General features: G+C 34.5%; 7 protein-coding genes and 1 long non-coding RNA gene across 20 annotated transcripts; 4 read left to right on the forward strand and 4 right to left on the reverse strand.

Annotated features, from left to right (window-relative positions):
* Positions 1 to 7,181: 7,181 nt before the first annotated feature.
* On the reverse strand, positions 7,182 to 17,473 carry LOC147064356 (glyoxalase domain-containing protein 4). Its single transcript, XM_085957870.1, has 5 exons — positions 17,196 to 17,473; positions 12,665 to 12,714; positions 11,260 to 11,525; positions 9,670 to 9,825; positions 7,182 to 7,851 (listed from the first exon to the last, which is right to left on the reverse strand). Exons 1-5 carry the CDS (start codon positions 17,283 to 17,285, stop codon positions 7,547 to 7,549), a joined length of 867 nt encoding a protein of 288 aa, XP_085813996.1. The 5' UTR covers positions 17,286 to 17,473; the 3' UTR covers positions 7,182 to 7,546.
* An 800-nt stretch (positions 17,474 to 18,273) lies between these two features.
* On the forward strand, positions 18,274 to 28,917 carry LOC147064357 (uncharacterized). The gene is made up of 2 exons (XM_085957871.1): positions 18,274 to 18,535; positions 28,186 to 28,917. The coding sequence occupies exons 1-2, from the start codon at positions 18,391 to 18,393 to the stop codon at positions 28,779 to 28,781; spliced, it is 741 nt and encodes a 246-aa protein (XP_085813997.1). The 5' UTR covers positions 18,274 to 18,390; the 3' UTR covers positions 28,782 to 28,917.
* A 16,368-nt stretch (positions 28,918 to 45,285) lies between these two features.
* On the reverse strand, positions 45,286 to 199,964 carry IA-2 (tyrosine phosphatase IA-2). 8 transcript variants are annotated; one of them, XM_085957876.1, is made up of 23 exons: positions 199,806 to 199,964; positions 179,135 to 179,239; positions 103,495 to 103,548; positions 95,084 to 95,144; positions 91,760 to 91,891; positions 83,460 to 83,544; positions 82,478 to 82,616; positions 80,279 to 81,100; positions 79,130 to 79,324; positions 76,782 to 76,961; positions 73,717 to 73,858; positions 66,578 to 66,664; positions 65,202 to 65,281; positions 64,250 to 64,317; positions 63,321 to 63,551; positions 62,363 to 62,520; positions 61,495 to 61,549; positions 59,463 to 59,684; positions 57,690 to 57,887; positions 57,016 to 57,182; positions 53,710 to 53,763; positions 50,532 to 50,709; positions 45,286 to 46,596 (listed from the first exon to the last, which is right to left on the reverse strand). In XM_085957876.1, exons 2-23 carry the CDS (start codon positions 179,232 to 179,234, stop codon positions 46,480 to 46,482), a joined length of 3,525 nt encoding a protein of 1,174 aa, XP_085814002.1. In that variant the 5' UTR covers positions 179,235 to 179,239; positions 199,806 to 199,964; the 3' UTR covers positions 45,286 to 46,479. The 8 variants fall into 8 exon arrangements, with proteins under 8 accessions (XP_085814002.1, XP_085814000.1, XP_085814004.1 ...); XM_085957874.1 differs by having other exon boundaries at positions 66,578 to 66,667; XM_085957875.1 differs by having other exon boundaries at positions 46,338 to 46,596; positions 57,690 to 57,890.
* Positions 199,965 to 216,513: 16,549 nt separating this feature from the next.
* Positions 216,514 to 221,721, forward strand: LOC147064359 (uncharacterized). Its single transcript, XM_085957881.1, has 4 exons — positions 216,514 to 216,694; positions 216,855 to 217,097; positions 219,472 to 219,762; positions 220,879 to 221,721. The coding sequence occupies exons 1-4, from the start codon at positions 216,685 to 216,687 to the stop codon at positions 221,325 to 221,327; spliced, it is 993 nt and encodes a 330-aa protein (XP_085814007.1). The 5' UTR covers positions 216,514 to 216,684; the 3' UTR covers positions 221,328 to 221,721.
* A 182-nt stretch (positions 221,722 to 221,903) lies between these two features.
* LOC147064360 (uncharacterized) lies at positions 221,904 to 233,782 on the reverse strand. Its single transcript, XR_015071909.1, has 3 exons — positions 233,540 to 233,782; positions 226,248 to 226,344; positions 221,904 to 222,127 (listed from the first exon to the last, which is right to left on the reverse strand). It is a non-coding gene; the product is annotated as an uncharacterized LOC147064360 (long non-coding RNA).
* Positions 233,783 to 235,253: 1,471 nt separating this feature from the next.
* caz (FUS RNA binding protein cabeza) lies at positions 235,254 to 244,182 on the forward strand. 6 transcript variants are annotated; one of them, XM_085957883.1, is made up of 8 exons: positions 235,254 to 235,380; positions 236,720 to 236,857; positions 237,447 to 237,891; positions 239,500 to 239,531; positions 242,316 to 242,452; positions 242,733 to 243,151; positions 243,405 to 243,680; positions 243,942 to 244,182. In XM_085957883.1, the coding sequence occupies exons 1-8, from the start codon at positions 235,371 to 235,373 to the stop codon at positions 243,967 to 243,969; spliced, it is 1,485 nt and encodes a 494-aa protein (XP_085814009.1). In that variant the 5' UTR covers positions 235,254 to 235,370; the 3' UTR covers positions 243,970 to 244,182. The 6 variants fall into 6 exon arrangements, with proteins under 6 accessions (XP_085814009.1, XP_085814011.1, XP_085814010.1 ...); XM_085957885.1 differs by having other exon boundaries at positions 243,948 to 244,182; XM_085957884.1 differs by having other exon boundaries at positions 237,450 to 237,891.
* Positions 244,183 to 258,810: 14,628 nt separating this feature from the next.
* BI-1 (Bax Inhibitor-1) lies at positions 258,811 to 268,574 on the reverse strand. Its single transcript, XM_085957889.1, has 5 exons — positions 268,381 to 268,574; positions 268,057 to 268,283; positions 262,140 to 262,366; positions 259,619 to 259,789; positions 258,811 to 259,149 (listed from the first exon to the last, which is right to left on the reverse strand). The coding sequence occupies exons 1-5, from the start codon at positions 268,425 to 268,427 to the stop codon at positions 259,117 to 259,119; spliced, it is 705 nt and encodes a 234-aa protein (XP_085814015.1). The 5' UTR covers positions 268,428 to 268,574; the 3' UTR covers positions 258,811 to 259,116.
* Positions 268,575 to 269,023: 449 nt separating this feature from the next.
* On the forward strand, positions 269,024 to 284,168 carry LOC147064363 (pre-rRNA 2'-O-ribose RNA methyltransferase FTSJ3). Its single transcript, XM_085957890.1, has 11 exons — positions 269,024 to 269,187; positions 269,317 to 270,074; positions 271,453 to 271,602; positions 272,932 to 273,057; positions 274,607 to 274,768; positions 276,368 to 276,569; positions 278,735 to 278,995; positions 279,956 to 280,249; positions 281,687 to 281,886; positions 282,433 to 282,620; positions 283,825 to 284,168. The coding sequence occupies exons 1-11, from the start codon at positions 269,121 to 269,123 to the stop codon at positions 284,081 to 284,083; spliced, it is 2,667 nt and encodes an 888-aa protein (XP_085814016.1). The 5' UTR covers positions 269,024 to 269,120; the 3' UTR covers positions 284,084 to 284,168.
* The last annotated feature ends 4,190 nt before the right edge of the window (positions 284,169 to 288,358 follow it).

Consider the following 288,358-nt stretch of genomic DNA (forward strand, 5'->3'; position numbering starts at 1 on the left):
TTTGATACAAGATCTGTAGGTGGTGATATTAAGATACTTACCGTTAACCTCGGCCCCCAGACCCCGAGCAAGGCGGTCGTGGCACCACGAACCTGATTGTGCAAATCTAATGGAAGCACTCTAGTAAAACAGGCAACCCGTCGGTAGTAGTCGTCTTATAAACCCGAATTCCCATTGTGCCCTTCAATGCGAAACGGATGTGTTTTTTGCTATTCAAACTTCCACTTACCAACGTTTTTGACCCAGATTGTCATATTTTTTCGTTCCTGTTTCAACTATATACCATTACCTGCCTCCTGATTGTGTTCATTGCGATACAAACTATTAGACTAACATTTCTATTCTATGCTGATAACAATATGAAAATTACACATGTGGAAGTGACTGTCTCAAAAGTGAATGTGCCTACAAATTTATTGTTACATCAAACGCATTCATCTAGAAATTTCCACTTGAGGTCGATAACCTTGACCGCTCATCCGTGACAAGCTAATCACGGCCCTTTCTACAGCAATCTTGGACAAACAATAGTCAAATTGTAGACCTGTAACTGCATCTAATCGAGAACACAAAGTGACTTGCCTCTCCCACTACCACACCCCTGGAATCGAGGGACACAGCCCCTTCACCGATTATTTCTGCTTCCGAGCCAGACGAGCGCTTCTCTTTCCTTTTTGAATTTTAATATTACTTCATTCCTGTATAGTGTTTTTCTCTCCAATATTTAAAATTTTATTCAAACCTAGTACAGGACCCCCCCTTTTTCTTTTCACACTGAAAGATGTGAATTCCATTTGATTTGACATGTTGTAAGGTAGGTATGTTTCTGGGGTTCCTAAAATGATGTATTTTTAATAAGAATCTTAACTTTTTTAATTATCATGTTTTGGAAATTAGGATTCCTTTAATATCATGTTGTTTTTGAAAAATCTATGTATAATCCTTTTGAGTATTTATTACACGATGACATGTAAAGCATGGCAGTCCTACTTTCATTTGTATTAAATCTGTAAATCAATTGAAATTGTGTATTATTTGAGACTTGGTTACCTTCGCTTGTATGTGGGTTCTTATCATTTTCTATTTTCCTCATCGTTTCGGATTCATTGCAGACATTTTAAACATATTGTATTGTGGCAAAGTTTATACACGGATGGCCTTTGTAATGAGCCCGAGACATCGAAGAAAGACGGAAAACAAAGAATACGCAATAACAACCTAAATACAACTGGCAAAGATAATTTACAATGTATTAACGATATATTTTTGTAATGTATTTAAAAATATTTCAAACTTCCGTTAGACCCAGACCACACCGGGCAACTTTGGTTGCGCAGCTAGTTGCGCGACCAGACCAAATGCATGCAGTTATATGGACCATGCCACATCTGGTTGCCCAGTAGTCGCGTAACTAGTTTAGTCGGGCGACCAGTAAAATCTCGCTCTTGTGTTCGCTCTGGTTGCCCGACTCTCTGGTCGGTTGCAATGCATGAAAACATATAGTTATAGTATGTATTGAGCGCCGCCACACTAGACGACCAGTCGCCGGCAGCCACGCCGCGGACAGCGTATTTTTTGCTACTTCAACGTCCATCTTGAAAGTGAGCGGATTATTGGCTGCCTCCCTGGTTGCCTGCAAATCGCCCGAGAGACCACAGTCACGCGACTGGCTGTGCAACCATAGTTGCCCGGTGTGGGCCCGCTCTCACTATTGTGAATATGATAATATTAATCATATTGTGATGTCACATGAAGACGCAACGCTAAAACTATTATATAATATACATTGAAGATGTCAGAGCTAATAATAAATGCTGATCAAATCAATGTTGTTTGTAAATAAAGTATTTTTTTGAATCTATTTCTACATATTTACTTAATCCCTTACATTTTTATGAAATCCTCCTGATTCTTAAGATACATGTTAGTCAGCCTGTATTATTGTTAACGCTTTACCCACCACTCCTGCCAATGTAGCGTGCCATAGATTAATGTAGCTTTGACGCAATGACGTTTTAAATGGACAACTCATTTCATATCGGCGAGCACGAGAAATAGTGCACGAAACTTATTCACAGATGTATAGGTAGACGTCACGTGATCATATGACGTTGCATTTCCATTATACGATATCGAGCTTGGAGAATTTTAGAGTAATATAGCCTTTATTGTAATGGCGTATTAATGTCATCGCGTTAGAAATAGATTCTTGGGTTACTTACGTCTTCTGGAGATTCAGCGAAACGCTTCGAGGCATTCAGCGAAACGCTTCCAGGCGCAAACTGGGAATTCTGCCCTTAATTAATAACTTTAAATATTTTTGTAACTCGTTATTTATATTATTATTCTTTTTGTTGTGTGTATAATAAATACATGCCTTTATCAATTAATAACACAGTTTCGAAGTACCTATGATAATAATACAAGAGAACGGAGGTAGATAAATATAACAAAAAAAAATAGTCAAACACAATTAAATTTTTATTGAACGCCATTTATTCGAGATAAAAACAAGTTATAAAAATATATTATTATTGTATGTTTGACGTATGTACCTTCGTACATTTATTTTCAAACAGGCGATACCAGTTTCATCATTACGACATTTTCAACTGAAAGTTGATCCGTGGAAAATGTTATAACAACGATACCCATATATTATCAAATCATGGTAATGATAACAATGGTATTGTTAATTTAATTATTATGACATAAACAATGAAAACAAAAAATATCAAGAAACAAGTTATAAAAAATACACGATAAGCAGACCAAACGTTGCTTAAGGGCGGGCGCCACATTATGAGGGGCGGCAAATTATGGAAGAAATACGAATATTACGTAGTTTTGAGAAAAGTTGTTTGTCTAAACAAAATATTCTTTGCTACGGCGCTAACAAACCATACAGTGTACAAATAAATATCAACGAATATGTAATTAGATTTTCACGTTTTGATCATATTGCTTTGCTTAAGATGTTTGAGATTAAACAATAACATTATGATGGTTATTGAATTGCAATATAATAATTTGGTATAATTTGATGGTGTCCAACATGGATCGCATCTTAATACTCTAAGTATATATGTCCAATGTAATCGCCTTTCTGCTTCGCGAGGAACTCTAAAATTTAATGAGAGATAATAATGACAATAAAACCGCTAAATCCATTGACATAATACTACTATTCTCCCTTCTTCATTATTTCACGTTTTAATTTGTAGCGATTCAATTATAAAAATATATACTTCCCAATACATTTATCGATTTCGCGACAAAAAGTATTTTAAATTAAACAAACGGTGTCAAAAAATATGTTCAATTACATATGAATACGTGTATTAATTAAGGCGCTAAGTACCACAAACAAAAAAACTGTCATTTTTATAGAAAAATGTTCTACATACTAACGTCAATAACTTCAACTATGGTCTAAGTGCCTCAAGTAAATCAAAAAAATACAGCAAAATATTTAAACCTGTCGACGTTGTAAGTCCGTTGGCCTGTTTTATTTATAATGGTGTAAATAGCACTACAGTGGTCAACCTCATTCAATATAAAATGGCTGACGATGGTGTGTTGACACTTGCGAGTTCTTAATACCTAAAATTATAGAAGCTGCCGTGATTGCTTCTCACTGTAAAACCACATTTTTCAAAAGGTCTGCTTCATGAAATTTTACTGCAATGACTTGGTATTTTGTAACTACAGGCAAAACTACTTTTTGGTACTTAGAGCCTTAATTAATACACGTATTCAATTATAATAAATTGAAAATAATATTACCAGTCCGTTCATGCAAATCAATTAGCTGAAGTACGGTGCAAACAGTACTACCATATTTGAAAAATTGAACGAATATATACCTTACTGTCATTACAATACGGACCAAATTTATAAATCACCATTTGTGCGTTGAGCCCTCATAGGAACGGAGAAATCATCGCTGCCTGCGTAAAAATGTTCGGCCATTTCTGTCAAATTGTTCTGTCATTGAATTGCATCGAATAAACGTTTGTCAATATCTAAAAATGGCATTTTATCAATAATAAATAATACTTACACATGAAAAGTTATCCCACGTGTTTAGTAGAATTTTTTTTACAATTTTTAACTAGGCACATTGGCATTTTGTAACACAATAATAACAGCGGTGTCGAAATGTAACGGACGCGAACGGTATGGGCAGACCCAGCGGTGTCGCCAGACCGCTTGCAAGCGGAATGTTCATTTGAGCGAAGGATACCGATATTAAAATATGAATTTCGCCATCCGGCAGACCCGACACAAAGTGAGTGTCATTTTATTTTCCAGATGATTCATCCATATAAATGTCATTGCTTTGACGTGATATAGTAGCTACATGTTACGAATGACACATTGACACCGGCCTTCTTCGCTCTTCAGCGGAGATTGCAGACCGAGGACAATGACAAGGCAAAGAAGCGGGATGGAATTGAAACGCACATTGTGGCTTGGCAGGTGTTTATTATATGTTAAAATGCTGTAGGTATTGTGGCTGGCTTGCTGGAGCGCGAAATAGAAAAAAACAATATGGCGCTGTTGCGCTGGGGTATCCACGCGGGGGGTCGACCCAGACTTTTAAGGCAAGATATATGTTAGCTGTTCAACGTCCGAGGCTAGAAGAAGTTTCCGGCAGGCGCTGTTCGTCGTCGAGCTGCGGTAGACGGACCTCTCTGTTTTTCTGCTTGGCTCTCACTCTAACGGCGGTGCTGCCTCGAGCAGCCGTTTTCGACAGACTCGCGTCTCTGTAAGTATGAATTTTGGCAGGGAACACGAACAAATTTGAAGCTCGGCAAAATTTGATGGAGGTAGACTATTCCTGGCTGAAGGTTGCATGCGCTGCGAAGGGCGGATGCAGGCTGCGGTGCATCAATTCGTTCCGGGTGGAAGCAGACTGTGGGTTCTGGGACAGTCGATTGTTCGGTCAGTCCTTTTAAGGTGGTCTCCCGTGGGAGACCTTCATCTGGTATCAACATATCACATTGGCGTGCCTACACACAATGTGTAACTTCACAGTACAATATAAAATTCAATATGTGATTTTTGCTTTCAAGGTTGAATTTTCATTTGAAATAAAAATTCACAATAAAATAAATGTATCTAAAATATTTTGTTCTCAAATGCCAGTTGTTTTATAGACTAATGCTCACGATGGCTGAAAAGTTACCGCGTTGTCTAGTAATGGCAAAATTCACATGTTCTGTTTCAATGTGTGTTTGGACGCAAAGTATGGATTGATTTCATAGGTTGAGCAAACGTTGCTAACATCCATTTCTCGTAAACAAACAAACACCGTTAAAATAACCTCCACTCTATGGAGATCCATATGATGTTAGAATCGGACATGGTTAAATAAAAACTTTGTGTAATTTTTGCTGAAGTAGGGGGAGGCGGGGCTAGTTGTTACAAAAAAAGAAAAAGCTAAATATCTGAAATCCGTTTATCTTAAGACACATCATATTAATTATTACTAATTCTACATACATTTAGCTATTACAATACTGTTTATTTGTATCCATACATACCTTACAAAAATTACAATAGCATTAAAAACAAAAAATGAAAAGTGTAACAATGTGCCCCAGCCGGGGGCAAGTTGTTACAGGGTAGGGGCACGTTGTTACCAACTAAAACAATAATTGAAAATGTATGTAAAAGTAAGTTTTTTGCTTGTGATTTTCTTTGCATTTATATTTAGTCACTAAAATCATAATTCTGACACATGAAATTAACTTTATCCCCACGAATACAGGAAATGTGAGCCCAATTTTTGCATGTTGTGCATTGGATCCACTCTTGCCCAGGTTTAAAGAAAGTATAATTCTCCAAACAGAAGCATTCTTCATTCTCTGCGTCCGAAGAAGACAACACCACTTTCTTTTACAGTTTCTTAGTTCCTTGGGCCATAAAATATTTTGCTACATTTTATTATGTATGTTGCAAGCTCGTTTTCTTGATCGACAGAAAATATCTGGAGAGGTTTTGCGTAACCCCACTAACTTGGAAGTGGTCTGACGGTTTTCTTTATGTTCAATATAACATTGTAAGGCCATAAAGTTTACTTTGTATGCTTGGGCAGCTTTTTTTCTAAGAGATATTCTGTTTTCAATTATTTCTTTAGCCGCTCTGTTGTCGGTTTCCTGGAAAATTTTACCTCTATCGGTTTTGTTTTTTTTTTGTCCTCACCATTGTAAGATTGTAATCTCGAAGGATAAAAATAGATGGTATAAGTACCTACCTATTGCAAATAAAGCAGATAACAAAGAATTTGTAGTAAAGTGGTAGTGAGTGGAGTTAATTCATACAGTAACAACCTGCCCCCACCTCACTGTAACAACTAGCCCCTTTGACCCAAATAAAATTGAAATTGTTTTAATATTAACACGGGAATTATATTTACTTCGTTAAATATACAAAATACGAGCATAAATATATAGATTTTTAATAGCATACTTTAAAAAAACTTACCTTTTATAGTTTGGTAACAATCAAACTTCAAATTCGGCCAACAAAGGTTGCTTTAGACACGAAATTCACTCAAAATGGTTTTATTTCAACTGCATACAATTAATGCAGGCGACCTTTCGTCAGCGACTGCGGACAGGATGTTTACGTCTCCTATGTGACACCTACGTCACAGGACCTTATAACGGGAGAGTTATCTAGGATGTAACAACATGCCCCCGTAACAACTAGCCCCGCCTCCCCCTACTGTAAGATTCTGATATAAAATACGAGGTCCATCTGATTTTATATAAATAAACTGAAAATCAAATAATGTGATGAGGTAGTTATGAATGTTTGACACCTTTCATTTAAACTTCGTATCGTAGACCACGTTGTCAACACTCCCTCAGTTATGCTTGTAGATAGCATGTTAGAAAGTTGTGTCGCCAGTTGCTGAATTGTAACGCCATCTGTTTTACCATATAAGTGGGCACATTATGGTAAGGAACATACAGAGGATTTTTGGTAAATTTTTGTCGGCTGAGTCATTTGTCCATGATTTTGTACTTTCTAATACCTTCTAAAATCACTGGTTGAGCGATCGGTTTACAACCGATCACTTCTCATATTCCGTGGGATCTATATATTAAAAGAAAAAAGGTTTTAAGGACGCTTTGTTCTATCATAAAATAATATTGTTTATGGATAAATATTTTAGCACTAAAAATAGGTATGTTATACAACCACTTTTAATCAGTGATAAGGATACAGTATGTAATTATAATACAGAGTGTCTTTTTAAATGTCTCTTGACCTTGTCTGATAATAAATAATGCCATAGCCATAAAAATCAGTTTTGATAAAAAAAGAAATACAAAAATAACAAATATAACATTACTTACTAATTATTTTATTATATAAAAATACCAACTTCATATTATTAATAATATCAAAACAGCATTACCACAAAATACTTTTAAATTCCTCTTATTACCACGATCACCTTATTACTTTTGCAATGTAAACTTAACAATAATATGTAGTTAAAACTATAGATTCATTTATGTATCACATTTCATTGGGGGACGGGATCTCTTGATTTATCGGTTCCAATATAACGAGTGAGGAGTTTCTCCCCTTCCGGGTCAACTTGGGACAATTGCTTGAACGCTTCTTCGTCTACGAAGCAGATTTCGTGGTCGTCGGGGTCTGCGAGGATGATCACTCGGACGGTGGCCTTGCCGGGCGTGTCGAGGGAGATCAGTGGCGTAAGTATTTTCTGATTTGCTTCCTGAATCCTTTTGTCAATCAAGGGCTGTTGGTCGAATGGGCATGCAAATGCAATTCTTCCGTACGCTTCCGCGTGGTCAACCTTCTCTCCTGAATATAAATAAAAAGATTTTTTTGTAAATTGATCGTAAAAATTAATTTTATCGACGCCATCCAAGTTTTACTGCATACATTTGCTATGTTTCTACAAATATTTACAGAATGAGTGAAAAATGAGTAGTATGTAGTTACATTATTATAATTGAAATAGTACATGTTTCGATTGAGCAATATTTTTCCACTATAAGTAGAATTATTAAAAAAACCCATTTTAGATATTTGACTTATTAAAATAGGTTACATGTAAGTTGTACGCATGCAGTTCATTCGTGAGCCGCTGTACGTGAAACATATTATGCTCTTATAACATTTAATCAAATGAGTTCTTCCTTGAACATTTCACCGTGGAGCATGTTTGCAAACAGTAATGTTCCAATTAGATTCAATACGAATTTAAAAACCATCATAATACAAGGGACACAGAAGAAAATAGGTAGGTAAGTAGATAAATACAATCATATCGTATAGGTATATTATTTGCGTAGTTTCAATATTAAATTATTTGAAACCAATAAAGACATCTCATAAAATTTGTATTGAATATAATTGGAACATAACTGTTTGCAAACTAGCGCCGCATTTTGTAACATACATACAAATATACTCCACGGTGAAATGAAGAACTCATCATTTGATTAAATGTTATACGAAAATGTCATGTTTCACGTACACCGGCTCACGAAAGTGTCCTGCGGTGAACTGTATACGTACAAATTTCCGGACACGATTAAAATATTGGTAACATAATATTATATTGATATTTTCTATATCCTGTACAGTACAGTGTAAGACAAAGTGTTAAAGGCAGACTAAATATATAAAATTAGCTTTAATAGTCATTTCATTTCAGATTGCAGATGCATTTGTCAAATTTTTGCACTTGAGATTTATTTTACAGGGCTGCACTGAGATGCATGTCTTGCATTATCACTGTACAAAGCATTGAATGATAATATGTTGAGTGTAAGCATATGGCGCCCTCACGCAGCGGCCAACTTATACTGGTGGATCCATACAAGTATAAGGCCTCAGTGGCAGCGTTTTGCAGGGTGAAGCGTGCAGTGTGCATACAGTGTGCACTTGTTTCACATGCACGTTGCACGCTCCGCAAGATACTACCACAAAGGCTTTAAACTAAGAGCCAGGACACAGCACTGCACATTCACATGAACTCCAACATCATAATGCTGATTTCTGATCCAATTGGAATCAAGCAAGATTGGTTTTGTGGTCCCTCAGTTTGCCCTAAAACTAGTTTGTAGACAATAAAACATCATTAACAATATTTACATAAAAAAAAAAAATTAATGGTCATATTTTGTTACATTATAACCACCAAAAATGTCTTGTTTATAGGTGTCATTTTTCAATGTGTCAATATACTTAAGGAATATTACATCTTACAATGGCTACTAATTCAACTATGCTAAAAACATCATAATCAAATGTACAAAAAAGTTTATACGAATTATAGCAACATCTACCAGTAAAAAGAGAAAATAAATATCTCAGTCGATATCCAAATTTTCAATCAAACAGTCGACAAATTAATAATCTCTCAATATAATGGTTGTTCAAAGCATTTTGGTGTTTATCACTAATCTAGATGTGAGACAATAAACAAGTTAAAAAATACATGTTCCAGCGTCATAACATTACAAGTTCCCCTTCAAATAAAAGTTAGTAATTGTTTGCAGTAACTTCAAATAAACTTTAATAACTACAATAAATTAGCACAAGTAGAGTTATAACCCATACTATTTGGTGTGGGAACATATTCAAAAAAATATTCTTATCAAGGTTTCTTACCAATATCTTGTAGTTCCAATTTTGCTTGTGTGCTGCCATAACCAAAGATGGCCGACTTTGATTTCTTCTCATAAACATCCAATCCCAACAGTCCATTCCAATACGCCATAGATTCCTGAATATTCGAGCTCGCCAAAGAAACTTTTGTAACAGGGTCTGTAATAAAAGAAAAATACATGAACGTTGAGTAGAAAACATCAGAAAGTTAGGCTTTGCGGACGGGACTGAAAGGAGTGAAATCAAATGGAAGAGGGTTTCATCCAGCAGTGGATTGATCCAAGCTGATGATGACACGAGTATCTTTACAAAACATAATTTTTTACCGATGAAAATAATGTCTAATTTATGTTAATATGCCCAGTATAAATCAAAAATTAAAAAAAAAAACCTATGGAGATGCACTTCATATAGAAATGTAATTGATAAGCATACTACAAGTCATATTATTTAGCATTCCACAATCATTTGTAACAAAATTTATAGTTGTGTTTGATTTATTTGCTGGTAAGATATGGTTCTTTCCTACTGAGAGAGAAATACCTTGCATTAGTGATAAAAGCCCAAAAAAGGTTTTGTACACCAAATTGGTCTTATTTAAATGAACATTCATGTAAAATCACAGTAACTACTTAGTAAAGTATTGCAAAAATATACACATTTTCAATTGGTGTTTGGAGTCAGAGACTGATACATATTGTTTTTCAATTTGTGTATGAGTCAGAGTATGTACCTGATAGGTTGAGCAAGTGGCTAATATCCATTTCACATAAAAAACAGAAATCTGTTAAACCCACCATATGAACTTATTGGGATCAGACAAGCTAAAAAAAATGTAAACAAAGCGAGAGCATCAGTAGCATGTTGCTTTTTGCATTTTATTCAACCAACACATAGAAAATCAGCTTTTCTACCATAATTTCCAATTCAACCATTTTTTTCGTAATGCAATGAGTTCTATAAACTTTTTTTACCCTAAGAATACATTTTGTATTAGAACACTTGATGGCGATTCAATAAAGTTTTTAGTGTGGTTGAATCGATAACCATGGAAAAATCAATACTCTAGGTCTAGGCCTCGGCACCATTGAAACTTCTCATATTATGAAGTACCTACTGTTTGTTATTTGCGATTTTTTGTGATCGTTCACCTAAATATTCTAAATAATGTTTTACAATATTGTCACATTACTGCAGGGCATTTTTTCACAAAAGAGTGATGTTTGCTACAAATAAATCTGCAATGCATAACATTTATAATAATTATAATCATTCATCTTAGTAACCTTTTTATTCAGCTTCACATTCATATATTTAGGTAAAAACCAAAAATATTATCAGGATTAAGCCCCGACATAAGTGATTTGGACAAAATAACCACTACCACTAATATCAAATCGTGGACTTATCAGTATTTGTAATGAGAAGCCTCATTTATAATTATGCAGTATCTAATGTCAATTGTATGTATCTAAATAAAACCATCACTCTGGGAAGGGTAAGAACCAAAAGTTGTGTTAATCTTTCTGCAGATTTGGCACTGATGGATTCAATGTACCTACTTAAAAATATATGTACAAAAATTAAAATTACCGGAGTCAGTCGGCTGAGTTTCATTGAGTAAATAGAATTTGTATCCACCAGGAGCTTCCAGCACTTTCTTGCCGTCTTCGTCTGCGACAGGCCAACCGACCTTGGCTGCTCGTTCAAGTGCTTCCTTAGACTTTATAGTTATACCCAGAAAGTCATTCCCCTTCTTATAAGCTGTCACACCATAGTTGTAGGTGAGTTCCACGACAAAATGGGTGTCTTCCGGTCCATAGCCAACCATTGTCTTGCTCCATCGATTTGCGTAAGGACTGAGAAGAAAGAAGGAGAAAACTTTACTTACTTGAAATAGATAAAACAATTACCTCTCTAAAAATCAAACTACAAAATTTCTGTGCTATTGCTAATAAATACCTAGGGGATGCTACTTACCGTATTAGGTTGAATATAACATAATGTTTTAAACTTAAAATATGTTTCTGTAAACAGCATTCACATTATATTTGACTTATATCATTGCAGGAGTTAGACCATTTAGTAGAAAATTAATACCACACAAATTAAGAAAATAAAACTTGGAGTAATAATGATGCAAATGACACAGATGATAATTCAAGAATGTCTGAATGACGATTTTGCTCTCAATTTTTGTGTAATAAATTTTCATTTACTTTTATTTATTTGTATTAAAAATTTTCCTTTCAACTTTGTTGTGTTGTCACATCAGGAGGCTGTCGTAGCCCAGTGTGTAAGTGACTGTCCTTTCATCTGGGGGCTCCGGGTTTGATTCCCGGCGAGGTCACAATATTTATGTGATTTTCTCAAAGCTTGGGTGTTTACGATTCTTTCACTTCTATTGCTAGTTACACTGCTGTTTCACTATATTACAGTCATTAGGCCAGGCCTTATGGCCTGTTGTAGTGTTAAAAAGAATATATATATATTGAAGGGTGCATTATATTTTGGCTAATATAGATAAAATTCAACTCGACATGAATATGGCCATAAATCATAACCTCATAATTTTTGAACTATACACAAGCGACTACGCATACTGTGTACATTGAAATATATTGCATGCGACTAGACGGCAGCGACTTACCTGCGCGATATAGACTTGTACAGCGCTTTTTGTTTTCCGTTTTCCCGTCCATACGCACGGGCTTCCTGATACAAACCGGTTTGCGCAGGTAAGATTGTCGTAAAGCATGAGCGTCCGGTCAGCGCTTAAGATCATATTATGGGCCTTCACAGAGTGGAGGTTGTATTAACAGATTTTTTTGTTTTTACGAGAAATGTATGTTAGCTACTTGCTCAAACTATTAGGTCCATACTCTGGGTGCAAACACACATTGAAAAGCAACATGTGAAACATGGGACCCATGACATTATAAGCCTGACGCGTAACCGCTCGGCCATCATAACCATATTTTAATAGAGTAGAACTCACCCATTACAGGCTGCTTCACAACCTTCAGAAAATTCTTCATGACGGAGTACCTGACAACCGAAAAGAATCAAAATAAGTGCATGTTAATTGGTTATAACATAAATAAAGACAACAATTACATGGTCCGTTAATAATTTGGGTAAAGTGCTGTAACTAGGCAGGTGCACTAATATGTGCCTTATGCGTCGATGATATTGAGCTACTTTACAAGCTACAAGCCAGTGAATTTACAATCTGCTTGTAAACTCGCCCAGTGTTATCATCGGACTAGCTAAAAAGCAGATTGTAAACAATGTAACGAGAAAAGTTGAAAGTCGGGCCGCTTTACTCACTACTCGCTGGCGTATGGGCCGATCTGCGTCTGTGCAGTAGAGCGATAGTGGCGACCTCCCGGTAAAAAAAAGTTGAAACTTGAACCACAAAACATTGCACATAGGAAACATTATTTTTCATAACAAACGTAATATTATGTATGAATAAAATAAAATGGTAAATGTGCCGCAGAGGTGGACATGAGATTTACAACTTTATTTTTAGACCAAACCAAACATAACCTAATCTAACCTACCCCAACCTAATATTACCTCATATAATCTTAGTTTGTGATAATGGTGTATCAAAATGTATGAAAATTTAAAATTTTCAATTATCGATTATTGGATCGAAAAGCCGATGCGCCGACAGAAAAAGGTATTTATTATAATTGTCTACATGGAATAAACTGTTTTCGTAAAAAAAAAATATAAAAGCTCGTGTCCACCTCTGCGACACAATTACCAAAAAAATATTGGTCTTTTAAAGATGGATATAGTTTATCTTCATAAGATTTTTTATATGCCATGGCAAACAAAATATCAAAAATATACATTGAAATATGAAAGAAAAAAAGAGAATCATCCATAGAGTAAAAGATAAAATTAGAGAGAGAGTATTGTCTGGTTATATATTGTGGTTGTTTTCTATATTAATACAATTAAATAATGAATGTGACGTGAATGGATTGGAATCTAGACGGCTGATCGGTGATCAGCCAAACATGGATTTATCGGCTTCACACCCGTCTACCTTATACAATCAAATGAATTCCATCTTATTCTAACGCATATGGTGGAGATTATGCGCAATCCGAATGCTTTCTCACTAGCACTTTATGTTTAGATTTTGTTCAGGCTTTGAAATCATGTTTTTTTATAGCTAATATTATATTGTATTGATACAGCTATTTTGATTTTTTGATTGACCTCCAGATTACATTGTCTCATTGCAATATTCTGGGACTATTTATTGTTGCAGAATAATTTTCAACCCCTCCCATTTTCGTCAGTGCCGCTGGGCAAAGGCAAAGCACAGATGCTGGATGTCAATCTATGCATTATTTTCATGCGTTTGATTGTACTTGTACTAATAAAATTACAAAAAGATGAGTTACAGAGTCTATCCTTGCACTTAAGAAAGAAAGCATTTCTATAAATATTTGTTCCAGCCTCAGTGTAATAATATAAAGAGAGTGGGTATTGTTCGGCAAAACGAAGCTGTGTTTTTTGCGTATAACGCACAATGGAACCTCAATTTTATAACTATTAACTTAACTATGAAACGTTATACTATCATGTTCCTTCTCAGTACGGCTACCAAATTTAAACACAACAAGTAAACCATATTTTCTGCTAAATTAACTAAAAATAATTACCACTAACTTTATATTTAACACAAAAACAATAAATTTCAGCAACACATGAACGTAGTCGTTCAAATCAATATTTACCGGTGATAAAATATTTAATCAGCTGTAGAAATTCTATCTTACTATAAAGCATATTGCGGAGATATAAGCGGGTTTCTCACTCGCACCTATGGTTCGTTTTTGTTCAGACCTTGGTTTCAGCACAAAAATAATGACATAAAAGTCATAAAACAATGATAACTTTACATTTGGTTGTTAAAGTTACCATATTATAATAAAATGCATTTTGAAAGTACTTAATATGTTTTGGCCATATTACTTTATTTACTTTTACTTTTACTATTATTTTCTCATAAAAAACTAAATCTGTCAATACAAACTTCCACTCTGTGGAGGCCCATATGATCCTATCAGGATCGGACATGGTCGGAAAATTTAGCGTACTTTCGAGATTATGATAACCGGTTAATCCAGTTAAAAGTAAGAACAACTTCATGTGGGTATAGGGCAGTAGCAAAGGGTAGAGGTAGGCTGGATCCTCCATAAAAAGTGCACATTACACTTTGTTAGTCATACGTATTTGTTTTTATTGAACTAAGACTACAATTTACAGATGATATTAGTTAGTTTTTAAAAATCAATTAAACCCTGCCTAGCCAAACCATAATAGTTTTGGTATATTTTGGGCTAAACGACAAAATTGTCTACACTTTTTCAATCATACTTATTTACTTATTTGTTTTCATTGGATTAATCCTTTCCACACGGACGGTACACCTGTTGTACACTAATCAATTGGCCATTCGATATAATTAGCATGTTATTTAAATGCGGTAATTAAATGATGGCAGTCAACAAGTTAAGAATACATATTATTACACATATTGTTGGTTCATTTTTTTTAAATTCATTAAGCTCTGCCTAAACAAAACTTTAATAAATAAAAAATATTAATCTATGCATGGGCGGCTGGCTCCTGGGGTCAAATAGTCAATGACCTCCCAAAAATAAATATCTTACAATCTATATACATTATACAATGTCAATTATCTCCTATATATTATTATCCTACGCCTTTTTCCGTTTTGGCGAGCGATTGTAACATGACGCACGCTAATTTGTATGTACGTGTATTTAACCACCATACACACACACGTATCTCGACTCTCACAAGCGTTTCTCGGTCAATTTCATGAACGCCAAGATTCATATTTCTTAATAATATTTCTTTCTCTCTCATTTCCCATATGTGAGACGGAAAGAAAGCACAAAACACGCCTTTTTTTCATATTGTTTTATCGCTTGCATACACTAAATTTTGGTCATTGCCGAAAACGAGACAGCTATACTATTTTCAATATGTAAAATGAAACAGAATGATGTAAATTTTTCCTTAAATGTTTCAAGAGTTTTGTTCTGTGATTTCAAGGTCTCATTTGTGCGGCAAACCTTTTTATTCTTATTTGTTGTCGCTTATTATTTCAAACTGACCATTGTTGTCTGAAAGTTTCATATGTTATTAATTGTAGTTCAGTTTAAATCCAACCTTTGAGTAAAACCCATCGACTGCATTTTCTGTATTAAACCATTGTATACAAGTTACCGATTAAAATGTAATCTGCTATATTAATCATAAAGTTACCTTCTAATAAGATCAGTGGAAATATAAAAAGTGTTTATATATAAATGATCCCGCCATTCCATAACGCTAGGTATTATAACGGAGTTTTTATTAAATGTGTTTGATTGTTTTAATCTTATGTTCTTAAATAGTATTAAGTACAACAGTTATTAGGTGTATAAATAGACACACAAAGTTTATTTTTTGACCTAATTTACAAAAAATTATAACGTGTTGGGTGCAATTTCGGTTAACGATGAGTTGACAACGTGAAAAATGGAAATTTTTTTAAGGGTAAGTAACCTACATATAAAAATTTTTAGTACTTCTTCTATAATGTAAAAAAAGCTAATTTGCAATACGTCTTTTAAGTATACAACGAAAAGGCAAATTAAAATAATATATTCAAAATTGACCTACCCCGTTGTCAGGCTTAAGGCCGCTATTGAATCTATGTATAAAATATTCAAAGTTATGTATGATTTAATTGCGCAATTTTAGATATTTTATGGATAGACAAGTATTTTTTGACTATTATGTATTATGACTTTCGTTTCTTTTATTATTATCTATTATGGTTTTCGCAAGGTTAATTGAATTTTAAGAACTAACTAACACCATCTGTAAATAGTAGTCTTATTTCAATGAAAACAAATACATATGACTGAAAAAGTCTAGTGTCCACCATTTATGGCGGTCTTAACAGCCTCCACCCTTCGCCACTGGTATAGGGTAATAGGAAAGTGGGGTGACTCCGTAGAGCAGGCCATGTCTCAAGGAGTTAGAAGAGACACAGTATCGCTGAGGCTAAGGCGGTGGATGGAGCTAGCGGCAGACAGAGTAAAGTGGAGACATTTCCTGGAGTCAAAATTTATGAAAAAGGCTGGGTAGAGTTATAGTAGGTACCAAAAAACCCAACACAACCTACTGAAAAATAACTCAAAACCTAACACAAGCTACTTATTTTTGGGTTACAGCAAGTTGTTGGGTTTCGGTTTTAAAACACCTTAACCTGAATTACCAAAGGCTTTTATAGTTACGGTATAACATATTGATAATATGACTATCCTATATTCATATAAGATCGTTTATTGTCATCCATGAGCAAGCGCTGCAATGTGAAAATTGAACACACCAACACTATTTTTAACAAAATAAAACTGGCACAAAAACAATAACATTCACAAGATTTGACTTTAATTAAATAATTTGTAATACAATCACACCTTCATCCCGAGAACATCTCTATAAAACGTCGCCGTCTTTGTTCGGTCGGCCACTTTGAAAACGAAATGTAAAGCACGGCCGCGAATCATTATGGACGAAATGAAATGACTGACTGATAGCAAGGAGTTGTGTTGTACTTATATACTGAATTGAAAAACAATTGAAAATGATAAGATAACAAGCTACCGTATCAGATATATTGTTAACACTAAACCATCACTAAACAATGGCGCCGCGCCTAACCAATGACTTGTCTACGTTATCAATAATAAGTACTGGTTAAATAGAATGCAGTATGCACAAAACAATTGAAAAAAAAAATGACAAGACGTCAAATAACCAATATCCACTTCCGTCATTGCATAGAGAATATTGTCACCACGAGCATAGACTAGACATTAGACAGAGAGGCTCAGTGTGACGTGTTGAAATTTTAATCACTAACCAATAGCTTACGCGTTAGCACTGGAATTGGAATATGACGTATTTCAATGAATGAGGATTCGCTTCTGCAACTAGCGGGTTTGACGTAGAACTACGTTTTCCCCCGAACCCCTGTGAGGGGGTGTAGCATGGGTATACTACGAAGTTTTGAATATGAAACGTTTACTGCATATTACTTTACCGATATTAAAATTTAGTGTAAAAAGTGTATGTTTTACAGTTTTACACGAAGCAAAAAAGGATTAAATGTTAAACTTTTCGCGCCCTCCCGTTTGGAAACCACTGGTCTAATCATAATCGTTTTATGTGCGACGTCTGCAACAACACAACCAAATATTTTTATATATGTAATATAGGTAGGTACCAATTACCTACTTGACTAAAATCTCTGGTGGTCATAATATGGATATGTACATTGTCATTTTATTGCAATATGTATCATTCATAACTTCCCGGATCGGAAAAACTCAAAGAGATTGGACGGTACCCAAAAAACTAGTTTCTAGACGTCACGATAAATTTTAAGAACATCAACCATTAATTTGCCAGCTAGCATTTTCTAATATAGGGTTTTTTTCCAACGACAGTTGGTAACACCGGTAGCGCTATTAGTTCCTAGTTCTTTATCGGTTTGCAATGCGTCTGTCATTTTAGTGATTTTAGTCACTATCCAATCCAAAGCGTAATAACGTAATATTGTGTTTACTGATCGCCATTATTAGCCACCCAAAACAAAACATTCAAAATAATATGAGTGATCAACGGCTAAATATAAAATTTGTGACAGAAGTGAAACAATATCCCTGTCTGTATAATAACAAGCTGCCGGAATATTCCCGCAAAGATATCACGGAAAAGGCATGGAACGAAGTAGGAAAAACAATAAACTTAACAAGTATGTTGAAATTCAATTTCAAATTCAGTGTCACCATCTTTTTGTCATAATTTTATTAGTAGATTTTACGAAAAGTAAGTAAAATATACTTAGTATTTTTGTAAAAACTTGTAGTAGGTACTAAATTATTGTATTTTGGCATAATTGGCATGAAATGATGGTTTAAATGGTACTAGTCGGTTATCCTGGATACAGCGGCAAACACAGTTTGAAAATAGCTGATATACTGGATTATTTGTTAGTTTTATGTTAGGTTAGAAATCGGGGGTCTAGGATCATAAGGGCGAACTACAAAAACACTGTACTGAGATAAATGGGAAAATAGGGTAAAATAGTTTTTATTGTTAAAAAAAACAATTTCACACTGTAAAAATAGAAAAAAAAAAATAAAGCTATTGTAACATATTCATAAGAGTAATGTAGAGCATCAATATCGTCATTTTAGACATTAGTTAGATGGGAAAAAAATAAAATATAATTAATGGGAGACATTCGCCCTTTTGTCTCTCAAAATATTTTCAAATAAGGTTACTGGTAAATATTTGTTCATAATACAATATAGATAATACAAAACATAGGCGAAATTATTTTATCAAATTCTATTCCTAAATCTAACTATATACATAATTTTGTTATGCATCTTCATCCATGTTTTCCTAATTATTTTCAAGATTTGACAACTTTAAAGAATTGTAAAAATAATGATATTGTTCCTGAATAATGCCCATTGATATCTTTTTCGCAGTGAGGGAAAGTGATGCGTTATATTTAGGCTGGAGTCGAAAAGACGAATGGTTAATTATTCTAGTTTCTCTTCGTATGACTTGGAGCATTTTGAATGGCTCGTCAAATCCATATTTTCTCCATCCGTATCAATCCGTATGAATCGTATAACACTTTCTCCATCCGCATCAATCTTCTTATTTTTTTCTTTTTTATTTTTATTTTATTCTATATTTCTTATATGCATTTTTGTAATTCAGAAAAATCAATAAAATCTTGTTGATCCATCTCAGTTACATAGTATTTTTTGTGTGCCATCTGAACAGCAGAGTACCATGCGGATGGATGGTATTTATATCCAAATGCTTTGGTTTTCGATTCTCGCATGAACGGAATCTCATTTCATTTGCGAGTGCCCGGATTCAAAGAACATTTGATTAACTATCGGAATTTTTGGGAATGACTATGTTTTATAATGAACATCTTGTGGCACCATCCGGTCTTTGTTTTTCAATATCGCATAAAGACCAATATGAATTCAACATTGTCTGTCGTACTGTTTCGGTAAAATTCTCATTGCACTTTCTGGGACATTTAGAACAGACTTTGGGCTTTAAATAACTTCCTTCAATTTGCTTACCTGTAACTGAAACATATGACATTCCGTTTTGTCTATTAGTTATATGTTTATTTCTTTTGCATTCGTACGACTTAGCAATACGTGTTCGTTTACTATTTAACTCATCAAAAACACAATCTTATTTCTGAATTGAATATTATCGGACATCACCGACATCATTTCTTATTGAAAATAATATTATGAAGTATATACCATGGTTAAATTCAGCATATAATGGTGGTTCATGCGTAGGTTCTAATATATTTTCTACTGACAATAATAATTGTTCCGAATGTCCTGGTAATGGCTCAAATACAATCTCTTCAAAAAATCCTGTTTCACTATTCAACCACGAAGTAAATTCTGGGATGATGTGCACGTCTAAGAAAAGAAATAGTATTTTTAATACAAAAGACAGATATTTTGAGTCCGGTTTTCTAAAAAAAATATAAAATATAAATTATATAATACATAATAGAGTTCAATTCTGTCTTTTATGATGAGTGAAAATTCTGCATTATTTTCCATTAGTCATTTTGCTGGCCATCCTGGTAACGTATCAGGGAGAAACTCTCGAAAATATTATCTTGAGCTCTGCAACCACGAAGTAACTCCTAAGATGATAATATGCATGTCTGAGAAAAAAATCGTATTTTTAATACAATCAGCTAGTAGATAAAGCCATATCTGAACAAATGAACAATTCATTATAATATTTCATCAAGGTTAACTGTTTATCAGAGTTATTCTCCTTGAAATTATAATCATTAGTCGGTGTATTATCTGGTACATGATTGAGTCCAAAACATTCAGTTCTTCGTCTTCCAATTCTGTATTTCGATCTGCAAAAACATGATTTATAATGATGCTGTAAGTATATAAATATTTAATCAGATTACATTTAAAAACAATTTGACCGGTTAGGAGTCGAAATAACATAACTTAAATATACATAAGTAATTACTTACTTCGCATGCTTCTACGTTGGTTCTGTTTAAAGATATCCACAATCATTACCTCTCCAAAACATTGTTGATATGCAAATATGAACCGATAACAAGTGTTTACTTAAGTCAAATTGACAACTTACGCCAAACTAAAAATTACGAAACTTCCATAAACTAAACTTTATGTCAGTGACATAAAGGCGAAACGCCGCTTACGTCGAAGTGTCTTTGATTAATCGGCATTAATGTCAGAGTCACACAGGTGTAAGAGGACATTCACCCATATGACATTAAAATTCTATGTGGATTTGTAGATACGCCAAGTAATATCTGGCAAACCGCTATACGTACGAGTTTCATCTTTGTACATATGATAGAAATGCGTTCTAGCAAGACAATGCAATATTTAACTCAAAACAGCCATTTTTGTAGTTTCGCCCTTATGATCCTAGACCCCCGAAATATAGGTACCTATAGAAATAATCCAGTATATTGACTATTTTCAAAAATTGTTTGCCGCTGTATCCAGGATAACCGACTAGTACCGTTTAAACTAACTATTTTACATTTTAAAGTATAGGGATGTTAAAAAAACATTGAAAAGTGTAAGTAGGTACCTACTATTACCAAATACGCAGTCTCGAATACCGCATCAGGCATTTAGCATCGATATTAAAAATGCCCCTGTAAAAGTTAAACAGCCCTGCACTGCAAACACAAAAATTTAAACATTTTTGTTTTTTTTTGCAAAACAAAGGCGACCCCTCGGCGTTCCTTCCGAACCGAGACCGGGTACCTGCGCGTCTCAAGATAACAAATAACGTCCAAAACGGACAGCCCCAAGCTGTGACAAACAACCCCCCCGTACCCCTCGGAAATCGCGCCCTCAAGGCGAGAAAGTACCCCTTCGCCATTAAGATTTTTAGATATTTTTCGAAAGTCAGGCTCAGTTCCGATCTGGCAGCGAAGCCGGCAAAAACATTACCCCGCCGTTTTCGGCGCGGCGGATGCCTTTAACACGTGTTTCAGTTATGATCCTCACGTTAAAAATAATCAATCAAAAGCTATCATATCTTAGGAAGAGTGACACCCCTCATCGTTGCCGCGTGAATAATGATCTACATAGTTGCCATCAAAGTGAATCAGTGCTTAGCGCGCGGGACAATAATGATAAACCGACCCCCAATATAAAGACAGTGCGGTAACTAATTTAAGACCTCTTTACATGTAAAAGTGATGTAATATTACCAATGTTTGCCTATGCCCTAGCTTAAATAAATGTAGTTCCACGTGGGACTGTCAAATTAAAGACGTGTTTTATCTCGAATTATATGTCCTGATGTCCACACAACCCTCAATCAAGGTGATACTCGTGAAGAACGCTGCCAGCATACATGTGAGTTCTCCAATCCAATTCTTCTCGGTATCATTCTGTCGCCCATGCGTGAGGCGAACGAAGTCAATGCGACTTCGGGAACCACGACCCTGAGAAACCCAAATGTGTGACATCAAACCTATAGTTTTGTGAATTTTGAAAATAAAAATAAATTCTCTGGCGCCCTATTATTAAAAAAAACCCTAAGCAAAAATATATTTCGCCCACGCTACCGTTAAAACAAAGTGAAAATTACGAGACAAACCTAGTAACAACAAATTCGCGCGTAAACCAAACAAGATAAAAATCAAAACCAGGGGCGTTCAACCTAATACACAGTGTTTAAAAAAAAAAATATTGCGAGCCGCCAAAAATTAAAACGACGTTAATGTCCATGATGAGAAATCAGTGCAACGAAACCCGAAAATGCCACGAACGTGGGTTCTCACAGAACGGACGTTCCTACGATGCTGCAGCCACCCCCCCGTCCACTGGCAGCTGCCGGGGACCACCGACGCTGGAGGTCCTGGAAAAGTCCAGGGTACAACTTCCCAGTTGAGGTCGCTCCCCCCTCTGCTCGACGACCCCTAGCACGAGAACTCAGCCCTGTCTTCGCATCCCCGCGTCAATCTTGCGACGGAGTCGCCGCATCCCAGCACACGTCCAAATTGCACCTCCCGCCGAACGACACCTGATCTCCGCAACCCTCCGCCTACCCCTGAATAGGCAACCCAATCCTGACTGCTGCAGCAGCCGAAAGAAGCCGATGATGTGACGACACCCTACCATACCCGGCTACCCTCCAGAATCGTTGGCACTTGCCGAGAAAAATCTCGCAAGACGAAATGGCGTCTCCGAACGGCACGAGACTCATAATCCGTTGAGCATCCCGCTCGCGGACCGAACAAACGACCTAATGAAAACCTATCAATGTGGTACCGACGCGAACCATTCAAAACCCCCGCGATTTATTAGTAAGATTTTCTTTGTTTCATCAATACGCACCCCATGCATTTTACTGGACCCTGTCCGATACCTGATACGAAATTAGAGACAAAAGAAGGGGGAGCGTTTATTACCAAATACGCAGTCTCGAATACCGCATCAGGCATTTAGCATCGATATTAAAAATGCCCCTGTAAAAGTTAAACAGCCCTGCACTGCAAACACAAAAATTTAAACATTTTTGTTTTTTTTTTGCAAAACAAAGGCGACCCCTCGGCGTTCCTTCCGAACCGAGACCGGGTACCTGCGCGTCTCAAGATAACAAATAACGTCCAAAACGGACAGCCCCAAGCTGTGACAAACAACCCCCCCGCACCCCTCGGAAATCGCGCCCTCAAGGCGAGAAAGTACCCCTTCGCCATTAAGATTTTTAGATATTTTTCGAAAGTCAGGCTCAGTTCCGATCTGGCAGCGAAGCCGGCAAAAACATTACCCCGCCGTTTTCGGCGCGGCGGATGCCTTTAACACGTGTTTCAGTTATGATCCTCACGTTAAAAATAATCAATCAAAAGCTATCATATCTTAGGAAGAGTGACACCCCTCATCGTTGCCGCGTGAATAATGATCTACATAGTTGCCATCAAAGTGAATCAGTGCTTAGCGCGCGGGACAATAATGATAAACCGACCCCCAATATAAAGACAGTGCGGTAACTAATTTAAGACCTCTTTACATGTAAAAGTGATGTAATATTACCAATGTTTGCCTATGCCCTAGCTTAAATAAATGTAGTTCCACGTGGGACTGTCAAATTAAAGACGTGTTTTATCTCGAATTATATGTCCTGATGTCCACACAACCCTCAATCAAGGTGATACTCGTGAAGAACGCTGCCAGCATACATGTGAGTTCTCCAATCCAATTCTTCTCGGTATCACTACCTACTTTAAATTATTTATTTATCAATGTGTATAATAAAGTTAACGAGGCGTATTAGCAATCGGGTGTTTTCTTTATAAACTTGTCAATGAATAGGTACCACCCTTGTACGTAGGTACTTATTTGAAAAGGTGGCGGGGAGCGGAGGAGAGAGTGGCGACTGCATGGAAGCGCACATTTTTTGTATTATCAACACAAATCAATATATAAATTATAATAATAATATATATATACATTTTAAGAAAATGTACCTACGTAATAGCGAATTGTGCGAAAGTAGATCGTTCGAAATTCGAGGCCTCTCGGCCGCGGGAAAACATTTCTCTCTCCTCTCTCTACTTTGAAGTATTATTATTTCACCGCGTCTGTTGATACTATCTATGTCTATCCAGTGCTGGCATCTTTTTCTATGCTGATTATAGTACAAAGGCGTACAAATTATAATATTTATAAAAAAATATATAGTACAGGAACATTTTTCGTTTTGAATCCTTTAAAATTATAGTGTTTTGGTATATTTGGCGGAAAATTATAATATTTTACATTTTTCGCGTAATTAAAATTATAGTATTGTACTGTTGCCATCGCTGTATCTATCCCTAATTATTAATAACGCTCGATATACCTACATATATATCTACAGGAGGTCACTGGCGGCAGTTAGTAAACTTAATCATAATCAATTACCTACCTACCTAATACTTACATAATAGTTTTAAAAACATATTTTAATTTCCTACACTTCTGATTTTACGGACCTACATAATATTGTAAACACTTTCATAGAAATCAAATGACCAGTAGGTACATGTAAGTACAGACAATTATTACTGACCTCATTTCACAATTCTTTATAAATACATCCATTTTTGCTACACAATCTTCACTGCTAAGTAAAACTCTCACTGTGGAGGTACTTATATGACACGATATATTATCTAACCAAGCTAAATGTTCAAAATAGGTATTGATTTGTTCAATTAGGTATAAAAAAAACTTTATCCGAATTCTTGCGGAAACCCTGGCACTGTTCCCGGAGCCTCTGAGTTTTGCGGTATTCCGGCTGGGAATCAATGATAATCCAAATTATAAGCCGTACCTATTGATAATTGTGTGCCGCTAAAGGTTTTATATTGCACCCTCTATAGTCTATGGCAAAGAGGATGCTGTCCTCTGGTACAGAACATACATTATTTTAAGTATGTCGTGAAACTATAAAGTTTTAAAACCACTGGATTATACTTTGAATTTGATATTGGTTATTACGATCACGGAAATAGCTAGATCTCGGATGTAATGAGGAAACATTCGTTGACATTTTAGTTTATGATTTTCTCCATACATTTATTCACTTTTATAATAAGCTAGTATCACTCCCCTCCATTTTGGTATGTGTGGATTTTTCAACTGTCACTTTGTGTTTTGGTTTCTTTTTTATCGTCTGTATTTGGGATGAAGGTGGATAATTAAGGACACCGGAATTATGACGGAAGACGACGAGTTTATTTACTTTATATTAGCTACATGGTTACATTTTTTATCATTTAATCCTACGGAGCGCAAAATGTACGCGTTCGCGATTTTGCTGCTTGTCGCGATCTGCCCGCCAAAAAAAAAACCGTTGAACTCGCGAGCTGTGCACAATGCGACGTTGCCATACGTGTTTTTTTTCCCTTGGACAATGTTGCCGGTCAGATATTATTTATTAGTGGTATTATACATTATTTAATTATTTTCGCAATCAGCCGTTATTATTTGTTGGCTTTGATACCGATTCGGGCGTCTCCAGGTACACAAAGACACACCCAAATGGGGACCATACGGGGGCGTCACAAGCGCACCTCTCTGGAAAGGCCCGAATGGGGTCGGGCCAACTAAGGGCTGATTACGATAGCGTGTGTAACTGGACAGTGCGGTGGCTTGATAAGGGGTGGTTGCGTCTCTAGACGTTGAAGGATCGAAGCCCCACCGGTACGTCGGCGGCCGGAGAGACTCGGATGCAGCACTGTAGCATAGTGGTTCGCGGTTCCCGGGCCCACCGTAAAGCTGCTGAGAGAGGAGGGCGTCGCGCCCAGCCCTCTCAACACCCTCGGACCGTCGGCAAACGGAGAGTTTCGGATGCAGCACTACGCCGCTTTGTGGGCGTAGTGGTTCGCGGCTCCCAGGCCTACCGTACGGGCGGATGCTGAGAGAGGACGTCGCACCCAGCCTTCCCAACAGCGACCGTCCGAAAATCAGTCGATCCCTCACGAAAGTGCATACCGGCACATTACTCGACCCCCTTTTTTTTTGCTCGCTTGCCCTGCCGCGGCTATCGAATTACACGCACTGCACTGATATTATACTAATATAATATGCGAAAACTTAATTTTATACTTAAAATGGCTTTAGAGTTTATAAAAATAATTTAAAAAATATATCAGGGCCCGAAATGGACCGGAACGCCATTCTGCCTCATACAACCGCTCCGGGTTGTAAATTTTTTCACTTCGAGCACTGAAATAACTTATTATACATCGCTTCCAAACACAAAACACTTAAACCTAACTAATCTATGATGCTAATGGCTGAGGATGCTGCTTGGCTGCTTTCCCCTGATGGAGGCTGCTTTGCTCAGCTGAAGAAGGCCGCTTTGTAGCTCTCTTCATCATGGTGCATCTGGGCCAGGGCTGATTGCAAGGCTCACAGACACGCTGCTGTTGACGAAGAGGGCTCAAGCGGCTGATGATGCAGGGCATTTGATGCCGTTTTCCCTCGTTGGAGCCAGGGTCTTGCCCGATACACTCGTCCGTGGGCCAAGTTCGCTGGCGGATGCAGTTGGTCGGGAGTACATCGGGAGCCATGACTTCGCAATCCGGGTGTTTCTGCTCTTTTCTTCACTGGCTTGGCTTTGGCAGCATCCTCTTTCTACTGTTTATTATTATAGTTTGTTGAGCGCCACCAGAGGCAAGCCTCTGGATGTTTCTTCCTCGCCGTTTCCTATTCCGGTGTTTGAATCTCAGGGTGTGTCCGGGTGAAAGAAATTTCACCTGCTTCTTGATTCCAGACGATCAAAATCAAGAAGCGTAGTCCCACGTTGACTGGGGCCACTTATCACTCCCCTCCATTTTGGCGTGTGTGGATTTCTCAACTGTCACTTTGGGTTTTGTTTTCTGGTTTATCGTCTGCGTTTTAGGATTTGGAGGTAGATAATTGATACACTGGAATGGTTTCGGAAACGACGAGGTTTATTTGGTGTTAATATATACTATATGGTTACATTTTTTATCATTTAATCCTACGGAGCGCAAAATGTACGCGTTCGCGATTTTGCTGCTTGTCGCGATCTGCCCGCCAAAAAAAAAACCGTTGGACTCGCGAGCTGTGCACAATGCGACGTTGCCATACGTGTTTTTTTTTCCTTGGACAATGTTGCCGGTCAGATATTATTTATTAGTGGTATTATACATTATTTAATTATTTTCGCAATCAGCCGTTATTATTTGTTGGCTTTGATACCGATTCGGGCGTCTCCAGGTACACAAAGACACACCCAAATGGGGACCATACGGGGGCGTCACACTAGGTACTTCTCGGGTATACCGAGCAAAACTGTTAATGTGTTGATCGTTTAAAAACAATATTTTCGACCCTAAGCAATAAAATCCGACCGGGCAGTTAACTAGACCGATGCCGCCGGGATCGGATAACGTAACATTGAAAAAATATCCACGCATATTATGGTTGAAATTGCATGTAAAAAATCCAAGTTTTGTGAAGTCAGTCACCTAGCAGCGGCGGCGGTTCAGCACTTCATTACATTACACAACTTATTTCGTAGTTTATGAATACCATGCTTGTTTCGGGGATTTTTACGATGTTTTTCAGATTTTTTATGTTCTATGCTTAAAGTTAAATAGAACCTGGCGCGAAAAATGTTATATAACAATATAACGAGTAGTAATGCTAATGCTTATAACGAGCAAATTCAATCGGTCTCATCTTCCTCGTAATAATGAAGTTCGACTGTATTAATTGTTTGATAACAATGCATCTCACACTGGGTGTATAGTGTAAGCGTTATTTTTAATTACCTACAATCTACATTCATATTTTATTTTAGGAATGGAGTGCAAGGAAAAATGGAAAAACCTTCGTGCAGTCTTTGTTCGTCATTTGAAACCTGCTTTAAGTGGATCGGGGACAAAGACAAAAAAACCTTATTATTTATATAACGCAATGCTATTTATAGTACCGTTCATAAAAACCATAATCGATACAACAACTGAAAATTTGCCAGAAATATCACCTGAAGAACAAACTGTGTATGTCCTACAGAATGACGAGAAAGATTCTCAACACCAAACACCTTCACTATCGTCACGATCTTCCCATCAGTCAGAGGACGTATCTCAGCATGAGAAACCATTTCTGCAGTTCCATACTGTAACCGCCCCGACAAAAAGCTTCGCTCGCAAACAGAAACGAACACTTAGTGAAGTCGATAACAGCTTTATGGATAATTATTTGAATGCAAAGGCCACCATTGCCACTTCTTCCAACGATTCCCAAAGTAATGCAAAAAAAATGTTTCTTCTAAGCCTGTTGCCTGAACTGGAGGAAATGACCGGTAAACAGATGAAGATATTCAAGCGTAAGGTTTTAATTTTAATTGATGACATAATGGACACGTCGCCGGACACCACTCCTCGACGTTAGTTTTCTTCGGCATCTCTGGTTTCCTTGAATTCGCTAACCACGTCTCATAGGCCATGGCATATCTTGTTATGAATAGGGATTGCAATACCGAATGAAAATACCAATACCAGTATTTCGCTATTTCCAATTATTGAATACCGGTATTTGTGAAAAATATAAAAAACAGAAAACAATGCATATTGATATAAAAATCTCTTTAAAATATTAATATTTTACAGCAAAAATATCTAAATAACTGCATATTATATCTAACTTTTAAAATAGGTGAAGGTAAGATATGGCAGAAATGCTGATGTTTACAAATTTAATATCTATATAGTAGGTATGTAGTTGAATTGTTGGCACTTTCTTCTTCGAATGATTTTTCAATAAATTTATTTTATGAAATGTTCTTGGATGTCTATGTGCCCCACTAGTATTATCACCTATTTTTTTTCTTGCACTCATACTTAACAACTTGTTTACGTTTATCCCGTAAGAAGTAAAACCAATCACGATATTGCTCATTTTTTGTTAAAAATAATTATATTTCTCTAATATTGTATAAGCTACTATTGCGTAGATAAACATAAAACAATAATTGCACAGGCAAGTCCGTTATAGTAGAATTATTATTTCTATTACCTTCCTATATTATAATATAGATATTCGCCACTGCTAAGGTTCCTAATGATTAGACAAACGAACAGTAGGTACGAGGGTGGGTCAACAATTCCTTAGAAAAAAGCATTAAAACAGTTTTTATTTTTGTATTTTTTTTTTATTTCTCAACATAATCTCCTTGGAGCTCAATACACTTGGTTAGACGTTTCTCAATTTTTTTTAAACCGTCAGAAAAATAAGTTTTCGGAAGGTCCTCAAAATAAGCATTTGTCCGATCGATGACTTCTTCATTTGAAAAAAAACGTTGTCCACTTAGCCATTTTTTTAAGTTTGGGAAAAGGAAAAAGTCACTGGGGGCTAAATCTGGCGAATACGGTGGGTGGTCGACCAATTCGAACTTCAATTCTTCAATTTTAGCCATTGATCGTAAACATGTGTGAACACGGGCATTGTCCTGATGAAAGAGGATTTTTTTCCTGTTTAAATGAGGCCATTTTTCTTCAATTTCGTTTTTTAGCTGGTCCAATAAAGATGCATAATAATCCCCTGTTATTGTTTTTCCTATTTCCAAATAGTCAACGAAAATAATTTCACGTGCATCCCAAAATACAGTAGCCATAACCTTACCAGCTGATTTTACGGTTTTTGCCTTCTTTGGACATGGTTTGTCTTCGCAATCCACTGCTTTGACTGTTCTTTCGTCTCGGGAGTATAGTGGTGTATCCATGTTTCATCTACAGTCACAAAGCGACGAAAAAAATCATCCGGATTGCGTTGCATGAGCGACAACAGGGCTTTAGAGGCCACCACCCTATTGCGTTTATTGTCGACTGTGAGCAAACGCGGCACCCATTTTGCAGAAATATTTTTCATGCCCAATTTGTCATGTAAAATAGAAATGACGCTACCTTTTGAGATCCCTGTAACCTCAATTATCTCACTCAACTTTAATCTTCGGTCACTTAACACCATATCGTGGATTTTATTGATCATTTCTGGTGTAGTCACCTCTACAGGACGTCCTGAGCGTGGTTCATCCTTTGTTGATGTACGACCACGTTTAAATTCATTTAACCAGTTATAAATAGTTGCAAGTGAAGGAGCAGATATGCCGTGAACTAAATCCAACTCATTTTTTATTTCCTTTGCTGTTAACCCTTTTATATTAAAATGTTTAATAACAGCTCTAAACTCAATTTTCTCCATTTTCCATTTTTCCATTTTCCACAAGCAAATTTTTTTTTTAAATGTACGAAAAACACACAACAACCCGACCAATCTGATTGAAACTTCGCAGCATACTGAATCGGTAGTGCCGCTGCATGAAAACAAACCGCTTACAGTACTAGTCGCGCCACTTGTCGGCTTTTCTAAGGACTTATTGACCCACCCTCGTATTTAAGCGCAATTTCAGATACATTTGAAAATAGACCTGGCAAGTTCAACGCCGCGGGCGACTGGCGAAAATATTTGGATAAATTTAAAACTAGGGAAGTAGGTACCCGTCTATAATATAAATGTGTTTCGCAAATTTGCATGTGCCTTATGGTCACCAAAGTCGAAGGTCAACGGAAATAAACCAGACAAGCATAACCCAACATACAATTACAGTAATGTTAAACCTCATTATATATATTAATACATTTTATATCCACTTTCAATACCGAATGTTGTCAATTTTTAAAACTGGTATTTCGGTATCGAAAAATACTGGTATTACAATCCCTAGTTATGTATGAACAAGGTGTGAAGAATCATACTACAATGGCATGCGTCCATTATGAAATCCACATGAATATGTAGTTAGTTACTGGGCGAAATTATAATATACACTATACAGTACCTACCTAAACTCTCGATTATAATATTGCCACGTGAGCGATTTGTTTTCAATCTGTCTCAGTTATTTCGAATAACTTCACTCTCGGAAAAATGTTTAAGTAGGTAATTTATTATTCAATATTCAATTATTTCCTGACCATCCTAGATAATCAAGGGTTTACTGTAGGTACTATTATAATAAGTATAAGTTTAGTCACGTAAACTGAATTAATATTGCTAATTAATACTGCAAATTGCTGCTACGATTTTGTTGGAAGACTGTATGTGTGAGTATATATAATATAATGCATTTTAAAGCGCAATTTGGTATACATAATATGTCTATATTATATTTATTTATTGTTAACCTACTATTGTTCACGTCTAGAGATTCCAATCCCGGGATCCCGAGCTATTTTCGATACCTATGAATCCCGGGATTGATAAACATAATCCCGGGATTTCGGGATTGATTTTTTTATCAATTTTTATGGAACATAAAATAAAAGCGAAAATATAACAGAAAAAATACTTTTAATAAAAAATAACTACATTAGAAATAAACTGAGTTTGAGTGAAGTTTGATTTATACCCATGTGTAAGTTGTCGATTCATTTTATTTTTTCACATAAATTATTAAAAATGAGAAAGATTGGAAAAAAGCAATGCTTCGCACTTTTAACAAAGTAATTCCACCGTGACCTCATACGTTTTACGGCAATTTCATATTTGGCTGACTAATTAGATTTATGAAGCGGAAAGGCCATAAGTACGCCATGCTTATTTGCTTTCTATTTTAAATCTCGCTAATCCATTCGTTAAGTCTTTACTATCAGAAACAGCAATCTCGTATTAAATTCACATTATTATTTATATATATATATATTTAATATTATTTACTCCATTAAACTTATGTATTTCCAAGATTGAACGTAGAAATACAATATTAACAATAAATGTCTTAAATATTATAAATTATACTAGATTTATTTTTGACCGATTTTATCAATGTTATGTGTAAATATAAAAATTGTACATTAACAATGGAAAAAAATGCCAATCCCGGGACCAGTCCCGGGATCCCGGGATTGTCAAATTGTAATCCCGAAATCCCGGGATCAGAATTTCGGCTCGGGATTGGATTCCCTATTCACGTCTGATTCATAACAACAATATCCCTAAAACCAATATGAAGTGTTATGCCCTAATCCGAAAACATCCAAAATTATAGTAATCAAGTATCGTGGATAGTGTTGTACGAGTACTATAATTTTAGTACGGTTGGCAGCACTGTAACCGACTTTAAATTTCAAACAGTAATTTTACTTTATGCCACCCGTGTGCGAACATCAGTAAATTTAATTGTTACTGATCAGTTCGTGACTGCAATCACCGACTAGTTCGGTTACACATGAGTAACTCTGTGGGCGAAAGGCATAAAATGTTTCGGAATATAACGAAAAATGTTAGTTTTGGATTTCATACTTCCAATGTTGTTCTGCTTCATTCATTCACTGAAATAAATTTCAAAATCTGTAATAAAATTATGGAAACAAATAAAATACCGCAAACATTCAAGACTGACAATTTTGCTGATGACCTCGGAGTATTTTTCATAAAATCTTCCTGGTGCAAAAATGAAAGCAAGTTAGTATGTATTTATTATTATATTATTCACAAGAGTCACGACTCGAAATCAAAATGATTACTTATTAATTATTTTGATAAATCGATACCACAATACTTTTAAGTGTATAATTTTACGCCCCGTAGTACCTACATCATGGCCTCCACATCTGAACCGGGCCCCCATGCTAGGATCTTTGGCGGCCCCCCTACCTATCTCTAAGGATAAAGGCAGTGTGATGCTCTACAGAAGCGTTTTCGCGGTAAAATTAATGTGTATATTTAGATATAATATTAAATTATATTATAGTTTATTAAATAAATATGTACACCCATTTGAATTAAAGAGTTGTCGAGTGTCGATACACAATTAAAATTTTATCGTACAATCATATAATTTTAAGTAATAACATTACTGAAGGAAAATAGCGCCGCAGGCGACTTTTATTACTATTAAAGCAAATTTGTGTTGGATGTTTATCTCACTTATCTGGTCGATTGGCCTCGCCGGGCACCCAGGCTAGAGCCCTGTCAGCCCCCTCTTGTGGGGCCATGACCTACATCAATTTCCCCGGTAAAGTGAATCCGATTGATGCATTATCAGTGCTCGAAATTGAAAATTTTCCGAATAATTATTTTAATTTTATGTACCTATATTTTATAAAAATAAGTGCGTTAAAATTTTTCGTTATATTATGTCCTATCTAGCTCAAATGATTAAATTAATTTGTTCACGAAACGGAGCGATGATTTCAGGGATTTCATGAACTGGAACGGCGCTCCGGTCCATTTCGAGCCCTACGTAATGAAAAACCGCTGTAGTCGATTGTAAATCGAAAAAAAAACACCCACGGTGTGTTACGATCAGCTTCAAGCCTTTCAGGCTATACTCGAAGCCGCGCGTGGCAAATAAGAACCCCTAGTACCTATTATGCACAACTGCTTGATGAGTTGACAATGTCGATTTGGTTGGTTCGTTTGGTTGTTTCGTCATTGATGTATATGTTACACCGAATGTGTGAAATTGCGTATTACATGAAATCGGCAAAATGTTGCCTAATTCTTGAAAAATGCAAGCCCGTTGCCTTATTTATGAATTAGGCAAATTATCTGCCGAGTGCGTGAATTCGGCATGGTATGGAATTCTTAAACTGTCTACATGAGAGTAGAAAAAGTAAATTTAATACGGATGGTTTTATTAGTTATAATTGGACATAATATATTATTATGATTAGGTTAGGTTTTTTAATTCGGAATTCAACTGAATGTCCATTTTAAGGTTAGCTAACAACTGTCAACAAACTATCAAATCATACTATCTAAAATTATATTAGTCTATGATACAATCACAAACAAACAATCGACCATTGCGTGATACCCAAGCACGAATCAAATCGCGAAAATACCTTTTAATAAAATTCTTCCGTTATCATATTATAGTTCTAGATTTTTTTTGCGCATAGTAAATGGATATGAACGTAATTTTAGTTATTAATTGGTATATTTTTATATGATCAATGACATTTGACGCATTTGGTTAGTTTGATTAGTTTCAAAAAACACCACCGGAGCGCGACCATCTATTTTGACTAATGCATGAGCATTTGACACATTTGGTTTAGTTGCAAAAACACCACCGGAGCGCCACTATCTAATTTCCCCAATGCATGAACTAGGCAGAAAAATACTGCCGAATTCACGGACTCATGAATAAGGCAACAGGCTTGCATTTTTCATGAAATAGGCAAATTTTTACCGATTTAATTTAATACGCAATTTCACACATTCGGCGTAACATAATTATACACATAGGTATATCACGGAAACTAATGAGTAATTTTGTGAATATGTAGATAACCTCAGTCACTTAGTGGAAGTGATGGGATCAGGTACGCGCTAAGGGTGCTCCAGCCCGGGTGCTAGCCCCAAATTGCCACACCCCTAAATTAAAAATTATTTGTTTAGTGTAAATATGGAAAAAGTAAAAAACAAAATTGAAAAATTATTTAATTGTCATCAAATTATCCATGGCATATTTTACCTATAAAATATAAGTAAGTAATATTCTGAATTCTGTAAACCGACTTGGAATGATCAATATTTATCGATGTAGCCGGAAATCCAAATTTATATAATAATCGTCAATAACATTGAAGAGAATTGCACGCAGGCGACTTTTTACTATCCGCAAAAACAGCTTATGAGACTGATTGTTTTTTCTTGGAATATTGTACCTTTATCATGTTCTGTTGACTGGTTCTTGGGGATTTTTGTCACCCAGGTGTTTCACACCCTTAACACCCACGCTTGGTGCGCCCCTGGATGGAATAGTTTATATGATGACAAACAATAATAATTTTGTATGTACTAATCTGTTTGAATACAAAATTAGTAAATTAATGCCGTTCGATAATACGGATTAGACTAGATTGTAGAGTTAACAGAGTTTACTAATGTAATGCAGCAACAGTGAAGTAAACGAAGAATTAGTAAAAATCCTGGAATAAAATCTGTACCTCAGAGGCAGACGGATGCAAATCCAAATACCCAATTGTTCAGGAGAGCCAAAAAACAATTTTTATTTTAAACGAATACTCATAACTTCTAAGAAAATATACATAGAATGATCATTATTTTTTTTTATTCTAATTCAATTAAAGTACTTCTGTGGGTCTATTCTATGCTTATCGACCGCTAAAGTGATAAATATTATCAAACTTAGGGTAGGTTTGTATCAAAATATTAGCACTTATTGTAACAATTACACGAAGCTGGTTTTTATTGTTGCAATAAGTGCGATATTTTAACAGCAGCAAGATAGGTGCTGTTAAAATATCGCATTTATTGCAACAATAAAAACCAGCTTCGTGTAATTGTTACAATAAGTGCTAATATTTTGATACAAACCTACCCTAAGTTTGATACTATTTATCAATTTAGTGTTCGATAAGTATAGAATAGACCCACTGGAATATGTAAGAAAGGAATAAATATAATACAATTTTCCTTCCATCCTTCTTCCTCTAAAGATATTGTTTAATGTGGATTTGTATCTTATTTACCTAGCCAAAATAAAACAATTTGTAAGTTAAAAAAATTTATATGTATAAATATAACAAAGCAAAACACATTTAAAAAAAAAAAAATTATTATGTCATCATCATCATCACCAGCCTGAATCTATTCACTGCTGGATGAAGGCCTCGCTAATCTCCAAGCTGATTCCACTTCTCTCGTTCCTGTGCGTTGCGTTGCCAAGTTTTTCCGCAGAACTTTATCATTTCATCGATCCAGCGGCCTCTAGGTCTACCTTGCGGATGTTTTTTACCTCTTGATTACCACTGGATGACTAAATTTGTCCAAAGATTGTCCTTTCTTCGAGCCATGCTCCAACCCATTTCCATTTGAGGTTTTTAGCAAACTCTATCACGTCATTAATCCTTGTCTGTTCCTTTATCCACTCATTCCTTTTTTTGTCCTTTTGCGTTATGCCCAGCATGCACCTTTCCAGTGGCGCACCCAGGGGGGGGGGCAAGGGGCCTTGCCCCCCCCCAAAAACATTGAAATTGAAAGCCAATAGATTAGACAAATAAAAACACGGCAAAAAATGATTTGAAATTCTCCAGCAACCTCTAGAAAAATTTCTTAGATTTTAATTTCTAATACAAAAATTTCGAAACACTAATGTCGGGTTTTTTTAGAAACCTAATCTCTAATGGAAATGTCAAAAAACTCTCGGTGTCCACCCGAATTCCGGAGTGGTGTACACCGAGTGCAATAGACAAAAGTCCGATAAACGAGAAATTAGTCTGTGTTCTGTTGGGTAGGTTTGTGTACTTATAAGTTAAATGCAATAATATTTTTTTTTCTATTTTCAATTAATATTTTGGAATTTCACTATTAAAAAACCCAAAATCGACGATAAAAATTCAGCGAAAAGTACGATTACACCCGCCACCATGGGCTGACAGGGCTACAGCCTGGGGGCCCGGGCTTAAGAGGGCCCGGCGTGGCGGCTCGTCTAATTGTGAGATAAACACACACCAGAAATTTGTTATATTATAAATACAATTGCATGTGGCGCTATACTACTTCATCAAAATTAACATAAAAAATATGAAGTATAATGAAAATATGATATACGTCGCACCCCCAGTAAGATAATGTCGTAAGTCTGAAATGGGCGTTTTCGAGTTATGGATGTGGTTGGATTCGTATTTTTTTTTGCTATTTTAATAAAATACTGTCGTTTGTCAAACTCAAATAGTGTCAGAGAGAAAGCACTTAATACAGTACATTACTTTCCGAAAACTATTAAATCGATAATAAAATAGTGTTGTAACTAAGTTACGACAGTATTTTACAAGAAGCTTTCTAAAAAACTAAAACATTACTTTTCAAAAAAATACTGTTGTAACTCTGTTACTACAGGAAGATCTTGAGATACAGCGTAATTTTCTCACTAGTTGCATGGATATTATTGTTCCAAAGTATTCAAACAAAAAAACTGGAAGCAGTAGAGGCAACAGTTTTTATTATCAACTTCAATTAAATAAATAGAAGTAGAATAAAAAAAGTATGCAAAAAATACTTTATCAACACATATGGGGTGAGTGAAAGGTACTGCTCCACTGCATGGAAAACAAGAGATCTCCTTTCCGGAATCCCAATTCCAGAACAAAGAGGTCACCATGGCAATCACAAAAAAAATTGATGACGATTTAAAAAATGATATAAGAGCTCACATTAAGTCTTTCCCAGTGATCGAGTAACATTATTCGCGTGCACAGACGTCTAGTTTGTTTTTAGATGGTAAATTAACAATTGCTGAAATATAAATGACAGCAATATGCCTTTTGGAAAAGAACACTATTATACGCATCCATATTTAATGGCGAATTTAATATTAGCTTCTTTAAGCCTAAAAAAGATTTGTGCGTTGAATGCGACCTATACAATAATTCTTCACCAAAAGAAAAAAACAACTTCAAGAAAAGTATGAGACACATCAACCTGGAAAAATAGAGGCAAAGGATGCAAAGGCCAAAGACGTAGCAGAATCCCGAACTAATGGCCAAAATAGCGTCATTAATGCTGTATATGATTTGCAGGCTGTTTTACCGCTTCCTTGCGGAAATGTGTCAACTTTCTATTATAAACGAAAGTTGGCCATGTATAATCAAAGAGTCTATAATATCACTGAAAATATTGCAAACTGACACACGTGGGACAAGAGTCAAGTTGCATGAGGATCCAATGAAATTGGTAGCTGTGTACTCGATTACGTGAAAAATATCACCACATTGAGCATTTTATTTTTTACAGAGACAATTGTGCAGGGCAGAATAAAAATAAATACATTGCTGCAATGTATTTATATGCTATCAGGAATTAACAAAAAAATAAAACGATCTCTCATAAGTTTTTGGTCACCGGGCATACCCTAAATGAAGGCGATATTGTCCATTCTACAATTGAGCAGCAGAAGACTAGGGCTCTAAAAAGTGGACCAATATTAGTGCCCTGCCAAATGATTACCATTGTACAAACAAGTAAGAAAACAGGACAACCATACATTGTTAAACCCATGGCGACAAATAATTTTCACAACATGAAAAAACTAGCAGATAAAATTGGTAAAAATTACAACACGAATAAAAATGGAGAAAAAGTTTTGTGGCAGAAGATTAAAGTTATAAAAGTAGACATAGACTAGCCATACATTATTTTTTTAAAACTAGTTATCATGAAGAATGTAGGAAATTGAATGTTCGTCAACGGCAAATAGGTAAACCGTTACCAATGGATGGTCTCAATTTATCCAAAGCATATCAAGAGCGGCCAAAAATAATGACAATTAAAAAGAAGGATTTGCTTTCTCTCTGCACTGCTACACATCGTGAATTTTATTATGATTTTTTGGCTTCTCTTCCAAGTGATGTTTAAATATTAAAAATCGTACCTAAAATTTTTATTTGCATATTAGATAAAATAATTAAGTATTTTTTTGTTGTTTTGAACTAATAATTGTATTTTTCTTGTTTTTTCAATAAATCTTTAAAGATTATACCATAACTTAATATTTTGAAAACCTTCCTTTACAGTGCCCAACAAATTAGTCGAAATTATTAGAGTGATGGTAGGGAAATTTACATAGAAAGTATTGAGTTGATTCAAATTTTACCATGAAATTTTCAAATATCCTAATAAAATACTGTCGTAACTCAAAAATTTTCAAATATCTCAATTTGAATATGTTTTAGAGAAAAATGGTGAATACAGTTGAAAATAGATCATGTTTTTCCATAAAAATGAGTAATAATTTTTACATTCAGACTTTTCCTGTATTTACAAAGAATATTTGAAACTTCAAATGGCTCTCCTGCAAAATGCCAATTTTTGGATTACTACAGTATTTTACTGGGGGTGCGACGTAACTACATGATAATAATTCACGTGTATCATTTTATATTACAATTATTTTTAGTGTTTCTAGAAAAATAAAAATGGTTATTTATCCAATATCGAAGGGTCGAATGCTACTTGGCTACCACAAGAGGGGGTCGCGACCAGTGGTTCATAGTATGATAACGATCGATAATATGATATGAGGTCCGACAAATCAAGAATTCAAGGGAATTATTTAACAATATAGATAAATCCACGGAATACCATTTGGGAACACTACTGTAGAACATCACATTCCCCTTAACCCTGGTGATAGGTAAGGGGGCCCGCCAAACATTCATGATGTGGGGGCCATGCCCACCACAGTCGGTGGTGGTGTAAATTAAAAAAAAAAACATTTTTATCGGTGGAATTCAGCATAAATATTGTGGCACTAGACCAGTGGTTCTTAACCGGTGCACCGCTGGCTTGTTGCAAGTGCACCGCGAAAATAATGATAAAAGCAGAAAAATCCGCGAAATAGCGAAAACCGAAAAAGTCCTTCGTGAAATTATGAAAGCCGATGAAAGATCTAATGTGATTTCGATGTTGCCGAATCGATCGCACGCGTCTACCGTTGGGCTCACAGGATTTCACTTCATAAATGAAAACAAAATAGTGGATCAATATCTATGCTGCAAACATTGATATATTGGATACATCAATGGCTGCAAAGAACTCACCGAGCGTAAGACATTACAAGATGTTTTTGATTATATTTCTTCATATTTAGAACAATCTAAAATATCATGGAGGAATTTGTATGGATGGTGCTCCGTCAATGTTAGGCTCATTTAAAGGATTTGTTACCCTCGCAAAGACAAGAAACCCTAACATTATATCTACGCACTGTTTTATTTACACATGGAATCTATAGTTTCGAAAACATTACCGCAGTGCTAAAACCTGTACTAGACCAATATGGTAAATTTCATCAATTCCAGACCTTTAAAAACAGGCATTTTTAAAAAAAACTTTGCATTTCTATGGAAGCTAAGTACGAATGTTTGCTTTTTCACACTGAAGTGAGGTGGTTACAGTGGCGCACCCAGGGGGGGGGGGCAAGGGGCACATGAAAATTATCAGAATGATTTTAACCATTGAAATTGAAAGCCAATATACCTTTGGGCTTAGACAAATAAAAACACTGGAAAAAAATGATTTGTAATTCCCAGCACCCTTTTTAGAACAATTTCTTAGATTTTAATTTTTAACACAAAAATTTCGAAACAATTAAGTTTTTTTAGAAACCCAATCCCTAATGGAACTATCAAAAAATTTTCGGTGTCCACCCGAATTCCGGAGTGGTGTAGGTCATGGCTGGGAGGGCTGACAGGGCTCTAGTCTGGGGGCCCGGCATGTCGGGTTGACGAGATAAGTGAGATAAACACACATCATAAATTAGCTTTAATAGTAAAAAAAAGTCGCCTGCGGCGCTATTATACTTCATAGCCGTGAACATTTTCAATTACTTATATAATTGTGCAATATATTTTTTGATTATTATGTGTCGATACTCGACAGCTCCATTATTAAAGTGGATGTATTGAAAATCGTCAATAATTCACTGTATAAGTACCTTTAATTTGAACTAAAACACAATTTGAAAAACGTTAATGTAGTGTTTCACACTGCCTTTAATCTTAGGGGTAGGTAGGGGGCCCGCCAAATATCCTAGCCTGAGGGCCCGTTTCAGGATGTGGGGACCATGGTGTAGATACACCGAGTGCAATAGAAAACGAAATTAGGCTGTGAAGAAGAAAAAGAGCCTATGGGACTAATTTACATTCTCCTCCTTCGGCCCCCCCCCAATATTAAATCCTGGGTGCGCCACTGCACCTTTCCATATCACGTTGTGCTACTCTAAGTTTATGGATCTCTCTTTTACTTAGGCTCAATGTTTCACACGCATGTGGTTACGGGAAGTATACACTGGTTGAACACTTTGCACTTTAGGCATTTTCGAAGAAATTTTTCAGGCGGCCAAAAGCACTCCAGCCTAGCTTTACTCTGCGAACAATTTCATCAAATATACATCCATCTATAGACACTTATTGTGTCAGATAGATGTAGTTTTTCACCTGTTCAAGCTGAATCCCATTGATGAGGATCTCTTTTTGGCCCGCAAAGCAGTTGAACATGACTTTATTCTTTGATACATTTATTTTCAAGCCTACTTTGTTGCTTACTCCAGCGAGTTACTGCATTCTGCTTTGGAGGCCTTCTGAGTCTTGCAAACTACTATTTATTGTTATCGGCAATGCATATATGACTCACGTATTCTCCATTTATGGGGACCCGTGTCATTCCAATCAAGTTGTCTAAATAAGTCTTAAAATGAAGCTGTAAATAGTTTAGGTGAGATTGTATCACCTTGTCGGACTCCTTTGCTGATAGGAAATGCGCCATGGTTTATGGAGATGTTGTTGCGCTACTGTATATATTATTGAAAATATTTATATAGCGCCCGGGGATTCCTTGATTTCTGAGTGCATCGAGTATTGAAAATTTCTTTATGTAATCGAACGCTTTTTCATAGTCTATAAAACCCATGGATAGCGGCAGCTTGTATTCCTGTTACCGCTCTGATTTCTCTGATGACTTGGATAATATGGTCCATAGTGCTGTATCCTCCTCTAAAGCTCGTTCTCCTGGCTGGTTCTCGTCTAGTACATATTGCAGACGGTTTGAGAGAATTTTATCTTAGTGGATTATTGGATTTGCATCCTTCTGCTTCTAAGGTAGGTATGGCATTTGCATCTTTATGCTATGCATATCTTGGACTAGGACTTTCATCTCTCTGCCACTAATAGATAAAGACTTTAGCATGACGATTCTTAAAAAAACTCATTTTCCCCAAAAATGGAGTTGCATCCGTCTGCCTCTGAGGTACGGAAATGGTTTGCGCTATCCGCGGTGGTAAATTTTCTGTAATCCTGTAAGTAGTATCACCAAATGAAGACATCGTGGATGTAGACGCAAGAGGAGGTTGGTTTAAACGGAAGTCGATTCAGGCACTAACCTTGATATCATTCGGCTTTATAACTGGAGCAGGTCCCGGGTCTTGGACTCGGGCAATAGTAGGCAAAATGGTTCTGGTTATACACTTATAAATATAAATGACGATGACAAGTTTGTATGAGACACCCTGTGCCGGTAACACGGCTTGATAGGTGGTCTGATTGACTGAGTTCGTACGGAGGCTCGAATTTAATTATTGCTTGGACGACGGCCACACTATAGCAGGTTGACGCGGTCGTTATCTACGAATAACTCACTTTATCAATCACGGTCAACTGATGACCCGTGATTGCGTCGAGCGCCTGGACTTACGACAATAATTTGGATTATAGGTAGGAGAGAAATATTGGGACGAGGGCGACCATAATTGCGTGTCCGGAAACTTGTACGTACGCAGTTCGCCGTATCACACCGTGAAATGTTGTATCGGAAATATATGACAGTATATTAAAGACCGAATAACCTGTTTGGGTCGTATGGTTCTGACGTAAAATGCGTGTCTAAATAAAACACGGTTCTTGTCGGTTTACACTTTCCAGATGCAAACATTTTTTTAAAATAGCCGATATACTGGATTATTTGTTAGGTTAGGTTAGGTTTTCATTCTTGAATTCATGAATTGTGCCAAAATCAGCTATGAAAATTGAATTAATGTTCATATTGAATCTTGTAAAATTGGAGACCGTATAGCAGTGGCGCACCCAGGGGGGGGGGGAGGTCATGGTGTAGGTACACCAAGTGCAATAGACAAAAGACCGATTAACGAGAAATTAGGCTGTGTTGTGTTGAGTAGGTTTGTGTATAAGTTAAATGCAATAATACTTTTTTTTGTCCATTTTCAATTAATATGTTGGAACCTCAATATTAAAAAACCAAGAATCAACGATTAACATTCGTCGAAAAGAACGACTACACCCACTACAGTCGGTGGTGGTGTAAATCAAAAGAACATTTATTTCAGTGGAATTCGGCATAAATATTGGAGCTCTAGAGTTTAGACCAAGCGGGTAGCACAGCCGATATTATTTGAGTAATGTTTTAGCATACTAGGCGCACATTTCCAGCATGGTCGCTGTTAATCACTTCCAATCCGCCAGTCGCTGATGACACGCTCAACGGTTACCGCCACTATGCCTCCAATTTAATAAAAACTAGGAGAAACTGTACAAATAGGTATACCGCCGTGTATTGTGTAAATATGTAAAAATAATTATATGAAGAAGAAAAAGAGCCATGGGAGTAATTTACATTCTCCTCCTTGGGCTCCCCCCAATATTAAATCCTGAGTGCGCCACTGCCGTATAGTGTACGGTCTTCTCTTTCCGATAAGAGAGCTTACGGCGAAACTGTGCCACGGTGAAATGTTTTACGTACAATTTACATGTAACCCCATAATTGTTCCAACCAGAAAGGAAAGGATGGTTATATTGGTAAACAAATGCAAAGTTCAACTTGGTATTCAGATTTCATCTATCATTTTATTCAGATAAATTACTTGATATTACAACATAAATTTTGACAGTCAACTATGATCTAAAGATACAATAATTAATATTTTAGGTTGAAATGTCCGATATAATATGATTTGAGGTTGTTTTCATAATATTATTACAGTTCACATCTCGCATATAATAATATTTTAGCAGCTGTATCTCGGACATTGGGTTTATCATAGTACCTATTGTTATGTTATTAGACATTTACAAATAAAATAGGCAATGATAATGTTCTTGATATACAATATATGTAAGTACTTATATGTTTTTTTCTTTTGATAAGTCTTTAAAATATGTAGGTATACAATAATGATACTTTTACAGACCTGTGTCTCATAAATAGTCATTATACACATTTTATATTTTTATGGAAATACGGATAGTTTTTTTTTTCATTCATCATTACAGTTATAATAATCACTAGTTATAATAATCTTTGGTTAATTATACACATTATAAATTTGAATAAAGGTAACGAGATTTGTTTTTTTTTATAAATATCTCAAATAAATTGGATAAAATATAATTAGTTTTATGAATACGATAACTTAATAAAATTTGTAGTTTAACAGGATAATAAATTTTAATAAATGAAAATGTTTATAATATGTAGAGGTATATTATCATAATATGTGTTACTACACAATAAAAATATAAATATTTGTAGTAATGGATGATAGTCTTGCGAGGATGACCATCGGTGCGAGGCTGGGGGCAACGATGGTCATTCGCGCCAAAATTACGTTAAAAATATATAGTTTAGTATTTTTTTCATATATCTTATAATATGTCAGGTATAAATATTTTCATGCATTTTTTATCTTTTGTAAATATTTTGATTACATGTTCAATAATATTCTTAATATTACTATATAAACTCATTAAATTTTAGCCACCAGCAAAATTGACCTGTCACCTTTTAATAAGTACGTAAAAATTAAAAAAAAAACCATTGTTCATTTTTTTTAAACTCTGGTTTTATAATGTTAGATGACATTTTTTTCTTGTTAAAATCACTGAATAGAATACCAATAATGATAAGTTTCATATTGTACTTGAAGGCTTTCTTTTTAAGATATATTATATATTATTGTTTTTTCCAGAAAAAAATAATAATACGTATTTTGTGCTACTCAAAAAATATTTTTTTTTTGTTGAAACAAATTTAAAAATATATTTTCCAACGAGCTGTATGCAATATTCCTCAGCATAGTATTATAATAATTATATAGTATAATAAATATATTTATCTTGAAATTTTATTTTTTATAATTTACTAAGAATCTTAACTTAAATAAATTATTTCAAGAATAGATAAAATATGTAGGCATAACATGTATTTTTTTTAAAAATATAATATAAGAATAATATGTAGTCAGATTTGAGCCAACTGCTGGAAAAGAAAACTCTTTGCATGCGACACCAAAAAATATCATTCTATTTTGATTTAGTACCGACATAATTATAATATATAAATTTTAATCTTTTTCGTAGTTTCTTAAAACACGTTAGACATTATAGCTGCCACATCATAATATGTGTATAATAATTATATAAGTTATATTATCAAAAAAATGATTTCTCAAATAACTCTCCCGCCTTATTTACAATCGATTATAATAAAAACCGTTACAAAATTATTTTTGGGAAATAAATGTGTATATCAAAACTTTGGGAACTATCTGATATCGTGATAATAAAATAAAACACACCCGATTCTCTTTTTTACACTGTTTAAAAAAAGAATGCAACAAAAATGATTATTAAAAAAGATTTGTGTCTTGCATTGGTCGCCATAATATTATATTGTAATCAGATGTAACCCAGGCATAGAGCGCGTAGCTGATAGCGAGTTAGTCGTCATTTCTTCAAGATCGAGTCAATTATGAAACACGTAATGCGGTTTTCTTTTTATATTTCGTTATATAAAAAATACAATGAAATGTTGGTTAATTCAACTTAGAATAATAAAAAAACAGCCGTGTAAATGTACTATATTATTATTATTTATAATATGCCACTTATGGAAATATATATATGTAAGTATTTAGAGTTGATTGGTATCTCGTAGTTTTATATATTTTTACGCGGTAACGTATATGTAGTGTAAAAAGAGAATCAGGTGTATTGCGATTGCGGTCTTTTGAATGTCACATGCAAACAAAACGGTTCTTAAGCTTTTAGTTATTATTTTATTAAATGCATTTGAAAATAATATTCAAATAATACGAGAACCACGTTAATTACATACATGCCTTGGACACGGGTTACACAATTAATAAAATGTGGTTACACATTATATAATTCTGCTAAATAGTAACGATTATGCTATTGATGTGTTTTAACAGTGTCAATTAAATTATCGTCGAAATTACCGTGTTCATTTTGAGATCTACCACAAGCAGTATTCCAAATTTGAATGGTGTCATTGTTCAGCTAATTCAATTTTAAAACATGTCGACACCTTTGTTGTAAGAGAATCGCATTCAGAATAAAGCGATATTGGGACATCGTATGCCTATGGTCAAGACTCGATTGACTTTGTTTAAAGTTACAGATGGCCTAACTTTTAATAATTGTTTGTGATTCGTAAGGAATGGCGGTGTTCAGGATGATGGGGTCGTGTGATAATTTAACTACGGATTTCCTGGGATAGCCGGTTTGCCGTCGCGTTCGGAGAGGACTTATTTCTCCTGCTTCTCTTGTTTCTCTAGTTTTTCTTTTTCCGCTGCGAGTTCTTTCTCCCTCTTTTCATGCTGCTGTTGGAGCTGGGCAGGAAGCGCCTTCAATATAGCGTGAACCTATAAAATAGGTAATTGAAGTCATTTATACTTACATATTAGTGGACCATACTTTCACGGGGAACACAAAATCGCAAAATACATAACTCTTATCACTAATCAAAAATATATCCGAAAGCACTATTATCCTCTCGCTTGAGGGGATAAAAGTAAATACGAAAACAGTTTTACTCTAGTGGGATACCGTTCCTATGAATGCGATATGTTGGCTATTATTCTGTCATTTTTTACAATGATTATTGTAACCATCCTTATCAAGTTGTTATTTTCTGTACCGAACTACCGAAAATACTCGACAACGAAAAGATAAAAAAAAACATTATTTACATAAAACCTTTTATCGTCAAGCACCAAGGCCGATTATATTCAGGCCATGGTACTGAATTATTGCAAATTACGATAGTTATTAAATTATCTTCAAATGTAATGCGGTAACCTGTTCGCAATAAATGAAGATTTTTGAATGCATAGTTCGTTAAAATTATTGCCATCTATTTCCATAATAATTGATAATTTTTTATAGTTAACAGTTTACCATATTGCATTTTAAGTATGAGCAATACTAGCATTTCCATAGAGTTTAAGGCCATCCTCCCACGGCGCAACTTATGTCCGTCGAAACTGAAACTAAAATTCCAGCCAGTATCTAGCTAATGTATTTCAATGGCGGCTCGCTGACGGCGAGACTGGAATCTCTCAGCTTCAAAACGGTCGCGAAGAGATGCGACATGCTAGTCGCGCGGTCTCTGAAGTTTCCAGTCGCCGTAAAACAGTAGTACCAACATCATTAGATTTCGGTGAAGAATCATATTTTCTTACCAAAATTGGTAGCACTTCGTAAAGCCGCTAGCGTCATATCGTAAAAACCAAAACAACCAGAGACGTCAAAAGTAAATATTAATCGGAAAATTAAAGTAACATAATTGTAAACGCTGCAGCGCGCGTATTGTCAATTTTTGTACAACACAGCTGACAGTCCAGTTTGATAGTTTGAGGTTATGTGATTATTATTTCAACTGGGTTTCAGTAGCGCCGTGTGCGAAGCATCACATTGGTCAGTTTATGAGTTCCTTCACAAACCAGTTCCATCAGATTTCAGTTGCGCCGTGGGAGGATGGCCTTACAGTTTCGTATCCCGGCCTGACTATAGTGGGCCTTGTCAAACACCGTTATGTATAATATAGTGACCACACTTAATCGATAAGATGTCGAAGACACAATTTTATTCAAAATTAAATCTCTATGAAGTCTGTTTTGACTGCAATGCGTTGTTTTTGTAGACAACTGTCACCACCTACCTGTAGGTAGGTGTCTTTGCCTAATAAATTGATTAGTAATAAGCCGACATGTAAACCTGATCTCTAACTATACGGCTTAGTAAAACGCCTAAAACGCTTCCTTGTCTAATCATATATAATTGTTTGTCTGTTCGCAGGTTTTGTATTACCCGTTCGGTATATAAACATATCGAACGGGGCGTCGATAGCTACGAACAAGGTAATATAGTATGCAAGAATGATGTATGTTAATTGCCTTGTTCCATAAGATAAAACCTGTGATTATGTAATATAAAATGTTAGATATAAGTTTATTATGTAATTGTATATTAGTATAAATGGGCCAGAATGATTGTCAAAATAAAGAGACGAATGCAGTAGCGAGAGGTTATAATAAGATGTATAAAATGTTATGTGGAACACACTAATCGAATGATATTTCCATCTATAAACTCGTTAATAATTAAACTAATAATTATAGAATCAATGTATAACATGGCAACACCAGCCAACGCGCGGGTATGTGTGCGCGTCGGTGTAAGTATGTAAGAATGCTGCAAATGGCCATACTTAATGTATAACATGGCAACACCAGCCAACGCGTTGGTGTGTGTGCGTCGGTGTGTACGCAAAAATGCCTCGCGCACGAAAAAGAAAAACTTATTACTTCACTAGAGTCCTTTAAATTTAATTTTTATGAAATATTATTCGATTTTTGTGTTCATAATTAGTATAGTTATCGTCTGTAATATAAAGCATGAGGAAATTCGCATATTTAACGCTTTCGCTGCTGAATAGATAATGAGATTTTAATTGCCCCCTTTAAAATGCACGTTAATTACATCGATCGGCCGCCTGGTCATTACGCACCGTGTGCGTCTTCCGCGTCCAAAGTATTAAGAACGCATAAATTCTTGATTGCAACCAGCGCGGGCTTCGCCAATTTCTGATCAAATAAATTAAAATCATGACCTTATATAGCTGCGCGGGAAAGAGACAGCGATATAAATCGGGCAAGGTGCGGGCATATCGCCGATCGATATACCCTTGGACATTGAAACCGAATTTCCTTTGCGAGAAGTAGTATTTTGCTATTTGTTGGAAATAGTAAAATATTATTTCATATTACTATATAAGACGTAGTTTTAAAAATAAATTGTTATCATTATAAATGTAAAATTGTAAAAGGTAAAGGCAACAGACAGGTTTACGTCGTAAAATCACAAATATTTATGTGAGGGTTGATGGAGGATAATTACAGGGCCTATTATTATGTCAATAGGTACCTATTAAGTAGTTGTAAGTGCATGTAATTTAAACGGTAATCAAATCGTGTGTTTACTCCTGGCATAAGACTAAAACCGCGAGTTTATGCCGGAGATAGCTATTTAAATGCTCTAAATAAATTCATATAAAATCCATAGAATTAGATAGACGATATTTTATAACGTCAATATATCCATCCACGTGCACAGAATATATTATCTCTTGATACTTGGTCCTTCTGACAAACCAGTAAATTCCTATTAAATAAACAAGAGATATTACGCAGTACGAATTAACGGACACATTAGAATCTTTGGTCACCCCCTCTTATCTCTTTGGACCAATTAGAATAAGGGAGGCTGCTATAAAAGAGGGCGCATCCGAGAGACTTTTATCAGTCTACCGGATCATCTCTCAGGAACAACATCTTCTCTACTAGCAGCCTCTCTTCAAACACTCTGGACCAGTCTCACCAGTTTCGCCGCTCATCTCTTCGCTTCTTGAACGCCGAAGTACTCCCCGGTGAGAGTTTCGCATCCCGTTTACTTACGGGTGGGAAATATCTCTCGCGTTCGCTGTAATCGGTCGTCACGTTTACTTGTCTGCCGCCTTCACCTACATTGGCTTGTAAAAATATTATCTACTGGACGATACATACTGAAAATAAACCGAGTCATTACCGACTTTTTCAAAAGGAAACATCGTTATTATTAATAACCCCTCACCGACTGAGCTAGGAAAATTCATCAACGAAGTGCGCAGTGGCGTATCGTTGAGGGGGTGTTGTTACAACGCTACTTAATTCATCATAAATATTACTATATTGTAGGTACTTATTTAAATCATAATTATTATTTAAACTAATTAAGATGATTACAATAGGTAGGTATACTAACAAAAAATATTTTGTTTTTCTTGATACACCAGAGTCCAAGAGTCCGAGTGAATATATAATAATTAAAAAAAAATCATGGGTTCTTATTACATTCTTTTCATTAACAAACTTTTCTTTCCTGAATAGCTATAGGTATATCTGAAAAGACTAAGTAGTTTCACACACGCGCTCTCAGTAACCGTTCAAGTAGGTGCCAGCATCGTGTTTGTCTATTTACAAGATGCCGTTAAAGTGCAGATCGCACTGCTAATACGACTGGTAATGTGTATAACATAAGTTCAAATGCATATCCTGGGACCCTACTTGTCAATGAATTGAAATGACTTTACGTCAAGGTCAGTGTCTTAAACCCATCAATCCACACTCCCGTGTGGTTTCAGGTAAACCCAGCTGATACGGCACACTTGCACCTTTCATAATAATTCAAACCTCACCACTGAATATTTAAATATAAGTACTCTTAGTTAAATTTAACGAATTATAGGGGCATTTCTAACCTCTTCAGCAACGGCCATTAGCACAAACTCAAACTGCTGCTTGGTGGTGACCATGTGGGGCCTCTGATCGCGGATGTGCTCCAGGGTGGCTGCGATGTCAATTTCTTTCGCCCCCTTTGCCATGCGATTCAGGACCATATCAATCAGGCAATACGTTCCAGTTCGCCCTGCACCGTCACTGGAAATACAATCAAAATGATCAATTTTTAGTATATTCCGTTAGTATACTTATGATGGTTTTCAAGTGAAGTAATTATTTTATGCATTGCCAATATTCACATTTTGTCAAAGATTATTAGAAGTCGATACAGTCACGTCATACATAACAATAACTAAATTGTAAACATATGACGATTGCAAGACAAAATGGATATAAAAAATCACAGAATTAGCCACAAAATAGTCACAGTGAAACCAGCAACGCATCAATCCACGCAACAGCCTCCGGATTGGCTACGTGTATGGCTCAAACTCATTTGATGAAGGTGTAGTGGTCAATGACGTCGGGCCTTCTCAGCATGATTTCAACAATCTAAGAATTTGAAAATCATTTAAACTATCGCACAATAGTCGCATCTACAGTCAGCATATTCTACACGCGTGACATCGAAGTGCAATGATGCGGAGGCCACAGCGCTCGAAATGGAAAAGTTTACGAACCGGAGCGCTCGAAAATTTTCTGAGAATATTAACATGGTTATCAAATTTTATGGGTATTTATTAAACATAAGTGTGCTAGATTTTTTGTTATATGGCATATCTAGCTCAGACGGTCAACATTTATTATAACCACGAGACGGAGCGATAACTTTACAGATTCCACGAACCGGAACGGCGCTCCGGTGCGCTCCGGTCCATTTCGAGCCCTGGGAGGCCAGCAGCCTCAATAGCAAACATCATCAGCAATGACTCGCAATTTACCGAATATTCATGCATATAATTAGCAGGTCATAGTTGATTTGTTGCTCAGTCTAAGTACCTATTAGTATCAATTATAATCTCCGTCTGATCAGTAAGCTTCGTGTAAGTCGCACTGTCCCACGAGTTCTGACCTCGGGACAATATCATAACATAAGTATTGTAACATAACGCTGTTGTAACATACTCTTGTACCGACTGTTTACGCTGCAAATAAAACTCGCTCCTGCATCCATCGGAGCAACCACCACCAAATATTGACTTGTCATCTCTCTTCCTGATGACTCTCCATCTACACCTCCTGGTCATCCCCAAACACATGGGTCTCGTCCCTTAACCACGAGACCCGCAAAAAGGCATATAAGTTGCAAGACTCTACAGTGTGCTCTTTGTTCTAAATCTCAGCACATTTTCATAGTGTGGCCTTTTTCAAGTCCCACTTATAATTCATTTAGTTACATCTAGATTATCCACACACATAATAGCCATATAGTGAAAAATAAAGTATCGGCGGGATACTGTTTACTTTTATACCAAACAACTCTCCGTTATTCATTAAATACATTTCTACTTCAAGAAATAATAAGTTAACACAGCACCCAAATAATTTGTTGTAATCATAAAATACGAAACTCTGTGCAACAAATTAGAACAGTTTTGGAATAGATGAACAAGAAAGAGACATTTACTCGTATTACGTAGAACCACAGAATTGCTATCATTCACAATAATTCATTGCATGATCATAAAATCATAATTCATGACCTACCTATGATATAGGTAATGATTAAATTGTGGGAAAAATAAAGGCTTATCATCTTACGATTCATATCACAACAATGAACGTAATATTACTATAAATAATAGATATTAAGAAAACCACACAGATTCAATTATCTTACAAACGTGACTATACATGCCAATTAGTCACAGATATTATCAAACATCACGTTTGAATTTTAAATTTAATCATACAATTTTTATCAGATTGTGACGCGTTCGCCTGGGATACCACGACCAAATCACAGGGGCGCCGTAGACTGCTCGAAAGAAGCAGAAGAGTTTTCTGTTTTTAGAGAGAGCTAGTAGCTTTATTCTTCAGTCGATCAAAACATTTTTACTGCCCTTCCCTCATTGCAAAGATTACTCGGTCAATAATGGATAAGCATTCATTTCCGAATCGTTGAATTCAATTCTGATTAGCCAATCTCTGATCAACAAAGAAATAAAATATGAAAGCAAAGCTAACGTGATTTTTAACTGAACATATCAAACTGACAGCTCAGGAAAGATGAAGCTATCACAGGAGATTTTGATTGGTAAGAAAAACAAACATACCTACTATATGTTTTAAATAATATTTATGACGCCTTTAATTGAAAATGTTTGAAATGCTTTTTACATAAAAAGCAATTGGCAGGGATCGACGCCAATTTTATTCCGAATCAAAAAACAGCAATTTTATATGCATATATAAAAAAACACATTTGTAGGAAAAATTACGTATGGATTTTCGATTCATAATCCCCAGGGTTGCGGATTTGATTTGAAAATACAAATTCCGTTGTGATATGTGTGCCATGCGCTCCGTAGGAGATAATAATATTTACATTTATATTATGAAGTAATTCTTTCGTATTCTTCACTCTTGCTTTCGTCATGTGATCGGGCCTAGGCATGGAGAATAAAAAGTTTTGTGACACAATTATTTTGAGAAACGGTACCAATTTAATTTTTAAAATATCGACGTTCAGCTGACGTTTTTTTTTCATAAATAGAGCCGCACTTTGATTTGCATATGCCCTGCGTTAATTCATATTATATTATGTGGAGTTAAACATCAATACATCGTGCGTAATTAAATAATATTCAAACATCCTAAATATTCGATAAATCACCTAGTCAAGTAAATCAATTCGAAAGTGACCAATGCTGTTGACGTTTTTAATTTTTGGCAATCTGGAAAAAGATTTTTCCCCACGACAATAATAAAAATAATTTATTTTCATATAATGAGCTATAAGTTTTTATCATAATACGGTAAATTCTGGCTTGTTCATAAATATTTCCAGTAATATGATTATTAAAACTATACCTACATGTCATATTTCGGCGAATAGGTACTGGTTGTTTAAATCTAAGAGATAAATGTATTAGCATAAAACATTGTTAAAAACATTAGTAGCATTCGCTAGGACCAATTAAATCTCTCTCATCCATGGGCCATAACACAATTAAGTAATGCAAAATGTATATTTACCTGCAATGAACTACGATGGGACAGGAACGTCCTCGATATGACTTGTTCACCTTTCTGAAATAAAATTAAAACACCACATTTGTTAGGAATATTATTTTAATAAAGACTATAAAAATATTAATAACACTAACAATTTAATTATTATTGTCCACCCAGCAATGACAACATTTTTTTTCTCCTGAAATAATTGTATTGATGCGCATCTATTTTATACACAAGACTGCTATCGGCAGCTATCAAGGGTAGTTTTTCATTTGTTTGTATCGAAGTATTATAATTATTACAATAAGTTAGTCGTCTAAACATTCAAAACTGCACAAGACACAACTGCTACGAAAGAGGTACTGTTAAAACAATTAAGTACAATAATATGTTAGTCGTAATTGTTACAATATGTGCTAATACTTTGATACAAAACTACCCTCGATAGCTGTCGATAGCAGTCTTGTGTATAGAATAGATGCGATGGATTGTTAAATGTCCTCGCTAGCTTAGTTAACTTGGATCTTACGACTGGTGTATTTGACAAATGTACAAATAATTGTGCTTTTGTACAAGTTCACTATTCCCACGGCTGGTATGTTTGGCTCATGTTTGTTCTAAGTCATGAAATTATTCGCCGTCCACTGAATCTTGTCAACATTAACTGACAGCCAGCGAGAAAAGGCAAATGCCTACGCGAGAGTAGTAGAAAAGAGTACGCCCGTTACTATGATATGTAAAATATTCGCAAGTGACGGACTATTTATCATACACCAGTCGTGATATTCCGCCTTTAGTAACATATCAAAAAATTCTCACAAACAAAAACTAGAGACCGACAAGTTTAACGTGAGGCTCCGCGGAGTAGCTGCCGCGTTGCTGTGGAGCCTCACGTTAAACTTGTCGGTCTCTAACCATAGTTTTTCGCATCAATAAATGTGTCGCGAGACGCAGAAAATCTTCCAGTTTTACAATTTCGTTATGTGAGTATGTCGATAGCATTTGAACAGTTTCCTTTAGATACTATTCTGAATACTGAAATTTAACTGCGATATTTATGTACCTAGTACAATTGAAAATAAAATGAAACCACCAATAATAGTAATAATAACTGAATTACGTAATTTTACAGATCCTTACAAATAAGAATAGCAGTTACAGAATGTCGACCCGTATGTACTGTTTTTAGTCTCAAGCTCCAGTTAATTATCTGCTATATTTTAATAATTCCTACTGATACCAAATACAACCCCTCGCGAAGAGACGTCGCCAATCCCATATCAGGAACCTTACATAAAACAACGCCTACCGTCCCGTAAAATGACCAGCCCTGCAAATGTTCGCAACCTCTGTAAATACTAAACAATATTATAACAAAAATAACATCTCGCAAACCATCTTGCGAGGGGCGAATTTCGAAGACCGACGGTCACGAATGAAATTACCCGAACCCGAGGGTATTTATTGCCCTTCGGCCCAAGCAAAATAAGCAAAATATTACCGTTAGATTTCTAAAAAGTTGAAATGTCTACCCCTCTCCCCAAATTTTACGAGGGGGTAGACATGTTGAAAATAATTTAGTAGTACGATTTCGCCCGCGAAGCCAGGAGATACGTCTTCCGCGCCCCCTTTGTCTTCGCGGAGGGGGCCGCCTAGAAACAAGTAAACTCCACCCGTCTCGAATTTTCAAATCAGTATATATCTTGTAGTATTCCCTTGTTAATAAATAATCGTATAACCTCTACTACGCAAGAGTGAAATAAATAAAAGTGAATACTGTGAAATGTGACAAAAATGAATTGGCAGTGCCGTGCAAAAGTGAAAGTTCCCGGCGAACCGTTTAAAATCAATGTTTGTTCTAATGTAATAAAATGCATGCTTTAATGTAATAAAACATAATTCTGCGCGGAATTATAAATTAAACATCTGTGTTATCAATTTGTGCCCGTTATATTATTGTCTCTCACTCCCCAAACATCAAAATGCCCGAATGAAGGACTGCACAACACACACGTGAGTTCTAAAAGGTATTACTACCTAAACGGACACATGCATATTTATCCCTTAGTATATACCACCCATTAGCAACTCTTGAACTGCCTAGCCCTACGGAACATCACTGAATAATATTATAATCTGAAGCTTTTCAAATGATGATACAAGGTCTATCGACCCCTTGTCTAGACATTGATATACTCAAGGAATTGCAGCGAAAAACAATATTATTATAGTGAATGATATCTAATCACTTAAATCAGTGCAGCTAGATTGTGCAATCCAAATACTCGAGATATTTTATCATAATATACTTCAAGTGGTCCGTAGTACTGATTTAAAATTGATTAAACATGCTATATTACGAGTATATTGCATTGTTTAGCCAACACAAGGATAAATGACTGTAGCTCGCGCTTGTTCTTAACATTCACATAGAATTCTGACCAAGTCTTTCTTAAACACGTTACAGTCAAGTTCACAAATGATTGACCAATGTTGACAAAGACAATATTGCGAAATCGGTAGTCAGCTGTACTTACAGAATTTGAAATCGAATAGTTTATGGTTGATCGGATATAATTATATTAAATCTTTCAAAATCGATAACACCACCAACACTGTTCCTATTCCCTAATCTGCTGTTTATAAACTGATCAAATATTTTATTCATCTCCATCATCAGCCTGTTTCAAACCACTGATGGACGAATACCTCCTCAAGTTCTCTCTGCTCTTCTCAGTTCCTTATTTTGTTTCTACCATGTGATGTTAATATCTCGTCAATCCGGCGTGCATTGGGGCGGCATTTCTGTCGCCGTGTATCCCTGGGTACCACTGGTTTATCGCATTCGTTCAGCAGTTCCATCACAGAACAGATTAATAAATATAATTCAGATAGGCTATACCCCAATACAACTACATTTTGAATCAGGGTTTTGAATGTGTGAGTGTCCTACGAAAATGAAACACATTATAGACGTGCAATAGTGTGTTGCAACCTTCAAATACACCAATATTTAATGAGCGTTAGTGCATAAACCGAGAGCAGTTGTCAGAATGAAAAACAAGCTTAGAATGACGTATTCTTGACATATGTTTAAATTTATCCCATATTCTTTCGACTCGAGATCGGTTGCCTGTTACTCCACACCCGTTAGGTATTTCAGTTCCTCTTAATTATGTGTTCCCAGAGTTCCACCTTGTCTACAGAGTATGTATCCAGCGCATCTCAATTTAAGGGTTTTGGCATATCAATAAATATTTACCTATTATGTCGTGAATTGTATTTTATAATCGATTCGAAAAGGCAAATAATATAAGAAATTACCGTCTGAATTCGAGAAGTGCCTTTGTGGATGATGGTACTCCACGGTCTGGCCACGACAGGAAGTGGAATTGGGTGACTGTTCTCGTCTCCCCACTCTTCAGGTTCTTCAGATAGAAGCTGCGCACCAGATAGTCGTCGCACCAGATATGCTCACTCACCAAATGAACCTGGTTATATTACAATAAAAATGACATGCAATATCGGTTAAATTTTTTCGCTCACCGTAAAGTAATACCCCTTTTACACGTGCATGGATTTACTGTTCACAGTAAGAAAATGTATGGGTAAACATGTATTATCCTGCAATTGGTAGAATTGCGTGCATGAATCAGACAAGTTTGGAAGCTTCTGAATTAGATCTGCGCCTGCGCAGTAGAACGATAATGGCGAACCTGCCGGTAAAAAACGAACTACTTATTTTGAGGTTAACCGATTTTCAATACGTCCTGTCAAATAGTACTATAAAATGACAACATCGCGTCTCGCTTACTCTTGAAGAATGCGACTGGAGAGACAGTCAGCACTTTTACGTGTAAACAGTTATTGTCACGATAGTTTAAAATAAGCAATATTGCCGACAGTCAATCCATTCACGTGTACAGGCGCTATCAAGATTATAATGATTTACTTGTTTTACTTTTCTGAGAAAATTAAAGAACAATTTCATGTCTCACCTCATAGATGTGATATAACTCTGACCCTTCCTCAGGCCAATACCGGTGACACATGGCGACTCCGCCCTCCGTCAGCCTGGTGAGCATCACCATCACGACGGATCCCTGCTCCCACACCATCTGCCAGAAGTCTGGTGCGGTGTGAGGAAGAGGTCCTTGCGCTGCGATGTAGGCCGGGTTGCGGGGGTCGTGATCAGTCTTCCGAAAAAAATAACACGGCAAGAGAGTCACATATCAAAGATTTCGTTGACACCGAATCTAGGCACGTACTTGTGTCCTTTTTGTTTTGTGTGTTATAATATTTGGTCTTCTAAATCCGTGGGTTGTAGGTTTGATACTCAGTGAATTCACATATTGAGTATCAGTGGCGAAGGGTGCACGTTAGTAGAGTTGGGTATTTCCCGAGAAAATCTCAATCTCGAGATTCGGGATTTCCAGAAAAGAATTCTCGAGATATCGAAAAAAAATTAAAAAAGCCTGTAAAAATCCTAAAATCAGTGTAAAAACAGATAAATTCAAAAAAAATATGATTTTTTTATTTAAGTAAGAAGACAAACAAATAGAAGTAGGAAAACAAAAATAATTCAAAACATTAATACATAAAAAAATACATTAATACAAACATAAATATAATTTCAAAAATCACAGACTGTCAATGGCTGCGTCTGACAATCGCGTACGCTATTGAGACACAGTGATAATATTCTTATATTATAAATAGCTGACTTAGTCTCAAAAATTCTTTAAATTACCATACCATCTGTCCATCCATTTCAAGTGCCAACGAAGAGTTTTTCTACATATCGTCGTTTCTGTTGCAAAATTGTATATCTGCAAAATATGAGTTTTTTACATTTTTGTATAATTAAAACCGCAAAAATCGCCTTTACACACATGCAAAATAACACAATTTACAAAAATTGCATTTTCGTTGAAATTATGAAAACCTTTTTTGAATTGATTCAAATGCCATACATTTTTTAACTGTTTTTATGTTCCCCTCAAAACTTGAGATTTTGCAGATATACAATTTTGCAATGGAAACGACGATAATATGAAATATTATCATAATCCGTTGGTATATAGCAGACGTAGGAAAATGCGGCTCTTTGTTGAGTGTGGCTCCCAACATCTTTTGATAAAAATATAGATATTTTCTTTCCCCATTATTTATACTTGTATTTTCACGAGTTCTCCTTTATAAATGTTGTAAGTGACAAGATGTGCGTATATGAATGCAGCATAAGTCAAATACTGTAATTGAATTTTGGAAACTTGTGCCGGAATTCAAATATCCTAATTTAAAAAAAGCAGGTTGCCGATTATTTTCTATTTTCGGTACAATATAATATTATAGGTGTGAATCGTTATACTCCTCTATGAAGTTTGTAAAATCAAAACCTCGTTCACAGCTAACAAACGAGAATTTGAAATTTGTATATTTTAATAATTAATTTTGTGTGTTTTTTATACTTTATATAGCGATAAAGATTTGTGTAGAAATGTAATCAAATTCGAATTTGTGTATTTAATACTACCTGAGAATGTGACTAAGGTGTGGCTCTTTATATATTATATGAAAATCCAGAATGTGGCTCTCGTTGACCTCATATATGCCCTTACCTGATATATAGTGAAGGATTTAATGTATTGTCAAAAATGCTGCCCCTATTTAAATCTTCACGCATACATAACAGATAAGGTACATACTCGTATTAGAATATTTTTTATTGTTAGTTTTTAGATAAATATACGAAAATGGCTATTACTCACTATGGTAGAAGCGTTGATATAGTCGGAAGATCCCATATTGGTGACGTCATTGAGCACAAGCCTGGCGTGATCGTAGGGCATGACATTGGTTGCGCGGTTCTTAGCAGTGTTATCGGGGAGTTCAGCCGCAGTGGTCGCGCTGGGTTCCGCTTCATACGCGCACAACGCTCGCCACTCCTCGTCCAGACGGTCTTTGTTCTTGAGGTGGTCTTCCATGTAAGTCTAGAAATTTTATAAAACAACGCTCTTATTTGGGGTCTAGGACGATTTGGCACCGCGAACTGGCCTCCGCCGATTGGCCTCCGGTAATTGGCCGCCGGTACAATCGGACGCCAGCCCAATTGGACGCCGACCCAATTTGACGCCGACCTAATTGGCCTCCGGGAGGATTGGACGCCGCACAGTTGAATTAAATGCGCAAAGGAATAGACGTGCGTTACGATTTGTTGGAGTAAATAAGCAAGTCAGTTTAATATGCTTCTATCTTCTCAGTAGTCGTACCTTATACATTTCGCGCTTGACACATTTTTAATATAGATTGAGAATAATTATTATGCCTTATGATGTTTATTAAAAGAAAATAATTCTTCCCTCGTTAAAACTTAAAGATGTGCATATCAATTAACTTATTGTCTATACATGGGTACTTATTTATATTTACAACAAATATTAAAAATAATGTTAGATGTTAGAATGAAAATTACATTATATTTCAGCGTTTTATCGACTTAATATTACAATAAAGCTTTAACATGTACCTATATTATTATGGATACATGCGTATTTTAAGATAGTATGAAATTACAAACAAAATATTAAGTAAGTTATCTGCTAAGTATAAATGTTTCAGTAGTTTGATTGATAAATTACTTAGGTACTGGGTGCCGAACGAAATCCCGAAGGCCGAAATCCCGAAAAAAAAAAATACAAACATCAATAATTGCGCAATTTTTACAAGAGACACAAAAACCCATTTTTTGTGGAAATATAAAAAAAATGTAAAATACAAACATCAATAATTGCACAATCGTGAATTGCGCAATTTTGCAAGAGACACAAAATCCATTCGTTCTACAAAATGGTCTCTCCTGAAAAAAATTGCGCAATCGGAAAAACCCATTTTCCGCAAAAATGGGATTTGTCTCTCTTACAAAAATTGCGCTCACGATTGCGCAATTATTGATGTTTGTATTTTACATTTTTTTATATTTCCACAAAAAATGGGTTTTTGTCTCTCTTGCAAAAATTGCGCAATTATTGATGTTTGTATTTTTTTATTTTTCGGGATTTCGGCCATTCGGGATTTCAGCATTCGTGATTTCGGCCTTCGGGATTTCGTTAGGCACCCTGTACTTAAGTAGTTTATCAATCAAACTACTGAAACATTTATACTTAGCAGATAACTTACTTAATATTTTGTTTGTAATTTCATACTATCTTAAAATACGCATTTATGCATAATAATATAGGTACATGTTAAAGCTTTATTGTAATATTAAGTCGATAAAACGCTGAAATATAATGTAATTTTCATTCTAACATCTAACATTATTTTTAATATTTGTTGTAAATATAAATAAGTACTCATGTATAGACAATAAATTAATTGATTATGCACATCTTTAAGTTTTAACGAGGGAAGAATTATTTTCTTTTAATAAACATCATAAGGCGTAATAATTATTCTCAATCTATATTAAAAATGTGTCAAGCGCGAAATGTATAAGGTACGACTACTGAGAAGATAGAAGCATATTAAACTGACTTGCTTATTTACTCCAACAAATCGTAACGTACGTCTATTCCTTTGCGCATTTAATTCAACTGTGCGGCGTCCAATCCTCCCGGAGGCCAATTGGGTCGGCGTCAAATTGGGTCGGCGTCCAATTGGGCCGGCGTCCGATTGTACCGGTGGCCAATTACCGGAGGCCAATCGGCGGAGGCCAGTTCGCGGTGCCAAATCGTCCCATTCCCCTTATTTGGCACAGGACTTGTCATAGTTTTCGGCGTTTTTTAAGGGTTGGGTACTTACCAAAACCATGTGCCCAGTAGAGATATCCATATTCGTTAGTGCAGGTTCTTCACTCCTAAAGAAAAAAATATTTATTATTTATTTTGACCTCGCACTTATATATTACACATATTATATATATATACACTTCATAAAAGTTTTAGAATTATTTGGTTAATTACTTGTTGACATACTTAGGCCATCCGCTCACGCGAATACTCAAAAAAGACGAGACTGAAACTCTAGTATCTAGCTAATGTATTTCAATGGCGGCTCGCTGACGGCAGGACTGAAATCTATAAGTTTCAAAACGTTCGCGACTGAAACCGAATAGACGCGACATGCTAATCTCCCAGTCTCTCAGTTTCCAGTCACTCATAAAACAGTGGTACCAATATCAGTAGATTCGATGAAAAATCATATTTTCTTACCAAAATTGATAGCACTGAACTGAACTGAACAAGGAATAATAAGCCTTGACGACAAAAGTTAAAGATGGGCGAACCGATTTTCAATTTAAAATATGTGGCAGATGTTGAGAAATACTCCTGCCTGTATAATTACAGACTGCCAGAATATTCCCGTATTTTTTTACAGAAAAAAGCTTAGAATGAAGTGGGAAAGACAATGGGTTTGACAGTTTGAGGTTATGAGATTATTAAGTTTCAGTATCGCGTGTGCGCAGCATCAGTCACTGGCCAGTTTATGAGTTCCATCACCAACCAATTCGTCCGGTTTTAGTTTTGTGCGTGAGCGGATGGCCTTAAAACGAAAATATATCCAATTCAAACCACTAAGCATTTTGTTCGAACCATGTGGAATTTTATGTCACGAAATTGTTTAGTCTTGAAAAGTTGGCTGGTGCATTTCTGAAAAAGCTGGCTCTTACCACGACGACGTGCTGGATCTGGTCGAGGGAGAGTTTCCGTCAGATTCGCGGGACAGAGAAGTAATTCGTTGGCCGGTTGTTTCGTGTTTTTCTGTGCTGCCCTTTTCTTGCGTTGTTCCTGTTTGCCATTTCCCCGACATTCGAGCGCGACAGAGGTCCTAGAAAGATGGTATGTATCGATTTAATTTGTATTTTAGCCCTCTGTAATAAAAATCTAAATTTGATATAATATTATAAAAATGAGACCAACGTCAAGAATAATATAATATTCTGTGAAATTCTGAATGTAGGTACCTACTTATTTATAAAATACAAAGAAAGATGGTTGCAAATATTATTATTTTAAATATAAATTGTCAATAGAAAAGTAATTATGTCAGTGATTAACCCAGTGCAAATAAGGTACTCCTTCTTTCTCGGTGATATGTCAATGTGTGATTTGGCTTCCCCCACAAGTGTCATTCACTGGTGACTCCTACACTTAGCTAATCTTCTCCAGTTACCAGGCCTTTTCATCCAGTTCAATCATTCTACACACAATCAATTCACTTCCTTCGTAGTCTACCTTTATATCGTTTCCGTCATCTAGCATTTCTTTAATATAGCCTGACTATCGTAGTCTTTGTCACTTTCACAATCTAAATAAGAAAGATTGGTTGGTCAACTAATTATTTATAGTATGTTTTATTAGGGTTGTAAATATTAGTCTATGTCATTTTTTTTTATAAAATGTGAAATTTATGTTTCAAGTTAAATTTTTGTGAATAATATAAATAGTCATTACTTACTTTTGCCTGAGTATCATTCTTATGAAATATATTATTTTCTTATTTATGTCAAAAAAGACAAGAAAATATTAATCAATTTAGGTTAACTTAATTCAGGTGTATTGTATCGTTCTACCTAAAGATGGGATTGTTTCAATAAAAATCTTCGCAGAAATCAAAAAAAAAAATACCTGATAATCACGGCTAGCTTCTGAGTCTCCACCGGACAGATCTCGCAGCTTCGCGAGGCGACGTCTACGGTGTCTAGCGGCCAGCACTCCCAGGGCGGCGATCAGCGAGACTGCTAGGGCGGCTGCGAGGGCGGCGACGAGTGCGGTGCCACCGTTCTGGGCACCTCGAGCCATCCACGCCTCCCACGGGTTGCGACTGCCCTCCAGTCTTAGCACGGCGGGGTATTTTGCCTAAATAAGTAACGCACGACAATAAGTCATCACCCCACCCCGGTTTGTAAAAGTGAAAGCGAATTTTACTATTATAGATCATTTATCTTTTAAGGCGATGTCTTTACCTACCAGAGGCACCTAGCAGAAAAATACGAAGCTTGCAATTTGAGACATTTTTTTTTGATAATTTACAATTTAAACTGTATTAATTAATAAATATGTATCTGAAAACATTAACAAGAAAAATATTTTTTATTTTAAGTCAAAGATAAACTTACAATAATTGTAAAAAAAATGTGAATTTGTCAAAGGACACAATCTTCTTATTACATAATTATATTTTATGGTCATATTTATTATTAAAATTAAGTTTATTTAGTTTTCTATGTTTTGACGTAGAGATTTTTGACTAATCGTAGTTTTAATATTTTTTATACTTATTATAAAAAACATCGATTTTTATAAAAATTTAATTGTGTAGGTATAACTTGAAACTCTTTATTTATACGAGTATCAAATCGAGCTTCAATATTGGGACCTTACCTAAATAAAATTTTGTTTTTTATGTTTTCAGCTAAAATAAAAGTAAAAAAACTAAAATAAAATTCAGCTTAAATTGTAAATTATCAAAAAATGTCTCAAATTGCAAGCTTCGTATTTTTCCGCTAGGTGTCTCTGGTAGTTAAGTCATCGCCTTAAGATTTAAAATATTTCACCTTATCTCCCACTCCAGCAGATGTTACCTCTACTCCTAGCTCCTTCTTCAGCTCATCTTTTATGCTATCTGAAAATAAAATACAAAAATGCAGGTAAAATCACTTTCATCAGATAGTTATGGTATGTCGGATACCATACAAATCGATTGCATTGCCTGTGCAGAAAGTCAAAATCGGTATTTTAAATTATAATTGTAACTTAATTATTGACATTTATGTACTTGCGAATAATTAATAAACTATCTCTTTTTCCTTCAATTCCAAATTTACACAAGATTTAATAATATTAGATTCATTGTTGTTTAAAATACATTATACAATTTGGTAAACACGTCTTGACGGCAGATAAAATTTAGTTAGTAGGTACCTAATTTTACTTACCTACAAAATAATTAATCACAAAGCTAGCCGCCTCTTATTTGATAGAATTTAAGGTATCACTGAATAGTTGCTTGAATCATAAGCTGATCGATAGGATAAACGCACTCATCCGAATAGTTAAAGATGAAGTTTGAATTTCACACAACTAACTTTTTTTATAATTATTAGACACTGCTACGTTTTAAGATAATTCATTTAATTCTTTAGCTGTTTTGAAGAATGCATTATTTGTCTGATACGTATAATTAATTTTCTTATTTAAATATATTATAGATGATATTCTATTTATAACTCATAAATTTTCCAATACATTCCTACATGGTTAATAGTCATAACTGCTTTCGGATATGATTGTAGACAAGTTAATAGGTATAAATTCACTTTAATCATGCTTATAAGAAGGACGATTTCGCCAGAATAATGAACAAATAAGAGCAATGTATGTATCGTTAATAAAATGATCTGAAATCTGCATCGAAAATACAATATTAATGATCTTAATGAAATGAAAATGCAACCGCAATGATCTTTTTGAAATGAAAATGTCACGATCTTATGATAAATATCTTACCTATCCTAGCCGCGACTTCCGAGGCGTTTAGCGACTTGCTGTTCTTCTCCACCTTGAAGGTAACTTCGTTATGATCCACTCTACACACACAACCAAAACACATTTTAGCCAAATAATATTGAAACAAATCAAAATTATTTTACAATATATAATTTTGAATATACTAAAATACATGTTAGCCAAATAGTGATACAAAAATTATTACACAATATTTAATTTTAAATCCGTTGATGAAAAGGACTAATTATTACTAAGGGCAAGTAAGGGAGAATCTGTTAAGAGGTTTCTTTCGGGAGGCACCAAGTTCCGTTTCAGATTATAAAGCGAAAAAGTGTGGGAAAAGAAAGCACATAATATACCTACGTTAACATTTTGTTTGTAATTAAACCTTAGTTTTTTTTCTTACACAGCATACAAAAATATAGGTAGGTACTCAATTATAGTATAAAATTTTTGCACTATTCAGAATTTCACTCAAAATTATAAGAGATATTTTATTATGGTTTTGTTTAGTGCATGATATATTAACATCCTTTTTAACTACGTATTGATGTTAGCAATTCGATTAACCTATTGGGCCCTTGCTTTGTCTCCATCTCTGTCTAAATCTCATCCTGAAACCTCCCGGTTTCTCAGCCGGACGACATATCGACAACGCCCCCATTGGTGTTGACGGACACTATTTTTAAGTTTTTACACGAGTTTTTAAAAATAATTCACAAAATAGAGTATTTTCCAATAAATACTCTTTATTGGTGTTCACAATTTGTAGCACTAATTTCATTTGGTTTAATAATTATTAAGACCATTTCGTCCGTTTCAATGGGACATTATCAACTTTGACAAAATTGTTTGTATTAAACTTATTTAACTAAGTGAAATAAGTACTACATAATATATTATTATGTTTTATTTTATTAATTAATAAACACTCGTACAATTAATTAATACAAATTTATTGTTGATGGTTATATACAATTTATTAATGAGCATGCATTTTAATTTCACGTAGAACAATCATAGTAATTACTATTACGCAGGGGTTTACATGGGGATCGTTTAATTTTCTAAATTTAGTTGTTATGTGTATACAACCACAATAATTCATAATGATTTATATTTTATAATAATATGACAGTTTATTAGTGTTATCTCTAACTTTAAAATTCACATTATCAATATTACGTACCGGGAATTAGAAACAGACGAAAAAAACAATTTTGATACTATGTACGGAGTTTGAACTTCTTCCATTGAGCTATTAATATAATTACACCATAGACAGTCACTCATTTGATTAATAGTGTTGTATCGTCGACCATAAATGAATACATACAGAATGGTATTATTTGAAATAAGAAGGAACTCATTCTCACCTAATGGAGTTGAAAGCGGTTGGCTCCAAATGCAACAATTCGCCGATAGTCTTTACGACAGCAGCGCCCTCTTTCCACTTCCGAATGCTGCTTGAGAAAAAAATGCGCTAATTAGGTTTTCTGTTTTTAAAACTCACTAAATATCGTATAATTTTTCACAAACTATTCAACAAAAAAAAAATATACATATATAAAATCCACAGAACAGATTATTAATAACTAGAATTCCGATAGGCTATACACTACATTTTGACGCAGGGTTTTGAATGTGTGAGTATCCTATGAACATGAATCACAAATTATAGATGTGCAATCGTATGTGTAGCAACTTTCAAATGCACCAATATTGAATGAGCGCAAGTGCATAAGCCGAGAGCAGTTATCAGAACGAAGGACAAGCGTATTCTTGACACGTGTTTAAGTTTTCCACACTCGAGATCGGTTGCCTGTTACTACACACCCGTTAGGTATTTCAGTTTCCATTAATTCTGTGTTCCCTGATAAAATCAGTAGAAACTAATGGTTACAAGGTGTAAATATGAATCAGAATGTAGAGTTGTAAGAAACAAAGATGTTTGAAAGAAAGTTTCTGAGGCCGTTATTTGGAAAAAAATATGAAGCTGAAACGTGGCATGCGTCAAAACTACGGTCAACTAGGAGTTTGGAGAACCCAACATTATGTAATATAAGGCATCTTAATTTTTCGACTAAAATGGACTCTTGTTAGATCGAGGGAAAATTTATCAGCTTTCAATTTTTTTGCATCATTTTATGGAAAACAAGAAGGTATTTTCTTCTTGAGGATTGACCGTAATATGCTAGTATAATTCTCAGAATAGGAATCACGCCCGCTCAGCATTGAAGGATGCATAACTTTCGTTACGCCACAGTATACGCCTAAGAGACGTTGCGGGTGGTGGAAGGAAAATAAAGATTTGGATCGACCAGCCCGGTAAGTTTTTTATGCGGACCGTTTCGTGTCTGAATCACGTGAGTTAGGATATGCGAGCGATCGGTGTCATAGATTGGAGGAGCATATCAAAGGATATACCAGAATAGCGGCGACGGCTGGAGGATCCTGGGGTTATCTCAAGCCACGAATGATAATGAATGAGGATGGTGATAATGATAAAACAGGCTGGCAAAATCTCTATGAAAATGTTCTATGACAGGGCTAACCGAAATTTGTCTCGTGAAAGTAATAATGTAAGTACCAGTAAATAAGTTAAGAAGTATTATTACGCATAATATTGTATTACAATATTATTATTCTCAAAAATTAATTACATGTCTTCCAAAATTTAGTTTAGAACTTCAAGTTCAAGTAGAAGTTCAAGAACGTAGCAGTTAAAAAAATGAAATAAGTAGGTATAACAAGATTTTGACTTGATATAAAATGCTTATAATAATATTGGGTCAACGTGTTTCTAACTACAAAGTTAGTTTTTTTAATCGATATCTAACCATTTTGGTTGTTAACTATCGATTAAATAACGTTTTCGTATGTAGTGTGAGGTGTTTGTATACCAAAAGTGAACCATAAGGATGAAGTCTTTAATAATTGTAGTTTATATTTCGATCAAATAAAATTATAGGTATATTATAATATACATATTTTTTAATGATTTAAAAACACCTTTTTTAACAGTTTTTTTTTTACTAATGAATAGTTTTTAAACAAAATAGCTCATATGAATTTAATAAGCCGTTATCTCAAACCACATCCGGTTTATTTAACGGTATTAATCGCGGTTCAGGTACAATATATTATTATATTTTTTAAACTGTCATTATAATATTATGTAGTATGCCTGTAACCGCAATGAATTTATTGATTGGCAAGTTATTTAATAAATGTATTTGCGTAACTAACGATGTATATTTTATAATGAAAAATTCGGTATTTAATTTTAACTATGAACCCCACAGTACCGAAACTAAAATAACCAATAGGTATATTAATTTTAGAAATATTGCATTAGAAACATTATATTTTTCCCCACAGTACCGAAACTAAAATAACCAATAGGTATATTAATTTTAGAAATATTGCATTAGAAACATTATATTTTTCATAATCACATACGTGTTGTCAGTGTTATCACGTTTAATCTAATTTCGCCCTTCATTGTTTACATTACGTATACTTCAGAATTCCAACCGCTCGCGCATGTTGAGCCGTACCATCTGATCTAACCACCGCAATGTGGGCCTCCAAACACTCCTCCGCCCAGACGGCTTCATATCAAAAACTTTCCAAGCTGATTGGCCTCAATTCTTCAAGCCCAATTCAACGTATGCGCCATACTCCATCTTCATTCTTGGCTTTCAGTATCGCTATCAGGATCTTTCGTTTGAAAATGAGAAAACCTTTTGGTTTGTGGTTGATGAACCAATATTTTGATCAATATCTGAAGACTGGCTTCAGAAGTGTCTTATATTATATTATCTGGATTTTTAAAACAGCTCTTTAGATTTAAAATGTGTGTGGATTCCAAGGTAACACTTTTTGGCTCTTCTGATTTCTGTTTCCATTTGGATAGCGATGACAATGGTAACCAAATAATGAAGTGCCCGGATTTCTCGAATGAGTCATACCCAATGGTCATAATATATCCACGTGGATGTATCGGGCTATGAAAAATAATCAATCATGTATTTAGTTTTAAAAGAGTTAGTTTTCAGGCCAACTCTGTCTGCTTTGTATGTCGGCTCCTCAAATGAATCCTTGGCGTCCACTTTCGATCGGCATATTATGTCATCCGCGTATGCCATGATTTGTAACATGTCATGGATACATTTATTACATTAGATTTTAGACTCCCTTATACATTTTCTAGGGTTATATTGAGACAAAAGATAAGGCAATGCATCTACTTGGAAAGTCTTGATAAAAAATAACTATATACCTATCCATCAAAATTATTTTACACGAGATTGGTCTTAAAATTGGACTGCAGGTACTTAAAAATGTTGATTAACGATTTAATATTAAGAAAACTGAAGTATATAATAGTTTTGTTAAATTTAGTTTAATATAGAAGAACAGAATTGAGTTAAAATTATAAATAAAAACGAAGTGCAGGGTTAATCAGTATTTAAACACGTTTCTTTTAGTATAAAACTATTTTATCGCAAAGTAGAATAACTGGATATTTTATCAGGAGGTATTTAATTAAAATACTGATCAGTAGGCTTTGTAAGGTTGTACTGTCAATGTCACTTAACAAAATAATACTAATATAAGCCATGGCTTTATCAAAACACGGTCGTGTAAAACACTCGACCTTTAGATCACGTTGTATCAATTTTAATCCAGACGTAACCTGAATATTACTTGTTAGCGTACTACGCAGGACTACCCTTGTTCCTTATTATGTGCTAAAACAATGACTCATTCATATTACTAAGTCGATAAACTTGAAATATAATACATAGTAAACATCATAGGTGTGAGGTGAGAATCATGAACGGAATTTGATACTGTATACATGGTCGTTTTCAGACCTTCAATGGCAATAGGTCAGCGATGGCGAACTTAGGGCATGTGTGCCATGAACAAAAATTATATTGGCACGCTAAATTGTACATGGAATCGATTTTAGAAAGATAATGTTAGTTGGTCTAATACTTATTGGATCCGTGTTTATGGAGTCGAGTTGACGTCAGTAATTATATCACATATAGGTAGGTGCCACAGAAGTTCGTTAGTTTTGACGTTTAATATTACGTAGTTAGAGCGACGCCGAGCGAGAGAAAACGATGCAGTAGGCTTCACGTAAGAGAAGTCGGAAATAATAATGGTAACAATAATTAAATTTACAAGGTTAAATTGGTCAACTATAGCAACTGATTTTCTTGGTTTTTCACAAATATTTGCTATAAATGGTAAAACATTTACGGCACGTCTTACGTGAGCGACGTCAGCGAAGCGATGAGCGGCGCGCGCAACTCAAACGCATAATCGTATAAACGTACAACAAAAAAAAGATTGTTTACGAACATTTTCACACACGGTTATACGTTTGAGTTACGCGTGCCGCTCAACGCTTCGCACGACTGCGCCCGCGTAAAACGCCCCGTAACATACTGTAATAATTTTACGTATTTATACATCTAAATAATGAAGGTTTATTGTATATGAAATTTTCTTTCGGCTCATAACTTATCACAGTATGGCGTTGGAAACCAAATCTTAGATCATAAGTGCGAAGTTTGCTATAAAATTTATATTTGCTATTAATTTATAGTATAAATTTATTCCTAAATTAAGTTAATAAGTAATTTAATTATTACCCATTTTCAGCGTTATTTTCTTATTATTTGGCTCCATCTTAATAGAGGAAGGCTGTTTTAAACTGTTTTAAGGACGAGAAGTTTTGATGAAAAAATGAAAATGTATATACCTACCTAGTTCCTACGTACCAAAGCTATGTATTGTTAAATAATAAAACAATGGCCTATATGCAAGAATGTGCACCTAACTTCATCCCAAAATTCATTCTAATATTATAATATTGCATAAGCCAGAGAAATGTTTTCGGTTGTATAAAACAATGACACATATTATTATTGTTGTTGTAGAGTACTTTGTAGCATTGAATTTATTTACATAAAATTAGTTTAAACACCGATCTGTAGTTAAGAGGTTGTTTAAATCGTCGCAGTATTTATAAAACTATAATAATTATTAAAATATATATATATATATACGTATTCGTCTAAATCAAATAGCACCATGATAATTGTGTTTTATGTGATCTGTGGATAGATCTGCTATTCCGTCGAGTTATTTATGTGATGACATAGTTTTTTTTTTAATGGTTGAGTGTTGGGACTATTAATTAATAATGTATTTATGATTAAAAGTAGGTGTATATTAAATAAATAATAGAGAAAAATATTTTGTTTACATGTTGTACAATAATATCGTATAATAATGGTGTGAAAATAATAAACCTGTGTAATGCTAAATGGTACAAACCAATGTATCAGAATTAATATCAACCAAATAGAATCTCAGACTCTGGTGATTTGGGTAAGTGTCCGTAATGATACAAAATACTGTAAGTATAAAAAATCGGGGCGGCATTTTGGCGCCAATTCATGGTCAATTCTGTAAAAACTGTCAATTCGTGGTGGAAATGCATTGTATTATTAATTTAATCGAATAAAACGCATTTTTAGTACGTATTTGTTAATTTTATAAATAAAAAGTAGTTAGTTGAAAATGTTTATCCGAGGCGGATGAAACCGGTCCAGATTTATTTATTAAACTACTAAAAAAATGCGTTTTATTAAATTAAATTAATAATAAATTCTTTAAGGCGATTTTTTCAAAAATACAATATTAAATACCTAGCATATATTATCAGGTGACAGTACCACTTGTCAGCATTCTCATAAGTCATATCCCCGCCCCCCCTCTATATCATACGTTTACATGTAAGTTCTGTCTTATCGTCATTGGTCTCGTGTTTCAGGCTTAATTATTTGTCTGTGAATTCGTTTATTCGTGATTTTATCTATTCATATAAACATATAATATTAAGTTTAAGATCATACAATTTTATCTGAAATAGTGATTATAAGATAATGTAATGTAGTTATCACAGTATAGATTTACATGTTTTCAATACTCTACTATAATGTTTAGTAGTAGTTGTACATTATCAATCGATAATTCTTATTCATATTTGCGGTTGGGCTCGTGGCAAAAATTATTATTATCAGATAATAAAATATAATACCGGCTCTGATATCAATAATTACATGTCAGTAAAATTCATTCCATAAAATAATCGAATGAAACAATTTTATTTTAATCCAATCAATGAATAGATCTGAATTAAATTTTCGAACACATTCACATTTAAAAAATCATTACGTTTTCAAGTTAAATAAAGATAATTACAAGATAAAAAGAACTTTTTATATACAACGTTTTTAAATTTTCTGTTGAATTATTATGCTCAATATGCTCAAACTTGTACATGATATGAAGTAAATAAAAAACAAACAAATATAGAATACTGAAATGTCATTTTGACATTTCATTTTGATTTCCATAGTAACGCACGTATATATTAATAATTTAGTTACTAGGACCATCTCCTTAGCAACCAATAATAGTCTTTTACTTTTTACAGATTTTTCTGAAATAAGTTTCCATACAAAACAGAATTAACTGAAAATGAATTCAATTCTACTTTAAGATGGCTAAAAGTATGAAAAAATGCATTGGCATCGTGTTCTGATATATTCTAAAAGTTTCAAATGTCTAGCTAGTCGGGAAGTTAGTTAAAAATCGATTGCAAGATTTGTACCGGACAAAGAACCACCGGACAAATAACAATATGAGCTAAGAAAAACGTTGTAAAATAATCGAATGAAACAACAATTTTATTTTAATACAATCAATGAAGAGATCTGAATTAAATTTTCGAACACATTCACATTTAAAAAATCAATAAGTTTTCATGTTAAAAAAATTCTTAACTATAGGATATTTTGCTCATTGAATCTATAATATGTAGGTATGATTAAAATCTCAGAATATGTTAAATCAAGGTAAATTAATATATACTATTTTAGATGGTAACAACGATAAATAGATAACTATGATAAATAGACACTATGACGTTTTTGTTAAAGTTATGATTTTATAGAATGTATCGTCCGATGCATTCATATTTGTTTTCGAAATTTCACGTTTCTGTGTAAACTGATGTACAAAACGTCCGCAAGGTAGACCTACAGGCCGCTGGATTGATGACATGATTAGGTTATGCGGAAGTACGTGGCAACGCAACGCATCGAACAGGACCGAGAGAAGTGGAATCAGCTTCGAAAGGCCTTCATCTGGCAGTGGATAGATTCTGGCTGATGATGATAATAAATGCACATCCGCATTCTTATCATTGCAGCTTTGTATTGCTATTCTGCTAGCATGCCCTCAAGTATCCACGTGATGAAGTTAAAAAATGAATTGCTCACGTTCATTTTTTAATATATTTAATATAATATTGGGTGTTCTGTATGAGTGAATATCCTAGTATAAATCAATAATAATATTATGGTAGGTGAACAAGATTTGTTTGCTGGATGTTGGAACAATACTGATTGAAATATCGCCTTACCCATCCCTAAGACCGACGTATGCATAAGAGCTGTCGACGTCATACGTGTCTTGGTTACCCTGGTCCACCTCGAGGTCGGGATCTTCGTTCTCGTGCAGTTCCTTCTTCACCATCAGCGGAGCAATCAAAGCGTCAGTAATAACTGTTGAACATTTGAAAAAGAATAAATAAACAAAAAAAGAATAAATATATGACAAATAGTAACGAATCGTATAGTTTTAAATTCTAAAAACGTACTATGAACTTTTGTTATTATTTTAGTAGGAAAAAATCTAATTCCATCAGTATAAACAATAATAATCATAAAGAATTATGTCGGTACTTTCTTTAAAAAAAAAAAATATATATATATATTTTACAGAATGTTGAAAACAGGTTTGATTTACGCATATCATTTTAATTAGGGATTGCAATACCGGTGTTGCAAAACCGGTATCCTAGCATTTTTCGATTTCCGTTTTACACAATATATTATTAGTTTATTTTTTTAATTCATTTATCCTGCCTAAACCAAACTATTATAGATAGCACATAGTATACTATCTATAAAATAGCCAAAGCATAATTTTAGATATATTATAGATTTCAGAGTATTTTTTTACTGTTATCTATTATGGCTTGGTTTTCGCAGATGTTAATTGAATTTTAAAAACTAACCAACACCATCTGTAAATTATTGGAGTCTTATTTTAATGAAAACAAATAGGTACATATGACTGATAAAGTTTAGTGTGCACTATTTATGGCGGATCTTAACAGACTACCTCCATCCTTCGCCACTGCGGGCTAATATTATGTCAAAATTTGATACATCGTACATAAAATGAGAGTATGTATGTTATAAAACTTTTTAAACTGATATTAAGTAAGCGGCATAATATGTGCTACGTCAACGTAGCGCTTTGGGTCTACGCCGTAGCTGTTCGCTTTCTCGTTGGTCATTGATAATATTAAGGACATTGTTATTTGCCATATTTTGGCTAGCGTAACTATTGAAAATTAATAATTTGTTATGAATAATACATTTAATATTATAATACTATATAAGAGTACAATATACATAAATAATTATTGTATGTAAAGATTTTAGAGTGAAAAATCTAAATATCACAAATATACCGTCAATTATCTATGCTTGTTTTTTGGGTAAACAATGATGTTTTCACAATAAGGCATGGCTCCCACAAGGGGGGGGGGGCTCTAACCTGGGAGCCCGATGTGGCGGTTAAATGAGATAAACACACACCAGAATTTTTCTTTAATAGTAAAAAACGTCGCCTGCGGCGCTATTGCACGAGTAAAATTTTATTTTATAATTTTTTTAATGTGTTTATTAATAACCATTAAAAATGTATATTTTATCCAATATGGGAAGGGGTTGCATGTTACTTTGCTATCACAAAAGGGCGTCGCAACCTACTTCATAAATTATGATGCCGAGTGCCGACAATTCAAGAGGATTTCTTTAAAAATACTAACAATCGCTAAACATACACGGAATACACTTTATTTATACACGTAACCCTAGAGTTTCGCGGAATACCGTGTGGGAAACACTACCGTAGATGGCTGTAGGACATTATACTGTCTTTAACCTTAACGATATGTTGGTGACCCCATCAAACATCGTGACCTAGGTGCCCGTTTCAGGATGTGGAGGCCATGCAATAAGGTATAAAATTGAGTTGTCTACAGTGGAGTTTTTATACGAAAAATGAATGTCAGTCATTCTCTCATCCGATTGAGACTAGGGATTCCAATCCCGGGATCCCGAGCTATTTTCAATACCTATGAATCCCGGGATTGATAAACATAATCCCGGGATTTCGGGATTGATTTTTTTATCAATTTTTATGGAAAATAAAATAAAAGCGAAAATATAACAGAAAAAATACTTTTAATAAAAAATAACTACATTAGAAATAAACTGAGTTTGAATGAAGTTGGATTTATACCCATGTGTAGGTTGCCGATTCATTTTATTTTTTCACATAAATTATTAAAAATGAGAAAGATTGGAAAAAACAATGCTTCGCACTTTTAACAAAGTAATTCCACCATGACATCATACGTTTTACGGCAGTTTCATATTTGGCTGACTAATTAGATATATGAAGCGGAAAGGCCATAAATACGCCAAGATTATTTGCTTTACTATTTTAAATCTCGCTAATCCATTCATTATGTCTTTACTATCAAAAACAGCAATCTCATATTAAATTCACATTATTATTTATATTACAATATTATTTACTCCATTAAATGTATTTCCAAGATTGAAGGTAGGTATACAATATTAACAATAAATGTCTTAAATAGTATAAATTATACTAGATTTATTTTTGACCGATTTTATCAATGTTATTTGTAAATATAAAAATTTCATATTAACAATGGAAAAAAATGCCAATCCCGGGACCAGTCTCGGGATCCCGGGATTGTCAAATTGTAATCCCGAAATCCCGGGATCAGAATTTTGGCTCGGGATTGGATTCCCTAATTGAGACGATACTCTAGAACCGAAAATAAATTGAAAAAAATACGCTAATCTTAGAGGAATAAAAAAAAAGTAAAGATCAGACGTTCGCCTCAAGTTGGTCTGTTTTTTCTTCAACCCAGCCGAAATCCAGCGTTTTGGAAGGCTGCTAAAACCATGCACATGGTTTGTACCAATGGCCACTATAGTTAGTCTATGACACAAAACTGTAAAATTTGATTGTAGCGCTAGTTATTGCTCATGCTTTGCTTATAATAGTATTTTTCATAGAAAATAATGATTATTTCATATTGAAATACATGGCAATATTATGTTAATTTGATTCAAATGAAATGTACAATCAAAAATAATTAATAACTAGCAATACCATCGTAACTAGAAATTCAGTGCCCTGGCCTATAAATAATTGGCCTTTAATATGTTTTGTGGAGCTACGGGATGGTGGCATAACCTGAAAAACACAAGGAGACAGGAGGCGCGGCACGGTGTTTATAGGCATCCGATTACTTGAAATAAAATTGAACATAAAAAATACCAAATATATTATTATACGTATTTGAATCATTACGTGGTGTTTTCGTGTGGTTGTCATCGCTGTCATGATTGAAGTGCCTGTTATTGACGTCGAAAGGTGGGCCCGGCTTCTTGACGTCAAGCCTCTCGCGTCGCCTGAAGCCCCACTCGTAATCGGCCAACAGGGCCCCCAATTCTGGGCCCAACAACTGCGACGCGGCTACCTTCGGATGGCCTGAGGAAAAATACATGGCATATAATATACCTACTATTAAAAATGTAAACACACGTAATTTGTCTAGAAAATATTGATGTATAGGTACTCTTTTAATCCATCGACCTACTTGGAATCTTAGAAATAATAATTATTATGTTGATAAATGAGTACTTACATAGATACCTAGGTATATAATTATTTTACAAAGGATAATTATTGCTACCTATGGATATTTTTATCGCAGCAACCTTAACCGTATTTTTATTTTCTTAGCTACCTATATTTAAAAAAAAGAAGGTAAAACTCATATGTATATTAAAGTAAGTATATTATTATAATCGTTCCTGATCGGGGTATAAGCGATGGTGCCCACAGAACGCGTCGAGCGGGCGAAGTCGGCGTATTAAGTGTTTATTCATAACCATAATCACACGTCTCTCGCCGCGCATTACCCTTCACCTATGTAATAAGCGGCCCAAGCAGCACAAAACAATTATTTTTACAGCGTCTCTCATAACAAAGCAATAAAAATATTATATTATTTCGGGGCTTGTAATAAATATTTACGACGACATTATTCAACCAGCGAAATAAAGGACATGCAATAAAATTAAACAATGCGTTCTCTGTTATTAAATAATGACTTTTCGCCCGTCGATCGACGACGCCGTCCAGAGCGTGATTTTGCTCGCTGTGTTCAATGAATGGACTCCATTGTATTTTTTTTCATTCGTATCGCCGAGAAGCGGTGATTCGCGAAAAAACGATGATTCATGCGGCGGGCGCGTATAATGCGTCGCCAAATCCAGTGGGCGCTGGCGTATTTGATTACGTTGTATTTTCGATGATTTACGCGCCACTTGTAGAAATTTTGCGCGAGCGCCGCACTCGCTGCGTCAATGGGCTTTATGCCTAAGAGCCACCAACCAAACGCAGGATTTGAATCCGCACCCATTCTTTTAGGGCTTGCGCAGACAGAGAGCGGTCGGACTTCTGCGTTCAACCGACCGTCGACCGCTAACGTTCAGGGACAGCAGACAAGTGGCGGTCATAAATAAGCGTTCCATTTGTTTACAAACGTTGTACTGACACAAGCGCTGCATAATGCGAGACCGCTATATTCCGACTGCGAGTGGAAGTGAGAAAGCACCGCTGTTGCGTACTCACTCCCCCGTGTGGTTTCGCTCTATGTTGTGTGACTGCTCAAATTCCTATGACGGGACTGGACGGGAGGTACGGCGTTCTTTGTAATTCCGGGCATAGAACTCCAGAACTCTAGCGTTCCAATTGACCGGCGCGGTCTGACCGCCAGCTGTGTACCCACACAGTATGAAGTCCATACAGTACAAAGAACGCCGAACTCCGAACGCGGAACGCAGACCGCCTGACCGCGCTCTGTCTGCGCAAGCCCTTAAAGACGCTCTCTCTACTACTCCACTGCGAGTCGAAAAAAAGTATTTATAAATTGTTGAATATTGAATTTTTAATATGAATCATAATACTTGTTTAAATGTAAGAAGAAACACATATACATTATAAAACATATCAGAAAAAATACGACGTTCGGCGGAACCCGAACCCACATCCATTGGAGTCCTGCCAATGTGCTTTACCAATTGAGCCACCTGCGTCTTCCATAATTATGACGAAATGAGATAGTATTCATAATATATCTGAAACGCTTTACAAGTTGTGTCAATATTGGCAATCGGCTTTTGTGGTTTGAATTAAGACGGCTACTACAAAATTTCGGACTGGCTGGCAATCGGAGAGCGAAAGTCGAGCTGTGAACACATCAATTTGTTTTGTGATGGCGACGGGGGAATTAATTCTTAAATCGTGTAAAGATGACTAAAGAACTTTACTCATTTACTTGAAAAATAAAACATGTCAATGAATATATTATTATTATTAGTAATAGAACAATAAACATAACATTAAATGGTCGCATGTTAACTTTTTATGACAAATTATGTTTTGTTCTGTACGCATCATTTGCACAATCTTCGCGTCGCGTAGTCACAATCGTTTTAGACCATTGCGCCGGGTATCTCAAAGATTTTTTCAGTAGATATTTTCAAATTATATATGTTCAATAAAGATTATTCTCAAAGCATTTGAATTATTTGTTGAATAAAAAAATAGTTTATTGATAATAAACAGTTAGTGTAGAAAACTGTACTTACTGGTAGGTGATGCATCAGGGACGTACACTAGACCCCCTTCGGTGTAAACTCCTGACTTCTGATCTCCCATCTGGCCAGCTTCATTTGTGGATTTCCAGGTGTTCAACAGCCTCGATACCATCGCCGCTTGTCTCTCTTGATCTTCTTCCATTTCATTGCCAGACCGTAAGTTCATGTTCATAAACGGAGGATACTCTGTAAATTTCAATTTAAAAAAAAAATGTTTACCGCCTGAATTTATTTTGACACAATATGTATATTATTTTTATCTATTTAATTTTTAAAAATGTGTTAATATTTATTATTTCAGCATACCCATTTTATTATTATCATCCACTTAAGTCTTAAAGTATTGATAATACCATAATTATTATTCACTTATTATAATATTGTATTAATTATTTACATTGTATTTTTATAAAAATAAATCGTATTTTTTTTAAATTGTTATATTAAGTCGTCATCACAATATAACATTATGTATTTTTAATTATTATATAACACGTGCTTTGTTTTCAGTGTAAAATTGATCACTCGTTCTATTATAATTATACACAGATTATCGGCGGCTATAAATGGTAGTTTATCATATTTATGTATTGAGCGGTTAATTGTTACAATAAGTTAACCGTCTAAACTGTCAGAAAGTGATATGTTTTAACAGCTCTTCTCTTGGCTGTGTTAACTTTTAAAGCGAGATAGACAGGTTTGACGTTTTAGATGGCTAACTTATTGTAACAATTATGATCCTCAATACATAAATATGATAAACTACAGTCGATAGCCGCCTTGTGCATGAATATACACACATGTATGACCACCAAAAATCTATGTTCGAATTTTCATATATTATTGTGAATGCTATAGGGGGGAAAGATAACGAGCTACATAATGTAAGAAAGAGACAACTGGAAAACAATATAAAATATGCAACGTTTAAGTAAACAAAACACGTACCGTGCAAAATTAACATTATTTTACATATTATTATTATGAGTACAAAATCATTAAACAACAACATTAAAGGAAATTCTGAATCAATTGAAAATAATAAATCATTGCAAATAAAAATAAACACTAATTTTGCAATAGATAATTTCGTTTAGTAAATACGTACATGTTTTATAGTTATTTTAAGGATTGACTTACCGTTGTCATTGTAATCAGCAGCCGAAAGAAGTTCGAGTTCCCTCAAAGTCTCAGCACGTCCATCATGCTCTCCGCTACCACTTTCTTCCCTAAAATGATCCTGGTCATCTTCGTCGATATAAATCCTTGGCTCTAAAATCTCTCCATCATCTTCTTTGGTACCAACAACCCCGTCTCTACTCTCATACCCTTGGCGGAACCTATCCGGAGTGTTGTAATGTTGGTTGAATCGGTCGGGTTTTAGCCTGTTCTTTGTTAAAAATTCACTGGTGGACACGTAGTAAGGATCGGTATTGTCATTGTATGGCTCTTTCAATTCTGCAAGAGCATCTCTCAGTTGATCGAGATCTTGATTTTGAAGCCAAGTATTTATTGGGTCTTTGTGAGTGTTTGGAATTAAATTTCCGTCTGATAAACCGGCCATGGATGCTTCGATGTATTGAGGAAGGATTGCTCTGAGCTGTTCTTCATTTTCTGGCTGAAGTAAATACAAAATGTCTTCTGAAGTCAGGGGAGAATTTGGAATGTACGGAATGGTTTGTTCTCTCTCTGAAAGCGATGGGGCATTTTGAAATGGTATCGCTTGGAACTCTTCTTTGTTACCGTACATCGCTTCTAAATTCTTAGCGTTTAGGTCTCTGGTTTCGTGTCCTTCTCTAAAGTTTCCAGGTGTATTGTAAACTCTTGAAAATACTTGAATATCTTCTTCCGGCGGAGGTTGATGATGGCCACTGATTGATCTCCTGTTCATGTTTCTGAATGATCTTTTCACTTGCTGTGGCCAGGAATCGAATTCATCTTCTTCGTTTTCATCTGGAGACACTAAAATATTATGTCATACAAATAAATGAATTAAGATACTCTCAAACATATTAGTTTATTCTTTACAGTCGGTAGTTATACTAAATTAACAGTATCATTCAGTATAGTTTTAATAAATGTGTTCGTTGAGATAAAAGTTTCAAGAATTCTTAAAAGTAAATCGTTTTTAATTGAATAATTAACATTTTGAAAACCTCAGTTGTGGCTTTGTATTATTTATTTACGTTTTAAAATAAATTACAATACAATGTGATAGCAATGTGGTTTTATTTAAATATGAATTACCGCAAATGAATAATTGCGATCATGATAAATGGACCAAATATGTAGACACATAAGTTTCATTTAAATATAACGTCACTACTTATTTTGTAATAATTATAATACAAATTCAAACTAAGTATGTTCAGAATATTTTCTACATTCAATCGTTCAGTTTTTTGTTAAATGGTATGTATAATAATATGTAATAATAGGTACTAAGGACATCTAACGACGGAGTTACAAGACGTAAATACAATTTACTTGAAAGTGTTTTAATAAATTAATACGTGTATAAAACCAATAAACTTTTTTTAAATTCAGAGACCAACTTTCAATTAAAAAAATATGTTATAAAATGAGCGTTAGTTGAGTTTAAGTAATAGTTATATTTTATGATTCTTTTTGTTAGCAATTTAATGGGTTTTTCATGATGTCAACATGTTTTCTAAAATAACTTATTGTAATACTTATGTTATATTATTCTAGGAAATAGAAACGTTTCACACTTGAATTATTTGTGTAGTAACATTTAATTGTAACGAGAATGTTTTATAAACATTGCTGTCGACTCTAATATTATACATACATCGATATAATAATACTGTCTGGAATAAAAAAAAAAAAAGAAATAGTGTGTGCAAGGCAAGCACTGTAGAGTATAGATAGACTGAAGACATTTTAATTCTCGGGCAAGTGTCACTATAGATAGAATATACTTCCGCGATGTTGTAGTGGACTATTACCGAGATATATCTTTCATAGTGGTAGCAGGTAGAGCATTCATTTTCAGATCGAAAAGTTAGCAATTCGTGCCCACCCAGAGGTGTTTATTTTATTTATTAATTATTTCGAGTCGGTTTTGACGCTTTTTTGTTACACATTATGTGGATTCACTTTACCGGTGAGTTTGCCGTACCACGTGTAAAGAGTTTCGATTCAACAATACTATATCTGTTAGTAATAATCTGAGCAAACGTAGATTATATTCTCTCCTCTAGTTATGTTGTGTCAATTTTATTTAATTGATGTTTTTTAATACACATTAATATGCTCTCCTTTAAATTGTATTAATGTTTACATTTTAAATTAAATAGGAATAAAAAAAATACTTACTCTCGACTTCAGGTATCAAGGGTAAATTAGCCAAAAATTCTTTTTCACTGGGTGGAAAATAGACTTCATCTGCGAAGTCCGAGTCCTCCAGTTCGGAATTCGGGGTATATCTCACGAACGCCACTGATTGGGGATCGACCTTATTGAAAGCATAAACACAAAATATTATCAAAAAAGTAAGTGTGATCACTTAAGCCGCGTTGACACGGTCCAAGTACGATCCAAGTAGACTTGGATAGGAATAATTAGTATGAAGATGTCTCATCCAAGTGACAGCTCCATACTATTTATTCCTATCCAAGTTAACTTGGATGCGTAGGACGCGGTCCAAGTAGCTTGGATAGGAATGATTAGTATGAAGATGTCTCATACGAGTGCACTTGGATAGGAATAAATAGTATAAAGCTGTCAATTGGATGGCACTCGATCCAAGTGTACTTGGATGGTACTTGGACCGTGTCAACGCGGCTTTATGGGTGAATAGTATCATTGGAAGTAGCAACGCGATTGGATTAGAGCGCGAAAATCTGTACTATGTCCAAATTACATTTAATTGGATACTATTTTTTGCAGATGTGGACGTACATTCAAACAAAATATTTTAGTAGTAGCTGTGAACTTATCATAAAAACACCCAAGCTTTGAGAATATCACACAAATGTATTGTTATCCCACCGGGAATGAATCTGGAACCCACTCATTAGAAACCTTTGAATGAGACTACGAAGGACGTATTTACGGAAGTGATTCTGACAACAAGTATTAAAACTAATGATGCAAATCCATTTGTAGCAGGATTTGCACATTTGGCTTGAGATCTATTTGCTATATATATTTACAGATAGGCACCAGTACGTCAGTAAGTAGCAAAATCACGACTTTAACAACAGGTCACTATTTTACTTTTATTTACAATGTATTTTAGTAGTTCAAAGTGAAAAATTACCTATATAAATGGAATTTTTATCATTTCAGTATTTACCTCTTCATCAGCCTCAAATGCTCCCAAAGCAGCTGTCAAGTCTTGGTCAGCTAGGTGTTCACACACATTTCCTTCATAATGCAATCTGTGTACATAAAAAAAATCAAAATTAATATTGTTGTATGGATTCACTGCTCACACACTATAATCTATATCCAAATCAGGAGAGCTTCCTTCTTTAAAGAATTTATGAACCAGATTAATAAAGATAATGCAATAAATATGAGATCTCCAATGACGATAGATAAGAAACCAGAACCTACCACAGAGTCTCCGTAGACCCTTAAAAAGGGAAGGACAATAATTAATAGTAGGTAATACTGCAAATGTGAAGATCTCTTCAGAGATATTGTTCAGCAGTTTCGTATTGATAAATTTTAAAAATAAATTAATGTTGCTCTACGTGCTCCTATCTCCCACGGGCACTTCTAACTTATAGGGTTTCCATGGAAATAAGCCGAACCGAATGGTTTATGACGGTCTCACCTTACGCCGAAACCGTTTATTGCCGTAATAAAACTTGTCGAGTGTTCACCCACTTAGCTTCGGATTTGTATATACGGGCGCCGCCGTGTTCCATTATGCTCTATGCAAATAACGGTGTTTGTACATGCGCGCCTATTTGAAACAAGTATTCCTTATATTAAAACAGAAAAATATTTTTTCTCTATGGTCAGTTTTTGATGTCTATGGGCACTTAACTGTCAAATAAATGACAATTTCTCACATTTTGCCGCTAGATATCCCTAGTGGTCCATATATTTTGAACTCGCTATTACATTTACTTTCATATTATTTCTTTTATTTTTCGATTAATACTACATTATGGCCGGATAATCCGAATGCCGAATAAACGTTATTGAATAAATAATCATTACAATATAAACAAATGAAAGTAAATGGTTATCGTGATAGTATACCTACCTACCATATAATTATTATGTATAAATCGATTCCAGCATAATCATGTGAATTGAGTTGTTCAAAATATTATATTACTTGTATTTATTTGATTTCATGAATCTGCGTCTGATGTGTATTTACTAACGAGACTCTTAAATTTGAAAGCGTCGCCTCTTTTACGAAATTTGCGGCATTGTAGATTAGCTTTATCTACGAAAGCAAAGTTTACTACCTATAAATAAAGCATTCATGATTGAATAAAATAAGCACCAATTATAGAATCAATTGTAAAATAGATAGTACCATTAGACAATAATCAAAATAATACACTGAATCATAATGAAATACGGAAGAAAACAAGAACCTATGACAATTATCAACAAACGCGGGCTGTCAGTTGCGATCTGTCAAAAATGGACTCTGCCGAATTTAGCAATCGGTTTCGCTAAACTTATGGTAGAGGGGCATTAGGTGTTCGGGTTCGGCGAGATGCTTATGTACTAAATTTGGATGAACGCAATTATACGGGCGTATTATATATCTGGCGTAAAATCGCATTCGAAAATTTTGGATGAACACCCTATTAGTCATGTATACGCAGTAAAAGCCCACGTATGTGCATTGTGGCCTCAGTTTTGAGTAACTGCTACTGAGATATCCCCAACCATAAAAAATACTAATGCTTTACATCAAACATGGAATCATATGATGCGTCCGGTCAGGTACGTTTGTTAGACCATTAACTTCAATCATGACTCCAACAAGGGGAGGGGGGCTGACAGGGCTCTAGCCAGCGGGGCCGGGCTCAGGAGGGGCCCGGCGAGGTGAGTCGACTAGATAAGTGAGATAAACACACATCACAAATTTGCGTTACTAGTAAAAAAAAAGTCGCCTGTGTATCAATACTCGACAACTTCATAATTGAAATGTATGTATTAAAATACACATTAATTACAGTAAATTATTACATATTAATTACAATACACAGTACATAATATACACATTAATTTTACCACGTACACCATTTGGAAAACGCTATTGTAGAGCGTCACACTGCCTTTATCCTTAGCAATAGGTAGGGGGCCCCGTCAAAGATCCTACCCTGGGAGCCTGCTTCAGGATGTGGGGGCCATAACTTCAATAGCACTTGATGTTCGTAAATAATCCTCTGCATACTTTCGTTCTACTTAATTTATAAATGAGTTGGTGACTCACTCGGTCAAAGACATTCGAATTAGTCTGTTACGAATCACATGTCAAATACTTGATTTATCCCATAGACTAAAACTTACCACATATAATTATGTTTTTACGTAATGTGTTGTGTAATGTTTTACACTGTTGATATACATATACTCATATACACAATCTACAACCATGAAAATTCGTCCTTTAGTATAATCTACTAAGGTCAATCTATTTACAATCTAAATAATATTGACAACCAATTAGTATACCCAATATATTAAATTACTATCACATCACGTATTTATGGCCTTTCGTTTATAAACCAAACAGAGACCCTCCGTTGCTTACATTAGAAATTGAGTTCGTATTTACGTAAGGGGTTTCCCCCTAGGGAACTAACTCCATCCCGATTTTCCTAAGTGTGTTTATTATTATTTAGAGCTAACGAGTGAAATCCCTAATAACAGACTAATAAAACGTACTTTGCGCAATGTCTTTAAATTTACAAACTTTTGACATAGTAAGAATAATTGTCTAGCGCAGTTGTTCCTAACGTTTTTTACTTGACGGAACTCTCAGAGAACCCCTCCTGGAAAGACACAAATATTAATATCATTAGGGATAACTTCGAAAATATACATTTAAAGCAGCATACTGTCACCTAAATCAAGTGCAGCCATGAATCAAACATATCGTGTCTCATTTTTATGTAAATTCATTAACTTAAGTACTTTTGATTACTTTTGCGTATACATATATATTCATTCATAAAAAGGATACACATAAAAATTATTTTTTGATATACAAGTACTTCCACGATTTTTTTTATTTTTTCAGCTAGGTATAATAAATGTCAATAACGACTAAAAATATTTAATAATAAAATTTAAAAACATTACAATATATACAGTTTTAATTAGAATACATTGTATCGTATCTGCCTTCTTTTTCCTTCTTTCGACCATGTCCGATCCTAATAAGATCACATGGGCCTCCACAGAGTGGAGTCAGATTTTGTTTTTACGAGAAATGGATATCAGCCACTTACTCAACCTATTAGGTCCATACTCTGCGTCACACGCAAATTGAAAAACAATATGTGTATTTACCAGTCCCAAGATTCGAACTTGGGACCCACGACGCTATAGGCTGACGCTTAAGCCGCGCGACCACCATAGGTAGGCTAGGAAAAGTATAAAAAAACATATGTTGAATATTGAGATTAGAGTTTATCGAAATGATGATTGTGTAAAGACACCTTTTAATTTACTGTGCTTCTCATACAAATTTTTAGTTTAGTATTTGTCACATTTTCGTTTAAATGCGGCCTCCTAATACGCATACCAGGCCAGGGTTTTCTAATATTTTACATTTTTTTACATTCGACTAAGATGGTTCGGAATCACTGGGCTAGACAATTCTTGCCATTTCCAAAATTTATAAAATTAAAGGCCTTCTACAAAGTAACTTTTCTTGGTCTGTTATTACTCAAACTTACAGTGTTTCCCGAAACACGTACCAGCTACTACGCAAAAGGAATTCAAATGCTGGTTACGTGGTTGAATCTTTTTAAGAATGGCTATTATAGTTTCCTCTCTAAGAAATATTATTATTATTTTTCTATATCTTTCAACCAATTGCTAACAACTATTCCTTAAAAATAACTCCACACATAAACTATTCAAAATGTACTGTTTTTTTTTTGTTATAAAAATATTACATTCATTGACTGTACAATCCGATCTAGAATTTGACCATCTCACCAAAAGGTTTCTCAACAGATTTTTAACGAGAAATGGATGTAACTTGCTCAACCTATTACCTATATTAGGCCCATCTCCGAGTCCAAAAACAACACTTAAAATTGGCCAGACCCGGGATTCGAACCCCAAAGCCACAACTTCATAATATAATACGTTACCACTGTTCCATCGTGTAAATTGTGTATATTTTAATTGGCTTATAAGAACACGACACATAGTTCTAAGGAGAGACAATCACTGTAAAAAATCTAGTCACCCAATGGAATGGAACCTAAGAAATAGAAAACGTCCGAAAGATTGAACTAATATGTAGAGCAGGGGTTGCCAACCTTTTGCATACCATGCGCCAATTTTTTCACAGACGAGTTCAGATGCGTCATACAACTCAAGCACATTTTCTACCTTCTTACGTTCACGGTTGGGGTTGGAAAATAGTGACAGGGGTAGGATCTGCTTCGCTTGGGGGGAGGACAAGGAATAACTCAATCACGCAATTGAGAACTGAGAGCACTCAGGTGTTGAAAATATGAAGATGGATTCAGTTATGGCGCCTACTTCAAAAGAATAAGTAGGCGCAAAGATGCAATGCGTCACTTGTAATCATCCAATGCGCCACGGCTTGGCCACCACTGATGTAGATGCTAGTCGGTTAACTGGTTAAATTTTGCGGGACCGTGTGGCAACACAATGCACCAGACTAAAAGGGATGGAATCAACTTGAAGAGGCCTACTGACAGGAGGAGATTGATCCAGACTAATGATGATAGCATACAATATCCTTAATAGTCTAGGAAAGAATCGAAATAGTCGTTGGATTGGTCATTCAGCGTAAAATTTCTGACACTAAAAAGTGAAAATATATCGTTTTGCAGTGCTATTTATTTTTGCTTTGTTACGTTGTGCGCTGTTCTTTTTGTGTTCATTCACTCACTAATGTGCTGTGTTCGAACATTTTTCAGTTACTAAATCATTTAGTGGTAACTAAATCACTCGCCACTTGACTAAACTACTCAACTAATCTACACCGGCCTTAAGTGTTTGATATAACAAATCAGTGTTTTTGTCATCTATTGCAGTGCTCCGCAACCTTTTCTCACCCACGGCACACTAAAGGTCTTCCCAGAATTCCACGGCACACCACACGTAAAACAATTTATACACGCAAACATGGACCCCACATCCTGAAGGAGGATCCCAGGCCAGAATCGTCGGCGCTCCCCCTACCTATCGCTAAGGTTAAAGACAATGTGATACTTTAAAATAGCGTTTTTCTAATAGTGTTCGAAGTAAAATTAATGGTATTGATTGTATGTTTAGCGATTTTTTGTATTTATTAATACATCCACTTGAATTATTATGCTTAGTTGTCTGGTTAAGAATAATTATTTGTCGAGTATTGACACAATAATAATAAATAATTGGGTACTGTTCGGTTAAAGCGGATACAGCGGAAAACGCATTTTGAAAATAGCCGATAAACTGGATTATTTGTTAGTTTGGGTTAGTTTAGGTTAGGTTGGGTTAGGTTAGGTTAGGTTAGGTTTGGTTTGGTTAGGTTAACCTAACAAATAATCCAGTTTATCGGCTATTTTCAAAATGCGTTTTCCGCTGTATCCGCTTTAACCGAACAGTACCAAAAATGCTGTTTAAATATAATCACAAGCACTGAGTATATATTTTTACTAAAGCAATATATTATGAATTACGTTGATTTTTTTTTAAACAAAATGCGTTTGCTTTATTTAAGGCATATTTCCTTTCGTCATCGAAAAATGTTGAGTATATGAATGACCATAAAAATCACCGCTAATGCACTGATGAAATATGTACTGAACATTTATAGCAGGTAGCCAAACCTTGTCGAGAATGGGCTTATAAAAAAACTATTCTATCCTAATTCAAGATTTCTGTCGTTGAATACAAACAAATCGAAATGAATAATGTGGGAGATTTTCTTTCTTGGACGTATTGTATTTTTAATATTGAAGTTTTACAAATATAGAAATATATTGCGTAATTTCGTGATGTCATGATAACATAAACAAATAATATGTAGATATTTTTTCATTGGATAATATGGCAATTTTATAAATAAACTCATAGCTGTATAAATTGTCATACTATTATTATCTAATAACTTGTAATATTATGTAAAAGTTTGTTCAATACCATTAAAATCTTTGCTACTCTATTTAATGATCATTACTACTCTGTTATGGAAATCATGATAATATAATATGCACTTATAAAAAATATATGTAACTATTGACTGAGAGTATTTGATGGAAATTGAATTTAAATTCTCATTGAGTTATCATCTCAAGAGTTTTCTATTTTATGGATCGGTTTTAGTGACCCAAGTTTCATTTTCGGTGTGTTCAGCCTGTATTGTTTCGTAATTTGTTCGTAGCATCTAAGATCAGTATGATAAACTTGAATGCGTAGTACGTTAGTACGTGTAATGACTTGGATTGATTTTAAACAAATAAAAAAATATTATCATTTGACTTAGCAATGATTGTCCAGTATAAAAAATATTCCAACGCTTGACAACCTACGTTTATTAAAAAAAAAATCGACTCGATTTCATTGTATTATAGAGACGTCAAATTATCACTCTAATATGTTGTCTTTATCTATCTATATAGCTGATAAAGATGAAAGTATTTAACTGTATATTTACTAAATTAACCAAATAAATTTTTGTAGACATGACTACATTTATAATTACATATTTTGAGTCGTCCAGGTAATAAACGTATACTCTCAAAAAATGAAACAATTCTGTTTACTTACGTAACAAGAAATACGAAAGCTATTGTAAATTGTAAATAATGTAAAGCTATGTTCGTAAAATGGTGGAATGGAGACTTTTAAGTAGGTATTGGATGTTTTATATAAATTGTTATGACATGATGTAACTAAAGTATGCCAAAATTCTTGTTTTAACAACTGTGATTATTTATTTTGCCATTTTGATTCTTGAAATCACCTCGACATCATTCGTAACATTGTCTTTATAGCTGATAGGTACGGACCATGCTTTTGAGCGCTTACCTTTCAGCTTCAAGTTTACTTAAGATTGTAGTAATCACATTTTATTAAAATATAGTATTAAAATAATTAGACACTAATAGGTTTTTAGTATTACAAATGTTGTAATGGGGTTGTTACATTATGGCAAAGGTGTGTTCAGCGTAGCATTATTACAAGCGTAGCGATTTCATAATCGTAGACACTGTGTCTACGGTACGACGCAGAGCATTACACTTCCATTACGAGATGTTACGATATCTACATATAGGTTTCAGTCGGGTCATAGAAGATTAATAATTGTTGTGGGTATTGTACATGGAAAAGAGGCAGGAGGCGAATATCGATGAGATAGGGGGACCAAATAAAGGAATTTAATTGAAATCCGATATCACACATCACAAGACTTGCAGAGGACAGGGAAAACTGGATAAGTCCGATCCAGAATGTTAGAGCACCAATTCCGGAGTGATAACGACGATTATGACGAGGGATAAATATGTATAATATAGTATTATCATAGATAATGTTGTTTATTTACCACTATTATCAATTTAAACAGATTACTTAATACAATAATGATAATATTGTAGAATTTGTATTCAAATTTTATATTATCAATTTATTGGAGTTTATAAAAAAGACTACAATGGATTACATTACAATAAAAATATACTGTTATTGATTCTGCATACCTTATAAATGTGTACAACACGCAGGTGTCCATAATAAAATTAATCTATAAAATTTAATACTTAACATCAATTTATTGACTTGAATTGAAAAAATGAAGGTACCTAAAGAATTAATTATAGTTTATATCTATTTGGGCATATAGAAAATAGCAACTATTACTGTCCGACAACAAGAAATCGGCGATAGCAGGAAGACGCTATAGGAGACTTGTCAGCGGCGTACCTGTCATGGCGGCAACGCGTACTAGAGGCGTGTTTAAATAATGTATCGGCTCTCCTTTTAGATGTGACTCTTTTCCTTTTTCGCAATAAACCGAAAGTTAAGATTCTAACATCCTGATCGTTTTAGACATACTTTTGTTTTAAAATCTTAAAATGACCTAAATTTATAGATCCATACACCATGGGAGCGTAAAATGAAATGATAAATTTGGAGGCGTCCCTCATTTGAAAACGGAAGTGCGATTATATGTACTGAAGGGGATTGTTAGTTCACAGTTTAACACGTGGACAAGAAGTTCTTGTTTGACAATAGTGAGATTTTTTTATAGTTGACATAGACTTTAAATGATCATTTTTTTTATTAATATTTTGGTGATTACAATCACATATCCGGTAGTATAACTTGACAAATGAAATTATTATTTTATATACCGGTAAAATATTCACATATCCGGTAGGTATTTAAAAATGAACGACGATAGTTTTCATAACTTACCTATTTTTAATCGCGTATAACATCGCCTGTAGAACGCACTGCGTGTACGCGTGACTCCATCGGTAGCCAAGTAGCAAAAGCCGTTGAAGTTCATGCTCGAAGGCTCGCAGTTCCTCGGTTGTCAAGTCATGCCTATTCAAATACAAAATAATGTCATCAAATAATTCAATCATCAACCGCACATCAAACAACGAATACTCACAGCTGTCCAGTTTATTATTTGGTGATTGTAATATAACATGATTATCATTGTTTACCTAGTCGGCTAGACGTTTACTTATTTCAATGACAATGAAGACAATATTAAGCAATAATAATTACAAGATAAAAAGAACTTTTTATATACCACGATTTTAAATTTTCTGATGAATCATATAAACCTGACAATTCTATGTATTAATAAATACTTTTTTTGTACTTGATAGAAATACTGAATAAATATAGAATACTGAAATGTTATTTTGACATTTCATATTGATTTCCATAGTAACGCACGTATATATTAATAATTTTGTTGCTAGGACCCCCTTTTTTCCAAAATAACTTTCCATACAAAACAGAATTAACTGAAAATGAATTCAATTCTGCTTAAAGATGGCTAAAAGTATTAAAAGAATGCATTGTCATCGTGTTCTGATATATTCTAAAAGTTTCGAATATCTAGTTAGTCGGGAAGTTAGTTAAAATCGATTGCAAGATTTGTATTGGACAAACAAGAAAAATTTGTACTGGACAAAAAAGAATACTAGCTAATAAAAACGTGGTAAAAGTAACACAGTTATACGCGTATTAAACATGTTACTTATAAAATATTTTGCAGTTGGTTTTTGGTTTTTCTCACCGTGATGAAAAACTTAGCTTGTGGGTTTTCGTAGAAACTATGGATTTGGATCAAATAGTTAGTACCCAATAATTTTAGCATACGTTTAACAACGCAATACATATAAAGAATCAAAAATACACCACAAACTAGATTTATAGAAGTATCTACCTCTACCATATCGGTGTGGAAACGATGAGATACTTTATTTTTATTTTCACTTACGCAAATAAAATTGTTATTTTAATTACACAGCTGTTATAAATTATACAATAGTTCCATCTAGTGAAAAATACAGGTGTCTACACAAATCATGATAAAAAAGCAGGGTTTCGAACCGTTTTTTGTTTCGTTCCGGTTAAAGTAAAAATATATATATCGGTTCGGTTCCGGTTTCGTTCCGAAAAAAATAACAGTAATTCCGGTTTTCGATCCAGTTCTGGTTTGAAGCCCTGTATATAAATATTTTCCATCACAATGCCTAGTTGCAAACTGACTAATACCTACATTTTTTTATTCATAGATATGGTAATGGCAAAATATTTATTCAAACGACTACATACTTTAATGTTATTATTATAAAATATTTCTTTTCTAACGCGTTGAATGTTACTGACTTTTTAAGTAACTTTCGATTTTATCTTAATTTAACTACAAAATCACAAAAGAGCTGACATTACGTATGGTAAATAATTACTCAAAGAACCAAATTTTTATTAACAACTATAAGTATAAATAAAAGTGAAGGATTTTGCAAACCTCAAGATAATATTATTAAGCTATATTATATTTGTATCACAGTCTCAGCTCCAAAATCTGAGATCGTTTGAGAATGAAAAGCTTTATACTTTGGTCAATTGAATGAAAATGGTTCTATGTAGATTCAACAGGTTAGCACTTGGTTAGTTCATACAAGGCATGGTCGCGTGCCAAATTTGATTCGTTTTCTAGGTCAATACTAATATTTACAAAAAAAACAAATATTACACATGTCTTTGTTTCTATCAATTGACTGGGTGATCTATAATAGTGCCCAGTAGCGAATGGTGGAGGTAGGCTATGGATATCCGACATAAATAGTACACACAAAATTTTGTCAGTCTTACTCATTTGTTTTCATTGGACTAAAAATACAAATTGCAGATGGTGCTGGCTAGTTTTTAAAATTCAGTTAAGCCCTGCCCAAACTAAACTATCATAGTGGAGGTAGGCTGTGGAGATCGGAAAAAAATATTGTACACTTTCGTTTTTTCGTTGAATTAAAAATACATATTAGATAATATGCGCATCTGTGCTATACACGGCTGCTATCGGCGGCGATCGAGGGTAGTTTATCATATTTATGTTTTGAGGTGGTTAAATCCACTAAGCTCTACCTAAACCAAACAATAAGAGATAAAAAATATTCTTCTATCTGTAAATATATAAAATTATGTATGATTTAATGGCGTAATTTTAAATATTTTATAGATAGACGGATATTTTTTAACTATTCTCTATTATGGCTTGGTTTACACGAGGTTTGATTAAATTTAAAAAAAATACCTAACACTATCTGCAATTTTTAGTTTTAATGTGCACCATTTATGTTAGATCTTAACAGCCTATATCCACCATTCACCACTGATAGTGCCTATATAAATAAATAGTCAAAATAATGTACCCATTATTTTTTAGTTTTTACTTTTCTTATATTACCAGAGAAATCTAATGGATCGTAGTTTAGTATATTATTTAGTATATTATTTATTAAAGGGCTAAAATTTCCTCTTTATAGAAACTTTAATAATCATAAAAGACATGAGATGTACATACGATACAATGCGCTGGATAAGTAAACATGACTAAAATTAATTAAACAAAATTGTCCTGCAATTAATTAATAAATAATACAATATATAATTAATTCAAATTAGATGAATAAAAAATATTATATTATGATAAATAAATTACGATATTTATAAACACATTTTTATGTTTTCTAATGGTATTAATGACATGTTAGGTAGAAAAACTCCTCCAACCACTTTGCGACTACCATAGGACGCCATTTCGAAAATTTCATTCGAATGCCAGATTGTGTCCAGTTACGAGTCTTGATTGAGTAGTTTTCGATAGTGGCTCCTCCATCCCATTCTTCAGATAAGTTTGCAGGTCTGTATAAGCCTCGTCATACAATTTTAGCCGTATGAATTCAAAACAAAAATATTGACAAAAAATGTGGTTTACACGTCGTTTTGTAAGTAACATTATTATAATTTTAGAATATATTATTGGTACGTTATATTACGATTTAAAAAAAATGGAAATTTAATTCCATTAAAAAAGTATCGCTGTATTTAGGTACTTATATATATTTTTCTATTCATAAATCTCCATGGACCGTGGAAAATGGCGCAACCTTCCGCTGTTCATTGGAGCGTTACAGGGTGAAATAAAAAGGAAACGATGATGTATATATAATATAATATATATAAGTGGTTCATGTAGTTTTGTGCACTCACCTAACTAAGTCTTCTTCTTCAACGTTTCCGTATATCTGTAAGCACTTTCCAAAAGCATAATCTGCGAACAAACATAAAAATATATTATAATCGATTTTTTGTTCGAACATAATATTAGGTAAGTATTTGAAAATTTAAATTTTTTTTATTAATAGGGATCACATCAATAGTTGCAATTTAATACAGCTATCTATCTATTAACCGAATTACGAAGCATATACCTCACGTAATATTAAAATCTAATTCAAATGTAGAATCCAATACAAATTAACATTCGAGGCATCTTCACTAGATTTCACTTTAATTACACGTTAATAAAAACATTCTAAAAACCGATGTTATAATTACAGTAAAACGTCAATTACATTGAGCTTCTTTACGAGCTGTTTGTTGGCGAATTTATAATCTGCCTGTAAAGTCGCCCAGTGTAATCATCGAACAAGCTAACAAGCAGGTTGTAAACACTCTACCGAGAAAAGTTGAAAGCCGGTCAACTTTACACGCTACACGCCGGCGTGTGGGCCTACTGCGTCTGCGCAGTAGAGCGCAGTAGCAACCTCCCGGTAAAAAAACGAACTACGTTCTGTCAAAATAGTCACTGGCTTGTGGCTTCTCAGCGAATGGAAAGTTTTGTGTCTAATCATCAAATCGCAGTAGCTGAATCACCCGCTTTTAAATTCGCTAATAAATAGCTCGTAAAGAAGCTCAATGTAATTGACGCGTCAATTACAAGCGTCAATTACATTGAGCGTGTAGCATTGAGGGCGTGTAGCGTGTAAAGTTGACCGGCTTTCAACTTTTCTCGGTAGAGTGTTTACAACCTGCTTATTAGCTTATTCGATGATTACACTGGGCGACTTTACAGGCAGATTGTAAATTCGCCAATAAACAGCTCGTAAAGAAGCTCAATGCAATTGAGGCTTTAGGTATTATTTAAACAATGGTACCATATCATATTTTTGGGATACAATCATTTTGGAATATTGGAATAAGATTAGTAGGCACATACATGTATTTTAAATAGGTATCTCCTATATATTATTATCGTAAGAGATTTTGGAAAATTCACTGACAGCTCATTTAAGCGACATTTTATTGTTATTTTTACATCTTCACTTCAAAATGTGCGCTACCGATTCATCTACCGTTTGAATTGACCACATTTCACAAATTTTCAATGATTTTACAGGTACTTGACGTTTATATCCGATATTTTCTTACACACCGTATACGATCGCCATATTTACCGTCCACGCCTGTCAGAATGACGTCTTCGTCGCTTAAGACCTTCTAATCCTTTATTTGACAAACGAATTCGATTATTTTTATTCAAATATCGTAATGTAGGCATTGGCGCACTTTTTTCCGGTGAAAAAACCATAATTTTGGTACAATTTACTACGTATAATATCTTTTGACAGCGGGGTACGCCACTGACGGCCATTTCATAGATAACGTGATATTCCAAATTTGATTTTTTTAAAATACTTTGTGGCTGTTCACCCACTATTTTTGTTATTGAATAATTACCTAGGCTACTAATTTCCATACTAAAAAAGTTGCCATTGCAAACAATGAAAGAAATTAATACGAATTGTTATAGTTATCAAAATGTGTGATATTGTATAATATCTACCTATTTTTTTCGTCCCTATCATCATCAATCTTGACCTATACACTGCTGGATGAAGGCCTCCTCAGCCTTATTCTACTCCTTACTTACACATGAATTGTTATATTTATCAAAATCAGTGATATAATATTATTATCTACCTATCTATATATAATGCCATTATTATCACGAGCCTCAATAAATCCACTGCTGGATGAAGGCCTCTCTACGTTGATTGTATTCTTGACAGTATTGAATTTCTAATGTTATTTATCTACATATTCATATCGTCATCATAATCATCATCATCATCATCAACTAGGATCAATCAACTACTGGATGAAGGGTTCCGCAACCTGATTCTACTACTATCGGTTTAACGAATTTGCGATATTATACCTATTTCTATCATTCTTATATCATCGACCTGAACCAATCCACTGCTGGATAATGGCCTCCCTAGCCCGGTTCTACTCCTTTCTGTCATATGAATTGCTGTATTTATCAAAATCGGTGATATTATATTTAAAAACATATTCATATCGTCATCATCATCATCAACCAGGATCCATCCATTGCTTAATAAAGACCTCCCTAGCCTGATTCTACTCCTTTTGTCATATGAATGTATGTATTTATCAAAATCTGTGATATTATATGTATCTACACATTCATATCGTCATCATCATTATCATATACCTTAACCAATCCACTGCTTAATAAAGACCCCCTTAGCCTAATTCTCCTCCTTTCTGTCATATGAATTTCTGTATTTATCAAAATCAGTGATATTATATTTATCTACATATTCATATCGTCATCATCATCATCATCATCGACCTGAACCAATCCACTGCTTAATAAAGACCTCCCTAGCCAGATTCTACTCCTTTCTGTCATATGAATTTCTGTATTTATCAAAATCGGTGATATTATATTTATTTAAATATTCATATCGTCATCATCATCATCAACCAGGATCCATCCACTGCTTAATAAAGACCTCCCTAGCTTGATTCTACTCCTTTTGTCATATGAATGTATGTATTTATCAAAATCTGTGATATTATATGTATCTACACATTCATATCGTCATCATCATCATCATCATTATCATATACCTGAACCAATCCACTGCTTAATAAAGACCCCCTTAGCCTAATTCTCCTCCTTTCTGTCATATGAATTTCTGTATTTATCAAAATCGGTGATATTATATTTATCTACATATTCATATCGTCATCATCATCATCATCGACCTGAACCAATCCACTGCTTATTAAAGACCTTCCTAGCCAGATTCTACTCTTTTCTGTCATATGAATTTCTGTATTTATCAAAATCGGTGATATTATATTTATTTACATATTCATATCGTTATCATCATCATCATTGACCTGAACCAATCCACTACTTAAAGACCTCCTTAGCCTGATTCTACTCCTTTCTGTCATATGCATTTATGTATTTATCAAAATCGGTGATATTATATTTATCTACATATTCATATGGTCATTATCATTATCATCATCATTGACCTGAACCAATCCACTGCTTAATAAAGACCTCCCTAGCTAGATTCTACTCTTTTCTGTCATATGAATTGCTGTATTTATCAAAATCGGTGATATCATATTTATCTACATATTCATATCGTCATCATCATCATCATCGACCTAAACCAATACACTGCTTAATAAAGACCTCCCTAGCTTGATTCTACTCTTTTCTGTTATATGAATTGCTGTATTTATCAAAATTGCTGATATTATATTTTCACATTCATAATATCGTCATTATCATCATCAACCAAGATTAATCCACTGCTGGATGAAGGTTATCCCAACCTTATTCTACTCTTCTTGGTCATATAAACTGCAATATTTTTTTAAATTTGTGATTTTATATACCTACCCATTTATATCGTCATTATCGTCATCAACCTGTATCAATCCACTGCTGGATGAAGGCCTTTTTAAGCTGATTCCACATCTTTAGGTCTAATAAATTCCTATTCTTATCAGATATAATATGTATTACTTCATTATTTATCAACATTTGTCTCGATATGAATGTCCCGCACCGGGAAACTATATTGTTTAAGGTTAATTTTTAAAACAAAATATGATTTTTAAAATATTATTCTGTGGCTCCAAGCATTTATTTTTTATAGACAATGAAACAAAATAATGTTTAAATTTATTTTTTATGCTGCTAACCTTTTTCTATTATGTAAATGGGACCCGAAAGAGATTAATATTCGCGTTATATTGGATCGCTATTTATGATAATCACGATTGAGATGTATAACTATTTATCATATTTAAATGCACATACCTACACATATATTGTATTAAAATTAAAATGACAGTGGTAGCAATCGGCGATTGCCAGCTGTTTTGCTAGGCTTAGCAGCCTGAAATGGTGTCAGATGATATTGAGAAGGCCAGACTCCAGAATAGACTACGCACATGACTCCAAATTTGTATTTGCAGTGACGACATGCATATCGTAAAACTGACAAATCAGATAAATCTTCAATTGTCTGACGTGAATGAAAATCCATCCCGAAGGGAAAACTATGGCGCCGTCTATACACACTTTACAATTATTATATTAAAATCCAACACCAAGTCACTATGATGAAAAGCTGTCTGCAAGACCTAGCGAGACAGACTGGCGAGAGCCAGCTGGCTCAGCTAGTCTTTCATTATTTTTATCCTAAGAGATTTTGGAAAATTCACTAACGGCTCATTTAAGCGACATTTTATTGTTATTTTTACATCTTCACTTCGAAATGTGCGCTACCGATTCATCTACCGTTTGAATTGACCACATTTCACAAATTTTCAATGATTTTACAGGTACGTGACGTTTATAACTGATATTTTCTCATATAGCGTATACAATTCGCCATACTTCTTTTAACATACAGCAGAATGACGTCTTCGTCGCTTAAGACCTTCTAATCCTTTATTTGACAAACGGATTCGATTATTTTTATTCAAATATCGTAATGTAGGCATTGGCGCACTTTTTTCCGGTGAAAAAACCATAATCCTGGTACAATTTACTACGTATAATATCTTTTGACAGCGGGGTACGCCACTGACGGCCATTTCATAGATAACGTGATATTCCAAATTTGATTTTTTTAAAATACTTTGTGGCTGTTCACCCAATCTTTTTTTTATGGAATAATTACCTAGGCTACTAATTTCCATACTAAAAAAGTTGCCATTGCAAACAATGAAAGAAATTAATACGAATTGTTATAGTTATCAAAATGTGTGATATTGTATAATATCTACCTATTTTTTTCGTCCCTATCATCATCAATCTTGACCTATACACTGCTGGATGAAGGCCTCCTCAGCCTTATTCTACTCCTTACTTACACATGAATTGTTATATTTATCAAAATCAGTGATATAATATTATTATCTTCCTATCTATATATAATGCCATTATTATCACGAGCCTCAATAAATCCACTGCTGGATGAAGGCCTCTCTACGTTGATTGTATTCTTGACAGTATTGAATTTCTAATGTTATTTATCTACATATTCATATCGTCATCATAATCATCATCATCATCATCAACTAGGATCAATCCACTACTGGATGAAGGGTTCCGCAACCTGATTCTACTACTATCGGTTTAACGAATTTGTGATATTATACCTATTTCTATCATTCTTATATCATCGACCTGAACCAATCCACTGCTGGATAATGGCCTCCCTAGCCCGGTTCTACTCCTTTCTGTCATATGAATTGCTGTATTTATCAAAATCGGTGATATTATATTTAAAAACATATTCATATCGTCATCATCATCATCAACCAGGATCCATCCACTGCTTAATAAAGACCTCCCTAGCCTGATTCTACTCCTTTTGTCATATGAATGTATGTATTTATCAAAATCTGTGATATTATATGTATCTACATATTCATATCGTCTTCATCATCAACCAGGATCAATTCACTGCTGGATGAAGAGTTCCGCAACCTGATTCTACTACTATATTATACCTATTTCTATCGTCCTTATCATCATTGACCTGAACTCATCTACTGCTGGATAAAGACCTCCCATGCCTGATTCTACTCCTTTCTGTCATTTGAATTGCTGTATTTATCAAAATCGGTGATATTATATTATATCTATTTATATTTCCATTATCATTATGAGCCTCAATCAATCCACCGGTGGATGAAGGCCTCTCTAAGTTGTTTGAATTTCTGTCGGTCATATGAATTGCTATATTTATCAAAATTGCTCATATTATATTTACCCATTCATAATATCGTCATTATCATCATCAACCAAGATTAATCCACTGCTGGATGAAGGTTATCCCAACCTAATTCTACTCTTCTTGGTCATATAAACTGCAATATTTTTTTAAATTTCTGATTTTATATACCTACCCATTTATATCGTCATTATCGTTATCAACCTGTATCAATCCACTGCTGGATGAAGGCCTTTTTAAGCTGATTCCACATCTATAGGTCTTATAAATTCATATTCTTATCAGATATAATATGTATTGCTTCATTATTTATCAACATTTGTCTCGATATGAATATCCCGCACCAGGAAACTATATTGTTAAAGGTTAATTTTTAAATCAAAATATGATTTTTTAAATATGGCTCCAAGCATTTATTTTTTATAGACAATGAAACAAAATAATGTTTAAATTTATTTTTATGCTGCTAACCTTTTTCTATTATGTAAATGGGACCCGAAAGAGATTAATATTCGCGTTATATTGGATCGCTATTAATGATAATCACGATTGAGATGTATAATTATTTATCATATTTAAATGCACATACCTACACATTTGTAGTAAAATTAATATGACAGTGGTATCAATCGGCGATTGCCAGCTGTTCTGCTAGGCTTAGCAGTCTGAAATGGTGTCAGATGATATTGAGAAGGCCAGACTCCAGAATAGACTACGCACATGACAATTTGTATTGGCAGTGACGACATGCAGATCGTAAAACTGACAAATCAGATAAATTTTCAGTTGTCTGAATGAAAATCCATCCCGAAGGGAAAACTATGGCGCCGTCTATACACACTTTACAATTATTATATTAAAATCCAACACCAAGTCACTATGACGAAAAGCTGTCTGCAAGACCTAGCGAGACAGACTGGCGAGAGCCAGCTGGCTCAGCTAGTCAAGTTAAAATACGCGTAGAATAATATATAATGTACCTACATATTGAAAAAATAATCATCTCGCTTTAATCTTGCTTTGAAGATAAGCTATTTCAATTACAGTGAAATAAAGGAGAGAAATATCATTCCAAATAATGGCAGCCATTTTAAGTCTCAACCTCACGGGCTATTTTGGGTGGGTTTTTATCATCAATAATTATCACAAATGCGTATAATTTTCGTCTCTCTTCAGAATGTATTATCAATTATCACTTTTTATCAACCAAAGACTGAATAGGTTTACGAATGTCGTATATCATCAACATTTATATCACATATCATTCTTCTGACCTGACAATGAGTTCTTTAATATTGTTCTGTGCAGTTACTTATATTACATACGCAAATTAAAATGTTGTTGCTATGAAATTCTTGTAAATATAGTGCACGTAATTATTGTTATTAACGGAACATTTTATTAGAATACTTAAAACATACATTTTCAATACAACAGCTCTTGTGTTGTGTTGCCTTAATACTATTGTTTTTGTTAACTGTCATAAAGGAATAACAGGTAATATGCCTTCGTGTCTCTAACTTTATATTTTCATTTGTAGATATTATGTCCAACCATATCTTGTAAACGACATAAAGCCTTGTGTCACCAATAAATTTAATTAACGCATTACCGGAACTGGTCTTTACTTAAAACAGACATTTTTGTAGTTAGGTCACTGTAATCCTAAACCCCCGAAAGGTAAATGTGGATAAACCAACGATCATCCAGCAGTAGAAGACTCGCGTAAAAGATGAGACTATAATCTACAATTCTAAGAAAAAAATATGGAAAACACTTTTGACGAAACTCGTAACGTTGAGTCTGATAATTATTGAGGATATAAATTTCTCTAAAAATACTAAACGAAAAAGGTAGGTATTACCTGTTTAAGTCGTGGTTTCCAAAAGTTGACATTGGGCTCGCTCCAAGGGCAGTGTAGTGACATTAATTGTTTCAAAACAAATGACGATAATAAAAGTGAAATGAAAATGCAGTAAACTGCATTACCGCTCGAGCTTTCATTTATTATTTTCGCCCATTGATGTCACTTCATGCGTTGAGCATCAAGTGGACAATACAAAATATATAGCCACAACATCAAACTCATCCTTAACATAAGTTTTATTTTATTTTATCGATTTACTTACTAATAAGTAATAGAGAGCAATTTCGATGCAATAAATAATTTAATAATTTAAGATCAAAATTGTTTTTTGTCAAAACTATGTTTTTGTAATTTAAAAAAATAGTTGAAGTATATGTTATATATGTGTGTAATATACGAAATAATAATATAAATTGAATTCTACCAGAGGAAACTGAAAAAAATGATCTTCAAAAAATGGGCGGTGAGCCAAAAATGTTTGGAAACTATGACATATAACATGCGCCACACTGTATCATAAATTATTTTCAATTACGTGGAAGCATATTCATGAAGTACAGTTTAATAGTTGAGTTCTAAGAAAACTAATTTTAATTATTTATTATACGAAAAGCAACGTATTCATATTTCAGTCCGAGAAGTTCAATTAGAAAAGTTTATTCACTCACCATCGTAACACCACTCCACCTTCTCGGTGCAGAGAGATTCGCTGAAAAGGCAACCTGAAACAGACGAAAACAACTCAATTAAGTAATTAAAATACAAAGAACGTGCCACAGAAACGAAATAAAGTCTATTTTTAAGGGGGGACATGCTCGTCGAAGGTCAAAATTGAGTTTTTATTGTATTTTCAAACCATGATCCTGGACACTCCTTAAACGTTGTAGATAATCTATTTATATAATTTTGAAGCCTTATTATCCTTTATAGTTATTTTAAACATTTGATGACTGCATAAAGTATTTTTGTTACATAAAATAGTATTCTTTTAAACCTCTCGCTCTAATGTTTTAGAATATAGTCACATTTCAGTACATAACTGTGCAGTGGTGTTAAGATTTTTTACGTTTATTAATTTTTAAACGCATTTATGAAACCATTAGTATAATTTATTACGAGATAATTTTTGTAAAATATTCACGATAAAAAATTATATTGATAATCTCTGTGATCCCAAATTTGACAAGAATTATGCATTTTATTATTCAAAAAATCGGCAAGATTAACACATTTGAAGATGATTCTAAAGATATTTATTATAAGCTATGTCTTTGACCATTCAAGTGTGATGAACATCTTATGAATAATGATTGCTTTATAATAATTATTGACCTAAGAATAAGGTAGTGTTTTTTTGAAATACGCCATTTCTTTTGTCATTCCCCAGTGGTTAAGCTACAACATACGGCCGTAGCCATAAATTGACAAACTATAATTGAAGTAGGGAGTAAAATGATATTGACGCGCGTGTTTGAACATGTACCATTTAAAAAAAATAAAAAAAAATTCGGTTAGGTACATGTTCAAACACGCGTGTTAACATAATTTTATCCGTTAACATAATCCATATCTTTGGATTAATTTAAAATGTACCTACAATAAATGATACGACTGACTCAGACGTGAGGATGTTTCTTTGTTAAGGCGATACTTCAGTGAAACGGCAAATAATTTTCAACTATAGGCGCGACGAAATTTTGGACTCGCTGGCACTCGGAGACCGAACGTCGAGGTGTGAATACGTCAATTTGTTTCGCGATGGCGACGGGGGTATTAATTCTTAAATCGTGTAAAGATGACTAAAAACGTTACCCATTTACTTTAAAAAGAAAACATGTCAATGAATATATTATTATTATTGTTACTAATAGAACAATAAACAGAACATTAAATGGACGAATATTGGATTTATAATATGACGAATTATATTTCGTTTGGCACGCGTCATTTGCACAATCCGCGCATCGCCTAACCACGATCTTTTTAGACCATGCCTCAACTGAGGTATATCCTTAATTGCATCAGTGACGATTAAGTACTGAACCAAGTTGTATGATTATTTATGAAAATAAGATTAATAAATGATTAGGCATTGATTATGTTGGAAAGTACATCGGCGGCACCCATGTATTTATATATCATTTCTTTTTAGGAGAACGACTATTAATCTCGATTAAATATTATGATTGTCGTATTTTAAATTCTAAATAATAAATATATTATTTATACATACAAGTACCATAATTTGTAAATGCCTCAGATTTATACCTACTACAAGAATTATTAAAAATTACGACGCCCTGTGGGACTCGCACCCGCGTCCTCTAGACTTGTGACAATGTTCTTTACTAATTGAGCCATCTATATCATATGTAATTACGACAAAATAACTAGTAATATTTACATCTTGAAGCGCTTAACATATTGCGTTAATTTTGCCAGTAGGTTTTTGTGGTTTAAATCAAAATTTTAGTTATAATATGCTTGCTAATGCGAATCTAGTCGATGCAAGTTCGAGTCCCACGTTGTAATTTTTCCACTAGATATACATTTGAGGTGTTTTCAAAATATGTATGTTCAATAAAGAATGTTACATTTTTAAATCTTGCTAATTACTCGCAGAATAAAAAAAATCTTATATAAAGGGTTATCAAATAAGAAATAGGTATATAATATACTGAATATATATGAAGAATATTCCACGTATTGCCATAAGAAAATCCAAGCTCTTGAAAACGACGTGTAATTGATTGTTCTAGATTTCATCCACCTTTGATTCACAACATCGATATTTTCAGCAGCACGTAAGACGGTACTTCAGTGAAACGGCAAATAATTTTCAACTATAGGTGCGACGAAATTTTTGACTCGCTGGCAATCGGAGAGCGAACGTCGAACTGTGAACGCGTCAATTTGTTTCGTGATGGCGACGGGGGTATTAATTCTTAAATCGTGTAAAGATGACTAAAAAATGTTACCCATTTACTTGAAAAAGAAAACATGTCAATGAATATATTATTATTGTTACTAATAGAACAATAAACAGAACATTAAATGGACGTATGTTGGATTTATATGACAAATTATGTTTCATTCGGCACGCGTCATTTCCACAATCCGCGCATCGCCTAGCCACGATCTTTTTAGACCATGTCTCAACTGAGGTATAGCCTTAAACGTTTTTAACGGGACGGACTTTTAATATCACAGATATTACCATTTACCTGAGTCAAATTTTCCAATTAAATGACGAATAGTTTCACATAAAGTCCGAAACGTAGCTCTAATAGTTTCATTATTGTTTTTAACAATTTATTTGTATAATTATGCTGTACAACTGTGTATCGTTCCATGATTATTTACCAAACAATACTAAAAATATAGTATGTCAATTTTGGTGGAAATTAGAAAAAATGGGTGCTTAGACGTTTTAAAAATCTATAGTACTAATTAATTTCAAAAACCCTTTACATATGTCTATTTAAAATATTATGATATTACCTATTTCTTCTGAACATATTATTAAATATATTGTTAAATTGCGGTGTGGATTATGTAAGTCAGTTAAGACTAGATTCACATATTCCTTGAATATAAATATATTTATCTTTCTCGAAAAAATGTATTTATAGGTCTCTCTTTACCTGTAACCTTTTGAATATGTTAAAAATATAAAAACGAATTACTCTGTCTGTCTGATCTGATGGCAAGCTCTGTTAATTTTTTGGCTGTTTTAAATTGGATTTAGAATCGTTTATTCCTTCACATTAATAATACATCCAATTTGTTCACTAAATAAATAGTTATTATTACTAAATGGCACTCATTTAACCATACAACGAACACAATTATTTAAATATTCGTTTATTTGTACAAAAGAATTATTATTTATTATTTTTTCACCTTAAGCTACTAAATCTCAGAAGAGACTTATTTAGCTGTATATTACACTGTTATTACATTTATATAAGTAAGATTAATGATTATAACGTAAACAAATATTATTCATAATGGATAGGTTCATAATATTACATGTTAGTTTCAATCATGCAGTAGTATAATTTATACTTGTAGTGCATCTATTCTATATATATATACAAGACTGCTATCGGCCGCTATCGAGGGTAGATTATCATATCGTTTGTATTGAGGTATTATAATTGCTACAATATATTAGCCGTCTAAACAGTCAGAACTATCTATCTCCCTCTAAAATTTAGCACAGCCAACAGAGGTGCTGTTAAAACATATCACTTTTTGTAACAATTACAACTAACTTATTGTAAAAATTATAGCTCAATACAAAAATGTGAAAAACTACTCTCGATAGCCATTGATAGCGGCCAATAGCAGTCTTGTGTATAGAATAGATGCGCATGTTACATTTTCTCAGAAACATTTGGATACTTTGATGTTTGGCTGTGCTATAAACATCTCAAGATTAAGTGGTAATTGTGAGTAGTGGTTATTTTGACAAATCCTCATTATTCAGACTGACAGGGCAACAAATACCGATGTCCTCAAACGACGAGACATGAGACGACCACGGACGGTCAATTTGTTACTCATGAGTGGAAAAAAGTACAATATTTGTTATTCAAAGAAAGATCAAAGGTAAAGGAAGTAGAAAGACGCCGTATTGTAGCTTTAAAAAGATCCATGATTAGTATGAGTGCAGCTGCACCGAAATCTTCCGGGTAGTAGACGATAGAAAGAATATCGTTATGGTGGTAATTGACCATCGATAGGTGTTGGCACGAGAAGAAGACTAATCAAACTAGAAGAAGCCATATGAAATCATATTAAATAGGGAGATGTGGAGAGAGTTGTTGGAGGAAGCCACTCCGGGTTGTCTTGCTCCTAATGATAATGTTGATAAAATTTTTTTTAAGAATTATTACCTAATAGCCATGTCCTTGTTTTTTCGTACAAGGTGGTTGTTAGTAATTTTGAACAATCACAAACACCCAGGCTTTGAGAAAAACACATAAATATCGTGTTTTCACCGGAAATCGAACCTTGAAATCTCGGGTGGAAGGTCAGCGATTTACGCATTGCACCACGAGAGCCGCCTTGTATTGCATACATTGCATGTGATATGTGTGCTCACAAACCCACGATTCAAATATTGCTTTAAAATATATGTGTGACAGATTTATTCACCGATGTAAATCAACATCTTTACAATAGTTCACCCACGTGAAATATATGAGAAAGAGCTTTAAAAATCTGAAAGCTTTTCTTTTTTTTAGTGGTTCTCGAGATTGGGCCATTAAAGCGAAAGATGCGTGGGAACAGAACATAAATAGTTTAACACTGGATAGCGTGGTAAGTTTAGGTCGATTTCTCAAAGCCAGAAGTGGTCCAATCCCCACCGTTAAGTCGCCCACCGATTCCACGACCCCTGAAAAGCTTTCATCACTCGATTTTATGACTGAACTAACGTTGATGGATAGTATTGTTGCGTATTCTTCGAGCACTTAAACCAATTTTTGGATAGCGCTGTCGAAAGCTCAATATATAATGAATATTAAATTTAACGTCAAACTTACTTGTAAAGGAATATCTCGGTTATAAATAACTTCTTTTAGGCTTATAAAAAGTATGTATAGTAACGGCTAGGTAAGTTTTCTCTTATTTTTGAAGTTATACTTCGTTAGGCGCGTTTGGAAAATCAGATCAGTGTATTTTTGGCGTGTGACATGTAACACATAATTTATTTTTTCACACATAAAAACACACTCAATTGGATTCGAACCAACGATTGTTCGGTTATCAGCCTAACGCGCAACCATTACGCCACAGAATGATACTGCAATCGTGGCGATTATACAGTATAATATTATAGTTTAGAATTTTTCCGTTGCTAGGCAGCGAATTTATTATTGTCGGCCATTTGCAATACGTAAACAAACTATTAAACGCCTAGTGGCAGTTGTTACTTTAAAAATAAAAACAACGATAAATAATTATATAATCTCTATATATATAAAAATCTCGTGTCACGATGTTTGTGGTCGAACTCCTCCGAAATGGCTGGACCGATTTTTATGAATTTTTTGATGTATATTTTTTAGGTATGAGAATAGGTCAACAAGTATATTTCATACCGCTAGGTGATTAGGGTATCTCTATCCAGAAAAATTTTCTTTTATTTTTTTGACAATTTTTTTTTTGTATTTTTTTTATTATTTGGAATAAAAAAATACTTATAACCCCAAATTTTAACCCTCCTACCCCCACTCTCCCATTTTTTAATAGCGATTTTATTATTTTTGTATGAACAAATATAACCGTCGTTCGTATTTCAAACAGAACGAAATTATTTATGTTGTTGAATGACAGATAGCGCTACGTCCGAGAAGAATTCAAGAGAAGCGTCGCGTCATTTTGACATTTCATTCGGCATATCACAACGCAGTGCGTGCAAAATTTTGTACGATTTATTTTAATTTATCTATTTTAATGTGCGTGTATTACAGTGTACAATGCCAGCAAGACGCAAGGGGGGCCATTTAGGCCGTCGAACGAATAAAGCAACAAACATGCAACATAGTAGAGCAGAAAGAACAGACAAACAAATCCAACAAGAGAACAAAAACGTGCGTGTAAGCATGTCGCAATTGCGTGCATCTCAATCATAAGAGGCACGAGCTGAACGAAATCAACAACGTCAATTGGAACGGAGCCAAGCGCGCCGGTTCGTAGTTAACACACGCAGAGCAAATGACCGACAACGCCAACAAGTACATCGAACATTTACATCCGCTTCGTTCCTTCGTCTCGCATTCGAGTACGAGCCAGATATTGAATATTCCGCTCATCCGAAAGTGCTGATTGGTGCTATGGACAAAGAATGGCCCCATTGTCATGCGCTCAAATTCAAACATGAGTCAGCCGGGATGTATTGCGCATCAGGAAAAGTGCAACTACCAGAAATTGAGATACCACCAGAACCATTGAACGGCTTGCTCACCGGCACGGTTCCAGATTCAAACCTGTTCCTCAAGTCCATTCGCACATTCAATTCATGCTTCCAAATGAGTTCGTTCGGAGCAACAGAAATAGTTCACAATACTGCGGCAAATGGTCAACAATTCCATTCTACGTTCAAAATCAAAGGCCAAGTATACCACAAAGTAGGCTCATTGCTGCCAATGCCAAACGAACCACATAATTTTTTTTAAATCTACTTCATGGGCGGTGAGGACATCAATCATGTGGATGCACGTTGCGGCTACAATGGCCTCAATTTGCCCTGTTGCAATGACGCCCTGTTGAATGAGCACAATGAATTATTGAAATTCTTCAAAGCACACATGCACGAATTGCAAAGTGACAATCACGCTATTGTCATCAATCCTGATAAAACACCAGCTGGAGAGCACGTGCGTCAATTCAATGCACCTGTTGTTGACGACATTGCTGGAATCATGGTTGGCGACCGCACATCGACGCGAGAAATCGTGATTCGAAGAAGAAACAATAATCTGGAGTTTATCGCTAACATACACCGTTCATACGACGCTCTCCAATATCCGCTAATTTTCTGGAAGGGATAAGACGGATATTGCATAAACATTAAACAACGAGATCCTGTCACAGGTAATTCATGCATTATGAACATCATTAGTCATTTTGAATTGAGAAAATGAATGGTGGATGTTTTTTTGTTTTTATCGGCGGTCATTGTCTACAGCGCTCTATTCCTCTTTCTGTCATAGATCCCATCCCCACACACTTACGATACATTTGTTATTTTTTATTTAACAACCAAAATATTCACTAGAAATAATTTATATGGCAGAACAACGTTTGCGGGGTCAGCTAGTTTAATAGTATAAGTTAAAGTGTATAGAAATAAACAAATAAACGGCGTTCCAATAAGCATAAGCGGTCCTTTTTCTTGAGTGTGTAATTTAACAAGATACTCGTAATTAAGGGCTAGTCGAAGAATCTAGTTTATCACAAGTTTTGTTTTTGTTTTGTTACGCCAAAGAAGTATAACTTCTAACGCGCGTACATAAGTACACACACCGATTTTTTTGTATGACTCTTACTACATATACATCTGCGATATTAGATGAGTTGCATGTCATTTAATCATTATTCAAATCTACACATTATAAGAAGAATTATTAATTAAACGAAATTAAAACATGTATCACCATGAAAAAGGGCCTGACAATAGAACATGGTTTCACATATTGTCTGTGGTTGGGCCAATTATAATCGCCCTCATACCAATATTTCCCACCTACTTATAATCCAAATTATTGTCGCAAATTCAGGCTCTTAACGCAATCACGGGTCATCAGTCGACCGTGATTGATAAAGTTAGATATTCGTATACCGCGATCATATCAACTTGCTACCGTAGCAATAATTCAATTCGACTCTCATTTCGAACTCAGTCAATAATTAGACCACCTATCAAGCCGTGCTACCGGATCAGGATATATTATACAAACTTGTCATCATCATTCATATTTATATTCATATATATATATCATATTCCTACTAGTGCGTAAGTGCATAACCCGGGACCTTCTCCAGTTATAAAGCCGAACAACATCAAGGTTAGTGCCTGGATCGACTGCCGCAAGCCGCCCTCCCTCAGCATCCACATCCACAATCATTCCAAATTACAATCCACAAAAGCAGTCAGCTGTCTCGAAATTAGTGTTTCCAATAACTATCGCCGACAGTTCACCGACGGAAAATCTTGTACTTTCATAAAATCATAATACGAGGGTGGGTCAATAAGTCCTTAGAAAAGCCGACAGGTGGCGCGACTAGTACTGTAAGCGGTTTGTTTTCATGCACCGGCACTACCGATTCAGTATGCTGCGAAGTTTCAATCAGATTGGTCGGGTTGTTGTTTTTTATTTTCGTACATTTAAAAAAAAAATTTGCTTGTTTACAAAAATGAAGAAAATTGAGTTTAGAGCTGTTATTAAACATTTTAATATAAAAGGGTTAACAGCAAAGGAAATAAAAAATGAGTTGGATTTAGTTCACGGCATATCTGCTCCTTCACTTGCAACTATTTATAACTGGTTAAATGAATTTAAACGTGGTCGTACATCAACAAAGGATGAACCACGCTCAGGACGTCCTGTAGAGGTGACTACACCAGAAATGATCAATAAAATCCACGATATGGTGTTAAGTGACCGAAGATTAAAGTTGAGTGAGATAATTGAGGTTACAGGGATCTCAAAAGGTAGCGTCATTTCTATTTTACATGACAAATTGGGCATGGAAAAAGTTTCTGCAAGATGGGTGCCGCGTTTGCTCACAGTCGACAATAAACGCAATAGGGTGGTGGCCTATAAAGCCCTGTTGTCGCTCATGCAACGCAATCCGGATGAATTTTTTCGTCGCTTTGTGACTGTAGATGAAACATGGATACACCACTATACTCCCGAGACGAAAGAACAGTCAAAGCAGTGGATTGCGAAAGGCGAACCATGTCCAAAGAAGGCGAAAACCGTAAAATCAGCTGGTAAGGTTATGGCTACTGTATTTTGGGATGCACGTGGAATTATTTTCGTTGACTATTTGGAAAAAGGAAAAACAATAACAGGGGATTATTATGCATCTTTATTGGACCAGCTAAAAAACGAAATTGAAGAAAAACGGCCTCATTTAAACAGGAAAAAAATCCTCTTTCATCAGGACAATGCCCGTGTTCACACATGTTTACGATCAATGGCTAAAATTGAAGAATTGAAGTTCGAATTGGTCGACCACCCACCGTATTCGCCAGATTTAGCCCCCCCCAGTGACTTTTTCCTTTTCCCAAACTTAAAAAAATGGCTAAGTGGACAACGTTTTTTTTCAAATGAAGAAGTCATCGATCGGACAAATGCTTATTTTGAGGACCTTCCGAAAACTTATTTTTCTGACGGTTTAAAAAAAATTGAGAAACGTCTAACCAAGTGTATTGAGCTCCAAGGAGATTATGTTGAGAAATAAAAAAAAAATACAAAAATAAAAACTGTTTTAATGCTTTTTTCTAAGGAATTATTGACCCACCCTCGTATTTTATAATGAAACGTAGTTTTTTATGTAATTATTTAGTATTTAATAAATGGGAAAAAATGACTGTTGGGATAATATGTAATAATTAAAGCAACATAAAATAAATATTATTATAACATGGTAACTACAGAACCCCAAATGTCTCCAAAATGATTTTGCACAATGAAAAGTTTATCAAAAATACTTCATTTTTTTTCCGACCATGTCCGATCCTAATACCACAGAGTAGACGTTTGTATTAGCAGATTTTTTTTTACGAGAAATGGATGTCAGCCACTTGCTCAACCTATTAGGTCCCATACCCTGACTCACACAAATTGAAAAACAATTTGTGTACTTGCCAGACCCAGGATTCGAACCTGAGACCCACGGCGTGATAGTTCAACGCTTAAGCCGCGTGGCCACCGTGAGTGAACACTTCATTATATATCCAAAATTGTTAATTAATAAAATCAAATGTATAATGCATGTATTGACCAATAGATAATTTTAAAAGGTATAATCACGGACTGGGAGTACTAAAATATGGCTTTATTTTCAACTCAAAACAACCACGGTCAGAATAATAATTTTTTGTGTTATTAATAATTTATTCATATGGTCATGAAAATGTTGATTTCTATAATTAAAAAAGATTAGGCATAATATCTCTGCAACTCTGCAACGAGCCTGAAACGTCGACGAAAGAATGAGGAAGAACACGCAGTGACAATTCAAAAATCTATTACGTTAACAAACAACCGTGAAAGTCTCAAGCATTATAATATTATATAGGTCATAATTCATAATACAACCACAATAGTCGAGCGGCTTACGCGTCGCTTTACAATTTCGTGGGTCTCAGGTTCGAATCATGGGTCTGGCAAATACACATATTGTTTTTCATGGACCTGTGGAGGCCCATATGATCCTATCAGGATCGGACATGGTCGAAAGAAAGAAAAGAAGTATGGACCTAATACGTTGAACAAGTAGCTAACATTTGTCTCGTAAAAACAAAAATATGATAAACCTCCACTCTGTGAATGCCCATATTACGATACTATTAGAATCAGATACGGCCAAAAGTTGACTGACTGTTCACACTTAGCTCTCGAAAGTTTCCCAAAAATCTTAATTCGATCTTTACACGACACATTGGCCCTGAACTGATAATTTGGGCGAATTTAATTCATCCAATTCTCGGGGTCTATAGTCTCTACACCCTAGATCTAAACACATAATAATATAATACGTTCTAAAAATAAATTATAACATAATGCCTAATTTATTATATTATATACATATTATATATATGTTACGCCGAATGTGTGAAATTGCGTATTACATAAAATCGGCAAAATTTTGCCTATTTCATGAAAAATGCAAGCCCGTTGCCTTATTCATGAATTAGGCAAAATATCTGCCGAGTGCGTGAATTCGGCAGTAATTGTTCCGCCTAGTTCATGCATTGGGCAAATCAGATAGTAGCGCTACGGTGGTGTTTTTTGCAACTAAACCAAATATGTAAAATGATCATGCATTGGTCAAAATAGATGGTCGCGATCCGGTGGTGTTTTTTGCAACTAATCAAACTAACCAAATGTGTCAAACGTCATTGATTATATAAAAACATACCAATCAATAACTACAATGGAGTTCATATCATATCATATCTATGCCCAAAAAAAAATCTAGAACTATAATATGATAACGGAAGAATTTTATTAAAAGGTATTTTCGCGATTTGATTCGTGTTTGGGTGTCAGGCAATGGTCGATTGTTTGTTTGGGATAGTATGATTTGATAGTTTGTTGACACTTGTTAGCTAACCTAAAAATGGACATTCAGTTGAATTCAGAATTTAAAAACCTAACCTAATAATAATAATATTATATTATGTCCAATTATAACTAATAAAACCATCCGTATTAAATTTTTTTTTTACTGTCATGTTGACAGTTTAAGAATTCCATATCCTGCCAAATACACGCACTCGACAGATAAATTGCTTAATCCATGAATAATGCAAGCCCGTTGCCTTATTCATGAATTAGGCAAAATATTGCCGATTTCGTGTAATACGCAATTTCACACATTCGGTGTAACATATACATATTTCAAATTATATATTATGTTATTACTCTTATCACGGATATTGGATAGTATTATTAAATTCATTCAGTGATACTTTTACCTAAGCTATTTATAGTAAGGATAACATTTCATTCACTCATGTTAAATTAAAAAGTAACCCTTTCTGGGAAATTAATTCACCCGCGGCCCACGTCACCATGAATTATTGATTGCTCATCGCCGTCAATAATAAATTTCTAGAGGCAGCAACATTCTGGTATTTCTGGACACCTACGCTAAGAAAGTTTTGCATAATCGTTTTACGTAATGTTACAAGGTTCATAGTCGCCACAATTATGTATTAATCTAGTGCAGGGGTTCACAAACTTTTTCGTCAAAGGGATAATTTTGAAATCAAAAATATTTGGCCTGACGCCCTTTCTTTTGTAAATATTTTCTGTTTTTAAAAAACCTAAGGCAAAAAAATAAAAACCTATTTCATTGTGTAAACTTATATTTTTAGCTAAATATACATTATTATTACTCGTATTAATATACTAAAAAATAATATTTAATTTTTTTCACCATGTGATTTATGCAATTGTTTGTTTGAAACTAAATCCTGAAATCTAAGCTTAAATTTTCTGGACCATTCATTCTTGCCATATGATATTTTCAAATGTAATTTTTAATATTCGATATGAAGAATAATAATTACAAAATAAATAAAAACTTTTTATATACCACGTTTTTAAATTTTCTGTTGAATCATATAAACTTGACAATTATTAATTAATATTAATAAAAACTTTTTATTGTACTTGATAGAAATACTGAATAAATATTATAGAATAAAGAAATGTCATTTTGACATTTCATATTGATTTCCATAGTAACGCACGTATATATTAATAATTTTGTTGCTAGGACCCCCTTAGTAACCAATAATAATATTTTACTTTTTACGAATTTTTTCCAAAATAACTTTCCATACAAAACAGAATTAACTGAAAATGAATTCAATTCTGCTTAAAGATGGCCAAACGTATTAAAAGAATGCATTGTCGTCGTGTTCTGATATATTCTAAAAGTTTCAAATATCTAGCTTGTCGGGAAGTTAGTTAAAAATCTTCAATCGTCCAATACAAATTTTGGACAAACAAGAAAAAATTTGTACTGGACAAACAAGAATACGAGCTAATAAAAACGTGGTAAAAAATAATACAGATTTAACATAATTCTCGCGGGACACATCACAATGTCACGCGGGACATAATTGAACCCCTGATTTAGTGTATAAATATAATTAAACAATATTCAAATCGTAGATAGTAACAATATTATGCAATAATCCAGTCTGGTGTTGAAAGACAAAGATGTAATCAGCAAATATATTGTTTATCTTGGGTCCAGCACCTTTGATAAAGGTATAAGAGAGACTGACGTGGAAACGAGAATAGAAATGGCAGACAAGTTAAAATGTAGAAACCAAAACCAATATTTCGGAAAAATAAAATTGGTCTGTATTCCTCTATAGTCTATATAAAACATATTATTTAATAATAAATATAAGATATTGAACATACGAGTACCTACATAACTTGAAAACACCTCAGATATATTATATAGGTATCTACCAACTAGAAAAAAATCATATTTAAAAAAATACGATGCTCGACGGGATTTGAACTTGTATAACCACTGGTATCGCGCCAACTGTGCATTTATTTTGATAAGCATTTTCATGTATGACCTACTAGTTTGAATTGTCGTAATTAGATAATTGGTTAATGCACAGTTGGCGCGATACCAGTATACGGGTTAAAATCCCGTCGAACATCGTATTTTTTTCAAATATGATTTTTTATAGTGGGTATATAATATCTGAGGTGTTTTCGATTTATGTATGTTCATAAAATATGTGATAATATAAAGCACCTACTATTTAACTTATTAGACGTATTTTTTTTTATTCATGAAAGCATACTAAATGATAAGCAAGCACTGGCGTTAATTGCGTATTTTTTTCTAGATGTTATATTGTGATTTAATTACAATATATTTAAATAAGTTAAGGACACGTATTTTCATCAAATATTTTCAAATATTACTTTGAAAGTGACACAACAAGCTTTCCGTTTAATAATATAACATTTAACAAAATCTGGTAATAGCGGATGAATATTTTTCCACCCATAACTTAATGTAATTATTAAATTCCCACCTTTTATCACAGGTAGTTAGCTAATACCCATAATTTAATGAATCTGCGCAAAAAAGGTATTTCCACATTAAAACTTTCACGTAGAGAGATTTTAAATTCGGAATTATTTCTAAATTGTCAACCTAACGTCTCCCACACGAATTCTATTTCGAAGTGTTTTCAAGTTATGTATGTTCAATATATGGAATGTTACATTCTCAAAATCATGTGAATTATTCGTTGAGTAAAAGAAATTGTTTATTAAAATATAAGATATTATGTTTGATTTTCTTATATATTTTGTTGTTTTAAAAAAAATCTTACCTTTTTTAATTTTAAATATTAGATATTATGCTAAGAATTGGTTCAATATTTTTTGTTAGCTGATAAATATCTGCGCCACTTACCTACGTAAAAATGAATAGCGTGTAGAAAGTATTTTGCTCACCAAATTTTTCGCATTTCGCAAGTAGTGTATACACAGGTACCTACCTAATTCTGAAAAACTGCGTAAATTCGTGAAAAGTGTTTGCGGAAAACGTTTTTCCAATAATAAGAAACCATATTGCGCACATAAATAATACAAATGGTGGGAGAATTCGAATCAAAATTCTATGCCGACCGGAAAGGGAGATATATTAATACACTATGAATCGTTTCAGTAAAAAATTTAAATATTATAAGAAACTGTGGTTGAATAACATTCAAATTATAACTGCGATTATTTCGAAAATTCATCCCTTACGAAAACTGTAAAACTTAAATATACATGAGCGCCTTGCTCAAAATAAGACCTCAACATAGACCAGAGACTGCGTGTGGTTTGCTGTTATATTATCATATCTTTCTATGATATGAAAGTATGGATATTAATCAATAAAATACATAGGTGTCACCTTTGAAATGTTGCTATATAGATCGTCAAAATTCTTTAGACTATAGATCTACCGGTATAAGTTAATATAATAGTCGTCGCAGTAGATGTCTTGGAACCAGTCCACAAAATCATAAAGCTGATAAATCGGCACGCAAAGATTTTGTGTGACAAAAAAAGTATCATTTTAAGATTGAACTTTTTTGTTTTTAATTAAAGATAGAACGGTGAACATTTGAACATAGAATATACTTTGTGAAGTTATCTTTTTATTATTTTAAATGAATAACTAAAAAAATAGTACCTATTTTAGAAGTTATGTGTGTTATATCTCATGATCACTGAATATTGAAATGTACACTTGGCACACCTTTGTGATAGTCAAAAGAGTTCTGTGGCTTAAATCCATTGATCACGGTATCTTTGATGGTTTTAAAATGCTTTTGTGTACTTAACTCATTTTCGCCAAATTTGTGGCTTGACTCTCTTGACATCTACGGCGACATATATCTAACAGTAGCGTGCGGACTATAGATACTGGATCTGCGCATCTATTCTATACACACGACTGCTTTCGGTCCACTACGGCAGCTAAATAGGGTAGAAAAGTATCGAATTATTATACAATTACAATAAGTTAGTTGTACTCGTTACAATAAGTGATATGTTTTAACAGCACCTCTCTCGGCTGTAATAAATTTTAGACCTAGATAGACAGTTTTGTCAGTTCAGACGGCTAACTTATTATAATTGTTACAATAAGTGTTAATATCTCGATACTTTCCTACCCTATTTAGCTGTCGTAAATGCCGAAAGCAGTTCTGTGTATAGTATAGATGCGCTGGGGCGCATCCCAACAAAAAATCTAAAAAGTAAAAAAAGTACTATGTAATTAATAATATTATGTAGGTAGATATTTATTGTGCACTTGTTTAGTAGACTTTACTTAACTTTTTTTTTTCTTATAAATGTTCTATATTCGTAAAAAAAATAGAATCTATTAAAGTTATCAACGCTACACCACCACACACTACTTAATCGGTACGTTAAGATTTAATAAGTTACAAAACACTAATATGTAGAAAATATTACAAATAAATGTATTTTTCAACAGCATCCCCACGAAAAAAAAATCACCGCACGCCCCTCGTATGTACGTTAGTATTTGATTGTCGGTAGTTAGTATTATTGATGCACCATTTTTTCTTTGAATATGTACAGTATGGGAAACACTGCAAAAAATGCCAGACGGCCAGTAACAACGTAAATTATCGTATGTGCTATCATAAAAGTATATAAAAGGCAGCTTACAACTGAATAATGTCTTAAGTGAATACATACATAAAACTTACGTTACGCACTTTAACGGGGCTACGGCATAATGGCCACATGTTTGTTTATAAAGCAGACCAGTCCTATCGTAAAACATTATTTGTTTTTATTAATCTCCATTTTCTCTGTTTTTCTAGACTCTTTCAAATAAATAATCATCACTGAAGACGTACTCTCTAAACCAGTGGTCTCCAAACTCAATAAGGATGTGAGCTACTTTCAGAAATTGAAATTGTCTAGTGAGGTACTTATACAAACTCCTTCTTTATATCGTCCTTTATAGTTTATCGTACCTTACTTCAGTGCTCGAAATGGAAAATTTCACGAACAGGAGCGCTCTATAATTTTCCGAAAAAACGGTATGCTTAATTTTTTTCTTTACATACGTACGTACGTTGGATGTATAAATGCAACAATAAACTTTGAACTTCTTACGCGGATGTATATTGAGCAAGTGGGCAAGGATTGTCAGCGCCGCAGGCGAAAGAACCTCGTCTCAACAAAGTATACCGTCAAGAATTGTATTATTCTTTACTCTTACTTTATCTACCACCCATAATCAGCAAGCATGTTACTTCTACCACCACTCGTCACTGCTTATAACTTATATTACTGTCTCATTTGGGATAGTTCAGTTTGTTAATTAATTAAACTTAAAAAACAACATATCCACATACCTACCATAAAGATTCAAATTAAAAATTAATTTACATATAAAAAATTTTACAGATTATAGATTCAAGACGAGCACAGAATATTTTTAAAAAAATTAAAGAAATAGTATTAAAATAGTGTTTAAAAATAAAGAAATAGATGCAGCAACTATAAGAAAAAATAGTAAGTACCTATACAGAGACGAGTAAATACAAAATTTATACAGTACATATCTGTATACCGATAGAGCTAACTACGCCATTTAATTATTTAAGAAGTTATCAAACTAAGAATTTATAAATCGTTCACATAAACTCGTACTCACGCAGGAGGAATTTACCAATATCCGAAGCGATTTGGTTGAACACAGTGTGTAAGCGTTCTTAAGATAAATCAATTGGATAAAGCCATGGATGGCATCCACACAGCTTCAAACAAAGGATCCTCAAAGATTTCTTTTGGACCTTCTCCACCATAAGGGCCATTAGGCCATACCTACTTCTAAGAAAAGCTTCAAGCCATCATCACCAAACTACGTAATTATAGCATTTTAAATTACCAATGGTGTATCATTAAATATCGGCTTTTGAACTTTGAGAATCGATGTCTCCGCCGAATCTTAGGGGTACATTGGTACGACCGCGTTACAAATACCCGAGTTCGTGAGCACAGCAGCCTTCGGTGATTGAAGTTATCACGAAGAGACGATTTACGTGGCTGGGACACGTATTCCGGATGCCGCCAAAGAGTGCGGCACTTCGTACCCTTGTGGCACAGCCTCAAGGGTTCCATCGCCTTGGCCGCCTCTCCCTCACCCTGCAGCGTTGCTACAAAAGCGACCTATTTGCTGCAGGTCTGACATGGCGGGAGGCTCATGGCGATGGACCGAGGGAAGTGGCGCCAATGCTTGCCCTATGCCCCAATATTAGGACATGACAGGGTAGAAGAAGAAGTATCATTAATTATATAAGGTAAAACATGACGGAAGGTGCAACTCGAGTTGCTAAATACGATTCCTATAGAATAATATAAAATTGTCATTAATCAGTAGGTACCTACCTATATTCAACATTATAAGGACTAATATTGTAGTGTATGTATATACCCATACCATAGGCCCCACATCGTGAAGCTGGCCCCCAGGCTAGGATCTTTGGTGGGGCCCCCTTCTTATCGCTAAGAATAAAGGCAGTATGTACGGGGTAACAATAATCTGTATATTTAGTGTTTTATTGTATATTTTAAAACATCCATACGAATTATGGAGATGTCGAGTATTGATAAACAATTAAGAATTGTTTCGTATAACCACATAACTATAAATAATAGTATTGTAAGAAAATTCTTTTTTTACTATTAAAGCAAATTTGTGATGTGTCTTTATCTCACTTATCTGGTCGATTCGCCTCGCCGGGCTCCTCCTGAGCACGGGCTCCCAGGCTAGAGCCCTCTTAGCCCCTCGTTGTGGAGACCATGACCTATATGTTACAATGATGATGCTTTGTTTACCATTATTGTAATATACGTACACTTACCACCTCAGATTAAAGAACTTACCACCGTATTTATTTAATCTATGACTACCATCTAAAATTATTTGTTGTCCGCACTGAACACGTACCTACCTAATTTGTGAGTGTATTTTAAACTAAACGATTCAATTTGTGATGTTTGTCCTTACCTAGTCTCATTATAGTCATTATTATTGCCACGGTGATGAATAATGATAATACAGAACAATAATTTATTATTATGATAGTAATAAAATTTTATTGGAGGATCTTTTTTTTTTAAACAAATTTACAAACAAAAATTAACTAAAAGTTCTCTACATAGTAGGTATCTATTATTTCTATTTTTTTAAAGTAGCAAGTTACAACGTATGTAATAACACAATAGAAACGTCCCTTAAAAATAAACTAATTACGGTAGGCTATTCAATAGTTTCATACCAAAAACATTTTTGTAGGAAAATGGCATAATGGTGCATTTATTTATTACTCATTGTAAAAATAAGGGTTTACGACACGTCATAAATATTTTTAACACGTCGAGTCAATTGTCGAAATGACATTGAATCAGAAAACCCTGTTTCAACTGTATTGTCGATCTTAAATGCTTATCGGAGTGAATTCTTAATTTTTTAGCAGATTTACACGACGTACCTACTACTTAATTAAACCTTCATAAAATTTATAAATATCCACTCATATTTATCATTTTCAAAACGAAAAAATTCTGCTTGTGGCCACTGGTCAACAGCATTATATGTTAAATCAGTTTGGATACCAACGACAAAAAATATACTTATATGTAATATATAGAAAGGTATCGCCTGCTGAGATGTTTAACCAAATTTCAAGAGAACAAATTTAAATAATACAAAATGTTTTAAAAAACAAGCGATTATCACTAATAAGTAGATTTTAGCGGAATTGTACGATTTAAATTACCAAACTTTATCATATTAATTTTACCACCGAAAATTTTGCCCGCAAAAATAGACGTGGGTATAAAATTAACACGGCGATTAGATGGCGAAGAAAATAAATAAGTTTTATCACTCACAATAAAATATAAGTAATAAATTAGTAGGTAAGTAAATTCGCAATGCATACCAGTCAAAGGTAAAAGCGAGACTGTACTGAGATATTTCATACTTTAGAAATTATTATACAAATATGTAGGTGCCATCTTTATTTTTTATTGAATTTAAGTTATTTAAGTACAAAAGGTTTTCAAACAATGTCAGCAAAGGCACAATTCTTTTGTAGCTTGCAGCTGTAGTTACTTTTTTATGTAAGTATGCAATTATTTGGAGTGTTTAGACAATGCATTTAGACACGGATGTATCGACACAAAAAAGAAAATTTAAAGAAATTTAGGGATGTCATAAATTTTATTTTTAACCCTTGCACGCCCGGCATGACATAACTTCGTTAATTTTTAATTTTGAGTAAAACTTTAAAAGATACATTCACACATAAATACCTCAATCTAACGAACCGCAACGCAATTTTAAATGAATCCACGAGCCGGAACGGTATATTTTGGAATTCCACGAACCACAACGGCGCTCCGGTGCGTTCCTGTCCATTTCGAGCGCTGCCTTACTTACATAATATTATTATATTACTTAAAATAAATTTGGACATCGGACTTCCAATAAAACATAAAATGCCTACTTTAATTATTTATGTACAAACAAAATAATAATTAAAAAATATCTAGAAATAAGTGTGAGTAAAAGTAAAAATAATTAGTGAAAAGAATGGCATTCACTTTCCTCCATATTTATTTCAATTCTCCGTAAGTACCTTGTATCACTTCCCTCCATTTTGGTAAGAGATTTTTCTCAACTGTCACTTTGTGTTTTGTTTTCTTTTTTATCGTCTGTATTCGGGATGGAAGGTGGATAATTATGACACCGGAATTGTTATCAGAAACGGCGAGGTTTATTTAACGTTAATATTATACTATATGGTTACATTTTTAATAATTTATTTTATCCGTACGAAATCGGCGTGCTCGCGATTTTTCTGTTTGTCGCGATCTCCGCGCCATCTTGTGATTTTTTCCAACGAAACCGTCGTCGAAAAGAAAGCGACGTTGCAAATCTCCAACGGTTAACAAAATTTACGGCATTGCCGGCTGGGCTCTTTTATTATTATTTATTTTCGTAATCAGCGCTTTATTATTTGTTGGCTTTGATACCGATTCGGGCGTCTCCAGATACGCAAAGACATCCCCAAATGGGGACCATACGGGGGTGTCACACTTGTTACTCCCATCCGAATGCAATTATCAAGATGTACATAAATGTGAGTCTGTTTCTATATTTACTTCTAACCACCATTATAGTGGAAAACGTTGATTCACATAAGTAGGTAGACCAAAACAATGCAATAATTCGAAATTAATAAAAGGAGCTGAAACAAATTGTCCAATCAGCTCAACTTTTTTAAAGTCACTTAACCGTAAATTTATAAAAATGATATAATATCCTATGCGAGCTACCGAAAATGCCGCCGTGAGCTACCGGTAGCTAGCGTGCGACCGTTTGGCGATCACTGCTCTAAACGTGCGAAACGGAACGATAATTTTGCCGATTTCATGAACCGGAACGACGCTCCGGTGCGCTCCGGTCCATTTAGAGCCCTGGTTTGTAGTAACCTGATATGATTGCATTACGATTAGACATATTAATTAAATTATGTTTTGTGAAGTCTGAATCTACACAAGATTTCATAATATACGATTATTTTTATTCGAAATACATAATTTTGTAGATTTCATCGCCATGTTCGATTCTGTGTGGATAATACAGGTCTACGGCCTACGCAGAGTAAAGGTTGTTTAAACAGATTTTTGTTTTACGAGAAATGGATGTTAGCCAATTGCTCAACCTATTTGGTACATACTCGGACTCCAAACATACGTTGAACAATATGTGGATATTGTCAGACACAGGATTCAATTTCAATTTATTTTTCAATTTATTTTCAATTTCAATTTATTTATTTATTTTACATATTGTGGACATTACAAATTATAAGTTTAAGACGTTCACAACATGACATTTAGAAACAAAGAAATATTATTAAAACAGTTTTATGTACAGTATAAATGTGTAAATACAAAAATATTAAGTATACAGGTACAAGGAAGTACACCGGATGAGTTAAGCAGACCCTATTTTAAGAATTTAAAAAACAACGTCCACCTAAATTCACCCTCACGTAAGTGGAATATATCAATATCCGAAGCGATTTCATTAAACATGGTTATTGCCCTCCCAATTGGCATTACTAATGGCAGGTTAGTTCTGCACCGTGGGAGAACAAACAACGGATGCCCTCGATTCCTAAGGTAATTATCGGAGACACACAAGCCAACACCACCAAGAATGGCAGAGTTCACATTTACGCCGCGTATAAGTCTGAAAAAATATGTAGCTAAATAAAGATCCCTTCTAAATTTTAAGCTACAGTATGTAAGCATCCCTAAGAGAAAATCAGTCGGATAGAGCCACGGATAATATCCATACAGCCGAAAATAACGGAGTCTTAAAAATTTCTTTTGGACTCTCTCCACCATAAGGCCGTACTTCAACTGATGCGGGGCCCAGACGACAGACCCACTCTCAAGTCTGCTTCTAACTAAGGAGTTATAGAGAATTTTTAGTACCGTAACATCCGAAAAGACCCGGGAAGTACGCAAGACAAAGCCCAACATCTTTAGCGCCTTTTTACAAATGGTATCTATATGGCCACTAAACGTCAGTTTACCGTTAAACGTAATTCCAAGATCTCTTACAGATGATATTCGCGAGAGAACTCTGCCATGCATCGAGTACTGGAAAAAACAATACTCTAATCTAATCTACAATCTAATATATTATCTATATCAAGTTGGAGTTGACGACAATCGTCCAAGGTGACAACTTTCATGAAGAGTTTCAAGTCGTCAGCAAACAACAAAAACATAGCATTTCTAATTACCAATGCTATGTCATTTATGAAAATCGTGAAAAGCAATGGCTCTAAGTTTGAGCCCTGGGGGACACCAGAAAATGTGTAAAAGGTCTGTGACTGATAAAGGCCGTACGAAACGTATTGTTGACGGTTCTTAAAATAACTCCCGAATAGCTTCAAAAATCGATCCGACAATCCAATAAGTTGGAGTTTTTCCATTAGAATATCGTGATCGACTCTGTCAAATGCCTTCGAGAAATCATTGTAAGAACAGTCAACCTGGCTGCCTCTATCTAGTACTGACGACACTTAATCAGTGAATACCATCAGGTTGGTTTCCGTTGATCGGCCTGCTCTAAATCCATGCTGTTCATTCATTATAAATGACTCAATTTTTGGAGAAATCATGCTGTGCATGATCATCTCCAGAACTTTTGCTGGTGCAGAGAGAACAGCTACCGGCCTGTAGTTTTCTACTGACGACTCTATACCACTCTTATAAATTGGAGTCACCTTCGACATCTTCCATATTTCCGGAAAGATACCTGTCTCCATTGTAAGATTATATATATATGCAAGTGGGCCTTTGACAAAATCAACACACTCCTTTAAAAAAAATGTAGGGACGTTATCCGGTCCCAAAGAGCGAGTATTCTTAAGTTTTTTAATAAATCTAAACACGTCACCTTCATCAATTGGGAAGATGTCAACGGATTGGGCACCGCACGATCGTTTTCTTGACGTTGAGGCGACATCCAGATTCGGAGTACTACTTGCGTATACGGACCTGAAATGACCAGCAAATGCTTCTGCCATTCTATGTCCAGTCACCTCTTCGCCCTTCCAAGTCATCGAATTGGCAAATCCACCATCCTTTCTTAATGATTTTATATAATCCCAAAACGATTTAGGAATTTCGCGAATGCAATCCTTTACCGATTCCATATATGTTCGATAGCCCAGCCGAACAGCTTGTCTCACTCTCATACGATAAAGGCCAAACATTTCATAGTCATGCTGACCATGTTTAGCCTTCCAGGCTGTATGATAGTAGTGTTTGACTCTAATGTCTCTAATAATCTCCCGAGAAAACCACTTCGGATATCGTCTTCCACCTCGACATAGTGACTTCCTTGAAAAACATTTATTAAACACATTATTATACAACATTATAAAAGTATTGTACCGCCTCATTCACATCAAAAATCTCACGCAACTCACTCCAATCTACTTCACTCATTAAAGAGTAAAGCAGCTTGAAATTTCCACCATCAAACTTCCATCCCCCACACCAATTAGCTTCGTGTGAGGGAATTTCTGTTCGCAGCGGGCGAATCGCATGAAATACGTGTAAAAAAACCAATGTAGGGTGGTACACATCCTCTCGTATCAAAGGTAATGTACATCGCGAAATTGATAAAATAGCGTTACTGAAAATCCTATCCAGAAGTCCACCTTTAGAGTTAAGAATATCATTGTACTGGGCAAATCCAAAAACAACACACAGAAATTCCAGTTCACTCTTGATTCTTACCACTGCGCGCTGAGTTTAGGTTAAAATCTCCCATCACAATAACCCTCTTATCACCAAATACGACGATACTAGATAACATTTTTTCAACAAAAAGTTTATACGCTTCCACTTCACTTGCTGGCGGAAAATATACGACACAAACGTAGACAGTTTCTCCGTTACAGGTTAGTTTAACCCAAAGGTCCTCGTTAGAAGTCTCCAAAATACGAAAACGTTCGGCCTGCAACCCTTCCATATTTCTAACTCCCAGGAGGCAGCCTCCTCCCTGCCTGAGGCCTGTTCCGGAGTCTCGATCCCTTCTAAAGACAGCATAATCACCACCAAAATATTCGCGACTTTTCAGTCATAAACACATAACACATTTTCATAAACACTGTCATTAAACCACGTTTCAGTTAACGCTATGACGTCATAGTCGTCAGCTAATACGCCGTTCAAAAATTCCACAGATTTTGTCTTCAAGCCGCGAACATTCTCATAAAATAACAGTTTATCTGAACGGTGACTGTTCCGAAGTCAGCTAACCGGCAACCGTGGAGTTTCCACTCTCGACACCCATTCTTTTATGAATGAGTGGCGTGGCCAGTTACCCGCCCTCAAAACAGTGTCCGTGACATCAGAAGGGATACCTACCTTGAAGGATGCGTAGTCCCCCCTTGATTTAATTTTCACGACTGTTAAATCAGCGGTACACAACTTATTTAAATAGGTTAAAACATCAGCCGTTGTTGTATCTCTGGGCAGATGTGATACTGCTTCACAACAGTTTTCGCTCGTCCAGCGAGGTTTCCCCGAACCGCAACACGCCGCTTCCGTGCAACGGTGGCCCATCCATCAACAATCCCAGGCGTAGGTAAACCTTCAGCTGGTGGTTTCGGTTGTGAGGCCTCGGCTGACGATGAGGAATCCTCTTCTGGGGCGACTGCTGGGATAACCCCGAGTGCAGGATAATTTTCTTTTCCAGGACGCGATCGTTCTAACGCGGCATTTTTTGAATTTGCATCGATTTGTTGTTCGGTCGATGCTCGGCGCTTCGTTTGCGCGCGCGTTTCAATCGTCGATTTTGAACTTGCCGTGGTAATTGGTTTCACCGTATTGTCACTAATTACGACGGACTTAATTACTGGCGAAGTACACACTGTATTCGAGTCACTGGGAGTTGCATTATTTAATTTAAATGAATTTATTTTGAGGAATTCCTTAATACTCTCCACTTTTTTCATAAGTTTTTCAATAAGGGCACTTTGTTTGACTATAATATTGGTTAATTCAGTTATTTCAGCCATTTTGTTTCAAAGAAATAATAAAACAAAACAAAAACTTAGTGAGACAACACTATGTATGTGTTAACTGGGCGACTTTTCGACGTAGAAACATTCAAACCCAGTACCCACGACATTATAATCATGTTACCGCACGGCCATCGCAAGAATATAAATAAAAATGACTGAACTGCCACAACGCCCACTAGGTTAATGAATTCGTCTATAATATTAATACTATCGACCAAGGGTACTTGGTGGAATGGATGCGACACACTACATTGTCAGTGTGTATATACCATTGGTAAGTGTGCATAAGGCCTGAAGATGTCAAAAGGCGAAACCTGGGTCGCATAAAACGACACAAATGCAATAGTACAACACTTAAATCCATTAGAATTTGCATTCGTTTGGATTGGCGAGAAAACGTAGCATAAATAAAATCTCAGAACTGGGAAGAAGAGCAGAAACTATGGAATGTTTTCATTTAAGGCCATTTCGCCCTTTCTTTTGCTGGAATGAAATGCCAATAGAAATGGCATATTTCAAAAAAAAACTACCTTATTCTTAGGTCAATAATTTTTATAAAACAATCATTATTCGTAGGATGTTTTATCACATTTGAATGGACAAAAACATAGCTTATAATCAGTATCTTTAGATTTATCTTCAAATGTGTTAATCGTGCCCATTTTTTGAATAATAAAATGCCCAATTATTGTCAAATTTGGGATCATAGAGATTATAAATATAATTTTTTATCGTAAATATTTCACTATATAATGTTAACAACAGTTTTACTAATGGTTTTATAAATGCGTTTAAAAATTAATAAATCTAAAAAACTCCACTGCACATGGATGTACTGAAATAGTACTATATTCTAAAACATTAGATCGAGAGGTTTAAAAGAATACTATTGTATGTAATAAAAATACTTTATGCAGTCATCAAAATGTTTTAAAAAAATATAAAGGATAATAAGGCTTCAAAATTATATAAATAGATTATCTATAACGTTTAAGGAATGTCCAGGCTTATGCTCTGATAATACTAAAAAAATCTCCGTAGTGGATTGATCGTGATTGACTATGATTAAATTTAATCTTTTCTTGTATCATTTTTAAAATATAAAATCGTATATTTCTTAAGATCTTTAAAAGGTTATTCTAAGGAAATTAGTCTGTTTTGTATGAAGATACGTCTTCGAACGAAGTTTTCCAAGACAAAGTTCTTTGTTCAAACCATCCAATTAGGTAGAAAGTCAGAAGAACAGCTAAAAGCATAACACGATTTAAAACCTTCCCGTCAAGTCGTAAGACTGAGCTCACTTCATTTGAAAGTAATACCTTAGTCGGTATATTTATTTATAGAATAAAATACACGGATGAAAATGTTTCAGTACTTTATCGAATTTATGTGAAACGTATTCATTGAAACGTTAGTTGATTTCAATTATTAATATACGCATATCAAAGGTATTGGAAAAATTCTGAATACACAAAATCAATCCACCCAATTTTTACTATAAGCAGTAGGCTACTTGAAAAATATAAAATTAAATTCTTATCAGGCCCGTACCAACTTATTAAATTCAATTATTAATTAATGGCTTGGTTATGTGCAAGGCCTACTATAGTCACAAAACTATAAACTTCTGTAGTTATTTCTCATACTTAGAATGCAATTTGGTAAACCATTTGCCGAAACTGTTGATTGTTTCATATTTAAATATTACACATACCTACAAAAGATTTTTTTCGACCATGTCCGATCCTAATAAGATCATTGGAGGTGTGTATAAACAGATTTTATTTTTACGAGAAATGATGTAAACCCACTTGCTCAACCTATTAGGTCCATACTATGACTCATACACAAATTACAAATTGAAAACAATATGACGTGTACTTTCCAGACCCAGGATTCGAACCTAGGACCCATGACCCTTAAGCCGCGCGCATATCATGGGTGCATATTATTATTAAAATCTATATTTATTGCGAACAGGTTACCGTATTGAATTCGAAGATAATCAATAACTAGCGCTATCATCGTATTTCGCAATTCAGTGCCACAGCCTGAATATAATCGGCTTTGGGTTATGTGTAAACATTACGCGTGTATATAATATGTGTATTATGTGTACAGCAGTTTCCTCGAAAGAAAGCATCGGAAAAATATTGTATTTACAATTTTCTAAATGTAAGATTTATTCGAATTGGGTTTTGGTCAAATCTATGATAGTAACACCTGTCTTCTTTTGTGTTGTGTTAAATAGAGACATGCCATCTACTAGGTCATTATCGTATATTGGATGGGCCAATTATGGTAGCTCTCATCCCAATATTTTCATTCTACCTCTGATGCATATTATTGTCGCCGCCCAGGCGCTCAACTCAATTACGGATTCATCAGTGTCAGTTACATCAAGACAACGAGTGTCAACATCCATATAAAGAAAGTTTCGGTTGATTCATGTGAAAGTGAGAGTGCTATAAATAATAATCAGCAACAATTATGTGGGACCCGGGAGTCGGAAGAGCGCCCCAAGATATATCAGTCCGGACCAGCTTAACATCAAAGGTTAGTGCCTGGACACACCCTTGTTTCCGCTGTCCCTCACCAACATCCAAGACGAGTATCGTTTTTATTTCTTTTGATGTTTAGACGCAAACTTTTGGAATTCTGTTTCCGATGGTTTATAAAATAATCTATGAAGATTTAATAAATTAACAAATTTATTTTACGAAAATGTTTATTATTTAGATCAGGGGTAGTCAACCTGGCCCTACTGGCCACTAGTGGGCGTTCCAGTTCCTTTTATAGTGGGCAGTAGGGGTTTTATGAACAGTTTCATTATGTTTTCATAAAATTCGCCGTGACAATTTAAATACCAGAAAATATGCTATTTGTATCGCTCTATAAAATAATATCTGTCTTATATCCAAATATGTGTAAAATTATATTCAGTCTATTGATACCTTTTCCTACCTCATATCTTGTGGAATCAGGCTTTAGTGCTGTTAATCTTATTATGACCAAAGAAATAAACCGCCTGAATATTTCCGAAAGAGAAGACCTTCGTTTGTTCTTCACAAAAATTGAGCCAGATATCCGGTATTTAGTTTCGCAGCATCAGCCTCAGGGATCTCATTAATAATTTAATTAATTAAATGTAATTTCACCAGACTTCATGCTTCTATGTATGCAAAGTATAAATACAAAGTTAGATTTAACTACAGTAAGTTGTTTTATAAAGATTTATTCTGCCAACCTTAGCGACAGTCTGACATAAAATATTTGGTAAGTAATTATTATAATATGCTTTAACTTGCTGTCACTCTGCTTTATAAATTACCATTACTGTGAAAACGCTGGGCGGTTAGAAAGTTTTACTACTAACAGAGATACGAATGTGGGCGGTAGGTACAAAAATGTTGAGTACCCCTGATTTAGATAAACTTTATTATCATTCGAATGTATCATATTATTTTCTTTTATTTATTAGAAGATTTTTATGAAAACACGTGTCTCGAAATATTGCTATTTTTTATGTTACTCGTGTATCTTATTAATGGTACGAGGGTGGGTCAATAATTCCTTAGAAAAAAGCATTAAAACAGTTTTTATTTTTGTATTTTTTTTTATTTCTCAACATAATCTCCTTGGAGCTCAATACACTTGGTTAGACGTTTCTCAATTTTTTTTAAACCGTCAGAAAAATAAATTTTCGGAAGGTCCTCAAAATAAGCATTTGTCCGATCGATGACTTCTTCATTTGAAAAAAAACGTTGTCCACTTAGCCATTTTTTTAAGTTTGGGAATAGGAAAAAGTCACTGGGGGCTAAATCTGGCGAATACGGTGGGTGGTCGAACAATTCGAACTTGAATTCTTCAATTTTAGCCATTGATCGTAAACATGTGTGAACACGGGCATTGTCCTGATGAAAGAGGATTTTTTCCCGTTTAAATGAGGCCGTTTTTCTTCAATTTTGTTTTTTAGCTGGTCCAGTAAAGATGCATAATAATCCCCTGTTATTTTTTTTCCTTTTTTCAAATAGTCAACGAAAATAATTTCACGTGCATCCCAAAATACAGTAGCCATAACCTTACCAGCTGATTTTACGGTTTTCGCCTTCTTTGGACATGGTTTGCCTTCGCAATCCACTGCTTTGACTGTTCTTTCGTCTCGGGAGTATAGTGGTGTATCCATGTTTCATCTACAGTCACAAAGCGACGAAAAAATTCATCCGGATTGCGTTGCATGAGCGACAACAGGGCTTTAGAGGCCACCACCCTATTGCGTTTATTGTCGACTGTCAGCAAACGCGGCACCCATCTTGCAGAAACTTTTTTCATGCCCAATTTGTCATGTAAAATAGAAATGACGCTACCTTTTGAGATCCCTGTAACCTCAATTATCTCACTCAACTTTAATCTTCGGTCACTTAACACCATTTCGTGGATTTTATTGATCATTTCTGGTGTAGTCACCTCTACAGGACGTCCTGAGCGTGGTTCATCCTTTGTTGATGTACGACCACGTTTAAATTCATTTAACCAGTTATAAATAGTTGCAAGTGAAGGAGCAGATATGCCGTGAACTAAATCCAACTCATTTTTTATTTCCTTTGCTGTTAACCCTTTTATATTAAAATGTTTAATAACAGCTCTAAACTCAATTTTCTCCATTTTCCATTTTTCCATTTTCGACAAGCAAATTTTTTTTTAAATGTACGAGAAACACACAACAACCCGACCAATCTGATTGAAACTTCGCAGCATACTGAATCGGTAGTGCCGCTGCATGAAAACAAACCGCTTACAGTACTAGTCGCGCCACCTGTCGGCTTTTCTAAGGACTTATTGACCCACCCTCGTATCACGTCACTGCTTTGATAATGCCTATGACGTAGGTAGTTTTTCTTCTTAAATCTACTTCATACAATTTTATTATACGTACATTTTCCATAGAAAACTGTTATTCTAATACCTACCTGAATTTATATTTTTAAATAAAACCAAGTCGTATGTATTTTGATCGATAGATGTTAACAAAGCAAATATAGAAATAGCATCTGTATCTAAGATATGGTTTATTTTCTTTCACGATTCGTATATTAACGTATATGTATATAACCTATTCATATCTTATATCGATCGATGACAGTACAACTGGCAGATGCAAAGCCATTGTTGAGATAAAAAGGTCAAAGGTGAAAATATATCTTTATATATCCAAACAGATTATTACGATCCCATTTTTATTAATATGAGAGGAGAATATAATTTCTCTTTGCTTTATTTATACAATACACTCCAAAATACTTACGCCCACCACAGAGCAGATGTTAGCACTCCTGTCACCGAATCGGTATGGCGTAGATTAAAATCTCGCAGTTAGATTAAAACGAGATGTACTACAGTCGGATGTATTGTAATATTAAAAAGTTAGTATTTTCATATGTTGGTAGAGGAATAAAAATAAAGTAGATGTGTAAAAAAGAAGAAATAATGCTCAAACGGTTAAAGCAAAGAATAATTAGACGACTATTAATATCAAGGCGTGTAATCGCGATGTCACGTTGGGCTGACTATCAGTGAAACTTGAATCTATAGGATATATAAAAATTAAAATATGTAAGTATAATACAAAATATGTTAAATAAGCAAGCCTTGTAGGTGTATAATATACTTATTACCTTATTAGTAATTGGGACGCCAAGTGTGATCTAAATATTATGTGTACGATTAAATACTGTAGATATAAAGAAAGCACTGTTATTTAGAGAGAGTTAACAATTGTTTCTTAAAAGCTCGAACGCATAGTAATCTAATTAAAATAAATGAAAAATAGTGACATGGTAGGTATATACTAACAATGGAGACTCGTGATCAGTGTTTACAAAGCCAGAGTAATTAAAGTCCAAATAAAGATACCGATATACTGAATTTAAAATTGGATGCCGGCGAAGCGGCATCCGTCAGAATGAACTGTTTATCAAAGATATTCGTCAGTTGATATAAAAGAGAAACCCAATTTTGTGTCTTTTTCTAATTGTTTATCCTTATACCTATTTTTTTATTAGGTATATTTGCAACGTGACACTATCTCGAGAAAGCTTTGGGAATGTCTCAAGAGCAACTACCTATTTTACTTGATGCATAAAGTGGAAGGAGAAAAATAAATGATTCAAAGATCGAGCGTTGAATTAAGGGTTCCATGTAAATTGTACATATTACATTTCACCGTAGCACAGTTCTACGTGAACTTTCTTAGTGGACATACAGCACCGAGATGAAACAATTACGCGTTGTTCATGGAGCATTGCAGACAATAATGTTCCAATTTTAACCTAACCTAACAAATAATCCAGTGTATCGAATATTTTCAAAATTTATTTGCCGCTCGCTGGCTTCATGTAAACCGACAAGAACCGCGTTTTATTCAGACATAAATTTTATCTCAGTACTATACGATCCAAAGAGGTTGGGTGGTCTTTAATATACAACCATATTATATTTCCGATACAAAATTTCACAGTGAAGTGTGATACGGCGAACTGCATACGTACAAATTTCCGGACACGGAATTAAGATTCCCTGGAATCATTAGAATATCATGCGGCAAATATGTAAATTTCACAATAAAACCCTGTGACGTAAGCCTAATAAATTTTAGCAGTTAATTTGGATGAACAATATACAAATGATAACAGTTTGTTTGATTTATTTTGAATTTTCTCCATAAAAGTTTGTATTTGTAGAAAGAAACGGCATTAGCATAAAAAAGTATTATCTCCAATGAACCCAAAGAAGTTAGAATTTAGTTCACACAAAAAACTCCAAGCATTTTTAAGCCTTAGGCTTATAAAACTTTCAAAATAAAAAAATGTTATATTTTTAAACAAACCCGGTGGATTAAAATTAATATTTTAGTAAAACCGTTGCAAGTAAGTTGAAGCACGCTATATTAATGTCTGAGTTGCTTTCATAATAAAATCGTTTCAGAGCTCAGCCATGTTTTATAACTCCTTCCTTCTACGTATATATATTATAGGAACAGTGTAATATAATAATAACATACTGAATTTATGGATAAAGTTGTAATCCAAATATTGTTGAAATATAAGTACATAAATAAGCTAAAGTTGACTGAACTTTAGGCCAGATGCTTAATATTACTCAGTCGATTATAAGCGTCCTTGAATGTATCTTAACCTTGGGTGGGAAAAGTCTGCCGTTTAGTGACTAGCGCCGGTATACCTTTGGTGAGTCTCGTTGTTGATGGACGAGACCACTGTCGTTGGAGATGAACAGGAGGTGTAGATGGAGAGTCGTCAGGATTTCGAGATTTGACGGTTGCTTCGATGGATGGAGGAGCGAGTTTTATTTGCAGCTTAATCAGTCGGTACATGGGTATGTTACAAGAGCGTTATGTTACAATCCTTATGATATTGTTCCGAGGTCCGAGCTCGGTGTAATAGAATGCTGTGCGGCGCAACTGAAACGAAGCTTACTGTTCGGACTGAAATTAAGATTGATACTAACAAGTATTTGAGGCGTGTGAAACATGGACCCTAAGTAAAAGAGAGATTCAGAAACTTAGAGTAGCACAACGCGGTATGGAGAGGTGCATGCTGGGCATAACGCGTAAGTACAAAAAGAAGAATGAGTGGATAAGGAAGCAGACGAGGGTTTGCGATGTGATGGAAATCATTAAAAGCCTCAAATGGAGATGGGCTGGACACATTGCTAGAAGAAGAGACAATCTTTGGACGAATTTAGTCATCCAGTGGTATCCAAAACGTCCGCAAGGTAGACCTAGAGGCCGCTGGATCGATGAAATGATAAAGTTCTGCGGAAGTACGTGGCAATGCAACGCACTGTGGAAACAGCTTGAAGAGGCCTTCAACCAGCAGTGGATATATTCAGGCTGATGATGATGATGAGGTGTTTAAACTGACCAACTCTGAGTCTCTCATATAATATAATTAAATGTACAATATATTATCATAAGAAAATACAGCGTATATATACGAAATTCTATTACAATAAGCCACTTAGCAGAATCTATATCGCGTTCGTGTATTTTAATGCGATCAAAATATTGTTAACCGAAGCTTCGATTGTGTTTGTAGAGCCAGAAATTATTACTTCCAAATAGGTAACAATAATAATTACCCCATCCTTATGTTGACGTAAGACTCTATTTATAATACACAACAAAGGGAATAATCTTTAATGCTGTTGCGACTAATGACTATTAAATTTGTTTTGTGAAAACATATAAACCGATTCATTATAAACTCGTTAGAATTCGTCGAATAGTTTTCGCTGATCAACGTCACTTCCATCTAATCGTTTAAGTTCATTGATATTGACCGTGATTTTTGTACGTAAATAAAATTATCGACCGACACCTTTAGTCTTACACAGTATTTTGACTCATTTTTTTAGGATATACATAATGAATGCGAGCGTAGCGCTCTACGGCGTAGACCTCGCAGGGCGTTTATAAGAACTTTTTAACAAACAGCGTACCTATTGATGGCCTCGACATTTGTGTATCCCTTCTATAATTTTCGTAACACTGAGTACCTACCCTCGTCAAAAAAAAAAATATACTTTAATAACAATCAAAATATATTTATTTTTCCTACATAAACAAAATAATAATAAACGAAAAATAAAATTCATTCATAATAAAACATAAATGAAACAAATAAAAGTTAAGTATATTATAAATACACCCACGGTGGCCGCTCAGCTTAGGCGTTGAACTATAACGCCGTGGGTCTCAGGTTCGAATCCTGGGTCTGGCAAATACACATTTTGTTTTTCAATTTGTGTGTGAGTCAGGGTATGGACCTAATAGGTTGAGCAAGTGGCTGACATCCATTTCTCGTAAAAATAAAATCTGTTAATACAAACCTCAACTCTGTTGAGGCCCATATGATCCTATTAGGATCGGACATGGTCAAAAAAAATATTATAAATAACATTCATTAAAATCAATGGAAATGATGAAAATGTTTATGTTGAGACAGATCGCCATAATTTGGTTCCCTGGTTGTTAATTTTAATCTGAGATGCGGTTCCACATCCAAAAGCCTTTTCCTTTTTTTGACTTATTATCTACAAAATGCTGAAAAAGCAACTTCACAAAGATATGAAGTTGGAAAAGGCAAGATGTATTTCAGGACTTTCTCTGTTAAAACTGGATAGACATGTTGCATTTGCAACCCGAATGATGTTAAACTACGCTCCTTATATTTATTTTTCAAGAATCCGTCTGATGCTAATGCCAACAATGATTTGAGTTTCCCCATCTCCACCCGCCATGTATATGCAGCCGCAGTTGCACGGCCGCCTTCCAAATGCCAACAATAATTGCTCTTCTTCCGCATGAAATAAACCTTCTAGCATGGATGTTGTATTGCTGTCGTATTAATGCATGTTGCACCAGGTGCGGCCAAAGCCCTCCACCAAACTCTTCCCGTACCCCAGGGGGTATGCGTACCACACTTTGGAAAACACTGGCTAATGTATATATATCTATATCCCGTAAGTGACTTTTTACAAATTGTGCAGTAAGCTAAAAAAAAAAATTTTATATCCCGTATCTGACTGCTAATAGTTCACACATGTTGTAACTACATAGCATGTCAATAACCCGTAACGTAAAAAGTGGTAAAGCAAAGCACATAACGCCTAATATAATGATAACATCCAATAAAATGTGACATATATATATAAAGATAAGCATCCAAATTTGTTATATTACTTACCGCTTTACCTTAATAATTCGAAAGTGACATTTTGAAGCTGAATTCAACACACGTCATGCAACACGCTTGACAGCTTAGAGACAAGATATGGGGTATTACAGGTTTATTCCTGCAATATTCAGATACGGGAAATTACTAAAATGGCTGTACAATTTTTGTTAAAATAACTTAAGGTATGGGAATTACGCAGTCGATAGGTAGTATTTTTGTTGTTTTTAGTACATCAAAAAGTAATTTTCGTCATATAGGTCAGATAAGGGGTATTGACGTTAGACTATCGGTATGCATCTTAGAATCAATAATTAAACTATTCAGAATGCTTATCTTATTATAAGCACGGATGTTTCATCGTTCATTATTGATAATATTACTATTCACAGAAAGTATTACGTGGAAACCATGGCTCCCACAAGGAGGAGACTGACAGGGTTCTAGCCTGGGGGCCCGGGCTTAGGAGGGCCCGGCGTGGTAGGTCAACCCTTTATAATAAAATTGACTATTTATCCAACATGGCGAAGGGTCAGATGTTACTTGGCTATCACAAAAGGGGATCGCGATCAGTGCTGCATAATATGAGTGCCGACAATTCAATGGGGATTTATTTAAAAATACCAAAAATCGCTAAAAATACACGGAATATCCTTTATTTTACATGGAACCCTGGAGTTCCGTGGAATTTTATTCGGGAAAAACTACGTAGAACATTACACTGCCCTTAACCTTTGCGATATGTGGGGGGGGGGGGCGCCAAACATCGTGGCCTGGGGGCCCGTTTCAGGATGTGGGGCCATGGTGGAAACCATTCACGACTACGTCTTGCAGATTTCAAAAACTTCCAGCAGACTTTCGTGAAGAAATGAAAATCCTTTTATAAAAGCAGATTTTTAGTTTTGGTAGCAGGAGACGGGTTGAATTCTCAACACAAGATGGTAATTTTCGGTATTGATTGAGTTTCAGTTCATGTATATGGACGAACTATAAATGAATTCTTAAAAAATAAAGTAAAATGACCACAATTTTTGTATGTCGAGTGAGGACGCGCAACTGGATCATATATAATATAAGATTGAAAGTAAAAAAAATAATTAAAAATAAAGTTTTAAACGTAATCAAAAGGAAGTGGAAAAATAGTATATACACAACACCGTCAGATAGAATACACATATTGAAAGCAATATAATTTAGAATTTTAAATTTATAAATTTCAGTGGATTAGATTGTGATTAAGGGACCAAATCATATAAATGCATTTCAGAAGTCGGCACACAAAAAAATTAAAAAAGAGCCACAAGAGTCTAACGATGGCTTCGAGGTTTAAGTACACAATATAATCAATAATAATGAATAATTTATTTATGTAAATAATTTAAGTAAGTACGTCATGCAAAACGTTACACAATTTGTTATGTTTTTCTTAAATAATTGTATTTTGTTGTTTTAGTACTGATTATGAAAATTGGAAAATACGTCATAATCCATCGGGATTATTCATCATTGATCATTGACGTCATTGGCATCGGCCAATGACGTCAATGTATAAAAAAGCGATGCATTAATAATCATAATAATGTACAAAATATTCGGAGTTACAACAGTGTCATTTTTATAAATGTTACGCCGAATGTGTGAAATTGCGTATTACATAAAATCGGCAAAATTTTGCCTATTTCATGAAAAATGCAAACCCGTTGCCTTATTCATGAATTTGGCAAAATATCTGCCGAGTGTGTGAATTCGGCAGTAATTTTTTCTGCCTAGTTCATGCATTGGGCAAATTAGATAGTAGCGCCACGGTGGTGTTTTTTACAACTAAATCAAATGTGTCAAATGCCCATGCATGCTGTGCATAAATGGAAACTTTGCTGGTTGCAATAACTTTTCATTATTATAATTTAAATTTTTGTAATCAATATATTGTTTATATCAACTGTTCGTTTCCTTAATAAATAAAATTGGTCAAAGTAGATGGTCGCGCTCCGGTGGTATTTTTTGCAACTAATCAAACTAACCAAATGTGTCAAATGTCATTGATTATATAAAAATATCATCATCATCATCAGCCGGGGTCAATCCACTGCTGGATGAAGGCCTCCCCAAGCTTCTTCCAACTCTCTCGGTCCTGTGTCGTTCGCTGCCACGTATTTCCGTCGAACTTTACCAGTTCGTCAATCCAGCGGCTTTTAGGGCGACCCTGTGGCCGTTTCGTGCCCCTTGGGTACCACTGGATGACGGCATTTGTCCAGCGGCCGTCCTTTCGGCGAGCAATGTACCCCGCCCATCTCCATTTCAGCCATTTGGCAATGTCTATTACATCGCGTACTCCTGTCTGCTTCCTAACCCATTCGTTTCTCTTACGGTCCTTTCGCGTGATGCCCAACATACACCTCTCCATGCCTCGCTGTGCGACTCTTAGCCTTTGGACATCTCTCGTGATATAAATATATACATATAAAAATATACCAATCAATAATTACAATGACGTTCATATCCATTTACTATGCCCAAAAAAAATCTAGAACTATAATATGATAACGGAAGAATTTTATTATAAGGTATTTTCGCGATTTGATTCGTGCTTGGGTATCAATCGTGCAATGCTCGATTGTTTGTTTGTGATAATATCATTTGATAGTTTGTTGACAGTTGTTAGCTAACCTCAAAATGGACATTCAGTTGAATTCAGAATTACAAAACCTAACCTAACCTAGCCTAATAATAATAATATTATGTTATAATTATATTATGTCCAATTATAACTTTACTAATAAAACCATCCGTATTAAATTTAATTTTTCTACTGTCATGTTGACAGTTTAAGAATTCCATATCCTGCCAAATTCACGCACTCGGCAGATAAATTGCCTAATTTATGAATAATGCAAGCTCGTTGCCTTATTCATGAATTAGGCAAAATATTGCCGATTTCGTGTAATACGCAATTTCACACATTCGGTGTAACATAAACATTGATATATTATGTAATTGTTTAGATAGCTTTTGGTGTTGTATCATAGGTTCAAATATATTCACGTCGCGTACTGTCACGTGATGTCACAGTAAGCTGCCGCTACGGGAAAAAGTGAGTAATGTCGTTTTTCTTGGTGCTTAAAATGTTATCAGACTGATGCTCCCATTCCGTAGCACATTTTGAACCTTTAAACTAACATTGTCAGTTGGCAAAATCTGCCGAAATCACCAGAACAATAATGAGGTCACGTCACGTTTAACTATACTGCATCGATACCTGCATGACTCAATAAACGTTTTTATCGTCTTCTACGTGCCTACACTTTTCGACTGTCTTGTCAAAATCACGTTTTTTGTTTTTAACGGTTGGCACTATGTATTTTCTATAAGAATGTTGTCTATTATCTATGGTCTGCAGGTTGGGTTATGTTCAAAATATTATCTATGGATATAATGTCGCAAGTAATTTTAACGTACACACACGTAAAATTAATTGAAATTAGCATGAATAATTAATAATAATTCAAAAGACTAATACATTATAGTTGGCACTCTCTATAATTGAATTTAGAGAGGCGGTGATTGTTCAAAATATTCTGCAAAATTTCGAAACTATAGACTAAATTTGTCGCCGTGACAGCGTGACAGTGACGTGACATGCATCTCAATTTGATCACAACTTTAGTCACAACGGCTACGAGATTGGAGAATATTCAAAAATTAATAATTTAGATACTGTATAAAGTGCTTTTTCGCTGACATTATTTGAGTTTGAGATACAAAAGTATTTTAATAAACTAACAAAAAAATGAATTCAACCATATCCAAAACGAACATTTAAGACTTTTGACAGTATTTTTCTGGGGTGGGGGTGCGTTGTGGAACAATACAGTATACAGTATTGAATAATCTAGATTTTTGAGTTGTCATCGCGTATTGTTCCACCGTTTATCTACGTATTGGACTAGCTACAAAGACCACCCTCTCTCTTGAACACGTGATCACAACTGAAAATCTCGGACATTACTTATATTTTCTTTTAACATTTTTTCTAATAATATCCTCAATTTTCTTCAAAATTCATAGAACTAAACATTTACGACCTATCGTAATGAGAGTTTTATTATTATTATACTATTTATATAATTCGCGGGCTCTGCTTTCAACCAACTTGAAGTCGCATGTAGGTTAAGGCTGTATTCTGTGAGGACCAAATGTCGTTTGTTTAACGCGTGCGTGCTACCTGTGCTCCTGTATGGCTGTGAGACATGGCATCTTACTAACCTTCAAGAGTCTCGGCTTTTGAGATTTGAGAATCGATGTCTCCACCGAATCTTAGGGGTACATTGGTACGACCGCGTTACAAACACCCGAGTTCGTGAGCAGACACAACAGCCTCCGGTGATTGAAGTTATCACGAAGAGACGTTTTACGTGGCTGGGACACGTATTCCGGATGCCGCCAAAGAGTGCGGCACTTCGTACCCTTGTGGGACAGCCTCAAGGGTTCCGTCGCCGTGGCCGGCCCTCCCTCACCCTGCAGCGGTGCTACAAGAGCGACCTACGTGCTGCAGGTCTGACATGGCGGGACGCGCAAGAGTTGGCGATGGACCGAGGGAAGTGGCGCCAACTTGTACTTGCCCTATGTCCCAATGTTGGGACGTGACAAGGTGGAAGAAGAAGAAGAAGAACATTTATATAATATGTTGTTTTTCTTTTAAGTATACATAAATTATTGTTATTTAGATAAAAACAAAGGCACGTAATTTGCATTAGACGGTATGTTGCATTGTCTATAGTTCTAGTGATATATGAAGCTGATATTTGGATGGTCCACAAGGATAGTGTAATGTATATAATATAGGTTCATAGTGAGGGTTCAAATCCAAGAGCTTTTTCGCTAGTAAATAATAGCGTACCGATCATCCTGTAAAACTTTTGCCACATAATTAAGCATTTCTGCCATTTCTTTGGTTTGTTAAATCGATACATATTCAAATAATTATTATCAAATTTAAATATTATCAACAAAACGCAGAATCAGGTTTTTTTCTGCTGGATCATGATTTATTGCCTCAGTCTTTGGTTACGCCAATTAGGGCGGCCCTAATAGAATATAAAAGTCCTACCCACGTGACATCATAATCCTTGCCAGGCCGACTATTAACGGTCAGTCATTCATCAGCCGTGCGCTTATAAAACACCTATAACCTAAACCATTTTGCCGTGCACCAGGTGACTCAATAAGCAATACCGAGCGAGAATGATAGTGCGACCAAGAATGACAACCAGATCATGGAGTCAGCCTAATCAGCATAAAAGGTCAGTGCCTTGCATCCTTGACATAACCCCCCCCCCCAGCATCCGAACCATTCCGTTACAATTTACAGTCCACTGAAAAGCGCAGCCAGTCTTATATCATTTAACATAATAATTTTTGGTCGGAATGACTTCGATAACTTCGATAATACTAAACGATTAATTTAACATTTTCATTATGACTAATAATATGTGTAGGAATTGCAGTTTATGAATCTATACCAGTGGTTCTCATGTGCGGCCACCAGAGGACTTGGCTGCGGCCACCAACATCATTTTCAGTATTTAATTTAATTGACTGTACTATATGCGTAATTGGAAATAAGTCATGACCAAGTACTTAAAAACCATTTTAATAATACAACGGTTAAAAAAATTTGGTCGAAGTTATAGGTTGACCAAGAATCAAGTTAATTCAAAGAATTGGCAACAATTTCTTGATTAATATTGTCGATTTTTTCTACTACTGTATACTGTGAAAGATCATTCGGTGTAATGCACTTCTTAAAAAACAAATATCGAAGCCCTGATGTAAACTAAGAAGCAGACATGCGGCTCGCATTGGAAAAAAGAAGTATTGAGGTATTTCCATTTGCATTATTTTTAAATAAATAAATATTATGCACTAAAATGTTCAAATGTCTTTTATTAAATGGACTTGTCTATAAATAAATTGTTGCATTTTTTTAGTAAATAAAATTTTAGCATTATTTTTTTTAATCACAACAAAGTGATGATGAAGTGAGTTTGGTGCGGCCACCAGACGTTTCCATAGAACTGTCAATTATTGTGCGGCCACAGTTAAATTTCACGTGAGAAACACTGATCTATACATTCCAATTATTGGTGTAGGTATATATGAGCCTCCATATCAAGCGGTAACAAATCCTATGTGTATTGATGAATATCTCTGTATCTTATACCCGGAACCACTTTCCTTATGTGTATGAATGTTCAACACCCTGAATGACGATTTTCAAACCGACTGCGAAAACACAACATTTTTATCATATTATTAAACCTTTGTTTATTATTTTGTTATTTTACCGTATACTTTTTTTCTAGCACATCAGACAATAAAAAAATAACGTGATGCCAAATTCGGATTGAAAACAAAATAAATGCTCACTATCTTCATGTGGAAATATATTTTTACAGAATATGTTATTTTATGCTTCATTCAAAACAAAGAAAAATACTAATTTAAATATAAAATTTGTATGGGACTTTTTTTGATTTTTTTCAGGAATAAAACACATGGAAATTACCTTTATTTTACCACGTTTTATTATCTCGTATTCTTGTTTGTCCAATACAATTTTTTTCTTGTGTGTCCAGTACAAATTTTTTCTTGTTTGTCCAAGATTTGTATTGGACGATTGAAGATTTTTAACTAACTTCCCGACTAGCTAGATATTTGAAACTTTTAGAATATATCAGAGCACGACGACAATGCATTCTTTTAGCCATCTTTAAGCAGGATTGAATTCATTTTCAGTTAATTCTGTTTTGTATGGAAAGTTATTTCGAAAAAAAATTGTAAAAACTAAAACATTATTATTGGTTGCTAAGAGGGCAACTAAATTATTAATATATACGTGCGTTACTATGGAAATCAATATTAAATGTCAAAATTACATTTCAGTATTCTATATTTATTCAGTATTTCTATCAAGTAAAAAAAAGTATTTATTAATACGTAGAATTGTCAAGTTTATATGATTCAATAAAAAATTTAAAAACGCGGGATATAAAAAGTTCTTTTTATCTTGTAATTATTTTTGTATTTACTTTTATTTTTTACTCTTTTTTGCACTTTCGCGGTTTCATTCAAGTCACCATATATCTAAATCAGTCCGATGGTTTAAGAAATTACATCAGTTCTATATATATATATATATATAGATAGATTGATAGAAGTTTTCCTTTTAAATATTTAAAAGGAAAACTATTTGAATAGGTAACTGTGTGGGTTATGTTTTAGCCGTTACCTCCTCGTTAGCGCAGGTACGTGAACTACGTACAACGAGAATATTTCAGACTTTTACGAAGGCACGTATCCGTGATAAGCACCTTTACGTGGTATTTCCATGATTTTTAAAACATGACCGAGTCGGTATTTTCAATTCCAGTGCGCTCTTCGAAGCAGAGTTATTTTCATATCCCTACATATTTACTCTTATATTAAATTCACTTGGACTGTTTAAATAGCATTATAGATATTATTATATATTATTTACCATTATAATAATATCTGTCTTTAATCTGTAAATGTGTTTTTCGCATATTTATATATACTATCCTGCCTAAAATAGATGTCAGAAACCCTTTTCCCTTGTAGGTGTGCAATACATTCGTAGTGATCATGCTACTCTGCATTAAATTGGTGACACACTTTAACATGTAGGTTTTGTTATGAAAACAAAACATTAGCAATAATAATTGTCTGTGTTTACTCAATCATAACTAGACCAGTAGTGTTTGTTTTGATTGAGAATTACGACGATATATATTATGTACTGAGTTTAATATAAATAATAAGAACAATATATGAACTAACACTCCACTCATCGAGTCCTTCACGAGACGTAGGTGCTGCTATTGTCACGAGTCTTTCACTCGACATAGTACATCTCTTATTACACTCGAATCGATTTTCCCAGTGCATTCTTATACTTAATATCTTGATCATATCGATCTCATCAGTCATCATCACTCGTCGTTATAATCTCACGTCACCATCCTTATTATTCCATTCAGTGTATTCTTGTATCAATCAATTAACCCTCATCTCAACAACCAAGCAACAACGACTCTTCATCTACCACCACTACCTCATCATACCTCAAAATATTTAAAAATCCTAAAGTAAGTTATGAATCTAACACTGCTTTGGACCCATCAATGACTGCGCGTAGCAGGCGTAGCACAATACTATCGGCCATATACATGAGGATGTCACAGACTAAGATAATGGACAAAGATAACTTTATAATATCATACTACTAAGATTTCCAAAATTAATCAATCAAAATTAATTCGCGGCAGTTTGTTATATTTGTCATAGTGACGATTGAACTTTGTGAATTTATATTTACATTTTCCGTGAAAGATAATATTGTTGGATTTAAAGATTTTCCTTTTTAAAGTAATGTAGAGAAATAACAGATTCTTCTGGGATGGTGTTAAAGTCATTTGAACGTAACGATACCAACATTTAAATGAGTCGCCTGCACCGCCACAAGAATCTAACACCATTCTACTACATTCAAAACTATTAAACGACCGTGATTACAATATGTTGCTGTTTATTTTTATTATTGTAGGTTTTACTTACTTACACTATTTTCAGGACGTTGTTCAGAACTCAGTACTGTGGCTATCATCGGATCCATGTGACCCAGTTCTCAATTATAATATTCATTTTCACGTAGAATCAGCCAGTATCAAATTATTGCAAACTCAACGAAATAACTGACCTCAATTATTATAATATTATTTCTTAATATTCATTTCAGCGACAACCAGCGAAATGTCCAATTATCGCATACTCAATAAAATAGCTGATCGGAAATTTATTGAATAGTCATTTCAACATATTATTATTCAATAGTGCGTCCGTCAATAAATAGCGGATTATAATTGCTTGGAAAACACACTATCATAATTTCCTGGACTGAGCATATCTCACCGCGTGGTACTCTGCACTGTTTACTGTCATACCTGTATATTGTATCATTGTATTTTGTTATTTCATTGTCCATAAAATAAACTCTCTCCTCGATTCATCCGAGCAACTTCGAACCATTATGTACATTAATGTTCCGAACAGACTTTCTCTCTATACTGATCATCCCCTCAACACTACACAACTTACATATTGTACAGGTATTTTTAACCAATTCTTTTATGGAGCTCTTACTAGCTAATAGTATTATATTATTAGTATTTAATTGATATTATGATTGATATAAAAACTCTTATTATGATAGGTAATGATAATATGAAAGATCAAGCTAACCAAAAAATCTAATCATGTACTTAATTAAAAAAAAACTTTGGCTATTGAGTTATTATTGCAAGAGTTTTTGTCGTTTACCGAAAAGCGGTAAAGTTCGACTTTTTTACTTTTACTTAATACATTTTACTTAAAATCTGAATTAATATTCTTTACATCCTAGACAATATTATTTATCTGAACCTATTCTGAAATAAGTTAGATGGGAAATTCCCATCAATTCTTAACAATATTTGAAGACCACTAGATGTTGTAGTTTTCCCGCGTTTTTATTTTCATTTTGGAGTACGTCCCAGGGCTGTTGTGCGGCAGCGCGCGTGGGAGCCGAGCGAAAGCCCCCGCCCACGCTCATCCAGACTTCTCTCCCTCGTCCGCCCTACCCGCGTCTCATCCACCGAACGCCCACTACAAACAGTGATTGTCAAATTAGCTTGCAATAGTTACAGTAGATAAAGTTTGACAATCGACGTGAAAGCACTATAATGTTACATTAATGTGCAAAACGTTATTCAAAACAATTTTAAACGAAGCTCACAATTGTGAAAAAATAAATATTTTTAAGCTTTTATCAAATAGAAATAATTCCTGCCAAAAGTTGTTAAGTCTCGAATTCATATTATGGAGTAATTACAATAATTTGAAGTTTGACACGCCCTTTAAAATCAGAGATAATACTAATTTCTTTATGTTTTTTGTACATATGTATATATAGACAAATATTCCGTTGTTAACTCTAAATACCTAAATTATCGACTTAATAACTTTTAGCAGCAACCCCACAATATGATTGCACAAAAATTATTTTCAAATTCAAAACCACCCTATACGATTAATAGGTAGATATTATGTTAATAGCCAAATAGCGCAGTTTACACGTGATTGACGTTGAGAATAATTTCATCCAAAATTATCAGTTACGCATGTGGATGGGTTAATTTGTTTGATGTACCCAACCTTGATGATAATAAATGCTCATGCTATAATATGATTTATATTATTATGGTGTATGAAGCTCACCTCACCCGTGGTTCATGTTGAAAAATTGATTTCGATAAGTATCTATATTTAGTAATTTATTTTTAATTTAATTTAATTTATTTTTAAATATTTTTAAAATTCTAAACGGCCGTGCCATCTCCATGCCGTATTAGTAAACGTTATACGTGCTGAAGAATGTGTTATAAAATAATTGTTTTGCAATTTGCTTCAATATCGTAATTAGGTTATTGGATTCTTTAATCGACTATATGCATGATGAATGCTGTTGGGGATTTTGTCAGTGCTTCCACGCGAACACTCCACAAAAAATCATATACTCCCTCCCTGATGCGCTCGTCAGTTTTATTGCGCATGACGTATATTGGTTAGGTTTATCGTCATTTTTTTTTTAGATTACTACCGTGTTTGGCAACGGAAATCCATACCAACGGAATCCAATGTTTCGCGGGGTCTAAAAGAAAATGATTGTCATTTGTCAATAATAGATCTCAGTGGATGTTAATATTCATTTGTTTTATTTTTTAAATCTCAGAGGAAAAAGGTTATAAATGGGAAAGAACTCACGACAGTTCGATCCGCAGTAAAACAACTCAGAGAGAAGTTTAATCATGTAAAACGAGTTGATTTTACTATAGTTCACAATGTTCTAAATCAATATGAAATATTTAGCTAGTAATGATAGTGACGTTAAGTTTGGTACAATGATTTTATATGTGTGTCAGTAGCGAAGGGTGGAGGTAGGCTGTTAAGAACCGCCATAAATAGTGCACATTAATCTTTGTATTTGTTTTTATTGAACTTAGACAAAAATTTACAGCTGATGGTGATGGTTAGTTTTTAAAAATCAATTAAACCCCGCCTAACCAAACCATAATAATGTTGGTACATTTTAGGCGATACGACAAAATTGTACACACTTTTTCATTCATACGTATTGTTGATTCATTTTTTTTTTAATTCATTAAGCCCTGCCTAAACCAAACTATGATAAAAATTCAAATTTCGTCAAGTATGTACTCGTACCATCGGTCGATAGTATTAATATTACAAACTATAATAGACAAAAAATATTATTCTATATGTATATAAAACATCCAAATTCCAAAGTATGATTATCTATTATGGCTTGGTTTTCACAGGGTTTAATTGAATTTTAAAAACTAATCAACACCATCTGTAAATTGTAGTCTTATTTTAATGAAAACAAATACGTATGACTGACAAAGCTTAGTGTCCACTATTTATGGCGGATCTTAACAGCCTACCTCCTCCCTTCGTCTGATAGATACGGCGGATACGTTAGGGTTGATCGATTATACAAATGAGTATCTACAGGTAACTTGCGATAGTCGAAATCATACCTAACGAATATTTATAAAAATACATAATGAATTACCTTCTTGCGGTAGCGATGAAGCGCATATTTGTAAATGAAAAGAATTAAACAAAAGATATTGTATTGTCAGTGGAATGGATTGGAATTTCAGGAGAGCGATCGAAGCTAACACATCGAACAGTCAAACAACATTTCTATCCATTATTTTTATATAATGTTGGCTATAACTGAGCAATATAAACGATGCTTATTTGTCGTGTCGAGCGGATTATAATAAAATAGCAAACCGTAGCGTCCTCACAGAGTCACAGCTGTTGATGTTGGGAACACTTGCATTAGTCGTCAGTGACGTAGTAGTAGCGAATAGGCGTGGGCGGTTTGTAGAAGCCTCTTGTTATTGCGCGTCGGTAGGGCGGCGGGCAAAATCGTTAATACTGCTGCCTGCCGCCCATCACGATTCACTATCATCTTATACATGCCAAACACAATGATTTATAAATTTACTTACACAAGTCCACATCTGCGTTGAGACTGCGTTGTTTAACAATTCGGATATAACCAACATACGTATAATATCGACTTATTATAAGAATATTAGATTATTATTATTGAAAATACATATTTTTTGAAACTTAGGACGCACTAGAAAAATCTTAGAAAAGGGCCAAACAATACTTTTCATTGCTGGGTGACGGCTTACTCAAGTGAGCTATCCCATTTAAATCTAAAGTCTGCGTTATCGAAGGCATTCTATGCCGTGTCCACATTGGCAACAAGTTGCTGGTAACCTCATAAATTTCACGATAATAAATTATCATAATCGTTGCCAGTAACTTGTTTCCAATGTGGACACCGCTTAAAGTTTAAAGCCTCAAGGGCGGACGTGCTCAGCGTGGGTCAAAATGGAGCTTTCTTTCTATTTTCAAAGCATGATCCTGGACATATCTTAAACGTTGTAGATAATCTATTTGTATAATTTTGAAGCCTTATTATCCTTTATATTTATTTTAAACATTTGATGACTGCATAAAGTATTTTTATGACATAAAATAGTATTCTTTTAAACCTCTCGCTCTAATGTTTTAGAATATAGTCATATTTCGGTACATAACTGTGCAGTGGTGTTAAGATTTTTTACATTTATTAATTTTTAAACGAATTTATAAAACCATTAGTATAATTTATGACGAGATAATTTTAGTAAAATATTTACGAAAAAAAATATATTGATAATCTCTGTGATCCCAAATTTGACAAGAATTAGGCATTTTATTATTCAAAAAATAGGCAAGATTAACACATTTGAAGATAATTCTAAAGATACTCATTATAAGCTATGTCTTTGACCATTCAAGTGTGATAAACATCCTACGAATAATGATTGCTTTATAATAATTATTGACCTAAGAATAAGGTAGTGTTTTTTTGAAATACGCCATTTCTTTTGGAATTCCCCAGTGGTTAAGCTACAACATACGGCCGTAGCCATAAATTGACAAACTATAATTGAAGTATGAGGTATGAAGATATGAGGTTCAAGTCACACTTGGTCGCCCTTTTTTCTATGACCTTTTAGTATGTATGTGTTTTCTGTGATGATTTTAAATGTGTTTAATACAGAGCGTTGGAGCGGAGCTTGGAGCAAAAGCACGGAACAGTGGAGCAATGGCGTTTTACCCGGAGCAGGAGCGGAGCCGGGGCACCAGAAATTTGTAGTGCTCCACTGCTCCGGATGTTTTTTTATTATTATTAAATTGTCGTCCTGAAATTAATTCTAAGTGAGAAGATACAGATAATGAAAGACGATTTGCTGTCAGTTTTGTTTAAAATAATTAATTATGATAATGACAAATAATAATCTTTATTTTAAAACCACTGATTTTTTAAGTTTATTACATGTTAAAACTTTTTACCCGGAGCGGAACTGGGGCAAATATTTGGTCCCGGAGCGGAGCAACTTAAAAAAGGGTCTGCCCGAACCTCTGGTTTAATAGACGGTGTTCATACCTGCAGTGTTATGTAAAACTATATACGTCGACTCCATCTTAAATTAAGTGTCAACCGGTAGTTGTTGTTGAAACTCCACAGCCGCATGACCATTGAGCAATATACGCGATTCGCCGGCTGACACAGAATTAAATCAACTACCTCATCACCTTATTCACCTTGTCAAGTAATTGTGTGAACTAAGTGTTCTCATAAAAATCACATTTCCCACAGCCTTAAAGGTGCTAAAGGTGTTTTTAAGACCGATAGAACTTGAAATTATAAAAAATCATAAAAAATTAACTTTTCATTTTTTTTTATTCGAATGATATGAATGGCATATGACTACGGCTGTTCTTGACTAAGCGCATTCTGGACGTCCAATTTTAGGCCACTTTTTCGACCAGTGCTTTTAGTAAGCTAAGTATAAGTAGCGTTGAAAGGTTGACTGTTTGAGGCAGACTGTAGACATTTTGGTTTTTCTAATTTCGAATCGACTTTGGTGGGTTTTTGTTACACATCAGCCGGATTCACTCTTCAGGCGAAACTGTCACTTCGATAATACAAGATTTTTTTTATGATTGTACCGAGGCTTTGATTGCTACTCGCTGTCACAGCGCCTCTTCTCATCTAGAAGAGGACCCGCCGATCAGACCCTCACTACAATTATGTTAAAGAGCTTTACAATTATACCGAGCTCTTCTACCCACCGCCAAGGCATCTTTCAATTCATCGACATTCTCAAAGATATCCGCAATTTGCAGCTGTACGCTGTGTCGTTCATATTTAAGGCATTGTACTGCTAGATGTACAATGTTCTACAAAACATCACATTCATCGCAGAACTGCAAATTGCTTCTTCCCACGAGAACATCACATCTTTTACCCATTGTGTTTCCTGTTCTTAGCCTCAGTATCAACTAAAGCTCATTTTTCTTCAAAGGAGTCTCCACAAATCAGGGCACCGAACGTGGGGATGGTAGAATGGACTTACCTACTCCATTTCCCATTTTCTAGACATGTCCTGTGGTGAAAATCTATCCACATGTTTTGACACATTTTCTTTATGGCCTCATTCCAGTCCAGGTATTCTGGTACCCACTGGCATCACAGATTGGCCAGCTTTCTTTGCCATCGAGCAGATATGTATCACTTAAATATGGCGGTAACTTAATAGTTTTTTTTAAGAAAATTGATTGTTAGCCATCACTATTTTTTTTAATTTGACTCACAATTTGCGGACTGACAGATAAAGTGACTGTCGTAAGTAAACGCTTAACTTAGTTGTAAAATATATCGATCCTCAACACTCATTAAAACTGTACAAGCATAGTTACGTAACTGTTGTGTGCTCACTTACAATATACATAATAATTATTATGTAGATTCTCGCTTCTACAACGTATGCCATAAAATTAACTAATCATTATTTCGATCGTCTAGTTTACTGTTTATCAACACACTTCAAGTATATAATACATTGTGTAATATTCACTAAAATGTAACTTTATCGATATTAAATTTTCGTATATTATTACTATTATTAACCAGTGCTCGAAATGGAAAATTTCACGAACAGGAACGCTCTATAATTTTCCGAAAAAACGGTATGCTTAATTTTTTTCTTTACATACGTACGTACGTTGGATGTATAAATGCAACAATAAACTTTGAACTTCTTACGTGGATGTATATTGAGCAAGTGGGCAAGGATTGTCAGCGCCGCAGGCGAAAGAACCTCGTCTCAACAAAGTATACCGTCAAGAATTGTATTATTCTTTACTCTTACTTTATCTACCACCCATAATCAGCAGGCTCACTGCTTATAACTTATATTACTGTCTCATTTGGGATAGTTCAGTTTGTTAATTAATTAAACTTAAAAAACAACATATCCGCATACCTACCATAAAGATTCAAATTAAAAATTAATTTACATATAACAAATTTCACAGATTATAGATTCAAGACGAGCACAGAATATTTAAAAAAAAATCAAAGAAATACTATTAAAATAGTGTTTAAAAATAAAGAAATAGATGCAGGAACTATTAGAAAAAATAGTAAGTACCTATACAGAGACGAGTAAATACAAAATTTATACAGTACATATCTGTACACCGATAGAGCTAACTACGCCATTTAATTATTTAAGAAGTTATAAAACAAAGAATTTATAAATCGTTCACATAAACTCGTTCTCACGCAGGAGGAATATACCAATATCCGAAGCGATTTGGTTGAACACAGTGTGTAAGCGTTCTTAAGATAAATCAATCGGATAAAGCCATGGATGGCATCCACACAGCTTCAAACAAAGGATCCTCAAAGATTTCTTTTGAACCATCTCCACCATAAGGGCCATTAGGCCATACCTACTTCTAAGAAAAGCTTCAAGCCATCATCACCAAACTACGTAATTATAGCATTTTAAATTACCAATGGTGTATCATTAATTATCAGCTTTTGAGCTTTGAGAATCGATGTCTCCGCCGAATCTTAGGGGTACATTGGTACGACCGCGTTACAAATACCCGAGTTCGTGAGCACAACAGCCTTCGGTGATTGAAGTTATCACGAAGAGACGATTTACGTGGCTGGGACACGTATTCCGGATGCCGCCAAAGAGTGCGGCACTTCGTACCCTTGTGGCACAGCCTCAAGGGTTCCATCGCCGTGGCCGCCTCTCCCTCACCCTGCAGCGGTGCTACAAAAGCGACCTATTTGCTGCAGGTCTGACATGGCGGGAGGCGCATGGCGATGGACCGAGGGAAGTGGCGCCAATGCTTGCCCTATGCCCCAATATTAGGACATGACAGGGTAGAAGAAGAAGTATCATTAATTATATAAGATAAAACATGACGGAAGGTGCAACTCGAGTTGCTAAACACGATTCCTATAGAATAATATAAAATTGTCATTAATCAGTAGGTACCTACCTATATTCAACATTATAAGGACTAATATTTTAGTGTATGTATATACCTATACCATAGGCCCCACATCGTGAAGCTGGCCCCCAGGCTAGGATCTTTGGTGGGGCCCCCTTCTTATCGCTAAGAATAAAGGCAGTATGTACGGGGTAACAATAATCTGTATATTTAGTGTTTTATTGTATATTTTAAAACATCCATACGAATTATGGAGATGTCGAGTATTGATAAACAATTAAGAATAGTTTCGTATAACCACATAACTATAAATAATAGTATTGTAAGAAAATTCTTTTTTTTACTATTAAAGCAAATTTGTGATGTGTGTTTATCTCACTTATCTGGTCGATTCGCCTCGCCGGGCTCCTCCTGAGCACGGGCTCCCAGGCTAGAGCCCTCTCAGCCCCTCGTTGTGGAGACCATGACCTATAATGTTACAATGATGATGCTTTGGTTACCATTATTGTAATATACGTACACTTACCACCTCAGATTAAAGAACTTACCACCGTATTTATTTAATCTATGACTACCATCTAAAATTATTTGTTGTCCGCACTGAACACGTACCTACCTAATTTGTGAGTGTATTTTTAACTAAACGATTCAATTTGTGATGTTTGTCCTTACCTAGTCTCATTATAGTCATTATTATTGCCACGGTGATGAATAATGATAATACAGAACAATAATTTATTATTATGATAGTAATAAAATTTTATTGGAGGATATTCCTTTTTTTTTAAAACAAATTTACAAACAAAAATTAACTAAAAGTTCTCTACATAGTAGGTATCTATTATTTCTATTATTTTTAAAGTAGCAAGTTACAACGTATGTAATTATAACACAATAGAAACGTCCCTTAAAAATAAACTAATTACGGTAGGCTATTCAATAGTTTCATACCAAAAACATTTTTGTAGGAAAATGGCATAATGGTGCATTCATTTATTATTTATTGTAAAAATAAGGGTTTACGACACGTCATAAATATTTTTTAACACGTCGAGTCAATTGTCGAAATGACATTGAATCAGAAAACCCTGTTTCAACTGTATTGTCGATCTTAAATGCTTATCGGAGTGAATTCTTAATGTTTTAGCAGATTTACACGAAGTACCTACTACTTAATTAAACCTTCATAAAATTTATAAATATCCACTCATATTTATCATTTTCAAAACGAAAAAATTCTGCTTGTGGCCACTGGTCAACAGCATTATATGTTAAATCAGTTTGGATACCAACGACAAAAAATATACTTATATGTAATATATAGAAAGGTATCGCCTGCTGAGATGTTTAACCAAATTTTAAGAGAACAAATTTAAATAATACAAAATGTTTTAAAAAACAAGCGATTATCACTAATAAGTAGATTTTAGCGGAATTGTACGATTTAAATTACCAAACTTTATCATATTAATTTTACCACCGAAAATTTTGCCCGCAAAAATAGACGTGGGTATAAAATTAACACGGCGATTAGATGGCGATAAAAATAAATAAGTTTTATCACTCACAATAAAATATAAGTAATAAATTAGTAGGTAAGTAAATTCGCAATGCATACCAGTTAAAGGTAAAAGCGAGACTGTACTGAGATGTTTCATACTTTAGAAATTATTATACAAATATGTAGGTGCCAACTTTATTTTTTATTGAATGTAAGTTATTTAAGTACAAAAGGTTTTCAAACAATGTCAGCAAAGGCACAATTCTTTTGTAGCTTGCAGCTGTAGTTACTTTTTTTATGTAAGTATGCAATTATTTGGAGTGTTTAGACAATGCATTTAGATACGGATGTATCGACACAAAAAAGAAAATTGAAAGAAATTTAGGGATGTCATAAATTTTATTTTTAACCCTTGCATGCCCGGCATGACATAACTTCGTTAATTTTTAATTTTGAGAAAAACTTTAAAAGATACATTCACACATAAATATCTCAATCTAACGAACCGCAACGCAATTTTAAATGAATCCACGAGCCGGAACGGTATATTTTGGAATTCCACGAACCACAACGGCGCTCCGGTGCGTTCCTGTCCATTTCGAGCGCTGTTATTAACCCTTCGTAATATTTTTCTGTGTACAGGGATTTATTTGACGGGAGAAATCTCAGTAGGCCGAAGAGTCCTAAATGTAGTATGTTTAGTGAAACTTCTTTACGCGCAATCGCAATTGGAAGTAGGTAAATTCAATAACATCAGTTGTACCTAGAGTTGGGTTTCGGGAATTTCCCGACGGGAATTCTCGAGAAATTTTATTTCCCATACCGAATCTCGAGAATTGAAATTTTTAACATTTCGGGAAATCCCGGATCCCGAGAATTATTTCTTGGGATTTTATCTATTATTTATTAATATTATTTTTTATTATTGGATTATTATTAATTATTTATTATTAATATTATTATTGATTATTATTATTATTAATATTAATTTATTATTGGATTATTTTCTTGGGATTTATTATCAAATATTAATTGAAAAACGATTTTCTCTCATCTCAAACTCGCGCCTCCATCCATCGGAGCAACCACGAAATCTCGACTTCCCATCTCTCCTCCTGACGACTCTCCATCTACAGCTCCTGGCCATCTCCAATCACAGCGGTCTCGTCCCTCAACAACGAGACCCGCGAAATATATGTTAGTATATAAGGCAGAGTAGAATTCCGACCAATAAAGGCTTAATCCCATAGATCAAAATATACAAACATCGATTAGATACAGTTGGCAGACTTAGAAGTATTGTTTCTCGTATTTTATTTTAAAAGCTTAAGATTAAGAGCTGTTCAAGTCGGTTCAACCAACTAATGGGCCCATCAGACCGTCCGAACCGATCGTCATAAAGCCCAATTTTCATACTACCAAAGTGCAAGTTTTGACGTTACGTACTCATCTCTCATATGTGCACTCTTAACATAACATCATGTAAATACAGTCAAAGCACACTTGGTGACCTCGATCTTCGTTAAGTGTTCTTGAGATATTCCCAATCATTAAAAATACAGATGCCTCAAATCAAACATAGGATTCCGTTATTGGTTGATTAGGACTGGATGTGGTGTGGGGTAGTCGGGTTTGATGGGACCATTAATTTTAATGCCTTGTCGTATTTCATTTAAATTGTTTCAACCCTTTAAATATCGAACTATACAATACTTTCATGAAAAACTACCCAAAAACTTTGTTCAAGAGATTTAATATCTTTATTAAAAGTTTAAAATATCATAAGCTTATGGCCCATAAGATATATCTTATAAATATGAAAGGATGAGACGTACCCTTGGGGTTACGACAAAGTTTAAGCCAGTATAATAATAATTGATAAAGTTTTGGTAAATAAGGACACGAAACTTAACAGCCTCCCAGTTTGACCACAACGTATTAATACGTTATGATTTCAATATCAGGGGAAAAGACTATAAGTACCTACATATACTATTTGTTTCAAGGGATTCATGTCAGTTGTTCGCATTTGTTAATCATATTTATTTATATTTATATATTATCTAAAAATATCTGCTTGGCTTAGAAACACTTTTTCTTATTTTCTGTATGGATATTTGACAACGGCTGGAGGTAATAAAAATAAATTATAAGTACTAATTGTATGAAAATTGTATGTACTCTTATGAAACCATAAACCACAGTTTGAAAAACGTTAAACCATTAATAAATAAATCGATTTATTTAATTATTGATACATTTTTGACGATTTGTGAAAATTGTATGTCAATATGTCGACGCGTTAAAGAGATATACCTACCTACTAGCGATTTTAATAAAAGTGTCGATATTTTTCGTGATCACAAAAATAAAAACAGCCGTTACCAAGTTATTGTTTCACGTAAGGTTACACACGGTAAACAACGTCCAATCACCCAACCCACTAGGTCATTGCATTGAAAAGACAACATGTATTTTTTCCGAGTCACTAGGCCTAACTCACGACTTATGAACTAGACCACCGTAGGTAGTAAGCCGTAAATGGGCGAGATTATTTTTAATCCAATTGAATCGAAACGTAGATTGACAACTTTTAGGTAAATGTTATTTCTCCCTAATACCTACAAGTCCTACAACACAATATAATATTTTTATTATAATATAGTTTTTGGTTAGATATTAAAAATACTTTTGTTTCTTTCTGTATAATATTCTCCTTTTTTACTAGCGCGATAGTACTTGGTAGGCCTTGATTACCTTGATCTTCCAATCTCATTCTCCAGGGGTCTTTTTGTGGTCCATCAAGTCGCAATACGACGACGTCGCTAGAATATGTCACCCAGAGGTCAAATATTTTTCGTAAGATTCTACAGCCGAAAACTTATAACTTCTGGGAATCACTGGTAATTAATGTCCACGTCTTTGAACCATAGTACAATACTTTCTTTATATGTCAGGTTAATCCATTTTGGCGAACTTTAGCAAAAACTTTCTGACATCTGAACTTTGAATCATTTTTTTTGTTTCAGTCTTGTCACGTATTTAAAACCAATAACCTTGTGACTATCGTCACGCAATAAAATTTAGGTCCAAATTAATACAATAATTCAATTCAATTTATTTATTTTTTAACATATTGTGGACATTACAAATTATAAGTTTGAATTATGACATGAAACATTATTATAAAGAAGAAAGAAGAAAAATAAAAGTAGTAGAAGGGATAAAAATGAAAATATTAAAAGAGAAGATAATATAAACATACAAAAGCAAAAGCAAAATCAGTGAACATAAAATTATACATAATATTATATAGAAGTTCAAAGAAGTACACCGAGTTTGCTATGGAGACCCTATGTTAAAAATTTATAAAATAGGGTCCACCTGAACTCACCCTCACGCAAGATTGTATTTATCAATATTGAATTCCAGTTTATTACGCCAGCCCCAATCTAATATATTATCTATACCAAGTTGGATGCTGATGACAATCGTCCAAGGTGACAACTTCCAAAAAGAGTTTCAAGTCATCAGCGAACAACACAAACATAGCATTTTATATTACCAATGCTAGGTATGTCATTTATAAAAATCATGAACAGCAACGGCCCCAATTTTGAGCCCTGAGGAACACCAGAAAATGTTTTAAATATCCGTGACTGATATAGGCTGTACGATACGTATTGTTGACGGTTTCTAAAATAACTCCCGAATAAAAATCGATCCGACAATCCAATAAGTTGGAGTTTTTCCATCAGGATGTCATGATCGACTCTGTCAAATGCTTTCGAGAAGTCATTGTAAGGACAGTCAACCTGCCGTAGCTGTTTCACAAAGGACTATTGATAATTGAAGAAGTATTATTGATGATTTTGGATGACTGCTTTCATATCTAAATTTACACGTGTTGTAGTGTACTTTTTTGTCAACGCCAAATGCCGACAATATCAATCACCTGCTACGAATACATTGTCACTTTTTACAACATCTTCTGATTGAAAAAAGATTCAGTATTATACCCTGTTTACACGTGCATAGATTTACTGTGCACAGTAAGAAAATGTATGGGGAAACATGTATTATCCTGCAGTTGGCAAGATTGCGTGCATCGATCAAACAAGTTTGAAAGGTTCCGAACTCAACGCGCAAGTGAGATTATTTTTGATCTGCGCCTGCGCAGTAGAGCGATAGGAGCAAACATGCCGGTAACAAACGAACTACTCATTTTGATCTTAAGCGATTTTCAATACGACCTGTCAGATAGTACTATAAAATGACAACATCGCGCCTCGCTTACTCTTGAAGAATGAGATTGGAGAGACAGTCAGCACTTTTACGTGTAAACAGTTATTGTCATGATAGTTTAAAATAAGCACTATTGCCGACAGTAACTCCATGCACGTGTACAGTCGCTATAACATCATCTTCGTGGTGACTAGAGATGGTCGAATGAAGAAGTCGGCCAAAATTACCCAAAACTCTAATATTGTTGTTTTTATTTAATAATACGCAATTTTTTTGTAGTACTTATTCCACTTTTTATTAATATATTAGGACCGGTTTCGTCCGCTTCAGTGGGACAGTTGAAAATGTCCCACTGAGGCGGATGAAACCGGTCCTAATATATTAATTAAAAGTGGAATAAGTACTATAAAAAAAATGCGTTTTATTAAATAAAAACAACAATACAATGCAGTTCCACCATGAATTGACAGTTAACAAAATAAAAGAAAATAAAACTCTAATAGTTGTTCTATGCACATATAATTTTATTTGATTAAAAATGTTTTATGTTCATATAGTAATGACATATGTAAATAATATTTGTACCTACTCCCGGTATATTATTACGTGACAAATATAAATCAATGACAATTTATGACAAGCAACACGTGGGTATATTCTATTTTTGTTAATTATAAGTGGTATCGTTTAAATAAAAACAAAAAATTGCGCCTGTGATAATATAGTATTATTTATGATTTAGGTTTAGGCCATTGACAATAATAGAATAATCAATAACAATCTACTTTTTGGTGAAACTATTTTATCAAACCAAGTGTGGGCTGATATTAATCTATTTTTATCATATTAAGCAATTTATGTTCGTCATTAATCATTCATAAACCATTTCCTATTCAATTTAGGACGGAAACTTTTTTATATACCTAACTATTGATACCTCTCCTCCCAGGGAGGGTGGAAGAGGTCGGAATTACTGTATTTCACTGCCAGAACGTGGCACACGATAGGAACATTTGGAAATACGGGTTATTATAAATCTCTGTCTTAGTTTACAAAATATAAAACAAAAATTAACAAGGTAAACACTTTACGGCAACGTATTCCGTTATCTTGGCAGCCGGATATAAAGGTCTTTACTTTAGTACGAGATACATTCGTGCGAATACGGCAGCAATAGAACCGACAAAGACTGGTCATTATATTAAATTGAGAAAGCACATCACCAGATAGATATCCTTTGGCCTACGACCGCCGTACCAAACATCATTTTGTAGTCACTTGAAACGAGTAAAACCTGAAAAATTAACGGTGCTATAGCGGTCAACAACCTCAGGCTTTGTCAGCATAAATTACTACAACGAAAGTCACTCAGCAGTTTCTACATGCTTTATCATCAAAACACCGCGAAGTTGCAAGACACAGCTGTCAGCGGATTTCCCAATGGCAACCTAGATCAACAATTAATATTATACATACATAATTTTAAAAACACTTCTGAAAAAATGTATTATAACCAAAAGAAAAAATCTTTTTGAAAAAGTAAGACAACCCGCAGGAATTGAATCTGCATCTCTCCAGGTATCGCGCCCGCCGCGCATAGACCACTATGCTAAAGCTGTCATACTAATTACGACAAATTTTAACTATACTCTCTGAAGCGCTTCCCAAATTGAGCTACGATTGGCAATCGATTTTTGTATTTTTAAATCAAAGTAGGTACCTACCTATTACTTTCATTACTAGCCGACGTCACGGATTACTCCTAGATATTTTTGTGTTGTAACTTACTTGAACTTGCTAATAATATAATAAACTTTTTTTTTATTCAACGATTAATTCACAAGATTTAAGAATGTAATATTCTAAGTATTGAACATACATAATTTTGAAAAATCTTTTTGAAAAAGTAAGACAACCCGCAGGAATCAGAATAAAGTCACAGATTTTGTTTAAAATATTATTTTTAAAATACAAGCTGATTGTAACAATAGACGCAGGAGTTGTGTTAACATTGAATGTCTTTAATTATAAATACAACCCTTTTCATCGAATAAATAATTATTTGCTCATTATTTATTGTCCCGACTTTTGAGTTACGAATTCAAAAGGGTCCTATTAAATGCCGCGCAATACATAAATCGAGCAAAGAAGCTTCGTTTTGTATCAAATTTTCGGAAACAAAGACAAATTTTCAGCATACAAATTTCGTTACTGTTTTTAACTCTTAAAATCTAATATTTATACAGTGTTTATAAAGGAAGGGCTATTAATTGTAAGTATTTCTTTGTAACATGTGACCTTGACATTTAAAAAATAATAATGTTGTTGCCATAATATATTTTAATATACAATATAATTAATATGTAGGCGTTATTATACTGCTATCCCTTTTGCTATTTATTTTTTTAATATTAAACGTAATTTTTTTTAGTAAAATACACACATTTAATAAACCCAGCGCGCGTTTCATCTTGGGGTGTTTTATGACAGCATAAATATTATTATTATATGTTTACAGAAAACAGGTAGGTATATAGTGAATATTATTTTTTTGCCTTTATACACCGAAGCATTAAATTTATGACAGCTTAATATCATATTATATTTTATTGAATGTATCGATTCGTGCACAGCACATTGACAATATTTAATACGAATACTATATTAAACGGTTTTTCTTATTAATGTTCTATATTACAAAGATATTATATTATGCTCCACAGAACATGAGGAAAAGGAATAAAAAAGAGTGAGCAGACGCCATTCGCCATCTACAATCAATGATTCATACACCAGCTTACACAGGTCATGACAGGCATTGACAGCATCTCGTAATTCCGTTGTATATACCAGTGCTTCTCAAACTTTTTTATACCACGGTCCCCGAAATCAGAAAAATAAATCCAAAAATGTTAGTCTTTAATGACCAACAGTACTTTAGTTAAAATTAATTATGACTATAGGTACATTTTTATTAAAAATTTAATGACAAATTAATGAGCGGGATGTAATTACATATTTTTACATAATACATCAATTTAGGGTACAATGTTTAAAATGCAGGGTTTGCTCCAAAGTCTCCGTTGAAAGACACGACCTGTGTTTATTTTTTATTAGCAGTAATGATAAAATGCTGTTTCGCATAGGTATGTTGTCGCAAAAGGAATAATTATGATTAACAATGCTGTTTTTGCGATTGACAGATATTCTTGCTGTTGCCTTATCCAAAATTCTGCAAGACTTCTTTCTTTAAACTCGACTTCAAAGGAACTATCTGATCTAATATCAATCAATTCTTCTTGAGCTGTCCACGTTATATAATCATATTTTAAGGATTTAGCAAATGATGTTCTTATCCAATTGTACTTTGGTATTCATTATTCATTATTCGACTTATACGCGGCGTAAATGTGAACTCTGCCATTCTTGGTGGTGTTGGCTTGTGTGTCTCTGATAATTACCTTAGGAATCGAGGGCATCCGTTGTTTGTTCTCCCGCGGTGCAGAACTAACCTGCCATTAGTAATGCCAATTGGGAGGGCAATAACCATGTTTAATGAAATCGCTTCGGATATTGATATATTCCACTTACGTGAGAGTGAATTTAGGTGGACGTTGTTTTTTAAATTCTTAAAATAGGGTCTGCTTAACTCATCCGGTGTACTTCCTTGTACCTATATACTTAATATTTTTTGTATTTACACATTTATACTGTACATAAAACTGTTTTAATAATATTTTTTGTTTCTAAATGTCATGTTGTGAACGTCTTAAACTTATAATTTGTAATGTCCACAATATGTAAAAATAAATAAATAAATAAATTGAAATTGAAATTGAAATTGAAAATTGAAATTTAAAGTTATTATAGTATTAAGTAATCTATATTATAAATATTATCGTCCAGTGATCACGTTTTTTATGTTTTTTTTTTCAAATACTGAAATATTTCGCGGCTCCATGCCCCCTAGGTCCTAGGGCGTCGTGCCCCCGGTTTGTGAAGTACTGGTATATACTCTCCATGGATGGACTAGGTAGATCAGGTTAAGATTATTTTGAAGCATATATATAATCCAATCGAGCTAGGCTTAACGTTGCATCATCGTCGATATATTATGTAAGTATATCACCCTACACCCATTATCCGTTAATATTAAATATGCGCATTAATTATAACGCATACCCACACCATTTGGAAAACGCTAATGTACAGCGTCGCACTGCCTTTATCCTTAGTGGTAGGTAGAGGGGCCACCAAATATCTTAGCCTGGGGGCCCGCTTCAGGATGTGGGGGCCATGCTTGGGACCCAATATTTCTACTACGCCTCGGCCTGTACCAGCATACGTTTGATAACAGTAGGGGAAAAGTGCTGTCACATCACTAACAATAGGTACTTCATATTATGACAGAAACAAATCTTGTTTATATTCTGCATGTGGGCCATGTGGCTTCTGAATCAATAAAGATCCTCGTAAGTCATAAGCAGATACTAATACCATTCATCTCCAAGTTTGTTGTGTCATTCTATTTAAGCGACTTGGGATAATCCGACTTTAACTCTTATGCCAACTGAGTGCCTAATGCGATTTTGCCATTTACTGATCTACTCGTAAGTAGGCTTTATACATAGATTGGAATTACGTCAGAATTATTGCACCGAAGCCTTACTATAGAACTCAGAATATGTTGTAATGCTGCAATATTTATTTATTTACACCGATTAACATTAAACAGTTTGAAAACACTTTTGAGAAAATACATTATAACATTTAAGCCCTATTTTTTGGCACCTATTTTAAAATATTTTTTGATAATTACATATTTTCACATAAACACAAAATTAATTAACACAATAACACTAGTAAACACAATTGAAATTTTAGAATCATCTACAAAGCCACTAGTGGAGCAAACTAATATTTTAAACAATACTGCTGCTAACATAAGAAAATGTTCCTGGACCAATTAGAATAAAAATAAGTACAAAATTAAATAGTTTTTTAAATAAAAAATACTTCAATTCAAACGCTGCAGAATATTAAAGCTGTTTTGGAAAATCTATCAGATGCCTCAGATGTTTCAATTTTTTCTACTTCAGAAATAGTTTCATTTACATACGCAATAATAACATCTGTAGAATCAAGTGGAAAGAAGTTTTTCCATGTATAAAAATTTGCTAAGATTAAATCTTTCAAGATTCACTTTCGAAAATTTGAAGCTATTTATTGTAATAAAGCGTTTTCTGTTTGTGAATAAATAGTAAATTAAACTTGAAATATTTATGATTTATTGTAATACTTTCTTAAATTTTTAGCACCTATTTTTGTTTTTTTAGCACATAATTATGAAATTTTAATAACATATTTTCCAATTATATCTACATATTTTAGGTAAGTACCTATTATTCATTTATAGCACCTAAAAATCCTAAGCCTAGTTATAATATATTTTCTCAGAAGTGTTTTCAAAATTATGTAGGTATGTTGAATAATTAGAATGTTACATTCTTGAATCTTGTGATTTATTCGTCGAATAAAAAAAATAGTTATTTAAACAGTTTATATAAAAATAGTGAAAACGTCAGGAATATTGATATTTTTGGTGAGCAGTATAAATATATAAATCAATCTGCCTGCCGTAAATTTTGAGAGACGTTTTCGTCGTTGTATTTTTAAAAACGAAAATATAGGAGACCAATCTCTATGCTCAAAATAATTTTATAAGAGGCCTAGATGGTACAGCACCGGTCTCATTGACTGGTAAAAATGCATGTTGCATTTTCAATATGATGCATGGCGATCTAGTGCAAGTACCCAATGGGTACATGATCTCCAACAGGACGACATTTATGAGTAAAAATAGAACGGCGGGCACATTTTTTTAAAATAAATCTTACGTAACTTAGAAAATACAACATTGGTTAACAATTAATATGTTAATAATATATTATTTTAAAACATTGTTAAATATAATGAAACAGATATAATAATATGTGTTATATTTTTTTATTAATAAAAATATGGATACTTATATGAACGTCTTAATTTTAAAATTTAATTGAATAGTTCCACTTCAATCAATTTTTCACATTTGAGAATTTAATTTCGATTAGCGTCGACGATAAATAATTGAATATAATATATTTATTTGATATTATCAAATAAATAAAAATTCAATGGTATTTATTTTATTAATCAGTTCAAAATAGTGTAACAATTATATCTTTGTTTTTTTTTTAAATTTAAGTATATAAAAATGCATTAATGAGTTGTGGGCGCACGCAAAAGTGCATACGGGCGCAGGGTTTGGAGCATTGGGGCATGCTCGAAGCAGGAGCGCGAAGCAATGGAGCAATGGTGTTTTATCCGGAGCAGGAGCAGAACTAGAGCTCCACTGCTCCGGATGTATGTTTATTATTAAATTTTCGTCCTAAAATCCAATGAAAATATTATATTTGACACTAAACTTTGCAACACTGAAATTATTTGAAATACGGCAACACTGCCGGCCCAACCTCGCCTTTTTTGACAGAAGAGGCAGATAATGAAAGACGATTTGTTGTCGTCAATTTAGTTTAATAGAATTAATAATGAAAAGGACGAATAATAAACCTTTTATCAAAAATACTTGTTTTTTTTTTAAATATTTTAACATTTATATACATATATTTAATACATATTAAAACTTTTTACCCGGAGCGGAGCTGGAGCGAAGCAACTCAAAAAAGGGTCCGCTCCATCACTCCTAAGTTAAACGGATGGATGACAACTATCCATCGTAAAAAGTCAATTAATTCATATAACTTACATAAGTGGAGGCCCATAATATCCTTCAATTTAACAATGATTTTTTTTTACGTAATCTCAAATATTTTTCACAATCGTGCCTATATATTTCTAAAAATAATATAAGTAAAACCTTCGTAATGAAATGGAAAAGCTTTCGTTAACGCTCAGTTCTCTTATCTGGCTAATCGATGAATATTGGGTTTTCTTTTATTTTCCGAACCTCAATTAAATGAACCGAACCGGCTGCTTTGTTCCGAGTTCTGTTAAGTGGGAGATAGGGGTAGATTTCACCATCCCTTCGTATGGGGGAAGACTCCCACGTGCGTGATATGCGAATTATTTTCATTATTGCTTCAGGCTTACCCTTACATATTATATATAAATATTTTAGGCATCGAAGTATTTTTATTCGGCTTTCGAAAATGTGTTTCTATACCAAATCATTTAAATATTATATGACAGTAATACGGTATTTTTTCATGAAAGAGGTTCACCCCATTTTCCAATTGGCTCTATGATCGGACATGGGTCTTGATTTGATGGCCTCATGAAGAGGTTTTTTAAAAGATTTTTTACAAGAGATGGATGTTAGCCACTTTCTCAGACACAGGTTGAAAAAGAACACGTAAATTTCCCAGACTGAGATTTGAACACGAGTTCTACGACTTCACCAGCAAAAACCACTTATCCATATTTCAAAAATATATATTATTTAATTATTTAAGGTGACGCATCAGTGAAACGCCAAATAATGTTCAACTGTACGCGCGACGAAAATTTGTACTTGCTTCGCATTCATTGAGAGAACGTGGAGTCGGACGCACGTCACTTTGCTGCGTGATGGCGACGGGCCAATTAATTCTAAAATCGTGTAAAGATGACTAAAAACTTTACCCATTTACTTTAAAAAGCAAACATGTCAATGAATATATTATTATTGATACTAATAGAATAATAAACAGAACATAAAATGGACGTATGTTGGATTTATATGAGAAATAATATTTCGTTTGACAGGCGTCATTTTCACCCGCGACCCGCAATCCGCACATCGCCTAGCAACGATCTTTTTAGACCGTGCCTCAACTAATGCATGGCCTTAAGAATACAAAACATTGTGGACATAACAAATCTAAATTCAAGACGTACCCAACATGGGATTTACATTATAACAAATATTACCCTCACAAGAGAGAAGAAGAGAATATAGAATATAATAATAATAAAAACAGAAAAAAAAAAATCAAAACATACTTATTAAGTACTATCATTTATTACAGAAAAATAAAATTTTGAAAACAAAAAACATACAATTTTATACAGTTAAATAAAGTTTCAAAAACAAAATGCAAAGTACATCATTGAAAATTTCTATGTCTTTAGGGAGCGCGCATTTACTAATCTAGCACCCCTCGCTAATGGTGCCTGATAGGCTTGACACGAGGAAACGGTTCCAATCCAGAATAAATCATGGCTGCGACCACGTAGGTAATTATGACAGTTATTACAAAAAAAAGTTAATAGGATGGCTGTGCAGTCAGGCATGGACCTGGATGGTTTGTAGCGACAGCTGAAGTAACTATGCACTATCATCATAAGTCATGCATCCGACTTTTGAGTGCGTGGCAACCTCAGTCTTGGGTACCTGCTCCTGAGACTTTTCCAGCCGTAAAATAAACTACTGATGCTTCACAAACAAGCGTTGGGACTCGTGATACGCTCTACTCTATCTTGACTATAATGCACTTCCGCCAAAGAACCACAACGTCAAGATAAATGAATTTTTGTGGCGGTAAAGATTAATAAAATGCGCGAAAAAGTACATGAACATCAGTCAGACAAATTACTGTTTTATCAAATACAATTAATTTTGTTTACTGTAAAATATTTTTAAAACATAAAAAAATGTATATATAACATGTAGGTAATGCGCAAGATATGATATTTGTGGATTAAATTGTTGGTTTACATTTTTAAATATTATGTCAATCTAAATTCAACTTATTCTGAATAATAATCATATGTATTGATTTAATGAGCAATGGTTACTTTTAGTTAAACATCTTTCTTTGTGGGACGTGTTTTTTTTATAAGGTCGATATTTTGAAGTACTTCTTCGATATGTTTATATATAATTAACCATATAATCTGACAGCTGTGTGATATACGTAAGCTTAATTGAAATTGGTGTGTTTCTTACTGTACCTACTACATATTTAAAGAAATTGAAGTATTCTAATGTTTTTTTTTAGTTAACGTACGTATGTTAATTATATGTACCTGCGTAATTATTCAATTTATGGTCGCTCATAATATAAAAGGTCGGTTGTTTATAATCGCTCGCGAGCTACCGGTAGCTCACAGCGGCATTTTCGGTAGCTTGCGTTGGATATTTTATCATATTTATAAATTTGCCAAAAACAAAAATAAACCGTGAAAGCTACAAAGGAGAAAATTATGTCCAGATTCTTTCAAGCTTGCGAAAACAGTTTTACCTGTGGTTTAGTGACTTTAAAAAGTTGAGCTGCTTGGACAATTTGTTTCAGCTCCTTTTATAAATTTTGACATTGAAAAACTATCCAGCTATGTATCGTCGAAAATTTTCAAGAAGACGGCCCTTCGCCAGAAATGGAAATGATAGAATTTCAATGTGATTTGTCGCTTAAGAGTGTTGCCTCAACTGTAGAATCTGTATGGCCTTTCGTTCCAACAGAAAAGTATCCAATTTTAGTTCGAATTGCACTCAAAATGAAGGCATTGTTTTGTTCTACCTACTTATGTGAATCAATGTTTTCCACTATGAAGGTGGTTAAAAGTAAATATAGAAACAAACTCACAGATGTAAATCTTGATATATATTTGCATTAAAATGGGAGTGACAAGGTACTCACCGATAATTGAAAAAAATATGAAGGAAAGTGAATGCCATTCTTTACACTAATTATTTTTACTTTTACTCACACTTATTTCAAGATATTTTTCAATTATTATTTTGTTTATAAATAAATAATTAAAGGACAAATTTTATGTTTTATAGGAAGTTTGATGTCCTCATTTATTTTAAGTAATATAATAATATCATGATAAAAATTTATAAAGAAGGAATATGTATAAGTAGCTCACCAGACAATTTTAATTTCTGAAAGTAGCTCACACCCTTATTGAGTTTGGAGACCACTGGTTTAGATCATGATTTTCGATAATGAAACACGTCACATTAGCTTTGTTTAATATTGCGCCGAGTTTAGAGCTGTTTTCCATTCACGACTATTCAAGATATTATTATTATATTATAAACTTAAGCATTTAAGGATTAAATAGAAGTTTCCATATCGTAGTTTTTAGGTAACGGAAATAGATATTCTATCTTTAGAAGTAAAGTTATGTTAGGTAATATTATAAATATCAGATAAATACCCCACCAAACACGTACAAAAGGGTCAATTTATGTCTGAGCTAAAATTAGGCATACCCTTCGTAATCTAAAAATACTACCCTAATGATTTACACATTTATAAATAATAGAAAATCTCCCACTAAACGCCAATTTATAACAACTTGTAAGCGCTTAAACAAAGCGTCATATTTTGAGGAAATATTGTTTAAAAATAATTACTCAGTTCCACGAATAAAATTGACGAAAATGCCAATTATTCAAACAATGAAAACACAAAATATAATCCAGAAATAGAATTCGTGTGGGAGACGTTAGGTTGACAATTTATAAATAATTCCGAATGTAAAATCTCTCTACGTGAAAGTTTTAATGTGGAAATACCTTTTTTGCGGAGATTCGTTAAATTATGGGTATTAGCTAACTACCTGTGATAAAAGGTGGGAATTTAATAATTACATTAATTTATGGGTGGAAAAATATTCCTCCTCATTAACCAGATATTATTAAATGTTAGATTATTAAACGGAAAGCTTGTTGTGTCACTTTCGAGCAATGCTTTCGAGATATTATTTGTAAATTTTTGATGAAAATACGTGTCCTAAACTTATTAAAATATTTTTTAATTAAATCACAATATAACATCTATAAAAAATACGCAATTAAGTCTAGTGCTTACTTATCATAGTATGCTCCCACGGTTCGGAAGAAAATAGTACTTACCTACGTTTAATAAGTTCAATATGTGCGTTATATTATCATATTATATTTTATAAACATACAAACTTGAAAATACCACAGATATAAATATACCCACTAGAAAAAATGACATTTGAAAAAAATAGGATGCTCGACGCGATTTGAACCCGTATATCCACTAGTATCGCGCCAATATGCTTTAACCGATTAAGCTACAAGCCTCATACCCAATTGCGATAACTAGTAGGTCCTACATGAAATGCTTATGAAATTGCGTTATTATTGACTATTGGTTTTTGTGTTTTAAATCAAGGAATATTAATTACCTTAATTACTAACCGGCGTCCGGCTCTCGCCAAATATTTAGTTATAACGTCTAGGTACTTGAACTTGCTAACATTTTTTAATAAACTATTTCTTTTATTCAACAAATAATTCACAAGATTTGAGAATGTAACATTCCATATATTGAACATGCATACTCGAAGGTTGAAAACGCCTCAGATATACACCCACTAGAAAAAATAACATTTGGAATAAATACTTCCTTGTAAAATTATTATTCGTCGAATAAAAGAAATGGTTTATTTATATTTTATGAATTAAAATAATTACAAGACAAAAAAAACTTTTATATACAACGTTTTTAAATTTTCTGTTGAATCAAATAAACTTGACTTGACTAGATTAAACGATCAAAAAAAATGTATTTGATAGAAATAATACTGAAATGTCATTTTGACACTTATATTGATTTCCATAGTAACGCACGTATATATTAATAATTAGTTGTTAGGATCCTAGCAACCAATAATAGTGGATTGGATTACGGATTTCTTCCGAAATAACTTTTCATACAAAACAGAATTAACTGAAAATGAATTTAATTCTACTTAAAGATGGCTAAAAGTATTAAAAAAATGCATTGGCATCATGTTATGATATATTCTAAAAGTTTCAAATGTCTAGCTAGTCGGGTAGTTAGTTTAAAATCGATTGCAAGATTTGTACCGGACAAATAAGAATACGACCTAATAAAAACGTTGTAAAAATAACGGAGAGTTGAAGCTATCTCAAAGATATCTCAGAATCTCTTGGGCTAACAGTGTGGCCGCGATGTTGATTTCGTCAAACAAATAATAAAGATTAAAATTATAGATAAATTAAATATGGAAAACTACACTACCTTTGCCACGTTTTGAGATTACCATCGTACAATTTTCTCAGGTCATTATCTAAGAAAAATGGAAGATAATGCCGCATTTCGTGGCTTTAGAATCTCCATGATTAGTTTGAATGCATACTGAACTATACCCAGATGACTCAGATGCAGTTATTAAGTGAAGATCATTCTTGTGGTCACCAATCAATGACCAATCGTCATAATATCGTTGATAGGTGACAGAAGGACACCGGAGTACAAATCAAATTAACAGCGCTTTTTTTATTTAAGACTGTATTGTAGATGTATAGGTGGAATACCGAATCCTGGATACAGGTTGCTAGGTTAATCCGCTTCCAGGATTGGGACTTGAAAACGCAAGATCTCTTACTTGGGAAAGCCGATACCCGTATGTCAAAGATGACAACAACCTTATTATATTTAATGACAAACGAGTATAAAGCTGGTACTCGATTATAGCAATATGTCATTAGCAGGACCGCGTCAAGATTGGTTGCCGCCCGAATGTATTTTATATGTCAGATATTTTCATGTATTTTAACTATCCACATAACAAATGTGTGGTAATATTACGAGTGCTTAAAGTCAGACAACGTTATCTACAAAAAAGTGTTTTTTTTTTTTTTGAGATAACGTTATTTTACATTTACGGCTACATGATAGTCAAACAACGTTATGTCAATCTTTTATAATTTATTATTAAATCGTCAGTAAAGTTTAACGCTAACTACATAAGTTACCCTTGTTTTCACATTTTTTTTAAACTATCCCTATAAATTTTAACATCATCATAAGCAAGATAAATGTACAATACACAATAAATTATAAAATATTAATATTAGGTTTTAAATAAACATTTCCCTTGTTGAGTTACAAGAATCTAAAATAACGATTTTTGGCTCTCCTGTAAAGTTGCACTTTTGTAGATAGTGTTGTTTGACACTAAGCCCTCGATTAGGCCTTTCAAATTATATGACTTCCACTACGGCATACACTACTACTGCTACGGTATCTATCTAGAGTAGGTTTGTATCAACTATTAGCACTTATTGTATTAATTGTAATAATTAGAATAAGTTAGTTGTGATTGTTACAATAAGCGCTATGTTTTAACGGCACCTCTCTTGGCTGTGGTAAATTTTAGAGCGAGATAGACAGTTTTGTCTGTTTAGACGGCTAACTTATTGCAATAATTATAATACTTTAATACAGAAATAATATGATAAACTACCCTCGTTAACCGCCGATAGCACTCTTTTGTATAAAATAGATGCCCAGGTGCGCTTCGTCATACAAAGAATTATAATATTTTTTCATTAATTATTCGAGATTTTAAACTTCCTATTAGAAATAATTATCGTCTTCTTAGAATACGAGTATATTACTAAAATATTATTTTATGAATATAATATAACGTGTTTAAAAAAATATTTTGCGTTCATTTTTCGATTTGGCGATCCTTATTAATAATTGCCGCCCTAGGATAGACCGGGATAGACGATAGCCCATCGCATCTATGCTATACACAGGTGACAAGACTACTATCCGCAGCTATTGAGAATAGTTTTTCATATGTTTGTATCGAAGTTACTTATTAGTAATTTAGTTAGTAATTGTTACAATAAGTTATCAGTCTAAACACTCAGTATAAACAGTCAAAACTGTATATCTCGCTGTAAAATTTAGCACGCCCAAGAGAGGTGCTGTTAAAACATAGCACGTATTGTAACAATTACATCTAACTTATTGTAATTGTTACAATAAGTGCTAATACTTCGATACAAAACTATCATCGATAGCTGCCGATAGCAGTATTGTGTATAGAATAGATGCGCTGAATGGTTGCGCTACGTTTGATGATGATGATGATGGAATACGGAACTTTTCGCGATTATCGGACAGGCATATTAAAATGCGATTTCATGCGATGATGTAAAATGTCTGCTTTCTGATTTATATTCCGTAACGCAAAACATATTTGCACTTTAATGAAAATATTTTCAATAACGGGGTTTGCATTCTTATCCTGTACGCTGTGAACGTCTTCTCGTGCCATCTCGCATAATACAAAGTGATCGTGTTATATAATATAGCCCAGCACAGACGGCTAACCTTTATATTTCTGTGTGGGAGGCTCTGTGCTTTATGACAGGGCAAACATAATATTACTAGCCTTGTGAAGATTCTAGACATATTAATTTGATCAGCTTCCATCAATATACAATGTCATATTTTAAATATACTTTAGATATGTATTAAATTCTTCTTCTAGATGTGCCGCCTCCTAACTGAAGGTTGGTTATCATTTTATCAACCTCCTTCGTATTTATTGTGACTCTGAAGATGATTTATATAAGCCGTTGAGCTATTCAGATTATTCAGTTAAGCTGGAATATAATTAATTAAATATAATCAAGTCTTAATCCAATCAAATAAATCCTCCGTAATTTGCTCAAATGGAATGTATCTAAATTAACGTTATATATTACGTACTTAATATTTCCGACCATGTCCCATCCTAATAAGATCATATGAGCCTCCACAGGGTGAAGGTTTTGTATTAACAGATTTTGTTTTTACGAGAAATGGACGTCAGCCACTTGGTCAACCTATTAGGTCCATACTCTGACTCATTGAAGAACAACTTGCCAGAACCAGGATTCGGACCTGGGACCCAACGACTCTATAGGCCGGCACGTAAGCCGCGCGTCCATTGTGGAGTGCCACTTAATATTTAACAATGGTCTAAAATCAAAGATCTTAAAAAAATATAAATGGAGATTAAATTCATGAAACTTAAGCTAAAACAGGATCGTTGATCTACTTCTACTACTTCAATTACCTACACGTGGTTTTGCATTACATGTTCTTTAAAAGTGAACTTCACACTTATAATATAAAATTCCACTATAATTTCAAATTTACACAGTTAGTTGATACATACATGACTATATGTGCAGATATTGCCAGCATACTTAAATTAATATGATTGTATAGTTAGTATAGTGCAGGGGTCGGCATAAGCGGCTCTATTCGGCTCTACAGATATAAACTCCAATTTCACCTCATCTCAAGCAGCCTTATAAATTATGAGTTTTGATTTATCAGCACAAGTGGACAGCTATAAAACAACTGCCTAAAATAGAAACAATAATATTTGTTACAAGGAATAGTTTGCCTGAAACATATGAAGCGTTAAAAAACTAGCTTTTGGTATTCTCACAATCTTTGGCTCTACAAAACAAACATTCTCATCTATGAACAAAATAAAAAAATAGTCTTAGAAACAGAATAATGGATGATAATTTACATTCAATTAAAAATAAGTAGCTATTTGCCAGATATAGTAAAGCTATCAAAAGCGATGCATAGACGCCGTTCTTTTTTCCCCTAAAAATCCATATCCATAATTATATATATATATATTACATATATGCGGCTCTCTGGTACCTTTGTAATCCTGTTTCCTTGACAATTTGGCTCTTCTCACATGACAAACTGCCGACCCGCTGGTATAGTGTGTAATTTTTCGCATCTCACACATTGCCGTATCTAATCAGACATTTTAATATATAATTTAGCTATAAATACATGTAGAAAGATACTATCTCAATAATTTTATGTGGGAAGCCAAAATCAATACATTGATCAATATTTTCAAGATGAATAATCCCGTATAACATCGAGAAATGCATACTTAGGCTATGTATACAAAGCAACAGGTTTTAAACCAGAACGCCCTGGAGCCCTAATTTTGTTTTCGGTTGCCAATACCAATGCAATTATTACACATAGATTCGTTCGATTCGGAAACCGAACTGCAGCCTTATGTTGTAACTTGTGACAGGAAGTCACCCGACGACATGACGTAGTTGTGACGTATGCTCAATACACGCATCGAGGCGAGCCGCCCAATGCACTGGCTCACCATAAATATTATTATGCTGAAACACCAATTTGTGTATGGGGACAATGAATAACGCCTCTCAACAACGGGCTCTCAACAGCTTTGTGGTCGCGGGCGCATTCGACATTGGTCAGAAAGTATTATTTTTCAATGAAGAATGCCCTTTTTAAACTAAAACCAACATACTATGTATCAAAATAGGATAAATATAGATTAAACGTTAAAATGTTAGTATATACTTATTATTCTGTGTCATTATTATATATTTATGTAGAGATTACAATGTACAACGTTTTTCTTAGCTCGTATTCTTATTTGTCCGGTGGTTCTTTGTCCGGTACAAATCTTGCAATCGATTTTAAACTAACTTCCCGACTAGCTAGAGATTTGGAACTTTTAGAATATATCAGAACACGATGCCGATGCATTCTTTTAATACTTTTAGCCATCTTTAAGTAGAATTGAATTCATTTTCAGTTAATTCTGTTTTGTATGAAAAGTTATTTCACAACATTATTGGTTGCTAGGGCTCTGGCTAGCAACTAAATTATTAATATATACGTGCGTTACTATGGAAATCAATATGACATGTCAAGTGCAATTTTTTTTGATCGTTTAAGCTAGTCAAGTCAAGTTTATATGGTTCAACAGAAAATTTAAAAACGTTGTAAATAAAAGTTCTTTTTATCTTGTAATTATTTATTATTAAGTAGGTAATTTACAATGTGCTCAATCAGATATGGGCGCCGTGTTGAGATCCCCTGCCTTAGAGTTTAATAACAAATTGAGACCTGCCAAAGTTTTACGTCTACGTGATTTCTTGTTATAGCTGTGTGCGGAAGACAGACTTTATATACTTTATTATTTTCCACATGGTACCTAAAGGAAAACACGATCTACAAAAAATATTTCTTAAGATTATGTCTTCATAAAATTCGTACTATTTTTATTCCTATCACTTGGTTAACTTTTGATTTTCAATATGGCGACTAATATGGCATGCTATAGGTACTTTCTATTAATTGTTGTAAAAGTATTGTTTCATTAATTTTCATTGGTAATAATGCACATGCATCTGCATGTGCCAAAATTTCACAAATATTATTTTTTGACTGTCTGACGTGCCGAGCAGTTTTTGTCTAAAAATGAAAAAAAAATTAGAATTCTATAAAAAAGTTGAAACATTATAAGCAATTGAGTTCTTGAGTATTACTATAATACCTACTTAGTTTGTTTACGCACAAATTGACGCCAAAATATCTCGGATCAGATGAGGCATCCTCTTGTTACAGTGGTCTCAAGCATTGTAAAATGATTGTAAATCGATCAAAATCAGAGGTTCGCGAAATGGCTTACCACGCTGCCTGATGAGGTTAATGCTATAATATTGTTATGTGTGACGTATAAAACCTAAGGACCCATATATGCATTTTAAATTAATTATAATGGTTATTCTTCAAGAGTATCAGCTGCCTGTTATTGTTTATACAATGCGATCTGTCATTTATGCATGAATTTCGTCGTTTCCGTTTGCGCATCGATTGATAGATATTATTGGTAAAAATATTGTTAAAAACCAAAGAAAATACGCATTTTAATATTATATAATTTTTAGGTATTTGTAAAAAAATATCTTTTAAATTGTAATATATCCATTTTATTCTCTTCAGCACAAAACATACGCGTGCCATGCAAAATCATCTCGCGTACCACCAGTGGCACGCGTGCCATAGGTTCGCCATCCCTAATATAGGGGGATGATTAATCTGCATGAACAATAATTATTATTGTTTGCTTTTCTTTTCAGAGCTTTATTTTACACAATATATATATATTAGAGATCATTTTTGGTGACTAGTGGTCACAAAATATTCGTATATCGTAAAATCACTATCTATTACGGTTTGATTTATGGAGGGCTTAATGAATTAAAAAAATAATAAATAATTAAATTTAAATGTCTCGCTGTAGTCTTAAATATTTGCATTTTGTTTTGATGATTTTCACGATTCTTACATACGAAATAAAGTTTTTTTTTATATTTTTGACTTTTATGTTATAACTGAAAAAATACTACTGGACCAATATTGATGAAACTTACACGGTTATTCTCTATATTGCCTGCAGCAATTCATCACGAGTAGATAAAGTGGTCAGATAGCAGAGGTCGGGGTATAAAATTGCGCGATTTTTGACAGTTTACTATTGTAGAATGTGAACAGTGTGTGTGTACAAGCATTTTCATACATGAAATTGATTAAAAGCAAAACAAGGTCGCGAATAACTGATTCAAATTTGAAGAATTCTTTGCAGCTCTCCAAACTCCAAACATTGAAAGACTAGCGAAATCCAAACTCTCGAAAGCTATCAGTGCTCCATCTCGCTCAGAGCTCTCTCTCTCTCTCTCTTTCATCACATCCAACATCTGTAGTCCAGAGTTATCTTCACCAAACGAGACTCTCCGGCAGCTGTAGCACAATCAGCGGGGTCCACGACAGCGATCACCCTCTCGTCCAAAAGATCATTTCTGACTTTTGTAGATTAGTGCTCCAATAAATAGGTGGTTTTTAAACTGGCATAAATTAATTAACTTAATTACGTGATTGAGTTATTCCTTGTCCTCCCCTAAGCTAAGAAGATCCTACCCCTATCCCTATTTTCCAACCCCAACCGTGAACGTAATAAGGTAGAAAAGGTGCTTGAGTTGTATGGCGCATCTGAACTCGTCTGTGAAAAAAATTGGCGCATGGTATGCAAAAGGTTGGCCACCCTTGAACCAGCCTTTCTAAAATAAAATGAAGGATTGTTGAGGATCAATATTAGTGATAATTTGTGAAATAACTTACCAACGTTTCCATCGGCTTTGGTGGGAATTGCGCCCCAGCCGCAACATGCGACCAGGAGCAGCACTAGCGGCCGCGAGGACAGTGCGGGGCGGCGCCGCATGCCACCTGAAATCCACAAAAAACAATAGGTACAATAAAATAGTGATTAATATAATATGTATCAAACAATAACGTATGGGGGTCAACAACCCCAGACCGTGTCAACAAATGCTCCGTGATTACACCAACGCCATAATCAGCGAGTTACACAAGTATCGCACATCACCTCATCTACGGTCAGCACATTCTGCAAGTGTGATATACTTCGATGAGGGTCGACAACCTCAGGCCTTGTCAGCGAAACGCCGCGAAGTTGTAAGGATGTAGAGACACTATTAAGATAATTAAATATAATTAAATTAAGATTAAGAATGTGGCCTTATTTATTTCAAAAGCAATTAACGAATGATCGATGGATTACATTTTACATTTTTTCCATGTTTTCGATGTAATGGTGAACAAATCGATATATTGTTGCCAGGCAATGGTATGTGGTCTATTTCTAAAACTAAACAATAATTTTTTATATATATTATAAGGCAGCGGGAGAGGGCAGGATTAACAAAATATAGTAGGTGCTACTGAATTCCGCATTTACTCCGCCTACTAAAACGTAAAGCTACTCCTGGCTTCAGTCACGGATACCCGCTCCCCCACTTTTCCTGGTACATTCACCATAACCAGACACTCCGCACATCGAGTCTACCGATGAACACCTGGTCTACAACTATAACTACGCGTGCTCACCGACGATTTATTGCAACCTGTCGCATCCTCAAGGGGTTATTAAATGCGCGTAGTTTAACGGTCATAATTATTACGATCGATAATGTCCGTTTGTATCGTCCGAACTGTCTTGCCTTTTACCCATGCTGGTCGGAATATTAAAGCAAACAGTAGATGCCCCAGATTGTTATTCACGGGTATTTCACTGAGCGTATTGTACAATGCTGAGAAGAGTGGGGTCGACCCGTTGAGAAGGCCGTTCGAATCCCAAATCATCCGGATAATGATTCTCAGTCATTATTTTTTTATGAAGAAAAAGAAGTAAAATCCCATTCTACTAAATAATTTATTTTTATTTGTGTTTCAGGGGTGGTCTAAAACCAAACCCCCACCCCCTTTGTATACGCGCTTGATTGTTGCTTTTCGGCGAAACCTGTTGTAGCCACCTAGAAAATGACGTCAGGATGTGACCTATACCAGCAAAATATCGACAAAGCCTTTGCACAGCGACCATTATAGCCAAGTTTCCTCTCTAATTTTAATATTTATTGGTTTTTCCTTGTATGGTGATTTTCGTGAATATTAATCCGACAATTTCGTAAATTTATGAAATTGTAATCAAAACTGAAAATCTGACGTGCTGCCAAGTATATTATTGTATCATACTCGTGGTTTGTATGTTTTTATCAGAATACATTATAATGTAAACCCTATAGACCAGGGGTTCCCAACCCCGTGCCCGCGGGCACCATGGCGCCCGCGGAACGATTCGTATGTGCCCGCCACTATTCGACAGAGACAGAATTTTCACGCTTTCCTGACACACGCAGAAAATCCGAAGTGAACGAACGCCACGAACTAAGCCGATGAACGCCGAAGGACGTGACAGTAGTCACGTGCTCGTACCGTCCCGATTGCTTCGGCGATCATCAGCTCAGTTCGGGTTTTCGGCGTGTACAAGAAGTGATGTGTAAATAGCATTCCCCGCCTGGAACCGCGTTGTTGTCATTGTGATTGCGATTGCTGCCCCGTTCGGGTCGCGACAGTTAGCTAGGAGACATCTTCGTTTGACGAAACACGAATTAGGAGTTTTGATATTCCTTCTATATAGTTTTAAAATGAGTGGACCGAGTAATAGACAACGAACCTATAATTTATTAATAAATTATGAATATAAGAAAATAAATTATGGGAAAATGAGAAGTTATGGAAGGAGTTTGTCGATTAAAAATACGTGGTGCCCGCCACCCTACCGATATTTTAGAATGTGCTCTTGAGTACAAAAAGATTGGGAACCCCTGCTATAGACCATGGATGGCGAACCTATGGTACGCGAGATGGTTTTGCATGGCACGCAAATGTTTCATTTTGAAGAGAAAAAAAATTACTGTTTTATATATTTAAAAAGTGTTTTTGTTTGTAAAAAAAAATACAAATAAATATATAAGTACTTACTTATACATAAAATAATATTTAACCCTTTATAGGACAACTTTTTTTTTTAAAGATATGTGCTTAATTTTTTTTTATGTATTCTATATTTATTTTGATGAACAAAAAAAATATTTTTTTTTTTGAAATGTATATAGTTTTTTCGTTATTATCGATTTCCCAGCGGTCAGTTTTCTGACCGGTGTCCATTTAGGTAAAAAAAATATTTGTTCACAAAATTTTTTTTTAATAATTTTTTTTAGGAAAAAATTATAATTTCATTTATTTCTGTAACAATAATAATTACTTTATCAATTTTATAGAAATTTCTCAAAATAATAAACATTTCTAAGGCCTTGTTGGCTTTTTCTTTTGTTCAGATAATTGATACGGCATAAAACACGGTATGCAAAGGGATACTTTGCAATTTGTTACTGAGCTTCGTATCACTTTCAGCATAGTGCTGCAATAACCACATCTACGAAGTGTACATTTTTCTGGATAATGATTTGAATTGATATCGTCAGGAAATGGAGGTCGACCAACCCTTTTTCGTGAAGTAAAAGATCCTATCAGCTGATCAGCCAACTTGTTTCTAAAGTGAAGATGTGTAATAGGTTTTTTTTTCATTTTCCAACACACATTGGTATTCTGTTATTCCTTCAAATAATCTCAGGAATGCGTCTTCACCCATGTCTTCAAGGTCTTTCGCACTAAAACCTCCACTTCTCCAATTTTCCATCCTCAGACAATAAAAACAAAATTTTGTTCGGCAATATAGGCTTCTACTTATACATATAACATTCCATAACTATTTTATTTCATTCTGAGATATGTATTTCAAAAAATTATTACAGTTTGAATGAAAACAAAAACAATTATTTTTACCCGCGATTTTTATGGAAAACATTTTTTCAAAGAATGACACATATCATCAAATAACTCGATAGCGACTAATTATCCACAAAAACTAACTAGTAATTGTAAAAGTTCACTATATTGTTATATGAAATTAGACGTATTGTGGTTTAGAAATTATTTTTAGTGTTTATATTATGTAAATCAAAAAGGATCCAAATTATACAATTTGAGGTTAGATTTTCGACATGCCACTCAATAATTTGATATTATTTTACTATAACACATACAATTTATAGGTGAAATACAAAAAACTATATATTTGTATGTATAGTATAAATGTGCATACTTTGTTTTCAGTAAACAAGTCACAATTTTCAAAAAACAAGAACTTAAAAACACTGTTGTTGAAAAACTGGCAGCTATCATGTCGCTAAATGGACACCGGTCAGATAACTGACCGGGACACATTTTTCGTAATATACTCAATATGTGCGAACTTCAGGGCGATTGGTCAGATTCAAGACCTCTGCGCATTATCTGAGAATGATTAAAACCCATAAGGGTGTTTATAACTTGTAAAATTATAGAAATATAGACCTTAATGTTGCCGGTCTCAAAACTATCCGTTTTTCGCTTATGACCTATAAAGGGTTAAAAAAAATAATGGCGACATAACCATGCGTATTTTCTTCGGTTTTTCATATTATGTTTACCAATCGATGTGCAAACGACAAAATTCATGCATAAATGACAAATCGCATTGTATAAAAAAATAGCAGGCAAATCCTTTTCAAGAATAATCATTACGTTTAATGTAAATATACAATTGCATAGATCGGTCGTTAGGATCGGGGGATTAAAAATAAAAATATTCAATCAACAGACCGTATAAAATTATTTATCGGCAGTCATTCAAATATAAACTGCTTGTTATTTTGCCTCAAACATAATATCTAAAAATGGAAAACCGTTCAGTGATGGAGAATATAATATGCGGTAGTGGTTTAATTTAAATGCTTCTACAATCTCTTTGAGAAATTTGAAACAAGTAAAAAATATTCAAAAAGTAAAAGATAATAATAAAGTTCTTAAAAGACTATTTTTTTAGAAAACTTTAATTTTTCGCAATTAAAAACTGCTTGGCACGTCAGACAGTCTAAAAATATTATTTGGGAAATTTTGGCATGCGTACGTAAAAAGGTTCGCCAACCCTGATAATTTATATAAGTTTATAGGTCGATAGGTCTATCTATTAACGTACATAAATTATCTTGTTGGCTCATGTTTTCCTGATAATAAAAATCGATTATTTTATATTGCAAACGTTCGCCATAGATTAACTACGTAGTTATAATATTATAATGTAGATTATTTCGAAAAATATGCTTCCATCAATCTAATGGCTAGATTGTAGAGATATCGGTATGAGAGCAGACTAATTATTGAGTTATCGTTGAGGTATCGCAATAGCACCTGTTCCGTTCCAAATTTTTTCCTGATTAGCGACGAGCAAAACACCCGAGTGTCGATAGATTTAATACCTGGAGGTACACATCATGAAGATGACACTTCGCAATGAAAGTTTTCTATCCCAGGTATGCCCAACCCGCGGCCCAATTGAAGTTTTCAGCTTTCTATATTTTGTATTTCGGTATTCACACAATAAAAAAAAAATGTCGTAAATTTACGCAATAATATTAATGTAATTTCTCTTGAAAGCGGCTTGGGTCTTTGAGAAGAACCTTTGGCATTTATTAATAAAAAGCTTTTTAACATTTTTGAAATCAAAATCATTCAATACTCCTTCATAAGAAAAATAATATATTGATTGAATCACGATTGCTGTAGAAGCTATTTCATTATTGAATTCATTTTTCGGAGCCTGTGATTAATCAAACATGGTGACATCAAGGACAATACAAGCTTTTACGTTGCCACGGGTAAAAATATAATATACGTATGAGTATTGTGTATTTTATTGAAAGTAAAAGGGAGAAAATTACTTCAATCACCGAGCGCTGCCGGGTCCGCTCACGAGCTCTAGTTTTTGTAATGCGGCCGTACCAATGTACCCATAAGATTCGGCGGAGACATCGATTCTCAAAACTCAAAAGCCGAGACCTTTGAAACTCAGTACAATGCCACGTCTTACAGTAATACAGGCAGCACTCACACGTTGAACAAATGACATTTGGTCCTCTACAGCCTTGACCTCCGAAGAGACGCTTCACGTGACTGGTTCAGATGTTGCTGGAGAGTGCGACACTCCATACTCCATGCTCCTTACCTTGTGGCACAACCTCATGGGTTCCGTCGCTGTGACCGGCCCTCCCTCACCCTGCGGTAGTGCTACACTACAAAAGCAATCCATGGGAGGCGCGAGGTTTAGCGATGGACCGAGAGAAACGGCGCGATATTGTACTTGCCCTATGCCCCAATTTGGGGAGTGGTAAGTAAGAAGTAAAAGGGAGAAAAACGTCAGAAGAGAAATCTCCGCGCATAAGTTGAATAGCATAAATAAAAACGTTGACGGTTTTAGATACTTGGATTCCCGAGATGTCAATAGACAAACCGCCATTAAGTGTTAAAAATATACCGATAGTTAAATTTCCATGACCTGATTTTTTACACAGAGATTTTGTACGATATTGGTACCAGTCCTCCTTTATAAAGAAGCGATCGCCTCGTCTGCTTCTTCATGCAACTTAAAAAAGAAGAATTCTCGAAAAATTCACTTTTTATCTCCACCCACCTAGGTTTTAGTAGAATTATTTTTGTATTTATAATTTTAATTGGACTATCGATTAAACTAATGATGTTTGTAGTTGAGTTAACGTTAAAAAGCACCAGGAAATATTTACTATAATACCTTTAAAATTTAACAACACAGCGAGCTTTCAAAGTTTACTTAACTATAATAAATACTTGATGGATGAATTTTAGATGATGAATCGTTTGTAAATATCCAAAAGATTTCTTTTTATATTTCAAAAGTTCGCTTCATTAGATCGACACGATTTTAAAATCACACGATATCGAAAAGTGTATTTTAATAAGATTGAAACTTTCAGCAAACAGAATATAAAAGAGTTTTTCGTTTAAGTCATTTCATTTTTACGCTCCGAAAGATTGTTGGTAAATCTCCCACTCGTTTTTTCTTGTTTCAATTTGATTAATGACTTCACGGTGCCATAAAGTGGGATGGTAAAAGCGCGATTCATTATTTATCTATGGTAGGTATATGATTGTCGGTGGTGTGTTCTTATGACATTTTCAGCTATTTTCAACCGGAAATAAATTACACTAATGACTGTATGAGTTAAAAAAAAACAAGTAAATTTAAATTTATTATTTGCCAGATACGTAAACATAAAGCCAAAGTAAGTACTGAATAATGTCAGAAATTTTATTATTAGAAAATGTGTTTACAAAAGCTTTTTTTTTACTTTTTTACATAGACAGATTTTTTGTAAAACTACTAAACCACCTAAATAATTGATACAATATTCAAAAATTGTTTACTGTGAACAGACCAGGCATAATGTTTAGGCGTAGCTCCGAAAAATAAAATAATTGACATGGAGAAAAATATTTTTTCAAGTTCAGCCACGCATTGAAAATAATTTAAGCAACACCATTGATCATCTTCGAGTCTGAAATGTTTCATTTGATTTTGATTAAATTATATGAATGGAATAATGTATTTTTAAATAAATTCGTGTATAAAAATATTTTTGAAGGACCCGATGTGTATTGACCTGACCTACGGCCCCTAATATGATGATTGTTTCAGTTGTTTACAATACACAAGATTGAGCCACAGGCGACTTTTTTCGAATTGTACATTACGCGTACGCGAGAAAGTGTAGAAGTATTTACTCACACGACCTTGACATCTTATACCTTTTAAGCTGTTAATGAAGAAATCGTCAAAAGCCCACGTCTATAATCAAAAAATACAGTTGGAAAGCATGTATATTTAAATTGTTATAACAATGTTCCACTCACACATTATTACTAATATACGAAGCAGCATTTTATACAATTCTTATATGTTCTCATATGTCTCTTCATTCATTTTGAATTACCACGAATCATTTATTAGACACTTCCTCTATTTTCTAACCCTTATCCAGAGAGTAAGAATAATGTAAATTGAAAAATCAACACGTGCCATGTTTGACCCAGCTGGCTATTTAACCTACCCTTACTGTAGTGTAAGGGTAGGGTACTTAATTGATTGTTTTCTGCGAGACATCTATGTCGTGAGTTATTTTGCTCGATGCGACATTGTAATTTTCCAGTTTTATTAGAATAAAAATGCTGTGGATATTATTTTGTAACATAACATAATGTTTTCTTATAAGTAATACGTGGACACAAACTTATCTTTTTCACCAGATGTAGCATTTTTTTATATACACCATCTTGATAATATTTATCAAATCTAGTGTTTTACGACACCACAAAAAGCTTTAAAATATTCATAAAAAGCTGGGTTATTTACATCGGATTTTAAAGTTAATAATATACTGACCGTACCGTAATATCTTAACAATACAATAAATATATCAATAATATCTTGAAACATACAATCTAAAATGGCATATGGAGGTCGAGGTATAATGAGAAACATTATGGGGACGACAAAAGAATATAGGTAGTAACCAAGGCTTGAACAAAAACGAACCATAAGTGCAAGTGAGAAAGCATTCGGCACGCTTATATCTCCGCAATATGCGTTAGAATAAGATAGAATTTCTACGGCTGAATTAAATATTTATTTGTAAACATCGATAAATATTGATTTGAATGACTACATTAATTTACAAACTGCGATCACGTGTTGCTGACATTTATTGTTTTTGTGTTAAATAAAAAGTTAGAGGTACTTAATTATTTTTAATTCATTTAGTAGAAAATATGCTAAAATTGAGGTTCTGCTGTGCCTTATACGCAATAAACACGGCTTTATTTTGCCGAACAATAGCCACTGTCTTTATATTATTACTCTGAGGTAGTGACATAAAATTTTAAATTATACACTGAACCAGCCATATACGAGGGTGGGTCAATAATTCCTTAGAAAAAAGCATTAAAACAGTTTTTATTTTTGTATTTTTTTTTATTTCTCAACATAATCTCCTTGGAGCTCAATACACTTGGTTAGACGTTTCTCAATTTTTTTTAAACCGTCAGAAAAATAAGTTTTCGGAAGGTCCTCAAAATAAGCATTTGTCCGATCGATGACTTCTTCATTTGAAAAAAAACGTTGTCCACTTAGCCATTTTTTTAAGTTTGGGAAAAGGAAAAAGTCACTGGGGGGGGCTAAATCTGGTGAATACGGTGGGTGGTCGACCAATTCGAACTTCAATTCTTCAATTTTAGCCATTGATCGTAAACATGTGTGAACACGGGCATTGTCCTGATGAAAGAGGATTTTTTTCCTGTTTAAATGAGGCCGTTTTTCTTCAATTTTGTTTTTTAGCTGGTCCAATAAAGATGCATAATAATCCCCTGTTATTGTTTTTCCTTTTTCCAAATAGTCAACGAAAATAATTCCACGTGCATCCCAAAATACAGTAGCCATAACCTTACCAGCTGATTTTACGGTTTTCGCCTTCTTTGGACATGGTTCGCCTTTCGCAATCCACTGCTTTGACTGTTCTTTCGTCTCGGGAGTATAGTGGTGTATCCATGTTTCATCTACAGTCACAAAGCGACGAAAAAATTCATCCGGATTGCGTTGCATGAGCGACAACAGGGCTTTAGAGGCCACCACCCTATTGCGTTTATTGTCGACTGTGAGCAAACGCGGCACCCATCTTGCAGAAATTTTTTTCATGCCCAATTTGTCATGTAAAATAGAAATGACGCTACCTTTTGAGATCCCTGTAACCTCAATTATCTCACTCAACTTTAATCTTCGGTCACTTAACACCATATCGTGGATTTTATTGATCATTTCTGGTGTAGTCACCTCTACAGGACGTCCTGAGCGTGGTTCATCCTTTGTTGATGTACGACCACGTTTAAATTCATTTAACCAGTTATAAATAGTTGCAAGTGAAGGAGCAGATATGCCGTGAACTAAATCCAACTCATTTTTTATTTCCTTTGCTGTTAACCCTTTTATATTAAAATGTTTAATAACAGCTCTAAACTCAATTTTCTCCATTTTTGTAAACAAGCAATTTTTTTTTTTAAATGTACGAAAATAAAAAACAACAACCCGACCAATCTGATTGAAACTTCGCAGCATACTGAATCGGTAGTGCCGCTGCATGAAAACAAACCGCTTACAGTACTAGTCGCGCCACCTGTCGGCTTTTCTAAGGACTTATTGACCCACCCTCGTACATAGCATGCTAGATGAGCTACCAGTAAGACGGGCTACGTACGCATCCCCAAAGATCTGGGGCCTTATGTTCTAACTTGTGACATTAAGTCACCCGACGACATGACGTAATTGTGACGTAAGCCAATACACGGTCGAGGCAAGCCGCCCAACGCACACGGCTCAAACATGCTGAAACACCTATTTGTGTATGGGGACAATGGATAACGCCAGTGTTTGAGCAGCGTTAATTTCTCGAATGCTATTATCACTCCGGTAGTACGTCACAATAATGTCATATGACGTCATTTCGACCAGGCGACTGGGACTCGCAAGTTCTAACTGCTGAAAAAGCTGCAGTAGGTACTGGATCGTTCGAGATGAAGATATTGTCTGTATGAGGCCAATACACGCGTAGGCCCAAAAATTATGACGTGATCATATCAATATTGACTGTAATAATATATTTTATATTTCTGAAATAGTGGTTTTGGAAGCTATAATATTATTTGTATGTTTTTACCAACAATTATAAAATAATTACTATTTGAAAATTCATATATAGCACGAAAGTTCTCGGTAATCGTTAACCAACCAAAACTACCAAACTATAACAGTAATTATGATTCCACCAAATCACTAATACGTAATAATTAATCCGCTAATTATAATCTATGTACACGAAAGATTAACTAAGAGCCTGTTCTGTTATTATTTATATTATTATTACTATTTTTGGTACAAACATACAACATAATATTATTTCAGCTCATCCTTATTATAAATAGGATAGCTTGTTTCCCAAGTAACAAATAAATAATGATGGTTATTTCTGTTCATTAGAATTCTGTGGAAGGAAACCTTTTCTATAAGAATGGAGCCTAAATATAATATAAAAATTGAAAGTGCAACAGAAACAAATAAAAATAATGATTAAATTAGATTAATTTTTAGCACGATTCACTAACGGAAAATTTATTTTCCAGGGCCTTACTGATATAATAACGCCTTATATTAGTATTACAAGCCAATTGACAGCATTGAACATAATTACAACAATTGACAACATAGAATATAATCTTTTTGGAATTTGGTGAGAATAACAAGGAAAATGGCAACTTTTTAAACGTTTTGCGTTGGTTGTTGTTGGGCGTTGGGCGTTGGTTGTTGGTTCATTGTTTATATGAAAAGTCATGTAAAATAGCAAGTAATAATACTGCGTTCGTAAGTAATATTATATATAAACCAAAATTTCCAACTATCAACGTTCCCAGTAAACATATCAATGTATCTCTTTCTTTAAATGATATCCTGTACTCGTAACTACAAATAATTATCTTTATTTGAAGATGACAATCATGACAGATAATAATGTAAGTTTATTTTTTGTGTACTTGAAGCTGAAACATCGAGAGCGTCGACAGCTTCAGGTACCCGGGGTACACATCACGTGAGATGGCATTTTGCAGAAAGAGCTCGCTATCCCAATGGGAATGGCTGGAGCAACATTCAACTCGATGCGGAATGTCTGGGACTCACGATTGTACTTGGTCAAAACCAAATGCCGCTTATTCGACGCTTGCATTCTGACGGTGCTGATTTACGGTAGCGAATCATGGCACCTTACGAAGGCTCAAAGCAACCGTATATTGAGCTTCGAAAGCAGATGTTTGCGATGGATACTGGGTGTGCGGTGATATTACTTTAGGAGCAACGAGGAGATAAGAAAACGCACCAACCTCTCATCCCGCTGAGAGTGAGGAAGCGACGTTGGACCTGGCTCGGCCACGTGCTGCGGATGCCATAAGAGAACCTCAACCTGGCTTGCCTGTTCTTCAAGCCGACCGGGTTCCGCCGTCCTGGAAAGCCGCTGAATACTATCTATAGACTTATAGAGTGTATACGGTGGAGCTACGGGATGCTGGTTTGACCTGGAACGGAGCAAGAAGACTGACGAGCGACAGGGATTCTTGGAGGCGCCTCGTGGTGTCCATATGCTCTAACTCCATATACTTTCCGCAAGACAGCCGGATAACACTGAATTTGTTCAGCGATTTGACTATATTATACTCAGCATATCATAATATTAAACATACATAATTTTGAAAACACTTCTAAGAAAATATATTATAACAAATAGAAAAAATCTTTTTGAAAAAAGTAAGACACCCCGCAGGGATCGAACCTACATCTCTCGGGTATCGCGTCCACGCACATAGGCCACTATGCTAAAGGAGTCATACTTAATTGCGACCGGTTTTATCTAATGGCTTTGAATACCCATAATAATTAAGTATGACTCCCTTTCGCATAGTGGTATATGTGCGTGGGCGCGATACCCGAGAGATGCTGGTTCGATTCCTGCGGGGTGTGTTACTTTTTCAAAAAGATTTTTTCTATTGGTTATAATATATTTTTTCAGAAGTGTTTTCAAAATTATGTATGTTCAATAATTAGAATTTCACATTCTTAAATCTTGTGAATTATTCGTTAAATTAAAAAAAGTAGTTAATTAAATATTATAATATTATTGTGTCTTAGTATTATAGTGTTATATAAACAACTTTCACGTAGGCATACAAAATTATATCAATGGATTGAGTGTAAAATATACGGCATAATTATGCAATTTAAATTTTCATCGTGAGCGACCTGAATATTAAGCGGAGCCGCCAGCGGGAAATTAAAATGGTTTCATATTTAATACCAAATTGAATTCTTGGAATATTAATTGCATTCAGACACTAAATTATGTAAATTATGCATTCCTATTTGCTAAAACAACGTTAATAGTTAATGTATAAAAGTAATATATAAACCAGTCTTTCTCAAAGTGGGCGTTAACGCCCCCTTGTGGGCGCTGGAGGCTTTCAAGGGGGCAGTAGAAGGCTCACAGAAAATTAGGGGGCATTAAGGAAATCTAGAGGGGCGACGGCAGACAAATTCTATCAATAAAAATCCGACGGAATCTATGTTAACCATGGGTTATGGTCGGTTGTTCAACGATTTCTGATAGAAATGAATTCGAGCCTAGTCGAAATGCATCAGATTCATCCTTCACGTTAGATATATTTTAAATTCAAAGCCTTTATTTTAATGTTAATAAAAATATTTCTAAATATGATTAAGTTTGCGTTTTATTTCCTCTCATTGAAACATTCTTTAATCTCAGAAATAGAATATGGGTCACGTCACACCCTACCCTATCTATCCTATCCATATAATAATGCATGTTTAAAAATTATATTTGCAATAACTGTTTTTAAGATACGCAAAAGATGGTACTGTAAAAAATATGGTGGGCACTAGATTTTGTTTGAATCTCAAAGTGGGCGGTCGTCGAAATAAGTTTGAGAACATGTTATATAAACTATTATTCATATTCCATACGAGAATAATTAATAAATAACACATCGTATTATAAATAAATTCGTACCCTTCGGACTAAGTGCCACATTTCTAGCTTTGTGTCACGTTCAATGCGAGACGGGGGAGAGGCAGCAGTGACCCCAGGAGACTGGAGAGATGGTGCCATAGTAAGTTGGTTCACGGAAAGTTATTTTGTATTATTAATTCAAGGATTTTTGTCACCCCTTTGTTCACTACATGGTTGAATAATTCATTATTCAGAAATGGATAACAAGAAAAATCCACTCATTTAATTGACTGACAAAATTTCAAAAAAGAATATAATATCATTGTAATCCATATTGCGTTGAAATTACATATTATTTATGGCGGGAAAAGTCAATAATTAATTTGAATTCTGTAATGTCATAGTGATTATTAACTACCGTAAACTAGGGTTACTTTACTCCAATGTTTCATAATATTTCATTGTCATAAAAATAAACTAAAAGCTTGTTTAATGTTTCATTTATTTTATTCGATTAAATCATAATAATATATACAAACATATTGATTTACTGACGTCACACTTTATTCTTAAAAAAAAAACTTATACATTTCTGCTGGTTCGTGGACTTTCAAGTTCGTGGACTTACAAGTTCGTGGACTTTCAAGTTCGTGGACTTTCAAGTTCGTGGAGAGCTTTTGACGGTTCTCACAATGACGTGCTTTGACATTAATTTTCTCATTCTCAGTTGTGATATATTCCTGAAATTTGTCATACGGTAACAATGCTGTGTGAACGACCTACGTGCTGCAAGACTGGAATGTTAAAAGACGTGGGACGCGACTTTGTGCTTGCTATATTATGTTCAGATGCTTGAGAGTAATATGGTGCAAATAACCTACCCGGATTATAATTTATATTAGATTTTAGACGCAAAATAATCACCGATTCGCTGACGTTGTCTGATAATATGACTGTTTTAATATAACGTTTTATACCTACTTTCTTAGTGCAGTGTTTGTGCCTACATATAAGTTCGTTTGTACTCTGTATCCTGTATTGATTTTTTTCATTCCATATGTCGGCTTCCCAAGTCGATGGCGTCACACTTTTTAACCTGACTCGATATCAAACAGGTGGGTAAACGAATTAACCAAACGTGACCAAACTAATCACTAATCAACTGACTTTAATTTGAGGGATATTTTAGAATGGGTGGGTGGCTAATTTTTCAAAATGTTTTACAAGCACGCCATTATAGAAATTCGTAGAATTTGACCAAAACATGAAAACATTTGTTCATTTTTCACTAATAAAAATGGGTCAATGATTTCAGTTTCTCTACATTGTTTTACTCGATTATTTCAATATTATTCAATAAATCCTGAGCTTGAAATAGAAAAAGTTATGCCAAAAATACTAGATACTACTTAAGGGGGGACATGCTCGTCGAAGGTCAAAATTGAGTTTTTATTGTATTTTCAAACCATGATCCTGGACACTCCTTAAACGTTGTAGATAATCTATTTATATAATTTTTAAGCCTTATTATCTTTTATAGTTATTTTAAACATTTGATGACTGCATAAAGTATTTTTATTACATAAAATAGTATTCTTTTAAACCTCTCGCTCTAATGTTTTAGAATATAGTCATATTTCGGTACATAACTGTGCAGTGTTGTTAAGATTTTTTACATTTATTAATTTTTAAACGCATTTATAAAACCATTAGTATAATTTATTACGAGATAATTTTTGTAAAATATTCACGATAAAAAATTATATTGATAATCTCTGTGATCCCAAATTTGACAAGAATTAGGCATTTTATTATTCAAAAAATCGGCAAGATTAACACATTTGAAGATAATTCTAAAGATACTTATTATAAGCTATGTCTTTGACCATTCAAGTGTGATAAACATCTTATGAATAATGATTGCTTTATAATAATTATTGACCTAAGAATAAGGTAGTGTTTTTTTGAAATACGCCATTTCTTTTGTCATTCCCCAGTGGTTAAGCTACAACATACGACCGTAGCCATAAATTGACAAACTATAATTAAAGTAGGAAGTAAAATGATATTGACGCGCGTGTTTGAACATGTACCGTTTAAAAAAAATAAAAAAAAATTAGGTTAGGTACATGTTCAAACACGCGCGTTAACATAATTTTACTCCCTACTTTAATTATAGTTTGTCAATTTATGGCTACGGTCGTATGTTGTAGCTTAACCACTGGGGAATGACAAAAGAAATGGCGTATTTCAAAAAAACACTACCTTATTCTTAGGTCAATAATTATTATAAAGCAATCATTATTCATAAGATGTTTATCACACTTGAATGGTCAAAGACATAGCTTATAATAAATATCTTTAGAATCATCTTCAAATGTGTTAATCTTGCCGATTTTTTGAATAATAAAATGCCTAATTCTTGTCAAATTTGGGATCACAGAGATTATCAATATAATTTTTTATCGTGAATATTTTACAAAAATTATCTCGTAATAAATTATACTAATGGTTGTATAAATGCGTTTAAAAATTAATAAATGTAAAAAATCTTTACACCACTGCATAGTTATGTACCGAATTATAACTATATTCTGAAACATTATAGCGAGAGGTTTAAAAGAATACTATTTTATGTAATAAAAATACTTTATGCATTCATCAAATGTTTAAAATATCTATAAAAGATAATAAGGCTTCAAAATTATATAAATAGATTATCTACAACGTTTAAGGAGTGTCCAGGATCATGGTTTGAAAATACAATAAAAACTCAATTTCGACCTACGACGAGCACGTGGGCCGTTAAATGATTGACTTTTGAGGTTTATATGTAATTGAGATAGCGTGGTAGAATTCTATTTTACAACAGTGTCATACATTTTTTTAAACAGCTATTTTTCGGTTATACTTAATACTTAATACAATCAGTTATATCATATTTATGGATAAGCGATCTGTACTTAATTATAAATATTATATGTTTAACTGACTTACATACAGAAATGTTATATCCTTTCTTGCATGAGTGAGAATGGTCTACTAATTTATTTTTTCAAACATAATACCGCCTGTACACGTGCATGGATTTATTTGCAGTAATATTGAGTATTTTAAACTATCGTGACAATAACTGTTTACACGCAAAAGTGCTGACTGTCTCTCCAGTGTCATTCTTCAAGAGTAAGCGGGGCGTGATGTTTTCATTTTATTGTACTATTTGACAGACAATTCGGTTAATCTCAAAATGAGTCTTTACGTGGTGTAGTTCGTTTTTTTTCCGGCAACTTGCATGACAGTACGTGTTTACACGGGCATTTTCTTGTTATGGCCGCGATAATACGTACTGTCAGTAGTAAATCCATGCACGTGTAAACGGGGTATAATACGCACCTATCAGTGTTTCGGAAATGTGTGGTTTAGCCACCTACTTTAGCAGATGCTCGAGAGTTCACTGATCAATATCACTTCATTATTAAGCCAAACCCGTATTTTTAACCACCTGGTGAATTTTCATTGTATGTCAACGAAGTATATCCATCATAACAAAACATTAAACTTATAATTAAAATTGTACAGTGATTTTATTTGTATTTCAGTTAATGAGTCAAAACATCGATTAGGTAATCATTTTTAAATTCATATTATTATTAAAATATTAATCTGACGTTACTGAGAGTGTGCATTGGAATGTATGGTAACAATAAAGATTAAATCCTTGCGACACTGTTCTGTAAGCTTTTGAGTGGGGTTTATGTTATGATTTGTATATAATTATTGTGTATGAATATGAATGACTATCTTTTCATAATTTTGCATAATATTTATAATTTGAGAGGTTCTAGTCAGGGGTGAGTCTAGTTTTTCTACGACAGCGAGACAATACTTCTTTGTACTTATAAAAATAATGTATTATTAATTACGATAGTAGTTTAATTAGTTACCTATATCAGTAGTATTATAAAACAGGTAGGTATATCCAGAGACATCGAAGATCCTTCTGCCGGGCACACTTAGAGTACCAACAGGAAAATCTGACTTCTCATGAATAACCAAAATCTTAAAAAAAAAGTATTTCTCACAATTATAGAGTAAAAAATAACACAAAAAATGTAAAAATCCTGGCTACATAACTACTGCTGCATTTTTATTACACAATTCGTTTATTCTCATGCACGAAATTTGAGAAAATGGGCGTACAAATCTGTGAAAAATTCGGGCTTCTACGTACCTACTGCCTTAACTGTCTGAGAAGATTGAGGAGTCGGCAAACCTCGGCTCGCGAGTCATATTGGAACACGCGTGCGGGTCTTCACATATATGTACCAGTGGCGAAGGGTGGATGTAGGCTGTTAAGATCCGACATAAATAGAGCACACTAAACTTTATAAGTCAAACGTATTTATTCTCATTGAATTAAGACTACAATGAGTAGATAGTGTTTGTTAGTTTTTATAATTCAATTAAACCCTGCCTATTCCAAGCCATAGTAGATTATAGTAAAAAAATATTCGTTTATTCATAAAATATCTAAAATCATGCCATTAAACCATACACCATTTTAGATATTTTATAGTGAGAATAATATTTTTATCGATTATAGTTTGGTATAGGCAGAGGTTAATGAATTAAAAAAAACTAACAAACACTATCTGTAATATGTATTCTTAGTTCAACGAAAACTAATCCGTATGACTGAAAAAGTGTGCACTTCTTTTGTCGGATCCTCCATAGCATACATAAAGTATTGCGGTTTGGTTTTGGCAGGGTTTAATAGAATTTTAAAAGTTTACCAGCACCATCTACTAATTGTGGTCTTATTTCAATGAAAACAAATACGTTTGACTGACAATGTTTAGTGTGTACTATTTATGTCGGATCTTAACCGCTACCTTCACCCTTCGCTACCGATGGGTACTGAATGTAAAAATAAAATTACCGTATTTTCAAAACTATCGGCCAAATAATAATGCTTAACGTTTATTATTTCGTGGTATGGTGTGTTAAGCCTGAGGTAATCTTCTCTGTGAAGATTTCTCAAATGCGTGAATAGTAATGCGATCCTAGCTTGATTAATATGATAAAAATCCTTTAAATGCCAATGTCGACCAATTAGATTTGCATCATTACCAAAGTAATACTTAAAAGTAATTACTGGTTTTAATGTGGAAATCATATTGGAACTCCAAATTTGTATGCATTGGTAGTGGATTTGAATATCTGAAGAAAACAAAATTCTTTCTTATTTCACAACGCAAATGGGCTTCTATAAATAAATTAGAAAATGCATACACGGCTATTTCAAGATTTTGGATGTTCTTCCATTTTCCTGTTAACCATTTCCAGTCTCTTCAATCTGGTATCACTCTCAATAAGTTTGCCTACTACTATCTATACTACCTATGTCTCCATGTTGACTATAAGACGAGCGTACGAATCTCCATAGTATGGATGCTTTACTACAGCGCTCGAAATGGAAAAGTTTACGAACCGGAGCGCTCGAAATTTTTCTGAGGATATTAACATGGTTATCAAATTTTATGGGTACCTATTTTATAAACATAAATGTGCTAAATTTTTTGTTATATGGCATATCCAGCTCAGACGGTCAAAATATTTTAACCACGAGACGGAGCGATAACTTTACAGATTCCACGAACCGGAACGGCGCTCCGGTGCGCTCCGGTCCATTTCGAGCCCTGGCTTTGCCAAGTATAATTATATATGGCCAGCCAGTCCCACAGCCCCTTGGGTTCATGCCTGGATAGAAATACATATTTAGTGACAATAAATTCTACAATATAAGAATGAGATCGAGCCTTGGTACTCTAATGGAGCCAGGCATGCAACCCCTAATCTACACCGTTTTAAATAAAATTCAATGAATAGTTATCATAGATACATACCTACTTATTTACAATACAAATTCAATTACAGTGATACTTAACACACTATAATTATCAGATATTAGTACAAAACTGTGATTGGGTTTCCGACAAAATTTTTAAATAGCAAGTTATACTATAATTTTATTTCAAATATGCAAAAAATACTATAATTTTGAAAGATTGAGCACGACAGAATGTTCAGTGAAATATACTTGTTTAAGAAATATTACAATTGTTACATCTTTGTATTATAATCGGTATATAAAAAGCTGGAAACGGTGATATTAAATAAATTATGTTAAAAATAAACAGTTTTGACAAAATAATTTCAATTAAATAAAATTCAATATCATTTTTGTAAAATATTAAATAAAACATATTTATTTATAGTAACAATTAAATGGGTGTTATTGAATAAAATATTTTATGATTTTATTACTAAAAGCTCAGCAAATACAAGAATTTTCGATCGTAGAATCGTGCAAGGATGGCATCTGATGACGTCGCTACAATCATCAGCTCTATAAGCTCTCGACGTCGTCAGATGTATCAGAATCCAACGCCTACGACATGCCAACACCATGACATGTATGGTTTAGTGGAGGAGAAGAGAAATGGTGTACGGGAAGATCACAACTTCGGTGGCTTGATACCATACGGAAATACTTGCGATCGTTGGGAGTCGTCAACTGAAGAATGGAAGAATTTGCTTGTGGCGGCCAAATTTCACCCGGAATATGGTGTCGCAAACGAAAAAGAATAAAATTAATAATAAAAAAGGGTCTAGGACGATTTGGCGCCGGGACAACTGGACGCCACGCAATTCGAAAATAAATAGACGTTAGGTACTTATAGGTACGTACTTTAAAAAAAATATTTAATATTATTATTTATAATAAAATTATTATATTATGATTTAATAGTTGGTGAGAATTTAAATATGCACATGTAAATAATGATTTAATCGTGCATATGTTTAAGTTCCAACGAAAAAAGAGTTTTTTTTATTTTTATATAAAGCCTTAGGCATGGTAATTCTTAATCCGCAATAAAAAAAACATTACGTTAAGACTAAAATAAATTAAATAGTAGATAGAAACTGATTAAAAATCCTCGTCTACGTTCTGTTTACGTGTCTACGACAGTGCGGCGTCCAATTGTCCTGGCGTCCAGTTGTCCCATTCCCTAAAAAAATTGATTGTGTCTTTGGTTAGTTTGTATTTCGTTCCAATGTGTAATATTTTACTATTATGAAACGTAATATTGCATAGTATGCCGGTATATAATTATTGTAATTGCTATCATTATTGAAAAGTCAGTTTAGAATGAGCACGGGATATGCAGATTTATAAATAATTATTATTTTAGGGTGGAACTAACGAAACACGAAAGGGGAAAACGTTGCGACTTCTGGCCGTAATTAGTAATTAATTACGTATACCTAGCTCATGTTATGTGACGTAATCATACAACTAATGAAACTCTGGGATATAAAGGTTGTGGAAGCTAATAATTGCTTGACAAAGGTTGAAAACAACCTGTAGACGACCTTCGGCGTCACACGAAAAATTTGTAGTGAAAAAATCGCCGCCGACCAATGCGCGCATATCGTTTGGAGACGTTAATTGTTTGTTATTATAAACATCCTTTTGTTTTATCGCAACAACAATCAATCTTACTATACGATTAACTAATTCGTGACAATCTTCAAAGAAAATTATCAAAATTATCGTGGAGATATATATATATATATATTCACGCATGTTTTTGGGCGATACCACACGGTGAAATGTCGTGGTTATTTTAATTTTTATCTCTACAATATTGAATGTCTGTTTATGGATGATTATAAATAGATTTGTATTGTTCGAATAGTGTTAATTGGGCTAACATATGTCACGGCACTGCATCGATGTGACCTTTTGCGTAACAGGTACCCATAGGGTATGAAAACACGAAAGCTTGTGACGCTGTGAATGTTTTTGAAAAAGTTATAGTATGGTTGTTATTTACCTTTCACGGGTTCACCATGGGCCTATTTAGAGCATTATTTCACTGTCAACTCGATGCACTTGTTAAAACACACCGGCGTGGACTAGTAATTCGTTTATTTGGGAGAAGCTGAAGACCTCACTCCCAGCGGTTTGACTTCCAGCTGTTCAGAGAATGACTGACTCGGCAAGGAACGTTCCCATGACATGCGCAGACGGAGGGCATCGATTTTCTCGGCGCCTAACGCTCGGGGGACCCTCTACGGAGAGCTACGGCAATAGATACGAGACCGGTCTGTGTGACGTTACCGATGACAGTTATGGTGGTTTGATTTCATTGTGTTCGTTGACACCTCCATTATATTATCTAGACACCTAAGATTCCTCCATTAATTCGATCACGACAGTCTTCTTACTCCCAATTTACCCACCTACAAATATTTCAAAGGTGCCCAAACTATTCAAATTATAATATTGAAAAAATGGTATAATTTTCTCATAAAATCTTATGAAACAAAATAGTTATAGTGCCGCAGATGACCGCATGACTATTTATCATTTTTTTTGGCGGATACAGTTTATCCCATGTATACAATTTATTTTACGCGGCCAATTTTACGTGGCTGGGACACGTATTCCGGATGCCGCCAAAGAATGCGGCACTTCGTACCCTTGTGGCACAGTCTCAAGGGTTCCGTCGCCGTGGCCGGCCCTCCCTCACCCTGCAGCGGTGCTACAAAAGCGACCTACGTGCTGCAGGTCTGACATGGCGGGAGGCGCAGGAGTTGGCGATGGACCGAGGGAAGTGGCGCCAACTTGTGCTTGCCCTATTCCCCAATGTTCGGACGTGATAGGGTGGAAGAAGAAGAAGAAGAAGAAGAAGATACAATTATTATTTTATACCTTTTTCTGTCGGCGCAGATGCTTTTCGATCCAATAATCGTTAATTGAAAGTTTGATATTTTCATACATTTCAATAGAACATTATCACATACTAAGGTTAAGTTAGGTTAGGTTAGGTTTGGTTTGATCTAAAAAGAAAGTTATAAAAAGTCATGCGGTCACCTGTGGCACCATTACCAAAAATAGAGTTTATCATTATAATCCATTAGGCTTCGGCCACATAGGTAAGTGCTTCGCTAGTGTACAAATTAATTTGGGAGCGCTCAAGTCAACAACGATATGTCACTCTCAAAACTAACCAGAAAGCTACTTCTCACGGAGAATTTAAGTTTAAAATTTCGAAAGTCTCAAATTCGAACTTGTTGGGTGCATAATGTCAATTCATCCCTTGCGTCATTATTCATAACCTCAAAATATACGGTGTTTGACGTTTGTCATACTGAAGAAACATCTGCCATCTTGCAAAATCACTAGGTGACACAATAAAAATAACCAACACGTTTGTTCGTCGGGAGACTCACTAGGTGACTAACAATCACGTAGCGAGGCAGTGTTGCCATATTTTCAAAATGGAATTGTAGTACAGAGCCTCCAAAATTATAGTATTTGTGGAAACAATATAGTACGCGTTGTTTTACTCCGCGACTCTTTTTTATTTAGGTACCTCTTGCGACCAAAAATACTAACAAAAGAATTGCCAAACCATTGCAATAGTATAGTGTGCGTCCGTACGCTAGGATATGTCACCTAGCACGTAGCCACCAAGCAAGGCACCTGCCTATGTGGCCTTAGCCTTACAGTCTAGCTGGTCACTTCGGTAACACGAATATCGTTATCGCTTTCCCTCCACAAATTGTTTAATATAATATTTTCAAGACAACATTTAGGTTCTACATTATTTAAAAGCACCTACATATAATATTTTATTATTTATAGATGCTCTCATCGTGCAAATGTAAATGACTTAGTCTATAATACTGCGCGAGTAACGCGCGTATACACTGGTTTATAAAATAAATACTCCAACTAAAAAAGATGCTATTTTCAACAATTTGATACAATTGATCTGTATAATAATATCTGTACCTGAGAGCCAATGGCGAAGAGTGGAGGTAGGTTGCTCCGACATATATAGTGCATACCAAACTTTGTCAGTCAAACGTATTTGTTTTTATTGATATGATACTGCAATGTGTAGATAGCGTTTGTTTGTTTTTTTTTTAATTTAATCAAACCATGCCTAATCCGAGCCATTGTAGATAATAGTCGGAAAATATTCATGTATCTATAAAATATCTAAAATTATGCCATGAATTCATACATAATTTTAGATATTTTATAGCTAGAAGAATATTTTTTTATCGATTATGGTTTGGTTTAGGCAGGGCGTGATGAATTAAAAAAAACTAACTCACACCATCTGTAATAATATTATGTATTCTTAATTCAACTAAAACCAATATGTAGTAACATACCTAAACTATATTGTGGTTTGGTTTATGCTGGGTTTAATTAAGTTTTAAAAACGAACCGACACCATCTGCAAATAATTCTTTAAATTTTTTTAATTATTTATAATTTATATTTTTCTGTATTAAATTATACTTAAGTATGTTTTGATTATTTTTTTTTTGTTATTATTATTGTTATTATATATATATATAAGTATATATTTCTTTTTCTATATTCTCTTCTCTCTTGTGAGGGTAATGTTTGACTTATAATGTAAATCTCATGTTGTGTACGTCTTGAATTTAGATTTGTTATGTCCACAATGTTTTGTATTCTTAAATAAATAAATAAATTCTATTCTTTGTTCAATGAAAACAAATAAGTATGCATGACAAACTTTAGTGTGCACTATTCATGTCGAATTTTAACAGCGTACCTCTACCCCTCGCCACTGCTGAGAGCACAACCTCGTGTTCAAAATGTTTAATGAATTTACACACGGTTCTATTGTCTTATGAAAATGTTTCTGTTATCAATAGACTTAAAGTGTGAATTGGAGCCTTACAAAAATGTGATAACTTATGTAATCAGTACTGAGCTCATTTGTGACAAAATTAATACATATATTAGGATACAGAACACACATACATATACAGAATATTAGGTCGGGTGTTCTCAAATATGTCTCTATATCACTTCATTTCCCACTTTTTTTAAACTCTTCAGACTTGGTACACCACTGGCATTAAACGGACTCTGGTCTGCTACTGTAAAGACAGCTAGGATAGGTATATTATATATAGGAAGACTTTTTATACCTATTTTAAAAAATAACTATCTAGGACTAGCGTGCAGAAAAAATCTGATTTTCTGATCCCAGGTAGTTTGAGAATCCAAAACCTTTTAAAGATAACGTATCTAATTATTAGGAATAAGTCTTAAACGGATTGATAGCTTAACGGACAAGAGCACTCACCTGAGTGATGTGCTTGACCTCACTCAGACTATTTTTAATTTAATTTTGAGGTTATAAAAAATAAATTATTTTCTATAATAAAATTCTAGCATCATTACACCTTGTGTATATCAAATATTTAAAAATAATAGATTTGAATTCAATCGTAAGACTCAAAACTAATAAATCGTACTTACAACAGAATATAACAGTAATAGCGAAATGTTCATGAAAAGTACTTATTATATCAATAAAATTATGCAAACATTCTAAAGAAAACACAACATAATATTCAATTCAGTGCGCGCCATCTTGGAAATTAAAGTTAATTGAAATTCCCATTTCAATAATTCATCTCATTGGATACCAAATCAAAAATTCGTTCCGTTGATCTACTCATATAATGAAATATCACTAATAGTTTTTTTGTAATTATTAATAACCATGTCTTTGCTTTTTCGTACAAGGTGGTTGTTAGTAATTTTCAACAATGACAAAAACCCAGGCTTTGAGAAAATCATATAAATATACTGTGTCCTCACCGGATCGAACACAGAGTTCCCCGGATGGAAGGCCAGCTCCTTACGCACTGCACCACGAGAGCCACATATCGCTAACAGATGATTTTTAATAATTATATTCATTAAAAATATTTATATATGATTTAAAATAATTTTGACAAAATTTAAGTACTTAAACATATTTTTAAAAAAGTACACACACAAGAGCGCCTTCCTGCAGGTACACATTGGACAAGGTAAATTAATTGCTACGTTCAATAGACAATTAAGTAGTTATAACTAGGTTTAGGATTTTTAGGTGCTAAAAAATGAATAACAGGTACCTAAAATATGTAGATATACCTGGAAAATATGTTATTAAAATTTCATAATCATGTAACTATCTATTACAATAAATCATATATTATATTTCAACAGGTTAATTTATTATTTATTCACAAACAGAAAACGCTTTATTACAATTAATAAATAATAAAATAATGTTTCAAATTTTCGAAAGTGAATCTTTGGCGATTTGAACCCAGCAAATTTTTATGCATGGAAAAACTTCTTTCCACTTGGTTCTACAGATGTTATTATTGCGTATGTAAATTAAACTATTTATGAAGTAGAAAAAATTGAAACATCCGAGGCATCTGATGAATATTCCAAAACAGCTTTAATATTCTGCAGCGTTTAAAGTCCAGTAACACTATTTAATTTTGTACTTGTTTTTATTTCAATTGGTCAATTTTCTTATTTTAGCAGCAGTATTATTTAAAATATCAATTTGCTGGCACTACTTAGTGATTTTGTAGATGATTCTAACATTTCAATTGTGTTTACTAGTGTTATTATGTTAATTAATTTTGTGTTTATGTGAAAATATGTGCTTAAACCTAAAATATGTAATTATCCAAAAATATTTAAAAATAGGTGCTAACAAATAGGGCTTAAATGTTTCAAAATTGTCTGAAACAGATAGATATTGTTGACATTTCGTTGTGGGGCCACTCAAAAAAAATATTTAAAATATTCCAAAACCTAAGCATCGTAAGCCTAGTTACCTATAACTCTTTCTGTAATTTACCAGAAAGGTGTTGCATTTATTATTTCACCAAGTTCCCATAATACAAGGCAATGTTCCCGCTTTTCTAAAAATACACAGCCGCCCGGCTGGATGTCAAAGTCTTGACGTCACGGGCGTGGAAATAGTCTACGTCACTACCTCTGCCGTCCTTCATCCCCTCGTCTAAATCCTGAGTAAGACATTCTGGCAGAAAAATTTTGTAACAAGAAGGGTCAATTTTTAAATGGACGCCGACAGTGCAATGAATACCATATTATTTTAATCATAATAAACAGTCGAACTTGGTTATTACGAGGAAGATGGGACCGACTGAATTTGCTTGTTATAAGCGTTACTCGTTATATCAGAGAATTTGTATTTTTAAATAAGCGGTCACATAACACAAAAAGTCGCAATTCAAACAAAAATACACAATTATTAGAATTTTTCCTCGAAACAAGTATGGCATTCATAAACTACAAAAGGAGTTGTTTATTGTAATGAACGCTGGTAGGTACCTACTGACTTCACAAACCTTGGATTTTTTACATGCAATTTTAACCATATGCGTGTATACTTTTTCAATATTGTCGGCGAAAACACCAATTAGGTAGGTACTTACTTAACTAGTGTCATAAACGTAATCCGATTCCGGCGGCATCCTGTCTGGCCGGATTTTATTGCTTAGAGTCGAAATGTTTTTAAACGATAGATACATTACCAGTTTTGAGAAAATTTTTGACCATATTTTAGAAGTGAATAAATGTATGGAGAAAATCATAAACTAAAATGTCAACGAATGTTTCCTCGTTAATCCGAGATCTTGCTATATCTGTGATCGTAATAACCGAGTGCGACTGTATTTGGTAAGTGTCTTTATATTGAATGACAGCTAACGTATTCTCGAAATACATTATTATTAGGGGTAGTCAACCTGGTCCCTGCCGCCCACTAGTGGGCGTTCCAGCTTTCATGGTGGGCGATAGAGGTTTTAAAAACATTTTCATTATGTTTTTATAAAATTATATAATTATTACATAAATATATCCAAATATGGTACTATCTCATATCGTGTGGAATCAGGCTATAGTGCTGTTAATCATAATATTATGACCAAAGAAAAAAGCCGCCTGAATATTTCCAAAAGAGGAGGCCTTCGTTTGTTGAGAAAATTGGAGAAAATTGATCCAGTATTTAGTTTCGCAGCATCAGCCTGAGGGATCTCATTAATATTTTAATTAATTAAATGTTATTTCACCAGACTTCGTTTTAAGTATATGTATGCACAGTATAAATAAAAAGACAGATTTAACAACAGTCAGTTGTTTTATAACTGTTTATAATTGATTTATAGCCAAACTTAGCGAGAGTTTGACATAAAGTATTTGGTAAGTAATTTGTATTATATGCTTTAACTTGCTGTAATTCTGCTTTATAAATTCTATTAAGTAAAGTTACTTCCCTACTTTATGAATCACCATTACTGTGGAACCGGTGGGCGGTTAGAAAATTTTACTACTAAGAGAGATACAAAAGCGGGCGGTAGATATAAAAAGGTTGACTACCCCTGGTATACACTATCCGAAGAAAATAGACTGTACGACTAGTGACATCCAAAGGCAAATACCGCCCCCTACAAATTTAGACTTTAGAGCAGCGTTTGCAATATGGATGGGTTCCGCGGAACCCGGTAACTCCGCGAGGTAAAACTAATTATGTATGGTGACGTGAAAGTTGCTGAATTAATTGTGTAATATTTTTTTTTTTTTTTTTTATTAAAAGCCATGAAGCCTCAATGGAGGCTTATTCAGCTGTTACATTATATACATGTTTATAACAGATTTTTTCAATATATTACAGTAAGATAAATAATAACAATAATAATATTTAAACATCAATAGAACATTTGGTAAGGAACAATTTTATAATAAAAAAGACCTCAATATTGGGCTCGGTCAAAAACAACTCGATATCCAGAGGCAACTGATACCCCTTCTTTATCAACCTTGGAACTAGCTCTTTTCTTTGTATGTCATAGAGTGGACATTGCCAAATAACGTGATTGAGGTCTTCATTGGCATTTCCACATAGACATTTTGGACTGTTAACTATCCCTATGCGATAAAGGGATGATGCAAGACTGTAGTGATCCGCTCTGCAGCGATTCACGGTAACAATGATTTCTCTATCAAGCCCTTTATTGGCATACCAAGGTTTTGCTTTACCACTGTAATATTCGGTAAAATACTTTTTACCTTTTGTTTGGCCTTGTTCTTTTACAAATATTTCTGTTTTGGTTTTAGCTATATTTTTGAAAGAATAAACAAAGTCTGTATATGGTATACGGAGCTTATCTATAGTCAACTCTTTCGTTGCCATTTTGGCTAAACTGTCTGCATTCTCATTTCCCTGAATTCCAATATGTGAAGGAATCCAGTAGAATGTGATTGTACTGTTATTTAAGGTTAACTGTATAAATTTATTGTATTTTCTTTTTATTTCAAAGATATAAAAGTTAGTTTTTACGTCAAATTTTGGAAATTGTAAGCATTGCAAGGCGCTAAGGCAGTCTGTAAAAATAAGGAATGTTTTGTTAGTGTAATCCAGAGCTAGGTCCAATGCATCGTTTAAAGCAATGCATTCCGCAGTGAATACAGATGCATTTTGATCAATGCTTCTCTTTATTTGAAAGTTCAATTTCGGGCAAATACATGCGGTTCCAACTGACGGGGAACCTTTAACTTTACTGCCATCTGTATAAACTGCGTAACAATTCTCCGGGGAAACAGTATCATCCACCTCCAAATTCGGGTTACTAGAGCCTTGAAGAGTATGGCCCAACTCAGTATTAGCATTAATTGAAGTAAATGTTGTTTTATAATCATAACAGAATGGAGTGTAGTTGTTTTGTGAAATAAACTGATCTTTAGTAGCCATTATGTCTTCAATACAGCAACGTAAGATCCTCTTTCTTTTTCGCTTGTGCTTACTCATATTAAATATTTTGTACATTTTTTTTATTTTGACATAAGTTTGTGAGCCTTTATTAGACAACATTTTACTTAAGTAACAATTGCATAAAAATTTCGTGCGCTCCAGAAGCGTAGTGAGTTTGGCCTCAGCTAGCAAAATATTTTTAGGTGTACTTATACGGTATCCTAGGGCAGCTCTCACTGCTGTATATTGAATTCCTTCAATTTTGTTCATTAGATCCTTACGAGAAGGAAAATATATAAAACTAGCATAGTCGATTACGGAGCGGACGAAACTTTTGTACAATATGATCAATGTTTCAGGATCAGAGCCCCACCATGTGCCACATAAAAATTTAATCATGTTGAGTGCACGGCCACATTTTTTTTGTACTTTGTTAATCTGGGGTATAAAAGTCATTTTATAGTCAAATATAACGCCTAGAAAGCGAACAGTTTCAGAGGATTTGATTACACAGTTGTCGATTGTTATGCTTATATTACCAGGTTCAATGTTTTTTTTATTAAAGTGAATCAAAACTGTTTTTTGTGGAGCAAGATCCAGACCTAAATCGTACAAGTTTTTTTTTATTATTTTAACTGAATTTTCTATAGTTGCACGGCACGTTTCTATAGGTGTAATACTTGTGTGAATTCCGATATCATCTGCAAATTGTGAGGTCTCGATACATTTCGGTATGTCATCTGTGATTCCAGATACATATATTGCGTACAGCAAGGGACTAAGAACCCCTCCTTGTGGAACTCCTTTATATACCGATCTAAACTCATCACCAAGTACATCCGCAAAAATATGTCTTTCATGTATGCTAAATTTTATAAATTTCACTATATTTTTTGAGCATCCAGCTGATGCTAGCTTAGAAAGCAGTAAATCACTATTCACATTATCAAATGCGCCACACACATCTAGGAATGCAGCCAGAACCCCTCCTTGATTCAACACTGCCTCCTCCAGATGCAACGTTAAATCGCTCAGGTTATCAAGGCACGACTTTCCCTTTCTGAATCCCGTTTGACTGTTGGGTAATAAATTATAATATTCCACCCACCACTGAAGTCTATTTTTTAAAAGAGTTTCGAAGAGTTTTCCAAGACAGGAACATAAAGAGATTGGGCGGACGCTATTGCCATCTGATTTGTTAATAAAGTGAACAAATGATTCCTTCCAGCTGGAAGGATACACATTAGATGTAAACATTTCGTTATATATGTCTAAGAGAATTAGCTTGTAATTAACGGGCATTTTTCGTAATATTTCATAGTCTATCCCATCCATGCCTGGAGACGATTTTTCATTGGTTGAATTTAAAGCTGTATTAAACTCGATGAATTCAAAAGAACGATCAAAATAATCATTTTCCGGACATGTAGGTATCCATTTTGGGTCTGTGGAGGCCCAGGATGGACTTATTTTATTTAACGCAATCATAATTTTACCTTCTGCTTGTAGATTGTCTGTAACGTGCGAAGGGTTGACCTTAATCCACTTATTTTTAAAAACTTTACATTTGTTCCAGACAAATGTAGCGTCAGTCCGATGATCAATGCTGCGGGCGAACTCTTTAAAACTCTTTCTTGGTATTAAAAGTTTTTGTCGCTATTGCACAAGTTTTTTTGTAATTGATTAGATCCTCTATTTCTAGAGTATGTTCCCATTTTTTGAAAGCAGCTCTTCTAAGTCTTTTAATTTTGGAACATTCAGCATCCCACCAGGAAACCGGATTTGTATGTTTTTCCGAGTCAAACTTTTTTTTAGCGGGAGTGCTATATTTGACTGAATCACATAAAGTATTGGAAAACATATCGTATTTTTCGTTAACCGATAGCTGGTCAAAATTATGTGAGAGAAATTTTGAGTACGAATTTTCCAAAATATGTGTAACTTTGAGCCAATCAGTTTTAATGGATTTGATTTTAAAGGTTTTTTTAAAATAACAATGTTTCTCTAAATGTAGATGGATTGAAATTGGAAAGTGATCTGAGCCCAGAGTCTCCTCACTCGCTTTCACGTCTATTTTATCAGCGAAATTTAATGTAGAAAGGACTAAATCGATATTAGATTTCTTATTTCTATTAAGGTCTACGCGAGTATGTGTATTGTGATTATGTATCATTAAGTCGTGACGTTCAATACTATTTTGCAGTCTTGCCCCGTTTGTGTTTGTTTCAGAGCAATTCCATACAACGTTATGAGCATTGAAGTCTCCCATTAGTAGACAATGATGGTTTTTGTTAACATTTTGAATAATTGTGTCCCATTGTTGTTGGGTGAGTGTATGTCGTGGAGTTCTGTAACATGCTAAAATGTCGAATGTTGGAGTAAAATTTGTGATTTTAATGCCGCATATTTCTACTGATTCGTCCGGTGACTTAATATTTTTTATTTCGACGAAGGCTATTTTTTTTCGGACCAGGATTAGGATGCCTCCTCCTCTAGAATGAGTTCTATCCCTTCTGAAGGGTACAAATCCTGCAACGTTAAATGCTCTAGTAGGGTCAAGCCATGTCTCCACGCAAACAAAAATATCAATACTTTTCAAGATATCTTGTAACTCACTTTTGGTATTCAACAAACTTCTCGCGTTCCAAAATAAAATTCTCACTGAGGATGATTGGAGTAAGTTCATTTAAAAAATTAAAAAATAAAAAAAAATAACTACGCTTATACTTCTAAGTCATCCGTAGAACTGATGTCCTCACTGGAGACTTTCAGGTGTTGCTGAATAAGTTTTTTTTTTATCCTACTGATCCGGCTTTTCAAGCTTCTATCATTGAGCACTGCATATATTTCTGTTAACATCAAGTCAAGCGCAAGGATATCAGTAGTAAAATCTTTTATAGTTTCTGTTATGTTTGGATTGCCATATGTTTTCATTAAGAAATCCAACAAAGTTTCATAGTTAAGTGGAAAGCGGTGATTATTGGTTTCAACGAGTTCCTTAGCTGGTAGCAATAACTCGTTTACATCATTTTCAGTAGGCGTATTCTTGATTGTTTTTCGTTTTTGCCTAACAATACGGACTTTGTCTTTGAATGTCGTATTTCTTTTCATATCTGATAGAGTGGAACTGTTGGATATAGTAGTGTCAGCCAAAGGCCTTTTAAAGCCAATGATTGGTGATACCGGGCTATCAGATTCGTTGTCTGGTTGTTCTACCTGAGAACATGCCTGTTCTTTTTGAGCTGGTATAATATTGTCATCGGGAAACTTTTCGTTTTGAATATCAATTTGTGAAGGCTGAGGCTCAATTGGATCTGAGTTTTTACAATGTTTGGCTAAATGGCCTTCTTCTTTACATGCAAAGCACGTCAGTTTCTCCTTAGAGAAATAAACCCAATACGTCGTATTGTCGTATTTAACTTGTAGTGATTCCGGAAGTTTTTCAGCATCTTCTGGATTAATGAAGACTTGCCTTCTAAAGCTGAGGATATGGGCATAGCCAGGTTCATTAATGCCTGCTCGTACGTGCGTGATATGGGACGTTGGTTTTACATGCAGATCTTCCAGACATTGCTGAATAGTGCTGTGTGGAATAACTGGGCAGACATTGGATATAATTATCCGCTTGGATTTTGACACAAGCGGTCTTACTTCCAGCACATGAACACCTATTTTGATTGTTACATTACTCTCAGTCAGTTTATCTGCGAGCTCTTTGGTGCTTAAATATAAGCATACTCGCCCATGTGAAATTCTAGACACGTACCTTATATTACTGGGTCCAACTTTTGTCCCTACGGTTACAGTGTATTGATGTATAGAGATGCCTTCAATTGCATCCAAAACGATGGCTTGCTCCTTTTTTGGGAAAGTGGCTTGTTGCGCCACTTTCGCGTACGAAACGGTCTTTTCTCCCATGGCTGGTAACATTTTGCTATTTTTTGAGAATGTCCCTGTAGTCAGAGACACAATCCCCCGTCACTTCACAACAGTCACAAAAAAAAAAAAAACAAAATATATATCGATCGATAAAATTACAACAATAATAACTCGCTGCTTCGTACATACACGTCCGCTCTTGACCGTGTCACAATCGGCACTCCAATTGTGTAATATAATATATGATTTTGACAAAGGAATTGAAGTAGCTAACTGAAAATATCTCAATCACACTATGCTAGACGAGACGGCTTAGGTTTAGAGTATTAATCGTTTATATATTTTATATTAGTATCCTATAGCAGTGACGTCCCGTGGGCAGTGGCGAAGGGTGTAAGTAGGCTGTTAAGATCCGACATAAATAGTGCACACTAAACTTAGTCAAACGTATTTGTTTTCATTGAACTAAGACTACAATGTGTAGATTAAATTTTCAAAATTCAATTAAACTCTGTCTAATCCAAGCCATAGTTAGTAGATAATAGTCAAACATATTTATAAAATATCTAAAATTATGCCACTAAATCATACCTACATAATTTTAGATCTTTTATAAATAAAAGAATGTTTTTATCGATTATATGGTGAGGTGAGGTGAGGTGAGGTGAGGTGACACTCGCCAACACCATCTGTAATATTATGTATTCCCAATTCAACGGGAACATTTCAGCGCTCGAAATGAAAAATTTAACGAACCGGAGCGCTCGATATTTTTTCGAAATTATTAACATTATTTAATTGAATTATATGTGTATTGTATAAAAATAAGTGAGCTATTTTTTTGTAATATGGCCTATCTAGTTCAAAATAAATGGTCAATGGTTTTCCACGAGACGCAGCGATAATTTTCGGGAATTCATGAACCGGAACGGCGCTCCGATGCGCTCCGGTTCATTTCGAAACCTGGGGAACAAATAAGTATGACTGAAAAGGTGTGCACTATTTTGTCGGATCGCCCACAGCATACCTAAACTGTTATGCTTTGGTGAGGCAGGTTTTAATTGAATTTTATAAAAAATAACCATCCCCATCTGCAAATTGTATTATTAGTTTAATTAAAACAAATAAGTATGACTGACAAAGTTTAGTGTTCACTATTTATGTCGAATCTTAACATCCTACTTCCACTGCTCACCACTGCCCGTGGGGTAGGCACGTTATGTGTTGCATAGAGACAGCATATTATAAAGGGCGGCGGATGAAAGAACGAATATAAACATTACAGCATTTGAGAGCAATGGCGGTTTTTCACGGATCAGATGATGCGGTCACATCATGTATCGACGTCTTAATTTAATAATCGATCGAAGCATAAAAAATACTGATAACTTAATTATTGTTGTATTGTAATACCCATGCCCCTTACAACGGGGGGGGGGGCTGACAGGCTTTGTTTAACACGTATTTATAATATTCTTATATTATTACTTATAATATTTAGTTATGTTATTATATTAGACGGCTATACCTACATCAACAGTAATGGTGGTGTCTCGCACATGAAACATCTTCTTAAGAGTGTCTCCAAACCTGTCAACGCCATAAACCTCCACAGACCTCCACAGACCTCCACATACCTAAAACCATCACTGTTTATAAATATGTTTCGTGTACCTAAATGCTCTAATTTTCAGTATTTTATGGTGTGTATGTCAATTTAAAGATGTGTGTGTTTGTTTAACTCTTAAACAGATAATCGAAAGAAAATAATAAAATAGGTAAACAGGTAGGTACGTAATAAATTCACAGAAAATGTGAAACTAACAATTAACGGATGCGGCACTTTGCATATGAAGATTACTGCCCTAGAGCAGTGACGTCCCGTGGAGGTAGGCAGATTGAGCGTCGTCTGGGGGCGGCAGTTACCCGAAGGGCGGCAAATCGAGGAGAATCATTAGGTATATAATATAGAAATAGATACCTAAACAGCTTAGTAATAACAGAAATATCTTTCCATTAAAAATATCTGCTCACTGGTTGGAACCAAAATGTATTAATTACTTTAAAAGGTCTAACAGGACTGTATTTTTTGTTGGGTTCGCGATGTCTAGTTTACTTCCATTGTCATTGGATGTCGCGTCCTTGGTGATCAGCAATGACATGTGGAGATTTGCGAATTACAATTGAATTATAGGTAGGTACATACTTACTTAATTTAAAATTTATCAAAATATTTTTGAGATTCACTCGCGAGTTTTGGAAGTTGTCAGGTGTATTTTTAAATATCTCTGACTCGAAATATTGTCTATTGAAGCAGAGGTGGCATTTAAATTATATTTAGTGGTATATATCTCTTTTTGTAATGTATCCATACAACACATTTATTAGATATTGGTGCCATGAAAGGATGATAAAAAATACGGTATAAAAAAAATGAGGCAGCATTTTGGCGCTGCCATGGGGCGGCATTTTAACTAGGGACGTCACTGTCAATGACGTCCCGTAGGGGTGGGTAGGCAGATTGAGCGTCGTTTGGGGGCGGCAATTACTCGAAAGGCGGCAAATTGAATAGAATCATTTCGTACATATTTAATAATAGAGATCTAAAATTATTTTGTTTACATGTTGTACAATAGTAGCATAGTAAAAATGGTGTGAAAATAATACATATGTGTATTGCTAAATGGTACAAAGGAAATGTGTCAGTAATATCAACCAAATATAACCTAAGACTTTGATGATTTTGGTAAGTCTCTAACATAATTATTACCTATTCGCTTTTTATATCTAAATTTAATTTTGTAGGTTTTAGTGGTACCTATAGATTTTGTTAGTAATGTATCCATACAACATATTTATTAAATACCTATTGGAGTCATGAAAGGATGAAAAATGGGGCGGAATTTTAGCGCTATCTAGGAGCGGCATTTTGTCTAAAAACGTCACAGGTAGCACTGAACTGAACTGAACAAGAAATAACAAGACGTCAAAAGTTAAAGATGGGCGAACCGATTTTTAATTTACAATATGTATGTAGCAGATGTTGAGAAATACTCCTGCTGTATAATTACAGGCTGCCAGAATATTCCCGTAAAGGTACCTATTACGGAAAAACCTTAGAATGAAGTAGGAAAGACAGTGGGTTTGACAGTTTGAGGTTGTGAGATTATTAGGTTTCAGTATCGCTGTGTGCGAAGCATCAGTCACTGGCCAGTTTATGAGTTCCATCACCAACCAGTTCGTCCGATTTTAGTTTCTGTGTGAGCGGATGGCCTAATGGTCAGCTGAAGAGAGCTACTTTCTACTCGCTACTCGCAAAAATCATATTTTCCTGACAAAAATATCAGTAGGTAGTATGAAAAGCTTTAGGCAAAAGTAATTTTTAAAAACTTTTGTCATACATATAAATCTTATAAATGAACTAAATGGCTACCAATTCATGAGGCATTATTTATATTTTGTACATTTAAAATAAATGAATACGACAGAATATTAGAATTTCATAACAAGTTGACGTTTTAATAAGTGTGTTGCTGTTTTAGAGACTAATATGTTATTGAATTAATTTTAAGTACTGGCAACATTAATTAGTCGTCAGAAAAGCGTTACCGTGGACATTCTCCCAAACGGTCCCAAATCCAACCGTTCCATTTGATTCGTTCGATTCAGTTTGAATGATACGAACCCATTGTCATGTTTGATTTTTACTCGCCGAGTTGCCAGAATTGATCCGTTTACCACCACGTAAGTTAAATTCAACATTACCGATAAAAATGTAATTATTGTCCTAGGTACCTAAACTTTTTTATTGACTTAGAAAATGAGAGATTTAGCAATTATTTTTTTTATTTGTATTTGTGGAATTCTTAAAAGAAAACGTAAAACTTGTCTTTCACTGCCATATTATGTTATGCAAATCTAACAAAAACTTTCAGGATTATTGGAAAACATTAAATTTTCACAGCTCAGTTTTTTTATTCGTTCGTTGGTCAGTAGTCAGCTTAGACAAATCGGCAGATTGTCCTCGGATCTCGGACCTTTGGCTCGCCAGTGGAGTGCCTGCATTATGTATTCTACTAGCGGTGTCTAGTAATTAAATAGGTACGGAAATTGAAAATTTTGGCTGGATCACACAATCGTCCATATTACTTATATTATAATATCTATAATCGCCCAAGTTAGACAAATGTTTGTGGTCACGTAGTGCTCACTGCTCACTGCTCACCATTGTGACGGGCGACATACGCGTTGGCTAGCAAATATGTTTGATCTTTGAATAATTTGTTGACTAACTCCTGTTGTATTTTATTATTTTATTTAAAACCATAAATTTAAAAAATGCATACATACCTATCGACATTCAGTATTCTTACAATATTTTCATTGTAATATTATCATTATACCTCATATTTTCACTATCGGCGGAGCTACAGTCTGCGGATTCAACGTGCTCCTGCTCCACCATTGCCGAAGATGGCGGTGGCTCCACGCAAGCAAATTCCGACGACTATCGTGTAATATGTTGCATGGCAATAAGAATATTGAATATTTAAAAGGTCAGGTCATCAAGGTAGAATGACAAAAACAGGTTGAAAAGCTAAAACGTCTTTAGAAAAGTGCCTGACTTGTGAACCAAAACCTTCCACGTTGAAGCTGTCATTTTAAATAGAAAACAATTTTTAAACTTGAAAAATTCTATTAATCCAGATATTTAAATACATTTTTTATGTCAATTAAATTTCTGGTTGATTTCTTTGTGCTCTTATGAACGGTTTCATGATATGGATATTATAATCTCTTTGATATAACCCGCATTTGCTGGTTCAATGTAGGTACCTACCTAGTAAATAAGTACCTACCTATATGCAAAATATTATTCAATTTAAAAATATATACCTATATTGATATACTAACATAAAGGTAATACTATTTTTGTAATTAAATTAATTAACATCTTTCATTCATAATTATTCATTGTCAATTGGGTGATATCAAAGTGGGTAGGTAATTAATTATTACTTTTGTTGTATGTGGCAATGTTGTCAAGCTTAGTTTGACGTTTAACGTTGTTTGGTTTTTCCGTTAATATTTTTAAAAATTATTATTTGCCTAATCTTGCTGGTGGTACAAAGCTAAGCTTATTTTGCATTCTATATTCATAGACTAATATACTTTCTATATTGAACTTTCATTCAACATTATTGTGATGGAGAAAGGTTTGTTTCTTTTTGATGTACAAACAAGTTGTAATCCATCTTTTTAAAACAGTACCTAGTTATAACATGGATTCATTATCTTAAGACATATATTTTTGTAAGCTGTTTTAGTTAGCTCACGTTATCATATAATCTTTATTACTTCCCTTTATTTCATCAGATATAGACGACCTTCTGGCTGAGCTTGAGAAGACTCTACGACAGTTCAAAATAGATGATTTGAAATCACATGTTATGAGAGACTTAACTGAAACTTGTTGGGAATCTATGAAACGGTTACTGAGAGACGACAGTGAAAACTTAAGTATCAAAAAGGCAGCTGCAGCCCTAACAAGGCTGGTTTCTGAAGCTAAGCCTCAACGGAAAGATTTAGAGAATCGTTTAGAATTGCTGAGAATCAAAGGTAGGTAGGTATGTTATAAATAAAAATATATTATATTGTTAATTAAATATTATCAGTACTATCGCCGGAGTCCGATAGTCATTGAAACATCTGTAATAATCTCCTTTAGGCCAGCGAGTTCCAAATGCATTTTTTGCCTACCTAACATTTTTATTGCAAATTCATGAATTCCAACTATGAAACGTGTCAGATGAAATTATATATATACAAAAATTTCTGGCGACATGTTGTGACAATTACTTTTTTATTGCCATCATACTAGACATTCACTATTTGACACTAGGATTCATTTTCATGTCGAATGTTTTTTTTTGTTCATTGAAATGTGGCCATATCTTTTAAAATAGTTTAGTTCAAAAAAGAGTAAAGAACGATTTTTTTGTTTAGGTACAAGTCGGTTATGTGGAAGCCAGCGGCAAACACATTTTGAAAATAGCTGATATACAGGATTATTTGTTAGGTTGGGATAGTTTATGTTAAGGGCCCACTGGAAAATGCCAATAGAAATGGCATATTTCAAAAAAATACTATCTTATTCTTAGGTCAATAATTATTATAAAGCAAACATTATTCGTAGGATGTTTATCACATTTGAATGGTCAAAGACATAGCTTATAATCAATGTCTTTAGAATTATTATCTTCAAATGTGTTAATCATGCCCATTTTTTGAATAATAAAATGCCTAATTCTTGTCAAATTTGGGATCACAAAGATTATAAAATATAATTTTTTGTCGTAAATATATCACTATATAATGTTAACATTAATTTTACTAATGGTTTTATAAATGCGTTTAAAAATTAATAAATCTAAAAAATCTTAACACCACTGCACGTACTGAAATATGACCATATTCTAAAACATTAGATCGAGAGGTTTAAAAGAACACTATTTTATCTAATAAAAATACTTTATATAGTCATCAAATGTTTAAAATAAACATAAAGGATAATAATGCTTCAAAATTATATAAATAGATTATCTACGTTTAAGGAATGTCCAGGGTTATGCTCTGAAAATACCATAAAAGCTCCATTTCGACCTACGCTGAGCATGTGGGCCGTTAAGTTATGTTAGGTTTTCATTCTTGAATTCATGAATTTTGCCAAAATCGGCCATGACAATTAGCACGGTTTCTGGCTACCCCATAACCGACTTGTACCTTTGTTTATTATATAGGAGACAATAATTTTAGCTAGTTTCGCATAGTCAACTTGGATAAAATTTAGACCGTACGATAAGCCGCCACTAAGTGTTAAAATATTATAATAGAGTTTTACTGGCAAGGATTTTGACACTGAAAAACGTCAGATTATTAAAAATACACGGATATTGAAGAAGATGGAGCTAAAGGAGCTTGCGGAGCTAAAGAAGCAAGCGTCTCTTGCAATTCAAGGAAAACATGAACTGACACTGAATTGATCGATAGGGTGGAGACCAATGACATATTAAATGGACGACTCACTTCATACCCGGCGCGCACGAGAAACTGTGCATGAAAGTCATTCACAGATGTATAGGTAGATGTCACGTGACCATTGACGTATCCGTTTCCATTATGCGATACAAGCTTCGAGAATTTATAGTAATATAACCTTTATTGTAATGGCGTATTAGTGTCATGACTCATTGCGTTAGAAACAGATTCTCGGTTACTTACGACTTCTCGGAGATTAGACGCAAGTGAGCTCAGCGAATCACAGGCGACTGACTGTCCAATGGTTCCTGTCATTCAATTGCATTGAATAAACATTCATCAATATCTTAAAATGGCATTTTATAAATAATAAATAATACTAACACATGCAAAGTGATATTCCATCTTTCTTGGAGTGTTTAGTAGATTTTTTTACAATTCTTAACTAGGCACATTGGCATTTTGTAACACAATAATAACGGTGGAGTCGAAACCTGACAGTCAGAAATTTTGTATGGGCAGACCCAGCGGTGTCGCCAGACCGCTTGCAAGCAGAATGTTCATTTGAGCGTAGGATACCGATATTAAAATATGAATTTCGCCATCCGGCAGACCCGACACAAAGTGAGTGTCATTTTATTTTCTAGATGCTTCGTCCATATTAATGTCATTGGTGGAGACACACTTTATTATATGAATTAAAAAATCTATTATTATTTTATTATTAGACCATGTCTGATCCTAATAAGATCATATTATGGGCCTCCACGGAGTGGAGGTTTTGTATGAACAGATTTTTGTTTGTACGAGAATTGCTTAACTTATTAGGTCCATACTCTGACTCTGAAACACAAATTGAAAAACAATGTCTGTATTAGCCAGAGCCAGGATTTGGCCATCGTCCTCTAGATCTGTACCTCATTTTTTAGTGATGTTAAAATTGTTTTAATTGTAGCTATCGGTTTATCGTCTACCCGTACATGGTATTCCTATGAGCTGCTTAAAAATTCCCACATGGAATATGATGAAGAAGACAGGCAGCCCGCAGATTTGGCCGCGACGGCCAGGTCGGTCGGCCGAGCGCTGGGTATCAGGGTGAGAGCCGTGCGTGCACCCAAAGGGGGCACTTGGTTGAGTTTGGGACATGGTAAACGTCTCACTGTTGTCTCAGTTCATTTTGATAAGCGATGTCTTCTGCTTTCAACCAAGGTGGATAATTTGGAGAAATTACATGATATCGCAAGAGGTTTGTATTTTTTTTAATATTAGGTACCTAGAAAATGAATTGATGTGTTGTAATTGAAATTGGATTGTAAAGTATATCGAAAAGGCAGTTTTGATTTAATATGAAAAGAAAAAATACAAGAAAATTTAATGATTATAATATTTGCATAAGTCGAAGTATTAATACCTTATTTGTGCCATGCCCCACTTCAACGCTTCAAAAATCTCCATGCCCCCTATCAAAATTTTATAGTTATATAACATATGAATTGCTTCAAATAAAAAATGCACATAGGCAATTATTTTTTAATTTAACTTTCGTAGGTAAATATTATGTATATTATGGTACGTGTACAACTCAGAAGAAAATTAGTGCGATTCTTGTGCTATGCTTCGTCTTCAAATGAGTTTCAAGACACTGTCCTAGGGCCTAGGCACAATCAGTTAGGGTAAATACTCTCCTAGTTGGACAATTATTTATTGATGAAATATCTGCAGCACTATCTTCATCAAAAAAATTGGGTATGTTGCTTATTTTTAAACACCACAGACAAATAAATTTTGTCTGTGATGTTATATAGGCTGTAGATAAAAAGGCGAATGGAGAGTACTATATTTTAGTCCTAATGAATGCAAGTTCGCTTCAGCGAGCAAGCGAAATTACTCAAAGGTAGATAGAAAGAAACGAGACAAAAATCTAATTTGAGAAATTGCCCCATACATCACACGCCCGCTGGAACAACATTGCATGCATTAGGACTAAAAATACTACTCTACTACTGAAATTTGCAATAAAAGGAAAAAAGTTGCATTGCAATTACGTTGGAAGCATACATGGCATCACCAGGACAATTAATTTTCTTGTAGTTAGGAGGTTGTAGGTGTAAAAGTATAGAAATATGTTATGATTCAGTTATAATAATGTGCAATTCATGCATGCATTACTGTGTAGATTTTTTGTAATGGAAATTTATTATAATTTTTCATACTACATAATATAATATTTGAATTGTATACTTGTCCGCAAAAATATTTTACTATTGTACAGTCTGAAAGACAATAAATACGTTTGACGTCATATTCAATAATATTTTGAACAAAAGTCTCATCAAATGTTAATTTTTGTATCCTATTTCAGGTCTCGGTTATCGTGGCTCAAAAGACCTTCACTTATCAGGACGCCATGTACCTTCACTGCTTCGAATGATTGATGCGAGGCGAGGCGCTACAAATTACAATGCTGTACTCCAGCCCTCGATGAACTCCCAAAGAGATAATTTTACACCTCAACTAACAACATTGGGTTTAGGCTTAGACTTTACAAATCGCGTAGATCATCAGAATCTGTTTCTGACATTGGATGATGAATTTGACAACTGCAATATTAAATTACAAACACTTACCGTTAAAGGGAAAGGCTCCGAAAGGGGTTCCGCTAAGTCTACATGTGTGATAACTAGTTGTGATGTAGCAGAAAGCTTGAGTAATATGTTAGATCATGGATATATCACCGAAAATTCAGTCTTTTTGGCAATGGTGAATGACAAGAAGAAAAATGATATATGTATTGAGGTTGATGGTGACTAACATGGTGTCGTTTTGGTAAATTATTAAATATTTCATAGATCACTTCATTTAATTATCATACACCTAATATGTCCATTTAATATACCATGTATCTTCGTTTTAAAATTAAAGAATCAAGGAATATTGCCATTAAATGTTGTTATTGTGGAGTATCTATGTTTTGAAGCTTCAACGTACATATTTCTTACTCTTTCTATTATTATCTAGGTGGTCAATGTCCTCCTTTTGGCTGTAACCACAGAAGGATTCAAATTTTTTATATTCTAAAGATTATTTCTGCAGATTTATTTCATTGAATGAGAACAGTGGTTTTAAAACATTCTTTACACAGCGTCTTTCGTGTATAAAGATTTTTCCATGTCACCATATAAAATAAATGTTTGTGGAATGGGTGAACCTGTTGTGCATGTGGTTTTTCAAATCATTCATGTTGAGTGTTCAGCGTTACCTGGTCGTTGCAGCTGCCGCTGAAAACCCAGCTTCGCAGACGTAAGTCGTCTCAAATGAAATCAGGATTTGAGCTTTAGCACTCAACAAAGGATATTAAATATGGTTTCCCGAAACTCCAGTTCCATTTGAACAAGTTTTGTTATTAATATGCCATTGAAATTCAGCTAAATTAGACTCTTTCTCTGCTGACTTATTTTTACGAGTATTTTTTAATCCTGTTACGTTCGATGTTAACAAAAATAATTTTCATTACGTAAGAGAAAATAACTTCAGTGGAGGTCATAAACGTATGCAACAATGGGGTAGATTCATTGCTGTTGCTGTCATCCATATGTTTAGAAGAGAGTCTCCTACAAACAAATAAATTACAAATTCAATCTCAAGATAAAAGTCATACTAAATGCTAATTTGTTACTTCAAAATTTCAAATGCATTTTTCTCAGTTTGTAAAATTGTGGCTTGGATGTTTTCTGCTTAACTGCATCCAATTTTGGTTATGATGTTAAGTTGCTTTAAAATTGCTTCAATGACATGTCGTTACCTTACTTTGAAAAGGTTCTAACCGACATTTTGGCCTAAAATGACTTTTTGGTGTGAAAAGGTGCCATCAGTCATATTCTATCATATACGTTCATTTCAGAGTCATCTATTGTCAAATATGGGAATTAGCAGTATGCCGGAGTTCTATCTACCTAGGTACATGTCTTTTTATATTCAAAATAGGGTGAACCACCCAATTATTGGCACTTAAAGGGATCTGAGCAGTTCAAGTTCGCACAGTATTCTATCAATTGTCTTTATAAGTTCTTAAGTTCCTGATTTAAATAATATGTTTACTTGACTTTTATTTGAATACTTTCAATAACACTTTTATTTCTTATCTAAAGCCATTTTTACTTTTTGTTACCACATTTTAAATGTAATGGTTCAAATACTTATGTGCCACAGTTGCCGATGATGGTGATCTTATGATTGAGCTTGTTCAACTGCCTCCCACGGGGATAACTTTATCGAGACAACGCTTTGAGAAACACTGAGAGCAAATTCTGTTACATAATCATATTGAACTAAATAAAGAGTCAGCGTGCCGGAGTTCTATCTACCTAGGTACATGTCTTTTTATATTCAAAATAGGGTGAACCACCCAATTATTGGCACTTAAAGGGATCTGAGCAGTTCAAGTTCGCACAGTATTCTATCAATTGTCTTTATAAGTTCTTAAGTTCCTGATTTAAATAATATGTTTACTTGACTATTATTTGAATACTTTCAATAACACTTTTGTATTGTGCTTATGCACACAATTGTGATATTTCCTGTATTTGGCCCTAATTCCAATTATTAGCATACTTTTTCCTAATATTGACACAACCTTTTCTAAATATTGGCACATTTAATAGAGATCCAAAAATGGTATTAATCATGCAAATGCAAATCAAACACGTTTTCTGAGTATCCATACATTATTATTCTTAGGTAACATTATTTAAAAAAAATCCTAATAGAAACAATGAAATGAAAATCTAGTAAATTTAGGAAACTAATTGAGATCAAAGAACATTCTCAAAAAATATGAAGGTGTCTAAAATTTAATTACGTAAGTTCTTATGATATTAACCGTTTAAATAACAGACATATTTATTCATCATCGTTTCAAATGGGTTCAAGTTATTCCAGCGTGTATGATTTCTTATGACTTTAAAATTTTATCAAAAGGATCTCTAATCCTATCATTTTTCTTGTCTTCATCAACTATGGGATTCGAGACTTGTTGGTTAACTATTGGCACCAAAAGCTTGTTCAATCTTATATCGGCCAGTACTTTGATTCTTTTCGTTTCTCTTTTTTTACAATATGTTCTCTTTCCACTTGACATTGTCTTTTAGTTGTATTTTGCACAGGTACGAACTGCACTTTCTTACTCTGTTTATTTGTTAACGTTGCTGCTGTTTTTTTGTATGGTTCTTCTTTTCTCCTTGTTTAGTTTTAACTTCTTTTTGTTTTTGGATTCTCTCCTTTTTCCTTTTCTTCACTTGTTCTTCTTTAAAACTTTTTTCTCTCCGTTTCTAAGTTTCCTTGCTTTGCCATTCATCTGAAGTTAAGACAAAGAAAACTCTCTCACTTTGTTTAACGCCTTTTCTTTGAGCCCAGTCTCCTGGCACATTCAATGTTATGTCCTTAGGCAACCTTTTATTCGGAAATATGACCATCGGAGGTGAGGTATCTCCATTGGCAGAAAACGAAAATAGAACTGTTAGAGCAGATTTAGCAGATGCATGGTCTACTTCATAAACATCTCCTCACCTCTCATTGCAATAACCTTTCCGCTTTTTGGGCATAGCTGAAAGTTTGACTCATCACCGTTGAACATGTGACTTGGATCCAATAGAATGGTAAAGTAACTGTTGTCTTTTCAGTAGGTTTCAATTCCAATAAACCAGTTTCTTATATCTTGCTCTGATACTGCTGCACTTGCTGCTGTGGCTGCCTCTAGTACCCGTATACTTAATCCGGGATGACGGTGCAAAAAGAGTTGATACCATTTATTACCAGGTATTCCATCTTTGAATGGATTCTTTCTATTTGCTTTCTTTACGAAATTTGCAACACTCAATTGAACATCTAGTTTTCTTCTAGGGAATCCTTTGCGGCAACAGTCTTCAATCCATTTCACCAAAGTCTCTTCCTCGTTTTTGGTTAATACTGGACTTGGTCCTAGAAGATCTTGATGATCTAGTTTTCGCAACCTGAACTGAATAGTTCCTCTGGGTACTTGAAAGGTTTTTGCGGCCAGTTTTTTACTCATACCGCGCTTTACAGCCTCAAGTGCTTTCACTAAGTTATCCTAGTTATATTTTTTCTTTTTATTATTGTGTTGTCGAGAGTCTTCTTCTTCTCTTTGCTCTTTTTCACACTAACTGGAGCCAAAACAAGCTATAATTTAACCCTATTATTGGCACAAGCCAAAACTAATTATCAGCATAATTACAGGGGTGGCTAACATTTGGAAAAACGATTGAAACAATTTTATCAATGGAATTACTTAGAGCCTTAATGACACAAGCTATAGAAATTAAAATCTGTTAAGAATAATACTTTATCAAAATAACCAATTACTAGCCCATGTACCAGTAATAGAAAAAGTACTCAATCACGATACCAAATGTTGGCACCCTTTAAACATTGACAACGAACACTTAACCTTAAAATTAAATTTGAAATTCAAATGCCTGGCTTTATCCCGAAATCATTTAAATCATCAGTTCCTTGATAAACACTTAGATGTAGACAAAATCGCAAGGCTATTGAAACATTTTCTTACCGTGGCACAAAGAAAATGGCGGAAAAAATCACAAAACAACGGATCACTTTCGAGTTTCGACACTATTTTCCCGCTCTTTTGTTGATGGTGTGATGAATGTTTCTAGTCGTAAACAATATTAATTGCTGAACACATTTTTTATACTTGGCAAACTTAACTAGGGTTACGTCATATTATTAAGGGTGGGAATTAATCGCACAATGCAATAATCAAAATTCACAAAAAAAAATAACTTTAACATTTGGAAAATAGTTTTCACATATATTAAATGATTTCACAAATAAATAGATGAAATCACATAAAATAGTTTGTTTCACAAAACAAAAATCATAAATCACTCATTGTAAATATAAATTCACTCAATTTTGACAACTGCACACATTTTGTAAAATTGTTTTCACCGATAAATAATATATCGCACAAAGAAAAGGTAGAAATTCACAAATGTCAAACTAATAATTGTAGCAATACAATTTTATTAGAAGGCAATCGCAAAAATGATGCTTAGTTGTCAATATAATTAATGTTTAACGCAGTAATATAAATATGTATATATATCATTTGATGTAAATCTACAACCAAATAACACCACCTAGGTATACTTATCTTTTTCGGTTCATCGATATAAATTTTGGTAAATGTGGCGCAGATGCCGTCATGAGATTGTATAAGTATCTTTTTTGAACTAAACCTAATCTAACCTAACCTATTCTAACGTAACCTAACCTGACCTTACCTAACCTAACCTAACCTAACCTACCCCAACCTAATATTACCTAATATAATCTTAGTTTGTGATAATGAAGTAAGTATCAAAATCTATGAGCATTTTAAATTAACAATTATTGGATCGAAAAGCCTATGCGCCGACAGAAAAAGTTATTATAATTGTCTACATAGAATAAACTGTTTTCGTAAAAAAAAAAACATAAAAGCTCATGACGGCATCTGCGGCACAATTACCTAAGTTTTAATTAACGTCACTTTTTAAATAGGTATTTATAGTATTATTTGAATCTGAAAGTAGGTACCTACCTAAGACATACTTATGTTTTGCCAAAATATTGTTTAAAATCATTAAACCTAATTTTCATAGTGTTTATATTCTTTTACGATTAATTGGGTTACAATAGTATATTGATACGTACTTTTTCCTTAGTGCAAATCGATCATTTGATTGTTGTAGTTGATTTGTGAATATCATCCATTTCCGATGTGACGAAGTCAGCGCTTTGTGAAAATTACCTAAATTACGAAAATTAAAATCGTTTACATGTAAAAAATCTATGACAGAGGCGTGGGCATACTCATAGATTCTATGACACTCGTATGTGCCAATCCATTTACACTCGATGCCGTAAAATCTATTGTGTCACATGTTTGCCACTGATAAATACTACCATGACGTTTGACAGACATTATGGTTGGTACGTCTTCGAAAAATATATTAGGCTATGAGTATTCGCGAACGTCAATCTGTCAAATGAAAATCTAAATATATCAGTTGGCTTGCTAGGTTGTAGGTAGTGAGATTTGAAACTACCTAAGTATACTTATTAACAATCTTGTTCTTGTTCACATCGTATTATAATGCCGGCGAATGTAGGAAACCCATGGATGGCGGATGCTACCATCATTTAATAAGAAAACAAGAAGTTATCATGTACCTACATATGCTTGTGGTGTGAAGATTTCGATGGGTGATTATTAAAGGTTGAGCCCATGAGCCTCTTATAAAAAAACCTGTATGCGAAAAATAACGGCCGGTGAGTGTTTGGCAATAACATTGCGTTCCAAATCCTGAACTATTTCGACCCAAGCAGCATTTATTTTAACTCTGTTTTCATAGTCGGATTGTGCGCAATCCCACAATAGTGGACTAGTTTCCAAGATTCTAATTAAATTAATAACAGCTTCATCCGTCTATTCTATCACGATTTTGCGAACTCTTATCAGTTTTATCCATTTCATCACTATTTATATAACAATAATTACCGTCTACCTGTGTCTACTGTCAAGATGACATTCGAAACAAAAGACAAAAAACACTTTCCGCGCGATCTATGCCTCATAAACAATAAGGTCTACCGCGCATGAACGATTTACTATCGTACGGTCAACAATCGAGGAGTTGTAACCATCGTATTGCAATGCAACCCCGCGCATGGACGATCGAGTGAACGGCCGAGTTGAAAATCTGTGTTCAGACACAAAATTTTACACTGATGCGAACCGGCCGGGGCCTCATTACCAATGCTTTTAAATGAGAGCCCGCGCATGACGCGTCATAGCCGGCCGAGAGTGCACTCACACAAGCACGCACAAGTGACGCGGTCGTATGGAGTGCACGCATACATCGAACCATTACGAGATCCACGTTTGACAGTTCATCGATGCGTACCTATTGGCTTTGCATGCGCGTACCAGTCCCATTTTTTCAGTTTCTTTATTTATAAATTAATAATATATACACCCACGTTTTAAAACAGTTTGATAATCTATATATAAGCTCTACAAAATCAATTTTGACGTTTCTTATCATATCGCGTGCGCCATTTTTCGGTGCGGACCAATGATATTATTAATGGACGACGCACTCAATACAGTAGCTAGCAAGTAAATTCGCATGTATAGGTAGACGTCACGCAATTTCCATTACCTATGCGATATCACGCATCGGGAATTTATAGCAATATGACCTTTATTGTAATGGCGTTAGAGCAGTGTTTCTAATGTTAATGTTCATTTGAGCGAACCCGTTCGAACCGAACCATTCGGCAGACCCAACAAAAAGCATCAGGAATTTATAGCAATATCACCTTTATTGTAATGGCGTTAGAACAGATTATGCCATTCGGCAGACCCGACAATAAAGTGAGTGTCATTTTCTTTTCCAGATGAATCGTCCATATTAATGTCATTGGTGCGGACGCATATCTTCAGTGCACGCGCATACGCATTTCCTCAGTGCGCGCGCATTGCCTCTGATGTATATCACGCCATGCGCGCTCAAACATACTGGCCGGTAATAAATTGGATCATGCACGAGCAAACCAACGATTGTCCGAATGCTACCGGCCGGTTATGTAATCGTCCATGCACGGTAGGCCTAATAAATGACAACACGTTTGGCATAGACGTCACAGACAAGGAACGAGTGTCACACAAAATTATGGAGGTGTTTACACTGAGCCCAAAAACTATGACATTGAAAGCTGTCATAGATTCTTTGACATATATGTGACAGTCTTTGACATCATATTATTAAATTTACACTCTGTGACATAGGACGCCAACATAAGAAACGGGGTTTTCGGCATATATATGATCGATTGCCATAGTCTATTTGAGCCATTACGTTAACTTCAAGCGTGCTGATAATATTATTGGTAGTGCTAACAAATTGGGTGTTTCACCCTAATATGACAACGACATTGCACGGTGCCTACAGATGGAGCACGTAAGTGGCAGACTGAAGCACGTTTTACAGATGAAGTGGGCCGTACTCGGACATAAAAACACCCCATTGAGTATTTTTTTATCAATACTTTAGCTTGCAACCAATTTATGATGAGCGTATTTTCATTATGAAAAGTTCCCGCAATAAAAACTTTATAAGGATTGAGAGTAAGAAAGAATAATGCAAATGAAAGTGTTTTATTTTTAATAGCAATACAAAAAACACATATTTTGATAAATTAAACAAATCGCTTAATAACAATACGTCCATGTTTACAAATGGGTAAATCTTGGAATAAAAAAATATGATCTTGTGTTTATATATTGTTCATAATAAGTATATAAAATTACATATTATTGTTGTTTAAATAAATTACAATACAAATTATAGATTAATTTAGATACCTAAAGTCTTAGCCTAAAATAAATTTTGAAGGCTATACCTAAATACATAATTAAATTTTCACACTTACAAAAATAAAACACATTTGATGACAAAAATTATAAATAACCCATGTTGCAGAATCTGAAACACAATAAAAAAAATTGTTTTAGTAATGGGACAGTACAGTGTTATAGTAATTGGATACCCGGTAAATAACTGAACGCAAAGAGCTAATCAACTGCAATTTTGTAATTAAACTAATAATAAATAAGCACGAACCATTAAAGTCCACAGAAACTCATTAATATTAAATAAATTTAAGCAAACACAGTAATTGGACAGGCTGTCCAATTACTAAAAAGTATTAAAATCTGTTCTAGTAATTGGACATACTTACCATTAGGTTATTTTTCGAGCTGATAAATAAATCTCAATGTATATAGATATTTCGTAGTCCCTCGCTCTTCCCTGAGAAGTTTTTTCCCAAAATTCACAAAACTTGTAAAAAAATGCCATCGAAAGATCACTGTTCCTTAAAGGAAGTGATAGTACAAACACGTGTTTTTGCGATTTTGAGATGACTTCAACTAAGAATTATATTTTGTAAGTAGAGCCAACTAGCGAGGGAAAATAACAAATGCAGTCATATAAAGAGGAAATGACAGAATAGATCTGTGTCCTTCACGCTTACAAAAATGCTTAGCTAATCTTATTTTGGGAGTTTAAAGTTGAGGTGTCCCATAGCTAATGCTGTCCCATTACTATAGCAGTCACCCTACCTATGTGTATTTTGAAAATATTTTATGGAAGAAAAATATAACATGGGTTTGTTTTCGACATATTGTTTATACATAAAATTACTTACGGTTTATATAAAACTAATACACACAAAATACAGGTATATGTTGACAATTTGATTATATAGGTAGTTAATTACAATAGGTATTTATCTCTTTCGCATAATATTATCAGAGAAACCCTGCATAATATTTTATATGAATATATTCATACAAAAAAAAAAAAACGATTAAGTATATAACATTACAACATTGTCACATAATAATTATACTCCATTACATGCTTCATATAAATATTATATTTTGGGTACGAGTATGGTCTGGCACATGACATTGGAGCAGTGTTGCCATATTTTGAAAGTGGAATTATAGTACAGAGCCTCCAAAATTATAGTATTTGGGGATAAAATATAGTACGCGTTGTCATCTGTTGAAAATGTATAGGTTTTTGTTTCTCAGAAAAAAAATAAAGGACAATTTTGTAGAATGTGTAGCACCGCGGGCCGCCGTCTTGTTTTTTTTAGAAGAAATGTTTCACCGCGGGCCGCATGTTCCCTATTTTTCATGTTCGGATCGTAAAATTTCAGATTCCCAAATTTTCAATGACGGCTCATTTTTAGAAAATGAAGTTTTACGGAATTTTGTAGAATGAAGAAATATCAGTAGATTCCAGAAAATATCAGTAGATTCAGTATATTGCCAAAATTATCAAAAAATATCAGTAGACATTGCAATTGCGAAATTATAGTACTTTTTACATATTTTTTCCGAAATTCTAAATTATAGTATTTTGGGCGTACTATAGGTACCTATTTTATATCGTACATAGTACTCGGAACAAAATTATAGTACAAATACTATAATTATAGTACGGTTGGCAGCACTGCATTGGAGAGTAAACATTTTGACATTTGACATAATTGTTATTGTAACAGATCTTTTAGGAAAAACTATCAATGTATAATTAATAATATGCATATATTGTTCCGAAATGCTATTACTCCTTTGTATTCTTCCATTAATAAACACTTTTTTAGCCGAATAACATCTGAAATCTTTGTAAAATAAAATTACTCATACAACAACATACCCGCCATGTTTTTTACAACACAAAAGCAAACGATGGTGAAGAAGCAGCTTACAGCAGTGTTGCCATATTTTGAAAGTGGAATTATAGTACAGAGCCTCCAAAATTATAGTATTTGGGAATAAAATATAGTACGCGTTGTCATATTCTGTTGAAAATGAAAATTTTCCCTATTTTTCATAGTCGGCTTGTTTATTTTTAGGAGAAATTTTTCGCCACGGGCCGCATGTTCCAAATTTTTCATAGTCGGCTTGTTTTTTTTAGGAGATATATTTCGCCGCGGGCCGCAGGTTCCCAATTTTGTTTTTTTTAGGAAAAATAAGTAGTATTTTAAAAATTTCTTGAATTATAGCCCTGAATATATAGCAACTGAATGAAGCAGGCCAACAATACCGGCAACTTACGAGAAATAGCGCCGCGATAAAAAAAATGCAGGGCATCATGGAGGATTTACTTTGGTCATTATAACGTACCCATATAATTAATAATGCTAACGTTAATTTTGCCGCAAATTACCATACCTTTTTTTATATAACCTGCCTGCTTCACCATACTTTCATATAACCTGCCGCCCCTAGGGGAGCAGGGTCTTAGCCAAAAAAGGAAACAAGGCAGTGTACCGGCAGGTAAATGCCGATGATAAAGAATGCATAACCGTCATAGTAACAGGGAGTGTCGGTGGGGCTGTCACTCCAACGACAGTCCTCTACAAGTACAAAAGAATTCTTCAAGAAATTTCTGAAAACGTGGACTTTGTCCATGGAGCCCTCACGCTGTGACAGTACCAGGAGAATATGAAAGTGTGCCTTCATTGGTTACATCAGAGGAACGTAAGCGGTATTTAGAGAGATGACTGCAGTTCCTGAGTAAAAACATTGATGAGGAATATCTTGAATCATTCCGCAGAAACAACGAACCTGATCAAGACGACAAGTCACTGTTCGCGCTGTGGCGAAAAGTAAAAAAATAGTTGGAAAATATCACTCCACCTGAGCCGGTCAGACTCATCGATGAGGCATTGCAAGAAGAAGAATCCGATGATATGATGTCTTTGGCCGCCTGGAATACTACCTACGAAATATTATGATGTTTCATCTCCAATCGCTAGGGCATCTGTGGCTGGTCTAACGACTTGTGATTTGTCTCCAATCGCCAGTGCACCTGAGGCTGGTATAAGGATTTGTAATGATAATTCGTCTCCGATTGCCAGTGAACCCGTGGCTGGTCCATCAAATGTTCATTGTCCATTCAAGAGACATTTTTTTCTTCCCCGGTGACGGGAAAGAAAACTTCAAGAAGAAGGCGAAAGGGGAAAAAACCTCCACCATTGTTTCCGGTAAACTGTGCCAGGAGTATTTCCTAAACAAAAAGTGGAAGAAAGAAGAAATGAAACGGTTGAAAAAAGAACGAGCTGCAGAAAGGCAAAGAATGAAAGAACTGAATGAGCAAGCAAAGGAAGAAAAAAAATGGGGAAATTGAAAGCAGTCAAGAAGAAAATGCGTTTTTCTTCTGAGTCTTCTAACACAAGTGTTGACATTTCAGACTCAGCGGAGAGTGAATGGCGTGAGTCTAGTGATGAAAGCTTTAAGCCGAAAACTCGATGGCTGCCCGTTATGAAAGTCATTAATGAACATTATAATATAATACTTCCCGGGAAAAATTGTCCATAGTTCTAAAGTAAAAGCTACTATTTCATCGATACAAAAGTGCGGGAGACTATGGAAATGGCCAGAGCGACCCGATATACTTAGCTATGAATGGAAGGCGGTAGTATCCCACATAAATGACCCGACACAAGTAAGCAAAACTCGTAATGTTTATTCAGTTCCGGAATTGGACTTTATTTGGAATATCTAAAGATTTTTATATTAAGTTTTATTTTGGTAAGTACTGAGCCTATGCGTTACTATGTAGTATGTATGTACTTAGTTGCTAAAATAAATATATTTTTGTATTTTTACTTTGATGAAGTAACTAATTTTGCGCCTTTTAGTACCTGAACAAAGCTGATGATTGGCTGTCAAACAAAATCCTCTCCTATGTAACTTGTTCCTGAACCGCCCATTGCTACCAAGTTGATTCAAGTAGCTATGGGCTAGAGTGGTCTGATAGGAAGCCCTGAGGCAACTCTGATGACAGATTCGCCATGAAGCCTCTTTATTAGACATGGTCAACTACTGAAAAATATAGTGGTCAACTACTGGAACCCCCGATTAGACATGGTCAACTACTGAAACAGCAACATGGTTTTGATAAATTGAACGCCATTTTTTTGTAACAGACCCTTTCTTAAGTTTTGTCTTATTATATTAATTAAGACATTTGATCCATTATGAGTAGACTTGCTTTGCCAACATTCGGTCTAATGCTAAACGTTAGTCGTTATTTTTGTTGAATTAACTACTGGTACGTTTACCTTACTTCATATAAATACAATTTTTTTGTTTTACCTATTCTTAAAAATATAATTAATTCTGAAATGAAATATAAATCTATGTAAATAATGAATGTCATTAACTACCACTAACAGTTTTTACTTTGAAAAACACATCGAATATTTTGGGTTCAAAATAATATTATGAGTACGGCCCTGGGCATTTTTCACACGATACCTACAACCATTTTTGACGTTTATTGTAAAAGTTGTGAATTGTTATTATAAAAGATCTTTTTAGGAAAAACTATCAATGTATAAATTAATAGTATGCATACATTGTTCCGAAATGCTGTTACTCCTTTGTATTCTTCCATTAATACACACTTTTTTAGGCGAATAATGTAGAATAATGCAACATTCATTTATCCGGCACCCGCCATGTTGTTTTACGACACGAACTTGAAGCTAGCAGCTTCCAGTAATACCAACTGTATTTCTCCGATTCGCATTTTTTCGTACGTAAATGATCGCATATTCCTCTCTAGTCTTCAATCTCTTTGGAAGATTCGGACTTTTGGCTTGCCAATGGAGCGCTGGGGTGAGAGTATATTAGTCTATGCGCTGGCATTAGCGGCCTGCACACACACAATCTTGTCTGCGTGAAAGCCTCGTGTGCGCGATGTCGCACGGGAATGATCGTGTGTCTAGTCGCGTAGCGAACAGCGTAAAGAGTGGGGTTGGTCGCGTCCAATCTTTCACGCGTGCCGTACGTCAAATCTTTTTTTAACACATTTTAACGTCAAATCGTTTTACTACGTTCGTCACAATGGACGTTCGCAATTTCTCTCGCCAATTTATTACAGACCATATGGACATGTATAAAATATTCCCATGTTTGTGGAGATATTGTGGCATATGAAAATAAAAACTTACGCGATGTTGCGTATGCAAAAAAAAATCTTTAAAGAGAGAGGATTTCCCGAGCTAATAGAGACTTTGTAGTAAACAAAATTTCAAAGCCTTAAGGATTCTTTTCGGAAAGAGTTAAAAAAAAGTAGAGGAAAGTCGGCGTAGCGGTTGCGGAAGAGATGAATAGTATATATATGAGCCATCATTGTGGTATTACGATCGGCTACTCTTCACGAAGGATCAGAGCTTCCAACGGCAAACATGTCAAATATGGATTAGGAGATCGGGGATATTGAGGATGAATATGTAATCAAATGATGAACTGCTGTCCATTATTAAATATTTTTTTAAATCATCGGGATAGTTTTGACGTAATTCACGAATTAAGAGTAGGTAACCAAATCACCGTCTATAGTCTTTTTGTTTTGACTTAAACTTATACTTGCGCCTCCACAAGCTAGGCTAGTATAATATATCTTCTTTGTATATCCATTTATAATGTATACATTAAGTGTATACAGATGCTTTCTTGTATAAAAATAAAGCTAAACTTTTTCACGCGTTATATGTTGGTTATGTTGTGTGCGGAAGGATTTGATTGAATTGTTTTATTTCAAGAATGGTTTGTTTACGACATTGTGTTTGAGCTAAATGTCAAAATGCAGTGTGTCAAAATAACACACTCACACACACTCCTACTAAAACTGTTGAATTGTTGTACGCTCCAATGACTTCCACGATCACGCCGTAATGAATGCGTGATATGCATTTAGACGCTCAATCCCGGCGCGTGCTCCTCAAAACATGCGCAAAACGTTGCGCCATCGCGTAGGATATAGGTAGTTAACATGTAAATTGTAGCAGCAGACATCTGACACGTGTGATATTACGCGCTCAATACCAGGTTCCGGCGCGTAGGCACGCTCCTGAGCATGCGGTAATGAATGTGTCTGATTTTTTGTTGATTAAAAACAAAAATTCTATAAGTACTATTACATTTTCAACACTCATGACAAGGCGTAGGTACCTACTATATTTTTTGCGTAAATACTATAATTTCAAAACTACTAATTCGGTGACAAAAAGATGGCAGCACTGACTCTATTATTTTGTCTGTGAAAGGAAGCGGATATTAATCGCGCTGTCGTCCGTGGCGTCCTTGTCGTTTTCTCGCCGTTGGGTTTCTCGTTTCTTGCTTCGGCTATTCGGCCTCATTTCCTGCATTGATTTCAACCGAGGACGTCCATCTTTATCAATATGGGCGAACGTGAGTATTCAATTTCTTCATCCGAATTTATCTTTGCTAATCTTTGGAATCATTATTTTTATCGTTTTGAATGACCTTTCTTCTTGTCTTAGCGTAGTTTTTGATTGATTATGTTAATGCCTTGCAAACACTTTTCGGTTTATTTGTTCGATAATACATTGAATGACTACATGATGCTTATTTACTATTCCGCTTGATTTGTGTTGTTTTTGTTTGGACATTATTCGTTATTTTAGTACCTCTATAATATACATTCATGCCGGTTTAGCCCACCTCCTAAGTGGGCCGTCTTTCCGATGGTTTCAATTTCAAACCTCACCCAGTTTTCAAATCGGATTGCCTCAGGATTCTAGGGCCTAATAAATCTGTTGGAATTGTTCTTTGCCGTGTTTTCGTGTCGAAATAAATCTTGTAAATCGTCAACTTATTCGATTGGGGATCCTCACGGAAATGTGCCCGCCAAAATGACCGGCTCGAAATTCCGACCTATTGCCATTGTGTATTTTGCTCTGCGTCTAATTAAATTTAGTCAAGCAGAGCCCCCATGTCTATGCGTCAGCATTATTTTACCACGCATTCAATTTTTATATCGGAAATTCTAATTTTTATCGCATCTAACGGCACACCACCCGACATTTTTTGACAATGTGCGCGCATGGCTTTAACCCATGTTCTCTATTTTTAATATTTCTACTTCCCTTACGATATTTATCAGGACAGCATCCTTTTCTTCATATCTGACATTACCTTGCCGCCGGACGGGTTATTTTTAAAAATGATATTTCGGTGATTTTTATTATGAAATTTATTTTGGTTCTATTTATATATTGCCTTGGCTACGGAGTTCGCATAATGTCTAATTTCACAAGGGCGGTGCAAATGCGAAATAGGCCGAAAACATAATGAATAAGTTTCGCTTGAATTGCGAAGAATGGATTCGACATATTGCTGACTTAACTTAAATCACCATGTTCGATCCTAAGAGGATCATACGGCCCTCCATAGAGTGGAGGTTGTATTATCAGATTTTTGTTTTTACGAAAAAATGATGTTAGCCACTTGCTCAACCTATTCAGTCAGTACTCTCGGTTCTAACACACATTGAAAAATAAAATGTGAAGTTACCAGTCCCGGGACCCACGACATTATAAGAAGCTGGCACGTTACCGGTTGGCCATCGTGAACGTTGACTCAGTGTTAGCTATTTTCAAAATTATCCAGTGCCCAAACTGGTTGACCTTTTGTACAGTGGTAAATATTCTTTCGGTACCCCGAGACTTGCTCTGCCAGGTTTCAATCACTGGAGCCAGCTAAATTGAGTCTCTGTTTGTTTTCACAGAGTACGGGGGCTACGGAGGGGGAGGATATGCGACGCAGTATTCTGTTCCGCCACCCGCGGGTGCTGCCCCGCCTGCTTCCACTTATGGAGGCCAAGCGCCTGCTGCATCTTACGACTCATGGGGGGGTCAGGCACAAGGTGACTTCACTATTCACTCGCCTTAATATATCACTATTTTCGTAATATTTCAAATCACTTTCCTTGTATTGATGATTCACGATATTTACTGTCATTTTAATTTGAACCGTTTTTTTAATGTTATCCATAAATTTATAATGTACGATTATTGTTTTTAATATTTCCCTTTTGTTTTATTTTCTTCTAATTTAATCTATAATACGTAGTTTTGTTTTATTAGTACATTTACCGATAGTTGCATACGCATACGGGATTGTTTATTATTTATCTTTTGGAAATCTATAAATATGTTGAAATATTTAGTATTACCAGGTCAACAACTATTTTCAAATTGACTGAAACGCGATTAACGTTAGTTGCCAGATCTGGCTCTCGTCGATGGCTGCGTGGACTCAGGCTTGGTGACTGCAATTCAAAGTATTCAGTTTTCCTCCTACTGCGTCCTAAATTGATCGGTCATTGATAGACCTGTTGATTCTTCAATAATCGACAGGGTTGAAAATCGACCCGTACAACTATTCAATTTACCTAATTTTGGTATAATTTTGTGTATCGGACTAGACAAATAATGTGAAGAATATTTTGTCAGCAGCGGGAACGGGAGGCGGTTACAATAATGGCGCTTCAGGCGGCAACTACAACACGGCCGCAGGAGGGGGGGCCTCTTACGGGGGAGCCGGAAACGCCGCCGGAGGGTATGGCGGTGCCACCGGTGACCGCAACACCTCGTGGAGTGGAAACAGTGACAGGGGTGGAGGCGGCGGCGGTGGGGGCTATGGAGGCGGTGGCGATCGTAACTCCAGTGGCGGCGGAGGATATGGCGGGGCCGATAGAAGTGGGGGTGGAAGCTATGGAGGCGGCGGAGGAGGAGAGAGGGGCTCTTGGGGGGGAGGTGACAGAGGAGGCGGCGGCGGGGGAGGTTACGGCGGAAGCGACCGCGGTGGGGGCGGGGGTGGTGACCGCCGAGACAGGTCTTCCGGTGGCGGATACGGTGGAGGCGATAGAGGATATGGATCTCGCGACGGTGGATTTGGGTAAGCAGTTTTCCTTTCAGTATTAAACTTTTTACACAATTTTTAATGTCATCTAAAAATCGTTTAGTTGCAATATTTAAGCAGTCTAAAAAGAGCTATTGCATTTCTCAAGTTTGTGTCATTTGGTAGCTTGAGTGTCTATGATGGTATATTATGCATATGTTTGGCTGGAGTAAGAAACATTTAAAAACCAACAGCAAAACAAAACTTCAGGTTACAAACTTCTGTCGTGCTGTCTAGGAATCGAATGGACTCATCTGAATTTGGTTAATTCGTGATGATTTGGTATTGTGAAGGTTGGTGTCGAAGAAATGGTTCATATGAAATCAAATTAAATATCTGTCCCGCAATCGCAAGGTGTCATCGTGAAGTATTTCAATTGAAACTAGAGTGAAGATGTGAGGTGTCACGAGTCCAGACCAGTAGAGGTAGAACTTGTGACACCGTTAGTGTTTTATAGGCAGAGCCTACAGGATGTGGTTGTGTATTTCGAGATACATTCAGTTGGATTGAAGTCAATATACATCTAAGTTTAAAAATATCCCGCACATGAGTGTGAATAAAGTATGCATAGGTATCTTGTCTTGGTTTTATGAAAGAGCTGGTGACCATTGCTATTTTAAAACCAAAGAAACTGATGTCCTTTCTCAAGAGAATGACTTTATTATGATTAAGTAGTTGTGAAACATTGAAATTGTTTTAATTTATATAAATGAAATTGCTGTGATCTCTTCTGTTGACAGGATATGTTTATTTTGATTGACGTGACATTCGAAACGTAGTTTGAAGTTATATGTCGAGTTTTTATCAATTATGGGGTTTTTAGTTCCAAATTTAAATTTTCCAAAAAGAGGATTCTAAATTTATGGATAGTTTTTAATATAATGAATTGCTATAAATTAGCTATCGTATTGCTGGATTGGATATCTGGTGAGCCATTTCATTGAGTTCCCCTTCATTTCCCTGAATTACAAAATTATGGGTGTATAATTAATTCTAATCAATAATATAAATTTTTCTATAATATTACATGGGTCTTTGGATGTATTGTTGAGAGGTTATTTGGTGTCGTAAAGAGTGGATTGATTATCAGTGGAAGTCACGAAACTTTGAATTGCAATAACTGCTTCCAATATCAGAGGGTTGTATTAAACTTGTTGGTCACTCATTGCAATGGTTTAACTGAGCTCGTTTCCTGCGATTTTAATATGTATGGCAAACTTCAAATCTCATCTAAACGAACGCACATAATATATTATATGTATTAAGCGAGAGGTTAACTATTAATAAGTAATGGGAGAAGCGACCGAAGTCGATTTGAGTTCTGGATTATTATCAACGGTTGAAGGTCACATGTGACGAAAAATCATTGCTGCAAATAATGTGGTCATCTAAACGAGGGTGTACTGCGGAAGTAGGGTATTTGTTTGAGCGGATGTCGCATCGTCTGACCGGACCGACTGACTTGACAGACTGACGAGAACGAGCAGGAGACTTGACAGTACACGAGGGCAGGCAAAGGAATGGACAAGGAACAAGAGTTGCAGTGTTTCCGTTTGTCTTCCCACTTGACTAAGAGTTGTCAGTAATGAACGTCTTTTGTTATAGCGGCGGCGGCAGGGGGGGAGGTTTTAATAAAGGTAAAGCCCAGCGCCTCGTCGCTCGGAGCTATTCTCATAATATATAATGAAAACGTACTTGATACTATGGATTGTCCTTGAAAGAGCCACACCCGCACTCGCATCTTTGCAATTGCAATAATTAGTCATGTTAAAAGTATATAACCTATGTTGGTGGTAGTTACAATACTTGTTTCTAGATTCTACAATAGCACAAAGTATGCCTAAAATATTTCATTAAAAATCAATTTGAAATAGACAATCTTTTGTATTGCTGTACAATATTCTGTTGTATTGTATAGTATTTTAACATAACTAGAGAACCTGTAAATGTTTGCATTTTTCTTTTTAATTGTCACGTCCATCAACATAGTGATTTGATATCACAAATATGTGATTCCACAACATAAAAGTTACGCCATATGTTTGGTGTGTTGTGATAGCATTTGTTTCGGTAATTTCCATGTTAAATATATTTTTACATGTGACCTATATTGCATTTAATGACAGTATACCTTTTATTATTCTTTTTAGAATTCTTTCTAGTATATCAAACCAATTGCTTTCGGTAGTGTTTGACAAGTAAATTATCACAGATGTCAAAATTGGTACAAAATGAAATAAATGTTGGTATACATAATATCCTTCCTACACACAATTATGATCATAAAAATTGGAAACCTCCCAGAATAGAATAGCTCTTTCAAATATAAGGTTATTATAGAACAAGTGAGTTAAATGGTATCACAACTTTAGGTACTCAATATCAAATCAAATACTGAAATTTTTTTATCATTAGCTACTAGCGAATCGTTTCAGAGTCTGAAATTCTGAATTGTTTTTTGTAATAGTAAAAACCCCTTAATTCGAAATCGATATTACTGAAAATGAAAACGTATTTTGAAATACAAAATTTAAATTTTACAACATGTTTTACACAGTTTCCAAAATTTGTTTCTGATTAATATCGGCGGTGAGTCCGCTTACGCATAGTCGACCAGTCTCCAGCAGGCATCCATGAGGCATAAAAAAGGAAATCAGCATTAACACATGTGGTTTTGGCGTCCAGTCATACTTTCTGGTCCAGTCGACAGTGTGTAAGGGGTTATCGTTTGTTAACTGAATTAGTGGAAAGCGCTGTAAATAGATGTTTTAAATTTAGCCGAATATTTTCATTTACGGTTAATTCGGTATTGACAGGGTTTTACTATAATACTAATCATGTGCTATATAAGTTATTTTACCATTTCATACTCCTGTATGGTTTTAGCATGTGGCTCTTTCACTCTCCAAATATCACAGTTGACTATTTCTCTCACTCGAGTAAGAATTATAATGTTTGGAGTTTCATATACATTCATCGAGTACAAGACAATATTTTGTATAATAGCAGGTTATTTGGTAACTAAGTAGACTTTCCACGACCATCACGGCGAAAGCAATACTTCCCTATATAATTGGCATTGTATGCAATATTTTCTCTCATTTTTGTATATGACAATCCAATTAGGTTAATTATTAAATTAAATTTGTCTTATTTTGGACCATCGCAATGAAGGTTGTGAGGCTTTTTGGCTTATATTATATATGTGTAATTTCATCAATCTAATGGGTGAGGTAAAATAAAATAATTGATTCATTGTAATGTCAAATCCCGAAAAATAAATTGTTACGTTATAATAATAACTACGATAATAGAAAATTTGGAGTATTATACATAGCAGGAAGAGAAACCCCGAATGCAGTATTACTACTATGAATTACATAAATATGAAATGCAACATTCAAAATCTCAATGTGCATAATATGAGAAACTGCAGAAAGCAGGCAAAATTTACTAAAGTAGTGGAGTTGCATTGACCAATGAAGAACTTCATTAAGTGTAGCACTGGGATCCAAAATCCGTTGTATATAAAATGCAACAGGATACTGCGGAATGTAAAAACACTACAGAAGGTTCATGACTATTTGTATTTCAAGTTTTGAAATGATAGTAAATAGTCACTACATTTTTGTTTAAACAAAACAGTGTCGCATGTAAATGGTAATTTGATGATCTAACTATACGTTGAGGTTGATAAACTAAACTGTTTGTAATTTTGAAGAACTATGGTATATGAACACGTGCAATGCTTGGAGGAAACCGAATTGTGTTAACGGTGGGATATATAGATGCATTATAAAGGATTGTGACTTTGGAATTGTGAGGATTATATTTTGGACGGCCTCAGAAAAATCCTTGTTAGTATAAAACTTCGAACCCACATTTATCGCATACCAGGCGATTGTTTTACTGATTGAGCTATCGAATTAAGTACATTCATGCATAAATACATATTCCTTAACACTTCCTCATCTGATATTCTGTCTGAAATTAAAAATAAAAAATGACATACACCGAGTATAAAAATATTGGTCGCCTTAGATAAGGGTTTAGTTATCGCATCAAGATTTCAAAGTGGTTCCTAGTGTATAAAATAAATAACTTATTTTAAGAGGTTGGTACTTAAGAGGTTTTGACGTGGTATGACAATAATAATAAGAAACATAAATACATTGTGTCGAAGAACAGTGTTTTCACCACCGACGTAATAAATGATCAATAATAGAAAATGTAATTGACACATAACTTTTTAAGTTATTGGCGCTCGCCTGATAGTTAAATTAACATAGGCAGTGAAATCAATGGATCCATAATTTTTGAAACTGCACTGCATAGATATAGATTCAATCAATTATTAATTTTTATTATCACTATCGATGGAGTTTCACTAGCCGTACTAATCGTGTTATTCTTTTATAAAGGAGGTTACGGGGGTGATAGAGGAGGCTCAAACAGTGACATGATCACCCAAGAGGATACAATCTTTATTGCTGGCATGGAACCCGACACGTCCGAAGAAGATATTGCGCAACACTTTGGAGCCATCGGTGTCATTAAGGTGAGGACATACATATTCCTTTCATTCAGTTCAGTAAGCGGCCGATGATTACGGCGAGTGCACTCTGTGTTCTTTATTATCTGTAAAGGATCCAATTTGAAACCTCGCTAGAGCAAAACCATTTTCCTAAATAACAATCACTTTCAAGAGTAGATTGTTTGATGTGGAATGTATATTTGGCTTCTAGCCTAGTCATTTCCTGTTATTTTTTATCATTAGGCTAACTTCAATATTTTACATGTGCCATTTGATTTGAAAATATAAATTATGTTAATTTCAGAGTGACAAGCGTACCCAGAAACCTAAGATTTGGATATACAAAGATAAAGCCAGTGGCCGACCTAAAGGAGAAGCCACCGTCACATATGAAGATGCCAATGCTGCCACATCCGCCATTCAGTGGTTTGACGGAAAAGAATTCAACGGCAACACTATAAAAGTGTCCCTGGCGCAGCGACAGAACAATTGGCAAGGAGGCGCCAGTGCCGGGGGAGGACGCGGTGGTGGCGGTGACAGAGGAGGCAGCGGAGGAGGTGGAGGATTCAGAGGGAGAGGTCGCGGTGGGGGTGGTGGAGGAGGCGGACGCGACAGTGACGGCGGTGGCCGTGGGGGCGGAGGAGAGGGCAGGGAAGGTGACTGGAGATGTCCCAACCCTGACTGTGGAAACACAAACTTCGCCTGGAGAAACGCCTGCAACAGGTGTGTATTTTTCTAAAAACTTATTCCTTTCATCGACCCCGTCAACGCTGCAGATCTTTTGAATACGAGAAGCTTCTGTATTATTATTTTAACGAGGGGAGAAAATCTGTCCCATTTATAAAACTCATCTGTGGTAATTATTGCCTCATGTGAACCTGTATGGGAAACATTTATTTTTTATATTATTTTATTATAGGTATAAATAATTTTTCATGTATGGATTGTATTTTTGATTTATTTTTTCATTTTCCAGGTGTAATGAAGAAAAACCGGGTGGTGGAGGAGGAGGCGGCGGAGGAGGAGGAGGTGGTCGTGGTGGTGGTGGCGGCGGTGGCCGTGGAGGTGGCGGCGGTCGCGGTGGCGGAAGAGGCGGCGGTGACCGAGGAGGAGGCGGCGGCGGCGGTGGTTGGGGAGGTAGAGGCGGCGACCGTGATGGCGGCGATCGCGGGGGCGATAGAAGAGGCGGAGGTGGATTCCGAGGAGGAGACAGAGGAGGCCGCGGCGGGCCCATGCATAGAGGTGGAGGAGGGTGCGTTAAAATTTCAGTATTATTTCTCTACTGCCCCATTCAACGCTGCAGACAATTTTCTCATCTGAAATTATCTGTTTTTTATTATATCAATGGGCATAGCAATGTTCCAATAAAAACTCATGTGGAATTCTATATTGCATGTGAACCTGTCTCTGGAAAACAATTATAATGAAATATTTTTAATTTTATCCATATTTAAATTCTCGAAGTTATGAATTTATTTGAAAAAAGATCTACATGAAAATACGTTTCTTTCAGAGGCAGTGATCGACAGCGGCCATATTGAATATAGAATCTCAATCCTGCAACTGCCGGATGACATCGGTTACAAATAATTTTAAGACTTCCTCTATGACCATAATATAAGAATTACAGCATTTAATTAGTGATTTAATTTCAACTCATCAGTATTTCTGTCTGATTGTTGTGTGCGTGTCTGTGTGTATGCGAGAGTGGACTATATCGTTCTGGATATTAAATACCTTTTTTTTTTAATTGACTTTTACTGTTCATATTTATACCTTTTCCTAATTCCTTGTACACAGACTCAGATATTGTAGAAAATTATTGAACTCAGGAGAGCGCAGCTAAGATTCATACACATTGAAATATTGTGGCAGTTCCTATACTTTGCTGATTGGGTTCTATTACTCCAGCGGATCAAGAGAACAACACGAGTGGAAGGCTTTGTATGGCGACACGTGAGAGGCTGCGAATTTTTTAGTAAAAATAAACTTTTTTTTTTTAATATATTGAAAGTTTATCATAAACACTTAACCAGTCATATGCAGATAACCAGTCCAGTTACGATTTGTGTATCTGAGGATTGTTTCTCATGTGACTGGCAAATTAAGTCATTGGAAAAAATTGATTTTTTCCAGTGACTTAATTCTGTCTTACTCTAACCGTTAGCAGTATTTTTAATATTTATTTAGTACATGTTATAATGAAATGTTTTCATATTTTAATATATGATGGGTAATTCTCCTCAATGTTTAATGAAAAATTTGCTATACAACTCGCGGGCTGCAAAAAATTTTGGCGGGATGCAGCCCGCCAGTTGAGTTGGACGCACAGAGTGGAGATATAAGCTTGCCGATTGCTTACTCGCATTAATAGTTCATTTTTGTTCAGGTCTTGTACAGATGTTTTTTAAGTCAATAGCTATTTCAGTTGTAACACCGTTATCAAGATTTATTATATCATTTTGTAGCACTGGCGGCTCCCTCTTTAGGTCATTCGGTCATTGACCTGCCAAAATAAATACCTTACAATCGACATAATTAGTGCAGTTTCTCTTCTACATTTTTTACTCAGCAATAATTTCAACGAAACATTTTCCGAGTCGATCAAAGTTCTCCAATTTATTTGCGTCATACCAATGACAACAGTTGAAAGTGAAAGATGTTTTTCCACTCTCAAAAGAATAAAAACCTTTCTACGCAATAGGGCCAGGATAGACTGACCGCTCTTGCAATGCTCAGTATTGAAAAAAAATATGTGGGAAAAATAGACAATTTTTATGTCGTGTGATTGATGATTTTTCAAAAAGCAAAGAAAGAAAAGTGGACCTGATTTACAAAAAATTATAACGCGTTGTGTGCAATTTCGGTTAACGATGGGTTGGCGTTATGAAAAACGGACATTTTTTGAAGGGTTAGTAGGTACCGACCTACAACAATTTCTAGCACTTATTCTATAATGTATAAAAAGTCAATTTGCAATACGTCTTTTCAGTATACAACGAAAAGGCAAATTAAAATAATATATTCAAAATTGACCTGCTAGGTTTTTCCGGATTAAGCCGCCAATGTTTTGTAGAATGACAATTTACGTCTGGGTATGGTTTTTTTGTTTATGTTTTTCTCCATACATCTTCACTGTTATAACGAGCAACTTATCGGATATACCGAGCAAAAATATTGTCAAAAATTTTTACTGCTGTTTTTAAACGGCAAATAATTTTCAACTATAGACGCGATGCAATTTTGGACTCGCTGTCATTCGGAGAGAGAACGTCGAGCTGAGAACACATCAATTTGTTTCGTGATGGTGACGGGGGTATTAATTCTTAAATCGTGCAAAGATGACTAAAAATGCTACCCATTTACTTGAAAAAGAAAACATGTCAATGAATATATTATTATTGTTACTAATAGAACATTTAATGGACGCATGTTGGATTTATATGACAAATTATATTTCGGTCGGCATGCGTTATTTGCACCCGCAATCTGCGCATTGCCTAGCCACGATCTTTTTAGACCGTGCCTCAACTGAGGTATAGCCTTAATGTGTAGATCGTTAAAAACATTTCGACCCTAAGCAATAAAATCTGATCGGACAGGATGCCGCCGGGATCGCATTACGTTTATGACACTAGTTGTGCAGTAACCAGTTATCCACCAAAATGTAGTTTTGAGTTATAAGCATTTGAAGTTGAAATGTACACCATTTAGTCAAGATAATGAATAGTTATAATTTTTTTTGTAAATTATTACTTGAAAACATGCCTTGTGATTGTATAAAGACTTTTTTAATAATATGATCCGTTTATAATATATTAGGTTAATATTGTAATATAAAAAATTGTAATCGTTACAAAAAAAAAATATATTTTGCAGTATTCCACTATGCACCAAAAGTGTGACTTAAGGGGAGACATGCTCGGCGTAGGTCAAAATTGAGTTTTTATTGTATTTTCAAACCATGATCCTGGACACTCCTTAAACGTTGTAGATAATCTCTATATATATAAAAATCTCGTGTCACGATGTTTGTGGTCGAACTCCTCCGAAATGGCTCGACCGATTTTTATGATTTTTTTTATGTATATTTGTTACGTATGAGAATAGGTCAACAAGTATATTTCATACCGCTAAGTGATTAGGGTATCTCTATCCAGAAAAATTTTCTTTTATTTTTTTGACAATTTTTTTTTTGTATTTTTTTTAATTATTTGGCATAAAAAATACCTATAACCCCAAATTTTCACCCTCCTACCCCTACCCTCCCATTTTTTAATCGCGATTTTATTATTTTTGTATGAACAAATTTAACCGTCGTTCGTATTTCAAACAGAACGAAATTATTTATGTTGTTGAATGACAGATGGCGCTACGTCCGAGAAGAATTCAAGAGAAGCGTCACGTCATTTTGACATTTCATTCGGCATATCACAACGCAGTGCATGCAAAATTTTGTACGATTTATTTTAATATATCTATTTTTATCTGCGTGTATTACAGTGCACAATGCCAGCAAGACGCAAGGGGGGCCATTTGGGCCCTCGAACGAATAAAGCAACAAACATGCGAAATAGTAGAGCAAAAAGAACAGACGAACAAATCCAACAAGATAACAAAAACGTGCGTGTAAGCATGTTGCAATTGCGTGCATCCCAATCAACAACGACAATTGGAACGGAGCCAAGCGCGCCGGTTCGTAGTTAACACACGCAGAGCAAATGACCGACAACGCCAACAAGTACATCGAACATTTACATCCGCTTCGTTCTTTCGTCTCGCATTCGAGTACGAGCCAGATATTGAATATTCCGCTCATCCGAAAGTGCTGATTGGTGCTATGGACAAAGAATGTCCCCATTGTCATGCGCTCAAATTCAAACATGAGTCAGCCGGGATGTGTTGCGCATCAGGAAAAGTGCAACTACCAGAACCATTGAACGGCTTGCTCATCGGCACGGTTCCAGATTCAAACCTGTTCCTGAAGTCCATTCGCACATTCAATTCATGCTTCCAAATGACTTCGTTCGGAGCAACAGAAATAGTTCACAATACTGCGGCAAATGGTCAACAATTCCATTCTACGTTCAAAATCAAAGGCGAAGTATACCACAAAGTAGGCTCATTGCTGCCAATGCCAAACGAACCACATAATTTTTTACAAATCTACTTCATGGGCGGTGAGGACATCAATCATGTGGATGCACGTTGCGGCTACAATAGCCTCAATTCGCCTAATGCCAGGCGCATCGTCGGCGAACTGGACGCCCTGTTGAATGAGCACAATGAATTATTGAAATTCTTCAAAGCACACATGCACGAATTGCAAAGTGACAAATCACGCTATTATCATCAATACTGATAAAACACCAGATGGAGAGCACGTGCGTCGATTCAATGCGCCTGTTGTTGACGACATTGCTGGAATCATGGTACGCGACCGCACATCGACGCGAGAAATCGTGATTCGAAGAAGAAACAATAATCTGGAGTTCATCGCTGACACACACCGTTCATACGACGCTCTCCAATATCCGCTAATTTTATGGAAGGGACAAGACGGATATTGCATAAACATTAAACAACGAGATCCTGTGACAGGTAATTCATTCATTATGAACACCATTACTCATTTTTAATTGAGAAAATGAATGGTTGATGTTTTTTTGTTTTTATCGGCGGTCATCGCCTACAGCGCTCTATTTCTCTTTCTGTCATAGATCCCATCCCCACACACTTACGATACATTCGTTATTTTTTATTTAACAACCAAAATATTCACTAGAAATAATTTATATGGCAGAGCAACGTTTGCCGGGTCAGCTAGTCTATTTATATAAATTTTGAAGCCTTATTATCCTTTATATTTATTTTAAACATTTGATGACTGCATAAAGTATTTTTGTTACATAAAATAGTATTCTTTTAAACCTCTCGCTCTAATGTTTTAGAATATAGTCATATTTCGGTACACGAATGTGCAGTGGTGTTAAGATTATTTACATTTATTAATTTAAACGCATTTATAAAACCATTAGTATAATTTATGACGAGATAATTTTAGTAAAATATTTACGATAAAAAATTATATTTATAATCTGTGAGCCCAAATTTGACAAGAATTAGGCATTTTATTATTCAAAAAATCGGCAAGATTAACACATTTGAAGATAATTCTAAAGATATTTATTATAAGCTATGTCTTTGACCATTCAAGTGTGATAAACATCTTACGAATAATGATTGCTACAATAAAATGAAATGAAAATACAATAAAAACTCAATTTTGACCTACGCCGAGCTCGTGGGCCGTTAACTGATTTTCCATTAACATATCAATTATTTACGAATTTGGTTTTGCTTATTAAAAAAACAATATGAATATAGAATATTTATTAGAAAATTATGTGTTTATTACAATATAGTATGAATAACTGAATAAAGTAAATACTATTCTAAATAAAATATTACCACAGTAAGGTAGTAATAAAAAAGGAAGCAGTAAAAATAAATGTAAACGTTATGTTTTAACTGATGAGTAAAACTTAAAATTAGTCTCAAAATATGAATTCTATTCGATTTCAACATCTGATAATCCAAACCCTTCTACATCGTCAGTATAATCAGCACCGCCTATATTGAGAAATTGGTAGAAGGGTTTGGCATCTGGGTACAAAGCTTAATAATTTTTTTAGATCAGTTATTTTTTCTGCTGATGGTTTTTGTATTTAATGTATTATTATAATAATTAATTTGATGTGCCTCCAAAACTATGAACGGTATCTTCAATAACATTGACAATATTATCATCTACTGATAATACAACAATATCTTTTTCAATCATTTCATTTCATTTCATTTCTTGCCATAGCAACCATGAGTTTGCCTCTATTCATCTTCGAAATAAGGAAAAAAATATATTATGTAGCACCAATAATCCCCATTTACATATAAATAAAATTATTTTTATAGAAAAATTCCTTTAATACACTAATAAATTGACAATATTGGCAATATTTATGTATCAACCAAATATTTCAATAAATCATTTTGCAACTACCAGTTAAGCACCAAATAAAATGAAAAACGTTAATCACATTTCGCAATAATCAGTTAAGCAACTGATTATGCAGCATAAAAGTGTGAACATAATTTTTGCAATAATCAAGGCTTATCAGGCAAGGCTTAATTAAAGTAAGTTTGCAATAAAGAAGGCTTAAAGTGACACATCCTAAAAAACCCTTTTTCATTATTCAATTCAGCTTACCTTAGCCTTGTATTTCCACTGTAACTTATAAAACAATAATTATAATGAATTTAAGTAATTGGGTGACGATAACTAGGCAAATATTAAAAATGCAAAAAACGACGTTTGACATCTCAGTTTCACAACAGTGGCCATGTTGTTTGGTGGATGACTGTTTACTGCAAAATGGATTTGTTTATTATTGTATACACACATTTTCTTAAAAGTCTCATACAGACCGAATTTGACCACGATCTTTTTTGCAAAACATAGAAAACATTCATATTGTCGTTAATAAAACGAAAAACACAAAAGTTTCGCAACACCGTCCAGTTAAGGGTCTAAGTATCTAACAAATTGGTATTTTCCGCTGACAATATTGAAAAAGTATCCATGCATAAGGTTGAAATAAGTAAAAAATCCAAGGTTTGTGAAGTCAGTAGGTACCTACCAGTGTTCATTACAATAAACGACTTCCTTTGTAGTTTATGAATGCCATGCTTGTTTTGGGGAAAAATTCCAATAATTGTGTATTTTTGTTTGAATTGCGACTTTTTGTGTTATGTGACCGCTCATTTAAAAATACCTATTCTCTGATATAACAAGTAACACTTATAACGAGCAAATTCAGTCAGTCCCATCTTCCTCGTAATTACCAAGTTCGACTGTATATTAAAAGTATATCGGTTAAGAATATCACCATGATTATAAGAGACGACAGTACACAATATATTAATTTGTTTAAAACAACCAGCCCTAGTGTAGTGAGTGTAAAGTAATGCTAGATGCATGCTAATTCTCTATGGTCGGCCTTGCATGCACAATTTGTAGAGCGCGTAAACGTGCTTGTGGCGTACATCCGGGTAATAAAGTACAGCTAAGTGGAAATATGAGACGTTACCCGTAATATGACAATCTAACTAGGTACATATTGAGATATACCGGGTCCTGTGGCTAGCTCGGGATGTTGGTAGGACCCAGGATTCACAAAAATTAAATAATAAATAGAAATAGGTAGCAGTAAAATGAAAAAGTCTTGATTGTTTCGTTCAGAGAATGTGGTTTTTATATTTTGGGTATATCGACACACCATCAATTCACAATTTATTATTCTTACACATTTCCGTCACTTAATATTACTGCTTAATCTGTAATTCGCTTTAAACTTAATTCTCTATATCCGTTTCTCTAACTAATTTTTCACGTCCATGCGTGTTATGTTGTTTCTTTTTACTCTCCGAGTCGTGGGGCCGACGTTGCCTCTTTCAATGGCGACCCTCTACTGACTTTTTCAGTGCGTGCTAAGTACATGTTGAATATTTTGACAGTTAATCAAGGAATTTTGGACGTACGTATGCCCATTGTTGTCTAGGTCAGGTGACATGGTTATACCTAATAATTAATTTAATCTATCGGGAGAGGCCCAATAATCATGGGTGTGACAATAATATGTACCCCTAACACCCCCAATCTAAGTTACCGATAACGGCTACACTTAAGCAATTCATAATCCTTGTTTTAATTAAGTAAACCCATATTTTCTGATGCTTTAACCTTAACCATAAATAAAACATCTTGGCATATATGAGGCTCTAATTCCAAAAAGCGATAAGTCCACATTTGATCAAAATCGAGAAAAAAATACGCACGTATTCTTTGTATAATTTTACACAATATGTATTGATCTATAAATTCCAAAACGCGACATAACCCTACGAAAAAAAATATTTTAAGTCTCGATTTATTACAAAAAGCGCCAAGTCCGTGTTTCATAATATTTAAAGCTTGGTTGATTTCGCGCATGTTTAAGTCAACCAATAAGGGAACGTTCAATATTGAAGAGGGCGTCTCCCATGCTGTAGCATCCGGTAAACTCATGACAGTGCCACGGAAATATGTGCCTTATGCGGAATAAATTTAAAAGTGAGGTTCAACTAGCGCTACGTCCAATTTTATTTTGCCTATATTTATAACATTTAAGAGTTTATTTGCTGAAACAAATTGCCATTTGGTTCTAATTTCGACATAGAATACAACGGAAAAAATAATCTCACGTTAATACAAATAATTGAAGCTTGAAATCTAAAAACGTTTCCCGAAAATATTGAATTGTGGACTTGAGTCGCTTTTTGTAATTAGACGCCTCATATAATCAGTAACCAGAATCTTTTGTCTGTGTTCAATAACTATGTTTGATTCACCTGTGTGAGGTCGGTATTAGACTATCTTATTATTCAAAGTTTTATAAAACACAAGAATGCTATCTTGTGTTTTATAACACAAGATAGCATATTATTAAGTGTAAAATATTTTATAAAATTTAAATTTAAAATAATTACAAGATATAAAGAACTTTTTATGTACCACGTTTTTAAATTTTCCGTTGAATCATATAAACTTGACAATTATATGTATTAATAAATACTCTTTTTTGTACTTGATAGAAATACTGAAATGTCATTTTGACATTTCATATTGATTTCCATAGTAACGCACGTATATAGTAATAATTTTGTTACTAGGACCCCCTTAGCAACCAATAATAGTGTTTTATTTTTTCCGAAATAACTTTCCATACAAAACAGAATTAACTGAAAATGAATTCAATTCTTAAAAGTATTAAAAGAATGCATTGTCATCGTGTTCTGATATGAATTCTAAAAGTTTCAAATGTCTATCTAGTCGGGAAGTTAGTTAAAAATCGATTGCAACATTTGTATTGGGCAAACAAGAAAAAACTTGTACTGGACAAACAAGAATACGAGCTAATAAAAATGTGGTAAAATGGATAATCACACGAATACATCAGCTTGTATATTTGTTTATATTTTAGTAATCTGGGTGCTGATTATTATACATTTCATATTTTTTGTGTTCTTACAATGATAATTTTGTTGGTTAATAATTGAAGAGTGACATTCCAAACCGGCCTTAGTCCAAAATTACAAATTTTCATGTTTTGATGGAATCCGATAGAGTGTGCTGAGATCTATATTCTCACTAAAACTTATATTTTACAAAAAATCCCAAGTCTCTTAAATTTGATGTCGAAATGTGCCTTTTTTTCTCAAAACAGCACTAAGGTAACGGTTGATTCTTTCCAAACTGGCCTAAGGATATATGCGCATGCGCAGTTGAACTTTTTTTGCTACATTTACGCTCCAAGCGGCCATAATATAATATTGTAACACGTCAGATTAGAAATGTCAGACGAAATATTAGAGAATTTGTGTTTTATAAGCTAATGTGCACATCAGTAAACTATTTTTTTATTGAAAATGATCCTACATTGTAGTATTATTATATAATATATTATTATGGTGTAAAAGTTACAATGTTTACCTTTTCATCAAAAAATGCAATAAAGTGAAAGAAATTTTATATTATTTTTATTCACTAATCATCCCAACAGACCTGTCCATGACCACATTCTATTACACAATCATAATTGTATACACAAAAGACACTCAACTTTACTTTATTGTGTCCCAAACTGTACTTAATACAGACTTAGGGCCATTTTGAAAAAAAAGTCAGTTTTTGAATGAATTTTTTTGAAGTTTTACTATACTTTTTAATGTTATTTATATATTATGTTTTCGAGTCTTTGAATTTTCTATGAAATTGCCAAACATTATAGTACCGAAAAATTAAGAGGTAAATTGCAAATCACAAAAATATGATTATCTCAAAATCAGATTTTTAGACTTTGGCCGGTTTGGAATGTCACTCTTCTTGTTTACTGTCTTCCATTTACAAAATTGGTGATGGTCATCGTTTGCCACGTTTACTGATTTTTCAGTGGATCCACCGATATATTTAATATTGGATATATATATTTTTCATCAAATAAAATTATCTTTGATTTTTGTCAATCTATAGCAGTGCTTCTCCAACTTTTTCATACCACAGCCCCCGAAACCAAGGCTCCCTCCCAAAAAATTTTAGTCTTTAGTGACCAACAGTACTTTATTTTCTATTAATTATTATGATAGGTAGGTACATTATTAATAAAAATTTAAAAACAATTTAATGAGGGGTGTGATTGCATATTTTTACATAATACATCAATATCCGGTACAATGTTTGAAATACTAATTCCCAGGGTTTGCTCCAAAGTCTCCGTTGAAAATACTACCTGTTTACTTTTTTTATTACCAGTAATGATAAAAATGCTGTTTCGCATAGGTATGTTGTCGCAATTGAATTTATGATTAACAATGCTGCTTTTGCGATTGACGGATATTCTTGCTGTCGCTTTACACATTTTCTGGTGTCCCTCAGGGCTCAAACTTAGGACCGTTGTTGTTCACGATTTTTATAAATGACAGCATTGGTAATAAAAAAATGCTATGTTTTTGTTGTTCGCTGATGACTTGAAACTCTTTTTGGAAGTTGTCACCTTGGACGATTGTCGTCAGCTCCAACTTGATATAGATAATATATTAGATTGGGGAAGGCGTAACAAACTAGCATCAATATTGATAAATGCAATCTTTTGTTGTTTACCAGTGCCTCAAGTGTTGTTTTTCTGAGTTCTGTCACGAATATCATCTGTAAGGGATCTTGGCATTACATTTGAGAGTAAACTGACATTTATTAGCCATATAGTTATCATTTGTAACAAGGCGCTTAAAATGTTGGGCTTCGTCATGCGTACTTCCCGGGTCTTTTCAGATGTTACGGTATTAAAACTTTTATTTAATTCTTTAGTTCGAAGCAGACTTGAGAGTGGGTCTATTGTTGGGCACCGCATCAGTTGAAGTATGGCCTTATGGTGGAGAGGGTACAGAAGAAATCCTTGAGACTCCTTTACTTGAGGTTGTATGGATACTATCCGTGGCTTTATCCAACTGACTTTCTCTTAGGCATACTTACAGACTGCAATTTAGAAGAAATCTTTATTTAGCTACCTATTTTTTTCGACTTATATGAGGTATAAATGAGAACTCTGCCATTCCGGGCAGTGTTGACCTGTGTCCCTGATAGCTATCTTAGAAATAGAGACCATCAGGTGTTTATTTCCCAAGGTGCAGAACCAACCTGCCACTGGCAGTGACGTCCCGTGGGGGTAGGCAGATTGAGCGTCGCTTGGGGGCGGCAGATACTCGAAGGGCGGCAAATCGAGTAGAATTATTTGGTATTATATAGAAATAGCTACCTATATTAGTTAAGTATATTATAACCAGAGCGTTGGAGATGTTTTTTTCCGGATGTTTTTTTTATCCAGTACTTACTATATTTTAGTATGATGTCACCACGCTTCGCGAGGAATTTTTGTTTTATTTTTGACTGCTCGGTTTCGTATACAAATGCCAATAAAAAATATTTTTACTACTCTTGGTACGTAGACACATTATAAATGATAAATGTAAAACACCAAAAAACCATAATAAATCAGTCATAATATAATAATATAATGTCATTTGCTCAGATTAAAGAGTTCCTTTCATAACAGTGATATTATGTAGGTATACGCGCAAAAGCCGTCGCGCCATAGCTGGCGCCGAACAAGCGACGTAGGTAGGTATTGAAACAAAATAATATTACCTATATAGATTTCAACGTTGGTGACGAAACAAGGAACATTATGGTAGAGATTTATAGGTAGGACCATACTTCCGTTTTTTTGTAATTTATCCAAATATTTTTGCTAGTCCCGAGATTTTAAAGTTGCTGGATGTCTATTGCAAAATAGATATTCATAATGATTATTAATCCATTGACATTTTTTGTCATAATCAATTAGTATTCGTGCATACTATATTAAGTACCAGCTAATTGTAATAAAAATGTACACTAGTAGGTACCTATCTAGATTATATCGTATTTATCGTGCTGTGAATAACAATACCTTCTTTTAAGTCATTTTTTGTAAACATATTTTGTGTTGATAATAGTGTGGATTTGGGTATTTTATTTCAATCATCAACGGTTGAGTGTTGAGACTATTAATTAATAGTATATTTATGATTAAAAATAGGTTTATATTAAAAAAATAACGAGGAAAATTATTGTGTTTACATATTGTAGGGTATAATAATGGCATAGAAAAAATGGTGTAAAAATATTACGTCTGCGTAGGTATTACTAAATGGTACAGACCAAATGTGTCAGACATATCAACCAAATGGCATCTCAGACTCTGGTGATTTGGGTAAGTGTTTAACTAATATTATATTTATTTGATAATTTATTTATTAATATCTAAGTTTAATTTTTTATGATTCAGCTTAGTGGTAGGTATATATTTTGTCAGTAATGTATCCATCCATACCATGCCCCCCACAAGAGGGGGCTGACAGGGCTCTAGCCTGGGTCCCGGGCTCGATAAGTGAAATAAACACATATCTCAAATTCGCTCTAATAGCAAAAAATTCGCCTGCGGCGCTATTTTCTTCAATAGTATTAATATTTAAAATTATGTGGTTGTACGATACAATTTAAAATTGTGTAGTGATACTTAAAAACTCCATAATTCAAATGGGTGTATTAAAATATCCAAAAAAACACTAAATATACACATCAATTTTAACGCGTACACCATTTGGAAAACATTACTTTAGAGCGTCACACTGCCTTTATCCTTAGCGATAGGTAGGGGGGCTGCCAAAGATCCTAGCCTGGGGGCCCGCTTCAGGATGCGGGAGCCATGCTTCATACAACACATTTCTTAGATATTGGAGTAATGAAAGGATGATAAAAAATGGGGCGGCATTTTGACGCTGCCTAGGGGCGGCATTTTGTCTAGGGACGTCACTGGCCACTGGTAATGCCAATTGGGAGGGCGATAACTATGTTCAACGAAATTGCTTCGGGTGTTGATATATTCCACCTACGTGAGATGAGATAGGTGGACGTTGTTTTATAAATTCTTAAAATAGGGTCTGCTTAACTCATCCGGTGTACTTCCTTATACCTATCTAATTAATATTTTTTGTATTTACACATTTCTACTGTTTAATAACATACTATCCATCTCTTTTTTTATGTAATACTGTTTTATATTTCTTTGTTTCTAAATGTCATGTTGTGAAAGTCTTAAACTTATAATTTGTAATGTCCTCAATATATTAACCACTCTATCGCCGAGCGCCCGCCGGTGGGCACTTTGTGATGTCATTCACACGCCACGCGCCCACCCATGGGCGCTTTGTTTTAAAATCGTAATGAACGTGTCTAATTATTTTTTTTAAATGGAAGACACCTCCGAATATCCCAATGAACCATACACCACACAGAAATATTCATAAATCAAAGTAGTTATCAAGACAATACGATCTTTGTATCTAGGGCTGACACATATGCCGGCGTAAAATGACATGACATCACTGTTGGACAATTTTTATTATTTGTTTATGTAAGTCTTTTCTAAGTGTCTAGAAACGAAAACGGCAATAATTGATGAAGAAACGCCTATTCCACTTGTGAACAATGCTGTTTTTGTTTCTATAATTTTTAATAGCCATAATAATTTTAAGACAGGCGCCTCATTATTCATATCCATAAGTTGAGTGAATAGCTTTATTTTTACGACTTCCATAATATAAAATTAAAAATAATTTACCCGATAAAAGTTACAAGTGACAAGTGACATGGGTAGCTTTGTAATGCGCTGTCCAAATGAAGCAATACTTTGCCGCATTTTCGAGTGAGGCGAGACGCGCCAGACGGAAATCACCGCGAGTGCGGCTTGTGTGGACATCGCGAGACTCAAATCGTATCATGTGGGCAAAACTTTATATGTATGTATTGCAGTAGTGTTTTATTATGATTTCCGATAGAATAATATTAGATGCATGGTTATATTTGCCACTTATTTATCAAGTAATATTATATTTTTGTTTCATGTTGAGCGCGTTTCAGTGTGCATTTCATAATTTTTCTAAGTTTGTAATATTATTTCGTAAATTTTCGGTGAATTTTATTATTCCTAAAATAGAGTACCTACCTATAAACATTGATAGTGTGTAATAGATATATTTGTGTGTTTGTGTTTTGTCACCCTTCAAAATGGAAGATGATCATAATAATCCTGAGCAAGAAGCCGATGATATTTTATTTTCGACACAAGAATCCGAAGATGAGAAAATTATTGAAATAAAATAAAAAATCTAAAAAACACTATTATAGAATTTTTGATGAGATGACCCTGAAAATGATGACCGTGAATAGTGATGACCCTGAATAGTGAAGACTGAATTCTAAGTGAAAAAATACATCAATAATAATAAAAGTGAAAAAAATACTTATATATAATATAATAATATAAAAAATAATATAAAAAATAAATAAATATTGTTGGGTGACAGCCCTGAGTGAAAAATATATCGTAGTTTTCCATGAAAAATTAATACAATCTATGTTACCATACATAATATGTGAGTATTACTATACATTATATATTTATTTCAACTTTTTCTATTTTTTTTAGTTTTTTAAAAATGTGTGGCATATAGGTGTTAATTTGATTTTAACTCTTGGCGATAGAGTGGTTAAAAATAAATAAATTGAAATTTATCCAAAATTCTGCTAGAATTCTTTCATTAAATTCGACTTCAAGGAAATTATCTGATCTAATAGCAATCAATTCTTCTTGAGATGCCCACATTATATTATAATCATAAGGATTTAGCAAATGGTGTTCTTATCCAATTGTACTTTTAAGTTTGGGAAATATATCATCCAGTGATCACGTTTTTTATGATTTTTTTTTTAAATACTGAAATATTTCGCGGCTCCCTGGCAAGAGCTGCAGGGCCTCCTAGGGGGCCGCGTCCCCCAGTTTGAGAAGTACTGATCTATAGGATCTAAAAATATAAGTCAAAGGTGTGAAATAAAGTAAACAACAGAAATCCACAATCTCCACTAATAAATTAGTTATCTTAGTGCTGTAACAGTGGCCGAGCGGGCGCGTGCGCAACTCAAACGTATAACCGTGTGTGAAATGTTCATAGACTGTTCTTTTTTGGGCATTTCACACATGGTTATGCTCAGTTTCACGCGACGCTGCCCGTGCATACACTCTGACCAAGCACTTACGCTTCTGAAGCAGTATGCAAATACATTAGTGAAGATAGATCTACAAAACGATTCATTAATGGCTAATGGTGGATTCCATTTGATGGGGACAAAATTCTTTTTAACATTTATTTGTAGTACATCTTAATTTTTACATTTCAACCGATGCAAGTTTTATCTCACATTCAAACAACAATACATTCCTACCGGACCAGACATAGTGATACTATTAATTTTAAGATATATGTAATGTATAAAATAGCCAAATCCTATTAATTACGTTCTACATTTACATATAATATAGTTCAACAAAAGAATTTGGAGAAAAAGTAGATAAAATAAAAGCAAATAAATTTGGCAGTCTTCAAATATTAAATGTTGCCTTTAAATAAATATGTTCTTCCTTCCCCCTGATGTTACTCTAATCTCTCTTGCGGCGGCGATCTGATTCCTCCTGTAAAATTAACAAAATTTAATTTAACTGCATATTAATGTGCACCATTTAAATACACTACTTCCACGATATTTCATAATCAAAATGACAATTGCAAATGCTGACAAAATAAAATGACGGGAAAATTCTATGGCAAAAATAACTATCCATAATTATTATAATGAGATAGAACTATGAACAATAAGTAAGTACGTTATGTATAAGTAATATTATATTATTACCTATATTAATAGTTTATCTCACTTTAACTATTGCTCGAATTAAAAAATAAGAACGTTATTTGGTCTAATTTGAATATTACAGCGACTGTTGCGCATTTCAAAAATAGAGTAGCTCTCTCTTAATTTTAATCTACCCAAGTGTGAATCAAGATCTTGCAACAATAAATGCACTTGCTAATAAAATTGTGGAGACAACAAGGAGAGGCCTTCAGAGTGACGGAGATGATAATAAAATAGACCTGTATTACCTTTTGTGTAAGAATAATGACGAGGCGTCTGAACACTCCAATGAAGTCAATGAAAAGGTCAAGCGAGTGGGAGACAAAGTCTTTGCTGCCGGCACGACGCTTCTCGATGATGAGCTGTGTGTCATACAGGATGAATCCGCACATTAGAACCAATCCGAGGTAGAGGTGGGCCTGTCAACAGAAAAGCATTTGTTTAACATTATTTATTATACAAAACCACGATTCATAGGAGTTCATGGCTAATGAGGTTTGAAATTGTATCACTGAACTATCACTAATTATACAGAGCCACTGTCAGTTTTAACTACCGTGGAGATTGTGCAGTACAAAACCTCCACCGCACATGGCCCTACAACTCAATCGATAATCGATGGCCACGAGTGCCCTCCGCGAAATGTCAAAATCATTTTTAAATATCGTCAAATCGAAAAAAAAAATCGCGAAATTAGCGAAAAACGTATTCTACGCAAATTCTATCGTACTGATTCCACTTTTATGCATGTCCACCATGAATAATTGACCGTTAACACAATAATAGAGAAAAATTCTATATAATATACCACCAATTCATGTAGTTCTATATATTTTTATTTTCTGATAAGTGACAAATCAGTAATAAAGTGCAACATTTACAAACAAAACAGCCACGATGTCCGAGCGGTAATGTGCCTGCATATGAATTCGTGGTACTCAGATTGAAATCCCGGGTCTGGCAAATTCACACATTGTTTTTCAATATGATTGAACCCAAAGCATGCCTAATAAGTTGAGCAAGTGGATAAAACATCCATTTCTCATAAAAAAGTTAAGGAACCTCTTCGTGAGGCGGCCAAGATCCACATCGTATCCGGTTCGTGCCATATCACACTTTACCGTGAAATGTTGTATCGGAAATATATAGTCGAATATTAAAGACCGTCCAACCTCTTTGGGCCGTATAGTACCGAGATAGAAATCATGTGTAAATAAAACATGACCGTATATAGCTCAGTGCTATATATCTTTCCGATAAGAAAGCTCACAGCGAACTGTGCTACGGTGGAATGTAATACGTACAACTTAAATGTAACCGATCCACATTGCTATAAATGATAAGATGTGTTGATTGGTGTATAAATATTACAGAATTGATCAATACATAGTTATCTTCCTATCGGATAGCACATAAGCAAGTATACTCTACCTACACGCTGCAGGTAATCTTTGGATAAACCATGTTACTAAACAGTTGTTATTTGTCGATGGCTATTTATTTCCAGTAACATTGCTCTTTCTTTTTTGCAGACATGGAAATTGTTTATCTGACGGTAATAAGGGGTAACTTTAACTACCGTGTGGTAAAGAAAAGCAAATCCACCCATATATAAATACATTTTGCATCAAGGGTACCACCATAAAATGAAAAAATTGTAAACCACTGTAATCACAGACAAGTTGCAATAAAATATAAAGTAAAAGTAGAATGATTATCACTTTAGAAAGTAAGAGAAAGTAAAAATAAATTGTTATGATTTTTTTAAACACATTTAAACCTGTTTAATATAAATAATAATACATACTATGGTGGTAATACATAAATTTAGTTATAACAAATACATTGGTTGGATGCTAAACAAGTTTTTGACGCTGTTTTCCATAGTATACATGGGTTTATATGTTACATTTACATTATATGTTTACATCGGTTGAAATCACAAAGGGAATTTTATATGCAGTACTGTAGAGTAGACAGGTTTGGGAATGTGAATACAGGATATTTTCAATAAGGAACCATTTTTTCAACATTATGATTACTGGTATCTCCATCTCTACTTTTGGTCAGAGAGGAGGTATCTCACTATACGGACTTTTTTGCAATTGTGGAACTTAGAAACATTTTTTTAATTTCAAGAATATTAGATTTTTTAGTCTTTCACTTTCCGGGCGAGTGCTTCACCCTCTAAGCTATCGGTCTGTCTATGATTCATGCGAATTCAAAATCAAGATCATCCGTTACAAGAAGTTAGTAATGTCATTACCTTAATTGATCACTGATTGCTTCCTGCGCATCTATTTTATACACAAGACTGCTATTGGCAGTTATCAAGGATAGTTGGTAGTTTATCATATTGAGGTATTATAATTGTTACAATAAGTTAGCCAGCCATCTAAAACGTAGTTATAAGAAATAATTTAACCGTCATGCTGAGGCATAACAAGTACCTATGTACCTATATGACATAATGTCAAATGCATTTTAAATGCCATATTTTATCGTTTGGCATGACTGGTATATATGACATAATGTCAAATGCATTTTAAATGCCATATTTTATCATTTGGCATGACTGGTATAATAATATTATTCTGTTTTATTAGATAGATAGTACAAGTCTTAATTTATTATTATTCAACATTGTCTTATCTGCAATTTTATTATCACAACATGAGTTGTCATTACGATTAACTATGAGAACTTTGATATTGATTCATTTCCATGGCAGTAAAAACAAAGAACCAGCATAATGGTCAATTGCCTCACCTGGTAGAGGAGCTGTGACCTCAGAAAAATGTTGGCGAGGGAGAGCACCGCAATGGAGCTGAGCAGTGTCATTAGGGTGCCCCCGAGGAAGAGCCAGCGGCCGCGGTCGGCCAGCATGGCAGCCATCGTGAACGATACGAAGATGAGCGACGTCCCCGCCAGCGCCGACACCACGATGGACGGGTTCAGCATGATTGCGTAGCTCAGAAGGGGACCCAGACCCATGCCTGCAACAAACATATCATTAGCACAACACACACTTACGGAAACCTTTGAACATATTAAATTTAAGGGTGTCATCATTACGATATAAAAAATATAAAAGGGTGCTTTGCCTCAACAGTGCGCTGTTGTCAATCACTAAGAGGGCTCGCACATCAGAACTCGCCACATGCGTCTTACGACGAATTCGTCGATGTGACGTCATCGTAAACTAAGAAACAAACGTTATCAAATGGAGCTTCGCAGATAGGCCGATGCAACTCGACGCTGCGACGATCCTACATGCAACATGTCGCATTCTGCTACAGCCTGCATGTTGTATCTAAAAGAAGTCGACTCCGCGCAAGCGCACAGCCCGCGGCCATTTCTGTCTCTATCTCTGTCTACACTGTCATCTCGCTCATCGCTGGTCACCGCGTTTGACGTTTGTTCATACAATCAACACAATAAAAATGGCAGACGAGAGACTCTCCGATGCGGCGAATGTCGATATCGCTAGGCAGATGTGCGAGGTTTTATCAAGGAACACCGCCTGCCCGTTCTCGGAAGCTTTGATTTATGGCGGTTAGGCACACGAGGCGAGTTGTGATGTGCGAGCAGTCTAAGGCATACCATACAACTTTCACAGACGCGCACCTTGTCTCGACACATACAGGTGGGCCGTGTATCCATGATGCTCCTCAAAGGTAAGATGGCCGTTGTTGGTGACACAAAGTTGGTGAAAGGCAGGCACACATATTTGTTTTTTTCCTAATTTGCAATGGGAATTTAGAGACAACCAACCGCTTTGACTCCTGACCATTACATCAGTTTTGGCTGGACATGGTGGATTCGCTGCCAAACTCTATGGGCTTGGACTTGTCACCAGACCAACATGTCCTTATATGTCCGTATAATTTAGTGGGATATTTGACATTGTATATCGTTGTAATCTTCAAATAATTTGGCTTGTAATTACTTGTTGCAAAGCGCAAACAGTCATCAAGGCGATCATCCGTCAGACATATCGTCTCTGTTCTGGCAGAACACACTAACTGGAGAATACTAGTTTTGAGTAATTTGACTTTAAAGTTGTTAAAATGTTTGAAATGGTCTATCACATGAGTTTATTAAGTAATCGTAAAAAGGATGACTTTAAAATAAAGACTGTTTATTTATTAACGAGGTTTCCAGACGGTAAAGTTTGAAATAAGGAACATTTTGGTATAACTAACTCAATGTAATTTTTTTCAGTTAGTGTCTTCTGCCAGAACAGTGACGATATTTCAATTAAAAAATGTCATATGAGAAAATGATTCACATAAATATGTACTTTCAAAACATGATAAAATTCGAAGATAGCCATCCTTTAAATACGAGTATTAATTCTCTGTATTCAGTACTTTCCATATATCAAAAGATTTCAATTGTGTCAACATAATGTCATTTTTCAATTCAATCAACTGTAATTCAAAATTTCCCACATCTATTGGAAAAACATTGCGATGGTTTGAGCTAAGTATTAATTCTCTGTATTCAGTACTTTCCATATATCAAAAGATTTCAATTGTGTCAACGTAATGTCATTTTTCAATTCAATCAACTGTAATTCAAAATTTCCCACATCTATTGGAAAAACATTGCGATGGTTTGAGCTAGACTTTGTACATTATTTACATGTATCAAAACCAATTTGTCCAACAAGAATATTAATTTTTTTCATCCACGGTTGTAAATTTTAAATATGGAAATCATTATTTTCAAAATTCACAATCTTGGGATCAATTGGGATTGATCGAATTTTGGGTTGGGAACCCTTGTAATCTACTGTATTAACAAACCATGAAGCATTTACACCATTATCATTCTCCTAAGTTCGGGTACTAAACTTGGATACAGTGAAGCAAACGTTTTTAAATTGGCCATTAAATATTACTTGCCACAGAAGTACATCCACAAAATGTTGCGCTCACACAGTGTTGCCATCTTTTCAAAGCGGAATTATAGTATTTGGGGAAAAAATATAGTACGCGTTGTCATCTGTTGAAAATGTATAGGTTTTTTGTTTCCCAGGAAAAAATAACGGAGAATTTGAGAAACTCCGAGACCCTTTTTCATTTTGGTATCTCTTCCGACCAAAAATGCTTACCGAAGAATTGAAGAAATTTACGGGATTTTTTTACATTTTTCGAACAAGTTCTCCAAATCTTCTTATATTGCGAAATTATAGAACTTTGCACCAATTCACCAATTTATCAAACGGAAATATCGACATTTTAGTACTTTTTACACATTTTTCTGATATTCCAAATTATAGTATTTTGGGCGTACTATACCTGTTTTATATTGTACATAGACATAGTATGCGGACCAAAATTATAGTACAAATACTATAATTATAATATGGTTGGCAATACTGCGCTCACATGTAAATTTTATTCATGCCGTGGTACATTGATTTACTATATAGAATAAATAGTACTTTAGCAAATATCACATAAATTTGATGCATACACATTTTCTTATAGTTCGTAAAGCATTCGGAGTCGTTCATTGGTCTGCATATTTGTATAAACGGTATGCAGCCAATGAGGTATCGCATGATTAGTGCGGAGTGACTTTCAGCGAATCATATTTTATATTGGGTTTGCCCAAACTGAAGGGGCAATGTACGATTTTCGTTTGCAAGAACGTCTCCATGAGCCTTGCCTCGCCCTTGCAACTGTATTTATTAATTTATGATAAATATCATGCAATTTTCTATCATAGGTGCAAAACATGATGAATATGGGCATAGCATATTAGACAATGAAAAACGTTACTGTTAATAAATTAAAAAAATATATATTTTACCTTCAAAATATTTGAATAAACATTGATGCAATGTGAATCTTAATTAGATTGGCCTCAATTTCTAGTCAATCTTAATTCAAGGTTGCTTTTTCTTCTGAAGTTTTATAAAAGATGGCAAAAAGAAATTTGTGTTAATTCTATTGTCCTACAACAATGTTGTTTGCAGTTTTGGTATATAAATCCGGAATGAAAGCCTAGATATTGATGTATTAGTTTCTTATCACTGCATATTATGCCATTTAATGCCAGATAAATTAATAAATTCAAGAGTTTACTATAAGCAGTAAGTGTGTAGAATTTTAAATGTTGATGCAACTTCCATTTTATATTGTCGATCAACTTTCATCATTCACCACCGTGGAATCTCACAGAAATGAACAAATTAAAGGTTGAGCAAAACCGCGAAAGAATCGAATTTGTTTGAATTTTTGTCAGAATTCAGAGTGTCGAGCATTGGAAGCCATTTTCCAAATTCGGTATGTAGGTATCCATTAATTGTTTGCTCAGACACAATCTGTCCGATTGAATTTGACAGAGCAAATATTGGTTTTGCTTATGTAAATAATAAGCCATGTATATTTATTTCCCGTAGATTAATATATTTTTTGCACTAGGTATATCAATCAAGCACAGTTAGCATGACAATAACATGGCATTATGCATTATATGGGATCAAAATTATTAATAAACTGTATCTCTACAATAAGATACTATTCCGATGTATTATCATCGACTTTGGAAAAAATATTGCACCTGTTAAAAAAATTGGGCAAATAAAATAAGTAATAAGTAAAATATTTCAACTATGAAGAAATTATCAAATTTAGTTTATTATGAAGATAAACATGCAATGATTGTAGGAAACAATAGTATGGTGTCTTTCCTCATAAAACACCTGTGAATTTATAGCATCTGTTACAGTACATGTGCATGGATTTACTTGCAGCAATGGTGTGTATTTTAAACTGTCGCGATAATAACTAACACGTAATAGTACTGACTGTCTCGCCAATCTCATTCTTCAAGAGTAAGCGAGACGCGATGTTGTCATTGTATGGTACTATTTGACAGATCATGAAAATCGGTTAACCGCAAAATGAGTCTCTGCGTGGCGTAGTTCATTTTTTTACCGGCAGGTTTGCCACTATCGTTCAGAACTTTTTTGATTCATGTAATCTTGCAACTAGTACGATAATACGTATTCACACATGCATTTTCTTGTTATGGCCGCGATAATACGTACTGTCTAATCCATACACGTGTTAACAGGGTATTAATCACAAACTTGCACTTATTGCATGTCATTTTTCATCAACAAAATTTGGTCGAAAAGGACGTCTCCCATTTAGAGGAAATGAAAATATTCCTTGTTGGTAAAAGAAAGTCTACTTCAACTTGTAAATATGTGCATAAAATAGAGTAAACAGTGTATTAAGTATGTATGTATATACTTATTTCATTAAAAATAATGATGTTCAGATAGAAAACAATTGGAAAATGGCCCTATGGCTAAAAAGGTTGTAAATCCCTGGTGTAAGACAAAGGTGTATAAAAATAGAACCAGCCAAGTGGAAAAAAACAGATGTTTTTTGCATTATCTAGATCCGTTAAAAACTATTCTAGATAACAAAAATATAATAAAAAATATATTCATTTGCCAACACAATAATATTATGGTGAATATTCAGGGTCGATAATGAAAAACAAAACAGTTTTTATTAAAAACCTGTTTTTGGTAGGTGATTACTATAAGTTAAAGTAAAAGAACATTTAAGTTGCTCTGTAATAGGTATTGCATTCAACAATATGCCAACTTATGGAATTGTTAAGATGGAAAGCCGTTTCACTATAGGTACAAATTATTCATTGAAACTTATGAAAGTAAATTAATATGTTTAATACCTATGCGTTGCATAAACACAATGCCTACATTCGTACACATTTTCAGGAACCAATTATGTACGAAAGTCGAGAACCACCTGTACTTGAAGACACATATTATACCTGTACAAGTATAATACCCCGTTTACACGTGCATGGATTCACTGCTGACGGTATGTGTTATTGCGGGCATAACAAGAAAATGCATGTGTAAACATGTATTATCATGCATGTTGCAAGCTGAATCAAAATAATTCGGAAGCTTCTCAATTTTCAAGCGTCATTTGGGATTATTAGATATCTGCGCCTGCGCAGTCGAATGATAATGGCGAACCTGCCGGTAAAAGAACGAACTACACCGCGCACTCATTTTGTGGTTAACCGATTTTAGCAACCTGTCAAATAGTACTATAAAATGACAACATGGCGTCTTGCTTACTCTTCAAGTATGAGATTGGATTGCGATAGTTTAAAATACACAAATGCAAGTAAATCCATACACGTGTACAGGCGCTATAATACCGCTTAGTATGAAGATATCATGTACTTTGTAGCCGGGTTAAAAAAAAACATGGCATCCAATATGAATCCGTGAGCCTTGTTTATTATTTAATTTGAAGGCATAATTTTGAGGATATTGAGTGCTATATATAATATTATAACAAATAAAAATATTACATATACATTGGTCAGTGTATTAATAAATTAAGTACATATAAGAGAAAGTTGACTATTAATAGTTCTTTTATCATCAGATATAATCAGATATAATAATAAACATTAAGAATATCAAATGACACCAACAGTCAGTAGCATTTCATAATATTACGTTTGATAAACACAATTGGCCAACCACTGCATTATCTCAAGTCTTATTAAGATAACAAGGTTTACTGAAACACCACTTAGCAAAAAACAAGGCCAATGTTCTTATGTTGTTTGTTTCGCCATTGTATTATTAGTAGACATTTGCAGTACATACCTGCTAGGAATCCGAACCCGAGAAGGTATCCAAGGCGGGTTTTTGTGTTCTTTCCATTATCAGGTGTAGCCGTGAGCAGAATTACTAATCCAAGGGCTCCGAATGTGCTGAGAAGACCAGCTTTGAACCATTCTGAGTAGTCAACATACGCTCCTCCTGCCGCAGCAATAGAAGTCAGCGTCAAACAGGCGTATACGTTTTTTAAATGTAAACGAACTGGTTCCTCGCTGCAAATAATTCAAAATATAGATCAACACGTCATTACCAAAACAATATGTCTTTATTATGCACTACACTGATCGAATTTCACGACTTTGTACTCACAGCCGATTATTGAAGGAATTCATAAACGACGTTATCGTCGGTGCCATTTTTAGGTATTGCTAAAATATAAGGATGAACGTTGAAACGACAATGACAACAGTGAGTGGCAATTTGATAAATTAAAATTTAATACACGTCATTCGATAAAACGACGATTCGAGAACTTTTGATTGGATAATATGGCGTCACGTCGTAGTATCGTACGCTTTCGGCCGAGATCGGCAATAATATCATAGACAATAAAAAATAAATGAATGAGATTTAAAAAAAAATATTTTTCCAATTATTCTATTTTGCACCTACTTCCAATTAAATAATCATCAGTTTCATACCCCAAACACGACTAAATATCTGCGATATGTATAAAAAAAACTGTCCACTTTGGATTAATCTTTCAATAATCATTATTTTTTCTTTTATTTAAAAAATCCTCGTCTTGCATATTTATATCCTTTTTACTTAATATTATTTTCACTTTAATAGGTTTTGCAGTAAAAATATACTAGGTATATTTTGAATAAAAAAAAAATTTAAATGATCTTTATTGTTTATGCTTTATTATATTTCATATTTTTATGTTACCTATCCATTTTCCACTTTACCAAAAATACCAACGTAGCAATACGACAGCAACATTTCAAGCGTGACAGAAATCATAACCTCAGAATTGTGTCGTATCGTGTGCTCCAATGTTATGAATATTACACGTGTGTAGTTAGTTTTTACAAAAACCCATCAAAATGGGGAAAAAAAGTAAAATCGGGAAACAGCGGAAAGATAAATATTATCAGCTCGCTAAGGAAACAGGTTTGTTATTTTAAGAATGTCGATAAAATCAATTGCTTCAATTTCATAACCACTAAACTTTTTGACATCAGCGATTTAATGTATTTTGTGTATGCCGTTGTTATGCTATCGTTTTGTTTCTGCTTTCAGGTTACAGATCTCGAGCTGCTTTCAAATTGATTCAGCTGAATCGTAAATTTGGTTTCTTACAAAAATCTCGAGTATGCATAGATTTGTGCGCTGCGCCGGGAGGATGGATGCAAGTGGCTCAGCAGAACATGCCTCTGTCGAGTATCGTCATAGGCGTGGATCTCTTCCCAATAAAATCCGTCCCCGGCTGCATAGGTTTGATTGAAGACATAACTACAGATAAATGCAAATCCTCACTTTCAAAAGAACTACAAACATGGAAGGCCGATGTCGTCATGAACGACGGTGCCCCCAACGTCGGGATGAATTGGATTCACGACGCATACCAGCAAGCGTGCCTGACTCTGAGCGCTTTAAAGTTAGCCACACAATTCCTGAGAGAAGGTGGTTGGTTTGTCACAAAAGTTTTCAGATCCAAAGATTACCATCCACTGATTTGGGTGTTCAAACAATTATTTAAAAAAGTCTATGCCACAAAGCCGCAAGCCTCACGTAACGAATCAGCTGAAATATTCGTCGTCTGTCAATATTATACTGCTCCCGACACAATCGATCCCAAGTTTTTGGATGCCAAATATGTTTTTGAGGAACTGGACATTGAGCCGAAGAATAAGTTGAATGTTATGCACCCAGAGAAGAAGAAGAAAGCTCGCGCTGAAGGTTACCCTGAAAACGATTACACTCTACATCACGCCATATCCGTTGTTGACTTTGTGAATAAAGAAAATGTTATAGATGGATTACAAGCTGCTTCACAGGTATATATTCTACTTTAAAATAACTAAATAAAATGGCTAGCTTCATTGATGCATAACTTCAATATCAGTGGGTTACGGAGTGTTGTAGATAACAATTTATTTGCTTAGTCTTGAAATATCAGTGGTAAAAGATCCAACATAAATAGTACACACTAAACACACACACAAATGTATTTGTTTCAATTAAACTAAGACTACAATCAATGTATAAATAGTATTCGTTAGTTTTGAAATTCAATTGAACCCTGTCTAATCCAAGCCAGAGTAAATACTTGTCAGAAAATATCTAAAATTATGCCATCAACCTGCATAATTATTTAAGATATTTTATAGATAGGTACTTACCTATAAGAAAATTTTTTATTGATTGTGGTTTGGTATAGACTGCCCTTAATGAATTTTAGAAAAACTAACCAACACTTTTTGTAATATATTATTCATAATTTAACAAAAACAAATAAGTGTGCACTATTTTTGTCGGATCACCCATAGCAGACCTAATTTATTATTGTTTGCTTTAGACAGGGTTTGATTGAAATTTAAAAACTAAGCAGCACTATCTACAAATTTATGTCGAATCCTAACAGCCTACCTCCACCCCTCGCCACTGAGATATATTATTATGTACCTATTTTGTTGAAAATAATTACATAATATATCTATAATAGTAAAAAGCGCCGGCTAGACGCTCATGGCTTATGACAAGCTTGCCTGCGCAAACCGGCTTGTATCGGGAAGCCCGTGTGTATAGATGGGAAATTGCAGTAGATCTTTCTGTCATTATATTGCTGTGTTTGGAAAAATCCAAATTCATTTTCGCTGTGTAGGTATAACCTACTCTTGATAATTGTTGTGATAGGCTTAGGTTTTTTTTCCGAATACATATTTCCTTAAGGGGTGGGGTATGCAGCACCGCTGCAGGCCGTGCACCGCTGATTTACTTTGATGTGTAGAAGTAGGTATAGTGTATTTTTCTCACAATTTTAGTTTCTCGCCTAAATTTTGCAACTTCTAGTAGATTGGGGTAAACCTTTGTGAAATATTATATACACTATAATACTCAGGGTCTTTCAGAGAAAATTCGAGACTCAGGACAACTGGTATTTCTGAGCCACCTCATCCAAGTTTCAAAACTATAGGGAAGTAAATATAAAATGCCAGCTTTTATTTATGGTATACAAAAAAACATTCAACAAAACTCATTGTTTTAATTTGAATAATGAATGTTTTAAATTCTTTTCAGTAGTACATATTTTGATACATGTAATCAATAATTGTGTTAAAATATTATTCAAAACAATCCTAAAATATAAATTTACCTATGCTGCCTGTAGATAATAATAATAAATAATAATATATTGTTTTTGTTAAATTTCAGATCATATTTGATGATGAAGATATTTCCACACACCCCAAGACTACACGAGAAATCAAAGAATGTTGCAAAGACATCAAAGTGCTCGGCAGGAAAGATTTGAAGATTTTAATCGCCTGGTGGAAAGCCATGAAAGAGTTTAAGAAACAACAGGTATGCATGTTTTGGTTATATATTATTTTATCAGATATTTTTGAAATTACAACACATTCATAACTCTTGGTAAAACACGATATTGGGAATTCATAGAAAAGAAATACTTGGGGCAGTTCCTATACACTAGCTGTATCACCCGGCGCTGCCCGGGAGTTACGTAGATTGCAAAGGATTGAATTTAAAAAAGTTAAAAAAATATACTATAAGGGTAAAAGTAGGGACTTCCTTAATAAATTCGTAAGGGGTTCGTTGTGTTGTTGAAGGTGTAACTATGGCGAAACCTGAGCTCGTGCCTGGCTCACCACAATAGCTCACTGTACACTGATAGGGTTACGGGAAGCCGTGTATACCGTTTTCAGGTAAGAAAGACTAATGTGCTGAGCTGGGTGTGCAGGAATAGCTCACTGTGGTCTGATAGGGTTACGGGAAGCCGTGTATACCATTTTCAGACCAAGCAAGACTACTATGCTAAGCTGAGTCAGAGCCAAGCTGGCTCAAAGTTAACTGATTGTTCAAGGCCGTGTATCGCCTTATATAGCAAACTAGGCGACCCCTTCCTCGCCGTCCAGCTGATAAGGCCGGTGCGTTTTGGTGGGGGACGCCCGATAGTAGGAACGCGCGGTGGTGGGGGCGCCCGCGCCAACTGTAGGTGATGTCCGATATGCGAGCGAGAAAGTATTCGGAGACCTCGCGCTATAATACATAATATTAGAGATTTTTATTTTTTTGTACATTTATTGCATTTAAATATCTTAAAAAGTAGTACATATTCAATTTATTATTGTAAAACTGTCCCCGGTGTGCAACGGGTTAAAACTGAAATTCGATACCCCGACCACGCACTCCGGCTCTGATGCCGCTATATACAATTATTGTCTGTGAGTGAAGCATTCCGATATACGTGTAACGCGTCGTCCGCGCCAACCTGGCGGTAGTGATATTTGCATCTAACTTTGCCATTTGACCTCCGATCGAGCTGAAATAAACGCAAAATTTAAATGTACACATTCTAGCGACATTTTCAAAAAAAAATTTCAATAAACATTAACTTCCGCGTTTCAAGCCCTGTACGCAGCGGCCTTTTTTCCGCAAAAACTGTAAAACTGTTCCCGAGGTGCAATGGGTTAAATCTGAAATTCAAGACCCCGACCACGCACTCTGGCTCGTCGGCCTTAGTCTACTGTCCAAATTTTGTCGAAATCCGACTGCGCGTGTGGATTTGTATAAAGAAAAACCGAAGGACGGTACAAACAACAAACATTCAAACATATTCTTCAAATTATAGTATAGATAATTAATTATGTATTATGTTACATTGTTTCTTAGGAAGCTGATGAAGTGGGCAGTATAGCTGATGCGGAAACGGGAGATGTCGGAGAAAAAATGTTGACTCTCGATGAACAGGAAGATCAAGAGGATGAGGCGATATCGAAACAAATTGTGGATTTACAGGTATGACATAAATTATGTATTTACATTCTCATACTTGGCTAAAAATGGATTGCTGGATTATTTGTACCTTTTTAAACAAAGAATTTGGACTATTACATGCATGGGCGGCTGGCTCCTGGGGTCAAATAGTCAATGACCTCCCAAAAATAAATATCTTACAATCTATATACATTATACAATGTCAATTATCTCCTATATATTATTATCCTACGCCTTTTTCCGTTTTGGCGAGCGATTGTAACGTGACGCACGCTAATTTGTATGAACGTGTATTTAACCACCATACACACACACACGTATCTCAACTCTCACAAGCGTTTCTCGGTCAATTTCATGAACGCCAAGATTCATATTTCTTAATAATATTTCTTTCTCTCTCATTTCCCATATGTGAGAAGGAAAGAAAGCACAAAACACGCCTTTTTTTCATATTGTTTTATCGCTTGCATACACTAAATTTTGGTCATTGCCGAAAACGAGACAGCTATACTATTTTCAATATGTAAAATGAAACAGAATGATGTAAATTTTTCCTTAAATGTTTCAAGAGTTTTGTTCTGTGATTTCAAGGTCTCATTTGTGCAGCAAACCTTTTTATTCTTATTTGTTGTCGCTTATTATTTCAAACTGACCATTGTTGTCTGAAAGTTTCATATGTTATTAATTGTAGTTCAGCTTAAATCCAACCTTTGAGTAAAACCCATCGACTGCATTTTCTGTATTAAACCATTGTATACAAGTTACCGATTAAAATGTAATCTGCTATATTAATCATAAAGTTACCTTCTAATAAGATCAGTGGAAATATAAAAAGTGTTTATATATAAATGATCCCGCCATTCCATAACACTAGGTATTATAACGGAGTTTTTATTAAATGTGTTTGATTGTTTTAATCTTATGTTCTTAAATAGTATTAAGTACAACAGTTATTAGGTGTATAAATAGACACACAAAGTTTATTTTTTGACCTAATTTACAAAAAATTATAACGTGTTGGGTGCAATTTCGGTTAACGATGAGTTGACAACGTGAAAAATGGAAATTTTTTTAAGGGTAAGTAACCTACATATAAAAATTTCTAGTACTTCTTCTATAATGTATAAAAAGCTAATTTGCAATACGTCTTTTAAGTATACAACGAAAAGGCAAATTAAAATAATATATTCAAAATTGACCTACCCCGTTGTCAGGCTTAAGGCCGCTATTGATTACATGTGAGTGATTTCAGTATGTTTCAGTACGGTTGAATTAGTAAGTTAATAGTTCGTCTGCTGTTAACCTTATTGTCTGGTTATTTACTTATGTATTGTTATTTGTGATTTTAAAACTACTTTATTAGGCTTCTAATGGTAAATATATTTCAAAGTACACGGGTGATCCTGTTACAGATGAATCTGCAATGCAAAATCACGTTAAGCTTATTTAATCATTAGCCTTTTTAACTTTATTGTCAGCTTCACTTTCATATAACATACAGGCTTCTTCTCCATATAAGATTTTTTTTCTTCAAAACTATTCCAATGTTTGTGTTTTTTTTTTATTTTAGGAAGAGGAAAGCCGTGAAATGAAACGCAAGAAGAAACGCGCCAACAAGGAGAGAACAAAATTAAATGAAAAGATGAATTTGAAAATGGTTCTCAAAGGAGATAGCGGCCCCGTAGAAGAAGTTGAAGACTTATTTAAATTGCAACAAATTAGGAATGATAAGGTAAATTATTAGAAGGAAAAGTCAATTAGTAAGTGTAAATTTGATTATGTTTGAACTGAAAAAATTGAAAAGATGTACTGTAATTTCTTTTATTTTGTTAACTGTCAATTCATGGTGGAACTGCATTGTATTGTTGTTTTTATTTAATAAAATGCAATTTTTTATATAGTACTTATTCCACTTTTAATTAATATATTAGGACCGGTTTCGTCCGCTTCAGTGGGACATTTTCGACTAAAATTCGAAAATGTCCCACTGAAGCGGACGAAACCGGTCCTAATATATTAATTAAAAGTGGAATAAGTACTATATAAAAAATTGCGTTTTATTAAATAAAAACAACAATAAGATGTACTGTATTTCATGCTTATGTTTTTTCAATTGATTGCACTGTAAAGCCGCATTTAGACCAAGAGAATTTCGCTGGAGTGGGGGAAGAACAAACATTTGCTCACTTGGTCTAAATGCGGCTTAAGGCTTTTGACGCTGTCAAAAAATATTGCACTTGACCAACCAACACAGCAACTGACTCCTCTCTGGTAAGAGTAGGTATGTAGTTGAAATGCAGCTGTTGTCACTACCTGGGCAACGTTGTCTTGGACACCTGACATGTGTTTTTGTGATTGTTTATTTAAATATTCTAAATAATGATAGATCGGTGTATTTCGCCGCCCTTTCGCCAATCATTGAAACCGTCAGTCGTTTCACATACTATTATAAGCTACATTTGTATTTTAAAGTAAATGCAATTCTGGTGCATGTCGAAAATGTTTCGTATGTGAAATGGTCAATATCTGCACATTAATAATTTCATGGAATTGACCGTTTGAGGGAATTTCAAATGATCTGCTAACGCGTGCATATTGTGACAGATGCTGGCGGAATTATTGTGAAGTAGGCCACAAATAAATTCCTAATTTGAAATGACTTTTTTTAATTGACTACAATCCGGTATTGATCTTGGCCGCCACACCAAGAAGTTTCTTAATGGATTTTTGGTAATACAAGAGATGGGTATTAACCACTTGCTTAACCTATTGGATCCATGTTCTGGGTCCAAACCAATGACATTAATATGGACGAAGCATCTGGAAAAAAATGACACTCACTTTTTTGTCGGGTCTGCCGAATGGCATAATTCATATTTTAATATCAATATCGCTCGCTCAAATGAACATTGACACTAACTAGAAACACTGTTCTAACGCCATTACAATAAAGGTGATATTGCTATAAATTCCCGATGCGTGATATCGCATAATGGAAATTGCGTGAGGTCCAGCTATACATGTGCGAATGTCGCTATGCGCGAATTTACTTGCTAGCTACTGTACTGAGTGCGTTGTCCATTAATAATGTCATTGGTCCAAACACACATTGAAAAACAACATGTGAGAATTTGCCAGACCCAGGATTCGAACCTGAGACCCACGACTTTATAAGCTGGCATGTTACCGCTTGGCCATCGCATCAAATGACTTATAGCTAATTTAAACATTGTTCTTATTTTCTTCTTCACTTTCATGTATTTAGGCTCCGTCTTGTGGAGAATGTTTTCTTGGACACTTTAGTTTTATCAGTTATTTTATGTTTTAACAGGACTTGGTAAGAATAACAGAGCAGACTCCTGATATGGTAGCTGAATCAGATGGAGACTCAGATGAGGACCTGAAGATTCGCCGCAAATTTGCCCGCTACAGCGAAGATTCTCGCTTGGACAGTTCAGGACGCTACTACAAAGACTCCGAGAGCGAGCTGGAGATGGACTCTGAATCAGATGATGACGGCAAGGAAGGATTAGGTAAAATTGACAAGTAAATTTATTATATTAATGTATATGCGGCCAAATTTTAGCTATTAAAAGCTTAACATGACATCAAACATAACACCCATGACATGTCAGAAGATATTAAGAATCGCAGAAACTATGCAGGGTTCACATGTTCTTCCTTTGGGTTATTGTGGCGGGAATGAGGATACTGAAAACCTTCTATGGCGGGTTTGATCAACACATTTATGTCCTCAGTTAAGAGATCTAATTACATATATTATGTCAATACTTTGTGTGCAATAGGAATTTGGCAGAGGGTCAAGTGTGTCACTTTAGTTAGCGTAAAGCCCCGCTTACGCAGTTCACTTTTGATGATCATCGCGGAGGAATCATCCGCCGCACGTTCATCCTCGGATCATCGAAGGTGATCATCCGGAATCGAAATCGAATGAAGTTGAACATGTTCTACTTTTCAACCATCGCGGATGATTGCAAAAGTGGCATGCATGCACAATCCGCCCCTGACACTGTCATCATATTATTTACTTAAGTACATAAACTGTCATTCTGAATTGAAAACAATCCGGTTACATAAATACTTGTACTAATGATATTACGTGACATTACCCATGATTTTATCCACCAATGCCTCTTTTTCCTATTCCTATTTCTCTCTATGAAATTTCTGCATTCATACAACAAATGTTCACTAATTGTTTGAATTCCAGCTTGCACTGTTATTTCAGTTGACGCCATTTTGAACACGGTGACACGTGTAAACAAGCAGTATGCAATTCCTTGCGGATGGTCATCTGCAGTGACTTGTGTAAACTAGCCTTTAGATCAGTGGTTCTCACGTAAAATTTAACTGTGGCCCCACAATTAATTGACATTAACAGTTCTATGGAAACGTCTGGTGGCCGCACCAAATTTCACTTTTGTTGTGATTGAAAAAAAAATGTATCAATTTATTTATAGACAAGTCCATTTAATAAAAGACATTTTAACATTTTAGTACTTACATATCCATTTATTTAAAAATAATGCAAATGGAAATTACTCAATACACCTTCTTTCCAATGCAAGCCGCATGGCTGCTTCTAAGTTTACGTCTGTCAACTAGCTTCGATATTTGTTTTTTATGAAGTGCATTATACTGAATGATCTTTCACAGCATACAGTAGTAGGAAAAATCGACAATATTAATAAAGCAATTGTTGCCAACTCTTTGAATTGACTTGATTCTTATAACTTCGATTGAACGTATAACTTCGACCAAAATTTTTCAACTGTGTTATTATTAAAATGGTTTTTAAGTACTTGGTCATGACTCATTTCCAATAACGCATATTTAACATTCGCCCAGTTAATTAAATTAAATACTGAAAATGATGTTGGTGGCCGCACATGTGAACCACTGCTTTAGATGGTTGTAAAACAGTGAAGTGCTTATGCAATTGGCACAATATGTAGTACCTACTTAATTATTAACTCAAACAAAGATTTACATACATATTAGTTTTATTAGGTAATTTTATTAAGATTCAAGATTTAATGCAAATTTTATATATCATGTGTAGTATACTAACTGAAGTACCTAACTTCGCATGAGGTCACTTTGTAGATTGATATAGGTACATTTAACTTACTTAATAGCCCGTTTACACGTGCATGGATTTACTGCCGACAGTATGTATTATAGCAGCCATAACAAGAAAATGTACTTGTAAACACGTATTATTGTGCAAGCTGCAAAATTGCATGCAGGGATCAAAAAAGTTCAGTGGCTTCTGAATATTCACATGATAGTTAGAACTTGTGCGATATCTGCACTTTTGCGTGTAAACAGTTGTTATCGTGATCATGGCCCCCACATCCTGAAGCAGGACGTCATACATATCGATAAGGTTATGGGCAGTATGATGTTCTATACTTTAGTGTTCCCTAAATGGTGTCCTCAGTGGAATCTCAGGGTTCCGCAAAGTTATAAATATTATGTACTATGTGCCGTGAATCATCTTGAAGTAATATTATTTCTGTTTTTCACACTGTATCAGATCGTGGAGTTAGGGGTGACATCAGTGAAGGTCACAGTCAATAGAATGTAATAATAAATGTAATTCGAAACAAAAATAACTGGTTTTCAATATGTTTAATTGTGTAAATACACAAGTTGACAATATAAATTGTTTCAGGATTTTCGGATTCAGACACCGAAGACAAAAAGGCAAAGAATAAGAAACTGTTGGAAAGAAAGAAATTGCAAGCTGCGAAAGCGAAAGCCGGCGGAAAGAAAGTGAATCCACTGCTGGTAGATCTGGACACTCGCGATGCAAAGACTAAGCGCACCCACAAAGCTGACCTATGGTTCCAAAAAGACGTCTTCAAGAATCTCGAACAGGACGAAGATGAGGAAATGGAGTTGGATAGGCTGGCGGACATTTACAAAAAGAAAGGTGCGTATGCCTACTAGATTCTTAAAAACAGACAGCTCGATCATGGCTAACAAAAGATATTATGTGAGCTGATGCTCAGTATGTAAGTATGATAATCTCTGGTTACTGGAGTCACAATTTGTATAATTATTTTCTTTCTAGAGTCAATTCTCAACGTAACTAATATATTCACAATTAACACTGTGATATGTTCAATGAGTCCGGAAAGGATTTATATACAGTACATTGTGCCTGTTACATAGTAGCGTAGTTTTAATTACATTTGCCAAAAACTGTATATTATCTTTTCATTGTCTGTTTCATTTAAAGCGAGGACCTAATGGGTTTTGTCGAAAGGTTAACATAAAGGTCCCCCTAATAAAAGTCTATTAACATAACCTCTATAGAAACTGGCAATTAACTTTTTTTTACATAACGATGACCCAGTTACCCGAGATCACAAGAAATGACCGAAAGTCTCAAGCGATATACAGTGTGTCTTCTATATTGCTGCTGACATGTTATAGCAAGAAAGCAGGAGCAGGAGCTGGGGCCATAATGGTGTACACTTGACTCGATTTAAACTACAAAATTATCATAATACATACACATTCTTATCCAATATCATGATCCCTGTAAATCGAGAGTCAACTGAACGTGAAATAGCAGGAGATTTGTAGTGAGATATAAGGATTACAAGGATTAGGGAAGGCCGCTATGATTTGTCAGCCATAATATGGAAGTTGTACTAAATTGTCTTAGTTGGTATTTCAACCCTTCAAAATGTGGTGATTATTAGTCTTGTGTTCTTAGAATATCACTCCGTTTCTTTATCTATTGCATATCATGTTACAATGTAATATTATGTAATTGATAGACAATGGACTACATCAAGGAATATAAATTCATTATAATTCCCTGATTGAGTTTATTTTTTGTTATAAAATTTGATAGCGATCATAACATTTACATTTATTTTAGGTGGCAAAATAATTGGCGAAGATGATTCAAACACCGAAACAAAAAAAGATAAAAAGGCATTGAATAAGGAGAAGTCAAAAAAGAAGAGCCTTTCAAAAGACAGTGGAAACTCTTCAGGCAGCGAACATTCCGATGCAGAAGACAATGCTGATGACGTTTACTCCAGCTCAACGGATAGTGACTACGACATGGAGAAACCGGCTAAGAGACGGAAAACTGACCCAGACGGTGGACCATCCGGAGGCAAAGCTGGAAAGGGCGGAAAGGGATTCGAAGTTGTGAAAAACGACGACGGTAAGTAAACTAAATTCCCAAACTTATTTGGCCCACTTTTCAGAAAAAAAAACTCAAGGCCCCCATGGAATATTTATTCTTTAAACAAAAAAACAGAAAGATGCTGTGGCAAATTTGTATTCCTTTGTGTCTATATATCTATATTTTTAGTAAAATTTTAAGTAAAGGAAGATGGTGTTATAAATAAGATGATGCCTATATTGAAAAATTATTTATTAAAATCAACCTTAGTAACATTCGTATTAAACATGGAAAATTAAGAAAACACGAAACGTAATTAAAATACAAATTACCAATCAAATTGACTTGTAAGACATCGTTTTCGTTTTTAGAAACTCTACCACCGAGTTAAAGAGTTTATAAAACCAATCCAAACACGCACCTTTTGAAAACTAACGTACTTCTGTATGAAGCAGCAAGTGGATTTAATTTTTCATCATTTTTTCTATACACAATACAAAACAATCTGTCATTAAATGAAACATATCAATGTTATAATTTTGTGTGATCATTTGGAAAATATAGAAATCACTATGAATTAACTGTAATTTACACAACACGTCATGAAACATGTACAAATAGGTTTTCGAAATTTTTCTTCTGCTTTATTTTTGCCCAATCGCCAACTTTGCGAATCACCATTCTATAGAATCGAATTGTCTGCGATAGTAACAGTGATTATTGACAGTTATTTATCATTCATATATGTATAGAGTTCATCCTAGGAAATTTGATCAGTATGAGTCCTTTTATGAACTAGCACTCGAGTCTATATTACATCTTTACAAGAAAGGTTAGTACTTTTTTAGTTTGAGTTAATGTTGCAACAGTATTAGAATTAATCCACAAGCAGAATGAGAGCGATCCGGCACGTGTCATTTAGTTTTAATAAAAATGCTCTGCCGGAAACGCTGACACTTCTATAGATAAAGATGTACCGAAACTTTTATTTCTACCGATTTTATTTCATTACAATGTCAACAAATTAGCCAACATGACACCCTATATGTTGATCGTAACACGTTTAATAATACTCATTACAAATCAGAGAATTAAAAAGTTAAAAACAAATAAATTTCAAGATTACTATCTCAAGATGTCATTTTTTTATCTTGCATCTATAAAAAACCTGCGTGTTTATTTAGTCATTTTATTACGAATTCATAATCCCGTTTTGACGTATTTATTTCTGGATATTGGGCCTTTGCAACACGTAAAAGGATATATGTACATGAAAACCCCCTAGAAATACTCCAGAGGGTATTTTAACCCATGTACCCATGTATGTCTTGATGTCCACCCTACACACCACCTACAGTTAGACTAGGTTCGTAAAAACACCGATTGCTGAATTGTAAATGAATTCTTCATTGTTTCTAATGCTATTATGTACATACAATGATAATGATATCAATGTGAAATCATTTTTTATTTTAGATATGAAGCGTTTAAAAAAACTTGTCAAAATGGACGAAGAAGGCTTAGCATTAGGGACATTACTTGTCACATCGAATAAAAGAAAGCGAGACCTGGTCGATGGCGGATGGAATCGGTATGTTTTCAACGATACCAATCTTCCTGACTGGTTTGCTGATGATGAAAAGAAACACATGAAAAAAGAAGTGCCGGTTCCGCAGGTAATAATTCTCTTAAAACACTTTTAATTATTATAGTTCTTATGTAATACATATTCAACTCACGTAGATGTAAGGGATATACTTATATACTTCAACAAACAAACAAACATATACGATTGATCAGTCTTCTTTAGTCATCATTTTGGCCATTCCTATTCAGGATTCCTATTCAGGATCAGCCATGATTTTTTTTAAGTAAATTAATTTATACCTAGTAAATATATTTATGAAGAAAATCCAGTGTTTTTATGAAAACTTTAAAGCTAGATGTGACATGGAAAAATGCTAGACTTAACACCACATGCTAAATACGATTTTTACAGGCTAGTTGACTACTGAAAAATGTTAGATCTTGCAAGAAAAACACTAAGATGGCAACGCTGCTCCTTCATGTCTCCACTGTTCTTGGTTTTTTCGTTGCCACATACTTTCACTAAATTTGATTATCTCGAACACCAATCCTTTAGACTTTTTAATATAATATCTGTACACTGAATAATAACATTTTTCATAATTGGTAAAATATAATCTTTGTTTAATCCACAGGAACTGATTGACGAGTACAAGAAAAGTTTACAAGAGATAAACGCTCGCCCAATAAAGAAGGTGATGGAGGCTAAAGCCAGGAAGAAGAAGCGCGCCGTCAAGAAGATGGACAAAGCAAAGAAGAAGGTGGAAGCTCTCATGGATAATGTGGATGTTTCCGACAGGGAAAAGGCCAAACAAATCAGACAGTGAGTTCATATTACATTTTTATTTTCGCTATGTATGTACCTACATACTTTTTTTTTTGGATTCTATTCCATTTCCAAGTTTCATATGAGACAAACAAAATTAATGTATAATGTGATTTCTTTATATAGTATATTCTACATGCAATCAGTCATGAAACACATACATGAAAATCTTCTTCATAGTGTTGAGTCTTGAATGACTAGAGGATGTCAATCCATAAGTTTGCATAGACAACAACAATGTCTTCAGCATAGGAATTGCTTGTGGTCCACACTGAATATGACTACCCTAAGGATTGTCTTATCTGCCAGCTTTAAGTATTTGAATTTTCGTGTGAATTCAAACACATTTCGAAACAAAGTTATAAACTATTATAAAACCATTAAATTTAAATATTGTTAAATTACTACACTCTCTCACTCCTCACCTTTTGGATGCATAAAAAAATTGCTCTAGGTACCTTTCGCTTGAGAAAATTGTGAAAATTGTTTGTTAAAATAAACCATAGTTAACTAACCAGTTATTGTTTGTTCGAAAAGAAAAACGGCTTTTCTTGTTGGATTTAGGATAGAATTTGATAAATATCTGTATGTATGTGTCCTATTTTAAAATTAGTGGGTTACTGTCGAACAAGAACTTCTTGTCCACGTGTTTAAACTGTGGACTAAAAATCCCCTCCAGTGCAGCTAATCGCACTTCCCTTTTCAAATGAGGAATGCCCCCAAATTTATCATATCATTTTACGCTCCCGTGATGTATGGATCTGTCTATTAACGTAATGTGAAGCTTTTTATAATAAAACTATGTCTACAACGGTCAGGAGTGATGTTAGATTTATTAGTAGTAAACTTTGCTTTATTGAAAAAAAAAAAAGAAGTTACATCATAGCCGATACATTATTTAAATACGCTTCTAGCACTCTTTGCCGCCATGACAGATTCGTGACTAGAAGTCTTTTACATGTGACTACAGTGACTTCCTGTTATTGCCGAATTCTTGTTGTCGGACAATAGTCAGTATATTTAAGTACTAACCAGGTATTTTGTCTCTGGTAGTGGTCCGGTTAATAAAGACATGTTACTGACATAATATACATAAACTGTGCATACATCCATTTATAAATACATATTCTGATTACATTTTAATTTGTAATCTGAAACATGGAACTATGCATGAGTTATATTTTTGATTCATCGTTTACAGGCTCTACAAAAAGGCAAAGTCAACTGGCAAGAAAGAAATCACATACGTAGTAGCGAAGAAACACATGACCGGCAGAAGGATGACAAGGCCATCGGGGGTGAAAGGTCAATACAAGGTTGTGGACTCCAGAATGAAGAAGGACCTGCGGGCGGCTAAAGCCAAGGAAAAGACTAAGGGAAGGAAGAAAGGAGCGTCAAAGGGCGGAAAAAAATTCGCTAAAGCCGGCAAGCCAAAAGCTAAGGCAAAAGCTAGGAAGTAATCATAGTTTTTAAAACTATAATTTTACATAAAATAATGTATTATATATTATAAGAATGATAAAAATAAACTATTAATTTTGGACAGATGATTGTTTTATTTTATGATGTAATTATGGAACCTCCTACATAAGACCGTAACTGCAAAATGGTAACTTTTTAAAATTATTTATTAACTTATTTTTAAAATTACTTAATAAAGGCAATTAAGTAAAAATTGCCAAAAACACAGTTCCGACAATTTACTTAGTAGGTGTCGATATAGTGAACTTTATACAGTCGAACTTGGTTATTCGAGGAAGATGGGACCGAGTGAATTTTCTCATTATAAGCGTTACTCGTTATATCAGAGAATAGGTATTTTTAAATGTGCGGTCACATGACACAAAAAGTCGAAAATAAAAAATCTGAAAACCATCGTAAAAATCCCCGAAACAAGCATGGAATTCATAAACTACAAAAGAAGTTGTTTATTGTAATGAACGCTGGTAGGTACCTACTGACTTCATAAACCTTGGATTTTTGACGTATTTCAACCATATGCGTGGATACTTTTTCAGTATTGTCGGCGAAAACACCAATTAGGTAGGTACTTAGACATTTAAGTAGTGTCATAAACGTATTGCGATCCCGGCGGCATCCTGTCAGGTCGAATTTTATTGCTTAAGGTTGAAATGTTTTTAAACGATCGGCACATTGACAGTTTTAAGAAAATTTTTGATGATATTTTAGCTCGGTATATCCGATAAGTTACTCGTTATAACAGTGAATAAATGTATGGAGAAAATCATAAACCTAAAGGTCAACAAATGTTTCCTTATTACATCTGAGATCTCGCTATGTCCGAGATCGTAATAACCGAGTTCGACTGTAAATTCAAAACGTTCACAACAAACATGACATGTTAAAAAAAATGAGCTCATTGGGAATGGAATTAGATAGGTCTTCATCTAGCAATGGATTTATTTAGGATGAAAATGATGTACAGTACAAACAATACAATAATTCGGTTCGTGGATTGTATGCAGACGGGTTTTATATAACGCAATAAATTCGTCATAAGATTTAAACGGGGACCTCTAACATATAATTAATTATACCTATATTATTATACCTATATATAATTAATAACTTATATATAATTTATAAAACTTATAATAACTTATATATAATTAATTATACCTATATACCTAATTATCACTCGATATCGATATTGATGCACTTAGTTCTGCCACACAAAATCAAACTTCTCACTAAAATTTCTTATTTTTATATTATTTTGTTTATTTTTTATTATTTAAAAAAAGTCTAATCTAATAAATATGTTTGATTCTCATTTATGTTTTATTTTATTAATATATATTTCTTTCTTGTTTTGTATAATAAAAAAATCGGTTGTGCGGCCCTGAAGGAAATCTCATTTTTAGAATCTGGCCCGGCTGCTGAAAAGGTTGGCCACCCACGGTCTAGACCAAGCGGGTAGCACAGCCGATATTATTTGAGTAATGTTTTAGCATACTAGGCGCACATGTCCAGTATGGTCGCTGTTAGTCACTTCTAATCCGCCAGTCGCTGATGACACGCTCAACGGTTACCTCCACTATGCCTCCAATTTAGTAAAAACTAGGAGAAACTGTACATACCTATATGCAGCCGTATATTGTGAAAATATGTAAAAATAATTAAGTATATGAAGAAGAAAAAGAGCCTATGGGTCTAATTTACTTTGTCCTCCTTGCCCCCCCACCCAATATTAAATCCTGAGTGCGCCACAAGTTAGTTCTGCACCTAGTTAGTTATTGTATGTGTATCAACCATCAAAAATGAGGTGTCTATTTCACATTCCATAATATATTAAATTTCATAACTTCTACAACGTACAAAGAGAATATTTAAAAAATCCGTTGACAGAAGCCCGATTATTTAATAAAATGAACAAATAAGTTTTATTTTGTTAAAACAAAATGTATCATAATGAAAGTTTTAGCAGGTAATAAAAATGGGCATAAAATTATTATTATTTGAAAATATATTACGATAGAAAAAAAAAACAAAATCGAAACCAGCCAGTGCTTGACGCGCAAGTGTCATTTACAACAAAAATATTGATTTGCGAATTTATCATTTTTTTTAAATCACACTTTGATCACATCAGATAATGTATCTTGTTAATCTAAGGGAAAATTTCTGAGAAAAACTATATATTTTTTAGGTTATAGTGCCGCTTATATTAAATACTTACCTTTTTCTATCGGCGCAGATGCTTTTCGATCCAATAATTATTGTTAATTTAAAGTTTCATACATTTCGATGCATCATTATCACAAACTAAGATTACAGTTTTTCTATTATAAAATGATTTGTAAACTTTTTGTATTGTAAAAATGTTGGCCATGGGGCCCTTTCACATATAAATTCGGTCCTGACAATCATGGCCCCCACAAGGGGTGGGGGGACTAACAGGACCATGGCCCCCACATCCTGAAGTGGGCCCCCTACCTATTGCTAATATTCAAGGTAGTGGTTTACAGTAGCGTTTTCCAAATGGTGTTCCAGGTAAAATTAAAGGTATTCAGTGTGTTTTTAACGATTTTTTTGTATTCTTAATAAATCCACTTAAAGTTGTCGAGTATCGACACACAATAATCAAAAATTGAATTTAAAACCACGTGTTTTAAAATGATAAATCCTCGCAACTGAAATAGAGCCGCATGCGACTTTTTTTTAATAATTAGCAAATTTCTGAAGTGTGTTTATCTCACTTATCGGGTCGATCCGCCACGCCGGGCCCCCAGACTAGAGTCCTGTCAGCCCCGCCCTTGTGGGGGCCATGAACAGGGCTATAGCCTGGGAGACCTGGCGTGGCGGGTCGACCAGCGATGAGTGAGATAAACACACATTGACACAATATCACAAATTTGCTCTAATAGTAAAAACAGTTTACTTCATGATTATTCAATTAAAAATATATGATTGTGCGATACAATTATAGTCAAAAATTGTCTATAATTCAAATGGATTTATTAAAAAATTGCTAAATTCAATCGGAATCCGTATCGGAATATTATGTATCCTTAATTTTACCTCACAAAAACCTGGGGTTCCGCGGAGCACATTTGGAGAACCCTGCTGTAGAGCCTCACATTGCCCTTAACCTTAGCGATAGGTAGGGGAGGGTGTCGCCAAAGATATCGGCCTGGGGTCCGCTTCAGGGTGTGGGGGCCAATACTCCACAATGCATTTATTTTTTACTGTATTTAAATTGTAAAGCTTTTGGTTTATTTGTAATCATTTTTACCTACTTAATTTTTCGTCAATTTATTATATTGGTAAATTAAAACTACATCACGTCAATGATTGTGAAGTAAGTAAGTACCTATATAAATAATCATGAAACGATGACACATTACGTCACTAAAAAAATTGACAAACAAACAAACGCAAACAAAATGAGTTTAAAATAAAATTAATTGTTGTTCTATCTAGTTAACGTGTTCAAATATTCTCCATTTTGTTAAATAAAATTGTTCGTCGGCCTTGAATCCGCGAGGCCAGTGGCCAACCTTGGTGGGGCTCGCTTCGACCCCCGCGAGGCTAACGCGCTCCCTGTTGCCCCCCTCGGGGTCGGGTCAAGGCCTGCCCTTCAAACGACAATATTGGGACCTTCAGCGTGAACATCCGAATAAAGAACCGTGATTCGCACATCGCGTGGCCGTCGGTAACAATATTATGTCAATTTACACATTGTGGCACATACAATCAAACGAAATAAAACGTACTTGAATTTAAAAAAAATATTTTTTATTGAACGGAAAATAATCACAGAACACATTAATTAGAAATGTAAAACCCATCACCATGGACTGAGCTTTTGAAGCAGGGTACTTTATAACGGTCCGGCCATAAAATCAAAGCAAAACTTTCAGTCTTTGTCGAATAATAATCTCCAAAACTGAAGTAACCGTGAGAACACGAGACATGTGCGTCTTATGGACATCAAAATAAATAACAATTATTTATTTTGATGTCCGGACCAAAACCACTTGTTTATAATTATTATAAACAAGTGGTTTTGGCCCGTCGTCAGCCGAGTGACGTAGTGGGGCCGCCGCCCCCTCACCTCGGCTGCACTGCCGCTTGCCGCGATGGAGTACCTCACCTCAGTTCGCACACTCTCAAACGAGCTCCGGCGCATGCCAAGGGCAAGGTCGAACGACGTAGCACTTCTCGTACAACTTGAACTACCTACTTACTGTTGATAAGCGGAAATCAGCGAT

Source organism: Rhyacophila brunnea, unplaced genomic scaffold (genome assembly GCF_057557595.1).
Source record: "Rhyacophila brunnea isolate RB1 unplaced genomic scaffold, BYU_Rbru_1.0 scaffold_7, whole genome shotgun sequence".
NCBI classification, from domain to species: Eukaryota; Metazoa; Arthropoda; class Insecta; order Trichoptera; family Rhyacophilidae; genus Rhyacophila; species Rhyacophila brunnea.

Excerpts from the sequence above, each read along its gene's own strand:
- BI-1 (XM_085957889.1), bottom strand. The coding sequence starts at position 268,427 with ATGGCACCGACGATAACGTCGTTTATGAATTCCTTCAATAATCGGCT. Across the intron at positions 259,790-262,139 it reads GGTCACAGCTCCTCTACCAG|GCCCACCTCTACCTCGGATT; the intron begins GTGAGGCAATTG and ends TTCTGTTGACAG. Across the intron at positions 259,150-259,618 it reads TCATTATTCTTACACAAAAG|GAGGAATCAGATCGCCGCCG; the intron begins GTAATACAGGTC and ends TTAATTTTACAG.
- LOC147064363 (XM_085957890.1), top strand. The coding sequence starts at position 269,121 with ATGGGGAAAAAAAGTAAAATCGGGAAACAGCGGAAAGATAAATATTAT. Across the intron at positions 269,188-269,316 it reads TCAGCTCGCTAAGGAAACAG|GTTACAGATCTCGAGCTGCT; the intron begins GTTTGTTATTTT and ends TTCTGCTTTCAG. Across the intron at positions 270,075-271,452 it reads GATTACAAGCTGCTTCACAG|ATCATATTTGATGATGAAGA; the intron begins GTATATATTCTA and ends GTTAAATTTCAG.
- caz (XM_085957883.1), top strand. Across the intron at positions 239,532-242,315 it reads GGGGGGAGGTTTTAATAAAG|GAGGTTACGGGGGTGATAGA; the intron begins GTAAAGCCCAGC and ends TCTTTTATAAAG. Across the intron at positions 242,453-242,732 it reads GAGCCATCGGTGTCATTAAG|AGTGACAAGCGTACCCAGAA; the intron begins GTGAGGACATAC and ends TGTTAATTTCAG.
- LOC147064356 (XM_085957870.1), bottom strand. The coding sequence starts at position 17,285 with ATGATTCGCGGCCGTGCTTTACATTTCGTTTTCAAAGTGGCCGACCGA. Across the intron at positions 9,826-11,259 it reads AACTCAGCCGACTGACTCCG|ACCCTGTTACAAAAGTTTCT; the intron begins GTAATTTTAATT and ends CTTTTATTACAG. Across the intron at positions 7,852-9,669 it reads ATTGGAACTACAAGATATTG|GAGAGAAGGTTGACCACGCG; the intron begins GTAAGAAACCTT and ends ATTTATATTCAG.
- LOC147064359 (XM_085957881.1), top strand. Across the intron at positions 217,098-219,471 it reads AGAATTGCTGAGAATCAAAG|CTATCGGTTTATCGTCTACC; the intron begins GTAGGTAGGTAT and ends TTTTAATTGTAG. Across the intron at positions 219,763-220,878 it reads ATTACATGATATCGCAAGAG|GTCTCGGTTATCGTGGCTCA; the intron begins GTTTGTATTTTT and ends ATCCTATTTCAG.
- IA-2 (XM_085957872.1), bottom strand. The coding sequence starts at position 179,234 with ATGCGGCGCCGCCCCGCACTGTCCTCGCGGCCGCTAGTGCTGCTCCTG. Across the intron at positions 79,325-80,278 it reads TGCTGATTACAATGACAACG|AGTATCCTCCGTTTATGAAC; the intron begins GTAAGTCAATCC and ends TGAAATTTACAG. Across the intron at positions 59,685-61,494 it reads CTACTGGGCACATGGTTTTG|ACTTACATGGAAGACCACCT; the intron begins GTAAGTACCCAA and ends TAAAATTTCTAG.
- LOC147064357 (XM_085957871.1), top strand. The coding sequence starts at position 18,391 with ATGAGTGATCAACGGCTAAATATAAAATTTGTGACAGAAGTGAAACAA. Across the intron at positions 18,536-28,185 it reads AAAAACAATAAACTTAACAA|GAATGGAGTGCAAGGAAAAA; the intron begins GTATGTTGAAAT and ends ATTTTATTTTAG.